The 251,282-nt window shown below is 42.7% G+C and overlaps 5 protein-coding genes and 1 long non-coding RNA gene across 6 annotated transcripts in view; 2 read left to right on the top strand and 4 right to left on the bottom strand.

Moving 5' to 3' along the window:
- The first annotated feature begins 8,875 nt into the window (after nucleotides 1-8,875).
- On the top strand, nucleotides 8,876-67,925 carry hdac6 (histone deacetylase 6). The gene is made up of 30 exons (XM_034171859.1): nucleotides 8,876-8,948; nucleotides 21,627-21,720; nucleotides 22,933-23,064; nucleotides 23,581-23,666; nucleotides 25,707-25,791; nucleotides 39,599-39,639; nucleotides 43,153-43,249; nucleotides 44,943-45,040; nucleotides 52,340-52,444; nucleotides 53,453-53,521; nucleotides 54,299-54,425; nucleotides 54,518-54,583; nucleotides 54,651-54,710; nucleotides 54,809-54,898; nucleotides 55,006-55,112; nucleotides 55,510-55,577; nucleotides 55,668-55,815; nucleotides 59,624-59,752; nucleotides 59,835-60,003; nucleotides 61,775-61,980; nucleotides 62,543-62,735; nucleotides 62,980-63,129; nucleotides 64,751-64,928; nucleotides 65,303-65,439; nucleotides 65,570-65,788; nucleotides 65,918-65,935; nucleotides 66,023-66,106; nucleotides 66,204-66,350; nucleotides 66,475-66,603; nucleotides 66,706-67,925. The coding sequence occupies exons 2-30, from the start codon at nucleotides 21,649-21,651 to the stop codon at nucleotides 66,772-66,774; spliced, it is 3,279 nt and encodes a 1,092-aa protein (XP_034027750.1). The 5' UTR covers nucleotides 8,876-8,948; nucleotides 21,627-21,648; the 3' UTR covers nucleotides 66,775-67,925.
- Nucleotides 67,926-70,309: 2,384 nt separating this feature from the next.
- lhfpl4b (LHFPL tetraspan subfamily member 4b) lies at nucleotides 70,310-84,829 on the top strand. Its single transcript, XM_034171567.1, has 6 exons — nucleotides 70,310-70,369; nucleotides 73,743-73,963; nucleotides 75,779-75,983; nucleotides 84,216-84,295; nucleotides 84,376-84,523; nucleotides 84,700-84,829. The coding sequence occupies exons 2-6, from the start codon at nucleotides 73,745-73,747 to the stop codon at nucleotides 84,726-84,728; spliced, it is 681 nt and encodes a 226-aa protein (XP_034027458.1). The 5' UTR covers nucleotides 70,310-70,369; nucleotides 73,743-73,744; the 3' UTR covers nucleotides 84,729-84,829.
- Nucleotides 84,830-90,221: 5,392 nt separating this feature from the next.
- On the bottom strand, nucleotides 90,222-107,586 carry LOC117511922. Its single transcript, XR_004561150.1, has 3 exons — nucleotides 107,155-107,586; nucleotides 103,608-103,610; nucleotides 90,222-90,247 (listed from the first exon to the last, which is right to left on the bottom strand). It is a non-coding gene; the product is annotated as an uncharacterized LOC117511922 (long non-coding RNA).
- Nucleotides 107,587-107,650: 64 nt separating this feature from the next.
- On the bottom strand, nucleotides 107,651-138,099 carry pcsk1nl (proprotein convertase subtilisin/kexin type 1 inhibitor, like). Its single transcript, XM_034171448.1, has 6 exons — nucleotides 137,958-138,099; nucleotides 115,446-115,677; nucleotides 109,323-109,572; nucleotides 108,307-108,399; nucleotides 107,764-108,203; nucleotides 107,651-107,669 (listed from the first exon to the last, which is right to left on the bottom strand). Exons 1-5 carry the CDS (start codon nucleotides 138,009-138,011, stop codon nucleotides 107,783-107,785), a joined length of 1,050 nt encoding a protein of 349 aa, XP_034027339.1. The 5' UTR covers nucleotides 138,012-138,099; the 3' UTR covers nucleotides 107,651-107,669; nucleotides 107,764-107,782.
- An 11,856-nt stretch (nucleotides 138,100-149,955) lies between these two features.
- sypa (synaptophysin a) lies at nucleotides 149,956-167,826 on the bottom strand. Its single transcript, XM_034171856.1, has 8 exons — nucleotides 167,809-167,826; nucleotides 160,818-160,883; nucleotides 157,443-157,567; nucleotides 157,004-157,202; nucleotides 156,710-156,901; nucleotides 154,886-155,110; nucleotides 151,998-152,078; nucleotides 149,956-150,407 (listed from the first exon to the last, which is right to left on the bottom strand). Exons 1-7 carry the CDS (start codon nucleotides 167,824-167,826, stop codon nucleotides 152,013-152,015), a joined length of 891 nt encoding a protein of 296 aa, XP_034027747.1. The 3' UTR covers nucleotides 149,956-150,407; nucleotides 151,998-152,012.
- A 9,939-nt stretch (nucleotides 167,827-177,765) lies between these two features.
- LOC117511419 (voltage-dependent L-type calcium channel subunit alpha-1D-like) overlaps nucleotides 177,766-251,282 on the bottom strand; it is a 183,882-nt gene continuing 110,365 nt past the window's right edge. Inside the window, 23 exon segments of the mRNA XM_034171447.1 lie at nucleotides 177,766-178,242; nucleotides 178,327-178,415; nucleotides 180,542-180,604; nucleotides 196,961-197,141; nucleotides 197,216-197,328; nucleotides 199,118-199,248; nucleotides 199,324-199,434; nucleotides 203,517-203,733; nucleotides 204,959-205,019; nucleotides 205,198-205,326; nucleotides 208,190-208,320; nucleotides 208,411-208,512; nucleotides 209,216-209,318; nucleotides 224,411-224,507; nucleotides 225,444-225,571; nucleotides 226,081-226,240; nucleotides 231,031-231,122; nucleotides 238,504-238,569; nucleotides 238,712-238,840; nucleotides 239,803-239,886; nucleotides 240,354-240,464; nucleotides 241,461-241,619; nucleotides 248,083-248,284. Of these exon segments, the coding sequence (XP_034027338.1) occupies nucleotides 177,982-178,242; nucleotides 178,327-178,415; nucleotides 180,542-180,604; nucleotides 196,961-197,141; nucleotides 197,216-197,328; nucleotides 199,118-199,248; nucleotides 199,324-199,434; nucleotides 203,517-203,733; nucleotides 204,959-205,019; nucleotides 205,198-205,326; nucleotides 208,190-208,320; nucleotides 208,411-208,512; nucleotides 209,216-209,318; nucleotides 224,411-224,507; nucleotides 225,444-225,571; nucleotides 226,081-226,240; nucleotides 231,031-231,122; nucleotides 238,504-238,569; nucleotides 238,712-238,840; nucleotides 239,803-239,886; nucleotides 240,354-240,464; nucleotides 241,461-241,619; nucleotides 248,083-248,284 (2,920 nt within the window). The 3' untranslated portion in view covers nucleotides 177,766-177,981.

Genomic DNA, 251,282 nt, shown 5'->3' with positions numbered 1-251,282 from the left:
AACACATCTTCACAAATGACACTAACACCCTGCCTTTTCCTCAAAAATTACTACATTTATGTTTGCTGTCTGTCTCTGTACTTTTCTGTCACTTTTGCGCTCTTTTTCATACTTTTCCTTCGTTTCAAAAGTCACCGAACGCACTTTACCGTAATATATGCAACATATAGCATACTGTTGGAAAGCACGGGTTCTTGACTTGCTGTCAGTGTTGAAATTTTTCAGCGTGAGGGCTTACATGAGAACTTACGGTAATGAGAATCAGCGGCGCACTAGTGTGAAACTTCCGTGTTTTTCCTCTGCGTTATGACATCACAGGCTTACGTTTACCGTAATACACAATATATATTATTGTAAAGCCCTTTTTTTGTTGGCAAATTAGGTTGCCAGATACCTACAACTGCATTATTGATGAAGAGAATAGATTATACATCTTGGTTGCAAAAACTTTTTTTTTTTTGTTAGCTCCACAAGTATTTTTTTTGTTGTCTTGTTCTCTCAGGTGTAGGCCTATAGAATAGATTCGTGATTTTGGGTGCAATTTTGTTATTTAAGCTATTTGTTTGTCTGCCTACACACTTAATAATGTAAATAAAGTGTTCAATTATTCAGCATTATGTCGTCTCGGACAGTGGACTCATCTCTGTGCTTGTTCTGTTAGACCTCAGTGCTGCTTTTGATACTGTTGACCATAAAATTTTATTACAGAGATTAGAGCATGCCATAGGTATTAAAGGCACTGCGCTGCGGTGGTTTGAATCATATTTGTCTAATAGATTACAATTTGTTCATGTAAATGGGGAATCTTCTTCACAGACTAAAGTTAATTATGGAGTTCCACAAGGTTCTGTGCTAGGACCAATTTTATTCACTTTATACATGCTTCCCTTAGGCAGTATTATTAGACGGCATTGCTTAAATTTTCATTGTTACGCAGATGATACCCAGCTTTATCTATCCATGAAGCCAGAGGACACACACCAATTAGCTAAACTGCAGGATTGTCTTACAGACATAAAGACATGGATGACCTCTAATTTCCTGCTTTTAAACTCAGATAAAACTGAAGTTATTGTACTTGGCCCCACAAATCTTAGAAACATGGTGTCTAACCAGATCCTTACTGTGGATGGCATTACCCTGACCTCTAGTAATACTGTGAGAAATCTTGGAGTCATTTTTGATCAGGATATGTCATTCAAAGCGCATATTAAACAAATATGTAGGACTGCTTTTTTGCATTTACGTAATATCTCTAAAATCAGAAAGGTCTTGTCTCAGAGTGATGCTGAAAAACTAATTCATGCATTTATTTCCTCTAGGCTGGACTATTGTAATTCATTATTATCAGGTTGTCCTAAAAGTTCCCATAGCATATCTCACCCATATTGGCCTCTCTTCATTGGCTTCCTGTTAATTCTAGAATAGAATTTAAAATTCTTCTTCTTACTTATAAGGTTTTGAATAATCAGGTCCCATCTTATCTTAGGGACCTCGTAGTACCATATCACCCCAATAGAGCGCTTCGCTCTCAGACTGCAGGCTTACTTGTAGTTCCTAGGGTTTGTAAGAGTAGAATGGGAGGCAGGGCCTTCAGCTTTCAGGCTCCTCTCCTGTGGAACCAGCTCCCAATTCAGATCAGGGAGACAGACACCCTCTCTACTTTTAAGATTAGGCTTAAAACTTTCCTTTTTGCTAAAGCTTATAGTTAGGGCTGGATCAGGTGACCCTGAACCATCCCTTAGTTATGCTGCTATAGACTGCTGGGGGGGTTCCAATGATGCACTGTTTCTTTCTCTTTTTGCTCTGTATGCACCACTCTGCATTTAATCATTAGTGATCGATCTCTGCTCCCCTCCACAGCATGTCTTTTTCCTGGTTCTCTCCCTCAGCCCCAACCAGTCCCAGCAGAAGACTGCCCCTCCCTGAGCCTGGTTCTGCTGGAGGTTTCTTCCTGTTAAAAGGGAGTTTTTCCTTCCCACTGTAGCCAAGTGCTTGCTCACAGGGGGTCGTTTTGACCGTTGGGGTTTTACATAATTATTGTATGGCCTTGCCTTACAATATAAAGCGCCTTGGGGCAACTGTTTGTTGTGATTTGGCGCTATATAAAAAAATTGATTGATTGATTGATTGATATGTTATGTATTATGCTGTACTTGTGCGTCTAATGGTATGAGTAGGTTAGGGGGTGGTGGTGGTGGGCAGGGCGGCGGGGGGGGTGGTATTGTCCCTACCAAAGCTGAGACCAAACCTACGCCCTTGATTACAAGACTGTCCTTCCAGAGCATATCATATGCTTTTTCAGTATCTATAAAAACCATCAACACAGCTTCACGATTGATCAACGCTTTCTTAATATCACTATCTAAAACCAACACAGAATCCATTGTTGCTCTTCCAAGCCTAAAACCATTTTGGGAAGGTGAAACCTCTGCAATCAACTCTGCGTTGCTCAGAGCCTGATGATCTTCCTTAGTATCAAAAATAATGTGAGCCTTCCCTTCCTGCTTGCAGTACGACATCTCTGCCGATATGTTTGTCTGTCAAACCCGCTGCGGTAAAAGAGAACGATCTTCCAGAAAAATAATCACTTCAGAATTATAGACATTTTGTTTGAGAAACCACCACCTCCCCTGAATGAACCTTTTATGTTTTCAACATTTATTAACCACATACAGCAACACATTCAGGTACAGGTACTATTAAAAATAGTTAAGCTATCAAATTTACAATTTATGCAGCTCTGTATCTCCGTGTCATGCAATTTTAAAGTTCTCCGTCTCTGGATTATACTTTATTCTGGACTAATTTGACCCTCAACAAGCTTTAATTTCTACAATCATCACCTCCAAATAAAAGGTAAGCTGTACATTTTCCTCTTTTACCGACTTCATGCTTTAAAACTGCAGACCTTTCTGATCCATTTATCAGCATGTGCACTGTAAAAACTATTAAAATATGATGGCAGACGAAAGATTAAAAGTAGGAAAGTGTGCAGCGTCCTGCAGCCTGAGTCTGGCTGCAGGTCTGAGTCTGATCACGGTGTAAAAAAAATAAAAGGTCAGACTTTTAATCACGGAAATGACTCCGGTCCCACTGTAAAGAATAAATGTAAGGAAGTGGCTATTCGCACAGCCGCATTAAATGGGAGTTATGGACACGGCCGCCGTTCGAATAGGGTCGGCCTTTTGCCACCAGAGTCTTGCCATGCGAATACTGAAATGAGAGTTATGGACATGGCCAAATAAAAAAAATAATCAAAATTGAAAAATATTAAAGGAGTTAAGACATCTTGAATGCAGTATATGTGGACATGGCCGAATAAAATAATCAAAATTGAAAAATATTAAAGGAGTTAAGACATCTTGAATGCAGTATATGTGGACATGGCCGAATAAAATCATCAAAATTGAAAAATATTAAAGGAGTTAAGACATCTTGAATGCAGTATATGTGGACATGGCCGAATAAAATCATCAAAATTGAAAAATATTAAAGGAGTTATGACATCTTGAATGCAGTATGTTTGTTTATACAAGCAGTTCCAAGTTTTTCCACCAGAGTCTTGCCATGCGAATAGCCAAATGACAGTTATGGACACGGCCTAAATGAAAATATATGCTATTTTACTCATAGTTAGCTTTGCATGCTAACAATGCTAAAAGTTACCAAACTGAATAAAAGGTTTTGTGTTCATTATTTTCAAAAAGTAACAAATGTTTAGAAGTATACACACCATGTAGGTTTAAATGAACTAGATTTTACAACCCCTGGCAATAATTATGGAATCACCGGCCTCGGAGGATGTTCATTCAGTTGTTTAATTTTGTAGAAAAAAGCAGATCACAGACATGACACAAAACTAAAGTCATTTCAAATGGCAACTTTCTGGCTTTAAGAAACACTATAAGAAATCAGGAAAAAAATTGTGGTAGTCAGTAACGATTACTTTTTTAGACCAAGCTGTTGTGTGGGCCGCCAGAAGAGGAGGTACTGCTGGCCCACCACCAGAGGGCGCCCTGCCTGAAGTGCGGGCTTCAGGCACGAGAGGGCACTGCCGCCATGGACACAGCCGGGAGTGACAGCTGTTACTCATTATGTCCTGACAGCTGTCACTCATTCTTCATCATCCCACTCCATAAAACCCAAACGTCATCTCCACCTCATCGCCGAGATATCGTACTTCAATGGAGGTAATATCCTCAGCCATTTGTGTTTACTTATAAGCTGTATATTGTGAGTGTTTGCAGGAGTACCGGTCCCTCTTCCTGTGGAGGCTGAGTGAGTGCAGGACGGCACTCTTTCCCTCTGAGGGATCACTGGAAATTCATCAGCATATTGAGTGAGAGGTGGAGGTGGCATTCCCACCGTTATTGTTACTGGGTGTACACACACCCACACTTGACTGTCTTTGTTCTTCGCCAGCAGTACCAGATCCGACAGTCGGGGACGGTGATCATCTGGGAATTCGGGACTTGGCGGCTCCAGTATTCACCAGGTTTGGTGGCGGCGGAAATCGTGTGGTTCCGGCTCTTCTCGGGACAGACGTCTTCTATCCTCGAGCCTGCCCACACGTCACCTTTGTGGATTGACTGTAATCATATTCTGAGATATATGACCACTAGAGCCACAGAAAAAACACTCCCCGCGGGCCAGCCTCCTTTGTCTGTCATTTGGTTTCACTTTGGCCCTGCTTGTGTCCATAGCTTCGTCAGCAGGGGGAGCTGTTGCCACACGGGGCCCTCTGGCTGTGGAGCGTGGGGACAACGGCACCCTTTCGGACCCGGAAGGAAGAGGGACGGCTCGTGCCCGGTCACGCCCCCCGCCCTGCTCCCGACGGTGTTCCTCTAAGCGGTTGTCTAAGCGTATAACCAGGTCGACAAGCCCGTCAAAATCCCACGGTTCCTCCTTAGCCAGCAGATGTTCCTTCAGGACCGGAGACAGTCCGTTTATGAAGGCGGTGCGCAGTGCAACGGTATTCCAGCCGGACCTCGCAGCCGCGATGCGGAAGTCGACTGCATACTCGGCTATGTATGCTTCAGGGGATGGTGGGGGGGGGTCGTTGAACGACCAGTGGAACGTCTGTGTCTGACATGGGACCAGCAGGAGGAGGTGCTGCAGCAGCGCTTTGATCGCGTGCCTCCACCCTGGCGGTGAGAGCCTCCATCCTCCGATTGAGAATAACGTTACCAAATCCAACCGAGCAGTGAAAGCGGTTAGAATTTGCTGCAGCTCACCTAACACGCCTCCTGCTGGCGCCTGTGCACCTCGCTCTTCCATTGGCTGTTCAAGCTCTGGTTGACGCCCCTCGGGATCCATGACATTGGCCGAGAAATCCTGTTGGGAAGGTGTCGTGACACGGACCCACAACAGGGGGCGTTAATGAACGGACAATGGATAAGCCAAAAAGTATCAATTTAATGTTGTGAATCGCACAACGAATTACAGACAATAACAATATTGTGGATTGTCAATTATACACAAGGTGACATGTGGGCAGGCTCGAAGATAGAAGACGTCTGGCGAGAGAAGAGCCGGATCCCACACAGCTTCCACCACCAACGGATCTGAAGAACACCAGAGCCGCCAAGCCCTGCGCCCCAGGTGGCCACTGTCTTCAGCAGTCAGACCCGGTACTGCTGGCAGAAACAGAAACAGTTAGTGGTGGGTGTGTGAATACACACCCAGCAATCCTCCGGTGTTTGAATCCTCCAGGAGGGAAAAACCTCCACCTCCAATCACACTCGTGCAGCTCCTGTCTAACCACTTATCTGGTTGGGGTGTGAAGCGAAGCTGTCGCTGATCACACCAAACGCCAATCCCACAGATAAGGCAACACCACAGGAAAACGGCTGCAAAAGAAGTTCATACTATTACACAATGTTTTGTTCAGCAGAGAAAATTACCTGAATGGTAGCTGATTTCTCGGCAGGGAGGTGGAGTTGCAGTCCGGCTTTTATGGAGGATGAAGGTGATGAGTGACAGCTGTCACACATCATCAACACCAGCTGGCACTCCAGTGGTTCCGACGCCCTCTCGTGCTTGAAGCCCGCACTCCAAGCAGGGCGCCATCTGGTGGTGGTGGGCCAGCAGTACCTCCTCTTCAGCGGCCCACTCAACACATACGAGGGATTTTAATGGAAATACATTGCAATCGGACGGGACATTTTATGGAATGTGAGCGAAAAATCTGTGATACAAAATCCGTTATGTACAATGTTAATTACATGAAAACAATACAAAAACTTTGAGACTTTTTTTTTTTGTCTGTCCCTACCTGTGATATCTGGTTTATACGATGACACTTTGAGTTTTACTGTACATGGGACGGAACAATAAATTTACCTTGCAAAGCTTTGACGATGAAGTCACTTCCATCCCACACGGCTGACTGTATTTTCCCAAACCACAAAAAGAACAGTTGTTAACAATATCAGGTTTGATTCTTCAAATTTTAAATGAAATTCTTTTGATTTCATTTTATCAAAACTGGTTTGTCAGAGACCAAATGTTTCTCCAATCCAAAATCCAAGGGGCCCATTACCATTGGGAGGCCATTGTACATTCTAAAAATTTGTCAGGATGCAGAAGGAATGCAAAAACACTTTTCTGAGGATCAGTGTCCTTTGTGTGTTGTTGTTTCCAGTGGATTTGAGCCACTGCTGATGACATCACATTTCCACCGAGATCTGTGGTGCTCATATATATGCTGGATTTGAGCAGAGTTTGCCGTGGTCTAAAACCATGATGTCATACTTCCTCACTGTTCATGTGCCAGGACATTAAAGAACATAAAATCGCTGAGAGAGACAGAGACAGAGAGCTGTCTTTTTCTTCAAGACATGGAACCATGTCCAGTTGTGCTGAGTTGACACCGGAGCTTTTGCCAAATAGAAACCCAGAATGAACCATCAGACAGTAGAAGATAAAGCTCTCCTCCTGATCTCCGCTAAAAGTTTTGAACATGCGCAAACTTTCTGATGAACTCGGCAGAGATCAGCTGACAAGGAACTCATTTTGCACTTTATAACAACACTTTATAAAATGAACTTTATTCATAAAAATCACAGCACACAGCCCTGATTATTGTGCAAATGTGCAGAATGTGACCACCCTCCAGCCTTTGAGACACATCCCTGTTTGTCAGGTGCAGCTCCATACTTCATGGCGACCATGGAGATCACAGCAAGTCACGCGCAACTACTGAGCGTGTCTTGTAAGGTCGTTAGCATGTGCTGTGTATTTCTACGGCATCCGGTGGCATTCTGTACAATTTCCTGCTGGCACAGGGACGCAGAACAGAGTCTGTCCCTGTGGAGCCAGGGTCTAAATACCGGAGTGAAGTTAGTCTTAAGTTGGATATTTCACAGATATTCAACAGACATATGCTCCGCTTTACCCTCTTCTTCGCTCCGAGTACAGTGCGACTCTTAGCAAGCCATGCAAACATTTCAATTGCAGATTTTGCAATAAACACACTGCGATAGAAGACAGCTACGGCGTGTACCGACTTCCCGATTTCAAAATAAAAAGGTGGGATAGTCAAACCAGAGATACTGTGTTTAAAGCCATTGAGAAACTGTTGAGCTAAAATGCTAATATTTACATCTAAGAATTTAATAAAAAATATGAACAGATTTAAAATGCAAAAACATCAGGTGTATCTCATGCAGCCAGTGGAGCAAGTTAATGACAAATGCTTTTTCACATTTAAACACACCAAATATAATATGTTTGTATTTCAAACGGAAATCCCCATGTATTTTATTACACAAAAATCTTTTTTGTGTAGGTGCAGGACCAAAATAAGTGGGGAGCCGTTTCAGGCTAATCAGAACAAAAGGAACAGTTAATGTCAATATCCTTTTTGAATTTAAGCATAAAATGTTTCACAGGATAAATTTTATGGAGAATTTTAAAGGAGATTTCTTTGATTTTATTTGTAACCAAATATTTTTGGGGGTGTAGCCAGATCTTTTCCTATGGAAGGTCAACAGCAAATGTATTCCAGTATGAAATTACATAAGGCTTTGTTGTCATATCTATCTGAAATAATACACGTATTGCTCTGTTGCCATTCCTGCCAGATACAAAGCATATTTTCCCACAGTAAAATGACCCAAATGACCCAATAAGTGTCCATTGGTAGTGATTAGTTGTGAAACTGAAAAGATATTTTTCTCAAACCAATTATGTAGAAATAAACTTTTTCTGTTATACACAATGTCTCCATTATTCCAGATGTAATAACGGTGAGGAGAGAAGTTGTGTTTGTAGACCAGTTTCCATGACTACAATGCAACATCCCACCTTTTTATTTTGAAAACAGGAAGTCGGTAGGCGCCGTGGCCGTCGGCGTGTTTACTATAAAGTCTGCAATACGGGTGCACTTGAAATGTTGGAGCGGTTTGCTCAGAGTCGCACTGTACCCGGAGCGAAGAAGAGTTTAACCGGAGCAAAGAAGAGTTTAACCGGAGCAAAGAAGAGGGTAAACCTGAGCGAATGTCTGTCGAATATCCAACTTGGTCGAAATGAATGCACAAAAACTGAACAGCTGGAGACAACTTATGATCCTTCTGTTATTTATTCTTTTTGGAAATTAAACAGTATCAAATCTTTCACCCAGTTGTTTTTGATGAATACACACCGATAAGCAAAATTAATTAATTCATTAATCAAGTAAACTAAACAAAAAAGTGGACAAAAATGATAACTCAACAAAACACCGTTTGAATTAAACAATTGTCCGACCAGACAAAAATTGTTATTTAACTAATTCTTACAGATCAAAAAATAGTTTTTTTTTTCTCAAAATTTTATTGGACTTGTTTTTAACGTCGTGTTGTAGAATAATTACGTCACAGCTTCGCGTCTATGCTTCGTGACGTCATGTAGCTGCGACCATTTGTTCAGTTCGTTTCTTCTCAGTAACTCGGTGAACGTCGGCAGTAAGTCCCATTTATGAATCATTTTTCTATTCACTTTATGTTTCCCTACTGTGTGTTTGGAAGCAGTGATGATTAACGGGTGAACAGAGTGTTCCTGTCTGAGAGGCTAGATGCTAAGCTAAAGAGAGCTAATGACTTCCGGCGCCTTGACAACGGCTCAGAGATGTAAAAAAATTTTTTACAATTTAAATATTTACATCAACACGTGACGACTGTGGAGCAACAGCTTGGGGCAGGCGGAGTTTAGCAAGCCACGCCCTCTGCTTCACCTTGACTGTCCACCTGTTTGTTAAAGAATCCTTTAGTACAGTGTCAGTGTCAGTGAGTGCTTTTCGGTTAAACACTGGCAGCAGGAATGGCAACCAAATTTGCAAACTGATCTGCAAATGCCATTAAACTAATCGGCTATTCATCAGTCTGATCAATAACTAGGGTTACCACCCATCCCTTAAAAGACAGAATTGTCCTTTATTTGACATATAATTGTTGCATCTCATATTGAATCAATACGGGATGTAAATTGCTCCATATTTTCATAAATGTCCCACACACACCCATCAAAACTGAATAATGAACAAAATAAAACAGGAAATATTAAGGGCAGGCAATATCATCTCTTTACCTCGTGTAGGGTCCTGTGGCGAGGACCCGACGTGAGGTACAGCGGATAGACCTCAGACTTGCATGTCTGCATCTCAGTGTGCCCACCTTTCTGGTCCTGTCACTGGTTGCCTGACATGCCTACACCCAAAACTCCACTACAAAAATATTTGCAAATGTACAGACGTGAGTGGGAAGATTTGAACCCCTGGCTTGACAGTGTTACTGGAAATGGGTACAAGGCAAACTGTAGACAAGTATTTTTATTTTTTAATTTCCTCTTAAAGTAAAAATGTCCTCACTTTAAAGTTTAAAATTATTGCTCTGTTTTCCTTAATATTTAGGGCCCTCGTAGGACTTTGTCCTACTAGTACCCTATTGTAATTGCGCTGTTAATTATTATTTATTTATTAGGGCCTGAGTATGACAAAGTCCTACGAGGACCCTATTGTAATTGCTCTGTCAATTATTATTATTAGGGCCCAATATTATTGCGTTATTCCTTTTGATGGCCTTAATTTTGTCATATCATCATGAAAATTGATACACAGGTCAAGCATGACAACCTCTTACAGGTGATAGGGGCATCGCCCATGGGCAGGGCAAAATGCTTCTATAGCGCCCCGTTAAATCTTAAAATTTTTTTTAAAAAAACCCTCCCCATAGGGGTTTGTTTTGCAGTAGGGAGATGAAAATTGGTACATGTGGGACTTGCATAGATGTACAAAAAAGTCTCTTGCACCATTAGTCTACTCCAAACAGGAAGTTGGCCATTTTTAATTTTCGTGTCATTTTGGTGTTATTTCCACACATTGCATTTGAACAAACTCCTCCTAGGGATTTTGTCCAGTGCACTTCAAATTTCTTTCACATCATCCAGAGATGATGCTGATCAAAAGTTATCAAAAGCTTTTTTCTATGTCGAAGGGTCTGGCCGCAATGGCACCATCATTTTTACCTTGAACTGAGGACACTAATTGTTGAAGGTTTGTAGGTGGAATTCTTTCCTATTTTTGCTTGATGTACGACTTCAGTTGTTCAACAGTCCGGGGTCTCCGTTGTCGTATTTTGCACTTCATAATGTGCCACACATTTTTAATGGGCGACAGGTCTGGACTGCAGGCAGGTCAGTCTAGTACCTGCACTCTATGAAACCACACTGTTGTAACACATGCAGAATGTGGCTTGGAATTTGTCAGAGTTGAAATCTGTTAAAAAAAAAAAAAGCAACTCAGTTAACTAACACAGAGAATGATCACGCCAGAGACTGAATTTCATTTCCTGATCAGGGAGAGCCAGCGTGACCCCTCTTCACTGTCCGTCAGTCAGCTCTGAAGTGTCCGCCCACTCTGCTCCTGAATTTATTGCAGAGAGACATATTACAAAACAATATACAAGGCACAGCTGCGTTTCTTCAGTCAGTTCATACTTTTATCACTTCGCACCTGGAAGGCGCCCTGCAGTCTTGCTCAGACAGATAATAATTGTTCTTCAAATTGAGACATTACAGCGCCAGCCTCGAACTAGTGTATAGGCTGTGTTATTCTCTGCTCAAGGCCGAAATATTAATCTGTGCTCAACAAAAACATAGCTCTATCAAAACAGTCTGCGCATTCATTCACCAACAAATGTTACTTTTCTTATGGGAGCAGTTGTAATCTGTGTTCAGCAAAAACATAGCTTTAGCAAAACAGTCTGCGCATTCATTAAGCAGCAGAACAAATGTTACTTCAACAGTTCAGTTTATATTACTGTTTTAACAATGAGTGAATATTTAGACGAATAATGGTGCATGAACTCTTACATGTGCATATATGTACGAATACTGATATGGAAAACAGAGAGTAGAATCAAAACAAGATGAAAGGCAGTTCATCAAAGTAAAGGCATCTGTTGTGAAAGTGACGTGACACGGATCCACAACGGGGCGTTAATGAACGGACAATGGATAAGCCAAAAAGTAACAATTTAATGTTGTGAATCGCACAACAACGTATAGACAATAACAATATGGTGGACTGTCAATCATACACCAGGTGACGTGTGGGCAGGCTCGACGATAGAAGACGCCTGGAGAGAGAAGAGCTGGATCCCCACACAGCTTCCACCACCAACGGAGCTGAAGAACACCGGAGCCGCCAAGCCCTGCGCCCCAGGTGGCCGCTGTCTTCAGCAGTCAGACCCGGTACTGCTGGCAGAAAACAGAGACAGTCCAGATGAGTGTGAGTTCGCACACTCAGTAATCCCACAGTCTGTCTTAAGTAAAGGAGGGAAAACCTCCACCTCCAATCACACACACTCGTGCAGCTCCTGGTCAACCACTTATCTGAGTTGGGGTGTGAGGCGAAGCCGTCGCTGTCACACCAAACGCCAATCCTCCAGATAAGGAAACACTCCAGGAAAACGGCTGCAAATAGAAGTTCAGGTTAAACACACATAGTGTCAGGCAGCAGAGAAATTACCTGAATGGTAGTTGATTTCTCGGCGAGGAGGTGGAGTTGCAGTCCGGTCTTTGTAGTGGTGGTGATGGGTGACAGCTTGTGTTGATTGATGACAGCTGTCACCTCCAGCAAAGCCAACGCCCTCTCGTGCTTGGAGCCCGCACTCCAAGCAGGGCGCCATCTTGTGGTGGTGGGCCAGCAGTACCTCCTCTTCAGCGGCCCACACAACAGCATCAAAGTAAAGACAAAGACATTAATATTTGATAGTAATATTGACAATATGTAGAAAACTCTATCAGCATTGTCTTGCTGAAATAAGCAGGGACGTCCCTGAAAAAGACGTTGCTTGGATGGCAGCATGTGTTGCTCCAAAACCTGGATGTACCTTTCAGCATTGATGGTGCCATCACAGATGTGTAAGTTGTCCATGCCATGGGCACTAATACACCTCCATACCATCACAGATGCTGGCTTTTGAACGCTGCGCTGGACAATCTGGATGGTCTTTCGCCTCTTTTGTCCAGAGGACACGACGTCCATGATTTCCAAAAACAATTTGAAACGCGAACTCATCAGACCACAGCACACTTTTCCACTTTGCGTCTGTCCATTTCAAATGAGCTAGGGCCCCAAGAAGGTGGTGGTGTTTCTGGATGTTGTTGATGTATGGCTTTCATTTTGCATGGTAGAATTTTAACTTGCACTTGTAGATGTAGCGACAAACTGTGTTAACTGACAATGGTTTTCTGAAGTGTCCCTGAGCCAATACGGTAAGATCCTTTACACAGTGATGTCGGTCTTTAATGCAGTGCCGCCTGAGGGAATCAGAGGTCACGGGCATTCAATGTTGGTTTTCGGCCTTGCCGCTTACGTGGCAAGGCCGAAATATTATATGATTATATTATGATTATATTATGGACTGTCGATTATGGAATCCCTAAATTCCTTGCAATTGAACGTTGAGAAACATTGTTCTTAAACTGTTGGACTATTTTTTCACGCAGTTGTTCACAAAGTGGTGATCCTCACCCCATCTTTGTTTGTGAACAGCTGAGCCTTTTGGGGATGCTCCTTTTATATCCCTTCGTAACACTCATCTGTTTCCAATTAGGTGTTCTTTGAGCATTCATCAACTTTCCCAGTCTTTTGTTGCCCCGTCACAACTTTTTTGAAATGTGTTGCAGGCATTCATTTCAGAATGAGCAAATATTTGCTCAAAAACCAAAACGTTTATCAGTTTGAACATTAAATATGTTGTCATTGTTGTTGGGAAAGTGTAGGTACACGGACCCACAACAGGGGGCGCAAATGAACGGACAATGGAGGAAGTCAAATAACAACACTTTACTGTTGTGAATAAGCACAACAAACACAACGGATCACAACAATAGACAAAGAAGTCAATTCACAAGAATGTGTCACGTGGTCAGGCTCGAAGATAAGAGACGTCTGTCCAAAGCAGAACCGGAACCACACGATTTCCTCCGCCACCGAACCCCGGGAATACTGGAGCCGCCAAGTCCCGAACTCCCAGGTGGCCACTGCCTCCGCGTGTCGGATCTGGTACTGCTGGCGACGAGCAAAAACAGTTAGAAGTGGGTGCGTGTGCACCCAGCAACACGTATGGTGGGAAACCACCTCCACCTCTCGTCGAAAAAAGAAACGGAATATCCAACTCACACAATCAACAGATATTCACAGTCAGCTGAGAAATTACCTCCTTGGTAGAGCGATATCTCGGCAGAGAAGTGGAGATGACGTCCTGCAGATATACCGCTGTGGATCAGATGATTGGTAACAGCTGTCGTAGGTGACAGCTGTCACCCCGGCTGCTCCTGTGAGATGGCAGCGCCCTCTGGTGCCTGGAGCCCGCACTCCAGGCAGGGTGCCCTCTGGTGGTGGTGGGCCAGCAGTATCTCCTCTTCAGCGGCCCACACAACAGGACCCCCCCCCCTCAACGGGCGCCTCCTGGCGCCCGACCAGGCTTGTCCGGGTGGCGGCGGGTAGAAATCGGCCAGGAGGGCCGGGTCCAGGATGAAACTCCTCTTCACCCAGGAGCGTTCTTCGGGGCCGTACCCCTCCCAGTCCACCAAATACTGGAAGCCCCGGCCCATCCTTCGGACATCCAAAAGCCGGCGCACAGTCCAAGCCGGCTCGCCATCGATGATCCGGGCAGGAGGTGGTGCCGGACCCGGAGTACAGAGGGGTGAGGTGTGATGAGGCTTAATCCGGGACACATGGAAAACGGGATGGATCCGCAGTGAGGCCGGAAGCTGAAGCCTCACTGCGGCTGGACTGATGACCTTGAGGATCTTAAACGGACCGATATACCGTTCCTGCAATTTAGGGGAGACCACTTGGAGGGGAATGTCCTTAGTTGACAACCACACTTCCTGCCCTGGCCGATACGTAGGGGCCGGGGTCCGCCGACGGTCTGCATGGGCCTTCGTCCTCATCCGGGCCCTCAGCAAAGCAGAACGGGCGGCACGCCACACCCGACGGCACTTCCGCAGGTGGGCCTGGACCGAGGGCACACCGACCTCTCCCTCAACCACCGGAAACAAAGGAGGATGGTACCCCAGACACACCTCGAAAGGGAAGAGGCTGGTGGCTGACGACACCTGGCTGTTATGGGCATACTCGATCCAGGCCAAATGGGTACTCCAGGCCGCCGGGTGCGCGGCCGTCACGCAACGCAGGGCCTGTTCCACCTTCTGATTGGCCCGTTCTGCTTGCCCATTGGTCTGGGGATGATACCCGGATGAGAGACTCACCATGGCCCCCACTTCCCGGCAGAAGCTCCTCCAGACTTGCGAGGAGAACTGGGGACTGCGATCGGAGACAATGTCTGTGGGAATCCCATGCAGCCGGACGACGTGGTGGACCAGGAGGTCCGCTGTCTCCTGGGCCGTCGGGAGCTTCGGGAGGGCCACGAAGTGGGCCGCCTTGGAGAATCGGTCCACTATCGTGAGGATGGTGGTGTTGCCCTGGGACGGCGGGAGGCCCGTGACAAAATCCAGGCCGATGTGGGACCAGGGGCGATGAGGCACGGGCAGCGGCTGGAGCAGTCCCGAAGACCTTCGATGATCAGCCTTGCCCCTGGCGCAGGTGGTGCAGGCCTGGATATAATCCCGGACATCGGCCTCTAGGGACGCCCACCAGAAGCGCTGCCGGACAACTGCCACGGTTCTTCGCACCCCTGGATGACAGGAGAGCTTGGAGCCGTGACAGAAGTCCAGGACTGCAGCCCTAGCCTCTGGTGGGACGTAGAGTCTGTTCTTCGGCCCAGTTCCGGGGTCCGGGCTTCGTGCCAGGGCCTCCCGGACGGTACTCTCTACGTTCCAGGTGAGGGTGGCCACGATAGTGGACTCCGGGATGATGGGTTCCGGTGGATCCGACAACTCCGCTTTGACTTCATCTTCATGTACCCGGGACAAGGCATCCGATCTCTGGTTTTTGGTCCCGGGACGGTAGGTGATCCGGAAGTCAAAACGGCCGAAGAACGGTGACCAGCGGGCTTGCCTGGGGTTCAGCCGCTTGGCGGTCCTGATATACTCCAGGTTCCGGTGGTCAGTGAAAACCGTGAATGGCACGGACGTTCCCTCCAACAGATGTCTCCACTCTTCAAGAGCCTCTTTCACCGCAAGGAGTTCTCGATTGCCGACGTCATAGTTCCGTTCGGCCGGGGTCAACCTGCGGGAAAAATAGGCACACGGGTGAAGGACCTTATCGGTCTTCCCGCTCTGGGAAAGCACAGCTCCTATCCCCGAGTCCGAGGCGTCCACTTCAACCACTAACTGGCGACTAGGATCGGGCTGCACCAGAACGGGTGCAGACGAGAAGCGCCGTTTCAACTCCTTGAACGCGGCATCGCAACGATCCAACCAGGTGAAGGGGACTTTTGGTGAGGTCAGGGCTGTCAGGGGGCTAACTACCTGACTGTAGCCCTTAATGAACCTCCTGTAGAAATTAGCAAAGCCGAGGAACTGTTGCAGCTTCCTACGGCTGGTGGGTTGGGGCCAGTCTCTCACCGCCGCGACCTTGGCCGGATCAGGAGCGACGGAGTTAGGGGAGATGATAAACCCCAGGAAGGACAAAGAAGTGCGGTGGAACTCGCACTTCTCGCCCTTCACAAACAGCCGGTTCTCCAACATCCGCTGCAGGACCTGACGTACATGCCGGACATGGGTCTCAGGATCCGGAGAAAAGATGAGTATGTCGTCCAGATATACGAAGACGAATCGGTGCAGGAAATCCCGCAAGACATCATTAACCAATGCTTGGAACGTCGCGGGGGCGTTTGTAAGACCGGACGGCATGACCAGGTACTCAAAGTGACCTAAGGGGGTGTTAAATGCCGTCTTCCACTCGTCTCCCTTCCGGATCCGAACCAGGTGATACGCATTCCTAAGATCTAGCTTAGTGAACATTTGGGCTCCATGCAGGGGCGTGAACACTGAATCCAACAAGGGCAATGGGTATCGGTTACGAACCGTGATTTCGTTCAGCCCCCTGTAATCAATGCATGGACGTAGTCCGCCATCCTTTTTTCCCACAAAAAAGAAACCTGCACCCATCGGGGAAGTGGAATTCCGGCTCAACCCGGCAGCTAAAGAGTCCCGGATGTAGGTCTCCATTGATTCGCGCTCAGGTCGTGAGAGGTTGTACAGCCTGCTGGACAGAAACTCAACGCCTGGAACCAAATCAATGGCACAATCGTACGGGCAGTGTGGGGGAAGGGTGAGCGCCAGATCCTTGCTGAACACGTCTACAAGGTCATGGTACTCCACCGGCACCGTCCCGAGATTGGGCGGGACTCTGACCTCCTCCTTAGCCTGGGAACCGGGAGGAACCGAGGAACCTAAGCATACCCGATGGCAGGTCTCGCTCCACTGAACCACTACCCCGGACAGCCAATCGATCCGGGGATTGTGTTTTAACATCCAGGGGAACCCGAGAATCACGCGGGAGGTGGCAGGAGTCACAAAAAACTCGATCTCCTCCCGGTGGTTCCCTGACACCACCAGAGTTACTGGAGGTGTCTTATGTGTGATTAAAGGGAGTAGGGAGCCATCTAGTGCCCGTACTTGCACAGGTGAAGTAAGTGCCACCAGTGTGAGCCCTACCTCCCTGGCCCATTTGCTGTCTAGCAAATTCCCCTCAGAGCCCGTGTCCACCAGTGCTGGGGCCTGAAGGGTTAAATCCTCATAAAGGATTGTAACTGGGAGTCGTGTGGCAATATGGGTGTGTCCCACGTGAATGTCTCGGCCCACCCCTAGCCCAGTTTCTAGGGGCGGGCGTTGGTGTTTAACCGCTCGGGGCAGTCCCTCACCTGATGCTCTATCGAGCCACAAACAAAGCACGCTCTGCGGACCAGCCTCCTCTGTCTATCCGGGGGTTTAAATGTGCCCCTGCTTGTGTCCATAGCTTCATCAGCAGGGGGAGCTGTTACCACACGGAGCGTAGGGGCCGTGGGGAGGGCGGAGCTCGGTCGGAGCTGGAAGGGAGAGGGACGGCGCGTGCCCGGCCACGCCCTTCGTCTCGTTCCCGACGGCGTTCTTCTAACCGATTGTCTAATCGTATAACGAGATCAATAAGCCCATCTAAATCCCGCGGTTCGTCCTTAGCCACCAGGTGCTCCTTTAGAACCAACGACAGTCCGTTTACGAAGGCGGCGCGGAGGGCAGTGCTATTCCAGCTGGACCTCGCAGCCGCGATGCGGAAGTCGACTGCATAAGCAGCTGCGCTCCGGCGCCCCTGTCTCATTGACAGCAGCACGGCTGAAGCGGTCTCTCCTCTATTTGGGTGATCGAACACTGTTCTGAACTCCCTTACAAACCCATCATATGTCTGAAGGAGCCGTGAATTCTGCTCCCAGAGCGCTGTAGCCCAAGCGCGTGCCTCACCGCGAAGCAGATTTATCACATAAGCTATCTTGCTGGCATCAGTCGCGTACATGACAGGACGTTGTGCGAAGACGAGCGAACACTGCATAAGGAAGTCCGCGCACGTCTCTACACAACCTCCGTACGGCTCTGGAGGGCTTATGTATGCTTCCGGGGAAGGTGGGAGGGGTCGTTGAACGACATGTGGAACGTCACTGTTACGCACAGGGTCGACAGGAGGGAGAGCCGCAGCAGCGCCCTGAGGGCGCGCTTCCACCTGCGCGGCGAGAGCCTCCACCCTGCGGTTAAGGAGGACGTTCTGCTCGGTCATAAGATCCAACCGAGCCGTGAAAGCGGTGAGGATTCGCTGCAACTCACCGATCATTCCTCCTGCGGACGCCTGTGCGCCCTGTTCTTCCATTGGCCGTTCAACAGCCGGTTGACGCCCCTCGGGATCCATGACGTTGGCCGAGATATCCTGTTGGGAAAGTGTAGGTACACGGACCCACAACAGGGGGCGCAAATGAACGGACAATGGAGGAAGTCAAATAACAACACTTTACTGTTGTGAATAAGCACAACAAACACAACGGATCACAACAATAGACAAAGAAGTCAATTCACAAGAATGTGTCACGTGGGCAGGCTCGAAGATAAGAGACGTCTGTCCAAAGCAGAACCGGAACCACACGATTTCCTCCGCCACCGAACCCCGGAAATACTGGAGCCGCCAAGTCCCGAACTCCCAGGTGGCCACTGCCTCCGCGTGTCGGATCTGGTACTGCTGGCGAGGAGCAAAAACAGTTAGAAGTGGGTGCGGCAGAGAAGTGGAGATGACGTCCTGCAGATATACCGCTGCGGATCAGATGATTGGTAACAGCTGTCGTAGGTGACAGCTGTCACCCCGGCTGCTCCTGTGAGATGGCAGCGCCCTCTGGTGCCTGGAGCCCGCACTCCAGGCAGGGTGCCCTCTGGTGGTGGTGGGCCAGCAGTACCTCCTCTTCAGCGGCCCACACAACAATTGTAGTGTATTCAGTTGAATATAGGTTGAAGAGGATTCGCAAATCGTACATTTTACACAACATCCCGACTTCATTGGAATTGGGGTTGTAGATCCTTCAAACTTGCTGGACATGATGAGGGCTCCGCCCTGAAGATCTGCATATGTTAACTTTCCACCTAACTCATAGCGCACCCTGGTGGTAACAGGAAATGTCCTGTTTATACTTTAACAGGTACTGATGTCACATAGTTAACCCCATCACCTTCATTCCACTTCTAAAACATGCACAACAAGTTGGTAAACGTACATGATGATTGCCGTGAAGCTACAAGTAATGGTATCCGTGTGGCGGCGTGCCGAATATCGATCCTTCGCCATGAACTTACGTTCTTCCTTTTGATGGCTTTAATTTTGTCATATCATCATGAAAATTGATACACGGGTCAAGCATGACAACCTTTTACAGGTCATATGGGCGTCATCCATGGGTGGGGCAAAAAGCCTCTCCCCATAGGCATTTTTTGCAGTAGGGGGATGAAAATTGGTACACTTGTGAGTTGCATAGATGTACAAAAAAGTCTCTTGCACCTCCAAACAGGAAATCAGTCATTTTGAATTTACGTGTCATTTTGGCGTGATTTCCACATGTTGTATTTGAACGAACTCCTCCTTGGGATTTTGTCCAGTGCACTTCAAATTTCATTCAGATCATCCAGAGACTATAGTGATCAAAAGTTATCAAAAGTTTTTTTCTATGTGGAAGGGTGTGGCCACTATGGCGCCACCATTTTGACCCTTCCCCATGGAACATCGAGTCATGGTAACTCCATGCTTTGCCTGATTGGCTTGAAACTTCATATGTGTGATGAGGGTTGGCCCCTGAACATACCTGACCCCTCTGTTTGTGCTCTGAGTGCCCCTAGTGGAAGAACCAACAACTTGTCATGTGTGACTTGCATAGACGTACAAAAAATTCTCTTGCGCCATTTGGCGACGACTAAAAGTCGTCTGACAAGGACCCTCTTGAAATCCCACTGGCCCGGGGAGGCGGTGGCGTGGAGACATGAGGGCCCGTCCATGACTGCTTGCAGTCCTCGTTATGTTTATTATTGACTTCAGTAACTGCACAGTTTATCATTAACAGTTTCGTGTTAATAAAGCACGTAAAGTTTTAAGTATGACTAAATGCTTTTTTTTTTTATTAAATCTACCACTCCTGGTAGTGATTGGTGGTAGTGAGCCGTGTTGGGCATCCTTTATTTTCCTTTCTGATAGGTGGCAACTCTAGCAATAACTCTAACTATCATGACTACCACATGAACAATATGTTCTCAGTGCTAAAATGTTAATATGTTTCTGTGGTAATGTAATGTGGGTTAAATAAAAATAAAATCACTTGTTATCACCCACCCACCCACTGGTGTTTATTTTGAGTGACAGCTAACTCAGTCAGTGGGAGAGTCCAGGATTAATCAAGCCCGGCTGTTATCCTGGTCAGGACCGGACCAGCTGCACACAATAAGTCTTCAGCGTGGTAATTTTTTGTTTATGTTTGGCTGCTTTTGTGAAACTGAGTCCCGGCTGAAATCAGCCTGGATTACTCACAAATCGCAGTTTAATCAGCTGTCTAGCTTTTGGTCTGAAGCGGTGACTATCCAGGTGGAGCTGTGGTCCATCCTTACCCACTGAAAGCCACCACGTGCCTGTGTATCACCTCAAATAACACCATATGTGAAGCACACAAAGACAAACGTCCAACCTGATCCCTTCAGGAGGTCCAAAGAAAGACGGAGGGAGCTCCAGCTGTATCTGTGCCTCAGACAGGAACTTTGAGAAATAGATGGACCTCAGCCATGTCAGAATTCTGCTACTGTGCAAGACTCCCAGAAAATAATAAATGTCAGCTAGTCCATGTGGCTTCTGTACGATGTCCTGACTAGAAACCGACTGATATGGATTATTTGGGGGGTCAATACAATACAGATTAGAGAGTAAAAACTTTCTGATAATGATATATCTGCTCCCAATTCGTGGCAGGGAGATATTCAGTACACAGATTGGGGTAGCGTCTCATGTTTATGGATGCTGTATTGGTCTGTCATAGCAAAGAAAGGTATTAGTCAGAGGGTGAGACTTGTTACCAAACATCCCAGCAGGTGATTTTATTGACCATCATGTGTTTACGTTTGGGGGAGAACTTCATCAGCAAACCACCTGCTGAGGTGATTGGTTGCAAGGAAAACCTGCATTGTCTTGGCCCTCGTTGCCCACCCTTGGGCCACATAATACGTATATCGATTGGCCACTCGTCCTGACCAGCATTAGGCTGAAGTTGATCTAAAATGTGACTGTGCAGCAGATGTCAGAACTGACTGTCTGGACACATAGGACCAGGATATAGTTGGTAACAACCTGTGTGTTCCTGAGAGTGTATTTTCAGACAGGAATCGCATATTATGTTTGAAAATGTTAGAAACTGTTCCTCTTTCCTTTCTTTCTGGAGCAGCATTACTTCAGTTTTACTTCTGTTTTACTTCAGTCTTCAGACACAGAAATCTTCACCGTGCATGACGTGTCACAGCAGGCTTTTGTGTGTATTTTAGCTTTTATTTGCAGTGGACAGGAAAGAGATGCGTGCTGTAAAGTGCTGTCTTCACTGCTAACACGGTTCCTTACAACATCACCAAAATACTCAGCATCTTACAAAATGACAGCTGTTCCTCTTCTGGGGGTTGTTGTGGGCTTACAGGTGGATCATAGTTGGTCACAGGATGCATCCAGGAATAGTTTCACCTGGATCTGGATCAAAAGCAGTCAGAAGTTCTCCTCGTTTGTCTCCCCAGGTTGGTCTGAAAGTTATGAAATAGTATTTGTAAACAACATGTATTTTTACTGATCAGTTTCAGTCTCCAGGGCCTTAATAGTGCAACAGATTACAGAATATTTACAGAGGAAGTGTTCAAATGGTGATACAAGCACCAAATTTGGCACAAATACTCCTTAGACATTACTCTTTTGAAAACATCCCACAAGGCTGATGGCTGCGCGCCACAGGGTGTTGAACTGACCATGAGATGCCATGGCTGAAGCTGATGCAGCACACTGCAGTCTGCTTCTGGAATGGACTCCTACATGATGATGTATTTATCACAATACAGCAAAATCACACTTTCATTGTGATTCTTTGAAATAAATATATATATATAATATATATATTTTTTTATGTTTTTGGTAGCGACGGTGCAAAGAAACCAGAAACACAGGGTGAAACAGCACTGCAGCATGTGGTACACCCTCAGCCATGGACTCCCCAAACCCCCCGCCACCCAAAATATGTTCTCTCAAACCACAGCAGCTGTCAATCATTACAATGATGCATTTTGAACTTTGCTCGCAGTCACTTCTTTCCAAACTGCTCAATTTTTCTTCTTATTTTTCACTTGGAATGGACAGATTTGTTCATTTACTAGCGTGTTGTCCGTGGGGATCCATGGGCTCTCGATTGGGTCATGTTTATAAAATAGATGAGATTTTTCAAGGATGGTAATAAATTATGCAAAGTTTATATGATGAGTTGGAATGGTGTGTGTACAGAATGTACATAGCAGTGTCCATTGTCCAGTGTTGTTAGCTAATATCCATAGCTTGTGATCCTTGACCCAAAATCCATAAGCATACCAAACACCAAATGTCAGCTCTTCTCGGTTTCGGCGTGACCAAAGCCATACACACACACGAACACACACAAAGGTCACTTGGCTATTATGATATAGATTTTTTTTTTTTTCCCCTCAGTTTTGTCTAATTTGCCAAACATTCTTGTACCAGATGATGTCGTGGTGCCCTGCTGCACAGAACTTTAGCAGCAGAAAGCAGGACCCGTTGAGTGTTAGTTTTGGAGTCGGCTGTAATGGAGAAGTTAATATTTTAAAGATGGTAACATGTCAGTTTGTAATGAACAGCATCTGAAGTTTACTTGTCTTCAGTTTCTGGGAGAAAAAAAGCTGGTTATAGAGTCTAACTGACCATCTGATGTTATCTTCATTTTCTAAAAGGACACCAGCAACACAAAATCAAACAAGGAAAGGAAAGGAGGAAGCAGTCTGAAGGAACTGAAGAGGAGAGGAAGGATGGACAGAAGCAGAGAGGAAAAAGATGAAGAGCTGAATGAGCAACTGCAGCGGCTGGTGAGAACGTGGCATCAGAGCTGAGCTTTACTGCCTCGTGTGGTCTGTGGGGGGGGGGGGGGGGGGGGGGCTGCTGCAGCTTGTTATCCCGGTGGGCCGGCTGGTGCAACTTGGAGAAGTGCAGCCATCTAGTATATTCCTTTTTTGTGTATTTTTGGTCGCTTCAGAAAAAGGCATTAAATTTAAGGCTGGAAGGCATTTAGGGTGTTTTTGCTGCTGTCAAATGTCAGTGGTCAAATTTGACCCAAACAGACTGCAAAGGTTAAAAGATAAAAACAGATTAGTCACACAGTGAGAAAAAACAATGTCTGGCTCTGAGGTTAATCTGCAGTTTGTGTGAGTACCAGGAAGCATTTTGAATTATTGAGAGATATTTTTAACATTAATGGCGGAGCTGATTAATCACTGGTGTGAATTGACTATAAATCTGCAGCGTGCTTCACCAGAGGACGTTCCAGCTGCAGCTGGTCCGTGGTTTGTGTTCTGTGGGATGATTTGTCGTTTGATGTTTTTTAGGATGTATCCAGCAGGACAGCAGCCACAGGAACTGGTCTGGTTTACACCGAAACCTTCACTTGCCATAAAAACCTGTGGGAGGCCAGGTAGAAGATTAAATCACCTGAAATATACTCTGCATGCTTCACTAACAGTCACCTTCATTACTGATTAATCTGCTGGTTATTACAGTCGAACCTGAAAGTATTCACAGCAGCACACTTTACCACATTTTGTTGTTACAGTCTTATTCCAAAATGGACTAAATTCATTTTCCCCTCTTAAAATTCTACTCACATGACTCCATAATGACAACATGAAAAAGTTTTTATTTTATTTTGCTAATTTATTGTAAATAAAAAAAAAAAGATGAGAGAAATCACACATACTACATAAGTCAATACTTTGTTCATTCACCTTTGGCAGCAATTACAGCCTCAAGTCTTCTTGAATATGATGCCACAAGCTTGGTGCACCTATCTTTGGGCAGTTTGGTCCATTCCTCTTTGCAGCACCTCTCAAGCTTCATCAGGTTGGATGGGGAGCGTCGGTGCACAGCCATTTTCAGATCTCTCCAGAGATGTTCAATCAGATTCAGGTCTGGGCTCTGGCTGGGCCACTCAAGGACATTCACAGAGTTGCCCTGATGCCACTCCTTTGATATCTTGGCTGTGTGCTTAGGGTCATTGTCCTGCTGAAACATAAACCGTCACCCCAGTCTGAGGTCAAGAGCGCTCTGGAGCAGGTTTTCATCCAGGATGTCTCTGTACATTGCTACATTCATCTTTCCCTCAATCCTGACTAGTCTCCTAGTTCCTGCTGCTGAAAAACATCCCCACAGCATGATGCTGCCACCACCATGCTTCACTGTAGGAACGGTTTCCTCCAAACATGATGCCAAAGAATTCAATCTTTGTCTCATCAGATCAGAGAATTTTTGTTTCTCATGGTCTGAGAGTCCTTCAGGTGCCTTTTGTCAAACTCCAGGTGGGCTGCCATGTGCCTTTTACTAAGGAGTGGCTTCCATCTGGCCACTCTACCATACAGGCCTGATTGGTGGATTGCTGAAGAGATGGTTGTTCTTCTGGAAGGTTCTCCTCTCTCCACAGAGGAATGCTGGAGTTCTGACATTGTGACCATCGGGTTCTTGGTCACCTCCCTGACTAAGGTCCTTCTCCCCTAATCGCTCAGTTTAGACGTGCGGCCAGTTCTAGGAAGAGTCCTGGTGGATTTCAACTTCTTCCATTTACAGATGGTGGATTCCAATGTGCTCATTGGGACCTTCAAAGTCGGCTTTATTGTCAATCCTTCACATGTACTAGACATACAAGGAATCGAAATTGCGTTTCTCAAGTTCCCTCAGTGATGACAGGACAAGACATTTCAACAATAAGGACAGTAAAGTGCACAAATATTTACAGTGTAGTGTCTGAGGTAGTCGTAAAAGTGGAAAGTGCAGTAGTGCAAATATATTTTTAAACCATATATTTTATTGGAAGACTTTGACTGAGTTCTCCCCACACGCACACACACACACACACACACACACACACACACACACACACACACACACACACACACTGTGAGACGCTGTGCGCTTTCACTCTGAGCTGCAGCGCTGTTCTGCTCGGCACTCTGCCAGCGGGGGAGGAGGGAGCAGGCAGTTCAGCACAGACAGCCTGGCTGGATTAAAAAAAACTACCTGAGAGCAGGGCACAGTATAACGGCACTGTGATAACAGTATAATGGAGTAACACCGTTGTTCTATTGTCTGAGGAGAACCCTGCGCACATATAAAAGAAAAACGGCGAAACATTCTGCACGTGTTACAACAGCATGGCTTCGTAGTAAAAGTGAGGAGACTAGACTTTTGTTTTTATTTACATTTTACACAATGTTCCAACTTCATTGAAATTGGGGTTGTATAAACCCAAAATTACCATGACATTCATGCCCATGATGAGTGGGCATCAACTTCTGACCACAGTTGTTTGTATGTGTGTATGTAAATAAGGTTTACATACATACAAACAGAACAAATAAGTCCTTTGTTTAAAATTAGTCTGTATACACATAACTATTCAAAACGAGGACTTTATGAAAATAAAATATATGAAAATAATAATTTGTTTGTTATTGTGTTGCAGTCACCCAGAGAGTCCGGACAGAGTGACAAGCATCATGAAGGAGCTTCAGAGACAAGACCTGCTGTCTCACTGTGTCTCAGTCCAGGTCTGTCTCATTAACATCTCATTTAATGTCAGAAACCTTTCAACCTGCTAACACGCTACACCTGTTTGAACTGAGTCCCATGAAAAATGCTTCGAATTTTTGATTTCAAAACAGGCTATTTTCAATACGTATACCAGATAGTTAAGAACGCATTCAGAATGCCAAATAAAACTTCTCAGCTACAACATCTCAGCTCAGCCATTACAGTCCTATCCCACAGGAAATTAAGCCTGGTGTGCAAAAGGTATTTTTTTTTCATCGACAGAAAAACATTGAAAGGGTGCTGAAAAATGCTTCATCCCAGCGCTTTCTTAAAAGGAAAAAGTGCTCCTCGTGGGAGTAGTTTATATTGTCTATGGTGATAAAAGCAGTCACCCTCATCAGGAGCACAGCAACTGTCCAACCTGCTGTCACAGATGAGGGTTTTTTACATCTGCCAAGGACGTAATAAAATGACCTGCATTCATTTGTCTGTCTGTCTGTTACCAGGATTACGTCAAAACTACTGCATGGAGTTTGACGGAATTTTCACCACAGATAGATATTAGCCAAAAGAACTGATCAAATTTTGGAGTTGATCTGAATCCAGATTCCGGATCAAGTTTCAGCTTATATACACATTGAAAGATTACTGTTAGCAGGATTAAGTCAAAACTACTGCACGGATTTTGACTTTTTTTTTTTTAACCTCCTAGGGCCTGGCATCCACATATGTGGACATGATGTTTTTGGTTGTCTAGTCCATAAACTAGGTTTTGTTTCATGAGAACCTCCGGGTCTTAGGAAGTTAATACAGATACATATTAGGGCATGGAATACTCCATTAAATTTTGGAGGTGATCCGGATCCGGATTCTGGATCAAGTTTCACTTTATATAGTCTTTGAAAAATTACGTCAAAACTACTTCACGGATTCTCACCAAATTTTTACCATGGATACATATTAGGCCATGGAAGACTCCATTAAATTTTGGAGCTGATGTGGATCAAGATTTCACTTTCTATACGCTTTCAAGGATTACATCAAAATTACTTCATGGATTCTCACCAGATTTGCACTACAGAGAGGTATAAACGCAGGTCATTTTATTACGTCCTTGGCAGACATAATTAGGCCATGGAAGACTCCACTGAATTTTGGAAGTGAACCAGATCCGGATCTGGTGTCACAGACCGAACAGTCCACCCTAAAATTGGTCCGCCTTAACAGTGGTGACGCATATTGTTTATTTAAAGGAAAATTAGTCCCCCCTGGGTTTCTCGCTTTGCCGCTGAAGGAATAAGATGTTTGCTTGTGATCTCGCTCTTGATATATATTTCGAGTGATAATGGATGCCACTGAAGAGAGAGTTTTGGACACTGAAAAGAGAATTTTGGAAGAAACAAAGACTGATTTTTTTTTTTTTTTTTTTTCCCAACGTGACAATCTGTCCATTTCATAATATTAATAAAGAGTTTTGGACGACGGATAGACTATTTTTTTTTCAATGAGGCAAAGTGTCCGTGTCATAATATTAATACATTAAAAGGTTCTATTACACTTGTTATTTTTAAATGTGGCAATCTGTCCGTGTCATAATATTAATACATTAAAAGGTTCTATTACACTTGTTATTTTTAAATGTGGCAATCTGTCCGTGTCATAATATTAATAAAGACTTTTGGACGATGGAAAGACTCTTCTTTTTTTTTTTCAATGTGGCAGTCTGTTCGTGTCATAATATTAATAAATTAAAAGGATCTATTATGCTTATCATTTTTAAACGTGACAGTCTGTTCGTGTCATAATATTAATAAATTAAAAGGATCTATTATGCTCATCATTTTTAAACGTGACAGTCTGTTCGTGTCATAATATTAATCGTTTTGGACGACGGAAAGGCTGTTTTTTTTTTTTTTTCAATGTAGCAATCTGTCTGTGTCATAAAATTAATAAATTTAAAGGGATCTGTTACGCTCGTCATTTTTAAATGTGACAATCTGTCTGTGTCATAATATTAATAAAGAGTTTTGATGACGGAAAGACAGATTTTTTTTCTTTTTTTTTTTTTTCAATGTGGCAGTCTGTCCGTGTCATAATATTAATACATTTAAAAGGACCTGTTACGCTCGTCATTTTTAAACGTGATTTTTTTTTTTTTTTCTTCTTTCAATGTGGCAATCTGTCCGTGTCATAATATTAATAAAGAGTTTTGGACGATGGAAAGACAGATTTTTTTTTTTTTTTTTTCCCCAATGTGGCAATCTGTCCATGTCATAATATTAATAAAGAGTTTTGGATGATGGAAAGACAGATAGATTTATTTATTTATTTCAATGTGGCAATCTGTCTGTGTCATAATATTAATACATTTAAAAGGATCTATTACGCTTGTCATTTTTAAATGCGGCAATATATCATGAAAAACATTTAGCAGAAAAAAGGAATTAATCTGGAACACTTTTTGCAGAACAATTGATGTATTAATTTCTTGGTCAAAACAATGAATACACCATTAAAAACATTTTGCAGAAAAAAGGAATTAATCTAGTAGAACAATTTATTTATTAATTTCTTGGTCAAAGCAGTAAATATATCATGAAAAACATTTTGCAGAAAAAAAAAGGAATTCATCGAGAACAAATTAATGCAATGTATTAATTTCTTGGCCAAAACATTGAATGTACAAATTTTTCAAATTCAATTCAGTTATATAGCGCCAAATCACAACACAGCTGCCTCAAGGGGCTTCACACAAGTAAGATCTAACCTCACCAACCCCTAGAGCAAGCACACAGGCAACAGTGGTAAGGAAAATGGTGTCACTGGCTGGTGGATTTTGAGTGTCTTCGGGATGCTCTTCTGCACAGAGCCCTCAGTCGGGAAACGAGTCATCTCTCTCCTCTTAAAACAATCAGCCAGGTGGCTACGAAGAAGTGCCTGCTTGAAATTCAGCTGTGAAGGATGTTTGCTATGACATAGGGCAATGGCAGATGCAGTTCTGCCAGATAACAGTAATTTCTGGACAGTCTGTATGAAGTATCCTGGCTAGCTCGTTCAGCAGATGGTGAGCTGTTGCACCTGTGTACAATGAATAAATTATATTAATGATGCCAGGATCACAGCCAGTCGTACTTACACACAACCAATGGTTGTTCAAGTTGAGCACTTGTATGAATTTGCCATCAGGTGCGGCCACACGGGGAGCATGCAGTGGCCCAAACAGCATCCTGTTCTGCATACCCAGTGTCTTTGGGAATTTCTGCAACAAAAGACCCTGAGCATGATCAATAATCTCGTCTGTCAACCAGTCTCCACTCCAGATGGTTCCTACAAGTTTGGAAATGGTGTTAAAAAACTCAAAGGGACGGGACTGGCTGGTAAGTGGGAGGGGATCGGGCCCATGCTGTGGTGCTGTTGAAAAACCTCAAAAATTGACATGCTCACATCGGGCATATGTGTTCACAATTGAAAGTTTATCTGTCCTCTTCCATTTGGAAGGCGCAGACTGACCTGAAATAGATGAAACGCCATTAGAAACGTGCTGAACTAAGAAAAATGGAGCTGGCGTCTTCCTCTTCAGCTTCAGTTTTTTATAGAGATTAACAACAGGATCTGCTGCAAAACGTGCTGTATCTGTAATAGAGGACAAAACAGAATCTGCTGTCGCCGTGATGACCATTAAGTCCTGTGTGCTAGAGGTGTTAGTGTCAGCTGTCACAGGTGCTGCATCTGAAACAGAGATAGAAACGTGAGGGCAAGAGACTGCAGTGTCACAGGTACACAGGTACATCTGCAGAGAGACACACACACACAGGAGGTGTGTGAGTTGCTGGGATCTGACTGTCACCAGCTGGGAAGGCAGAGATCTCTTCCACTCCTGTAGATTGGTCCTTCTCTTGCATGTCGATGTCGACTGGCTTGGTGTACGGTTTTGGCTGGTCATATGGGGACCTCGTCAGCAGTATTTTGGAATCCCCAACTGACTTCAGCTGCACCTGTTGGTTATCTTCGATGTCAGTGATTCTGAAAGTAAAGAAAAGGAAAAAAAAAAACCATTAAGTATTTTGGAGTAACACAAAAAGATCATAACTCAATATTACATAGCCATAACAACTGCTGTCAACTTGATGGGCAACATAAAAAACAAGTAAAATACTGCTTATGTATTGAAAACTTAATATATCACATAATTACATAGCACACAGTGACACATACATGTATGGTCCAAGCCACCTGGCCTCAAAGTGTCCACCCTTCCGAGACAGATTCTTCATGTTCTTCCTCAGAGCCAGCTGGCCAGGCCTGAGGTCAAACACTTGAACACCCTTTGTCTTCCTCCTTGCATATTCCTTCTCCTTCTGCTGTGCCATCTGCACATTCTTCAGTACCTGCAAATCAGTGGTGGGCACAGTTCCGCTAACCGCTAATTATCGAAGATAATGTTTTCATTATCGGATTAGTTTTTTAGATAACTTTGAAAACCATCATTGGACCAATTATCTTCCGATAAGTTTTGGTCCATTAATTTTTAGTCTGCTAACATTTTTGCAGATGTACGAGCTTCTCGTAGCTTTTTGTAATAGCTGCACAGTTCTACCCTCTACAAACAGAGAAAAATTGGTTCTAGAAGAAACCACTCTATCTTCTGCAGGCAAAGGAGAACTGGTCATAGAAAAAAAAAGCTTATTTCTTTTGACCCCATAGTGATATGCTGGCAACATCACCCAAGTCATCCAGAGGCATACAGTTTTAACTTATGGTTAAAATTTTAACCAAACTAATTTTGGACAAGTTATTTAAATAAACGTCACGTCTGAAGTTTTATAAAGTGAAAATATCAGATATATGTTTTAGTTTTAAAGTATTGGACTAATTTTAAAGGTTTTAGTGTGGACATGGTGTGTGTGCAGTGCATTCTGGGTAAAGGTTCACGACAGGAGAAATGCATTTGAGACACTCTGATCAGACTCCACATGGACAACAGCATTAAACTCTTGGTATATTGTGCCTAAAACTCTCATGAATATGTTCTCTGGGTTTACAGACATTGTTATTGTTTGTTTTATGTAAAAATGCCAGAAGAAGCCTTGGTTGCTTCCTCCAAAAGCTGAAAAGTCTGTTAAATTGTGATTCAGGCCGTGTGATATAACCAGCGTCAAAATGCATAGAACACTGCCATCTACTGGCGACAGGTTATATCACAGTGTTGTCTACCGCAGGATTTTAAAATTATCTCTAGGTTTCCAAAGCCTGAGAGACCACACGTGGAGATTAAAAAAAACAAAAAAAAACATACATCTGACAGGTTTAGCTGTACAGTGTGTGGTGTCAGTCACATAGTAAAAACAACACACGAACATTCCCAGGCCAAACACCTCGCTTTCTGATTGGCTGCATGTCACATTTAGCTCCTCACGTCCTTCTTAACACACCACACATGGCAGGAATATCTGATAAGATTATATTTAGCGTCATCACGATTGTCGGGAGGGGAAGATCGGGTCCGATGTCGGCCTAATTATCTTGCCTTGTGAACCAGGCTTGATGTTATGACGCCTCACGGAGTGACTGATTGATCTGTTATAACACCGCACCGAGCTGCTAACTGATCGGATATTATGACGCCCCACGGAGCAACTGATTAATGCGTTATGACACCGCACCAAACATGTTTTCACTATTATGTGATTTCTTTGTGCAGCTGACATCGTTATTCAAGCATTCAAAAGGCGATTCCTATCGCCACACAATTCCAACCACACACGAGAAATTTTTTTTGACAGTTCTTGTTACTGAAAGAAACCTTGTCTGTCTAACCGGATAGAGTTGTGATGTCATCACGCGTGCACTTAGGCACTGTCTAGCGGGATCTTGAAAATTTCTTCTTTTTTTTTATACAAATGAAAAAAATGACATATTTTACAAGAGCACATGTATTTGTAAACACCAACACATGTTACATTGATTCACTTGTTGGTTTTTACATAGAATGAATGAATCAACCAATCGGTTTGAGCGGAGGCTTAGTTTACCCACAATCTCCTCTAGGCATCTGTGTGTTAATGTTCAAATCTTCAGAATAGTGCATTATTTTAAAATTAACAGATGTGTTATATAATCACTTTGTACATTTTAAGAGTTTACATTAATGTAGTTATTCTATCTGGAATAATTTTACTTATAAAGCAAAACCATAATTCAATCCTGCTTTCCATTTCAAGACCTCTGCCTCATCGTGGGACCACTGTATCCTGTCAGGGTAAATGACGCTTCCCTACAGCAGGGCGCAGAGCACACAAAGACAGAAGTGCTGGCTCATTGGCTGTTTGGGTTTATGATCACCATTGGTTCTGTTAGAAGGTTTGACGGTGTTTAAACTCAAAATCAACTTCTTAGCAGCTGGGAGCGTATTTGAGGCAAAATTGCAAGTTATCGGTTATCTGTAGCTTCCGTTAAATTTTAGACAGTTTATCAGTTTAGCGTTAAAAAAGATACCTTTTCAGTTACCTGATTACCAGTTATTGAAGCTAACTTTTTGGTTAGTTGAATGAATGAAAACTGTTTATTTCGAACATTTGATACAACAACAATTACAAGATAGATCAGTAAAGACAACAACAAAAAAGTTCCTACTGTGTACCCAACATGTCCGAAAAGGGGTAGGGTGAAGCATCAGCTTATTTATCCCTACCCCTTCTTCCCCACAACCAGTAATACCCTTTGCCACATATACACATAGATTCCTACACACCTAAACCGATATCAATATATATATACATACATATACATACACATACACATATATATATACATACACACATCAACATACATACACATATACATACACATATATACACATATACATATATACACATATATATACACAAACATAAATATACACCTTCACATACCTACTTACATACAAAATACTATATATTTACAAGCCGAAGCAAAAAACAAAAACACCCTAACCCTCATTACCCTTCCTCCTCCCTATACCCAGAAAAAACCATATTTTTGTGCCGCTGTTTGAACTGGTTCATGCTTGGACATTGCTTGAGCCCCACTCCCAATCTGTTCCACATCCTCACCCCACAGACAGAAATACAGAAACCTTTTAATGTTGTCCGTGCCCACTGATGCTTTAAATTAAATTTCCCCCTCAGACTGTAATCCCCTGATCTGTTAAAAAACATATTTTTAATATTTGCTGGAAGTAAATTGTTTATTGCTTTATACACAATTTGTACTGTTTGAAAATGAACCAAGTCTGTGAATTTTAAGAATTTGGATTCTAAAAATAGTGGATTTGTATGATCTCTATAGCCAGTATTATGAATAATTCTTATAGCTCTTTTCTGCATTACTGATAGTGATTGTGTTGTACCTTTATAAGTATTACCCCATACCTCTGCACAGTACTGTAAATATGGTAAAACCAGTGAGCAGTAAAGAATGCGGAGTGAGTTGTGGTCCAGAATATGTTTCGCTTTGTTTAGAACTGAAATGCTTCTTGACAGTTTACTTTGTATATGTTTTATATGAGTCTTCCAGTTTATCTTATCATCTATTATCACCCCCAGAAACTTATTTTCATGTATCCTTTCAATATCTACCCCCTCGACTTGTAACTGAACCTGTATGTCTGTATTACAATAGCCAAATAACATGTATTTTGTTTTACTTAAGTTTAATGATAATTTGTTTCTGTCAAACCATATTTTCAATTTTCCCATTTCTATACTGATCCTCCTCAGTAACTCCTGCAAATCCCCCCCTGAACAAAAAATGCTTGTGTCATCTGCAAATAATACTAATTTTAATATTTTGGAAACATTGACAATATCATTTATATAAATTAGAAACAGTTTTGGACCCAATACTGACCCCTGTGGGACGCCACAAGCATTGTCCAAGCATGATGATGTATATTCCCCCAACTTCACAAACTGTTTTCTGTTACTTAAGTAGCTTCTCACCCAGTGCAACACCAACCCCCTAATCCCATACTGTTCAAGTTTATTGATTAATATGTCATGATTAATTGTATCAAAAGCCTTTTTAAGGTCTATAAATATTCCAACTGAATGTAATTTGTGGTCTATGGTGTTTGTAATCTCTTCAACTGATTCTATTAATGCAAGTGATGTTGAACTATGTGCTCTGAATCCATATTGACTATCAGTAAGTAATTTATGTTTATTTATGAATTTGTCTAATCTATTATTGAATAACTTTTCTAAGAATTTGGAAAATTGTGGAAGCAAAGAAACAGGTCTATAATTTGTGAAGTGGTGTCTATCCCCAGTCTTATACAGCGGCACAACCTTAGCTATTTTCATTTGATTGGGAAATTTACCGGTTTGAAATGATAAGTTACAGATGTATGTTAATGGTTCTACAATCCATTCAATGACCTGTTTTACCACCACCATATCAATTTCATTTAAATCGGTAGATGTTTTATATTTACAATTATTCACAATGTCTATAATTTCATTTCCATCCACTGCTGTGAGGAACATTGAACAGGGATTTCTTTCTATAAGATTATTATCCCAATCCTCAGATTGGGAATCGGGAATTTTTTCTGCCAAGCTTGGTCCAATATTTACAAAAAAATTATTAAAACCGTTGACTACCTCATCCTTATTTTCCTTCTTGACATTATTATCAATGAAATACTGAGGGTTACTCTGTTTTTTATTACCATTTTTGATAATGCTATTTAATATATCCCATATTCCTTTAATATTGTTTTTGTTATTATATAATATGTTACTATAATATTCCTTCCTACATACCCGTATAATATTAGTTAATCTATTTTTGTATTTCTTATATCTATTTTCTGCCTCTTTAGTCTTTAGTTTTATGAATTCTCTATACAGTGTATTTTTCTTATTACATGCATTTCGTAACCCTTTCGTCATCCATGGTCGAGCTTGGATTTTTTATTTTCTGTAGTCTTGTTTAATTGGACAATTTTTATCATATAATGATGTAAATATTTGTAAAAAAGTTTCATATGCACTATCAACATCACTTTCACTGTATACCTTTTCCCAGTTTTGCTCCTGTAAATCCTTCTTTAGTGTGTTCATGTTTTCCTCTGTCCGCACTCGCCTGTATTTTATTTTCTCCTCTGGCTGATTCCGCCGATGGTTTCTATTATAAACGATGAAAACTGGTAGATGATCACTAATGTCATTGATTAATAATCCACTCACAGTGTTATTCTCAGTATCATTGCTGAATATATTATCAATTAAGGTGGCACTATGGGATGTAATTCTGCTTGGCCTGATGATTTTTGGATATAAACTCATACTGTACATTATACTGATAAATTCATCTGTTATTTTATGCTTATTTGGATTGAGCAGATCAATATTTAAGTCACCACAAATGAACACAGTTTTTTGATTAGTTTTTGAGAACATTTTTCCCATACAGTCAGTGAATGTTTCAATACTAGATCCTGGTGCTCTATATATACAGCTGACTAATACATTTTTGCTTTTTTCTTCACATATTTCAATAGTTATACATTCTAATAAGTTATCAATCAATCAATCAATCAACTTTTTTCTTATATAGCGCCAAATCACAACAAACAGTTGCCCCAAGGCGCTCCATATTGCAAGGCAAGGCCATACAATAACCATGAAAAACCCCAACGGTCAAAACGACCCCCTATGAGCAAGCACTTGGCCACAGTGGGAAGGAAAAACTCCCTTTTAACAGGAAGAAACCTCCAGCAGAACCAGGCTCAGGGAGGGGCAGTCTTCTGCTGAGACTGGTTGGGGCTGAGGGAAAGAACCAGGAAAAAGACATGCCGAGAAGGGGGGCAGAGATCGATCACTAATGATTAAATGCAGAGTGATGCATACGGAGCAAAAAAAGAAAGAAACAGTGCATCATGGGAACCCCCCACAGTCTACGTCTAAAGCAACATAACCAAGGGATGGTCCAGGGTCACCCGATCCAGCCCTAACTATAAGCCTTAGCGAAAAGGAAAGTTTTAAGCCTAATCTTAAAAGTAGAGAGGGTATCTGTCTCCCTGATCTGAATTGGAGCTGGTTCCACAGGAGAGGAGCCTGAAAGCTGAAGGCTCTGCCTCCCATTCTACTCTTACAAACCCTAGGAACCACAAGTAAGCCCGCAGTCTGAGAGCGAAGCGCTCTAATGGGGTAATATGGTACTACGAGGTCCCTAAGATAAGATGGGACCTGATTATTCAAAACCTTATAAGTAAGAAGAAGAATTTTAAATTCTATTCTAGAATTAACAGGAAGCCAATGAAGAGAGGCCAACACGGGTGAGATATGCTCTCTCCTGCTAGTCCCCGTCAGTACTCTAGCTGCAGCATTCTGAACCAACTGAAGGCTTTATAAGTAAACTGTCAAGGGCTTTATCAATCACAGTTGTCATATTGTCTACTATTTTATAATCCATGTTCTTATCCACATACACAGCCACTCCTCCTCCACTCTTATTTTTTCTGTTTACACAATTAAATTCATATCCATCCAGTTCAAAATCCATTCCTTTATCTTCATTGATCCATGTTTCTGATATAGCAATTATGTTAAATATTTTTTTAAACTGACTTAAATATTCTTTAATGTTAAAGTTTGCATATAGACTTCTGCTGTTGAAATGGATTATTGATAATTTGTTATCCGTTCTAATGATCCGATTAAACTGTTCATCTGTATAATAGCAACAACTGTCATTGATATTTGAGAAGAAATTATTGTCCGGGTCTATATCGTGCTCCAAGTCCAGTACATTGTGGTCTGTGTATTTAAATGTTCTCAGTTCTACTTTTCCATGATCAGCAATCCTTTGAGTTATATCCTTCTTGTCTCCAGATGTAGATGAATAGGTAGTAGATGAATAGGTTCCTCTGGTCTGTGTCATGGTGTTGTGATGTGTTTGTGTCCTCATACCTTATTGGTCATATTTGTCCAGATCCTCGCTTTAAGAAACACTATTGTTCATATTTGTCCAGCTCCTCGATGTTCCTTATTGCCATGACTTTTGCTTGTTCTGGTGATCCGTTCAGTTTGATGAATATTTTACAGTTTGAAGTCCATGTGTGCTGGATTTTTCCCTGTTTCTTCAAGAAGCGTGCTTTCCTGGCGATGTCGGCATTCCGTTTGGTGAGATGTTCATTGATGAATACGTTTGTCCCTTTCAGTTTTCTTCCTTGTTTTAACAGTGCTGTTTTGTGTTTTCTGTTGATGAATCTCATGATGACGGTTCGTTTATCACCGTCATTCTCCGGGGCAGAGGGTGGCACGCTTCAATGTTATTTAAATCCATTTCTATACCTTTAGATAGGAGGAAATCAGCAACCTGTTTTTCCACAGAGCTGACCTCCTGTTCACTGGGCTCCCCTCCGCTCTCATCTGTTACCGCCCGTGCGTAGGACCGTGGTTTGATATGAAGACCTGTGATGATGACGTCGTTAATTCTGGTGTACTGCTCCAATTCAGCCACTCTATTTTCCAGCTGATCTTTCTCGGCATTCTGGAGCCGTAATGCCTTCACCTCCTCCACCAGATCCATGATTGATTTCTGTTGCTGCTTCACAAAAGAGATCTCCTCTGATAGAAAGTCCAGAGATTTTTTTAATATCGTCACCTTCCTCCGCTGTCAGAACCTTCTTAGGCCCCATGGTCGGCTTATGAGCAGCTTGTCGATCGCCGATGTTAACAGCCTGCGTTGTTTGTCACCGGGATGGATCTGCACTGTGCTGGTGCCGCGCGGCCTCGGTGTTTCCGCGCTGATGGATCCGCGGTGGCTGCACGAGGCCTCGGGGAAGCGGCACTCGTGACGCAGCGCGCGGCCTCAGTGAATTCACCACGTTGGGCGGGCCTCGGACGTTGTTGCTGTCCAGTCGCGGGGCTAAGTTGCCGGTTGAGGTGGTATTCCCACTGTCCGGGTTGGCAAACACCGGCGTGGCAGATGGCAACTACAAACACCACCTCTGAAAACTCAGGTACAAACTTTTTGCAGCTCGCTCTGACGACACGCAGCTCTGACTGACTGTGACTGACGCAGCTCTGACCTGATATCCAGTGAGTGCCCGCCACTTCTGCAAATATATCAAATGTGTATGAAACTGATGAAAAGGACTTTAGAAAACTACTGTTTTAAACACGTTTAGAATTTTTGGCATGCTTAATATAATAACCATTAATTATTGTACAACTACTATACCATGCTGTTAAATAATTACTCTTATAATGTACTGATATAATATTATTATAACATTATATATAATATCTTTTAATATACAACCCCAGTTCCAGTGAAGTTGGAACATTGTGTAAAATGTAAATAAAAACAGAATACAATGATTTTCAAATCCTCTTCAACCTATATTCACTTGAAAAAAGACAAGATATTTAATGTTCAAAGTGATAAACTTTATTGTTTTTGTGCAAATATTTGGTCATTTTGAAATGGATGCATGCAACACGTTTCAAAAAAGTTGGGGCAGTGGTATGTTTACCACTGTGTTACATCACGTTTCCTTCTAACAACACTCAATAAGCGTTTGGGAACTGAGGACACTAATTGTTGATGTTTTGTAGGTGGAATTCTTTCCCATTCTTGCTTGATGTACAACTTCAGTTGTTCAACAGTCCGGGGGTCTCTGTTGTCGTATTTTGCGCTTCATAATGCGCCAGACATTTTCAATGGGCGACAGTTCTGGACTGCAGGCAGACCAGTCTAGTACCTGCACTCTTTTACTACGAAGCCACGCTGTTGTTACGTGCAGAATGTGTCTTGGCATTGTCTTGCTGAAATAAGCAGGGACATCCCTGAATAAAAATGTTGCTTGGATGGCAGCATGTGTTGCTCCAAAACCTGGATGTACCTTTCAGCATTGATGGTGCCATCACAGATGTGTAAGTTGACCATGCCATGGGCACTAACACACCCCCATACCATCACAGATGCTGGCTTTTGAAGTTTACGCTGGTAATAGTCTGGACGTCCATGATTTCCAAAAACAATTTGAAATGCTGTTAGTGGATTAGCGAAACTGTGTCCACCACTGCTTTTGTGAGGGCGGCGAGTTTTGCTCTGTCTGATTGGTGCCCTAAAAAAGTGCTGCAGTGACAAGATGGTGCCTTTCTGAAACAGTCATAACATTTTCAAATGAAAGCTGTCAGAGTGGCCGCACAAAGAATTCAAAGTACTCTGAAAAAAGACACTGGTTGCAGCGAGTTTTATCCCCAGCTGGCCAACGGCTCAAAGGGGGATTATCCCATGGTGATTTCTCTCCATCCATCCTATAAAGGGTATAAACGTTCTGAAATCAACTCCTCTCACACTTTTAGGATGAATTTCGTGAAACTTGGTAAAAGTCCTTGTTATAGGTTGGAAATATGCATATTGTAATATTGTACAAGACTGACATATTTTGGCAGAGTTATGGCCCTTGAATAACAAACCTAGACACTGCCAGTTTCATGAATGAGTGTCTGCATTCTGAAATCAGCTATCTCGTACCTTGAAATGTTATTAGAATGTAGCAAATACTTGTGCCAAAGCAGTGTTTGCCAATGAGGGATTTTGTGCTCTCAGAGCGCTGTTATTCATAATTGGAATAAAAATGTCCAATGTTTTACTCGTCAAAAAAACAGCCTGGCAGTAGCCCTGTCATATGGCATAGCACTCTGTTGGTCCTCTCGGTGGCGCTGTGTGCAGCTGTACCACCAATCGTGTGTGTGTGTGTGTGTGTGTGTGTGTGTGTGTGTGTGTGTGTGTGTGTGTGTGTGTGTGTGTGTGTGTGTGTTTCAGCCCAGAGAAGCTACTGAAGAAGAGCTCCTGCTGGCACACATGTAAGTTCACAAACTTTTCAACATTTAATGTTGTTTTCTTTCATTTGTGTGACGAGGATGATTCAGTATCAGGAATCCTGTTAAATCATTTATTGAGTCTTTAAATCCAGAATAAACACAATAACCTCGCGGCCCAATTGCGGATAAGCAGTTGAAGATGTGTGTATAAAAGTGCCGAGATGGACTGATGTTAAAAGCAGACAGTCTCTGCCTCCTGTGAAGCCACACACACAAGGGGTCAAGCACGGCAATAATTACAAAGAAATATCAAGAAGATAAGGCCAAAAGGTGTGTGCTGAAATGGCTGAGGTCAGTGAGTGTGCTGTACCGTCCACAGCTGAGGGCCAAGAGTCCACTGACCTTCCAGAGAGACAAAAAAAAAAAAAAAATCTTTTCTCTAATGGCATTTATCCTGGAAGTGCTATAGGAATAATGTTATTACCAGATATCATAGATATACTCAATTTTTTGAAAAGGAATTTGAAGTTATAAACTCGTTAGCTTTGTTTTACTTCTTTCTTTAATAATTTGTTTGTTTTTATAGTAACAAAGGCTACTTTTATTTAGTAGTATTGTTCATATTACAGTTTAACAATTGTATCTTAAAATGATATTTAAATATTTAAACCTTGTTTTCATTCTTTAAGTTCTTGGTAACACTTTATATTAACTACACGCTATAAAGCATTAGTAACTGCTTAACGTATTCTAAGGTTGAAAATCATCAAGCAGACACTTTGTTTCCATCCGAGAGGCTATCCGCTTGATCGATTTGAATTTATATCATCGATGTAAAACCTCATTAGTTTTTTTAAGACTAGTTAGCTGATTAGCCACTGTCGCTTAGCAACTACTTGCAATTACTTGCAAATGAACACCACCTCCTAACCGAACATCACTTTAACATTTCGCGACGAATGAACCCGCACTCCTCATCTAATACCGCCATACCAATTCCTCAAAACAAAATATACGTTAAGTATTTATTAATGGATATATATAAAAGTGGAATGGTCAACTGTTGGTGACTCTGCATAACACATATAAATAGCATCTACAAATGAGTTATAATGCAAATTTATCCATCACTTTAGTTGAGTTCACACCAAATACTTTACTAACAGCTTGTAAAGGCTTTACAATAGTATTTTTAAGTTTACTAATACGTTGATAAGCATTTAGAAATGGACATATAAAAGTGAATTTGTCAGCTGTTTGAGATTGTGATTAAAATATATATTAAACATATACAAATGAATTACAAAACAAATTTAATCACCACAAGGATATTACAAATGCTTAACTAATGCTCAGTCAAAGCTTATTCGTACATTGAAAGAAGAATTCGTACATAGATAAAGTCTTTAAAACTGCATACTTATAGTGATGGGGAAAGAGAATTGAGCTTTGTACATTAGTATTAACATCCATCCATCCATTTTCTTCCGCTTTATCCGGAGTCGGGTCGCGGGGGCAGCAGCTCAAGCAAAGCCGCCCAGACCTCCCGATCCAAACACACCTCCCCCAGCTCCTCTGGGGGAACCCCAAGTCGTTCCCAAGCCAGCCAAGAGATGTAATCCTTCCAGCGTGTCCTGGGTCTTCCCCGGGGCCTCCTCCCAATGGGACGTGCCCGGAACACCTCTCCAGCGAGGCGTCCAGGGGGCATCCGAAAAAGATGCCGGAGCCACCTCAACTGACTCCTTTCGATGTGGAGGAGCAGCGGCTCGACTCCGAGCTCCTCCCGAGTGACCGAGCTCCTCACCCTATCTCTAAGGGAGCGCCCAGCCACCCTGCGGAGGAAACTCATCTCGGCCGCTTATACCCGTGATCTCGTTCTTTCGGTCATGAGCCAAATCTCATGACCATAGGTGAGGATCAGAACGTAGATCGATCAGTAAATCGAGAGCTTTGCCCCCCTACTCAGCTCTCTCTTCACCACGACGGTCCGATACAGCGACCGCATCACTGCAGATGCTGCACCGATCCATCTATCGATTTCACGCTCCATCCGTCCCTCACTCGTGAACAAGACCCAAAGATACTTAAACTCCTCCACTTGAGGCAAGGACACTCCACTGACCTGAAGAGGGCAAAGCACCTTTTTCCGGTCGAGAACCATGGCCTCGGATTTGGAGGTGCTGATTTTCATCCCGGACGCCTCACACTCGGCTGCAAACCGCCCCAGTGCACGCTGAAGGTCCTGATTTGACGAAGCCAACAGAACCACATCATCCACAAACAGCAGAGATGAGATTCTGTGGTTCCCAAACCAGACCCCCTCTACACCCTGGCTGCGCCCAGAAATTCTGTCCATAAAAATAATGAACAGAACCAGTGACAACCGGTTCTATTCATTAATTGTTGCATTAATTGTTAATACTAACCGGTGTCACCGGTTAGTATTAACAAATGATGCATAACGTATTGAGGAATAAGGAAAAGGTAGTTAATGCAATCTTTAAAAATGTTATAACTGATACATTGAGCGTCATCTAATGGTTTATAATGCTTAGTAAAGGCTTAATAATTTGTGAGGAAAGAATGTAAAGACAATAAAAAATATGATTTGTAAAGAATTTTTGTCACTAGTGAATAGTGTCTGATTTCATGTTTGTAAATGATAAACTATTAATGATCAACTTTTCTTAAGTGGTTTATAGAGAATTTAAAAAGGGTTAGGGTTACATAGACATTACATATTTTATTATTAATAATTATTAAGCCATCTGTTTATGTTCTTACCAATGAGTAGCTAATAAAAAAGAATGTTTTATAAATGTTTTACAAGTAGTTATTTAAGCATTTACTTCCACTTTATAAATGCTTTACTAATGCTTTATAGGGTGCAGTTAATATAAAGTGTTACCAAGTTCTTTTTATTAATGACAACCAGTTATATTTACCCCCACTTTTTATTTTTTCTGATCCTGGACTTAAACGCATGATCCAGTCCAAACTGCAAGTTTTCCCAGCCATGACACCTGTATGTAATCTGAGCGCAACAGCCCATGGTATCAATAAACTGGATTGATATTTGCTCTCTTAAGAGTCTCTTGGGTGAGTTTCAGATGTAGTATAAATTGCAGCAGTCAGGTCGTCACCTGTCCTCCCATTTAAGACCTGTGTGCGCTTTAATCTGGCGCATCAGCGTGACAACAGTTGACCTGGTAAGTGAGAGAAGTCAGAAAACTTTCAGATCATTTATGGGTGCAGTGGTCATCCACCGAGGCTCCCTAAGGTGAAGAAGTTCACTGCCTCCTTCCTGCAGCTCCACCCACCTGATCTCCTCCAGAGCAACCCTCCCTGACCTTTAACCCTGACCTCTTTAAACCCGAGGTTTATTTGTTTGTGGTCGTTTTCAGATTTTCTTTTTTTTTTTCATCCACGCGTGTTAATTTGTTTTTGCTATTAAAGCTAGCGGTGGGTCAGACACTCAGTGACCTGGTTAAGTGTTGGTCACTTTGTTGTGCTGCTGTTAATCTCTTCTGGTTGGTCTTCGTCTCTGTCCTACAGGAAACAGTATGTGGATCTGATGAGATCGACTCAGACGATGTCAGAGCTCGAACTCCACGCCCTGTCCGACACCTACGACTCCATCTACCTGCACCACGTAAGCCCCCCCTCACTCAGTGCTGCTTTTTGATAACATTAAGTGAACATTTTATCCTCGTCAGTGTGGACCTGCAGATTCTATCTGTTGTTGTTTCAATAGCTGGAACGTTTGTCATCCATATCATTTATTGTCTCTGTCAAGGAATTAATATTTTTGGTCTTTTATATTATCTAAACCTCTAGCAGGATTACTCAAAACACGAGGAACTAGTTTTCATAGAACTTGTTGGAAAGGTGGCACATGGCCCCAGGAAGAACCCATTAGGTTTTGTAGTAGATCCCAAGTACAGGGGCGGATCCAGGATCTGCCCAGATCCATTTTCTCCTCTTTCTTTAACATTGTGAGATATGAAGTTTTTTTTTTCAACATTTTTTTAAATAATGAGCTATGAGTATTATTTTTTTTTTATAATTTACATTTTGATTTTTACCATTATAATAATAAACACAGATAAATAAAGACTCAAAACAACACAATATAATGCAGTGACCACTAATGACAACCAAGGAAAATGAAAATAAATAAAAAGGAAGTAAAAAATCAAACGTGCCACAAACAGCTCGCACACACTCAGCCCGTGAGGAGCTGAGACCCACAGAGTCGGCCTCACTCATACTCAAGGCTCTGATGGTCCAATTCAACACTTTCAATGAAGGCATGGTAGCACCCCCCCCCTTCCGATGATAAAGTTCCACCTCATTGATCAGTCTGAATGGCAAATTTTCGAATGCAGCCAGTTTTCCCAGCTGAAGAATCAGAATGGGTTTTATTCGCCAAGTATGCACAGAATACTAAACTGAACGATCGGGGGAGAAGGGCCTTAGTTAGGGAGGTGACCAAGAACCTGATGGTCACTCTGTCAGAGTGCCAGCATTCCTCTGTGGAGAGAGGAGAACCTTCCAGAAGGACAACCATCTCTACAGCAATCCACCAATCAGGTCTGTATGGTAGAGTGGCCAGATGGAAGCCACTCCTTAGTAAAAGGCACATGGCAGCCAACCTGGAGCTTGACATAAGGCACCTGAAGGACTCTCAGACCAGGAGAAACAAAATTCTCTGGTTTTTAATTATTATAAATTATAAATTAATCTGTTGATAGATTCATGCACAGATCAGAGCAATCAGATTTCTTTTTCTTCTCATTTTCATCTTAAATTATGGAAGAATTCGTATGGCTGTAGAAGAACAAAGCTGACCCAACTGTTAAACCATCTGGTAAATATGACATTATTAGTTTCAGTTTAAATCTGGACAGAGATCTTTAAAGAGGAGAAAAAGAGTTTTTGTTTCTGTGCCCACAAATGTTAACGACTGAATCTTTTTTTATGTGAGCAATGAGGTCCAAGTCTTTGCTGTCAAAGATTCCTTTGGGTCCAGTGTTTTCTGATTGCTGGCATAGTCCAGTGATCTCACCTGGGGCCTGGTGCTGAACCAGACTGGAACTGGACCTGAACTCTTCAGAAGTAGAGAATCAATGATCAACAAAATCTGATGATCTCATCCAAACCTCCAGTTTGAGTTTGATCACCCACCGTCAGATGGTTCAGACTCATCATTTCTCCAAAGGCCTTAAACTCTCTGATGGTTCAGCGCTGGTTTTAGGATGAAGTTTGGGGGCCTTGAGGCATGTGGTGGTTGTGATGTTTGGAGTCCTCAAAAAGATGAATAATGCTGTGTTTTTGTGTGTCAGGACTCGTTCCAGGTTGCCTCCTTAGCCGTGGGTTCCGTCCTGCAGCTGGTGGATAAGGTCATGACCTCAGAACTCAGGAACGGGTTCGCTGTGGTTAGGTAAGTCCCACCTTCAGTGACTTCTGAGCGTGGTCTCAAAGTTGTGATTTTTTTTTTTTCTCTAGCCTTATGGAGCCACTTGAACTAATGAATAATAATGATAGTAATCATAGTAATATATGAATACAATAATATATATTAAGGGTGTGACCATACGTGTATGTTATATTGAGCCGTACAGTACACACATGACGGTCCGGTGCACAGAACTGTACGCAGAATACACAGAAGAATAGAACTGTCTTTATTGTCATATATAAGATAATCCTTTAATAGTCCCACGATGGGGAAATTTACGATGTTACAGCAGCACAGGGACAGTCACAGAACAACACTGCAAATATGCAAAAATAAGGTAAAAGAAAGATAATTACCAAAATACGGCAGTCAAGTTCTGTGTGGAATAACAATATATACAGTAGAATAGATTACACTATATACAGGCAGAATGAACGTTTCATAATGTTGGACATGAGTGTTCAAGTATTCATTCATTCCTTCAAATTACTATAACAACATATATATGTGTGTGTGTGTGTGTGTGTGTTTGTTTGTTTGTTTGTTTGTTTTTATATATATATATATATATATATATATGTATGTATGTATGTATGTAAATAAACATGAATAAAGTGCAGTTTAAAAAGTGGCTGTAAATATTTAGGTCAGTGACTGTGAACACTGGGGGCGCAAAAGCCAGTGCTGTTAAGGTGCTAAAGGCGGAAGGAGGTATGTTGAGTTGTTTGTTGTCCGGGGTGGGTGTGTATTTATGGGAATAGGTCTGTGTGTGTGTGTGTGTGTGTGTGTGTGTGTGTGTGTGTGTGTGTGTGTGTGTGTGTGTGTGTGTGTGTGTGTGTGTGTGTGTGTGTGTGTGTGTGTGTGTGTGTGTGTGTGTGTGTTTGCAGTACGTATGGTCCAGGTGAAGAAGCTGTTTGTCAGCCTGCTGCTGTGGAACTTTGTTGACCTGTAGCGTCTCCCGGAGGCAAGGATGCTTATTCGCTGTCTTTGGACGGTTTTCCGTCTTTTTGTAAATTCTTGCCGTCTGAAAGAAATGGCAGAACATTATTTTTTATTTCTTCAAATCGACAAACTAATATTTTGCTGTAAAACGCCCAAATTCCTTTGAAATCGATCATCATAAAGTGGTTTGTTTACCAGAGAAGGAGGCCGCCAACAGTTCAACGCGCATTGTCATTGGTTGAAAAATGACGACTCTCCGCGCAGAATCGCTTTTCGCCGAGCGCTCTTGTGAAGGTAGTAAATGCGCAACAATGTCTCGATGTTCCAGACAATTTCCCGCCTGCTTCCTGCGCCAAATCTCATAGCATCATTCAACAAATTTTCTACCTCGTCAGTTTCTCATTGTTTATTTCCAGTATTACACAAGATAAATGCAGGTATGGCAATAATTTAATTATTGTTAAGAATTGATTCGATCCACCGACATCAATAGTCTTTTTGCTTAACGGTTCTCTTATCGGTCCTTCAGAGTGGCCGTTGTTTTTGGGGTGTTTGTCGGGAAAATGATTATGTCTCTGCGTTGATTACAGAACCTCTGCAGGGTCCTGTAATCAATCATTTCTGCAGCGCAGCTCTTCTTTGAAGCAATGAAGCATTGATCCGACCCGCTGCTTCGTTGGTTTCATTTCACTTTATCTTAATTTTTCCCCGCTAAAACCCCAAAGAGCATATGTCTGAGAGTAATATTTACCTTTTTATGTTAAACCGACCTGTTATGGTCTTCTGAAACAGTCGATAGATGTATTTTATAACTTAAAAATGGGACTGATGCTAATGTGTTAGCATGTCTATGGCATTTTCAGTGTTAAAGTTAGCATTAAGCTGTTCGCATCATTTTTTTCTGTATAATAATTAATAGCTCAGCGTTTGTTGTCGTAGAAGAGTCAGATGTATTACAAATTGTATTTTTTTAATGTATTTATTTTTATTTAGATATTAATAATAATAATAAGGCAGGTTATATTTTGCCGGATACGGCAAACACGCACCTAGCGATATTTGACCGTATCTCCTTGCTGATTGGCTAGTTCAAATGACATCATCGTAGAGTTTATTTCAACATGGCGGCGCCCTCGGCAAAGTTCAACTGGGCGATATTTCGCCGTACATGGCACCGGTAAAATGGCGGGTTGCAGTGAAAATAATTTCGGGCACAGTGGAAATAATTTTCGTCACATGGTGGAAATAATTTTGGGCACGGCTATGCCATATTTTTGAGCTGCTTTTAGTGTCTGAGAATTCCTTTAGCTGCTTTTAGCATCCGAGAATCCCTCCGGCAGCAGGTGATTTTCTGTTCTGATTCAAATGACTTTATGGCACCCAAAATGGCATTTAAAGATGAAAAATTAGCACCAACACTCAATGCTGAAGATGCCGCCATGTTGATACCCTCTACGATGACTTCATTTGAACTAGCCAATCAGCGAGGAGATCAGGTAAAATATCGCTAGGTGCATGTTTACCATATCTGGAAAAATATACACTTCGTAATAATAATAATAATAGCAACAACAATAATAATGGTAATAATAACTAATAGTGGTGCAATACAATTTTGGAGAAAGAGACAAAAAGAACCTTATTAAAAAAGCACAACAGAAAATACAAGGTCTGTTAGAAAAGTATCAGACCTTTTTATTTTTTGCAAAAACCTGATGGATTTGAATCACGTGTGCTTGCATGAGCAAACCTTGAACCTTCGTGCGTATGCGTGAATTTTTTCACGCCTGTCGATTGCGTCATTTGCTGGCAAGCAGCCTTTGTGTAAGGACATGTGCTCGGATTTTCATTGCAAGGAAAATGACGGAACAACTGGAGCAGCATTGCATCAAATTTTGCCAGAAACTGGGCGACAGCCAGGTGGAAACCATTCGGAAGAATCAGACGGCTCTCGGTGACGATGCTTTGGGCATCACACAGAATAAGGAGCAGTACAACCGGTTTAAAGACGTCCGCACAACGGTGGAGAGCGAGCCACGCTCCGGTCAGCCATCAACATGCTGAAATGACCAGATCATTGCCAAAGTGAACGCTGTGGTGATGCGGGACCGTGAGTGACTATCCGAGAAATTGTGGAAGAGGTGGACATCAGCACTTTTTCGGCACATTCCATTGTGACAGAAGATTTGGCCATGAAAAGAGTGGCGGCAAAATTCGTGCTGAAGCTGCTGACAGCGGAACAAAAGCACCTTCATGTTGAAGTCTCAGGACATGTTGGACTCTGAAAAATGATGCCCACGTCTTCCACAATTTCTCGGATAGTCACACGACTGAAAAGCCACCGAAAGCCGTCTGAATCTTCTGAATGGTTTCCACCTGGCTGTCACCCAGTTTCTGGCAAAATTTGATGCAGTGCTGCTCCAGTCCTTCTGTCATTTTCCTTGCAATGAAAATCCGCCGAGCAAACAACACACGTCCTCACACAAAGGCTGCTTGCCAGCAAATGAAGCAATCGACAGGCGTGAAAAAATTCACGCATGCGCACGAAGGTTCAAGGTTGGCTCATGCAAGCACACTTGATTCAAATCCATCAGGTTTTTGCAAAAAATAAAAAGGTCCAATACTTTTCTAACAGACCTTGTATAAAACCAACTAACAATGAACATAAATAAATATAGAAATAAATGTTTTCTGTGAACACCTAGTGACTCTTACACCTCCACTTCATCCCTGTTTTATTTAAGTTTAATGACTGTTTGTCAAACCATATTTTCAATTTGTTAATTACTTCAGTGATTTCCTCCAGAACTATCTGCCAAGCTAGAAAACTGCTGCTTCTTAGTAAGAGCAGAATACTACTGGAATGAATTTGAATAAGGAAAGTTGTGTTTTTTTCTCAACAAAATGGATGCTGCACTCACTGCAGTTTATTGTCTGGAATAGTGCCAGATTGCATTTCAGAGCTTCTAAAATTCAAACATTTTTGTGTGGGTGGTGTTGGGGGGTAAAATCTGACACTCTAGCTATAAAATGACTGATTGGATGCCATGTCAGTGTTCTGAGTAGAGAAATATTGTGACTGAATATGCATTTATGATGATAATGTGTATACATGGTAATGTCATCTGTGATGGCATGTCAATTGATTAAGCTGAATCTCATCAGTATTATGATACGATATCTCTTTACCTAGTCTGAAAGCAGTTACGAAGTTATTTATAACATGTTATTTGAGAGTTATAATTTTTAATTGCCTAGTCTTTGAGGCCAATCATAAACTAAATATAGTTTTCATCAAGATTTAGCTATATTTGTAAACTATTGTGTTGTTATATTGTGTACATGCTCCTACAGGATGGCGCAACATGCATTCAAAAGCCACATGTTGTGCTGTATTGCATAAGATCACAAGAGATATTTAACAGCTGTTTCAGGTCCAGATTTAGTCCAAAGAATGCACCACAGGACACTTATATTCTCAAAATTTCCTGGGGTGATCCTACGGCGTTCGGGGTAACTTTTGCTGTCTTGAATATTATAGATGAATCACATTTCTGTCTTTTTTTTTTGTTTGTTCTCCTAAGCATCCATGCAGAGGGCAAAAGGTCAAATGGGGGTAGGCAGGATGTGAGGGGTCTCCTGTGATGGCCTTGGTTCTCCTCAGGCAGCAGGATGTGGTGATAGTTTCCAGGTTTGGAAGAAGACAGTCGGTGACCTTTAGGACTGTGTTTATGACCCTCTGCACTGCCATTCTGCCCTTGACTGTGGAGCCTGTGTACCACGCACCCAGACAGTATGTCAGTACACTCTCCAGCGAGGAGTGATAGAAGGTCAGCAGCAGCTTCGTGTCCAGGTTCTTCCTGAGGACACACAGGACGTGTAGCTGCTGCTGACCCTTCTTAACCAGAGTGCTGATGTTGGGGGTCCAGGTGTGGTCTACAGATATGTGGGTGCACAGAAACCTGAAGGTGGTGACAGTTTCCACCTGTTCTTCATTCATGGGGGTCCTGTCTGTTCTTCCTGAAGCCCAGGATGAGTTATTTTGTCTTATGAACGTTCAGGGCCAGGTTGTTCTCTGAGCACCAGAGCGACAGTTCCTCCACCTTTGCCCTGTGTACTGTCTCATCCCCATCCCAGATGAGTCCAACCACTGTGGTATCATCCGCATTAGACCTGTTCAAAATGTCAAATGTTACAAAATCTTTTGGGCCACATATTTTTCTTGTTCCACTAAAAAAAATAAAAGATCTGTGCCAAATTTTATTGTAATTGGACATTGTTTAGGGGTCCCCCATAAAGCAACAATTTTCCCCAAACAAGCAATGTAGTAATCCAGTAATTCCAGTAATGTTCTCCTCTGGGTGACCAATCAGCCACCACTTTTTAGAAGCCATCACATGTACCTGTAAAAGAAAATAATGGCATCAGTCTTCTCCCGTAGGGTGACGTTGCCTTGCCAGCGGAGGGAGAGGAAAATGTATCACTCTGGGGACCTCTAAATCTTATCTGATTGAGTTCAAATTTGGTCTGCACCTATAAAACCCCAAGTGGAACAAAAACAACATGTGGCCCGAAGTCTCTCACAACTTTTATTTTTTCACTGTATAACATGAACAGTCCTAATCCCCATATTTTATAATGCGGTTGGTTGGGTGGGTTGGAGAGCAGTTTTAGGTGTACAGAGAGTACAGTAGAGGGCTCAGAACGCAGCCTTGAGGGGAACCAGTGCTGAGTGTGAGTGTGGAGGAGTGGTGGGGGCCGAGTCTCATAGACTGTGTGCAGCTCGTGAAAAGGTTTTTAATCTAGTTACAGGCAGGGAGGGGGATCTGTAATTTCAGCAGTTTGGTGATGAGAATGTCAGGTATGATGGTGCTAAACGCCGAGCTGTAGTCCACGAAGAGCATCCTCACTCTTCTTTTTCTACAGGTGGTTCAGTGCTGTGTGGAGAGTGAGGGCGAAGGCATCTTCCGTAGACCAGTTTGCCCTGTAAGCAAACTGGTGGGGGTCAAGGGAGGGAGGCAGTTTTTGATGTGCTGGGAGACAGATCGCTCCAGGCACTTCATCATTACAGACGTCAGGGTGATGGTCTGTAATCATTCAGGCTGTGTATGGCAGGTTTTTTTGGGGATGGGGACGATGGTGGAGGCCTTCAGATGTGGGAACGGTGGCATGTCTCAGGGAGAGGTTGAAGAGTTTGGTGAGGATCCCTCCCAGTTGGTCCGCACATGCGTTGATCACTGCCCTGGGATACCATCAGGACTCAGACTCGGAGTGATACAGATATGAGGTGCATGATGCAGGGTGTGATACATAAACAGACATGTAATAAGATATTTATCACATATTACAACAAAAATAAAGAACAAGAACTATATAATTATTGTCAACTCCATTTAATAACAACTCATTTACTCACGACACCAACAACGTTCAATCAACACTTGTGCTAATAATAAATAGCATAACACTGGAGGTCTGATCTATATAATCATCAAAATAATTAAAGAACAATAATACACATGAATCATGTAGAACGAATAACCCAAGTACATCATGTTAATTATGGAATGTTCTTATGTCTCTCTATAAAGTCATGAGCATCCTCTTTACTGATGTCTCACAACTTCAGTATGAGTCTCAAGTTGTAGAATTCTCCCTGCTCAGGAGGTTGCAACTCTCTCAGCTTGATCAGACATCTTGGTTGAATGAAATGATCTGGATCCTGTATCAGGATCCTGCACCTGTCACCAGCGTAACACAAAATGGGGGTGTGTCATTGGTGGGGCCGAGAAATGGGGGCTCCTGATTGGACGAAAAGCGGGTGATACAAAGCCTGGTATTTTCAATGTCTTTTTTTTTTTTGTATTGCCCTGTTTTAAGATTTGTATCACCCTGATTTTATTGCCGCAGTTTCCAGAGCAGTAAAATTGATAGGAAAAATGTCTGATTTATCTGCCCTCTTGTCTCTCATGAGGTCTGGTTTATGAGTGTAGGGCAGATTTTTGTTGTATTATGTGATATATATATATATATATATATACACACACACATACACAAGCATGCCAGTGAGCCGGAGCTTTCACCTGTGGGAAATATGTTGTATATCTATAACTTAAATTTTTGTGAAGTAAAGTAAATACATGTCTGAAGTTGTCCAACAGCTTTTTTTTTTTTTTTAAGTAGGATGACTTGAGTTATTATTCTTATGTTTCTTCTCAAGTTTCAGAATCAGACTGTTTCACTAAAGTGTGTGTAAATAAGTTGAATAAAGTTTTATAATGATAATAATAATAAAATGAATGATAATTCCTCCTCTTTCCGCCCATTTGTTTCTCATAGGCCTCCAGGTCATCATGCTCTGTGTAATGCCTCAAACGGTTATAGTATTTTCAACAACGTGGCGATTGCTGCTCGCTACGCTAAAACCACATATGCAGTCAGCAGGTATGTTTATGTATTTCAACAATTTTGGTCATTTCTGTGGAATTTCAGCCAAAACACACAGAAAACTCTGCTTCTCATTCAGCCGGGTGTCTCTGGACATTTTACACCTTTTATAAAATAGACGGCTTTAAAATGATTTGCTTTAATCTTTGAAATGCTACACAACCTGAATTATTACTCAGCATTTAACCCTTGAAGAATTCAAATTTTTCAAGTATTTTCAGGTTTTGGTCGGGAATTGCTGATTGTTTTCATGATTGATTAATCTTTATATTTTTCAGTTACTGGTTAATCTTATATAAAAGTGTCAGAAAATAGTTTATAGGTGCTGCAGCCTTCATCCACCTTCACAGCCGTTGGCTTGGAAGTCATCACCTCCCCCGCCTGAGCTGCTGTCGAGGACTTCTTGTTTCACCGGAGGCCCGTTTGTCTCGTTCTCAGGGTTCCTGTTGGCCCTTCATGGTTACCATAACAACCACAGGGCACACAAGGTCCCCACCGTATTTCACCCCAACAGGCGATCCCCTACTTGATCCAGGTGTCATTAAGCGGACGATGGCCTGAGTACAGTAATTGTCTGGTCAGCAAACCAGTTACTAGTCATTTCTTTGTACTGTGGGCAGGTGCCAAGTCCTGCTGGAAAAGAAAATCAGTTCACTTGTTTGTTTGTTTGTTTGTTTGTTTGTTTTCCTTTCAGCTTTTCGTGGTTACTCGAGGTCACCACAGTGGATCCGGCACAGATCTGCATGAAGATTTGGCACAAGTTTTACTCCGGATGCCTTTCCTGAAGGCAAATCCAGTTGGAGAAACACCGTCCAACCCCATCCTCATCAAAATAGTTGATTAACTTGTTGATTGTTAAGTTGCAGCTTGACATACAAACACGTTTGAACAAAAACAAAGTCAGAATTTGTGTTTTTCTTTTCAAAGTAAACTTCCACCTTCTGTTGATGGGTTAGTCGCTCTGCTCCTGAAGCCATCTGATGATCCTTGGTCTTTGTGTTTCAGGGTCTTGATCGTGGACTGGGATGTTCATCACGGTCAGGGAATCCAGTCCATGTTCCAGGGAGACCCCAGGTACTCTGCTTCAGTCTTCACGCTGATGCATTCTGATTCTTGTCCTCCAGCTGACTGCAGAGCCAAATGCGTGATCTGAGTGAGGAACCAGAGTGTCTGGGTTCGGGATGGTCCTGGATCCAGACTAAGATCCAAGCTTTCAGTGACTTCCTGGACTTGTCCATCAGAAGTGAACTTGCATGTGGTGAAAGTGTTGGACCTCTAGAGACATTCATTGATATTGGCAGTGACATTTATGTCTGTGCGTTCTCGACCTTTGACATCCAGAGACTCTTATGGAGTCATGAGGTCAACGGTCAGGTGTTTGATGATGCTGATATCTGCAGGAGAATGATGGTCCAAGTTCTTTAGAGTCCTTTTCCTTCCTGTCTCCCTGTCTGGTTGTCAGTCTTGGACTCTAACCAGTGTCCTCAGGTGAGGACTGGATGTCTTTGGTCCCAGGTCTCTGTGGAGAATCTTTGGGGCCTGCTGGAATGACTTTGGGTTAAATGAACAGTTACTTAGTGAGACTCAGATGAGGAGGATGACTGACACTGTGAGGGAACATCAGACAACACATTTAGTCCATGTGGTGTTTCTCTGCTGCCAGACTTGACCTGATGAAGACATTAGTTTAGTTTGGATGACGTTTTTAAACCATAATGACCACCTGAGAAAATGATCCATGAAGAAATTAAAATGGTGCAGCAGTTAGACATTAGTAACTGTGTGCGTGCGTGTGTGTGTGTGTGTGTGTGTGCGTGCGTGTGCATGTGCGTGTGTGTGTGTGTGAGATAGTGTGCTGTATTTCAGTGTCCACAGGTACGAACACGCGTCTTTCTGGCCACACCTCCGCCTGTCTGACAGTCACTTTATCGGCAGCGGTCCAGCAGGAGGTCGAACCATCAACCTGCCCTGGAACCAGGTCCTGACTGACAGTAACCGTGGAAACACCGTCACCTGTGTGTGTGTTGTTGTCCGTGTGCAGTGTGATGGTGGATTTTGTTTGTTTTTCAGCCTGGGATGACGGATGCTGATTACATCACAGCGTTCCATCACGTGCTGCTGCCGGTGGCCTGTGAGGTAACTGCACCACAGACACACTGTGTGTTTGCTCTCACGCTGTGCTCATATTCATGTCTGTGCTCAGTTTCAGCCACACCTGGTCCTGGTTTCTGCTGGATTTGATGCTGCAGTTGGAGATCCAAAGGTTGGAAGAACTGCTGCCCCTGAAATGACTTGAACTCGGTTTCTTGTTTTTAAATGTTGAGCCGTTAAAGTTTATTGTCTGTGATTTTGTGCCATCAGGGGCAGATGTCCGTGAGTCCTCACTGTTTCTCGGTTTTGACCCATATGCTGATGGGTTTAGCTGAAGGTCGACTTATTCTCACTCTGGAGGTAAAAGACCAAATTAAAATCGGTCCCACCTGCTCACATTTGTTATTACGTACACAAAAAGGTGCAAATAACTGCATGACGTCGGCTTTTTGTTTGACTGCTCACAGGGAGGTTATAACCTGCAGTCAACAGCAGAGGGTGCTGCAGCCTGTGTCGGCGCCCTATTGGGCAGAGCCTCTCCCTGCCTGACTCCACCCATGGCTCCATCTGATAGGTGACACTTTCAGTGTGTCCACAATCTTCCATCATTTCCTCAGAGCACCATGTTACCACAGACGGAAGCTGAAGGCTTTAGTGTTGATGGACCAGTGGGACGGACGTGGGAACATGGTGGGGATGTCCTGTGGGAAGGACACCGGGACGTCCTCTGGGGACCATGGGGGGGTGGGGGCTGTCATGTATCTCTTTTGTATGCTGAGGGTTTAGAAATAACTTTGACTGGTTATTAATAGTCTGTCTGTCCTCCTTTGTCCTGCAACTTTATTTTATTCTCTCCATCCATTTCACTGTTTCTTTTTGACTCTCTTTTGCTTTCCTTCTCCCGGTTTCTTTACCTGCATGTATTTTCTCAAATCTCTCTCTCTTTCTCTCTCTCTCTCTCTCTCTCTTAGTGCTCTGGCGTTAATCTCTCAGACTGTCTCGGCTCTTTGTCCACACTGGGCGTCTCTGCGAGTCTTCGGTACGGCACATTCTCTCCCACATATTGTCTGTTTGTGTCCCAGCTGTTTTTGTTTACTTATGCTCCGCTTCCTGTTTGTTTCCTGTGCAGAAAGCGTCCCGTCTGTGGAGGGTGATGTCATCAGAGCAACAGCCAATGAGAGGAGGATGGTTGGAGGTGGTCCTGCCCTCTCTGTTGCCACGGCTACAGGTCTGGTTTATGATGAGAGGATGATGGAACATCTGAACATGTGGGACAGGTTTGTTATCTCGTCTGTAGATACCGTTAAGATTTCAACAGTGCTTTTCAACATTTCAATTCAATTTTATTTATATAGCTGCCAAATCACAACAAACAGTTGCCCCAAGGCGCTTTATATTGTAAGGCAAGGCCATACAATAATTACGTAAAAACCCCAAAGGTCAAAACGACCCCCTGTGAGCAAGCACTTGGCGACAGTGGGAAGAAAAAAGTCCCTTTTAACAGGAAGAAACCTCTAGCAGAACCAGGCTCAGAGAGGGGCAGTCTTCTGCTGGGACTGGTTGGGGCTGAGGGAGAGAACCAGGAAAAAGACATGCTGTGGAGGGGAGCAGAGATCAATCACTAATGATTAAATGCAGAGTGGTGCATACAGAGCAAAAAGAGAAAGAAACACTCAGTGCATTATGGGAACCCCCCAGCAGTCTAAGTCTATAGCAGCATAACTAAGGGATGGTTCAGGGTCACCTGATCCAGCCCTAACTATAAGCTTTAGCAAAAAGGAAAGTTTTAAGCCTAATCATAAAAGTAGAGAGGGTGTCTGTCTCCCTGATCTGAATTGGGAGCTGGTTCCACAGGAGACGAGCCTGAAAGCTGAAGGCTCTGCCTCCCATTCTACTCTTACAAACCCTAGGAACTACAAGTAAGCCTGCAGTCTGAGAGCGAAGCGCTCTGTTGGGGTGACATGGTACTATGAGGTCCATAAGATAAGAGGGGACCTGATTATTCAAAAGCTTATAAGTAAGAAGAAGAATTTTAAATTCTATTCTAGAATTAACAGGAAGCCAATGAAGAGAGGCCAATATGGGTGAGATATGCTCTTTCCTTCTAGTCCCCGTCAGTACTCTAGCTGCAGCATTTTGAATTAACTGAAGGCTTTTCAGGGAACTTTTAGGACAACCTGATAATAATGAATTACAATAGTCCAGCCTAGAGGAAATAAATGCATGAATTAGTTTTTCAGCATCACTCTGAGACAAGACCTTTCTAATTTTAGAGATATTGCGTAAATGCAAAAAAGCAGTCTTACATATTTGTTTAATATGCGCTTTGAATGACATATCCTGATCAAAAATGACTCCAAGATTTCTCACAGTATTACTAGAGGTCAGGGTAATGCCATCCAGAGTAAGGATCTGGTTAGACACCATGTTTCTAAGATTTGTGGGGCCAAGTACAATAACTTCAGTTTTATCTGAGTTTAAAAGCAGGAAATTAGAGGTCATCCATGTCCTTATGTCTGTAAGACAATCCTGCAGTTTAGCTAATTGGTGTGTGTCCTCTGGCTTCATGGATAGATAAAGCTGGGTATCATCTGCGTAAGAATGAAAATTTAAGCAATGCCGTCTAATAATACTGCCTAAGGGAAGCATGTATAAAGTGAATAAAATTGGTCCTAGCACAGAACCTTGTGGAACTCCATAATTAACCTTAGTCTGTGAAGACGATTCCCCATTTACATGAACAAATTGTAATCTATTAGATAAATATGATTCAAACCACCGCAGCGCAGTGCCTTTAATACCTATGGCATGCTCTAATCTCTGTAATAAAATTTTATGGTCAACAGTATCAAAAGCAGCACTGAGGTCTAACAGAACAAGCACAGAGATGAGTCCACTGTCTGAGGCCATAAGAAGATCATTTGTAACCTTCACTAATGCTGTTTCTGTACTATGATGAATTCTAAAACCTGACTGAAACTCTTCAAATAGACCATTCCTCTGCAGGTGATCAGTTAGCTGTTTTACAACTACCCTTTCAAGAATTTTTGAGAGAAAAGGAAGGTTGGAGATTGGCCTATAATTAGCTAAGATAGCTGGGTCAAGTGATGGCTTTTTAAGTAATGGTTTAATTATGACCCGAAACAGTGTGGGTCATTTGGTTTCTATCATGTCAATATGGAACAACATCTCTGAGGACTGTTTCCAACACCTTGTTGAAGCTATACCATGAAGAATTAAGGCAGTTCTGAAGGCAAAAGGGGGTCCAACCGGGCACAAGCAAGGTGTACCTAATAAAGTGACCAATGAGTGTGTCTTTTGAAAGATTACTGAATTTACTTCTGTTCTGCTGAGATTAGCATATATAAGGAGGTGGCGTAACAATATTTATTATAACCAAATATGGGAAGATGAGAAAGATAAACAGAAATGACAGAGGGAACAAACAGGCCAGACATGTAACGTGTGTGTGTGTGTGTGTGTGTGTGTGTGTGTGTGTGTGTGTGTGTGTGTGTGTGTGTGTGTGTGTGTGTGTGTGTGTGTGTGTGTGTGTGTGTGTGTGTGTGTGTGTGTGTGTGTGTGTGTGTGTGTGTGTGTGTGTGTGTGTGTGTGTGTGTGTGTGTGGGAGAGAGGCCACATTAATTCATGTGCTTTAAGGTTACAAGGTGAGAGCTGTCTTTTGGATATAGGGATTAGTGAAAAAGCATCAGTATATTCTAGGGCTGCAGATATCAATTATTTTTGGAATTCCATTATTTTATCTATTAATTGAGTCATCAGATAAAAAGTATTTTTGTGTTTTTAAACATTATCAGTAGTGGCAGGGCTCTCCCGAAGCATTGGCACAATGTCGCTTGTTTTCTGTGGATACTTGGCGAATAACAAAGCCTTTGAAAAACGGCTGTGGAGTGCAGCGTTTCCACAAAAGCTGCACTGATAAATTAATTGTACAGCCTGTTGATTAAAAACTCTTATCAAATCTGAATAAAGGCATTTTTTTTTTTGAATAGTTAAACATGATTCATTTAAAGTGCGCATCCTTCTGCTTCATCTGCGGAGGTGGAGAGCAGCCAGTGGAGTGTTTTTTTGTTTTTTTTTTTTTGTTTTTTTTAAATACACAAACACACTGCTTCACTTTAAATGCGCAATAAGCAAGGTTGGGTAGGATTACTTTGAAAGAATACATGTGGATTACATGTATGTATGTACATACATTTGGATTACTTGTAATCTGATTACTTTTGGATTACATTTCAAAGTAATCCTACCCAACCTTGGCAATAAGTCCGTTTCACATGATCAGCGTGGACCCTTTCTCTGAGGCTTTATTTTACTCATCGTGCAGCTTTGTAAACATGTAGCATCGCCTGCTACATCGATTAGCGCTTACATTAGTTATGTGCATGCTCTATGGGCTTCTTCTTTGTTTTTTGTGGGAGCAGTACAGCGCCACATACAGGCCTGGTGTATGTACTACAGCTTTAAATGAAGCCTCGAGGCAAAAAATTTGCATCAAACATTTTTTTGGAATTGAATTACTTGATTAATCGTTTCAGTATATTCTCTTATTTTCTCCAGTACCGAAAACAGTACCATTAACACTGGAGCTTATCAATACGCTGGACTTTAAGAATTTAGCTCTGTAGCCTGTTTAATGGTGAGTTTTGGTCCCCGTCCCTCCTCATGACATCTTGTCTGTTTTCATCCTGCCTTTTTTTTACATGTTTCGTCATCCTTTCTCACCTCCTCATGTCTTTTGTCTTATGTCTTTCAATCCTACTCATCCTTTGTTTCTAACTTTTTTATTTCTTGCTGCTTTGAACTGTCTTGTTTTTTCTTCATCTTGTTGTTTGATCCTGTCAGTCATTTATATCTAATGACAGTCACCTGGTGAGGTTTGGTGCTGATCTGGATCTGCGGTGGTCATGATTCTGCTGTCTGTGAACTTTTTACAGACAGACGGTGACAACGTTCATGTTGACGCTTTCTTTGGCTGAGGGATGCGCTCCCTGAGTGCGTCCCATAGCTGTGTTGTTTTGTTTTGTTGTCCTGTGATGTCATGCTTCAGCTGTTTTGTCTCTCCAGACATCACCCAGAACAGCCTCAGAGAATCTTTAGAATCTTTGCCGAGCATGAAGAGCTGGGATTGGTTGACCGGTGCAAGCGGATTCCGTCTCGCTTAGCGACAGCGGAGGAGCTGACCATGTGTCACAGGTACACATCAGAAGGTCTTGTAGATAAGAGATGAAGGTCCGTGGATCGGCCTCTTTGGATCTGTGTGGGTCTGTTTTTGCAGTGTGGACTACGTGGAGGTGATGAAGTCCACGGCTGGGATGAAGCCCAGAGACCTGCACAAACTGGTACAAGATTACAACTCCATCTATATCAACAACCAGAGCTTCAGTTCGGCTCAGCTGGCAGCAGGAAGCTGCTTCAACGCTGTGGACGCCATCATGACAGGACAGGTGACGCACGCTGCACACCGTCGTTCACCACAACCCCTCAGTTTGCTTTGTTTCACCCAACGAGGTCCAAAAGTATTTAATAAGGCTCCAACACGTATGTTTCTGCATGAAGCACAAACCTGCTGATGTTTGAAGTGATGGATGGAAGCAGAAGATGGTCAAAGACTACATCCAAAAGAACCACCTCAGGTTTGGACCTTGGTGCTGCATGGGACGAACCCTCTCTGTCTTTGGTCCCAGGTCTCTGTGGAGGATCTTTGGGTCCTGCTGGAATGACTTTGTGTCCAGTGAACGGTTACTTAGTGAGACTCGGAAGAGGAGGATCACTGACACTGTGAGGGAACGTCAGACACCACATTTAGTCCATGTGGTGGTTTTTCTGGACATCATCTGGGACACAGGTGTCTCAGTGTTCAGGATACCAGAGACTGGAGAAGGATAAGGACACACCAACATTTCACCTGTCCAAGGACAAACAGCGACAATATCGGCAGAGTTCAGAACACAAAATGGTGATTATAAAAATAATTAAATAAATAATGCAGGCGATTTCAGCATGTGGGTGGAGATGATGATTTTTTTTTTTTTTTTTTTTTTTTGCCAGCTCTTTGGTCATAATCAATTGATTTAAAAAAAAAGTTTGTTTTACTGTCTGTGACATCAGGAAAAAAATGATGAGGGAGTGTGGATTTTTGTTTGTTTTTTTGTTTTTTTTCTGACAAACAAGTACATACATTTCAAATCTGAAAAATGACACGAGGGACTGAAAATATCAGCTATATTTGAAATAAATCTGGTTTCCTTCTTGAATACAGTTAGTGTACTGTATGTTAGTAGCATAACATGTTATTATTAAATATTAAAACCATTCACACAAGGAGTAAATAATGTAGTCTTTCCTGTCCGTTTTAATGAGATCATCTTCACAGTCTGACCAAAACATATCCACCTTTACAAAACGACGTCTGAAATTAATTCAGTTCCTTGTCCTGGCTGAAGAAAAGGCCATTTGTCACATGAACAGTTTGGTGTCAGATTGCAGTGCCGGCACAGGTGTAATCGTTAATTGAGTCTGCTGGTTCGAGTCTCTGTTGTACTGAACCAAGACCGGCACGGTCAGCTGCAGCTGTAATCTGTTACTTGCGGTTGATGGATCGAGTCTCTGCTGTGAATGGCGCCTCCTGTTGTTCCACCGCGGGCCGCTTTGTGCTGCAAGTTGAAAGACTCACAGCCCCTCATCTGCTCATAATGTCTCAGTCTGCACGCGATGAAACTATCTCATGATCCACAAAACAATAAACTAATGTGAAAATACTCAGTTTTGCCTCCGTGTTGAGTGGAGAAGCTGCAGACACCGTGCGTACGCGCTCGTTAATATAAGTGTTCCACCTGCCAATCAAAAGGATTCTGCTGGCCAGAATTAGCCGTTCTGACACCTATAACACCGTGCAGCACCAACCCGAGCCAGTCGGTGGAAAGGGGGCTGTCAGTAGCCTGTAAAAATCCATAAATTAATGGATGGTTCTTGGGCTGATGTCACTTCCTCCTTGGGATTTGTCAGGAAGTTCCTGGTTTTTAGTGGCGCACAGTTCAAAATCGGAATAGTAACTGCACACCAGGAAAAGATAAATTTCAAACTTTAAGTTTAGTCTTAAATACACAAAAAAAAAAATTACATATCGTGTCACCTACATTTTAAGTCATTTTTATAGTTTTAAAATATTTTTCTCCTTACTGGTTTCCTGAATTTCTTGTTTTTTGGTTTCTGCAGGTTACTAACGGCGTCGCTATCGTTCGCCCGCCGGGTCACCACGCCGAATGGGGCTCCGCGTGTGGTTTCTGCTTCTTCAACACGGCAGCGCTCACGGCTCGATATGCCCAGAAAATCAGCCAGTGTCCAGACTTACGGGTCCTCATCTTGGACTGGGACGTTCACCATGGTAACGGGACACAGCACATCTTTGAGGATGATGACAGGTGACACCATGTTGTGTTTGAGGAAAAAAATGTATTTTTCAGTGTGAGCACGCACCATGAGCACCAGTTATGTGTATTGTTGTTTACTGTAGCTGTAACACTATAAAATGGTTTTCACATGAAGGTGTAAGTTAGCAGTTATTGAAAAGGTTAAACAGAGTTTTTCTGCTTCATGCCTTAATGATTATTAGTTAAACATGGCCACAAACCTTTAAAAATTGAAAATTTCAAGAACAAAAAAAGTCTTTGATTCGTGAAGTTTTTCATCCAGATTTTAATTCTGATGGAGCAGATTTGAAAATTAAAAATAGCCCAGTTTAAGCTTGTTTTGAAATAAGGTTAAAGTGGTCGTGCAGTGCAGAAGTGAGAACTTCTGTTATATTTTAGCTCATAATTTTTTAGTCTAAAGAGTGTTGGGCTCGCTCGGCCTGATCCAGATCATGTCTGGATTTATAATTTTTAAATTAGAAATTATAAATTAAATTATAAATTTATAATTTATAGTCTATAAAGATAAATCCAAAATTTTTACAAAGAATAAATATTTTTGTCCGCTTTCCAGCGTCCTCTATGTGTCCCTCCATCGCTATGACAACGGGACATTCTTTCCCTCATCAGAGGATGCAGCCCCACACAAGGTGGGCATGGCCCAGGGGGTGGGGTTCAACGTTAACGTGGCGTGGAGCGGCGGCAGGATGGGAGACTCTGAGTATCTTGCTGCTTTTCACCATGTCGTCATGCCGATCGCGACCGAGGTGCTACAAAACACGCCAGGTCACAGTTTCACTGTCATTCATTCATTCATTCATTCTTACTGGTTTCTGCATGTGTATGTATGTAAGAATTGTTTCTTAAATGTTTATTTTTAATACAAATCTGATTCTGCACTTGTTTCCTGTGACGTCACATGTTTAGTGGCTGACGGACTTGTGACACATTGACCAGCTGGCTGTTTCACCATTGTCAGGTTCTGGTATTAACTTTGCCCTGTTTCTGCAGTTCTGTCCTGAGCTGGTTCTGGTGTCCGCGGGCTTTGATGCAGCTCGTGGTGACCCACTGGGTGGATACCGCGTGACTCCAGAGGGCTACGCCCACCTGACGCACCTGCTGATGTCACTGGCTGGAGGGCGGGTGCTTCTCATTCTGGAGGTAAACGCATTAACGTCCAGCTCTGCTTCCTGTTTGTCTTAAAGAAGGGCTAGCTTAAATATAATTCTTATTTTATCTGATAAAACATACTAAAAACAGGCATTTTCCACCCTTCTTATGAGTTTTTTTGTTTTTGGTAATTCATAAATTGATTAAAAAAATGATAAAGAACGTATCTGATTGGTCAGAGATTTTATTACGTATGGGTCTGGGGACCAAACTCCCACCTTAATGTATCTATATTGAATTCTATGTGCATGTGAGAATAAGTAGGAGAGGGTCTTAGTGAAAATGGGAATGTTTTGGAGGACTCCGGGCTGCACAAATGACGGACACAGAAGAAAGAATGTTAGCTTTTATGGGCTAAAAAATAAGGAAAGGCTCGGGCAGTGGCGAAGCGTGATGAAACCAAAGGACCCGCTTGTTAACAGGCTGTCAAAAGTGTGTATCAATGATTTTGAGCGGGACTGCTATGAAAGAGATTTTCGAGCAGAGCTCATGCATTCGAAGACACTGCAGTTCAGACGATATTTGACTTCAATAAGTGTGTAAATGTGGGGCGAGTCAACGAGAGCCCCAGAAACAGGGTCCTGGTCAGGAAGACCAAAGCCAGCTGTCGTAGTGAGCACAGAGACAATGAGAACCGAGGCGAGTCTTCGCAGGAGGTGAGCTTCAGCAGTAGACTGTTTATTTATCAGACTATCTGAAGACATGTTATGAATTCAGATATAAAGTCTTAATCTGACCTGTTATGTTGTTTCAATCAGATTCATCATCACAGCCTGATGAAAACGTATCCACGTAAAGCATCCTGATTTTGAACGACGATGTCTGAAAATCGTTCGTTGTTGGGGCTGAAGAGACGTAGCGTTTTAAAAGAAGTCTGTGTTTTCAGCCTGACCCAGAGGCCGCAGGCACAAATAATACACCAAGACAAAAATTTAAAAAATCTAAAAAATGTTAAATGACTGTTTGGCATCTGTGTGGAGGTGCAGAGCTCACAGCTTCCTGCTGTATTTTAAACACATGAAACCACACGCTCGCGTCACACTTCCAGTTTGACCGTGAAGATTTATTTTAGTGAATTTGTTTAGCACGATAATTATTAATACAAAATGTGAATTTTGAAAATAACTAAAAAATAGTTTTATTTAACACTTAGAATGACACTATTAGACAAAAAAAAAAAAAAAAAAATAGGTCCCATTTAACGCCGCCTGTGGCTCCTCCTCCTCCAACCAAAACAAACAGTGGCTATCCAATGGAACGCCCCACCTGGCCCCACCCTGCTTCCTGGTTCTGTTAGTCCAGGATCCCAGCCTGAGCCTGGACACTGGTTTGAGGGAATGCCGGGCCAGCTGACGGCACATCTGCATCCCAAATATATTATTGTTTCCATCAAGAGAACGGATGTTTTTTTTTTTCCTCCTTTGGGATCAACAACCACAAAGATCCAAAAGTGCTGAAAATCATCAGGTTTAATCTGAAAGTATTTTAACATCATTACGTCAAATGTGGACCCGAGTGAAAATGAATATTAAACTTTATTGTGGAAGGACACAAATAATTTTACTGTGAAGGAGCAGAAAGTTACTGACATTTGAAAATGTTTCTTTTTCAGGGAGGTTACAATTTGTCATCCATTTCCAGCTCCATGGCGATGTGCACCAGCGTGCTGCTCGGCGATGCTCCTCCCCCTTCAGCCAAACCCTACAGCCCCCCTCATCCTAGCGCTATGGCAACCATCAACCAAGTCATCCAATATCATGCCCCCTACTGGCGGTCTATGAGAATACACAGTCAGTACAGTGTGTGTGTGTGTGTGTGTGTGTGTGTGTGTGTGTGTGTGTGTGTGTGTGTGTGTGTGTGTGTGTGTGTGTGTGTGTGTGTGTGTGTGTGTGTGTGGATTCATGTGACAATAATTTAAAACCTAAAATTTGAGGCGGCAAAATGGAAAAACAGGAAGTGTGTTTGCGTTATTTTGAGTGAAAGCCTCTTTTTTGTGGTCAGGTTTTTTAATTTTAATTCTCTACCGGATGCTGTACTTGTGTAACTGTGTCTGTAACAAGTAAAACATTTATTGGAAGTCATTTTTATTAAGAAATAATACATCAAAGTTTAAATGCTTTAATTTACATGACCTTTATTTATTTAATCATTTTTTACGTTACAGTCCCGCCTTCTGTCTGGGCATCTGTTCCCTCACTGACGCATCATGGGAAACGTATTTCCAAAGAAAAAAGCAGAAAATCTGAGCAGATCAGCAGGAATGTCCCGCCACTGCCCCCTCCAGGCCAGGAAGAGCAAACGGTAAATGTCTGTTAAAGTCAGGATTTAGAAAGAAAAACCTGAACACTGGAAAAAGAATAATTTCTAATTTAAAAAAATGAATAAAATTGTCTAATTGTAAGTCTCTTTGCTTTTTTCCTGGTTTAATCAGGAGGACAGCGGTCTGGAGCTGCTTACTCAGGGATTGGACAATTTGAATCTCAGTGAGAACTCAGCTGACTCTGTTCCAATCACATCCACACCCGTGGGTGGAGCCAGACCAAAGACCCGCCTCAACCGAGAGGAAAGCAGAAGTGAGGGGAGGGCAGGGTCAAGTGGAGTGACACCTGAGCTCAGCAAATCAGAAGCCAGCACACTGCAGCAGCCTGAGGTGAATGATGGCGTGCAGGTCTCTGCCATCTAAAGTGTCACATGCTGACATGAAATACCCATAGTGCTTTGCATGCCTCCACCAGGTCCAGTGCAGCAGTTTTATTTTAATTTATTTTTTAACCTTCAGACTGCTGCTGCAGGGGGGGTGGAGCCTGTTGCCCCCGTAGACACTGCTGCAGGGGGTGCGGAGCCTGTTACCACCGAAGACATGGCGGCTGCTGCTGCAGGGGAGGCGGAGCAAGACGCACAGGGAGCTTGTGGTTGGTCAAAGCCAGCAGCAGCTCTGGAGGTGTTCTCTGCAGCAGAACTGGGCGGAGTCAGATATGATTACATATTTACTTCTCAACATTAAGAACCAAGAATTTTTTTTTCTCTGTTTCAAAACATGTTTTTGTTTGTTTCATCTCTGTCAGACCATCATGTACCTGGTGGACCCTCTGTCCTGGTGCCCTCACCTTGATGCTGTTAAGCCCGTCCCACCTTCAGGAATCGATGTCTTCCAGCCGTGTCAGAGCTGCAGCTCCAAGGCCGAGAACTGGATCTGTCTCACCTGCTACCAGGTGAGTCTTCAGCCTTATCTTCATTAAAGACAAGTGTCTCACCTGCTAGTAGCACAGAGCACCTCGCCTAGTGGTGGCACGGGACGTTTGTCTTTTCATGACGGGACGTTTGTGTTTCTGTCAGGTGTTCTGTGGTCGCTATGTCAATGAGCACATGGTGTCTCACGGTGCCGACTCAGAGCATCCTGTGGTGCTGAGTTTGGCTGATCTGTCGGTTTGGTGTTACATCTGTGAATCTTACATACACAACCAGGTAACGTGATCCACAAACATCTGCACCAGGATTCACAGCTCTCTCTTTCTTTCTTTCTTTTATTTTTTGGTGATGTTTATAAATGTGTTTGTTGTTTTGCAGATTCTCTTTGAAGTGAAAAATGCTGCTCACTGTGCCAAGTTTGGGGAGGAAATCCGTTGGTGGAACTGAGCCCTGAGGGACCCCATTGGTTCCACGCTGTGATTGGACTGTTGAGCGTCGCCCTGGAAACCACAGCCAGCAGCATTGGTGCTTTGTGCCAAATTTTACTTCAATTTTAAGTCAAAATGTAACACAGCTGCCAAAATAACAAACGTTAGGGTTTTTTATGTCACTTTGTGTCACTTTGTGAATCTTCACAGAAAAGTGGTGCTGAGCTCCTTCAGTGTCACCAGCAGGTCGTTTTTTCGATTCCCGCTAAATGTGACAAATCACCAGCAGCAAAAAATTTTAAATTAAGAAGCAGCTTTAATATTTATGAATAATTTTGAGGCCTCATTTCCAAAAAAAAAAAACATCTTAAGTTTGTTTTAAAACTTTGTTTGCATTTTGTCTTCTGAGCTAATGTGTGAAAATCCACTGTGTGCACCAAAGAGTCACAAAGTCACACAAACAGTGTGTTACTTTAAGAATCAAAGTTTTATTGAGTGAGAAATCCATAAACCGGGAGAAAGACGCTCAGCATGGCCTGTTTTTGCTGGCGTACAGATGCTCAAGGTCGTTTTGTTCAGTTTGTGACTCAACACTGAATGATCCCGAACAGAAACACGGTCATTAATCACCATGTGGGGGTCGGACTTCAGTCTCAGTTTTCACTCTGATGTCATCATTTGTGGGCGTGTCTGACAGAAGACGCGGGTGTTGGGAAGCGGATGTTTCTAATGAACAGCCTGATGACGTAGTTCTCAGTTTGAAGAGCTGCTTGATGGAAGGGGTGTTTTAAGATTTTTTTGTTGTGTTCAAATCTTGTTTTTGGTCATTAAGGAGAAAGGAGGTCCAGACATGGAGTTTGTTTAGTTCAGACCGTGTTTTGTTTTTCAGTCACAAACATCCCAAAACCTTTGTTCATTTAAGAAAGAAAAAAAAAAGCCAAGCATGTAAACCATCATTTTCTTTCTTACATTTCTTTTCTGGTGTTAAAAAAAGAATCTTATTTCAGAGCTGTAAAATGGTTACAAATGAGAATTCCATCAAAACTTCAATTCAGGGGGAATTACTTGGTGAAGGCATCGTGTGGCGTTCAGTCACAACACGCTGTGCAATATTGTTTTTCTGCACTTTTTTCTGTTTGTAAACTGAAAATTAAAAAATTCATTGCTTTTGTTTGGTGTCTGGTGTTTGGTGCTTTTGTTTGTTGGATTCCTCTCAAACATAACTTTTATTTGTGTTAACAGTTTGTTTCAGTTTCACAAAACAGGTGAGTGAGTTAGTTTGGACAAATCTACATTATCTCTAATATATATAAGGCGTGATCATGGCAGCACAGAACAAGCCCTAAGCACCAGATCCACAGAGGCAGGAGTCCACCACAGCCAACAGACCCAAGTTGCAGGCTTGTTTCTCTGTAGGCTCTCAGTTGTCCAGGTAGTTTCCATAGTAGAGAAGCTTGAATCTTCGACTGGACTGGGTTGCTTGACGCGAGGACGTTTTGCTTCAAATCGCAGAAGCTTCCTCAGCTAAAATTCTTGCTCTGGTAGTCTGACTTCTGTCTTGACTCTTGTAAAGAAGAATAAACAAGCCACAAAAGCTGGAGTTTTAAACCTAACCAGACCCATCCTACCGAGAGGCAGACTGCTATAGGCTAGTGACTAAACAATAGCTCTAGTTAGCACCCTCCTAATGACAGGGCAGCTGTCCCTCCTAATGATGGGACGGACGCCTCTCCTGATGGCTCCCTTGACAACTCTCCTGATGACGTGAATGACTCATTACCGTGAACAAAAGACTGAAACTGCTTTGACCTGAGTACCCCATTGTAAACGGGACAAAGCGTGCCTCAGACCCCCTTCCCGGATAAGGCTTGGTTTCAACTGTTTCACATAGAGTGCCTCCTTGACCCCTCTCTCAAACCATTTCTTTTCTCTGGCTAAGATTTTAACTTCCTTGTCCTCAAATGTGTGGTTAGTGTCTTTAAGGTGGAGATGAACTGCAGACTGAGGTCCACTGGCGCCGTCTCTGCGGTGCTGGTATAGCCTTTTGTGTAAAGGTTGCTTAGTCTCACCTATGTAGTGTTCATTACAGTTTTCCTGACATCTGATAGAATATACTACATTGCTCTTTTGTAACTAGGGATCCTGTCCTTAGGGTGAACTAATTTCTGTCTCAAGGTGTTAACCGGTTTAAAGTAAACTGGGATTTTGTGCTGTCTGAAGATCCTCTGTAGTTTTTCCCCTACTGCTAAATAAGGGAGAGACACTCCTCTTCTTCTTGTCTCCGTCTCCTGGCTATCTGGTTTCTTTGTTCTCTGGAACTTCTGCACTTTGTCCAGGGACCATCGTGGGTACCCACATACTGTGAGGGCTCTCCAGACAAGTTGTTGTTCTTTAGCCCTTCCCCCTGCAGTTGTGGCACCTGTAAGGCTCTGTGTTGAAGAGTCCTGATCACCCTGAGCTTGTATTCAAGGGGGTGGTTTGAGCCAACGAGCAGATATTGGTCAGTGTGTGTGGGTTTTCTGTAAACCCCTGTCTGGAGCTGCCTGTTCTCTCCAATAGTAACATCACAGTCCAAGAAGGCTAAATGGTTATTTCTGGCATCCTCACGTGTGAACTTGATATTGGAGTCCACCGAGTTGATGTGTTCTGTAAAGTCCTCAACCTGTTGCTTGATTTTAACCCATGTGTTATCGGCATATCTGAACCAGTGACTGGGAGGGATGCCCGTGAAAGACGTCAAGGCTGTCTTCTCCACTCGCTCCATGTACAGATTGGCCACAATGGGGGATACCAGAGACCCCATCGCACAACCATGGATCTGCCTGTAGTAATTCCCCCCTAAATAGGCAATATGTGGTGTTAAGACTCTCCAAGAGTTGGCAGATGTGGTCTGGTGTGAGTTTGGTCCTTTCAAGTAGAGACACATCCTCCAGCAGTCTCTGCCTCACAGCTGAGACGGCCTCAGCGGTGGGGCATCATTGTTCACCTGCATCCCCACCGCTGTACACCGCTTCTGTTTATTCTTCTCTACAAGAGTCAAGACAGAAGTCAGACTACCAGAGCAAGAATTTTAGCAGAGGAAGCTTCTGCGATTTGAAGCGAAACGTCCTCGCGTCAAGCAACCCAGTCCAGTTGAAGATTCAAGCTTCTCTACTAAGTTGCAGGCTGTGCAGACACAAACTGCTGTTAAAGTAACAGTTCTCTGATTTCGCAGCATGTGTATTTTGTTGTTTTTTTTTTTTTTTTACCATTTTACTCTGCTCTTTTATGTTGGTGAATTAAAACATTTCATTTGGTCACTGTTTTTTAATGTCTTGGCTTTGTTTGGTAAAAGTTGTACCTGAAACAGATTACGGTTTATTTAAAATTACAATTTAACGTGAAGCATTTTACAAATATTTTAATTCTTATAACTGTGTTACATTATAGTTGAAGGGGCGGGGCCATAACATTTGATAGTTTTTATTTTGTGGTGAGACATTTGACGTTTTCTTACTCTTTAATTATTGATTATAAATCAGGGTTTGTTTTTTTTCCTCTGTGACGTATTTACATACGGGGACGTGACGCGCGCGCGCGCTCTGCCTCGTGCACAGGTTGTCCTCCATCAGCAGGTGATGTTATTCCTTTTTGATTTTTTTTCTTTCATTCTGATTTATATGTTCACGTTGTTGTCTCGGTTTGACCGATCGATGAATCCGCTCTTTGATTGATCACTGGTTGATGACGTCATGATTCCGTCTGTCTGTTTCTCGTTTTCCGTCCAAAAAACGTTTTTTTTTTTTGTTTTGTTTTTTGCTCCTCTGTGAGAATAAATATGATTTACTGTTGAAGTCGAAGGTTTTTCTGTCATTTTAAATTAATCTTTTAAAAAAAGAAACGAACGTTAATGTGTTTGATTACTGCAAAATGATCAAATCTGTACATTCTGAACCAGAAAGGTGTTTTCATTAAGGAATCGATCGTGGTTTTGTGATAAACGAACATGGAATGAGTTAAACTACAGCCGGACTCGGACCGATGGACAACCCCCCCCCACACACACACACACACACACACACAGTGGGGGTTTTCCTGACCTTTGACCCTGACCGGTGAGGTTTTCTTTTGCTGTAAATTAACTGAATTGAAAGGAATCAGGATCAAAGGCTGGATCAGATATCAGAGGTCGAAGGTCAAGACAAAGACTCTTATTACCTTTGTGAACTCTGCCAGTGATGGTGCAGAACAACAGGCTCCACCCACTGAGGGTTTAGTGGTCCTGGTTTGTAGGTTTTGCAGTTTATTGTGTCTTGATGTGTTTTTTGTTGGTGTTTTTATCTCCACCAGTGACATTGGAGGTGGTTTTGTTTTTGCCCTTTTGTGTGTTGTGACATTTTTCAGAGGATTCATATCCTGATAGGCAAGAGATGATTCAATTTTCAAGGTCATAGTCAGGAAAAATCCCTCATCTTTAACTTTGAATAATTCATAACGCAGTCAAAAAAGACTACATTTTTTTCCATATTTGTCAGCATTATGTAGGATGGTATCCTTTATCGACTGACAAATTTTATCCAGATCTGATCTGGATTGTGGATTTTGTGGACATTTAAATTTAATATTGAAAAGCCTATTTGGTGTACATTTTGCATTATATCTCAATCAAAAGCACCTCAATCACTGTACGTTTTCTCTTATGGATTTACCTACACCACCAACACTGGATGGAGGCTCCGGTTTTCTGCCTGTTTGTCTTCCAGTTATCAGTCACAAATCAAGTGCCAAAAAGCAGCGACATGTGCACAGCAGAGATAACCAATGTTCTGTGAAAATGATCTGAAAAAGAATTTAGAAACCTAAAAAACCTGACAACACCACAAAAAAATTCAAGTGCCTGAACTAAATACGAGGTCTGTTGGAAAAGTATCCGACTTTTTTATTTTTTTCAAAAACCATATGGATTTGAATCATGTGCACTTGCATCAGCCAAGCTTGAAGCTTCGTGCGCATGTGTGAGTTTTTTCACGCCTGTCGGTTGCGTCATTCACCTGTGAGCAGGCTTTGTGTGAGCAGTGGTCCACTCCTCTCGTCGGATTTTTATTGCGAATAAATGTCTGAACGATTTGGAGTTTTGCTGCATCAATTTTTTCCAGAAACTGTGAGAGACCTCCAGGTGGACACCATTCGGAAAATTCAAATGGCTTTCATGGACAATTTTATGGGGATTACACAGATTAAGGAGTAATCCAGCCAGTTTAAAGACCGCCTACAGCTGCTGAGAGCGCGCCACGCTCCGAGCGCCAATCGACAGGCTCAAACCCCGCTGAAACAACCAGATCATTTCCAACGTGAAGGCTTTGTTGATCCGGGATGTCGTCTGACTTTCACAAAAATTGCAGGAGACGTGGACATCAGTACTTTTTCGGCACATTCCACTGTTACAGGAGTTTTTTTCATGGAAAGAAAAGCGGACGGATGCGCCACGGAGCCGTTCATGGCGCAGCACAAAACCACGTGTTGGTCTCAGGACGGCTTTGAGATGGCTGTCGGTGGTTTTTCAGTCATGTGACTAACCGAGAAATTGTGGATGAGCCTGGACATGCCAGAACATGTCTTGTGAGGCTTCATCACGGCGTTGCTTTGCGCCATGCGGCTCCGTCCCGACGCGCGGAATTCCTCCGCTCCTCTTTCCATGACAAAAACTCCTATAACAGTGGAATGTGCCGTTAATTTCCAAAACTGGACGCTGTGTTTTATCCGGGACGTCCTCTGACTAGCACAGGAATTGCGGAAGACGTGGACATCAGCACTTTTTCGGCACATTGAGACAGACGTGCGGAGGAATTCCGCGCGTCGCGGTGGAGCCGCATGGCGCAAAGCAATGCCGTGATGAAGCCTCACAGGACATGTTCTGGCATGTCCAGGCTCATCCACAATTTCTCGGTTAGTCACACGACTGAAAACCCACCGACAGCCGTCTGAAAGCCATCTCAAAGCCGTCCTGTGAGACCAACACAGAGGTGGATTTGTGCCGCGCCATGAACGGCTCCGTGGCGCATCCGTCCGCTTTTCTTTCCATGAAAAAAAAACTAACAGTGGAATGTGCCGAAAAAGTACTGATGTCCACGTCTCCTGCCATTTTTGTGTAAGTCAGACAACGTCCCGGATCAACAAAGCCTTCACGTTGGAAATGATCTGGTTGTTTCAGCAGGGTTTGAACCTGTCGATCGGCACTCAGAGCGCAGCGCGCTCTCAGCAGCTGTAGGCGGTCTTTAAACCGGCTGGAGCACTCCTTAATCTGTGTAATCCCCATAAAATGGTCTCTGAAAGCCATTTGAATTTTCCGAATGGTGTCCACCTGGAGGTCTCTCACAGTTTCTGGAAAAAATTGATGCAGCAAAGCTTCAAATCATTCAGACATTTATTCGCAATAAAAATCCGACGAGAGGGGTGGACCACTGCTCACACAAAGCCTGCTCACAGGCGAATGACGCAACCGACAGGCGTGAAAAAACTCACGCATGCGCACGAAGGTTCAAGCTTGTCTGATGCAATCACACGTGATTCAAATCCATATGGTTTTTGCAAAAAATAAAAAGGTCAGATACTTTTCTCACAGACCTCGTACATCCTGCTGACATTTGATCACATCTAATTCAACAGGACTTTGACCTTGGAATTTTTTTCCAAGATAAAAATTTGTGGAATTGGAAACTGGTGTTGGTGAATGAACAGACTGAAGTGTACATAAGTTAATCTGTCTGTCTGTCTGTCTGTCTCTCTCGTTGTCTGTCTCTCTCGTTGTCTGTCTCTCTCTGTCTCTGTATCTGTCTCTCTCTGTCTGTCTGTCTCTGTCTCTCTCTTTCTGTCTCTCTGTCTCTGTATCTGTCTCTCTCTGTCTCTCTGTCTCTGTCTCTCTTTTTCTGTCTGTCTGTCTCTCGCTCTCTTTGTCTGCCTCTCTCTGTCTGTCTCTCGCTCTTTCTGTCTGTCTCTGTCTGTCTCCAGTCATGTCGGTGTCGCCCGCCCTCGCCGACCTGTCTCGTCTCTATCAGACGGAGTTCGTGCGGAGTGCCCGTGCAGTCGGCGTCCTCTGGGCCGTCTGCACGCTCTGCTTCGCCATAATTCAGGTGGTCATCTTGGTGCAGCCGTCCTGGATCGGAACGGCAGCTGCCCACCACCAGGGGGCGGGCCCTGCCCCGCCCAGTGGCACCCTGGGGCTCTTTGAGGTGAGCCCCACTCAAACCTTCCTTCCAGTCATCTTTGTGGAAGTACTTTGGATTAGTGTGCCTAGAGTGGCGTCAACTCATAACATGGTGCCATTTTGGTTATTGAGGATTTATTTCATTCATTTAAAAGAAAAACAGACAAGCAAAATTAACAAAACATTACAAACCATTGAACGAAAAGGAGCAGTTTGGAAGAACAAGTCTTATATATTCTGCCCCTTTTTTACAATACAATCTTGCAAAGCATCAGCAGTCGACATCATTGCATTTCTGTGACTTTGTCACATGCCACCGACTTCTTTCCTAATTTTAACCATTATTTAAAAGACTACATCCCTAATAGATTACATTTTAAACTTCAAACATTCTAAACATTATTAACAGATTACATTTTTGTCTTTGTCACAGCCCACTGACTTATTTCATAGTTTCATGCTTACGAAATACATCAAGTTTAATATGTTTTTTAAATAATTTAAGCGACCTTGATTCTTTGATTTCTTTGTTGAGGTTGTTCCATAATTTTACACCATTCACTGCAATACTCCGTTCCCCTTTCTCCTGTCCCACTTTCCACAAATCGCTGAGTGTCAGAGCCGAACTTTAATTTGTACCTCTGTTACTGTGCACGTCCAGACTGCTCGAGGATTTTAATGGAAATACATTATGATCGGACAGGACACTTTATCCGATGTGAGCAATGTGTATGTAACGGATTAGTTACAGTCGGGAGGTGTTGAACATCTACAGGGAATACTGAATCGGGACGAGCGCCTCATTAATGACTGGGTCTGAAAATTTTTTTCTGCCAAATGTATTTGATCCATTATCAAAATGTAATCTGCGTGTGCACTGCAAAAAACTATTATAATATGATGGCAGACAAAGCAGTGAAAGCAGAAAAGTGTCAAATCACAGCCTTTTGTGTTTGATTTAACAGGTGCACGTCAGGCTGCGGGTCCATAGTCTGAGCAAAGTGTGGAAAAAAAAAAACGGTAATTTTTTAATCAAGGAAATGACTCTGGTCCCACATGCGAGGGGTTTAATGGAAATACATTGCAATTGGACGGGACATTTTATCTAATGTGAACGAAAAATCTGCTGTACGGAATCCATTATATACGGTGTTTATTGCCTGGAAAACAATACAAAAACTTTGGGACTTTTTTGTCCAGTGACTGTGAATATCTGGTTTATTACGTTGACAGTTTAGGTGAGTTTTACTGTACATGGGACTGAACAATAAAATTTACCTCTCAAAGCTTTGATGATGAAGTCGCTTCCATCCCACACGACTAACTTTATTTTCCGATATTTGTTTTCTGTTCGGATCTGAAGGGAATCTGTACATCTTGAAGTCCTTGTTGTGTCTATTTGTGCCTCCAAATGCACAACAACCAGGCATTTCAGCGATAAATAATAAAATAGCTGAATTTACATGCAGACACATTAACAGCGAGCACTATTTTGAACCCAAGATGGCACCCTGAGCCACGTGACTGATTTTTTTCGACTCGTCGTGTCGCTGCTCTCTCTGTCGTGTCGCTGCTCTCTCTGTCTAGGCACACTACTTTGGATAACCACGCCCACCTTGATGTCACAATCACCGGTCTTCTGTCACTTAAAATTTTCAAGTTTGAGTTTAGTGTAAAACAACTGGTGGCCTCCAGGGGGCGACAACAGCTGTTCTGACCCAAAGTTGTTTAATTTAATTTGTGTTCTGATTGGTTAGAAAGCCGTCATGTGGTTTACATAATGCATTTACTGAAACCTGCACCACGCCAAATCCTGATCTTGGTCCACGTGTGCCGACAGGTGTGCGTGGAGTCCGATTGGCCTGTTCCCGAGTGCCGCGGCCGTCTGTCCAGCCTGTCACCCCTCCCCTCCTTCCAGTCAGTGGCTGTACTGGTGGGCGTGTCTTTGTGGGCAGTCTGGACCAGCGTCCTGTGTCTCTGCCTCTTCAGGTTCTGCAGCGCCGCCACCGTCTACAAGATCTGCGCCTGGCTGCAGCTCACTGCAGGTCAGGGTTCTCCTGGTTCTCCAGAGTAGTGGTACTGCCAGTACTAAAGGTACCATTAGTACTGGCAGTACCAGTACCAGTCGTGGCTGGTACTGTTGGTACTGCTGGTTCTCATGGTACTTGTGGTCCTGATGTGCCTCCTGGTGTGGGATGATGATGAATATTAACGAGCTACTGATATTATTTTCATGATCAGTTAATCCAGAAAATGATCAGCTGATAAATTGATTAGTTGTTTGGTCAATAAAATGTTGATCAGAAGACATTTACAACCCCTGGCAAAAATTATGGAATCACCGGCCTTGGAGGGTGTTCATTCAGTTGTTTAATTTTGTAGAAAAAAAGCAGATCACAGACATGACACAAAACTAAAGTCATTTCAAATGGCAACTTTCTGGCTTTAAGAAACACTATAAGAAATCAAGAAAAAAAATTGTGGCAGTCAGTAACGGTTACTTTTTTAGACCAAGCAGAGGAAAAAAATATGGAATCACTCAATTCTGAGGAATAAATTATGGAATCACCCTGTACATTTTCATCCCCAAAACTAACACCTGCATCATATCAGATCTGCTCGTTAGTCTGCATCTAAAAAGGAGTGATCACACCTTGGAGAGCTGTTGCACCAAGTGGACTGACATGAATCATGGCTCCAACACGAGAGATGTCAATTGAAACAAAGGAGAGGATTATCAAACTCTTAAAAGAGGGTAAATCATCACGCAGTGTTGCAAAAGATGTTGGTTGTTCACAGTCAGCTGTGTCTAAACTCTGGACCAAATACAAACAACATGGGAAGGTTGTTAAAGGCAAACATACTGGTAGACCAAGGAAGACATCAAAGCGTCAAGACAGAAACTTAAAGCAATATGTCTCAAAAATCGAAAATGCACACAAAACAAATGAGGAACGAATGGGAGGAAACTGGAGTCAACGTCTGTGACCGAACTGTAAGAAACCGCCTAAAGGAAATGGGATTTACATACAGAAAAGCTAAACAAAAGCCATCATTAACACCTAAACAGAAAAAACAAGGTACAATGGGCTAAGGAAAAGCAATCGTGGACTGTGGATGACTGGATGAAAGTCATATTCAGTGATGAATCTCGAATCTGCATTGGGCAAGGTGATGATGCTGGAACTTTTGTTTAGTGCCGTTCCAATGAGGTTTATAAAGATGACTGTGTTGTGTGGGCCGCCAGAAGAGGAGGTACTGCTGGCCCACCACCAGAGGGCGCCCTGTCTGGAGTGCGGGCTCCAGGCACCAGAGGGCGCAGCCGCCTCACAGGAGCATCCAGGGTGACAGCTGTCATGCATCACCTGCAACAGCTGTTACCAATCATCTGATCGGCAGGGGTACATCAGCAGGACGACGTCTCCACCTCTTTGCCGAGATATCGTTCTACCTGGAAGGTAACATTCTCAGCTAACTGTGTGACAGTAACCTTTTGTGACTTTTGTGCGTTGTATAACAGACTCCTTTTCCAACGAGAGGTGGAGGTAGTTTTCCTGCCGTGCGGATTGCTGGGTGCAAACGCGCCCACATTTAATTGTTTCTTTGTTCCTCGCCAGCAGTACCAGGTCCGACACGCGGAGGCAGTGGCCACCTGGGAATTCGGGACTTGGCGGCTCCAGTATTCCCGGGGTCTGGTGGCGGAGGAAATCGTGTGGTTCCGGTTCTGCTTTGGACAGACGTCTCCTATCTTCGAGCCTGCCCACACGACACCTTTTGTGATTTGGCTTTTTGTCCATTGTTGTAATCTGTTGTATTTGTTGTGCCCATTCACAACAGTAAAGTGTTGTTATTTGACTTCCTCCATTGTCCGTTCATTTGCGCCCCCTGTTGTGGGTCCGTGTACCTACACTTTCCCAACAGGATATCTCGGCCAACGTCATGGACCCCGTGGGGCGTCAACCGGCTGTTGAACGGCCAATGGAAGAGCAGGGCGCACAGGCGTCTGCAGGAGGAATGATCGGTGAGTTGCAGCGAATCCTCACCGCTTTTACGGCTTGGCTGGATCTGATGACCGAGCAGAACGTCCTCCTTAACCGCAGGGTGGAGGCTCTCGCTGCGCAGGTGGAAGCGCGCCCTCAGGGCGCTGCTGCAGCTCCCCCTCCTGTCGATCCTGTGTGCAACAGTGACGTTCCACAGGTCGTTCAACGACCCCTCCCACCTTCCCCTGAAGCATACATAAGCCCTCCAGAGCCGTACGGGGGTTGTGTGGAGACATGCGCGGACTTTCTTATGCAGTGTTCGCTCGTCTTCGCACAACGTCCCGTCATGTACGCGACTGATGCTAGTAAGATAGCTTATGTAATTAATCTGCTTCGCGGCAAGGCACGCGCTTGGGCTACAGCGCTTTGGGAGCAAAATTCACGGCTCCTTCTGATATATGATGGGTTTGTGAGGGAGTTCAGAACAGTGTTCGATCACCCAAATAGAGGAGAGACCGCTTCAGCCGTGCTGCTGTCAATGAGACGGGCGCCGGAGCGCAGCTGTTTATGCAGTCGACTTCCGCATCGCGGCTGCGAGGTCCGGCTGGAATAACACTGCCCTCCGTGCCGCCTTCGTAAACGGACTGTCGTTGGTCCTGAAGGAGCTCCTGGTGGCCAAGGACGAACCGCGGGATTTAGACGGGCTTATTGATCTCGTTATACGATTAGACAATCGGTTAGAAGAACGCCGTCGGGAACGAGACGAAGGGCGTGGCCGGGCACGCGCCGTCCCTCTCCCTTCCGGTTCCGACCGAGTTCCGCCCTCCCCACGCTCCACGGCCTCTACGCTCCGTGTAGTTACAGCTCCCCCTGCTGATGAAGCTATGGACACGAGCAGGGCCACATTTAGGGCACCAGATAGACAGAGGAGGCTGGCCCGCGGAGCGTGTTTTGTTTGTGGCTCAATAGAGCATCAAGTGAGGGACTGCCCCGAGCGGTTAAAACACCAACGCCCGCCCCTAGAAACTGGGTTAGGGGTGGGTCAAAACATTCACGTGGGACATACCCATATTGCCACACGACTCCCAGTTACAATCCTTTATGAGGATTTAACCCTGAAGGCCCCAGCACTGGTGGACACGGGCTCTGAAGGGAATCTGTTAGACAGCAGATGGGCCAGGGAGGTAGGGCTCCCTCTGGTGGCGCTTACCTTGCCTGTGCAGGTGCGGGCACTAGATGGCTCCCTACTCCCTTTAATCACACATAAGACACCACCAGTAACTCTGGTGGTGTCAGGAAATCACCGGGAGGAGATCGAGTTTTTTGTGACTCCTGCCACCTCCCGTGTGATTCTCGGTTTCCCTTGGATGTTAAAACACAATCCCCGGATCGATTGGCCGTCCGGGGTAGTGGTTCAGTGGAGCGAGACCTGCCATCGGGTATGTTTAGGTTCCTCGGTTCCTCCCGGTTCCCAGGCTAAGGAGGAGGTCAGAGTCCCGCCCAATCTAGGGACGGTGCCGGTGGAGTACCATGACCTGGTGGATGTGTTCAGTAAGGATCTGGCGCTCACCCTTCCCCCCCACCGTCCGTACGATTGTGCCATTGATTTGGTTCCAGGCGTTGAGTTCCCGTCCAGCAGGCTGTACAACCTCTCATGACCTGAGCGCGAATCAATGGAGACCTACATCCGGGACTCTTTAGCCGCCGGGTTGATCCGGAATTCCACCTCCCCGATGGGTGCAGGTTTCTTTTTTGTGGGTAAAAAAGACGGCGGACTTCGTCCATGCATTGATTATAGGGGGCTGAACGAAATCACGGTTCGTAATCGATACCCGTTGCCCTTGTTGGATTCAGTGTTCACGCCCCTGCATGGAGCCCAAATATTCACTAAGCTAGATCTTAGAAATGCGTATCACCTGGTTCGGTCCGGAAGGGAGACGAGTGGAAGACGGCATTTAACACCCCCTTAGGTCACTTTGAGTACCTGGTCATGCCGTTCGGTCTCACAAACGCCCCCGCGACGTTCCAAGCATTAGTTAATGATGTCTTGCGGGATTTCCTGCACCGATTCGTCTTCGTATATCTAGACGATATACTCATCTTTTCTCCGGATCCTGAGACTCATGTCCGGCATGTATGTCAGGTCCTGCAGCGGTTGTTGGAGAACCGGCTGTTTGTGAAGGGCGAGAAGTGTGAGTTTCACCGCACATCTTTGTCCTTCCTGGGGTTTATCATCTCCCCAACTCCGTCGCTCCTGATCCGGCCAAGGTTGCGGCGGTGAGAGACTGGGCCCCAACCCACCAGCCGTAGAAGCTGCAACAGTTCCTCGGCTTTGCAAATTTCTACAGGAGGTTCATTAAGGGCTACAGTCAGGTAGTTAGCCCCCTGACAGCCCTGACCTCACCAAAAGTCCCCTTCACCTGGTCGGATCGTTGCGATGCCGCGTTCAAGGAGTTGAAACGGCGCTTCTCGTCTGCACCCTTCTGGTGCAGCCCGATCCTAGTCGCCAGTTAGTGGTTGAAGTGGACGCCTCGGACTCAGGGATAGGAGCTGTGCTTTCCCAGAGCGGGAAGACCGATAAGGTCCTTCACCCGTGTGCCTATTTTTCCGCAGGTTGACCCCGGCCGAACGGAACTATGACGTCGGCAATCGAGAACTCTTTGCGGTGAAAAAGGCTCTTGAAGAGTGGAGACATCTGTTGGAGGGAACGTCCGTGCCATTCACGGTTTTCACTGACCACCAGAACCTGGAGTATATCAGGACCGCCAAGCGGCTGAACCCCAGGCAAGCCCGCTGGTCACTGTTCTTCGGCCGTTTTGACTTCCGAATCACCTACCGTCCCGGGACCAAGAACCAGAGATCGGATGCCTTGTCCCGGGTACATGAAGATGAAGTCAAAGCGGAGTTGTCGGATCCACCGGAACCCATCATCCCGGAGTCCACTATCGTGGCCACCCTCACCTGGGACGTAGAGAGAACCGTCCGGGAGGCCCTGGCACGAAGCCCGGACCCCGGAACTGGGCCAAGAACAAACTATACGTCCCACCAGAAGCTAGGGCTGCAGTCCTGGACTTCTGTCACGGCTCCAAGCTCTCCTGTCATCCAGGGGTGCGAAGAACCGTGGCAGTTGTCCGGCAGCGCTTCTGGTGGGCGTCCCTAGAGGCCGACGTCCGGGATTATATCCAGGCCTGCACCACCTGCGCCAGGGGCAAGGCTGACCATCGCAGGGCATCAGGACTACTCCAGCCACTGCCTGTGCCTCATCGCCCCTGGTCCCACATCGGCCTGGATTTTGTCACGGGCCTCCCGCCGTCCCAGGGTAACACCACCATCCTCACGATAGTGGACCAATTCTCCAAGGCGGCCCACTTCGTGGCCCTCCCGAAGCTCCCAACAGCCCAGGAGACAGCGGACCTCCTGGTCCACCACGTCGTCCGGCTGCATGGGATTCCAACAGACATCGTCTCCGATCGCGGTCCCCAGTTCTCCTCACAAGTCTGGAGGAGCTTCTGCCGGGAACTGGGGGCCACGGTGAGTCTCTCGTCCGGGTACCACCCTAAGACCAACGGGCAAGCAGAACGGGTAAACCAGGAGGTGGAACAGGCCTTGCGCTGCGTGACTGCCGCGCACCCGGCGGCCTGGAGTACCCATTTGGCCTGGATCGAGTATGCCCATAACAGCCAGGTGTCTTCAGCCACCGGCCTCTCCCCTTTTGAGGTGTGTCTGGGGTATCAGCCCCCGTTGTTTCCGGTGGTTGAGGAAGAGGTCGGTGTGCCCTCGGTCCAGGCCCACCTACGGAAGTGCCGTCGGGTGTGGCGTGCCGCCCGTTCTGCTTTGCTAAAGGCCCGGACGAGGGCAAAAGCCCATGCAGACCGTCGGCGGACCCCGGCCCCTGCGTATCGGCCAGGGCAGAAGGTGTGGTTATCCACAAAGGACATTCCCCTCAAAATGGACTCCCCCAAGCTACAGGACCGTTACATCGGCCCTTTCAAAATCCGTAAGGTCATCAGTCCAGCCGCAGTGAGGCTTCAGCTTCCGACCTCACTGCGGATCCATCCTGTGTTTCATGTGTCCCGAATCAAACCACATCACACCTCACCCCTCTGTGCACCGGGTCCGGCGCTGCCTCCTGCCCGGATCATCGATGGCGAGCCGGCTTGGACGGTACGCCGGCTCTTGGATGTCCGTAGGATGGGCCGGGGCTTCCAGTATTTGGTGGACTGGGAGGGGTACGGTCCCGAAGAACGCTCCTGGGTGAAGAGGAGCTTCATCCTGGACCCGGCCCTCCTGGCCGATTTCTACCGCCGCCACCCGGACAAGCCTGGTCGGGCGCCAGGAGGCGCCCGTTGAGGGGGGGGTCCTGTTGTGTGGACCGCCAGAAGAGGAGGTACTGCTGGCCCACCACCAGAGGGCGCCCTGTCTGGAGTGCGGGCTCCAGGCACCAGAGGGCGCAGCCGCCTCACAGGAGCAGCCAGGGTGACAGCTGTCACGCATCACCTGCAACAGCTGTTACCAATCATCTGATCGGCAGGGGTACATCAGCAGGACGACGTCTCCACCTCTTTGCCGAGATATCGTTCTACCTGGAAGGTAACATTCTCAGCTAACTGTGTGACAGTAACCTTTTGTGACTTTTGTGCGTTGTATAACAGACTCCTTTTCCAAGGAGAGGTGGAGGTAGTTTTCCTGCCGTGCGGATTGCTGGGTGCAAACGCGCCCACATTTAATTGTTTCTTTGTTCCTCGCCAGCAGTACCAGGTCCGACACGCGGAGGCAGTGGCCACCTGGGAATTCGGGACTTGGCGGCTCCAGTATTCCCGGGTCTGGTGGCGGAGGAAATCGTGTGGTTCCGGTTCTGCTTTGGACAGACGTCTCCTATCTTCGAGCCTGCCCACACGACACCTTTTGTGATTTGGCTTTTGTCCATTGTTGTAATCTGTTGTATTTGTTGTGCCCATTCACAACAGTAAAGTGTTGTTATTTGACTTCCTCCATTGTCCGTTCATTTGCGCCCCCTGTTGTGGGTCCGTGTACCTACACTTTCCCAACAGACTGCCTGAAGAGAACATGTACATTTCCACAGTCATTGATGATATGGGGCTGCATGTCAGGTAAAGGCACTGGGGAGATGGCTGTCATTACATCATCAATAAATGCACAAGTTTACATTGATATTTTGGACACTTTTGTTATCCCATCAATTGAAAGGATGTTTGGGGATGATGAAATCATTTTTCAAGATGATAATGCATCTTGCCATAGAGCAAAAACTGTGAAACCATTCCTTGCAAAAAGACACATAGGGTCAATGTCATGGCCTGCAAATAGTCCGGATCTTAATCCAATTGAAAATCTTTGGTGGAAGTTGAAGAAAATGGTCCATGACAAGGCTCCAACCTGCAAAGCTGATCTGGCAACAGCAATCAGAGAAAGTTGGAGCCAGATTGATGAAGAGTACTGTTTGTCACTCATTAAGTCCATGCCTCAGAGACTGCAAGCTGTTATAAAAGCCAGAGGTGGTGCAACAAAATACTAGTGATGTGTTGGAGCGTTCTTTTGTTTTTCATGATTCCATAATTTTTTCCTCAGAATTGAGTGATTCCATATTTTTTTTCCTCTGCTTGGTCTAAAAAAGTAACAGTTACTGACTGCCACAATTTTTTTTCCTGATTTCTTATAGTGTTTCTTAAAGCCAGAAAGTTGCCATTTGAAATGACTTTAGTTTTGTGTCATGTCTGTGATCTGCTTTTTTTCTACAAAATTAAACAACTGAATGAACATCCTCCGAGGCCGGTGATTCCATAATTTTTGCCAGGGGTTGTACTTCCAGAGACAAAAAAAGTTGTCCAATAAACCAGAAAATATTCACATTGAACAAACTGAAGGCATCAAATGAATAGATTATCAGAACAGTTATCAGTTGATTGAATAGTTAATTAAAAATTAATTCTTCTGCAAAGGTGAATTAATTTTCCACTGCTGAGAGACAACTGACAACACAGTGGTCTCTCTGTCTGTGTCTCTGTCTCTCAAATTCAGATTGTTCTCTTAGTGTGACTGTTTGAGATCAGTATTGTCAAAACAATAACAAAGTTGCAAAAAAATGATAAATAATTCAATCATTTAAAATGTGTAAATGCCGTCTGTCGATGAGGGCGGGTCGGCTGTAAATTCAGTCTGTCGATGAGGGCTTGAATCCTGTCATTTAAAGATTTTGCTTAGTCTCTGTGGACACTTCTGACTCTTCTGTCATTTTTCGGGTCCTAGTGTCTCCTGTGTAAATTCTCGCCCCCTCAGGGTTCTGTTTGGCTCTGGCATGTCTCCTGTTCCCGGATTCCTGGCAGAGTCCGGAGATGCGAGCTCTGTGTGGCGAGGCGGTGAGTCCCACTTTGGCTCTGGCCTGTATTGATTTGTTTGGTGCCGTATTGATCCATCAGGATCCTCTGTTGCTCTGTAGGTTGCCAGTTTCTCTTCGGGGAACTGTTCGGTCCATTGGGCTTACATCCTGGCTATCTTGGGCGTGCTGGATGCCGCCATCTTGGCCACGCTGGCCTTCGTGCTCGCCAACAGACAGGATGCTCTGCTGCCACCTGACACCAAGGACGGTGAGGGAGGAGCTGTGGCAGAGAGGCGAGACTAAGTCACTGTGATGTCTCTGCAAGATACAAATCAACAACGGTGTTGCAGCGACATCACAGTGACTTAGTCGTGCCCCTGGGGTGTGACATACACGAGGGCGGAGCTTGATAAGTATTGATGTTTGACTGTCACATCTCTGCAGTGACCACGGGCCTGCTGATGTCAGCGTAGACGAGCAGGGAAGCTCCTGCTGTTGTGTGCTGCTCCTCCTCCTCCAGGAGCATTTGTTCTCCTCTTCCAGGAGCAGCTGTTCTCCTCTTCCTCCTCCAGGAACAGCTCTTCTCCTTCTCCTCCTCCTCCAGGAGCACCTCTTCTCCTCCTCCTGATGAACCCCATCGTCATCAGAGGTCCAAACTTGACAGAATGTTGCTTCGGTCATTCTTTTTTTGACAGAAAACAGTGTGAAATCATCAGCAAAGAAACATAAATACATAAATTAGGTTTTCGCCTGACTGCATGTTGGAAAAATCCACCCAGAATGCATTGATTTGTCAGCGTCCGGTTTATTTTTCCAGTCAGCTGAATTTCTGGTCTCGTTTACAATGTTTAATTTTTATGTGTGTACAAGAAAGTTGTGCAGGTTTATCCATTTTTGAGTGTAAACATGAAGGTTTGGAGAGGAAGTGATATCACGTTAGCGACTGCAACAGGACAGCTTAACAAGGTGTTAGAAACATCTATGTTAAGCAGCTTATTGACTGTTTTTGGACAAATTAAAGACTCAAAAGACACAAAGGCCACATTTAATGACAGTAATACGGAATTTTGAATATTGAAGGCTCACATCAGCAGGATGCGGCGGTGTTACTTATGTGTTTATCATTTGTTACTTTACTCCTCACGGCGCTCGTTAGTCCAGAAGAACAGCTGACTGTAAATCTCACCAAAATAAGTTAAATAATAATTACACGGCCCCTGGAAAGGATCTGACTATATACATACAGTCGGGAGAATTATCTCTCATGAGCTATCAAGTTCATTTTAGCATGATATCAAAAACAACTGTTTTATGGACTGTGCTTGAGTGTTTGCGTTAACTTGGCTCAAGTGGTAGTTTGAATCATAACTTAAGTCATATGAGAATATTTCTGTTACACATCCAGAACGCATTTGTCTGACTTTGAAGTGGGAACTACATTGTTTGGCTGCTACGTGGCGCTCGATAAAACATCATCCAGGGGATAAACAAAGTTGTTCTATTTCTTTGTTCTCAAACTCTACACTTTTAAAAGATGGCAATAATACATGTGAGAATAGAACATTAAAGTAACGTGTAGCAGCTGTCTTATTAACTAATATGCTAACAACGTTAGCTACTCTAAAGTGTTTGAAATTGTTCACGTTGTTTGGCCTGTAAAAAAATAAGTAATGCCCGTTTGAACTGTTACACACAAAATCAAACAAAATGCATTTAATCATGAAAACGTTTGATCAGAGTCCGTGTTTTCATGGTAATAATGAATGAAAAGTCATGTTAAAGTAGAGGTTCTTTGTGGTTCTTGGTTCTTGTCCCTGTGCTAAATAGGCTCCCACCATCCACCGCACCCCCTGAGTGGTTCCACTTCAACTGGCTGGTTATGACAAAAATGGGGTCAGCGCTCGTCCCGCACAAGGGAAAAAAAGGCAAACCAGCGTGAAATGCCCTTCACTGAAGGCATTCAACATAAGTTAATGTTTACTTACATTTTTTGTTAAAAATTAAATCCCACAATGAATCAGACCCAGATTACATACCAATATTTCCATTCCAGAAAGTCCTTTATTTCCTGATAGCTGCGAGGAAACAATGTCTCTCCATGTGACGCTGTGTTACTGCGGGACCAGGACCCTCCCAGGTGCACAAAGGATCATGGGATCCTGAGGTTGAGAATTCCCAGTGCTAAGCTAGGTTCCAGTCCCCATGTTAAGATAGGCTCCAGTCCTTCGTATTAAGCTAGGCTCCGGACCCCCTTGTTATGATATGCTCCAGTCCCCCGTGTTAAGATAGGCTCCGGCCCCCGTGTTAAAGGATGTCTCACATTTTTTTACGTCCCAGTTAGAAAGACAGCATAAAAGTACTCATGATTGTGTCTCCACACACATATGCTCACTGATGTATTTTATTCCTCTCACTCGGAGCGTTAGCAGGTGCATTTCCAGAAAATATTTCACTCAGCCATCCTCGACATTTTTCAGTGTGTGACGTCCTTATTAGCAAAACAGAAACATCCCAATGACTGACTGACAGAGGGAAACACACCTGCTCCGTCCAAAAGCTAAGCTTCTGATGAGCTGCTTTTCAAAAGTGATGGCTCTGATTTACAGAGAGGAGATGACACGCTTCACCAGAGGTGGGACAAAGTTTTCACCAAGTCATTCTCAAGTCATGACCACCAACTGTTTGCAAGCTAACTTGAGACTTGAGACTTGCCAGTTCATAACTTGAGAATGACTTGACAGTGACTTCATCCCACTACTGCACTTCATCCCGAAACTCTTAACTTTTTCAGTGTCGGATTTTGGAGCGTAAAGTGTGGTGACGTGCTGTTTGTGTGGATGCATGTTTACTGAAGTTGTGGACGTGAATGTCGGGGCATCTGACACTGTTTTTAACAGACTGCGTGGACACAGAGTTGGATTTGTTACATTGGAAAAAAGTCAGAATACATTATTTCCAGGAATTAATGGACGTTCTTTTATGTGCCACAATTGAGGCAAAGCTGCAGCTGCCAGTCTCTCTCTTGTGCGTGCGCGCCTTTGATCGTGTGGAGTTGACATATGGAATTTAATCCATAACACGTTGGTGAGTCTGGCATGTTCTGCATTGTATCCCATTTTGTGTTCTGTGGCTAGATTTTCTTTGAGAGAGTGAATTTGGAGATGTGTGTATGTGTGCTGCAAAGCTCACTGTGTGTGTCTGTGTGTGTGCGCATGCTGTGCAGTTGATGAAAGGCTCGTTTTCCCCCGGTAGCAGATGTATTTTTTAGATTTTATTGATAACAACATTCATAATTAATCATGCACAAAACTGATCCTGGAGCAGAGATGGTTACTGACATGCTGCATTTATGACTCATGGCTGCAGGTGCACAGAAACCTTCTTGGAGCCACAGCTTTTACCACCACTACATCAAAATGAACAATTATCACTTAAAAAGGAGTCGTCATAACACAACATCACACTTATGTCAACTTTGGAATTAATTATTATTATTATTATTATTATTATTAATTAGCTACATTCCATTGAAGTGCACGCTAGGACTGTCAGGCCAGACAGGACCCATAATACAAACTCCCAGACCAGACTTTGGAGTAAAAGTAGTTGTCGTGTATATTCCAGGGTGACATTCAGTACACAGGTTGTCAGGCAGCGGAGCAGAGGTACAAACAGGGTAAGGCAAAAACGCAGTCATATCCAGGCAGGGGTCTGAGGCACAAGCAAACACTGACATAAGGGTTGAGGCAAAAGGTGCAGTCAAGAAACACAGCGCAAGATTCAGGTACACGGCAAGACAAGTCAGGACTGAATACAAAAAGGCTGGAATGTGTGCTAGAAGCAACGACAAACTGGCAAATGTGCAGTGGCTGGGAGGAGATTAAATAAGCAGGTGTAACAAGGTACACACAAGGAGAAGGATCTAGAAAGGGGGTGTGGCTGGTGGACAAAGAGTATGGATGGGGCAAGATAGTGTAGAAGGGAGTGCACAAAGTGTAGTGGTGAAATAGACAAAGACATGTGAGCTGGTGCAAGAGTGGGAGTAAATGAAAACACAAAGCAGACTGGGTCAAAGTGAGAGGAGGGCACAGAGCTAGCGAAGTGGCATGACGTGACAAAACAGACAGATGTGAGAGGGATGAAGACATAATGGTAGATGCAGGGCGTGGAGTGAAACAGGGAACTATGAACTGGGCTAAACAGAAGACAGATAAAAATATAACACTGAACTGGGCAAGAACATGAGAACTGATCAGGGAATACATGAACAAATGAATACTAACTCAGAACAAGAAAAACAGAGACTACATGATAACAGATACAAAACCCAATGTTACAATGTAACTGATAACACAAATGAGGAAAATAAACAAGTGTTAAACTAATGATCAATAATGCAACCACAAAATGGCTGAAGAAAACTAGAACAGAACAGAAACCAAAACCCGATACTAAAGCAGAACAGATAATAATAGAAAAGAGAATAGCAAAAATAAACAGATAATAATAACCAGTGGTGGGCACAGTTCCGCTAACCGCTAATTATCTGCGATAATGTTTTCATTATCGGATTAGCTTTTCAGATAACTTCGAAAACCATCATCATCCCAATTATCTTCCGATAGCTTTTGGTCCGGTCATTTTTAGACTGCTAACATATTTTTGCAGACGTGGTAAACAAAGCTTAACAGTTACAAACATTTATTAAGTCTAAAATCAATTGAGTACTTACCTGTTAAATGCTACGTAGTAAACAGGAGCTTCCAGCAGAGGGCAGAGTGCTCAAAGACAGAAGTGCTGACTCACTGTTTGGGTCTGTGGTCGCCTTTGATGCTACCAGAAGTGATCGTGGTGTTGAAACTCAAATCAGCTTGTTAGTAGTTGCAAGTGTACCGGAGACAATACTGGAAGTTATTGGTTATTGGTTAGCTGTAGCTTCAGATAAATTTTTGGATGGTTTATCGGTTTAGTTTTATATAACTTTTCAGTTAGCTGATTATCTGTTATCGAAGCTAACTTTTTGGTTAGCTGTGCCCACCACTGATGATAACTAAATGATAAACAATGAAAACACAGACTGACTGAGCACAATAAGAACGGAACTAAACCATGGCAGAAGTATGAAAAGTAACAAAGGAAACAAAGTGACAAAGTAAAATAGAACAGAGAGAAAACACATGATGAAAAGAAACAACTAAAAAAGCAAAGCAGGAGTAGATGGTGGGTAGAACAAAGGAAAAAACAAAACCATCACCACACTCAATGCCAAAACCTGACAGTACTCCCTCCCCACGCGGGCATCACCGGACAATCCGCACAATGGCCACCCAACACCAGGAGGGTGGAGGGGGAAAAACAGGACAGAGGTCAAACCGAGACAGGACCCAAACAAAAGGGCCGACGAGATGGGGAACCACAAGTATAGCCAATAACAAGACCAAAAATAGGCACCGGGACCGACGAGCAGAAAACAGCGTGGGCAACACCAGCAGGTGGGCGACCACTGTGTGGAACCCGGTGGCTAGATAGGTCAAGGGACCGTCGTAGGGCATGGTCCAGGGGGTGGTCAGGAGGCTCTTTAAGATGTACAACAGCCTCAGGGGCCTGACCCGTGGGGACAATGGATCTAGAGGAACATGCAGGGACTGACACCGGGCCAGAACATGGGGGACCACAGACAGGGAGAGCCTGGTGCCTCAGGGTGGAAACCACCACACAGAGAAACCATAAAAACAGACTAAGGAGTAAAGCCCAGAGTAATCCAAAAATCCAGTGAGAGGGAAAATCGTACATTGTCTCAAAATCCAAACTCCAGACACATTCGAACAAACACGGGAACCAGTAAGTTAATAACTCCAATAGAGGCTTTACCAATTCAAGTAGTGACCCACAGAAAGAAACAAATGAGAGCTGAAATGAGGCACTTGGCCATGATAGAGACATATAGCCAGAGACCAAGTTACCCCCCCCCCCCCCCCCAAAAAAAAAAACCCTTTCTCAAAAAATGCAAAAAACAGATTTCCCAGAGACGGTTTTAACACAAAATCAGTCCACACCCAGTGAAAGGACTCTGCTACTATTTGAGAGGGATTCAGTTCCTCCAAGTGGCAAACCTTCCCCAGAGGGAACCCAACTAGTGGAATGATGTAGATCCACATGGGGCACAAATTTAACAGAAGTTTCATGAAATGCAGGCCCCAAGCAAATAGCCGCTTAACCCAAACATGCAACAAGGATAGATCCCAATAACATGACTTATTAACCAACTGCAGAAAAGAAATACGACCAGCTACTGGGTCAATCTTGAGAACCATGACTCTCAACAAATGTGACATGGAAAAACTTTGCCCAGACAAATCCAGAACTGTATTTAAAAAGAAAAATTTAGGAGGGAACCTGTGCAGCTCCTCAGCCGCTGCAGAAATTGAGTTACATTAATTCCCACAAGAAGACTATTACTCTCCGGAGAGGACCTGAAGACAGAATTACGGTTGCAGCTCCTCATAAAATACATGGTAAATTTTAGCTTCATAAGAAGCATACATGAAAAATGTCTCAGATTCTGACATAGTGCTTTCAACAGATTTTCCACAGCATCACAGGCAAGAAGACAGATTTGCATTAACCAGAAGAAAATGGTAAAGTTACTAACCGACCCACAGTCACAGTCTTCTGAGGTTGCATGCAGGACAGATGCTGGAGCAGGCTGCCAAAGCTCTGGGACAGCTGCATTGTGCATGTGGGTACCCTCCTCTGGAGCCGCTACTGGTGTATCCACTGCAGAGTGTGCGGAGGTGGAGCTGGCTGACGCCGACGAAGGAGTTGATCCCGGTGATTCAAGCTTCATTGAGAGCGACACAGGCGTTGGGGGTGTGGCTTGAGGCAAGAGCTTCAAGGAGGGCTGAGTAAGTAGTTCTGATTACGTCACCGTCATTGTAGAACTCCGTGGAGTGTGCTCAGCCGACGCCTCCACCGTTGTGTGTGCTGAGGCAGAACCGATGACCGTGCTCGTCATGGTACCCACTGAAACTTTGGTCAGTGGAACTGAAGAGAACAGTGCAGTCTGAATGAGTGGTGAGAGCATAACTGCCATCTCAACAGGCGCCATTGCTGAGTCACAGAGCTCGCGCTGCGATTTGAGGCAGCGACATGGAATTTCTTGATGGCTTGACAGCTGTTCAGGAGCTGGAAGTGGGACCGATGGTTCCGGAGAATTTAACCACCATCAAGACTTCAGGCAACGTTGGAGCTTCGGGCTTTTGGGGCGCAGAGCTTATCGGAGCCAGCAGCAGCTGATGTGCCCGCAGCTTGAGTACAGCAGGAACAGGAGGAGGGAGAGGTGACGCAGATTTTGATGTGGAACTTGGCTGTGAAGTCAGTCCTCCTGTCCGGGGCTGTTCTATCGGTTCCTGTACTGTGAAGCACCGTGGAGATGGAACTGGTAGAGATAACGAAGCTGAAGTCAAAACGGGAGGCTGCTGAGAAGCCGGTGGGAAAAAATAACCAGGAGGTACTGTGGCGTTGGACAGCATAATGGTGAGTGGTTCGTCTGAGCAAAGGTTGTAAATATCAAATTCAGAAAGAAAGCCCATAGGGTCCTCGATGCAGGACGGCACCAAACCCTACCTAAACTGCGTTTTAAGGTCTCTTAATTCAGGAAATGCGGTGAACAGCTCAGGAACAGTTTGCTCTGCTGACTGTAGCAGTCCTGATACTCAAAAAATAAGTCTTGAATCTTGAACAGTAATGTAGCTGTGTACTGGAATGCCTGACGTTCAGCCTCAGATGACGTTTCGTCATCAGCGCCCTCCCACTCAGATTCGCTGTCAGTGTGAGTGAGGCTGGATGCCAGGTGGCGTTCAGGCTGTCCAATCCAGGCTGGGAGTTTCTCAACAGAAAAAAAAAATCCAGACTTTCCAGGTCTGGGACAAAGTCATACAGCCAAGCGGTGGCCTCTACAAGATCAAGGGCTTGGTTGAGATAATCGAATTTCTTTTTGGGTGTGAAGCAGGAACGATAATCAAAAAAGAAATCAATTTCAGAAAAATGTCTTTGATGGTGGCAAGGACTTTGGCTGTGACGGCTGGTAAGGAGTTCGCTGGGTCCATTCTTTGGACAGTTTGTACTGTCAGGCTGGGTGGGAGCCTGACAGTACAGGCTCATAATACAAACTCCCAGACCAGACTTTGGAGTAAAAGTAGTTGTCGTGTTTATTCCAGGCTGAGGTTTGGTACACAGGTTGTCAGGCAGTGGAGCAGAGGTACAAACAGGGTAAGGGAAAAATGCAGTCATATCCAAGCAGGGGTTGGAGTTACGAGCAAACACTGACATAAGGGCTGAGGCAAAAGGTGCGGTCAAGAAACACAGAGCAAGATTCAGGTATACGGCAAGACAAGTCAGGACTGAATACAAAAAGGCTGGAAAGTGTGCTAGAAGCAATGACAAACTGGCAAATGTGTGGTGGCTGGGAGGAGATTAAATAAGCAGATGTAACAAGGTGCGTGAGGAGAAGGATCTAGAAAGGGGGCGTGGCTGATTTTCAAAGAGTATGGATGGGGCAAGATAATATAGAAGGGAGTGCACAAAGTGGGGTGATGAAAGACAAAGACACGTGAGCTGGTGCAAGAGCGGGGTTAAATGAAAACACAAAGCAGACTGGATCAAAGTGTGAGAGGAGAGCACAGAGCTAGTGAAGTGACATGATGTGACAACACAAACAGATGCGAGAGGGATGAAGACATAATGGCAGGTGCAGGGCATGGAGTGAAACAGGGAACTATGAACCGGGCTAAACACAAGACAGAATAAAATATAACACTGAACTCGGCAAGAACGTGAGAACTGATCAGGGAAGACATGAACAAATGAATACTAACTCAGAACAACAAGAAAAACAGAGACTACATGATAACAGATACAAAACCCAATGTTACAATGTAACTGATAACACAAATGAGAAAATAAACAAGTGATAACCACGAAATGGCTGAAGAAAACTAGAACAGAACAGAAACCAAAAACCTGATACTAAAGCAGAACAGATAATAATAGAAAAGAGAATAGCAAAAATAAACATATGATAACTAAATGATGAACAATGAAAACACAGACTGGCTGAGCAAAATAAGAACGGAACTAAACCATGGCAGAAGTATGAAAAATAACGAAACAAAGTGACAAAGCACAAAAGAACAGAGAAAACACATGATGAAAAGAAACAACTAATAAAGCAAAGCAGGAGCAGATGGTGGGTAGAACAAAGAAGAAAAAAACAAACATTACCATGCTCAAGGCCAAAACCTGACAGGGACGCCTCCAGTAGCTACAGTGAGGTAAAAAAGTATTTAGTTAGTCCCTGATTGTGCAAGTTCTCCTACTTAGAAAGATGAGAGAGCTCTGTAATTTTCATCATAGGTACACTTAAATTATGAAAGACAAAATGAGAAAAAAAAAATCCAGGAAATCACATTGTAAGATTTTTAAAGAATTTAAAAAGTACTCACGAGTACATTATTTTCGGATGTTTCCATAGCTGTTTTCTGTGAATGCCATATAATTTGAAACCGGTCACGGTAGTGTACAAAGTAATCCCGGTGGACCATCGGATGGTCACTAACAGCCTAAATCTAAATTATGATTTTGGTGCGACATGTCCTTTAAGATTCCGGTTCCAGCCACCTGTGTTAAGGTAGGCTCCGGTACCCCTGTGTTAAGCTAGGCTCTGTTACCCCGTGTTAAACCAGTCTAAAGTGGATGAAGTGATAAACACCATAATGTTATTTTAAGTGTGACCTTTGAGTTGTAAAACGTGTAAAGATGATCTCGTCTTCCAGGATGTCCTTAGACTATGTGTGTAATTGATGTAAAACAGAAGAGTGTTATTTTGAGTTTCCAAACCGTATATACGTCAGGTGTCTAAATATAGACTCAAGGAAAACTGGCTGTAAAAGTGATTTACTGTAATTGCATATTTTTTTTATTTTGCTATATGAATGTTGTGTTTTGTTTGTGGGTTTTTTCAATAACATTGAACATTTTTAAAATATGTTTATACAAATTGAATTTATTTCAGAACACATTTTTTTATTGGTTGCCAAAACTCTCAGCAGGACAGTTTGATTTATTTAATTAGATTTTCTAGTTTTCTTTTCCATTTTAATTTAGGATTTTTTAAATAATTTACTTTAATATGTTAATTGTGATTTTTTTTGTTTGTTTGTTTTGTTGTTTTTTTAGTTATGGTATTGTTTTTACTGACATCAAATCACAACTTTATTATTATTATATTAGTACTACTGTTACTATTATTACTACTTCTACTACTACTACTACCAGCAGAAAATGTACCAAGTGAATAATACTGTAGAAAATGTGACTGAGATCGTCTTTACTGCCCCCTACATTACAACACTGTTACTGCAATTACTCAATAATAAAATGACTGTAAAAATGTGATCAAGTAAAACCTACTTGTCTGGATCAACTACAAGAAATTACATTTTTAAAAGGTAAAATTTGTCACATTTTATTTTGTGGATGTGAAAATACTTCCTGCAGCTCAGAGCCACCATCATGACAATTATTTAATTCGGTGCTTTTATTTTGTAATACCAAACAGACCGTAAGACGTGTGACTAATCAATAAAGTGATCCCCCAAGGCAGTCCACCATGAGGAACCCTAGAACTGAAGGGCGCCGCCATGGTATGTATGGTGAATTATGTCATTACATGTTGACTGTCCGCCACAATAGTTTATAAGTTAGGCCACAATGAAAATTTTTTAAAAATCACAACGGTACACACACACACCTCCCCCAGCTCCTCCGGGGGAACCCCAAGGCGTTTCCAAGCCAGCCGAGAGATGTAATCCTTCCAGCGTGTCCTGGGTCTTCCCCGGGGCCTCCTCCCAATGGGACGTGCCCGGAACACCTCTCCAGCGAGGCGTCCAGGGGGCATCCAGAAAAGATGCCCGAGCCACCTCAACTGACTCCTTTCGACGTGGAGGAGCAGCGGCTCGACTCAGAGCTCCTCCCAAGTGACCGAGCTCCTCACCCTATCTCTAAGGGAGCGCCCAGCCACCCTGCGGAGGAAACTCATCTCGGCCGCTTGTACCCGCGATCTCGTTCTTTCGGTCATGAGCTAAATCTCATGACCATAGGTGAGGATCGGAACGTAGATCGATCGGTAAATCGAGAGCTTTGCCCCCCTACTCAGCTCTCTCTTCACCACGATGGTCCGATACAGCGACCGCATCACTGCAGACGCTGCACCGATCCGTCTATCGCTCTCACGCTCCATCCGTCCCTCACTCGTGAACAAGACCCCGAGATACTTAAACTCCTCTACATGAGGCAAGGACACTCCACCGACCTAAAGAGGGCAAAGCACCTTTTTCCGGTCGAGAACCATGGCCTCGGATTTGGAGGTGCTGATTTTCATCCCGGACGCCTCACACTCGGCTGCAAACCGCCCCAGTGCATGCTGAAGGTCCTGATTTGACGAAGCCAACAGAACCACATCGTCCGCAAACAGCAGCCACCTCCTGATCCACACGCACTGTGGATCGGGAGGTCTGGGCAACTTTGCTTGAGCTGCTGCCCCCGCGACCCGACTCCGGATAAAGCGGAAGAAAATGGATGGATGGATGGACAACGGTACACAAATTTTCCTTCTTGATTAAAGAATCATTGATTTATGCTGACTTTAATTAAAATCTGCCCTAACAAACCTAAGCTGCTATCTTTCTACATATCATTCAGTTGTCATGGGTGAAAACAATTCATATCCTGGTTGTTGTGTATTCAGAAGTGTGTGAGTCCTCAGAAGAATAAGACTGCATCTTAGGAAAAGAACACAACTTTAATACGAGCGAAGCTGGCAATCTGCTGTGTTGTGATCAGCAGACTGTCCAAAAAAGAACCTTGAAACACTGTACTTGACCTGGGAAAATCCTTATTCGCAATTGGGATAATGCATCCGCATTTCCGTGCTGTTCAAAAGGTTTGTACCTTATCTCATATGAATATGCATCTTTGCATTCTAGTGGTTGCCAAGGGTGGAACTCCAGTTTTTGGACCTAATATCTTCAACAATGGTTTGTGATCAGTGAACAATGTAAATTTGCATTCAAACAAATAATCACTGAACTTCATCACCCCAAAAACTAGTCCTAAAACTTCTTTCAACACATCTTGCAAATTCCTCATATGTTGCTCATGGTCCTTACCAGTAATCAATATGTCATCCAAATAACATATGACACCTAACCCTTGCAATACTTGATCCATCAACTTTAGACATATAGCAGGAGCACCCGTGACCCCAGAACAGAGCCTGTTCACTTTGAATAATCCCTTATGTGTGTTTATTGTGAGCAACTTTTTCGAATCCTCATCCAACTCAACTTGCTGAGAAGCTTGTGACCAGTCCAATTTGGTAAATCTGTCACCTCCTGCCAGTTTTGTGAATAAATCCTGCAGTTTTGGAATCAGGTATTGATCTACCTGTAACAACGGATTTATATAGACTCTGTAATCACCGCAAATCCAAACAGAATTATCCACCTTGGGAATGTTAACAGTGGGTGAGGCCCACTCACTGTAGTTTACTGCGGTTAGAACTCCTCCTTTTTCCATATTTTTTAATTGGGCTTCCACAGCATTCTTCAAGGCATATGGCACAGGTCGAGGTTTGCAAAACTTTGGGATGGCCCCCGGTGTAACCTCTAACTTGGCTTTGATGCTTCTCACTTTCCCCAAGTTTTTTTCAAACACCTCAGAGTACCTTCCACACAGTTCCTCAACACTTTCAGGTGCCACTTTGTTCACAAACAACCAGTTTAACTGTAACCTGTGAATCCAGTCTCTCCTCAAAACGGCTAGATGAATTACTCCTTTCACGACATACAAGGTTAATGAATGAGTGTTACCATTAAACTTCACTGTTACTTAGAATAACCCTTTTACATCCAAACATTCATTACTGTATGTCTTGAGCTCACAGTTGGTTGGTACCATTAAACCTTGCAAACCTGCGTCTGAACATTTTCTCAGAAATAATAAAAACTGATGCAGCAGTATCTAACTCAATTTTTAACTTATGCCCATTTACATCCAGGTACACAAAGTATAGTTTTGATTCTCCATCTGTCTTTACCTCAAACAAATTCAGATCACTGTTTCTTATTGCTTTCTTTGATTTAGCTTTTGACTCTGAATTCACTTTAACCTGGACATTTGGCGCTGCAGCTGATTGTAGATGTTGTTTTGGCACCCCCTTCTGGTGCTGATGTGACATTGCTGATGTCATCATGTTGCAGCATCTTCAGCTCTGCCTTGCGCCGGATATCGCCTTCCCTTTGTCTTGTAGTGTTGAAATCACACCTTCTCTCTGCCGAATGGGTAAGTAACTCCTCCCTTCGTGGGCGGTCTCTGAGGGGTCCCTCTTCTGGCGACCTGTCACTCTAAGCTGATCCTGTCCTCTGCATCACGCCTTCTTCTCCACGCTCCGATCGTGTCAGATGATTCGCATTTAGCAGTCTGACTCCATCCTTCTTCCTCACTAGAATTTGTGCCGTTTCTCCAGGTCGTAGGTGGCAGGCTTGTTCGATATGGCCATCTTTGTTACACCTGCGCATGGGCGGCGCTAGAGGCGCTACAGCTCCCTCCCTGGATTTGTCATAGCACCCCCAAGAAAATAATTCTTCATTTATTATTTTAATTTAATTTCATCCCATGTTTTTAAGGCCTTGTCTACACTGAAACAGTACTTCTGCTATACAATCTTTTTCTTTGTCATTTTCAAAGTGTTCCATTCAAGACATATCTCTGGCAACTTACTAAGTGGCAACTTTGCGTGCAACAACAAGGCAAAGACGGCCATCCCTCCTATTACAGAAATTCACTGTATATCAAACTGTGTCAATGGATGTGTCAATGCATTGTTGTTGCAAGCTAAATTGCCACTGTGCCACCCAAGACACCATCTGGTTTGAACCATTTCGGATGGGTGGTTGGAGAGCCATCTTGTCTTGGGTAGAACAGTGGATGGTTTGTTGGCCATTGACCTTGTTTTACATAGAGTGAATTTCTGTAATGGGAGGGGATGGGCATCTTTGCCTTGTTGCTGCACACTAAGTTGTCGCTGTGCCACCTGAGACACCATGTGGTTTAACCATCTTGGATGGGTGCTTGCAGAGCCATCTTGTCTAGGGTGGAACAGCAGATGGTTTGTTGGTCATTGCCACAGTTTGACAAACTGGGATTTTCTGTAATGGGAGGGGATGGCTGTCTTTGTCTTGTTGGTGCACGCTAAGTTGCCGCTGTGCTACCCAAGACACCATCTGGTTTTGGACCATCTTTGATGGGAGGTTGTAGAGCCATCTTGTCTAGGGTGGAACTGCGGATGGTATGTTGGCCATTGACCTTGTTTTACTTACTGGGATTTTCTGTAATGGGAGCGGTTGCCATCTTTGCATTGTTGCTGCACGCTAAGTTGAGAGATTGAAGAGCCATCTTGTCTAGGGTGGACAGTGAATGGTTTGTTGGCCATTGACACAGTTTGACATGCACTGAATTTCTGTCATAGGAGAGGATCGCCGTCTTTGCCTTGTTGCTGTAGGCTAAATGGCCGCTGTGCCACACAAGACACCATCTGGTTTTGACCATCTTGGATGGGAGGTTGGAGAGCCATCTAGTCTAGGGTGACACAGTGGATGGTTTGTTGGCCATTGACACAGTTTGATACACAGTGAATTTCTGTAATGGGAGGGGATGGCTGTCGTTGCCTAGTTGCTACACGCTAAGTTGCCACTGTGCTACCCAAGATCTAGTTTTGACCATCTTGGTTGGGAGGTTGGAGAGCCATCTTGTCTAGGGTGAAACAGTTTATGGTTTGTTGGCCATTGACACAGTATGAGAAACTGGGATTTTCTGTTATGGGAGGGGATGGCCATCGTTGTCTAGTTGCTGCACGCTAAGTTGCCGCTGTGCCACCCAAGATCTAGTTTTGACCATCTTGGTTGGGAGGTTGGAGTGCCATTTTGACTAGGGTAGAGCAGTGGATGGTTTGTTGGCCATTAACACAGTTTGATACACAGTGAATTTCTGTAATGGGAGGGGATGGCCGTCTTTGCCTTCTTGTTACATGCTAAGTTGCCGCTGTTCCACCCAAGACACTATCTGGTTTTAGCCATCTTGGATGGGTGGTTGGAGAGCCAACTTGTCTAGAGTGGCCCAGCACATGGTTTGATGGCCATTGATCTGGATTTACAAACTGGTACTTTCTGTAATGGGAGCATTTGCCAGCTTTGCATTGTTGTTGCAGGCTAAATTGCCACTGTTCCACCCAAGACACAATCTAGTTTTGACCCTCTTTGGACGTATTGGGATTTTCCAGTTGCTACACAAATAAATTGCCCCTGTGCCATCCAACCATCATCTTGAAATTGGAAGTTGGATGGCTTGCTGCAGGATAGTGTGTATAGGATGGCACACTGGAGTATGTTCTTCAAGTACAATCTTAAAAGAGCTAGCTCCATATTCGAATATCGAACCTGGTGCCAACTTCACACAGGTTGAGAAAAGTTCCAAATTGACATGTTGTTGCCAATTTTCTCAGACTTGCTAAAAAGTCACTGACTGATTCGTCTGAATCCTACTTTCTGGTACGGAATTTAAAACATTCGGTGTAGTAGTTCATCTTTGGAACAAAGACTTTCCTAATACATCAAGCAAATATTTTAACTCACATTCACCAGGTTGACTTGGAGCACATAAGTCTTGCAGTAAGCTGTGAATTCATTGTCAAACATAGTCAAAAATACTGCCTTCGACCGAGTGCTCTCCAAATCCAAACCATATGCCAAAAAGAACTGTTTCAATTGGTCCTCATGAACTTTGAAGCTTTTGTCAAAGTTGAGCTCTGGTCCATCACCAAAAATCGTCTGTGCCATTCTCGGTTGCACTACTCTGAGTTCTACCTCTTTTGTGTCTTCTCTTCTGAAAAAAATCCCAAAATCCAAAAGTGTGTGAGTCCTCAGAAGAATAAGACTGCGTCTTAGGAAAAGAACACAACTTTTATACAAATAAATGAGGCGGCTTACACCTGCTGCTCATTCTCATTGGTCACCAACACCGACTCCGTTACAGGGGCGGATCCAACCTTTTAAAGGCCTGGGGCCCCCTGCTGGTTCCTTTCTTAAGGACACCACACTGGCTATGTCCATTTTCAAAGTACGTTCACCTCCAGACCTTCATACACCCAAACAGTCTTAAACTATGGTGTATCACATACAATCAACACAATATACAGTTGTGTTCAGAATAATAGTAGTACTATGTGACTAAAACAATTAATCCAGGTTTTGAGTATATTTCTTATTGTTACATGGGAAACAAGGTACCAGTTGATTCAGTAGATTCTCACAAATCCAACAAGACCAAGCATTCATGATATGCACACTCCTAAGGCTATGAAATTGGGCTATTAGTACAAAAAGTAGAAAAGGGGGTGTTCACAATAATAGTAGTGTGGCATTCAGTCAGTGAGTTCGTCAATTTTGTGGAACAGACAGGTGTGAATCAGGTGTCCCCTATTTAAGGATGAAGCCAGCACCTGTTGAACATGCTTTTCTCTTTGAAAGCCTGAGGAAAATGGGACATTCAAGACATTGTTCAGAAGAACAGCGTAGTTTGATTAAAAAGTTGATTGAAGAGGGGAAAACTTATATGCAGGTGCAAAAAATTATAGGCTGTTCATCTACAATGATCTCCAATGCTTCAAAATGGACAAAACAACCAGAGATGCGTGGAAGAAAACGGAAAACAACCATCAAAATGGATAGAAGAATAACCAGAATGGCAAAGGCTCACCCATTGATCAGCTCCAGGATGATCAAAGACAGTCTGGAGTTACCTGTAAGTGCTGTGACAGTTAGAAGACACATGTGTAAAGCTAATTTATTTGCAAGAATCCCCCGCAAAGTCCCTCTGTTAAATAAAAGACATGTGCAGAAGAGGTTACAATTTGCCAAAGAACACATCAACTGGCCTAAAGAGAAATGGAGGAATATTTTGTGGACTGATGAGAGTAAAATTGTTCTTTTTGGGTCCAAGGGCCACAGACAGTTTGTGAGACGACCCCCAAACTCTGAATTCAAGCCACAGTTCACAGTGAAGACAGTGAAGCATGGTGGTGCAATCATCATGATATAGGCATGTTTCTCCTACTATGGTGTTGGGCCTATATATCGCATACCAGGTATCATGGATCAGTTTGGATATGTCAAAATACTTGAAGAGGTGATGTTGCCTTATGCTGAAGAGGACATGCCCTTGAAATGGGTGTTTCAACAAGACAATGACCCCAAGCACACTAGTAAACGAGCAAAATCTTGGTTCCAAACCAACAAAATTAATGCCTCGCAGATGTGAAGAAATCATAAAAAACTGTGGTTATACAACTAAATACTAGTTTAGTGATTCACAGGATTGCTAAAAAAGCAGTTTGAACATAATAGTGTTGTATGGCTGGGGGGCGTGGCTGCCTTTTTGTTTCTGTCTTTTGTTTTTCCTTCCAGGTGGCTTGCATTTGGGACTGAGTGGCTGTGTAGCTGAGTTTATCAGGACCTCACCCTGATCACCTGCGGCTCGTCAGGACTCACAGCTGTGGTGCATCTACAATGGATTGGAACATGGTGGCATTTAAGACTGGAGTACACAGTGTGTATTTGCCAGAGACTCGACCTTGTGACCAGACGGGTGAGATCGTCGTCTCGGGAGCCATCTCATCATCAGTGGATGCAGAGAACGTCCAGGTTTGATGCATGGTCTGTGAAAGAGGAGGGGGTGAGGTCTGACGCTCGTCAGCACACTTCCTGAGGTATGTTAGATTTTGTGACTAACATTTATACAGTCAGTAAATGTGGTGTCCCTCACACCTTTATTATATTGAGCTGTATGTAGTCGTTTAATCAGCTTCCACTGCTGTGGAGTTTTGTGAACTGGATGTTCCATGCCTGCAGGGTGGGAAGCTGATTAATAATTAAGCCAGGAAGTGTTTGCTGTTTGTACACCTTTGAGCGTTCTCTCTGTGTGTTGAGTGTGGACTCACATAATGATTCCTTCTTTCACAGACTCGGTTTGTCGCGGCCACCTGGGGGGTGTCGGCGGGGTCCTTGGGTCCGAACCAGTTCTGGCTCCGGACCGTTGGCGCTGCTGGGAGCGCACCGTATCACCACCACGCCAGACCGCGCACTTTTATATTTTTCACATCACTGTTATGTTCATTAAACTCTGTTATCCTTTGTACTGTGCTCTGCTTATTTTATACTGGGTCCTTCAAACGCTGGTCGGTTCTCCGGGCTGCGTCTGACACATAACAAATAGTTTTGAATTTGTAGCGTCAACAGCAGATGCTACTATTATTGTGAACACCCCCTTTATCTACTTTTTTTTTTTTTTTTTTTTTTACTAATAGCCCAATTTCATAGCCTTAAGGCTGTGCATATCATGAATGCTTGGTCTTGTTGGATTTGTGAGAATCTACTGGTACCTTGTTTCCCATGTAACAATAAGAAATATACTCAAAACCTGAATTAATCTTTTTATTCACATAGCACTACTATTATTCTGAACACTACTGTATTTACAACAACCCACGTCGATTTTCAGTCCGAGGCCTCATTATATTAGACAGGAAGAACACACTGACTTTGATTCAACAGCTGACAGGAAAAGAAACTTTAATTTGTGCCGTAACAGAAGATTTCAATTTGCCCACAGACAGATGCGTGGCACCAGCTGAACCACATCAACACAAGAACAGGAAATGCTACTTCCTGTCCTTTCAAACAAAAACTCAAAAAAAAAAAAAATACAAAGTTTGCAGAGATTTTTTTCCTTGTGAGAATTAAGTCATATTTTACAAAACTAAATATAGTATAATATTTGGTGGATCGTTGACTGTCAAATAACAGAGGTGGATTTGTTTTTTCAGGTTTTTCCTCACAATATTGGTCTATTCTCTGAATTGTAATTTTATCTTTATAGTGGATAGTTTTCTTGTAAAATGACTTTTCTTAAAATAGAACTTTATAATCACAATAATGCGACTTTATTCTCACAATATTTTCCTTTTTCTTTTTTCTCCACCTTATCGATGCTGATTTAGTTTCATGAAAAACTTTAATGAAGAGCTCCAGTTTCCGTTGCCATGTGATTCACGGCAGACTGACAGTGCTGATTGATGGTTGTATGACATGATTAGCCTTTGCCCTGCCTTTCCTCTCCTCCGTCCCTTTAGTTCCTGTCCTTGGCTCTGTGCGTCTCCACCTGGTCCTGGTCGCAGAAACCAACTTTTCTGTTCTCCTTCAACACTGGCTTGAAAACCTGCAGCACCCTGATTTCCACCGCTACGACCGGGCGGACTCTCCAGTCAGCAGGCCACCTAACCCGCTCAACTTTGTGCTTTGTTTAGTGTAAATAAATTTCGTTCATAACCCATTTTGCTCCTTGATCCCTGCTTGTACAACCCCAATTCCAGTGAGGTTGGGACGTTGTGTGAAATGGAAATAAAAACAGAATACAATGATTTGCAAATCCTCTTCAACCTATATTCAACTGAATACACCACAAAGACAACATATTTAATGGTCAAACTGATAAACTTTATTGTTTTTGTGCAAATATTTGCTCATTTTGAAATGGATGCCTGCAACATATTTCAAAAAAGCTGGGACAGTGGTATGTTTACCACTGTGTTACATCACCTTTCCTTGTAACAACACTCAATAATCAAAGGTCACGGACATTCAATGTTGGTTTTCGGCCTTGCCGCATACATGTAGAAAGTTCTCCAGATTCTCTGAATTTTCTGATTATATTATGGACTGTAGATGATGGAATCCCTAAATTCCTTGCAATTGAACATTGAGAAACATTGTTCTTAAACTGCTGGACTATTTTTTCATGCAGTTATTCACAAAGTCTTTGCTTGTGAACGGCTGAGACTTTTGGGGGATGCTCCTTTTATACCCAATCATGAGTCGCCTCAGTTCGCAAACACTTGTTGAATGTTGTTAGAAGGAAAGGTGAGGCAACACAGTGGTAAACATACCACTTTCCCAGCTTTTTTTGACTTGGGTTTGCAGGAATCCATTTCAAAATGAGCAAATATTTGCACAAAAACAATAAAGTTTATCAGTTTGAACATTAAATATCTTGTCTTTGTGATGTATTCAGTTGAATGTAGGTTGAAGAGGATTTGCAAATCATTGTATTCTGTTTTTATTTACATTTTACACAATGTCCCAACTTCATTGGAATTGGGGTTGTAAGTCCATCGTCTAACCATAACATAAGAATCTGGCCAAAAATATGAACTTAGCAGGAGATAATCACAATGACAGTTGTATTACACAGCTCGCTGATCAACTCTCTGAACTCATAGCCTCCTCCGATTCAGCCCCCACCTCCTCCCGTGCAGGCGATTTCTTCCTCCGCGTCACTTGTCAAAACTCCCGAACCATTGATAAGTCATCCTGAACCGTATGCCAGTTGTATTGAAACTTTTGCCGCATTTCTGATGGAGTGTTCACTCATGTTTCCCGCGGGCCTTGCAGCACGCCTCCAACGGCAGCTGGGTCACCTATGTGATGAATCTGCTGCGTGGTGATGCACGAGCCTGGGCTATGGCTCTTTGGAGCAGCAAGTCTTCTGTGTTTAACAAATATTCAAAGTTTTCCCGTGAACTCCGCCTCATATTTGATCATCCAATGAAAGCTCATTCCAAGGCTGAGCAAATTTATCTCTCTGTCAGGAGCACCAGAGTGCGGCTGAGTTTTTAGTCAACTTCTGCATCCTCGCAGCGGAGGAAGGCTGGGACACGGCAGTCCTTCTTAGCATTTACATCAGGGGGCTTTCCAATCCTCTTAAAGAAGAGTTGTCTGAGACGAACCGGAAGCTCTGGATGAACTTATTTCTTTAGTGATTTGTTTATATAACCTTATAACAGAGAGACGCCGAGAAAAGAGTTGTGGGTCAGATCATCCACCTCCACTCAGACTCCTCCCTGAACACTCTTGGTCCCGCGTTCTGCAGAAATTCCCCTCTCAGATTCTCATGCTCACCCTGCCATCAAGCTGATGGAGCTCGGCAGGGCTAAATTAGCCCCTATGCCTTTACCTCCTTTTAGGCATTAGTCACTTTGTTAGGGGGTCCTGCTGAGTTTAGACATTGACTGGTGGGTGCTGCAGTTTATGTTCTTAAGGGGGGGCCTTTCTTCTTGTTGTCCATTCCCCTGTACAGGACTATTTTCCTTTCCCATCTTTCCACAGGTGACCTTGGACCTCGTTCTTCCATGGTCATGGTAACTTGCCCCTGGGTTGATTGTAAATGTCCTCTGTGTAGTGTTGAATGTGTAGTGCTGATATTTCCTCTTACCCTACCTCTCTGTGGACAATGGAGAGTTGCACGGCCTCCTTGTTCTCTGCCATGGACAATGGGTGGTTACGGCCTGACCCGGTTGGCCGCCTGGAGGTGTCCTTTGAAGGGGGGGTGCTGTCATGGTTAGCCTTTGTGCTGCATCTCTCTCCTTCCCTTTTTTACCCTGTCCCTACCAGTTCTGAGTTTTTTCCCCCAGATGACACACTCAGAGCCGAGTCTCACCTGCTGCATGTCACCGCTCATCACGGCCATTCACCTGCCATGCATGAGTGGCTGATAAGGAGCGGACTATATAATCCTAGGCTGGTAGTTCATTGTTGCTGGATTTTTGGTTGGTTTTCCTGTCGAGGCCAGATTCTAGGCTGGCGATCCATGAGCCTTTCCAGATGCTTCTATAATCCAAGACCCATGATTCAGCGATCCATGATCTGAGGACTGAGCCTGATTGCTCTGTGTGACCTTGACCGCATCTTCCTCCTGCTTCCAAGCGCCTAAGATGTTGGAGCTTTCTGCAGCTAAACTCAAGGTAACCTGGCCAACTCTCTAATTCCCATATTAGAGGAAATAGTCTTTCCTGGTGTTCCAGACGTTATCCTGCGTGGCTCCCACACTGCCCTGGTCCCTGGCTCCTTGCACAGCAAGTCACCTTGGAACTCTACAGCTCTCAGCTCAGAGCGCAGGTCTGTTTCACGCCAGTTAAGTTCCTTCTCATCTCAGTGGGATTCCGCTCTCACTCATTCCTGCCTGTGACTGTGCTTGATAAAGAACTGTTCCATGAACCACTAAGAACTCTCCAAGTCATTTCTAACGTCAAGTCCGGCTTAATTGGCACTGCGTCACAAGACGTGCAGTACTTCTCCTGTGAAGATTCTGTGAATGATTCCTGAATAGCAGATGTTATTTCCTAAATGGTGAACAGTATTCCCAGAACTGTGAACATGCCTGTGTTGAGCCTTCAGTGAACTGTGAATTGTTTAAGGTTTCCAGTGTTGTGAGTGCAGTCACTCACCTCTCCTCTCCCCCGTCCCTCTAGTTCCCGTCCTTGGCTCTGTGCGTCTCTACCTGGTCCTGGTTCCTAATCCAAGTTTTCAATTCTCCTTCAAGACTGGCTCAGAAACCTGCAATACCGTGATTTCCACCTCTACGAGCGGGCTGACTCTCCACTCAGCAGGCCACCTAACCCGCTCAACTTTGTTCGTTTAATGTAAATAAATCTCTTTTCGCTAATAACCTGTTTTGCTCCTTGCTCCCTGCGTGTAAGTCCATTGTCAAGTACCGGTCCTGTCCCGGTCCTGGTCCCGGACCTCTAACCATAACATTGTATTTATATTTCATCTTTCACACATCGATGTCAGCAGGAGCACCGTCGACATTAAGGACCTTGCTCACGGGCATCTGAGTGATGGTCCTGAGAGTGAGACACGTGCTGATCTATCACTGCCCCCCCCCTAAAACCCCACTTTTCTAACCTTTAGACCAGCAGGTGTAGTTCAGTAACACATCAATCAATCGATCAGTTTTTCAGTTTATTGTGTCAACAGCTACAAAATAAAATTAAACAATATGAATTTGCCACAAAGTACTCGGGGTGTGTGTCACAAAGTCAAAGCTCCGCCCAATTCACATCTACAATCTTTTTAGCATCATAAGGACAAATTGGCGACATCATCGAAAACGCCAAAAAATTTAAATAAAAAAAATCAGCAGAAAAGAAAAATCACGAAAAGACGACAGAATTAGTTGCACCTCCTCCTCATCCTTCCATCCCTCTCTATCCTTCCTTTTCTTTTTCCTCTTCTCATGCTGTTTTTCTCTGCTCCCACTTTCCTCCTCCTCTCCACTCCTCCCTTCCTCTCTGTCCATCATCTCCACCCTCCCTCTTTCCTCCTCCTCACCATTCCTCCCTCCTCCTTTCCTCTCTGTCCATCATCTCTACCTCTCCCACTTTCCTCCTCCTCCCTTTTCCTCTCCTCCTCCCTTCCTCTCTTCCCATAATCTCCACCCCTCCCTTTCCTCCTCCCTCCTTTCTCTCTTCCTCCTTTCCCCTCTGTCCATCATCTCCACCCCTCCCTTTCCTCTCCTCCTACTCCCTCATGTATTCTAAAATGTGATCTATGAGGATTTGTGGGTCATAGGTCAGGACAGCTCTCCTCCGGCGCCGACGGCTTCCGTGATTCGGTTCCTCCTCTGCGGCTGTTACCATGGCGTCAATGCGTTTCATCCTCTGCAGCCCAGCACTGGGCTTGCTCCTGTAGCTCTCCTCCACTCCCCTCTCTCTTTCCTCCTCCTCCAGCCTCTTCACCCTGAGCAGAGGGGGGTTGTTGCTTGGTGGTGGTGAGTTTGTATCGTCAAGGGAACGGCGGGTTCTCCTGTGGATGGATGCAACAGGTTCAGGTGTGGCTGCACCTGCCAGGACAGACAGGTCCCTCCTCACGCGGCGACCAGAAGGCATCACTGATGCCTCATTAGGACCGAGGCTGGACAGTAGCCTAGCAACCAGGTGTCTAAGGAGGGACAGACCAAATGTCACAGAAATCCAGAATCCAGTTTTTGAGATCTAGATCTGGACAGAACAATGGACATGTTGAGGAAACGAGATGATTTTACCTCAGAGTCTCCTGGTCGAGTCCTCGTCCAGACTGCTGCAGTCTCTCCTGCCACGCCTTCTCCAGCAGTGCCTGGGCCAACTGGGGCTCCAGCCTGCCACATAACGGACAAATGTTAACAGCCACAAACTGCCGCTAACAATGGCAGTGCTAAAGTTAGCAAACAAATTTAATATTATTGTACATGGACTATATGTTGGACTAATATGGACTACAGGTTCTGCAAACCAGTATATCGCCAGAGTATCACTACAATGGAGTGGTTTTGAACAGCAACAGTATGTCTAGCATGCTAATATGCTCACATCTATGCTTTACCAAAAAACAAGCTAATGCTACTTTTAGTGCAGTAACTAGTGGCTGAACATTCTGAAGTAAAGTTCTCATTTTGGTGGAAGTTTGGTCAACATGAGCATTGGGGTTACATTAAAAGAAAAAAGCACTGACGGCTGCTCGCAGCCCCCCTCAGCCACCATAGCAATGAAAAACCTGGGTGGCAGAATTCTTGTGGTATAAGCATGACCTCAAGGACAAGGTCACCCATCACCAAGGTCTTGACCTGAGGCACCTGTCCTGTAGGTTTGGTGACTCAAGGCCTCTCCAGTTCAGACCAATCTTGCTAACAAGCCAACTGATGATGCCGTCCGATACCTGTCCATCCGCCAGGGTGACAGCACCCCTTCAGCCTGTTATAGGCTGAGGAGTCAAAAGGGGAGGACTTTATTCTTGAAAAGTAATAGAACAGAAGAAATAAAAAACAAACTCTCCTCCTCTTTTATTTTTCAGCATATCGAAGCGCCAACACCCCACCATTGTTCCGCCACTGTTTTCCCTTCAACAAATATACAAGAATAGAATAGAATAGAATAAAGTCTTTATTGACATTGCACATACACATACATACAACAAAATTTGTCCTCTGCATTTAACCATCGTAATTACAGCTAGACACAATCCAACCACTGATCCCACGACCTTCTTGCTGTGAGGCACCAGTGCTAACCAATAACCAATTACCTGTCCAACAGGGCCTGAGCAAGCTGAGGCTCCATGAGGCCCCACCAGGTGGGCCGGGATCGGCCCATGCTCCGGGCCAGACCTGTCTCATCGTAGTCAACTGGAACTGTATCCTGGAAGTCCCTTGGTGGCCTTTGGTCACTGTCCTCCTCCAGGTCCTCCTCTTCTTCATCCTCATCCACATCACGTGTGTTCACTAATCCGGCATTTTCAGCCTCACTCAAGGAGTGCAGCAAAGCCTTCAGGTAAGCTGCAAACAGACAGATCAGCGTCGTTGGCTTCAAATATGGAACTGCTCACATCTGCGCCATGGTTTTTCAACAAACTAAAATTCATTACCACATGAGTCATTGATATCTGTGCTGACGTTACACACCACATGAAGATGGATTTACACTGATCATCTGGATCATTAACACTGACCTTTGATGGATGGAGCTAGCCTCATAGCTAGCTGCATCACGTACAGTTTTATGATGTTCCAAAACAGAGTGATGTAATTTAGCCATAGTTTTAAGATTAGATTAGCTTCACTTCCTTAAATGCCAACTTACTGTTCTGTCTTGAAACTGAGCTCACTAGCGGTTAGCTAAGTTATTTCTGTTTGTATACTGAATGCCCCCCCCCCGGATCACACACTTATTTTGTGTGTGTGTGTGTGTGTGTGTGCACATGCAGGGATTGCTTGCGCTCCTGTTGTGTGGGTGTGCCTGTCCTCAGTGTGTGTGTGAGTGAGTGGTCTAGTCGTCTGGGTTCTTATTCTGTTTCCGGGTTCACGTTTATGCCCATTGTCAGGGTAACGCTTGACAGCGAGGCAGGGTTATCTGACAGCTGCAGGGAGGCTGTCCCTAAGATAAGATGGGACCTGATTATTCAAAACCTTATAAGTAAGAAGAAGAATTTTAAATTCTATTCTAGAGTTAACAGGAAGCCAATGAAGAGAGGCCAATATGGGTGAGATATGCTCTCTCCTTCTAGTCCCCGTCAGTACTCTAGCTGCAGCATTTTGAATTAACTGAAGGCTTTTTAGGGAACTTTTAGGACAACCTGATAATAATGAATTACAATAGTCCAGCCTAGAGGAAATAAATGCATGAATTAGTTTTTCAGCATCACTCTGAGACAAGACCTTTCTAATTTTAGAGATATTGCGTAAATGCAAAAAAGCAGTCCTACATATTTGTTTAATATGCGCTTTGAATGACATATCCTGATCAAAAATGACTCCAAGATTTCTCACAGTATTACTAGAGGTCAGGGTAATGCCATCCAGAGTAAGGATCTGATTAGACACCATGTTTCTAAGATTTGTGGGGCCAAGTACAATAACTTCAGTTTATCTGAGTTTAAAAGCAGGAAATTAGAGGTCATCCATGTCTTTATGTCTGTAAGACAATCCTGCAGTTTAGCTAATTGGTGTGTGTCCTCTGGCTTCATGGATAGATAACGCTGGGTATCATCTGCGTAACAATGAAAATTTAAACAATACCGTCTAATAATACTGCCTAAGGGAAGCATGTATAAAGTGAATAAAATTGGTCCTAGCACAGAACCTTGTGGAACTCCATAATTAACTTTAGTCTGTGAAGAAGATTCCCCATTTACATGAACAAATTGTAATCTATTAGATAAATATGATTCAAACCACCGCAGCGCAGTGCCTTTAATACCTATGGCATGCTCTAATCTCTGTAATAAAATTTTATGGTCGACAGTATCAAAAGCAGCACTGAGGTCTAACAGAACAAGCACAGAGATGAGTCCACTGTCCGAGGCCATAAGAAGATCATTTGTAACCTTCACTAATGCTGTTTCTGTACTATGATGAATTCTAAAACCTGACTGAAACTCTTCAAATAGACCATTCCTCTGCAGATGATCAGTTAGCTGTTTTACAACTACCCTTTCAAGAATTTTTGAGAGAAAAGAAAGGTTGGAGATTGGCCTATAATTAGCTAAGATAGCTGGGTCAAGAGATGGCTTTTTAAGTAATGGTTTAATTACTGCCACCTTAAAAGCCTGTGGTACATAGCCAACTAACAAAGATAGATTGATCATATTTAAGATCGAAGCATTAAATAATGGTAGGGCTTCCTTGAGCAGCCTGGTAGGAATGGGGTCTAATAAACATGTTGATGGTTTGGATGAAGTAACTAATGAAAATAACTCAGACAGAACAATCGGAGAGAAAGAGTCTAACCAAATACCGGCATCACTGAAAGCAGCCAAAGATAACGATACATCTTTGGGATGGTTATGAGTAATTTTTTCTCTAATAGTTAAAATTTTGTTAGCAAAGAAAGTCATGAAGTCATTACTAGTTAAAGTTAATGGAATACTCAGCTCAATAGAGCTCTGACTCTTTGTCAGCCTGGCTACAGTGCTGAAAAGAAACCTGGGGTTGTTCTTATTTTCTTCAATTAGTGATGAGTAGAAAGATGTCCTAGCTTTACGGAGGGCTTTTTATAGAGCAACAGACTCTTTTTCCAGGCTAAGTGAAGATCTTCTAAATTAGTGAGACGCCATTTCCTCTCCAACTTACGGGTTATCTGCTTTAAGCTACGAGTTTGTGAGTTATACCACGGAGTCAGGCACTTCTGATTTAAAGCTCTCTTTTTCAGAGGAGCTACAGCATCCAAAGTTGTCTTCAATGAGGATGTAAAACTATTGACGAGATACTCTATCTCACTTACAGAGTTTAGGTAGCTACTCTGCACTGTGTTGGTATATGGCATTAGAGAACATAAAGAAGGAATCATATCCTTAAACCTAGTTACAGCGCTTTCTGAAAGACTTCTAGTGTAATGAAACTTATTCCCCACTGCTGGGTAGTCCATCAGAGTAAATGTAAATGTTATTAAGAAATGATCAGACAGAAGGGAGTTTTCAGGGAATACTGTTAAGTCTTCTATTTCCATACCATAAGTCAGAACAAGATCTAAGATATGATTAAAGTGGTGGGTGGACTCATTTACATTTTGAGCAAAGCCAATAGAGTCTAATAATAGATTAAATGCAGTGTTGAGGCTGTCATTCTCAGCATCTGTGTGGATGTTAAAATCGCCCACTATAATTATCTTATCTGAGCTAAGCACTAAGTCAGACAAAAGGTCTGAAAATTCACAGAGAAACTCATAGTAACGACCAGGTGGACGATAGATAATAACAAATAAAACTGGTTTTTGGGACTTCCAATTTGGATGGACAAGACTAAGAGTCAAGCTTTCAAATGAATTAAAGCTCTGTCTGGGTTTTTGATTAATTAATAAGATGGAATGGAAGATTGCTGCTAATCCTCCGCCTCGGCCCGTGCTACGAGCATTCTGACAGTTAGTGTGACTCGGGGGTGTTGACTCATTTAAAGTAACATATTCATCCTGCTGTAACCAGGTTTCTGTAAGGCAGAATAAATCAATATGTTGATCAATTATTATATCATTTACCAACAGGGACTTAGAAGAGAGAGACCTAATGTTTAATAGACCACATTTAACTGTTTTAGTCTGTGGTGCAGTTGAAGGTGCTATATTATTTTTTCTTTTAGAATTTTTATGCTTAAATAGATTTTTGCTGGTTATTGGTGGTCTGGGAGCAGGCACCGTCTCTACGGGGATGGGGTAATGAGGGGATGGCAGGGGGAGAGAAGCTGCAGAGAGGTGTGTAAGACTACAACTCTGCTTCCTGGTCCCAACCCTGGATAGTCACGGTTTGGAGGATTTAAGAAAATGAGAAATGAGAGCTGCTCCATCCAAAGTGGGATGGATGCCGTCTCTCCTAACAAGACCAGGTTTTCCAAAGAAGCTTTGCCAATTATCTATGAAGACCACCTCATTTTTTGGACACCACTCAGACAGCCAGCAATTCAAGGAGAACATACGGCTAAACATGTCACTCCCGGTCCGATTGGGGAGGGACCCAGAGAAAACTACAGAGTCCGACATTGTTTTTGCAAAGTTACACACCGATTCAATGTTAATTTTAGTGACCTCCGATTGGCGTAACCGGGTGTCATTACTGCCGACGTGAATTACAATCTTACCAAATTTACGCTTAGCCTTAGCCAGCAGTTTCAAATTTCCTTCAGTGTCGCCTGCTCTGGCCCCCGGAAGACAATTGACTATGGTTGCTGGTGTCGCTAACTTCACATTTCTCAAAACAGAGTCGCCAATAACCAGAGTCTGATCCTCGGCGGGTGTGTCGCCGAGTGGGGAAAAACGGTTAGAAATGTGAACGGGTTGGCGGTGTACACGGGGCTTCTGTTTAGAACTACGCTTCCTCCTCACAGTCACCCAGTCTGCCTGCTTTCCCGGCTGCTCGGGATCTGCCAGGGGGGAACTAACGGCGGCTAAGCTACCTTGGTCCGCACCGACTACAGGGGCCTGGCTAGCTGTAGAATTTTCCACGGTGCGGAGCCGAGTCTCCAATTCGCCCAGCCTGGCCTCCAAAGCTACGAATAAGCTACACTTATTACAAGTACCATTACTGCTAAAGGAGGCCGAGGAATAACTAAACATTTCACACCCAGAGCAGAAAAGTGCGGGAGAGACAGGAGAAGCCGCCATGCTAAACCGGCTAAGAGCTAGTAGCTGCGCTAAGCTAGCGGATTCCTAAAAACACGCAAAGTGAATAATGTGTAAATAATTTAGAGGTGATTCAGCAGAAGGAGTGCTTTACTGTCTAATTACTTTTTTTGGACTTATTAAATATTTTGTTTTTGCACTTACTACTTGTGTTTTGGCTACTTTGCATTTGGGGTCCAATTCCTGTCTTGAGTGGTACCAAACCCTGACAGCTCCACGAAAATCAGGCACCAACACGCACTATTAAGAAACCTATTCAAATGCGTTAAGTCGCGTTAAGAATGTCAGGAATGTGCCAAGAATGACGCAAATATGACATTCGTAACGTGTCCTGCCTATGTGTAAATGCAGGATAAGAACTTGTATGAAAGCCATTCTGAAAAGAAAGGCTTTTAATCTAGATTTAAAAAGACCGTCAGAAAGTCAGTGGTGGTGCAGATCTCGGGGATGGGGGGGGGGCTTTTTCCACAGTCTGGGTGCAGCCACAGAGGAAGCCCGGTCTCCCCAGTGGCAGTACCTGGACTTTGGAACCTCTAGTTCACACTGATTAGATCTCAAAACTGTTTTTGTCCCAGTGTTTCAGCAGCTCGGCTAAGTATGGTGGGGCCAAACCATTCACAGCTTTAAAAACAAACATAAGAATTTTAAAAACGTTCAGCTGGGAGGAGTTTCCAGGGAAGACCCAGGACATGCTGGAGAGATTATATTTCCCAGCTATCTTGGGAACACGTTGGGATCCCACAGGATGAGTTATAGGACTTGGCCAAGTAGAGGGAAGTGTGGGAGGAGCTGCTTGGTCTGCTGCCATTATGAGCTGGACCCAGATAAGCAGCAGAAAATTAATGAATGAATGAGTGCCAAAGTAGTTAACTAGTTAGCATGTAATTAGCATCAAAACAAGAAAATATATCGTTAATAAAATAATATAATATATCGTTGCTGTGGGGTTAGTGTTTTTACAAAATATTTGAACCTTAAAGGTGTGATGTTTGATCAGTGACCCTCAAGCGACTGAGTGGGCTCATTTATGACCCCGGGTGTATATACCATGCACCTACTGTAAATTTGTCAATTTATTTGTCCTGCATTTGTTCACAGAATTTTGCAAGTGGCAAGTATAATCCAAACCTGTGCAGGGTCACTTAAGCCCCCCGCCCCCGATAGACTCGAGCTGATTTTGGACGTTATAGCTTCAGATGGTTTTGTAATTTACCAACTCTAATCATTATATTTTACTGTTTTGCAGGGAAGCAAACAGACCAAGAACAGTGAGATTTACAGCTGTGCGTAGACTGAGACTGATTTTTGATGACCAGAGTGAGGATGAAAAGGATGATGGACAAATATATTACAGAGTGAAATAAATATGAAGATCCCAGGAACAATCATTTATATAGACGTATTCCAATATAATGTCAGTGGGGCCGTAAATAAGCCCACTGGGTCATGTACGTTGCTAAAACGGTTAAAAATGCTGAACTTGAAGCCCCATCCAGTTTTCGGGCCCACAGATAGACACACAGATGTGGCCATGCTCTCCAACCTGCTCTCTGCTTCTCCTCTTGAATTCTGAGAAATTTCTCGTACTGTAAGCCACTCCCCCTCCAGAATTCTGGTGGGTTATAGAGGGGCTTGATGACCACACCTCCTCCTTGTCCAGTGGGATACGACATCAAATTCTCCTCATAAGTAACCAGGCTTGGAAGGCTTCGTCTCTGGTGTCTGGCCCCACCCACTGAGACATCCAGGCCATGTCCACGATCTACAGGCAGAGACTGAGACAGAGAGACCATGAGGGTGATGACTGTTATGTAAATCAGATTCAGGTCACATCAGCCGGAAATGTGAATGTGATCACAAACTAACAAGAACCTCAAATGAAATTTGTAATATTTGTTGTGATGGGCATGGTGGTCGGATGCATTCTGGGTAGCCATTAGTCACAGATGTGGATGTTTCTGGTGACGTGTCCTCCTAGTGCAGCAGATAACAGAATGTATAAAGAGGAATCTTTCAAATGGTGATACAAGCACCAAATCTGGCAAAAGTACACCTTAGATATTACTCTTTTGAAAAAAACGACGGGCCACTTGAATTTTCAATAGGGGGCCACGTATGGGTCAATTGAAGAATTACATAGAGGTCAAAGTATAAAAATGCTCCAGTCATTTTGAAAATTATACCACATTATTTGTCTGATTGTAAAGTTCCCAAAAAGGTATAGTTTGGACTATGACTGAATTTCATAGAGTTATGGGGTAAAAACAACAAGAGTGGTGACAAAGTTCAGTTTCAGTTTGTACAGGGGTCAAAAGTTAGAGTTGCTCCAATTTTGTTAAAAGGTGATGCAAATTATTGGTTAACAGGGTTTCAAAAAGGTATAGTTTGCACCATGTATTATGCTTAGTTATCACATTATGGTGTAACATACAGTGAGGAAAATAAGTATTTGAACACCCTGCGGTTTTGCAAGTTCTCCCACTTAGAAATCATGGAGGGGTCTGAAATGTTCATCTTAGGTGCATGTACACTGTGAGAGACATAATCTAAAAATAAATGTGGAAATCACAATGTATGATTTTTTTTAATAATTTATTTGTATGTTACTGCAGCAAATAAGTATTTGACCCCCTACCAACCAGCAAGAATTCTGTCTCTCACAGACCTGTTAATTTTTCTTTAAGAAGCCCTCTTATTCTGCACTCTTTACCTGTATTAATTGCAGCTGTTTGAATTTGTTACCTGTATAAATGACACCTGTTCACACACTCAATCAATCACACTCCAACCTGTCCACCATAGCCAAGACCAAAGAGCTGTCTAAGGACACCAGGGACAAAACTGTAGACCTGCACAAGGCTGGGATGGACTACAGGACAACAGGCAAGCAGCTTGGTAGAAGACAACTGTTATGATTATTTATTAGAAAGTGGAAGAAACACAAGATGACTGTCAATCTCCCTCAGTCTGGGATTCCATGCAAGATCTCACTTTGTGGGGTAAGGATGATTCTGAGAAAGCTCAGAACTACACAGGAGGACCTGGTCAATGACCTGAAGAGAGCCGGGACCACAGTCACAAAGATTACATTAGTAACACATAATGCTGTCATGGTTTAAAATACTTCAGTGTTGTGGGCTGGGGTGTTTGGCTGGCTTGGTTTTTGTTTTCTGTTTCTCCCACCAGGTGGTATGCATTCAGGACTGAGTGGCTGAGCATTAGGACCTCACCCTGAACACCTGAGGCTTGTTTTCACGTGCAGGTCATCAGGACTCACAGCTGTGGTGTATTTTGTCTTGATCAGAGATTGCTGCATTTAAACCTTGAATGCACAGTGTGTGATTGCCAGAGACTCGACCTTGTGAGCAAACGTGTGAGATCGACGTCAGGAGAACAATCTCACCCTCACGGACGCAGAGACCGCTCCAGGTTTGACGCCACAGTCTGTGAAGGAGGATTGGGTGAGGTCTCACGCTCTTCAGCACACTTCCGGAGGTAATTTGGTTTTGGTGACTTTTATGAAGTAATGACAGTGGATTTGGTGTCCCTCACACCTTGTGTTATTGAGCTGTCACGTTATGCTAATTGTCTAATCAGCTTCTGCTGCAGTGGAGATTTGAACTGAGTTGTTCCGTGCCTGCAGGGTGAGAAGCTGATGTATAGATTTAAGCCAGGAAGTGTTTGCTGATTGCGTGCACCTTTGAGTTGTGTCTCTGTGTGGAGTTGGACTCACCTCCATGTTTTCTTTCTTCACAGACTTGGTTTGTCGCGGCCACCTGGGGGGTGTCGGCGGGGTCCCTGGGTCCGAACTGCTGTGGCTCCGGACCGTTTGCGCTGTTGAGAGCGCGCCGTGTTTCCACCTCACCAGACCGCGGACTTTTTAGTTGTTTAGCACTGCATCTCACTGTTATGTTTATTAAATTCTGTTATCCTTTGAACCGTGCTCTGCTTATTTTATGCTGGGTCCTTTCAAATGCTGGGTCGGTGCTCCGACCGCGTCCGAAACATAACAGTAGTCTCTGGCCATTTAACAATGGACCAGCGGAAGCAGAGACGGTATTCTTGCCGGGAAGGCTGCAGCAGATGTTGGAGTTGATCCAGGATCAGTTGCCGGTGCTCTCCACCCGGGTTGTGCGCGTTGGTGCGTGCATGGTGGAGTTTACAGCTTGGGTCGCGTCGCACCCCGCTGTTACGGCTGTAGCCCCCGTGTTGGCCTTGACGATGTAGGCCAATGTTAGTTTTTGTTATTGGTCTATTATTTGTTTCTTGTTTTAGTATGTGGTGTTTTTAGCAGGGGTTAATTTGTTGTTCTTGTGGATTATAGCACTGTCAGTGGTCTGGTGGAGTTGAAATACAGGCTGTCTGGAGCATGGCATGGACCCAGGTGACTTTATGTTTGTCTGTTGGTCTTTCTTTTTTATTTCTTTTGGTTTCACCTCCCAGGGTTTGATGGGATGGTCCTCTGGGGGGTGATGGGGGGGTAATTGGGTTGTTTTTTCTTTTTTTTTTTTGTTGTTCCCTCTCTTCTCCTCTGGCTCCAGCCGTGTGAGCCGTAGGTTGTCGGCGTTGCTGGGGTGGTGCAGGTCGGTTGTGCTGGGCGTTTCCCAGGTAGCCTCTGCATCTGGGAGGGGGGGGGTTCAGGGTTTTTTTTTGTTGATTCCCTGTTCCACCTCCGGCTTCAGCGCGCCTTTGAGCCGTATGCCATCAGCGTAGCTGAGGTTTGGGGCAGTGGAATATACCCGTGGCTGGTTTAAAAGTCGGAGGGGTGGCGCCGTCTTGTGCCGTACGCCATTACCGCTGTTCCACTCCTCCCGGTTGACTTTTGGGGTATAGTCGTGGTTGGTGACACTGGACGTACTTCCAGTTTCCACTGCGCTGAGGGGGTGGGGTTGGGGTTGTTTTGTTTGTATGTTTTTTTTTGTTTTGTTTTTTCCCCCAGTTTCTGCCCTCAGGGTGTGACTGTGGTGTCCTCTGGGGGGGAAAGGACTGTGGGTCCATCTAGCCGTAGACGGCCGGGGCTGGGTCTGTTAGTCATGGGGGGGGTGTTTCCTGGGGTTTGATGGAACGGTCCTCTGGGAGGCGCTGGGAGTCCCTGTGGGTGACTTTGGATCCCAGAGGGACCTCGGCTGTGGTTATTACTCCTGGAGCTGGCAGGATGTCCTCTGGGGGGTGTTGGTCCCTACATGTCGCCGGGGGGGGGGTGTAAAAGTTTTTTTTTTTTGCAAGCTTAAGTTTGGGTTGTGTTTTTTCTTTTCTGCTCTTCCCGGGGTTTGATAGGACGGTCCTCTGGGGAGGGGGGGTTGGTATGGTTGTTTGTGTTTGTCTTTTTTTCTTTTTTTTGTCTTATGACTAAGCAGACTTTAACACACAGTCGGAAGAAGGCTGAGTGCACAGGTTCAAGAACTCCTGGCCAAAATTATGCAAAGTGAACAACTAAAGTAAGAGTCGACAGGAATGAACGCAAAGATGAGGTGGAGACTCTAACAGGTTTGCTAAACGAAACAGAAGGCAAGACCATTAAAGTCAACAAAGGATATCTCTGCACTGGAGTGTCAGCTGCGGAGCAGTCTACTGCAGACAGGCTCAGGGTGAGAAAGGATGAGCTCCAGGATGAGAGTGATAGTCTCGGCACAAAGTTCCCTGTTGACAGAGAAGAGGCGGCTGGAAGCGTGCATTATCCAGCTGAAGGAAGAACTAGAGAAGCTCAACATTGAGATGATCAATGACTGCATGAAGAAATTAACATTGCAGGTTGAGCAGCTGATGATGGAGCTGTCGTCAGAGCACAGTAACACACAGCTCCTGGAGACGGGCCTTTCCCAGCTGGATCGTCAGCACAAGGAGCTGAAGCTTTTTTGTTCCCAGCCAAGCCATCACTTGACCCAGCTATCTTAGCTAATTATAGGCCAATCTCCAACCTTCCTTTTCTCTCAAAGATTCTTGAGAGGGTAGTTGTAAAACAGCTAACTGATCACCTGCAGAGGAATGGTCTATTTGAAGAGTTTCAGTCAGGTTTTAGAATTCATCATAGTACAGAAACAACATTAGTGAAGGTTACAAATGATCTTCTTATGGCTTCGGACAGTGGACTTATCTCTGTGCTTGTTCTGTTGGACCTCAGTGCTGCTTTTGATACTGTTGACCATAAAATTTTATTACAGAGATTAGAGCATGTCATAGGTATTAAAGGCACTGCGCTGCGGTGGTTTGAATCATATTTGTCTAATAGATTACAGTTTGTTCATGTAAATGGGGAATCTTCTTCACAGACTAAAGTTAATTATGGAGTTCCACAAGGTTCTGTGCTAGGACCAATTTTATTCACTTTATACATGCTTCCCTTAGGCAGTATTATTAGACGGTATTGCTTAAATTTTCATTGTTACGCAGATGATACCCAGCTTTATCTATCCATGAAGCCAGAGGATACACACCAATTAGCTAAACTGCAGGATTGTCTTACAGACATAAAGACATGGATGACCTCTAATTTCCTGCTTTTAAACTCAGATAAAACTGAAGTTATTGTACTTGGCCCCACAAATCTTAGAAGCATGGTGTCTAACCAGATCGTTACTCTGAATGGCATTTCCCTGATCTCTAGTAATACTGTGAGAAATCTTGGAGTCATTTTTGATCAGGATATGTCATTCAAAGCGCATATTAAACAAATATGTAGGACTGCCTTTTTGCATTTACGCAATATCTCTAAAATCAGAAAGGTCTTGTCTCAGAGTGATGCTGAAAAACTAATTCATGCACTTATTTCCTCTAGGCTGGACTATTGTAATTCATTATTATCAGGTTGTCCTAAAAGTTCCCTAAAAAGCCTTCAGTTGGTTCAGAATGCTGCAGCTAGAGTACTGACGGGGACTAGCAGGAGAGAGCATATCTCACCCGTGTTGGCCTCTCTTCATTGGCTTCCTGTTAATTCTAGAATAGAATTTAAAATTCTTCTTCTTACTTATAAGGTTTTGAATAATCAGGTCCCATCTTAGGGACCTCGTAGTACCATATTACCCCATTAGAGCGCTTCGCTCTCAGACTGCGGGCTTACTTGTAGTTCCTAGGGTTTGTAAGAGTAGAATGGGAGGCAGAGCCTTCAGCTTTCAGGCTCCTCTCCTGTGGAACCAGCTCCCAATTCAGATCAGGGAGACAGATACCCTCTCTACTTTTAAGATTAGGCTTAAAACTTTCCTTTTCGCTAAGGCTTATAGTTAGGGCTGGATCGGGTGACCCTGGACCATCCCTTGGTTATGCTGCTTTAGACGTAGACTGTGGGGGGGTTCCCATGATGCACTGTTTCTTTCTCTTTTTGCTCCGTATGCATCACTCTGCATTTAATCATTAGTGATCGATCTCTGCCCCCCTTCACGGCATGTCTTTTTCCTGGTTCTTTCCCTCAGCCCCAACCAGTCTCAGCAGAAGACTGCCCCTCCCTGAGCCTGGTTCTGCTGGAGGTTTCTTCCTGTTAAAAGGGAGTTTTTCCTTCCCACTGTGGCCAAGTGCTTGCTCATAGGGGGTCGTTTTGACCGTTGGGGTTTTTCATAATTATTGTATGGCCTTGCCTTACAATATGGAGCGCCTTGGGGCAACTGTTTGTTGTGATTTGGCGCTATATAAGAAAAAAGTTGATTGATTGATTGAACATTCCAGCCATGGTCCCTGGAGGGGGGCTTTGTTTTTTCTGGCCCAGGTCCGTGTGGTCGCCAGGAGGCTTCCCGTGAGGGTGGGGTACTGTTGTGGGCTGGGTTGTTTGGCTGGCTTGGTTTTTGTTTTCTGTTTCTCCCACCAGGTGGTATGCATTCAGGACTGAGTGGCTGAGCATTACGACCTCACCCTGAACACCTGAGGCTTGTTTTCACATGCAGGTCATCAGGACTCACAGCTGTGGTGTATTTTGTCTTGATTAGAGATTGCTGCATTTAAACCTTGAATGCACAGTGTGTGATTGCCAGAGACCCGACCTTGTGAGCAGACGTGTGAGATCGACATCAGGAGAACAATCTCACCATCACGGACGCAGAGCTCCAGGTTTGACACCACAGTCTGTGAAGGAGGATTGGGTGAGGTCTCACGCTCTTCAGCACACTTCCTGAGGTAATTTGGTTTTGGTGACTTTTATGAAGTAATGACAGTGGATTTGGTGTCCCTCACACCTTGTGTTGGTGAGCTGTCACGTTATGCTAATTGTCTAATCAGCTTCTGCTGCAGTGGAGATTTGAACTGAGTTGTTCCGTGCCTGCAGGGTGTGAAGCTGATGTATAGCTTTAAGCCAGGAAGTGTTTGCTGATTGCGTGCACCTTTGAGTTGTGTCTCTCTGTGTGGAGTTGGACTCACCTCCATGTTTTCTTTCTTCACAGACTTGGTTTGTCGCGGCCACCTGGGGGGTGTCGGCTGGGTCAGAACTGCTGTGGCTCCGGACCGTTTGCGCTGTTGAGAGCGCGCCGTGTTTCCACCTCACCAGACCGCGGACTTTTTAGTTGTTTAGCATGTCACTCACTGTTATGTTTATTAAATTCTTTTTATCCTTTGAACCGTGCTCTGCTTATTTTATGCTGGGTCGGTGCTCCGACCGCGTCCGAAACCTAACACTTCAGGGCAGCAAGGTCCCCCTGCTCAAGCCAGCATATGTCCAGACCCATTTGAAGTTCACCAGTGACCATCAGGATGATCCAGAGGAGGCATGGGAGAACCTACCATCCCTGGTTCTCAAGACCAGGCACCTACGTATCTCTACTCTACTCTTTTTTTACTCTCCTATTTTAGTCTTCCTTTTTAGATATTTAGATATACCTTTGTATACTGGCATAGTTCCACCTCAGAACTGGAATATAATATATAAGATATAACTTACTGAATTTTCATGTGGTCAGATGACACCAGAATAGAGCTTTTTGGAATCAACTCCGCTTACCATGTTTAGATGATGAGAACAACCCCAAGAAAACCATCCAAACCGTGAAGCATGGGTGTGGAAACATCATACTCTGGGGGTGCTCTTCTGTAAAGGGGACGACTGCACCGTATTGAAGGGAGGATGGATGGCAAACAACCTCCTTTCCTCAGTAAGAGCATTGAAGATGGGTCATGGCTGGGTCTTCCAGCATGACAATGACCCCAAACACACAGCCAGGGCAACTAAGGAGGGGCTCCGTAAGAAGCATTTCAAGGTCCTGGAGTGGCCTGGCCAGTCTCCAGACCTGAACTCAATAGAAAATCTTTGGAGGGAGCTGAAACTGAAGATCTGTATGGAGGAGTAGACCAAAATCCCTGCTGCAGTGTGTGCAAACCTGGTGAAAAACTACAGGAAAGGTTTGACCTCTGTAACTGCAAACAAAGGCTACTGTACCAAATATTAACATTGATTTTCACAGGTGTTCAAATACTTATTTGCAGCAGTAACATACAAATAAATTATTAAAAAAAATCATACATTGTGATTTCCAGATTTTTTTTTTTTTTTTTTAGATTATGTCTCTCACAGTGTACATGCACCTAAGATGAAAATTTCAGACCCCTCCATGATTTCTAAGTGGGAGAACTTGCAAAATCGCAGGGTGTTCAAATACTTATTTTCCTCACTGTATATATCACATGTCATAGAATTCAATGGACGTCAGCATTATTTGACCTTTACTTTAGAGCCCAATCAACAATTTGCACCATTTTTTACTAAAATTGGAGCAACCTTTGACCCCTGTACAAAACTGAAATTGACCTTTGTCACCATTCTTATGGTTTTTACCCCTTAACTCCATAACATTCAGTCATAGATAGTCCAAACAACACCTTTTTGGAATATTTATGATCAGACAAATAATGTGGTATAGATTTCAATATGACTGGAGCATTTTCAAATTTTAACCCCTGTGTAAATCTTCAATTGACCCCTACATGGCCGCCTATTGAAAATTCAAGTGGCCTGTCGATTTTTTTCAATAGACCAATGTCTCAGGAGAATATCTGCTGGAGTTGGTGCTTGTATCACCAAGTGAAGTATTGTTTCAGTTATTTGCTGCACTACCCAGCATGATTCAGTCTCAATCAAATACTGTCCAATGTTTTGGGGTTCTTTGTGTTTATTGGCGGACTGCAAACCAGCTTTAGAGCCGCATAGCGACACCTACTGTATGGGCGTGTGTGGACTAATGGCGTTAATTATTCTATGGCTATACAACACAGAACTGAAAAATAAAATAACCACAATGTACAGCAAATATCTTAACAATAAAAATCACATTAGATAATTGGAGCACAATCACACCACACTTTTAAAAGACTTTTTTTTTTTTACAGCCTAAAACCACCTTTTTGTTTTTTCTGCTGTCCATGTGATTTAATGATTTGTCCCGGGCTTGATGAGAAAGTCAAGTCTATCAACTGGAACGGTATTTTCTCAATTTTAAAGTTGGAGCATGTTCCAGAGATGTAACTGCACATCTATGATGGCAGTTAGTTGCTCCCATGAGGCTTATTAGCGGGCCTGCAGGGGGCCACGGACCCGCAGGGGGCCACGGGCCTGGTTCTGATTGGACTGAGCTCGTCGGTTAAACCCTGCATGTGATTTATGAGCATGTTGCCAGTGTTCAGTGAGATGGTGTCACCATGGCAACACGTGATGCTGGTCTGTATCGCCACTAATTTGATTGCTTGTGTCCACGAGAAGAGAGAGAGCAGCGTTATTGATCAGGATTAATGATCCCTGAAAAAACACAATGGCTCCGAAACTGACATTCTGAAACACGCTCAAAGCATAGACAGAGCCCACACTAACATCACTGGTTGGTTTTCTGTAGAAACCTGGTCTGGGTTCTGTTCTGTCTGGGTTCTGTTCTGTACGGCGCCGTTTTCACAGCAGTTAAATGATGAACTCATTAATGCATAAAGGGGCGGAGCGTGCGTGGCTCCGTGTGTGATGTAAGATTCCTGAACACGCCCCTCTCTCAGAGTCCGATCCACTTAACCTAGGTTCCTGTGTTAATTAAATCATATATTTGGGGTCTGTGTGGTGGTTCTCCTAATTGTTTACTTTGTTATGAACATTAACAGTTATGAGTCGCCTTTTTTTCTCAGTAATCGTACGTTAAGTGGAGCTAACAGGTGAAGCTACCGACAGCTGCTAAAAGTGTTAACACCATTAGCATATAGCATAAAATCTGACAAGAGTTTCATTCAGACAGCAGAATGAACAGTGAGTCAGCAGACCTAACAGTGAGTCAGCAAGCGGAAGGGTGAGTGTTCAGATTTTACAGGCTGAACAGTGAGTCAGCTGAATGAACAGTGAGTCAGCAGGTTCTACAGACTGAACAGTGAGTCAGCAGAATAAACAGTGACTCATGAACAGTCAGTCAGCAGACAGACTAGTGAGTCAGCATGTTTTACAGGCTGAACAGTGACTCCGCATGTTAAACCATGTGAGTTAGCAGACTGAATGGTGACTCATGTTGAACGGTGAGTCAGCAGACTGAACAGTGAGTCAGCAGGCTGAATGGTGAATCAGCAGGCAGAACAGTCAGCAAGCTGAAGGATGAGTCAGCAGGTTGTATAGGCTGAACAATGACTCCTCATGTTGAACAGTGAGTCAGCAGAATGAACAGTGAGTCAGCAGAGTAAGCGGTGAGTCAGCAGAGTGAAGTGTGTCACCAGATGAACAGTCAGCAGGTTGAACAGTGAGTGATCAGAATGATCAGTGAGACAGACTGGTTGAACGGTGAGTCAGAACAATAAATGGCAAGTCAGCAGAATGCATGGTGAGCCAACAGGCTGAATGGTGAGCCAACAGAGTGAACAGTGAGTCAGCAGAGTGAATGGTGAGTCAGCAGTTGCATGGCAAGTCAGCAGAATGCATGAGCCAGCAGTTTGAATGATGAGTCAGCAGAATGAACAGTGAGCCAGTAGAGTGAACTATGAGTCAGCAGAATGAAAGGTGAGTCAGGAGGCTAAATAGTGAATCAGCAGGCTGAACAATGAGTTAGCAGAGTGAACTATGAGTCATCAGAACTCTCAGTCAGCAGCGTGAACAGTGAGTGACCAAGCTGAATGGTGTTAGCAAGCTCTACAGCAAGTCAGCAGGCTGAACTGAGAGTCAGCAGAATGAATGGTGAGTCAGCAGGCTGAACAGTGAGTCAACAGAGTAAACAGTGAGTCAGAACAGTAACCGGTGAGTCAACAGGCTGAAACGTGGTTCAGCAGACTGAAAGGTGAGACAGTAGAATTAACAGAGAGTCAGCAGAGTGAACACTGAGTCAGCAGGCTGAACAGTGAGTCATCAATGTAAACAGTAAGTCATCAGAGTAAAAAGTGAGTCAGCAAGGTGATGGGGGAGTCTTCAGAGCTTACAGGCTGAAGAGTGAGTCAGTTGAATGAACAGTGAGCCAGGGGGATGAACGGTGAGTCAAAAGAGTGAATAGTGAGTCAGTAGGCTAAACGGCAAGTCAGCAGAGTGAAGAGCATCACTAGACCTAACAGTGAGTCAGTAGGTTAAACAGTGAGTCAGGGAAATGAACAGTGAACCAACAGACTGCATGATGAGTCAGGGAATAGTGCCATCAGAGTGACCAGTGAGTCACCAGAATGATCAGTGAGACAGCAGAGTGAAGGGTGAGTCATCATAATAAACAGTGAGTCAGCAGGCTGTATGGTGAGTCAGCAGGCATCCATTTCAAAATGAGCAAATACAACCCCTGGCAAAAATTATGGAATCACCGGCCTCGGAGGATGTTCATTCAGTTGTTTAATTTTGTAGAAAAAAAGCAGATCACAGACATGACACAAAACTAAAGTCAGTTCAAATGGCAACTTTCTGGCTTTAAGAAACACTATAAGAAATCAGGAAAAAAAATTGTGGCAGTCAGTAACGGTTACTTTTTTAGACCAAGCAGAGGGAAAAAAATATGGATTCACTCAATTCTGAGGAAAAAATTATGGAATCATGAAAAACAAAAGAACGCTCCAACACATCACTAGTATTTTGTTGCACCACCTCTGGCTTTTATAACAGCTTGCAGTCTTTGAGGCATGGACTTAATGAGTGACAAACAGTACTCTTCATCAATCTGGCTCCAAGTTTCTCTGATTGCTGTTGCCAGATCAGCTTTGCAGGTTGGAGCCTTGTCATGGACCATTTTCTTCAACTTCCACCAAAAATTTTCAATTGGATTAAGATCCGGACTATTTGCAGGCCATGACATTGACCCTATGTGTCTTTTTGCAAGGAATGTTTTCACAGTTTTTGCTCTATGGCAAGATGCATTATCATCTTGAAAAATGATTTCATCATCCCCAAACATCCTTTCAATTGATGGGATAAGAAAAGTGTCCAAAATATCAACGTAAACTTGTGCATTTATTGATGATGTAATGACAGCCATCTCCCCAGTGCCTTTATCTGATATGCAGCCCCATATCATCAATGACTGTGGAAATTTACATGTTCTCGTCAGGCAGTCATCTTTATAAATCTCATTGGAACGGCACCAAACAAAAGTTCCAGCATCATCACCTTGCCCAATGCAGATTCGAGATTCATCACTGAATATGACTTTCATCCAGTCATCCACAGTCCACAATTGCTTTTCCTTAGCCCATTGTAACCTTGTGTTTTCTGTTTAGGTGTTAATGATGGCTTTCATTTAGCTTTTCTGTATGTAAATCCCATTTCCTTTAGGCGGTTTCTTACAGTTCGGTCACAGACGTTGACTCCAGTTTCCTCCCATTCGTTCCTCATTTGTTTTGTTGTGCATTTTCAATTTTTGAGACATATTGCTTTAAGTTTTCTGTCTTGACGCTTTGATGTCTTCCTGGTCTACCAGTATATTTGCCTTTAACAACCTTCCCATGTTGTTTGTATTTGGTCCAGAGTTTAGACACAGCTGACTGTGAACAACCAACATCTTTTGCAACATTGCGTGATGATTTACCCTCTTTAAAGAGTTTGATAATCCTCTCCTTTGTTTCAATTGACATCTCTCGTGTTGGAGCCATGATTCATGCCAGTCCACTTGGTGCAACAGCTCTCCAAGGTGTGATCACTCCTTTTTAGATGCAGACTAACGAGCAGATCTGATTTGATGCAGGTGTTAGTTTTGGGGATGAAAATCTACAGGGTGATTCCATAATTTATTCCTCAGAATTGAGTGAGTCCATATTTTTTCCCCTCTGCTTGGTCTAAAAAAGTAACCGTTACTGACTGCCACAATTTTTTTTCCTGATTTCTTATAGTGTTTCTTAAAGCCAGAAAGTTGCCATTTGAAATGACTTTAGTTTTGTCTCATGTCTGTGATCTGCTTTTTTCTACAAAATTAAACAACTGACTAAACATCCTCCAAGGCCGGTGATTCCATAATTTTTGCCAGGGGTTGTATCTGCACAAAAACAATCAAGTTTATCAGTTTGAACATTAAATATCTTGTCTTTGTGGTGTATTCAATTGAATATAGGTTGAAGAGGATTTGTAAATCACTGTATTCTGTTTTTATTTACATTTCACACAACGTCCCAACTTCATTGGAATTGGGGTTGGATATGTTACTGGCTCTGACAGATAGGGGGAGCCTTCCCTGTATCTGAAACTTGCACATGCGTGATGGAAGTGAAAGGTAACTCATATTTAAACTTTAAAGAAGATCTCAGAGACTCCCATTCAAATAAATCAAATCAATTTAATTTATATAGCGCCAAATCACAACAAACAGTTGCCCCAAGGCGCTTTATATTGTAAGGCAAAGCCATACAATAATTACAGAAAAACCCCAACTGTCAAAACGACCCCCTGTGAGCAAGCACTTGGCGACAGTGGGAAGGAAAAACTCCCTTTTAACAAGAAGAAACCTCCAGCAGAACCAGGCTCAGGGAGGAGCAGTCTTCTCCTGGGACTGGTTGGGGCTGAGGGAGAGAACCAGGAAAAAGACATGCTGTGGAGGGGAGCAGAGATCAGTCACTAATGATTAAATGCAGAGTGGTGCATACAGAGCAAAAAGAGAAAGAAACACTCAGTGCATCATGGGAACCCCCCAGCAGTCTAAGTCTATAGCAGCATAACTAAGGGATGGTTCAGGGTCACCTGATCCAGCCCTAACTATAAGCTTTAGCAAAAAGGAAAGTTTTAAGCCTAATCTTAAAAGTAGAGAGGGTGTCTGTCTCCCTGATCTGAATTGGGAGCTGGTTCCACAGGAGAGGAGCCTGAAAGCTGAAGGCTCTGCCTCCCATTCTACTCTTACAAACCCTAGGAACTACAAGTAAGCCTGCAGTCTGAGAGCGAAGCGCTCTATTGGGGTGATATGGTACTATGAGGTCCCTAAGATAAGATGGGACCTGATTATTCAAAACCTTATAAGTAAGAAGAAGAATTTTAAATTCTATTCTAGAATTAACAGGAAGCCAATGAAGAGAGGCCAATATGGGTGAGATATGCTCTCTCCTAGTCCCTGTCAGTACTCTAGCTGCAGCATTTTGAATTAACTGAAGGCTTTTCAGGGAACATTTAGGACAACCTGATAATAATGAATTACAATAGTCCAGCCTAGAGGAAATAAATGCATGAATTAGTTTTTCAGCATCACTCTGAGACAAGACCTTTCTAATTTTAGAGATATTGCGCAAATGCAAAAAAGCAGTCTTACATATTTGTTTAATATGCGCTTTGAATGACATATCCTGATCAAAAATGACTCCAAGATTTCTCACAGTATTACTAGAGGTCAGGGTAATGCCATCCAGAGTAAGAATCTGGTTAGACACCATGTTTCTAAGATTTGTGGGGCCAAGTGCAATAACTTCAGTTTTATCTGAGTTTAAAAGCAGGAAATTAGAGGTCATCCATGTCTTTATGTCTGTAAGACAATCCTGCAGTTTAGCTAATTGGTGTGTGTCCTCTGTCTTCATGGATAGATAAAGCTGAGTATCATCTGCGTAACAATGAAAATTTAAGCAATGCTGTCTAATAATACTGCCTAAGGGAAGCATGTATAAAGTGAATAAAATTGGTCCTAGCACAGAACCTTGTGGAACTCCATAATTAACCTTAGTCTGTGAAGAAGATTCCCCATTTACATGAACAAATTGTGATCTATTAGATAAATATGATTCAAACCACCGAGTGCAGTGCCTTTAATACCTATGGCATGCTCTAATCTCTGTAATAAAATTTTATGGTCAACAGTATCAAAAGCAGCACTGAGATCTAACAGAACAAGCACAGAGATGAGTCCACTGTCTGAGGCCATAAGAAGATCCAAGACATAGCCAACTAATAAAGATAGATTGATCATATTTAAGATCGAAGCATTAATTAATGGTAGGGCTTCCTTGAGCAGCCTGGTAGGAATGGGGTCTAATAGACATGTTGATGGTTTGGAGGAAGTAACTAATGAAAATAACTCAGACAGAACAATCGGAGAGAAAGAGTCTAACCAAATACCGGCATCACTGAAAGCAGCCAAAGAGAACAATATGTCTTTGGGATGGTTATGAGTAATTTTTTCTCTAATAGTTAAAATTTTATTAGCAAAGAAAGTCATGAAGTCATTACTAGTTAAAGTTAAAGGAATACTCGGCTCAATAGAGCTCTGACTCTTTGTCAGCCTGGCTACAGTGCTGAAAAGAAACCTGGGGTTGTTCTTATTTTCTTCAATTAGTGATGAGTAGTAAGATGTCCTAGCTTTACGGGGGGCTTTTTTTTATAGAGCAACAGACTCTTTTTCCAGGCTAAGTGAAGATCTTCTAAATTAGTGAGACGCCATTTCCTCTCCAATTTACGGGTTATCTGCTTTAAGCTGCGAGTTTGTGAGTTATACCACGGAGTCAGGCACTTCTGATTTAAGGCTCTCTTTTTCAGAGGAGCTACAGCATCCAAAGTTGTCCTCAGTGAGGATATAAAACTATTGACGAGATAATCTATCTCACTCACAGAGTTTAGGTAGCTACTCTGCCCTGTGTTGTTATATGGCATTAGAGAACATAAAGAAGGAATCATATCCTTAAACCTAGTTACAGTGCTTTCTGAAAGACTTCTACTGTAATGAAACTTATTCCCCACTGCTGGGTAGTCCATCAGAGTAAATGTAAATGTTATTAAGAAATGATCAGACAGAAGGGGGTTTTCAGGGAATACTGTTAAGTCTTCAATTTCCATACCATAAGTCAGAAAATGATCTAAGGTATGATTAAAGTGGTGGGTGGACTCATTTACATTTTGAGCAAAGCAAATCGAGTCTAACAATAGATTAAATGCAGTGTTGAGGCTGTCATTCTCAGCATCTGTGTGGATGTTAAAATCGCCCACTATAATTATCTTATCTGAGCTAAGCACTAAGTCAGACAAAAGGTCCGAAAATTACAATAACAAAGGCGTATACTTGATCACTAACATAAATAACGAATTACCACAGATATTATCAGTAAGTCAGCAGGTTTTACAGGCTGAACACTGTAAAACCTGCTGACCGGTAAATCAGCAGAATGAACACTGAATCAGAAGACCTAACAGTGAGTCACCAGGCTGAACTGTGAGTCAGCATACCTAACAGAGAGTCAGCAGAGTGAACATTGAGTCATCAGCAACTGAACAGTGTCAGCATACCTAACAGAGAGTCAGCAGAGTGAACATTGAGTCATCAGCAGCTGAACAGTGTCAGCATACCTAACAGAGAGTCAGCAGAGTGAACATTGAGTCATCAGGCTAAAGAGTGAGCCAGCAGAGTGAACAGTGTGTCAGCAGGCTGAACAGTGAGTCATCAATGTGAACAATGAGTCATCAGAGTAAACAGTAAGTCACCAGGCTGAAGAGTTAGTAAGCAAGCTGAATGGGGAGTGTTCAGGTTTTACAGGGTGAAGAGTGAGTCAGCTGAATGAACAGTGAGTCAGCAGGCTGAATGGTGAGTCAGCAGAATGAACAATGAGCCAGCAGGATGAAAAGCGAATCAACAGAGTGAATAGTGAGTCATCAGGCTAAACTGAGTCAGCAGAGTGACCACCCAAACAGCAAATAGATCTGGGCCGGATGTAGTCAGTGTATTCAGTGTGAAAGGCCCATTACACACCGATTCAATGTTAATTTTAGTGACCTCCGATTGGCGTAACCGGGTGTCATTACTGCCGACGTGAATTACAATCTTACCAAATTTACGCTTAGCCTTAGCCAGCAGTTTCAAATTTCCTTCAATGTCGCCTGCTCTGGCCCCCGGAAGACAATTGACTATGGTTGCTGGTGTCGCTAACTTCACATTTCTCAAAACAGAGTCGCCAATAACCAGAGTTTGATCCCTAACTCGGCGGGTGTGTTGCCGAGTGGGGAAAAACGGTTAGAAATATGAACGGGTTGGCGGTGTACAGGGGGCTTCTGTTTAGGGCTACGCTTTCTCCTCACAGTCACCCAGTCAGCCTAAACAGTGTGTCATCAGAATACACACTGAGTCAACAGGCTTAACCATTCGACAGCAAGCTGAAGAGTGAGTCAGCAGGTTTTACAGGCTCACATGAGTCAGCAGACTGAATGATGATTGGTTTTACAGGCTGAACAGTGAGTCAGCTGAATAGACAGTGAGCCAGCAGGCTGAATGGTGAGTCAGCAGAGTGGAGGGGGAGTCAAGAGTCTGAACGGTGAGTCAGCAGGCTGAACTGTAATCCTGCGTTCACACCGGGCACGACGCGAGCGACTGCAGCCACAGGTTGCCATGTAATCCCTATGTAAGGACGTGTTTTGGCGCCAAACCGCGCAGCGCGACGTGATGGAGGCGAGTGAAGCGACGCGAGTGAAGCGATTTTGAGCGTTTTGCGCGTTTGTGGCACGATATTGCGTCGCATCACGTCACGTTGCCCTCCTCCCCAAGTTCAAAAATCAGAACTTTTTCGTCTCGTCGCATCGCGATGACCAATCAGGGACTGAATACGTAGTGACGTGGAGATGTCTGGAGTTTGACTGAAGATGTGAACATGTCTTGTATCTGGTAGCAGCCTGTGAGCAGGACTTATGTCTCTTTTGTCCTTTATTTCACAATCATGACAGAGTTTTTGGAGCAAACAGCAGCGGGGAGCGGAGTTTCTTTTTAATTTTTATTTTACGTGCGCGTGCGCGAATCGTCCTGGAGATTATTTTACTTATTAACTACACAGCTGTATAATAAAGCAAATGGTGACTGGTTTCTAAACACAATTATGACAGAGTTTTTGGGGGGAAGAGCCAGCTGCAGCAAGCAGCGGAGTTTCTTTTTTTTTAATTGTTTACATGTGCGCGCACGAACGGGACAGTTGATCCTCAAACTGGGTCCCGCAGAGGTGGAAGGACCGCTGAAAGTGGCCGTCACCCAGACGCAGCTCCTGCAGCAAATAATGATACTCTCTGCAATTGGGAGCTTTTCACAACAACTCGCTCCGTGTGATCAAGGTCCGTCATGTTAGCTTGACTCACAACCGGAGCCGGCGAGCGGAATGGAAGCTCCTCCTATTTGATGACGCACCGGGGCAAATTTTCGCAGCGAAAGTCCACCCAAGCAGAGTGACACACCGGGCGAAGGAGGTGCGTCCGTCGCCTGGCGATCCATGCAAATTTGTAGCTCTGATCGCGCCCGGTGTGAACATGATGTAAGTCAAGAGAATGAATGGCGATTAAGCAGAATGCATGGTGAGCCAGCAGGCTGAACGGTGGGTGAGTCAGCAGAGTGAACACTGATTTAGCAGGCTGAAGAGGAAGCAAGCTGAACAATGAGTCATGAGAATGATCAGTGAGACAGCTAGTTGAACGGTGAGTCGGCAGAATTAATGGAGAGTCAGAGAAAACAGGCTGAACAGTCAGTCAGCAAGCTGAAGGAGTGTTCAGGTTTTACAGGCTGAATTGTGAGTCAGCGGTATTTACACACAGAATAGCAACTAAACAGTCTTTTGGGCTGAATAATGAGTCAGCAGTTTTTAGGCCTAGCCTTAAATGTCCCTGTACATTCTTTTTTGTTTGTTTGTTTCGAGAGTAGCTCATCTCAGTCATTTTTGATTTCTTCCTACTTGTCAAATCAGTCATTTACGAGGTCTGTGAGAAAAGTATTCGACCTTATTATTTTTTTAAAAAACCATATGGATTTGAATCACGTGTGATTACATCAGCCAAGCTTGAACCCTCGTGGGCATGCAAGAGTTTTTTCACGCCTGTCGGTGACATCATTCGCCTGTGAGCACGCCTTGTGGAAGGAGTGGTCCAGCCCCCTCGTTGGAATTCCTTTGTCTGAGAAGTTGCTGAGAGACTGGCGCTGTGCTTCATCAAAATTTTTTCAAGAACTGTGAGGCACATCCGAGTGCAGACCATTTGAGAAATTCAGCTGGTTTTCGGTGTAAATTTTTAACGGCTGATGAGAGATTTTGGATTGTTTCTATCGCTGTAAGGACTTACCACGGAGTGGGACGTCGCGCAGCGCTCTGAGGCGACGTCGTCATCCTGTTTCAAGCTGAAAACCTCCAAATTTAAGCCTCTGTTGACCCAGGATGTCGTGAGAGAACAGAGAACTTTAAGAAGAGCTCGGGATCAGCAGTTTATCCGGACATTCCACTGTTAAAGGAGATTTTTTTAATGAAAGACGTGCGGACAGATTGGCATGTCAGCTCACAGCCTGCTCGGCGCGCCCGCCACAGGAAAAACACCCCCATTGGAAGCCTTAAGGACAAGTTGGAACATGCCCTGCTGTTAAACAATTTCTCAGATACTCACTCAACTGAAAGCCACCAAAAGCCGCCTGGATTTTACAAATGGTTATCAACACAGAGATGTTTTTCCTGTGGCGGGCGCGCCGAGCCAGCTGCGAGCCGATGCGCCAATCCGTCCGCACGTCTTTCATTAAAAAAATCTCCTTTAACAGTGGAATGTAATAAACCTCTTCTGAAAGTTCTCTGTTCTCTCACGACGTCCTGGATCAACAGAGGCTTAAATTTGGAGGTTTCCAGCTTGAAACAGGATGGCGACGTCGCCTCGGAGCACTGCGCGACGTCCCGCTCTGTGGGAAGTCCTTACAGCGATAGAAACAATCCAAAATCTCTCATCAGCCATTAAAATTTACACCGAAAACCAGCTGAATTTCTCGAATGGTGTCCACTCGGATGTGTCTCACAGTTCTTGAAAAAATTTTGATCAAGCACAGCGCCAGTCTCTCAGCAACTTCTCAGACAATGAAAATCCAACGAGGGGGCTGGACCACTCCTTCCACAAGCCATGCTCACAGGCGAATGACGTTACCGACAGGCGTGAAAAAACTCACGCATGCGCACGAGGGTTCAAGCTTGGCTGATGTAATCACACGTGATTCAAAGCCATATAGTTTTTTAAAAAATAAAACTGTTGGTTTCTTTTCTAATAGACCTCGTAGTTTGAAACCACAGAATGAAGTTTCTTCGTGCGCAGATTTGACCGCCCTGCCTTCAACTCACATTCATTCAAAATAGCACATTTTAATAACTAATAATCAGCACTGATCACAGGCTTTGATCTTTGTGCTTTGATGGTCTTTCACATGATTTCTCTCCATTGCAGCAGCATTTATCTTTGCAGAGAACAAAAGCAGCTTGACACACAAACGCATCATGATTTATGGTGGCAGTGTGATGTCACAGCTGCGACCTTCAATACAAAATGAGCTTTTTTACAGAGGAGGAGGAGGAGGAAGAGGAGGAGGAGTCAGTGTTTCCTGTTGATAATGTGATTCCTGCAGTGCAGCAGAAGCTCAGACTGAAAACAGGCAGAATCTGTATTTACGGACGCTTTCAAACACGCCAAAATCGTTAAAACGTCTTCTGTGAAGCTTTTTGAGTGCCTGTGATTCTAATCCAAATCTGCTTGAGAATTTACTTCATGTTATTATGACCAAGGTGATTGTATTTTATTTATCACTAATGTTCTCGTGCCGTGTGCTGCTGCCTTTCTTGGCCAGGTCCTCCTTGTAAAAGAGGTTTCGATCTCAGTGGAATTCTACCTGCTACAATAAAAGTCATTATACATCTCACAGTCAAGGAAGTGTCTGAATATCATCCTGTCATTAATATTTGAAGAGATACTATCGTTAGCTTTAGAACAATACCATATCTGACCTAATTTAAGAACTCTCTTCAAAGAAAAGACACAAATCTATGTTGTTGGTAGGATGATCTTGATATAATTCAAACATACAGCCAGAACACAAGTTGTAGACAATTTGTATCCTATATCCTAATTATTTAACTTAGAACGTAAAGGTAAAGAGGCATTTCAAGGTCAAACTTATGTTGTCATCTTCCAAAAAGTAAAACATTTTCTCTATCTTACTGCAGCACAATTAGAAGTAGATTGGTATGATGTAAAATACTGAACTAAATAATAGTTTTAGTTATTTCAAAGTGTTGCATTTGTACCACGTTATTCCTCATCAAGACAGATACATACTTTCACACCAATACTGGTGAACCTGTTTTCCATATTAAACTATCCCTCCCAGTCAGGTGAATGTCCAAATACCTGTCTTTTGTTAAATAATCAGAGATATATTTTATAAGCTTTCAAGATTTCAGGCAGTTTTGACATCAAATTTTGACTTTATCAAAACTCAAGTAAAATTTTGCCTGATGTAAAAACAAACTTTACCATGCCTAATCAAGCTATTTGAAGGGTAACTGGTGAAAATTTAATCAAAATCCGAGTCGGGCCATGTGGACACCTACATATATACAGCTCAAAAGACATAAATTAAAACTAATATGTATATGTCGCGAACATGAACGAGTGAAGCTCTTCAGCATCTCACCATGTCATTTCCAGTTTGCAGCTTAGCTTCACTTCACTCCGCTCATATTAAATAAAATATTAAACAAAATGAAGGATTTTGTTTCCTGTAATATGACAACTGCATCATCACTTTTACAGCCAGCTGGCTTTAGATTCACTCTTTAATCAAAGTATTTCATTTGATTATTGTATAAATAAGTGTTCAGCAGGAAAGGAAAATAAAATAAAGGGATGGATCAATATTTCAAGAAATGTAAAGCAAAACAAAACACAGTTGAATAAATAAGGAGTGACGTTTCCGGCTCCGGCTCTGTTGCTCCTCCAGTCACAGTGTCAGAAATTGGACTGGAATGAAATGTTGACTGCAGTTTGTCAGAAGGCACATGGGAGATTGTGTTTGCAGAGATTTTCACTTGGAAATTTAAATTAATGACTTTTTAATGATGTCAAATCTTGTAAAAGCTGACAAAGCAGTGACATTTTAGAATTCTGACGTAGCTGGCTGTGATTTAGGGGATTTTGTCCGGATATTTGTGATGACTTTGGTCCGACTCAGTGATAAACAGCATGTTGTTGTTTATTGTAGATCAAATAAACAAACATGCCGCTGTTGCCAACACGGCACGGTGACGACGCTTGAGGCAGAGGTTTGTGCTTATGGTGGTCGGAGCTTAACAGATAAAAACCAGTCTGCACCTCTGTGTGTGTGTGTGTGTGTGTGTGTGTGTGTGTGTGTGTGTGTGTGTGTGTGTGTGTGTGTGTGTGTGCGCGTGTGTGTGTGTGTGTGCGCACATCCATCGACTGACCTCCAGTAACCTCACAGCACTGTTGCCATGGGCTACTGTCTCCAGTCGCTATGGTGACAGGACCTGCTGAAATGAAATGTTCCTCCAGTCCCCCCTCCACACACACACACACACACACACACACACACACACACACACACACACACACACACACACACACACACACACACACACACACACACACACACACACACACACACAGAGTGTATGTTTTTGTCACTTGTGGGGAATGAAGCCAAACACACTCACAAACACACGTGATGAGATTTCTGTCACAACACATGAACCTGTCACGTCCTGATGTGACCACTGCGGAACATCAACATTCGCTTCACATCCCGCCCTCTGTCATCTGTCAATCATCATGATGTCACTGTTCACTGCAGACAGACAGCAGTGATGTCAGTTTGCATCACCCTCAGGTTACTGTGACTACGGAACATCACAACCCACCACAAAAATCTACGTTACATTCAGATGTTGTGTGTGTGTGTGTGTGTGTGTGTGTGTGGCCTACCTGTGCGATGTGCATCAGTGCGGTGCTGAGCAGCAGGAGGTGCAAAGACGCCATTGTTCTGCGTGACTGACTCACACACACTGTCTCACACCGACTGATCTGATCAGGCACCTTCAGAGAGGAGTTAAAGGAGAGGGAGGAGGCGAGAGGGAGGAGCTATGATAATGAGGAAGGAGATGGAATGATGATGGATGCATGACAAAGGAGCTGCTCTGAGACAGAGATGAGGAAAAGGAGAGGAGGAAAGAAAGAAAGTAGGTGGAGCTAAAAGATGGATGAAGGAAAAGAGGAGGAGTTAAAAGAGGAGAGGAAGACTAAGGAGAAATGGAAGAGAAATTAAATGAGGTAGGTGAAAGGGAGGAGCCATTTTTAAAAAAAATCAAGAATCATTTCTGTAAAAAGAAAATCAGTGAGTTGAAGGAGAAAAGGAACTGCAGGAAGAGAAGTGAGAAAGGAGAACAGAAGAGAGGGAGGCGTTTTGTAATTTTAGAGTGAGCGAGAGATGAAAGAGCAGAAAGGAGGAGTTTTAAACAAGGAAGAGTCTGAACAGGAGAGACGAGGGAGTGGAATCAAAGGAGGAGAAAAACGTTGTGAATGTAGCGCCACATTGTAGGGCAGGTGTCATACTGATTACAGAAAGGGCCAAAAGGGTGCAGGTTTTCTTTGTAATCACCAACTCCAGCAGGTGATTTCACTGATGAACATCACTTTGGTGGTTACAAAGAAAACCTGCCCCCTCTTGGCCCTTTCTGGAACCAGTTTGACACCTATGTTGTAGAGCTCGACAAAAGTTTCCCAAAGTAATCCTTTGCTCATGTGGTTATATCAGCTATTGATGAATGATGGCTTTTGATGCAGCACAGTCGGCTTAGGGACCCTTGGACTTTCCGCACAGACATTCCTCCAGATTCCTTAAATCATTTAATGATTTTGTCCAGAAAGAGAAATATGCAAATCCCTTCCAATCTACAGTGAGGCAAATAAGTATTTGATCCACTGTCAATTTTGCAGTTTTCCCACCTACAAAGAATGGAGAGGTCTATAATTTTTATCATAGGTACACTTCAACTGTGAGAGACAGAATATAAAAAAATTCAGAAAAATTACATTGATTTTTAAATAATTAGACCTGTTAGTTTGCCTTTAAGAAACCCTCCAGTTCTGCTCTTTACCTGTATTAATTGCACCTGTTTGAACTTGTTACCTGTATAAAAGACACCTGTCCACACACTCAGTCAAAGACACTCCAACTTATCCACCATGGCCAAGACCAAAGAGCTGTCTAAGGACATCAGGGGCAAAACTGTAGACCTGCACAAGGCTGGGATGGACTACAGGACAACAGGCAAGCAGCTTGGTAGAAGACAACAACTGTTATGATTATTTATTAGAAAGTGGAAGAAACACAAGATGACTGTCAATCTTCCTCGGCCTGGGATCCCACGCAAGATCTCACTTTGTGGGGTAAGGATGATTCTGAGAAAGCCCAGAACTACATGGGAGGACCTGGTCAATTACCTGAAGAGAGCTGGGACCACAGTCACAAAGATTACATTAGTAACACATGACGCCATCATGGTTTAAAATCCTGCAGGGCAGCAAGGTCCCCCTGCTCAAGCCAGCACATGTCCAGGCCCGTTTGAAGTTCACCAGTGACCATTTGGATGATCTAAAGGAGGCATGGGAGAAGGTCCTGTGGTCAGATGAGACCAATATAGAACTTTTTGGAATCAACTCCACTTACCATGTTTGGAGGATGAGAACATTCCTAAGAACACCATCCCAACCGTGAAGCATGAGGGTGGAAACATCATTTTTGGGTGTGCTTTTCTGCAAAGGGGACAGAATGACTGCACCGTATTGAAGGGAAGAAGGATGGGGTCATGTATCATGAAATTTTGTCAGACAACCTCCTTCCCTCAGTAAGAGCATTGAAGATGGGTCATGGCTGGGTCTTCCAGCATGACAATGACCCCAAACACACAGCCAGGGCAACTAAGGAGGGGCTCCATAAGAAGCATTTCAAGGTCCTGGAGTGGCCTGGCCAGTCTCCAGACCTGAACTCAATAGAAAATCTTTGGAGGGAGCTGAAACTCCAAACCTGAAAGATTTGGAGATCTGTATGGAGGAGTGGAACAAAATCCCTGCTGCAGTGTGTGCAAATTTGGTCAAGAACTACAGGAAACGTCTGACCTCTGGAACTGCAAACAAAGGTTTCTGTACCAAATATTAAGGTCTGTTTTTCTAGTGGATCAAATACTTATTTCATGCAATAAAATGCAAATTATATATTTAAAAATAATACAATGTGATTTTCTGATTTTTTTTTTTTTTTTAGATTCTATCTCTCACAGTTGAAGTGTGCCTATAATAAAAATTACAGACCTCTACATTCTTTGTAGATGGGAAAACTGCAAAATTGACACTGTATCTTTGAGGAACATTGTTTTTAAACATCTTTAGAAATTTTTTTTGTGATTTTGTTGAAACTGGAGATCCTCAAAGACTTAGATACTGCTTTTGGGATTGGACAGTCTATTACTATTACTGTGAAGTTTTTACTGTGGGTGCAATGTTGAGAAATGTTGGTTTCTCAGAATGCAATAGGTGGAGAGCCAGACAGTGGCGATTCTACACTGAATTACTCCCCGGGCAAGACCCTGTCCGAGCGCCCCCCCAAGAAACCCATTTTGCACTAACAACTATTTTTTTTATTATTTTCTGAGGCCATCAAATATGGCCATCGGGTATTGCGAAGGCTTTTCTTCCATCCGTCTGTCTGTGCTCAGCATAACTCCAGTCCTGTTACTGCCAGTCTTCAAATTGACACAGAACATTCTTGAGACACAGACCTTGGGCAAGTTCAAAGATGGCTAACCTGGACCTATTCTAAGAGGTATTTTCAGAGGTTAAAATGTCACATTCTGCTCCTATATTTTTGTGGTATGATATCATGGATGCCAGGCAATATAATTCTTATTCTTGAGGTCGGTCATCTGGGCATTTAACCTCTAGGGGCGGGTTTTGTCTGTGAACACATAGCTGAACTCAATTAAAATGCATGTAATTTGGTCACTTTCAAAGGAGTCAGACTGGTCAATAAAGTCAATTTAATGTACAACCCCTATTCCAATGAAGTTGGAACGTTATGTGAAATGTAAATAAAAACAGAATACAATGATCTGCAAATCATTTTCAACCTATATTTAATTGAATACACCACAAAAACAAGATATTTAATGTTCAGACTGATAAACGTTATTGTTTTTGTGCAAATGTTTGCTCATTTTGAAATGGATGCCTGTAACACATTTCAAAAAAGTTGGGGTGGGGCAACAAAGACGGGGAAAGTTAATGAATGCTCAAAAAACACCTAATGGGAAACAGGTGAGTGTCATAATTGGGTATAAAAGGAGCATCCCCAAAAGGCTCAGCCATTCACAGGCAAAGATGGGGCAAGGATCACTACTTTGTGAACAACTGCATAAAAAAATAGTCCAACAGTTTAACAGCAGTGTTTCTCAACATTCAGTTGCAAGGAATTTAGGGATTCCATCATCTACAGTCCATAATATAATCATAAGATTCAGAGAATCTGGAGAATTTTCTACACGTAAGCAGCAAGGCCGAAAACCAACACTGAATGCCTGTGACCTTCGATCCCTCAGGCGGCGCTGCATTAAAAACCGACATCATTGTGTAAAGGATCTTACCATGTGGGCTCAGGAACACTTCAGAAAACCATTGTCACTTAACACAATTTGTCGCTACATCTACAAGTGCAAGTTAATACTCTACCATGCAAAGTGAAAGCCAAACATCAACATCATCCAGAAATGCTGCCACCTTCTCTGGGCCTGAGTTCATTTGAAATGGACAGATGCAAAGTGGAAAAGTGTGCTGTGGTCTGATGAGTCCACATTTCAGATTGTTTTTGGAAATGATGGACGAAAAAAGACCATCCAGATTGTTACCAGTGCAAAGTTCAAAAGCCAGCATCTGTGATGGTATGGGGGTGTTTTAGTACCCATGACATGGGCAACTTACACATCTCTGATGGCACCATCAATGCTGAAAGGTACATCCAGGATTTGGAGCAACACATGCTGCCATCCAAGCAACGTCTTTTTCAGGGACGTCCCTGCTTATTTCAGCAAGACAATGCCAAGCCACATTCTGCATGTGTTACAACAGCGTGGCTTCATAGTAAAAGAGTGTTGGTACTAGACTGGCCTGCCTGCAGTCCAGACCTGTAGCCCATTGAAAATGTGTGGTGCATTATTATTATTAGTTTTAAGCCTAATCTCTCTACTTTTAAGATTAGGCTTAAAACTTTCCTTTTTGCTAAAGCTTATAGTTAGGGCTGGATCAGGTGACCCTGAACCATCCCTTAGTTATGCTGCTATAGACTTAGACTGCTGGGGGGTTCCCATGATGCACTGAGTGTTTCTTTCTCTTTTTGTTCTGTATGCACCACTCTGCATTTAATCATTAGTGATTGATCTCTGCTCCCCTCCACAGCATGTCTTTTTCCTGGTTCTCTCCCTCAGCCCCAACCAGTCCCAACAGAAGACTGCCCCTCCCTGAGCCTGGTTCTGTTTGAGGTTTCTTCCTGTTAAAAGGGAGTTTTTCCTTCCCACTGTCGCCAAGTGCTTGCTCACAGGGGGTCGTTTTGACCGTTGGGGTTTTTACGTAATTATTGTATGGCCTTACCTTACAACATAAAGCGCCTTGGGGCAACTGTTTGTTGTGATTTGGCGCTATATAAATAAAATTGATTGATTGATTGATTATGAAGCACGAAACACGACAACGGAGACCCCAGACTGTTGAACAACTGAAGTCATACATCAAGCAAGAATGGGAAAGAATTCCACCTACAAAGCTTCAACAATTAGTGTCCTCAGTTCCCAAACTTAGTGTTGTTAGAAGGAAAGGTGATGTTAGAAGGAAAGGTGATGTTAGAAGGAAAGGTGATGTAACACAGTGGTAAACATACCACTGTCCCAGCTTTTTTGAAAAGTGTTGCAGGCATCCATTTCAAAATGAGCAAATAATCGCACAAAAACAATAAAGTCTATAAGTTTGAACATTAAATATCTTGTCTTTGTGGTGTATTCAGTTGAATATAGGCTGAAGAGGATTTGCAAATCACTGTATTTTGTTTTTATTTACATTTCACACAATGTCCCAACTTCATTGGAATCGGGGTTGTACAAAGGTTCATTTCAGGTCAGCTTGGTGTATAAATCTCACCGTTTCAGGCAGCTGGCTGATAGAAGCAAACTAGAGACAAAAGCAAACCAGCTGATTTCCGACTGAGTTTACACAGTCACTGAAGTAAAAATTCTTGCCGTTGGATCGGCCACTTTGCCAAAGTGACGTGGCGCCGACCTTGAGAATACAAATCATCCATGAATTGTAAATTTGAATAAACACACCCTCACATGCTAAATGTCTGTCATTAGACCCTTTATTAATCTGTCTTTCAGGGAGGAACGATGGGCTCCTTGGTTACTACCTCCAGTTTTCTGCTTGGCACAATTTTAGTTCTGACTGGTTAAACTTTGCTTTGTCACAAAACAGAGTTGTAGCAAATGTTGGTTTTTGAAACTACCTACAGATATGAAGATTCTGTTGGCTAATTGCAGGCCCCAACGTTAACCCAAATGATGGATAGAAATAATAACTGAACTTGGAACAGTTTTGTTGCAAACATGAGTCGTTCTTCTATTGAAGCATGCACTAATTTTACGCACATTACTACTTTAATATTTGAGATTTCTCCCCTAAAATATCTACTAAAAATAACAGAAATGTATGTTTACACTAGTTAAAGAACTATTTTATTTACCTGTAACTCAGCTTCAGCCAATTTACCTCACAATGTCTCATAAATAATATATTATTATTATTATTATTAGTGCATCCCTCTGGCAAAGTCCAGTTTATGCCATTTAGCAGTGTGTAAAATAATCATCTTAAAAAGCTTTACAATTTCTCTGACCATTCTGAGTACAATTTTATGGTGAAATTAGATCTTGTGGTTGGTGTGACTGAGTTGTTGTATAAACACACAGCAAGAAGGTTAACAAATGTGTTACACCATCAGTTAAGATCAGCCCTCCATTCGTGACATGGACACCATAATCACATGGAGAGAGCACAGCGGCAGTTCTTTATCCTTTCCTCGTTTCTCTTCTTTTCTTTTTGTTGTAAATTGGGCATCTGATGGCTTTGACCATTTTCTGTTTATTTGGTACCCGACAATCAACAGAACACCCCCCCACACACACACACACAAAACCAGTTCACCTGGGTGACCACATCATCGTTTTTATCACTATTTTTATGAGTCATATCATACAGTTCAGAAAAACGTGCGTGATTTATAGGCCTGTATTAATATTATGAATGAGATGTGTGTTATTTGGAAGACAGCTGAGGTGTAACTGACTTTAACCCACTGACGCCCGTATCAAAAACTGTGAGTGGAGCCATGCCCTACTGGGTCAAACTCGGTCACCCTTCGTATGTAATGAAAAGGAAAGAAAAATAAGCTAAGAGGATGACGGGTGAGATAGATGAAGACAGAAGAGAGGGAGCAGCAGAGATCAGCGTGAAGGAGGTGAGAGGGTGAATTTGGTTAGTGTGTCTGTTCACAATTCACTCATTCATTTCTTGGCTAATGATTCAAATGTGAGGTCAAGGAGCAGGCGCTGATGTCATCTGTTGTTACATCCACCACACTATGGATCCACTTAGTGTCCTTGGTAGCAACCATGCAGGCAGACAAACAGTCCATCCCCACCGCTCCAAAGTAACCATCTACCTGCTGCAGCCAGGTGACACATGGGCGTGTCCCTGACCTTCTCCAGTCGCTGCGTTCCTGAACACTGAGACACCTGCATGCTGTATCACGTCCAGAGAAACTCACCATATAGATTAAATATGGTGTCTGATGTTCCCTCACAGTGTCAGTGATCCTCCTCATCTGAGTCTCACTAAGTAACCGTTCACTGGACACAATGTCATTCCAGCAGGACCCAAAGATCCTCCAGAGAGACCTGGGACCAAAGACATCTAGTCCTCACCTTAGGACACTGGTTAGAGTCAATGTCTGGCAACCAGACAGGAAGACAGGAGGCACCAGGACCCTAAGGACTTTGACCTTCTTTGTACTGAAAACATTAAAGGCTTCATCCCCAGTAACTTATTGGGGATCCGATGAATTCTCAGGATGTCACAGGCAGTACTGATAAACCGGATCACTGCTGATATTCACAGCTGTGCTCAGTGAGTCCTCACAGAGCTCCAATGTAGTCATTGGTTGATGTGAAAACAATGCCAGACTGTTGCGAGCAAGTAAATGGAACTGAATCCTGTTAGGAATAGTCCTTGGAAGCATCTTTCCAGAAACAGAGAGCAGCGTAATACCCCTGGAATGAGTGAAGTCCACGCTTTCCAAACTGGAACAAGTCATTTAGTCTTGATGACACCCCTCTCTAGACTGAAACAAAGACCAGAACATCAGCTCCAACACTGCAGATCCCTGCAGCTTTCCCCACTCTCATCTCTTTAGCCGGCTTTGTGATCTCACTGAGAACTGTTGATTCACAGCTGCCTGGATGATCTGCTGTCAGAACATCGAGTTGGACATCCAGCAGAAGGATCAGCTGGTCCAAGCACCCAGTCCAACGGGACTGAACAGCACTGTTGTGGTTCTGTCAGTGTTGAGGTTTTAGTTGATTGTAGTATTGGTGTCTCACATGTCCTCAGCGCCCCTCTTTATGTTCTCATAGTTTTATTCCCAGCCTCTTATCTTGCATCACCTGTTTTCTGGTCTGTCATTTCCTGCACCTCCCAGCTTGTTACCACTTCTTAGCATTTGACCGTTTCTCTGGTTTTTCATTATTCTCTGAGGTGCAGTTATGTTCAGTTTCAAGCAAGATTCTTTATCTGCCGCCACCTGGTGTTCCTTTCATTATCCTCAGTTTCATGTTGTGTCTGAATGTTTGCTTCCCTCTGGTGTTCATTTTGGTCCCTACATGTCGTTAGTGGTGATTAATTCCACGTTGGATTCTGCACCTGCCTCCTGATTACTTTGGGTATTTCAGTCACCGGTTGTCCGTTTGCAGGTTGTAGGTCCATTGGATGTTGTTTGTTGACAGCTTCCTGCTTCCACTGGTTGTGAGTATTGTGTTGTTTTTGCACTCTGGGGTTGTACACATTTTCTAAGAAGGAAAGACATCTTAGTACCCTTCAGTGATGGGCACAACTAACCAAAATGTTAGCTTTGATAAGTGTTAATCTGCTAACTGAAAAGTTTACTTTTATAAAGCTAAATGATAAATCCCTAAAAAAAAAAAAAAAAATTATAAAAGCTAAACTGATGTGCAGTGTTCATAGCAGTGTGAACAGAATTTGTCACAATTTGCTAAAAGTGATGAATCCCATAGCAAACAGAATTTTGTTTTCAAATTGCCTTTGTCTTGTTAAAAAAAAATTACAGATTTGTAAAACCCACTACATATTTCAGTATATGGTTATACCAACCAACCACTGACATCAGGAAACTAATGTTCCCATAATGCCTTGTGGCATGTATGTCTAAACACTAAAACATTCAAAATTAGTGCATTACTTAAACTAAAACATGGCTGATATTTTCACTTTGTAAAATGACAGACATGTTAGTTTCAATGACCTGTCTGAAATTAGTTTAAAATTAAAACCCTAAGTCAGAACTGTCTGCCTGTGCATGACTCCAGTGATTATGGTGGCAGATCTGTATGGTGTGAAGAAACTTATTCTCCCCCTTTCTCTTCTGTCTGGAGAGGATAGAGCTCTACCATTCCAGTAAAATCTTTGATTTCAGAATTTACAAATGTTTTTAACTGTTAAGCTTTAGTCATTATGCCCGCAAAAACATGTCTTCTGAACTAAATTTGTCAGAAGCTAACTGGTCTGCTGATGGCTTTCAAAGTTATCTGGGAAGTTAATAAGCTAATGAAAACATTAGCTTCGATAATTAGTGGTTAGCAAAACTGTGCCCACTACTAGTACCCCTGACTTTGAACTTTCTGATATGAGAAGAAAATACGTTTTTATTTTTCACTTGTATGGAGAGATTCCTCAGTTGACTTTCACCTAAATGAAGAGGAGACTCAAGTGGAACAAAGCTCCCTTCAGTTCATTCCTGCCACTCTGTCAATCTGTGTTGAATAAACTGTTATTGACTCATCCTGGGTTTTTTTTTTTTTTTTTTTAAACTGATCTGCTTTTTATGTTTTTTTTTTTTAACACGACGCATCGTAACAGGCACGAAGGTTCAAGCATATCATTTGTCAGTGACCAGCTCTCTGTTCTTTCCTGCAGTCGTTAACTACCTTTAATTTCCTCTGAACAGAAACGGAGACAAACTTGAGTTTATTCTTTATTGAAACTTTTCACTGAAATCCACAGAATAATCACAGCAGGGGGAGGAGCACGTCCTCATAGCAACAACTTACAGCTCACCATCATTACTGTTGCCATGGTAACTGAGTAGCGTTTCATTCCACAGAAATTACATCAGCGCTGGCTGGAGAAAGACAGTAAAAATGCAAAAAAGTAGTAACGGAGTCAAGGAATTACTTCTGGAATAAAGGAAGATGAAGGCAAACTCAAAAGCTGCAGAGAGAAAAAGTTAACGGTACCAGAACCACTGTTGAAAAGAGAAATTGAGGGGGAAAAAAAAAATCTCAAACATTTTGAGAGTTTTTAAAATTTTTCAAACTGTGAAAAGTGTGCGTGCAGTAAGAAATTGTCATTTAAAAAAAACAACAACAGAATAATAAGACTTTTTTATATTCTGAGAAATGTTGCTGTTATGATTCATGATTTTAAATTAAAGACTTAAGATCAACTTCATAATTTTCAAAAATTTTCATGACTTTCAGAATAATTTCATAATTTTCTGAAAAAGAAAATGGTCACAATGCTGCAAAAATTCCTATTTACAAGAATGAAGCTGTAATTTACAACACATTTTCTGTAAATAGTTTGAGAAAAAACATAATAAAACTAATATGAAAAATGTCATGATGTAACTAAGTCTTTCTTCATTACATATCTCTAAAACTACAGCTTTATTCTTAACTTCACAAACGGTGGAACATTTTTCCTCAACATATCTTGACTTAAAATCAACGGAACCCCCGGAACTACAGAAGTGTCTGTAGTATGCTATCGTCACAGAGAGAGGGCAACAGTGAGACAAAGACCACTGAACTCACAGGGTCTGTACAGAACAAAGAACTAAAGTCACACGTTGGCTACTGTACAACACGAGCGGGAAATACGACGCCATGCTGAGGAAGATACAATGCTAACGCACGTTTTCACAAAAAAGGCAAACAACATTCCAAAGCATGGAGTTCATTTTCGTCAGATCAGAACAAAAGACAAAATGCTGAGAAATGTTCAGTTTAAGAACTGAGACACTAATTTCAAGGTCATACACTTACGAAGTTTCTTTTTAAAGGTCCTGACTTACAAAGCAGTGTTTCCTAACCTGTAAACCCGCTTGTCTTTACAGACTTTTTTTCGTACCTGTCAATCAGGTCGTGCTTTCTTCATAAATACACGTTATCCATTCTTCCTGCTCAAACAAACCAGGGGTGGATCCAGGCGGAAAGAGGGTGGGGGGGCACACTCTCTACATTAAAGGTCCACTTCTGAAGACATTTTTTCATACTACTAATTACTTCTACTTATAATAAAATACAATTTTCCCAACTACAATGTTTCAGCCAGTATTACGCTGGGACTAAGTTTTACTGCAGTTCTGCACTAAGTGTAATTGAACATGTTTGTGATGTCTGTAGATAATTTTGACTTGGTCATTTTAAAAGTAGCTTGTATTCCAAAAATCTGTGGACACCCCTGCTGTAAAGTGTCTCCGCCCACTCAGTACTGACTGACAGTCACTGTGTAAGCACCTACCTGTGTCACGGTTTCACTGCATCACTGTCAGCCTCGCCGTGTCAGGGTGTCACTATGTCACAACCTCACTCTATCACAGTTTCACTGCATCACAAACTCACTGTCACGTTGTCATCACGACTGCGGTGGTTGAACTTGGCAGCTGTCTGTTAAGACAAAGAATCTTCATGTGGTTTGAAGAAGGCGGAGTCTAACAAAGATCTATCAAGCAGGTTGTCTCTGTCCACATGAACTCTGAGACCAGGAACTCAACAAACACCAGGATACACTGTGGATCAAGGTTCCAGTCGGCGTGTTCATCAGATTTAGGTACGAACCAGTTTGGTTCTGGAAAAATAAATCTTTGTGGGGTTTTCTAAGTTCTTTTGTCTTTTTTCCACCTGAGATGTTCTGGTTCTTCAAAAGATTCCGGACATTTGGAACGTATTTTGTGTTCTGAACCAGAATCTGAATCCAGGAGGTTTTTAAAAGTTTTATCAAACTGACTTGAAAGGTTGACTGTGGGCGGGGCATCAACAGCACAGGAGCAACAATAAATTTAGATCTTTACTGGGTTATAAACTATTAAAAATTACATGGACAGTTTCTAATCTGTCATAAAAGAACAAATAAATGAACTCCGACAGATCCTACATGAGCTAGCAAATCCAGGTTAGTTGCTACAGGGCTAACAAACTGGTTAGCTTGACGAGTTACCCATTTTAAAACTTAAGTGTTTTGGGATCAAATGTATTTTGATCATGTGACCAATAAATGTAACACACATAAAAGTACGCATACAAATACAAACGTGCACACACACAAATTCAGCAGTAAAGTTGTGGCATTGTTTTGGAGGATTCTCAACTATGGCAACATTAGCTTTGGCTCCGCCCACTCCAACATACTGTGCTGATCAAATTGGATTTTTCCATTCTGAGTGTGACCACCTTCTTGGCGGGAAACACTACTGGATATAACCCATCCTCTGGGGGAGCTCTCCATTTACCCTGAATAAACTCAGTTTTGACATGTGGGCATGGTTAATGAAACGTTGGCATAGTTAATGAAAAGTAACATTTGCTTTGTTAGCTTATGCACTAGCACACAATTAGCAACAGTTTCAACATTTGGGTTGGAGATCATGTTATAAGGCTTAGCAGTAGGTCTCTATTGCCCCCTAGGTGTGGATTTGTGTCTGTGCATGCAGAATCTTGTCAGCTTCAGGTCGGGGTTTGCAATCAGAGGATTTGTTAAAAAAACGAGCTGATTTCTAGATTTATCTCAGCAGATCAGATCCAGGCAGCTGAGTTTGGTTTTGTTCAAGCGGTCGACGAATCAGGATAACTTTAACCATTTACACATTAATATAGTGAACATTTAGACCCCGCCCCACCCTCCCCTATCCTTTACAGTCAGACAGGAGTGTTGCATTGTGGGGCGCCTGGAAGCCAGCGATGCACTGTTGTTTCAGTCCTAAGAGTTCTGTGGGAGAGAGAGAGGAAAACAAATTTCACACATGAAGAAAAACAAGTTTTAAGGAAAATTTGAAATCTTTAAAATGCTGTGAGGAATTCAGCAGATTTTTCAAAAAATGTAAACTGGAAACAAAAATGAGTGGATGAAATGACATTTATTTAATCTTTAAGGAAAACAAAACCCACTGATAATTTACGATTGGGTTGGCAGAATATGATATTGAGAGCCCACTGGAGGTATGTGTGATCATTTGTTAAAGTTAAGAGCATTTTTGTATGGCTGGTCTAAAGCCACCAGTAGGCGGCCATATAACAGCAATGTGACGTCACATGGGCACAGAGGTTCAACACTCCGCCAGTGATGCCCTGGAGTCGAGAAGGGGCAAAGCACGTAAGTGGCAATCAACATCCTGTAATCGTGAATTTCCTGATCCAACTTGTGGGATCTTCCGATAGCGGAGAGAAACCATGTCTGTGAAACCTCTCTTGTGAGGCCTGCTCTCTGCTGAACGAGAGGAGGGGGAGGTTTCTACACTGAAGGCAAGCTGTTTCTTCTGTGCACCGCACCAGAGAAGTGTTTTAATCCACTTGTAACAGCAAATTTCCACCCGGCTCTTGGGTTCAAATGGTCTGTGCCGCCCAGCACGGATTTTCCGAAAAATTAACTGAATTGTTACTGAAAATCAGCCACTTCAACGTCCCGAGGCTGTGATGTGAAATGCTTTCACAGCAGGTCAGAGCACAGCTGAACAGATTCACTTTCTCTCCACTGAATGGGGGGGGAAAAAAACCCCACCATAGTCCTTCAGTGTTTATCCAGAGTTACTCCTGTGAGCGCTGCTAATGATACATTTAGAAATTTAGTTTATTTTACTGTTGAAAGGCTTCGTGTTTGCTCAGCAGGAAAACGACAGGGAGGGAGCGGGGGGGAGGCAGAAAGAGAGAGGGAGGGAGAGGAGTTTTACATCAGCACGTTTTCGCCATCTATAGCTTTCTGTGCTCTAGCTACGTCACAGCAGTGCCACCAGCAATCCAGGGTTTTTTTTTCTGATTAAAATCGTCAGTGGCAGCATTTACGAAATTGCAGAATTCTGCTAAAATGCCGACTTTCGGAGGTGGATATTTCAGTTGTAAGAGCTCTTTATTTTAATTGATATGCATCAATCATTAGTTTATAGCACAGTCTGTCTTCTCAGCTGTGGGTTTTCTTTTCCTTTAAGGCAATCAAACATGAATTCAAAACAAAGCTCAGAAAACATTTCATTTCCTTTATCAGTTAAATATTTTAAAAACAAATTAACTTTTTAAAAAATAGTTTTTCATTTTCTAAAATCTTTACTGAAGTTTGACAAACGGTCAAGACAAAAAAATTATAATTATCAGATATTTAAAATCTGCTCCACTGAATAAACAATTTAAATTCAGATAAATTGTCACAAATCATTCAGAAAAGACTAAAGCAGTTTTTATTTATGTATTTTTTGACTAAATGTCATGTCTAATCAGTGATAGAACTGAAATCTATGCACTCCTTCTACTTTTTTTTTAGATTAAATTTAACGGACCAATCAGACTGCCCCCAGCACTTGTCACTCACCTGCTCCCAGTCAGCTCACATCTGATTGGAGAAAGAAGTGGGTGCCCCCTGCTGGCCGTAGCCCTGACCGTACTCTGCATCCTTCAGAAATGACATGAAACGTGGAAGGGTGATTCTTTAACTACGGGCACTATTGGCCTTGTAAATGTAATTTCCACCACACCATTGCCTTACAATATAAAGCGCCTTGGGGCAACTGTTTGTTGTGATTTGACGCTATATACATGTGCTCTGATGTCACTGTTTATCTCCATAGAAACTACCCGAACAATCTTTCATACAAACTGTTTAGGGACATTACAGTGTTGTGGTGGAAATTACGGCAATAGTGTGGGACAACTACATTTAAAAAAAAAAAAAAAAAAAAAAAAAAAAAAAAAAAATCACAACAGTTGTATGACATTGAATACCCCAATTATGTTTTGATTATTTTACTGATATTTTATTCAGATATTTTAAAACATTAGAAACGTTTCTTTACCATTCATTTATATCACTGAAGATCAAAAGTCTGGGTGTGGGACAAGCACAAAACGGCAATATTTGCATAATTGATACTGAAAAAAGGTGAAAAAGTCATCATAGACTACTAGAACAAATTTCTTAACACACTTTCATTGTAAAGATAACTATAAAAGTGTGAAATTTCCCCTTTTGTCTGTTTTTCATACAATATGATCAAAGGACATAAGTGCCCGTAGTCTAAGAATCACCCGGAAATAGAATGAGTTCCAATACTGTACAGCAAGGATCTGCAACCTGGGGTGGGGCCTACATAAGGGGACGCTATGTTGTCAATGGCAGTGACAGGGTTAATACCGGGTTCACATCGCAGTGACAGGGTTAGTAACGGGTCCATATGGCAGTGACAGGGTTATTAATGTGTTCCTACAGGAGTAACAGGGTTATTAACAGGTTCACTCTGCTGTGACAGGGTTAATAATGGTTTCATACAGCAGAGACAGGGTTAATAATGGGTTCATACAGCAGTTATGAGTTCATATGGCAGTGAGAGGGTTAATGAGGTCAACAGCTGTGACAGTGTGAATAATAGATTCATGTAGCAGTGACTGGGTTCATACAGCAGTGAAAAAGTTAATAAGGGGTCATATGGCAGTCCCAGGATTAATAACGATTTCATACAGCAGTGACAGGGTTAACGAGTTTGTCTGACAATGAACATAAAGGACATGTCGCACATTTAACGTCCCAGTTAGCAAAGCAACATAAAAATATTCATGATTGTCTCTTTGCACACATGCATTAATAATTAATGAACGCGAATGTAGTTGCGACATGCCTATCTCGGCTTTCAATGCTTACCAGTCGAGTGAGTTATAAGAGAAATTGTGGAGAGCTGGCCCTGTCCGAACTTGTCCTCTGGCACGCCGAAACGGAGGCGTTCTTTGTCTCGCTCAAACAGCGAATCAGTCGTGATGCACAAAGCCTCCGCGCGGCTTTCCACAACAAAATCTCTTGTTAAAAGTGAAATCTGCCGGAAAATGGTTGATGTCCAGCTCTTGTGATAACCAGAGAAAGTGCACACGACGGTCCCGGCTCCACACAGCCATCCGTTTAGAAATAATCCGGTGGTTCGTGGCTCGGAGCGCGGCACCCCGAGCGCCATTGTGGGCCGTCCTTAAAGCTGTAGTAACAGTCCTTATTCTCTGTGAAGCCTGTAAAATTTTCACCGAAAGCCAGATAAATTTTTCGAATGGTTTCCAGGTGCCAGTCTCTAACAGCTTCTGAAAAAATTCTGATGGAAAAAAAAAACCCAAATCATTCCGCCATTTCCAGACAATGAAAATCCGACGACGGGGCGGGACCACTCCTTCCACTTCCACAAGGCGTGGTCACAGGCGAATGACGTCACCGACAGGCGTGGAAAAACTCACGCATGCGCACGAGGGTTCAAGCTTGTCTAACGTGAAAACATATGAATCAAATCCATATAGATTAAAAAAAATAAATAAATAAAAAGGTACGATACTTTATGGACACCCTTACCAAAAAGTAGTATATGCAAGTGTTTGAAGTATACTTCTAGTTTACTTTTTATATACTTATCAGTACTATTTTTTGGTAAGGGCAGACCTCGTATAATGTGCCACAATCATGAGAACTTCAGCTGAAGGGAGAGCTGCAGTCGGACATTTGCTGGCTAGTGAGTGTGAAGCGTGGACCTGGACATGTTCTCCGGCTGACGATCCCTGTGAGGACTTACACTGGACCTGGATATGCTTCTAATAGTTGTGTCACCGCTGTTGCAAACACACGAGTATAAGTGCTATCTAAATGCAGTGCGTTTACTATTTACGAGTACTCACAAGTACTTTGTTTTCAGACATCTCCGTAGCTGTTTGCTGCCAATGCCGTATACTTTGAAACCAGTCACGGAAGTGCACAAAGTAATCCTGGTGGATCATCGGATTGTCACTAACAGCCTGAATCTAAATTGTTATGATTTTGGTGCAACATGTCCTTTAATAATGGGTTCATTCTGTTGTGACAGAGTTAATAATGAATTCATATGGCAGTGACAGGGTTAACGAGTCCATATGACAATGACAGGATTAATGAGTTCACATGGCAGTGACAGGGTTAACGAGTCCATATGACAATGACAGGATTAATGAGTTCATTCTGTTGTGACAGGGTTAATAATGAGTTCACATGGCAGTGACAGGGTTAATGAGTCCATATGACAATGACAGGACTAATAATGGGTTCATTCTGCTGTGACAGGGTTAATAACAATGCTGATGCCATGCTGCCATATTAACAGGAAAAAAAGAAATGATCTTCTCTTTTTTCCATCACTGGAGAATCTCTTCACTTTTTTTTTTTTTTTTTTTAAGTGTACATAACGTAAACTGCAGACTCGTCACCTGATTGTATCCTTGCTGGTTGTAGTCTGGCTGGTAGCCTCCCTGGTTGCTGGCGTATGGGTCTTGTCCGTATGCCCCCTGTTGGCCATACGCATCAGGTGCAGCAGGTTTCCCCTGAGGAGGAGGAGGAGGCGGCGCGCGCATGAAGGGGGCGATGATGCCCGTCTCCTTGAACACGAACCAGAGGTTTCCAGCCCACAGGACCAGGTTGATGAAACCAAATGCCTGGAACAGGAAATACTCTGACGTGATTAGCTGTTTAGTCACGTGAGACAACAGATGCAAAAGCATCAAAAGTTGACTGGATGGTTTTACGTTATTGCTTGTGCTCAGGATTTGAAAACTAACTCATTTACATGGAACTTGGTTGTTTTTTTTTTTTCTTTCTTTTTTTTTTAACGTCCGCCAAGGACGTAATCAAATCACCTGCATTTATTTATTTGTCTGTCTGTTAGCAGGATTACGTCAAAACTACTGCATGGTGTTTGACGAAACAGATATTAGGCCAAGCAAGACTCCATCAGTGTTGCCACAGTTACTTTGAAAAAGTAATCCAATTACTGATTACTCCTTGAAAAAGTAACTTATTTACTTTACTCAATTGGAAAAGTAACTATGTTAGATTACTAGTTACTTTTTTTAGTTACTTTTCCCAGCTGCTGACAACAACCCTCTGCCACCTCAACATGACAATGATACTTGTTTTGCCAAAACTCACTTTATAGTCACCCTTTCTTGGCTTCAATGAAAATAAATAATTGTTTTATAAAAAGTAAAATAAAGACCTCTTTCTTGACCTCATATTTAACTGTTGACAGCACTGTAACAGTAAAACTTGCAATTTCTAACCGACATTGTTTATAAATGTAACTGTTAAATTCATTCTAACATTTAAATTCTCTCTAAACATTTTACTTGTCAAAATTATTATTTTAAGTAGTATTAGTAGTTGTAGTTCAAAACCGGACCTTTAATCTAGGGGTGTTGTTGGTGGGGGGGGCACATCCTTGCCCCAAGCCCCAATTCCATCTGGATTCGCCCCTGCTTTGGCATTTGAGCACAAAGAATGGATAACATTTATTTATGCAGAAAATATGACCAGATTTACAGGTAAGAAAGTTTTATTGTGTTTTCATATCATGTGGTCCTCAGAATTTAGGTGCATTTGAGTGGAAAATAGTTAGTTATTGATGCGTCGTGGAGGATCAGCTGTTTTTAGCAGCAGATACGGAGCGGCTCGGAGAAAAAAAAGCATAAAAATGTCTTTGTAAAGCTCAGTGCAGGTGTGCTGTTGTCACTGTGCTTTAAGAGGTGAGGACGAGTCGTAGCTGTTGCAGAAAAATGCGGATGAAAAGCTCACAGCTCGCTTAAACTGTGTAGTTCAGTCGACCCCCTGCCCACAGACCAAGTTTAATGCTGCTATCGACCCATAATGCAAAAATAATAGTAACGCACAGTGACTTGGAGAAGTAACTTTAATCTGATTATTGATTTAGAAAGATTAACGCTTTAGATTACTCATTACTAAAAAAAGTGGTCAGATTAGAGTAACGCGTTACCGGCATCACTGGACTCCATTATATTTTGGAGATGATCTGGAACCTGGACCAAGATTTCACTTTATATAGGCTTTGAAGGATTACATCAAAACTACTTCACGAATTTTGATGAAATTTTCACTATAGATAGATATTAGGCCATGGAAGACTCTATTAAATGTTGGAGGTGATCCGGATCCAGATTGGAGAACATCATAAATCTGTGATTGCTCTTGTTTTCTGCCTGATGAAAGGCCTCGTGCTTCTGACTCAGTGAAGGTCTTACCACAGAGGTGTTGAGTCCAGACATGACTGGATCATGGACTTCACGACACTGGTTTCCCTTGTCGTCGCAGGCAGAGATGAGAGTAATGACTTCATCTGGGTCAGTCGCCGTCTTCACATCAGACAAACCTTTGGCCCAGGCAGCTGAACTCACCAGCCACATGAAGGCAAACCCTGTCGTCACACCCAGGTCCTGCACACAACGTCCGGGTGCTTTCAGTGTGAGAAGTGGCTGCAATCTTGAGCATTATATTGACAAAACTACATTTCCCAGAAGTCACAGCAGTGTGCTTACGATCAGCGGGCCCTTGTTGTTCTCCTTGTACTTGTCAAAGGCAAAGACATAGACGGCAAGAGCCGCTGTGGAGTAGAGGAAGGCAAAGACACCAATGGTGACGAAGAATTCGGCTGAGGAAGAGTAGTCACCAACAAGGAAGAGGCGCTCAGTGTTCCCGTTCTTACAGGTTGGGGCATCAAAATGCACCCGGTGGAGTCTGGGGAAAAAAAAAAAACTGATTCCAGAGACTGACATGTCAACAATTTTCTGACCCCAGATTTTAGTAAGGAAACTTTTCACCGAAAACCACCAACAACTCAAAATCTGTCGATTGCTTCAGTCACTGCAGGTCCACACGAGTCACGGATTCATTCAGTCTGCAGGTCTGTGTCAAGTCCTGATCTTTGGTCTCCTGTCTCTTAAATGACTGGACCAGCAAAGCTGATGTCACACTGACCTGAAGGGATACTCAAACTCCACCTCTATACTCAAGTCGCTATCCGTCTGGTTCTTGCAGTCCACCGCCATCTGGAACATCCCAGAATAGCTGCCACAGGTGGAGAAGGCAAAGATGGCGAAAAACTGGAGAAGATGGAGGGTGCAAACAAGAAACAACAATAAGGATAAAGTTCAAAGAGTTTAACAGCAATGAATAACAGACAAACTTCTAGAGACTCCCTGAAGGTCAAAGCAGGTGGATAAGTGAGATACCCAGTGGTGGAGATCACAGATACAAGCTGCTGAGTTTCTTTCAGTGGCAACAATCAACCCTCACATAGAGACTGAGGTGATGAACTCTGGTCTTTTTAGGAGAAGAAGGTCAACACCTCCTCAGAGGTGGGTGAGGAGCTCTCAATCCTCCTTCAAAGATGGAAGATAGAGCTCTATCTCACATGTGTGTAAAGAGCTCAGGACCCTCACTTCAGATAGGAGGAACTCTACACTGTCCATCGGAAACAAAGTAAGGAGCTCTGGGCTCTCAGTCAGAGAGGAAGCAAGGATCTCTGGACTCGGGAGGAGACGAGGACTTCTGGGCTCTCTAGAGATTCAGAGCCCAGAGCTGAACTGGCCTGAGGTGATTTGGGTTTTGGATCATGGCGCCTGGAGTTTTACTGACCATGTGCAGATTGTGGGATGGAAAAACACTGGAAGGATGTCTGAGGCAGCAGACCAGGTGAGAGTGGGCAGCCATTAAAAGTCCAGCCATAAGGTCTGGCAGGAGGCTGTAATGTCATGTATCTGCCCACATGGAGAAAATGATCTCTGCCGGCCTCCAGTGTGACTGCAGCATTAATCTGGATTTCTCAGATTTGGAAACAGTTCCAGGTTCATGCTGACTGATATTCTGCCTGATTTCTGTTTGCTGCAGCAGCTTTGTGCTGCAAAACAGTGAGTCACCCTCTGCTTTCTATCTTTAGCTGCACACTGCCCCTGCTGCTGCCTTGCTCACTTGCACTACAGGTACAGCAGGTCGACGTGCTGCAGCGTCGTATTAGAACATCATCGTCATCGTGGAGCTGAGACTCGACGCTCCCACGTGGCGCTGAGCAGGGACTGCACAGAGTGTCTGGCTGTGACCATCTGCCGTCCTGCTCACTGTGAGCGCACGTGTGGGAGGAGACATGAGGGAGGAACTGAGTGGAAGGAGCTGTGTGGGAGGAACTGAGTGGGATGAGACGAGTGGGAGGAGCTGGGGACAAACAAACAGTAGCTGCTCCTCAAACTACAGCGGCACTCAGCAGAGTGCTGACCCACCAGACACGCCCCCAAATTTAAGGAATCATGCTTGTTGATTTTTATCCGGTAACTCATGGCTGTGGAAAGGACTCATAATTACTGATCGTCAATACGATCAATATCTGCGTCGTCTGGAAACCGTTCAGATTCACAGCAACTCAACACCGGGTTTTCTGACCATCAAACAACCAGTGTATGTGGGGAGGAGTTGTAACACTGCTAACCAACATGAGTTACCGGAGGTCATACTGTGAAGAACTCCGGCTAAAATCAATCATGTTTCACATTTTGCTGGACAGGTAAAAAAAAAAGTTAATGTTATATTTGACTCTATCAAAAGAATTTAACAAGTTGTCAGTCAGAGATTCAGAGTTTGCAGTTTCCAGCAAACGCAGTGTGACCTTTGAACTTTGTGGGGGTTCTTCCTCCTTCAAGTCATTCTTAAAATCTCACACAGCACGCTCACTGTTTATCAGAGAAATTAAGATTTTACCAGCAAAAGATGATTGTATTTTCCAGAATATAAATTGCATTTTTTTTTTTTTTTTACTAATTTGGGAGGAATTCCTCCGCACGTCTGTCTCAATGTGCCAAAAAGTGCTGATGTCCATGTCTTCCGCAATTCCTGTGCTAGTCAGAGGACATCCCGGATAAAACACAGCGTCCAGTTTAGAAATGAACGGCACATTCCACTGTTACAGGAGTTTTTGTCATGGAAAGAGGAGTGGAGGAATTCCGTGCGTCGCGGCGGAGCCGCATGGCGCAAAACACCGTGATGAAGCCTCACAGGACATGTTGGGGCATGTCCAGCTCATGCACAATTTCTCAGATACTCACACGACTGAAAAGCAACTGGAAGCCGTCTGAAAGCCATCCTGTGAGACCAACACGGAGGTGGTCTTGTCCCGCGCCATGAGCGGCACGGTGGCGCAATCCTCCGCTTCTCTTTCCATGACAAACTCCTGTAACAGTAGAATGTGCCGAAAAAGTGCTGATGTCCACGCCTTCTGCCTTTTTTGTGAAAGTCAGACGACATCCCAGATCAACAAAGCCTTCATGTTGGAAACGATCTGGTTGTTTCAGTGGGGTTTGAGCCTGTCGATCGGCGCTCGGCGTGCGCCGCGCTCTCAGACGCTGTGGGTAGTCTTTAAACCGGCTGGAGCACTCCGTAATCTGTGTAATCCCCATAAAATCGTCCCTGAAAGTCATCTAAATTTTCCGAATGGTGTCCAGCTGGAGGTCTCTCACAGCTTCTGGAAAAATTTGATGCAGCAAAGCTCCAAATCATTCAGAGATTATTCGCAATAAAAATCCGACGAGAGGGGTGGACCACTGCTCACACAAAGCCTGCTCACAGGCGAATGACGCAACCGACAGGCGTGAAAAAACTCACACATGCGCACGAAGGTTCAAGCTTGGCTGATGCAATCACATGTGATTCAAATCCATATGGTTTTTGCAAAAAATAAAAAGGTCAGATACTTTTTGGACAGACCTCGTATATGAAAAATTGTGGGTTAGTCTGTTCACAGACAAACGGGGGTGAAAACTGATCCACCTCCAAACCGTGTCGGCGGAGGGAACCAGAGGATTTACTTTAAATGTTTGTTGTTCCTGCTCACAACAAAATAATTCCAATTATTTGAAAATGAATAAATTATTTGGATCAGCAGTTTCACTAATTTCTGTTCATTTATTTGTAATTGGCTACTGGGGGAGGAATATTTAATAAGAGTAATGTCCAAGTCGAATGACCATAAATTAGCGCCTGGTCATTCGACTGACCTATAAGGACGTAAAGGACTGTCAGAGGACCTCACACGTCACATGACCCAGAATATAGGATTCTTTGCTCTGCTTTAGTTTTTGCCTCAGAGTTCCAGTCTGGATGTTGATTTGGCAGTTTTTACACTGGATGCCCTTCCCGGTGCAGACGTACAGGACGTTTGTGTTTTGAACACATGACCTTACTGTGAGGCAACAGCACCACCACTCTGCCGGCGGAGCTTGAACCAGGCTGAAATCAGCTCTGCTCTCACTCAAGTCAAACGCAGTCCTGCTACTGAGGAAACGTTCTCGACACTCTGGAACTCACCCATTGCAGCACCTTGATGAAGCCCAGAGGAACCTTCAGGACTCTAAACTGGCCTTGAGCCACCAACTGCAAAAACACAAGAAAGTGAAATGAAGGCAGAGCCGCTGTCGTTTGAGCTTTAACAGCACGGCCCTTCCGGGTGGGTCCGGTCCGATTCCTGTTCTAGAGCCACCCAGGCAGACTGTCTCCTAACAGTTACCATCTGCCAGGAGACACTCTGTTAGAAACCAGGATCTTCAATCTGCACTGACTGATTTTGTCCACCAGGGAAGAGAGGGACTTTAACTAAAAGTCCTTTGGTTTATCTGGTTTTCCTGTTGCAGTTTCATGGGACAGCTGTGCAGAGAAGGACTTTAATCCAAGAAAACAAATCAAATCTATGCATGAGTCTCCCATGTGCCTACTGACAAACTGTAGCAGAAATTTCACATCTTATTCTTAAGAAAATCCTCTTCCACCATGAAACTGAACTGATGTAATCAATAAAAGCTGCACAACACCCAATTACAGACAAACAAGCCTAAAACTGCTTCAGCTGTCCTGGTGTCTTGGTGGGTTCCCTCACTTGTGTCCTTCTTGCACAGTCACTCAGTTTTAGAGAGATGTGCCTCAGTGTTGAAGACCCGGAGGCTGGAGGAAGTCAGGGACACGCCCACATCTCAGCTGGCTTTGTACAGGTGGGGATGGACTGGTGATCTGCCTCAGTAGTTGCCATCCAGAACCAAGGGCGGTTCTGTAGTTTGGTGGACGTGGCGATGTGCAGCACCAGTGCGTGCTGCCAGACCTGACCTCTGACCGTGTCCCTACACAGGAGGTTTATCAGCTCGTCAACAAACCGTGAACATCTTCAGTTTTTGAAGAAAATGAGCACAACAGAAGAAGCAGTTTGTGCATAAATTTGCATTTTAATAAGAGGAAGATGACGTTTGAATACTAAAGGGAAGAGTTTTTATGCTAATGTTAGTCAGTTAGTATCACGTTACGCAACACTAGCACTTTTTATACTAATGTTAGCATCACGTTATGTGACAATATCAAATCAATTTTATTTATATAGCGCCAAATCACAACAGTTGCACCAAGGCGCTTTATATTGCAAGGCAAAAGCCATACAATAATTACAGAAAAACCCCAACGGTCAAAATGACCTCCTATGAGCAAGCACTTGGCGACAGTGGGAAGGAAAAACTCCCTTTTAACAGGAAGAAACCTCCAGCAGAACCAGGCTCAGGGAGGGGCAGTCTTCTGCTGGGACGGGTTGGGGCTGAGGGGAGAGAATCAGGAAAAAGACATGCTGTGGAAGACAGCAGAGATCAATCACTAACGATTAAATGCAGAGTGGTGCATACAGAGCAAAAAGAGAAAGAAACACTCAGTGCATCATGGGAACCCCCCAGCAATCTAAGTCTATAGCAGCATAACTAAGGGATGGTTCAGGGTCACCTGATCCAGCTCTAACTATAAGCTTTAGCAAAAAGGAAAGTTTTAAGCCTAATCTTAAAAGTAGAGAGGGTGTTTGTCTCCCTGATCTGAATTGGGAGCTGGTTCCACAGGAGAGGAGCCTGAAAGCTGAAGGCTCTGCCTCCCATTCTACTCTTACAAACCCTAGAAACTACAAGTAAGCCTGCAGTCTGAGAGCAAAGCGCTCTATTGTACTATGAGGTCCCTAAGATAAGATGGGACCTGATTATTCAAAACCTTATAAGTAAGAAGAAGAATTTTAAATTCTATTCTAGAATTAACAGGAAGCCAATGAAGACAGGCCAATATGGGTGAAATATGCTCTCTCCTTCTAGTCCCCGTCAGTACTCTAGCTGCAGCATTTTGAATTAACTGAAGGCTTTTCAGGGAACTTTTAGGACAGCCTGATAATAATGAATTACAATAGTCCAGCCTAGAGGAAATAAATGCATGAATTAGTTTTTCAGCATCACTCTGAGACAGGACCTTTCTAATTTTAGAGATATTGCGCAAATGTAAAAAAGCAGTCCTACATAGTGCTTAATATGCGCATTGAAGGACATATCCTGATCAAAAATGACTCCAAGATTTCTCACAGTATTACTAGAGGTCAGGGTAATGCCATCCAGAGTAAGGATCTGGTTAGACACTATGTTTCTAAGATTTGTGGGGCCAAGTACAATAACTTCAGTTTTATCTGAATTTAAAAGCAGGAAATTAGAGGTCATCCATGTCTTTATGTCCAAGACATTCCTGCAGTTTAACTAATTGGTGTGTGTCCTCTGGCTTCATGGATAGATAAAGCTGGGTATCATCTGCGTAACAATGAAAATTTAAGCAATGCTTTCTAATAATACTGCCTAAGGGAAGCATGTATAAAGTGAATAAAATTGGTCCTAGCACAGAACCTTGTGGAACTCCATAATTAACCTTAGTCTGTGAAGAAGACTCCCCATTTACATGAACAAATTGTAATCTATTAGATAAATATGATTCAAACCAGCGCAGTGCCTTTAATACCTATGGCATGCTCTAATCTCTGTAATAAAATTTTATGGTCAACAGTATCAAAAGCAGCACTGAGGTCTAACAGGACAAGCACAGAGATGAGTCCACTGTCTGAGGCCATAAGAAGATCATTTGTAACCTTCACTAATGCTGTTTCTGTACTATGATGAATTCTAAAAACCTGACTGAAACTCTTCAAATAGATCATTCCTCTGCAGATGATCTGTTTTACAACTACCCTTTCAAGAATTTTTGAGAGAAAAGGAAGGTTGGAGATTGGCCTATAATTAGCTAAGATAGCTGAGTAAAGTGATGGCTTTTTAAGTAATGGTTTCATTACTGCCACCTTAAAAGCCTGTGGTACATAGCCAACTAATAAAGATTGATCATATTTAAGATCAAAGCATTAATTAATGGCAGGGCTTCCTTGAGCAGCCTGGTAGGAATGGGGTCTAATAGACATGTTGATGGTTTGGAGGAAGTGACTAATGAAAATAACTCAGACAAAACAATCGGAGAGAAAGAGTCTAACCAAATACCAGCATTACTGAAAGCAGCCAAAGATAACGATATGTCTTTGGGATGGTTATGAGTAATTTTTTCTCTAATAATTAAAATTTCATTAGCAAAGAAAGTCATGAAGTCATTACTAGTTAAAGGAATACTTGGCTCAATAGAGCTCTAACTCTTTGTCAGCCTGGCTACAGTGCTGAAAAGAAACCTGCGGTTATTTTCTTCAATTAGTGATGAGCAGTAATATGTCCTAGCTTTACGGAGGGCTTTTTTATAGAGCAACAGACTTTTTCCAGGCTAAGTGAAGATCTTCTAAATTAGTGAGACGCCATTTCCTCTCCAACTTACGGGTTATCTGCTTTAAGCTGCGAGTTTGTGTTATACCACGGAGTCAGGCACTTCTGATTTAAGGCTCTCTTTTTCAGAGGAGCTACAGCATCCAAAGTTGTGCTCAATGAGGATGTAAAACTATTGACAAGATACTCTATCTCACTCACAGAGTTTAGGTAGCTACTCTGCACTGTGTTGGTATATGGCATTGGAGAACATAACAAAGAAGGAATCATATCTTTAAACCTAGTTACAGCGCTTTCCAAAAGACTTCTACTGTAATGAAACTTGTTCCCCACTGCTGGGTAGTCCATTAAAGTAAATGTTATTAAGAAATGATCAGACAGAAGGGGGCTTTCAGGGAATACTGTTAAGTCTTCAATTTCCATACCATAAGTCAAAACAAGATCTAAAGTATGATTAAAGTGGTGGGTGGACTCATTTACATTCTGAGCAAAGCCAACTGAGTCTAATAATAGATTAAATGCAGTGTTGAGGCTGTCATTCTCAGCATCTATGTGGATGTTAAAATCGCCCACTATAATTATCTTATCTGAGCTAAGCACTAAGTCCGACAAAAGGTCTGAAAATTCAGAGAAACTCACAGTAACGACCAGGTGGACGATAGATAACAACAAATAAAACTGGTTTTTGGGACTTCCAATTTGGATGGACAAGACTAAGTCAAGCTTTCAAATGAATTAAAGCTCTGTCTGGGTTTTTGATTAATTAATAAGCTGGAGTGGACGATTGCTGCTAATCCTCGGCCCGTGCTATGAGCATTCTGACAGTTGAGTGTGACTCGGGAGTGTTGACTCATTTAAACTAACATTCATCCTGCTGTAACCAGGTTTCTGTGAGGCAGAATAAATCAATATGTTGATCAATTATTATATCATTTACTAACAGGGACTTAGAAGAGAGAGACCTAATGTTTAATATACCACATTTAACTGTTTTAGTCTGTGGTGCAGTTGAAGGTGCTATATTTTTTTTTCTCTTTGAATTTTTATGCTTAAATAGATTTTTTACTGGTTGTTGGTGGTCTGGGAGCAGATACCGTCTCTACGGGGATAGGGTATTGGGGGGATGACAGGGGGAGAGAAGCTGCAGAGAGGTGTGTAAGACTACAACTCTGCTTCCTGGTCCCAACCCTGGGTAGTCACGGTTTGGAGGGTTTAATAAAATTGGCCAGATTTCTAGAAATGAGAGCTGCTCCATCCAAAGTGGGATGGATGCCGTCTCTCCTAACAAGACCAGGTTTTCCCCACAAGCTTTGCCAATTATTTATGAAGCCCACCTCATTTTTTGGACACCACTCAGACAGCCAGCCAGCAATTCAAGGAGAACATGCGGCTAAACATGTCACTCCTGGTCCGACTGGGGAGGGGCCCAGAGAAAACTACAAAGTCCGACATTGTTTTTGCAAAGTTACACACCGATTCAATGTTAATTTTAGTGACCTCCGATTGGCGTAACCGGGTGTCATTACTGCCGACGTGAATTACACTTTCCAAATTTACGCTTAGCCTTAGCCAGCAGTTTCAAATTTCCTTCAATGTCGCCTGCTCTGGCCCCCGGAAGACAACTGACTATGGTTGCTGGTGTCGCTAACTTCACATTTCTCAAAACAGAGTCGCCAATAACCAGAGTTTATTCCTCGGTGGGTGTGTTGCCGAGTGGAGAAAAATGGTTAGATGTGAACAGGTTGGTGGTGTACAGGGGGCTTCTGTTTAGGACTGCTTCCTCCTCACAGTCACCCAGCCGGCCTGCTTTCCCGGCTGCTGGGGAACAGCTAACAGCAGCTAAGCTACCTTGGTCCGCACCGACTACAGGGGCCTGGCTAGCTGTAGGATTTTCCAAGGTGCTGAGCAGAGTCTCCAATTCACCCAGCCTGGCCTCCAGAGCTACGAATAAGCTACACTTATTACAAGTACCATTACTGCTAAAGGAGGCCGAGGAATAACTAAACATTTCACACCCAGAGCAGAGAAGTGCGGGAGAGACAGGAGAAGCAGCCATGCTAAACCGGCTAAGAGCTAGTAGCTGCGCTAAGCTAGCGGATTCCTAAAAACACAAAGTGAATAATGTGTAAATAATTTAGAGGTGATTCAGCAGAGGGAGTACTTTAGTTAAGGCACATGAAGATTACACTGTGAAACAAATCGTTATCTAGATCAATCTAACTACGCAGATTAAACAGCTAACAGATACAGCAAAACACCGCTGTGCTCCGGAACAGGAAGTGATACAATACCGCAGTGAGAGCCAACCACCAGTAGAGGCCAGTAAAGCAATATCATGTCTTAATGTTGATGTTATCCAGTTAGCATCATGTTATGTGATAAGAGCAAGATTTATGCTGTTAGCCAATTAGTATCACGTTATGTGGCACTAGCATGTCTTTTTGCTTATGATAGGATTACGTTATGTGACACTAGCAAGTTTTATGCTGTTAGCCAGTTCGTATCATGTATGTGATGGAAGTTTTTGCATTAACATTAGTCAGTTAACATGACACTAGTGTGCTTTATGCTAATGTTAGCCAGTTACATCATGTTGTGTGACCCTATCAGGTTTTATGCTAATGTTAGCCTGTTATCATCACAATACATGACACTAAGGAGTTTCATGGTAATTTTAGCCTGTTACATTGTATTATGTGACACTAGCACATCCCTTCATGCTAACATTAGCATGTCAGCAAGTGATGCGTTGTGATACTCATGAGTTTTCAAGACCCATCTCAGCCACAAGTTTATATTTTTTGAAGCACATTATTAATCCTGTTGTTCACAATGAAGGTGCTCAGCTCATACTAATGTTAACTGCAATGCCAGTGCCGACATGGCACCTAACACGGTGCTGGTGCAAAGCTAATTATATACAGACTGTAATTTCACAAAAATAAAGAAACACTCATGCAGGACGATTATCAACTGTAACTGGATTAAATATTTAGAAGGATCTGAACAGGTTTCCCAGTACTATTTTGTCAAGAACTGTTTGGAAAAAAAACAAAAACCTCGTGATTCAACAGATTAGACAAATTTACTGGCTGCAATAATAAAGTATATTTTATTCATCTCATATAAAATACTATGACTAAAGAAACTGGATAAAATGGTTCGTTATTGTCATTGTGAGATTAAAATGGAATTAGAGGGGATTCTAATAATTATGATGATGATGAACTGTGGTCAAATATCGCGCTAATTTCACGGTAATATTGTAAATATGCGGATTACTCCAAGTCACGACTTCACAGAAACCGAACAGGGTTAGAACAGGGTCTCACCCGGTTCTAATTCCATCTTCTTAACATTTTACAACCGGACACTTTGGGTTTGTTCGTGATCATTTATCTGCGGGGATGAAAAACCACAAAAAAAAAACCTGGTTCCTCTGAAACCGCTTCGGCCAAAAACATACAAACCCGTTAAAAACGCCGCCGAATTCTGAACAATCGTGCGATTTATGGCCCAGAAATGAACACATTTAGATTTGAACAGAACATTTATTTTATTTATGTATATATTTTTTAAGCTCCATGACGCGGCCCGTGTTATCATCCAGAAAAAGCCAAACGAACCGGATCCCAAACCAACACCAACCGAGTCCAGAACAGTCAACATCATCTTTAAAATAATAATAAAAAACAGCGCTCTACTCGTCCTACCTGATTTACGACGTCCATCCTTCCGCCTGCCGAGAGGAGACGAGACGAGGAGGAGGCGAGGTGCTTTCTGTGTCGTCCGGTTTTTTTATGTGCTGTTCATTTCCGAGTCTGACGCTTCAAATAATGCATTAAGAAAATATATATATATATATACACACACATATATATATAAACGCAACACTTTTGTTTTTGCTCCTATTTTTCATGAGTTGAACTCAAGCTCTGAAACATTTTCTATATACACAAAATACCTATTTCTCTCAAATGTTCACAAATCTGTCTAAATCTGTGTTAGTGGGCACTTCTCCTTTACCCAGATAATCCATCCCACCTCACAGCTGTGGTATATGCTGATTAGACAGCATGATTAGTGCACAGGTGTGCCTTAGGCAGGCTGCAATAAATGGCCACTCTGAAATGTGCAGGGGCAAGAGGGAATGTTTAACATTTATTATATGGGTGCGATGCTACACGCGCTCTGGCTGATTACCAGTCATATATTTTCCCATATCAGAGCGGTTACCATGACAATCGGTCTGCAGCGTGAATTTTCGTTACAAACCAGGAAGCTAAAAACACGATTAGAAAAACCAAGTCGGACATGAACGTACTCCATAAATATCTAATCAGCATCAGAAAAAACAGATTGAAAGCTTACCAGCTAACGATGGGACCATCTGTTAAGCTAGTGGAGGTGAACAAAGCAAACAAGCCCAACATCGTGACCATCAGCAGCATATTCAGGCGATACTGTAAGTTTGCGTATTCATATATATATATAAAACAACCATATTATAAACAAATTATTAACCTTGCTTGCTCGATCTGTACAGGGATATCAGACTTCTGTGTTTTTTGCACGGACCTCGCTAATGCTTGGTCTGTACTGTCAATACCATATCTCCCTGTACAGACCTCTCGCTCCATTGATAATCTTTTAATATATATTATATAAAATGGAGTCTTCCATGGCCTAATATCTATCTATAGTGAAAATTTCATCAAAATTCGTGAAGTAGTTTTGATGTATGAAGAGAAGCTTAATATAAATGGTAAATGGACTGCATTTATATAGCACTTCTCCATCTGCATCAGAAGCTCAAAGCACTTTACAATGATGCCTCACATTCACCCATTGATGCCAGGGTGCTGCCATACAAGGCGCTTACTACACTCCGGGAGCAATGAGGTTGATTAAGGACCTTGCCCAAGGGCCCTTAGTGATTTTCCTCTGGTCTGAAGCCCAGCACTTAACCACAAGACCATCACCTCCACAGGGATATAATATTTGAATATAATACATAATAATAAACATAAACAGAAGAGAAAAAGAGGAAGGCTGAAGGTGGATGGACAGAATAAATGAAGACTTGAAGGAAAAGAAGGTTCAGGTCCATGATGAAGGGAAAAAGGGCTTCCAACTGTTTTATTTTCATCTGTATTCTTATTTTCAGACTTTGAGCAGGCATCTTGCTGACACCCCCCCCCCCCCCAAAAAAAACAAACAAACAAAAAAAAAAACTGGTTGAAGACTTTCCAACAACATGGTCCAAGCTTCATCGAACCACAAGGAACAATGATTCATCTACAGGACCGATATTTGATGAACTGAAACAAGGACTCAAACAAGGACCATTTGCACACAGCACAGGGCTCAAGCTCAGGTTGTGAGTACAGCCACAGCTGGGACCACACATTTAGAAACAGCCTTTATTTAGCTGTCAATCAGTCTTTTAGGGATTAAGATAAATAATGAATATAAACTCACGGTGCAGGTCTTCAGCTTTAATGTCATGAAGTGTGACTGGTCAAAAGTCTCTCCAGTCACAGCCACTGAAGCTTCGAACCCCTACAGCTGGCTCACTCATGTCTTGGTGGCTTCCCTCACTGGTGTCCACGAATACTGAGTGTTTGACACAGTCTCTACATTTAATGCCTGGTTTATCCCAACTCAAAGAGAAGCAGCAATCAAACTCACCCTGATCACCCCATCTTTTATCTAATCTATCTATCTTTTATTTATATATATATATATACACACACACACGCATACACGTATGCATGCACACACATACACAAAACAGCCAAATACTTTGGCACCTCACAGGTTATTTTTCTAATGAACAATCACACATTTGAATGTTGTCAGTTTTATTTGAGGTAAAATGTTTCAGAAGAGTCGTCTGAAGGTCAGGGGAGCATAAATGAGTTTAAAATGAAAGCCCTTAAAACACACACGACTGTATCCAAACAGCCTTCTGATAGATCTGGTTCCTGTTCTGTTTCAGTCTGAATCTCTGACTGTTTGTGGATCAGTTTTTGAACAAAATGATGAAAAATCTCAGACTTAAAGTAAATCTTTAAACTGTCATGATAAAAGAATGGCTCCAGTTTTGTTTTATTTCACGATACCAAATAAAACAGATTTTACTAAAGCTTTGTTTGAATAGAAACAAGATTTGCTTCATTACTGCCGATGCTGTGAATCTGTCCTGAACTGGAGGCTCTAACAATTTTCCAAACTCCAGCTCACATCCAAAAGCAACATCCGTCCATATTTATGGCCCGTTCATTCCTCGTCAATGCTTCTTTGAATTATTTACAATCTTGTTTAAGAAGTTTGGCTCAAGGAGTTCTGTAAAACAGTGTTTTACATATTGAATCAACTTTCAAAACATTTAAAGTTTTTCTCAGTTATGTCTGTATTTATTCTCTTGATATGACTGAATACTCGTATACTGGAAAGAATGAAATCACACAGCAGCGAGATGCTATAGCTAGCCAAGTGTAGCAACAGGCTAACACTAAATAGCTAGCCCAAGTGTAGCAAGCAACAGGCTAATACTAAATAGCTAGCCGAAATGTAGCAACAGAAGAACACTAAATAGCTAGCCCAAGTGTAGCAATAGGGTAACACTAATGCTGCATTCAGGTTTGCTGTAAGAGGGGGACAGTGAACTGGACATTCCTTGTTTTCAGTGAGCGTTTCATTGAAAATTCCACCATCTCTGGCTGTGAGCGCTGTTACTGCAAACAGCAATGGTACCTGCCACCAAACATTCTGCCTGACACAAACTGGGTATTGTTTTATGTTAAGTGCCACCAGGTTTTAATCACCTGCATGAATCATTTGAGGAATGAATCTATAGATTAATTCCTTGAATGATGATACAAAGTGAACTTTCTACGATTCTGTCAGAACCCAAACTTCCTGTTTTCGCATAACATCGTGTAAAACGCTAAAACTCTTATCTTTCAAAGAACGAAATTATTGTCTGTTATTAATGCAAAATGGCGATGCCACTCGTCAGCCGCGGTGTTGCTGGAGATGAGCAGACTTCTGCTATGACCGCAATGACGAGCCATTTTTTTCCCCCATTCTTTTTAACTGCCAACATGCTAGCATCATATAGCATTAGCATAACAATGGCAGGGTCCAATTGCTTTCGTGGCGGTCGGTTTGTCCTCATGTTGTAAGATGGATGTCTAAGAGAATCGTATCTCTGTAACTATGACGACGGCCCATCAGTGTCTTGCTAGCTTAGGAGCGACCAGACGTCCTTCATGATTTGGTTAGCTTTTTTGCTAAAACTTTAGGATTTGTTGGTATTTTTGCAGTCTTTTGTCAGACATTTCTGCTCACATTTGCGTTTATATTAGCCATTAAACTCTGGCAGGCGGTGGCATCGTACGGTTCCTCAGTTGTTCCTGCACATTGTTGTGGAAATGACACAAAATCCTTTGTTTGTCGTCAACCAACAGAAATGCATTGTGGGAACCAGCAGCCTCATTCAGTTCCATTTAAATAAATTAAAAACTCAGTCAACATCCACCTCGTTAACGCACTAACAAGCTGAGCCAACAAAATGTGTTACCATGGCAACACAACAGTGATGAGTCACACTGTGTGGAGAAATTAATTTATTCTTCCGTAGACGAGCTGCTGCCCGTCCGTTCTTCTCATCTTCTCCTGTCTTAATCCCTTCACCTCTCAAAGGCTCCTCCCACTTTATTCCTTTATTCTTTCCTATAGTTTTGTCAGTTTTGTTCCCTTCTTTTTCCACATCTGAAAGCCAAAATGTGAGCTGAATGTGCCTCTAATTGTTTCAGTGGCTTGTCCATCAAACTTTCTGTAACAAAATCCTGCCCCCTTTTCAATTTCATCACTGAATTGGTCAAATATCTTATATTTGAACTTCATCACCGAGGGAGAAGAGGGTGCGTGAGTTTGCCTTGTCAAACACAGTATACTAAGTATATTCTAAGGCATACGTTTGTGGATTAGGCAGCAAACGCATTTAATTGTTGCATGAAGGCTTTATCTACACAACAGTTCAAAAGACCAAGTGCAAGGATGCCTAAATCAAGCCAAAAACGAAATGAAGTGTCTGAAACCACGCCACCACTAAAACAGGAAATCTGTGTGGAGAGGAACGCTGAGTCTGCAGGAGAAACTTGCAAAATTCTCAAAGAACTTCACCAGTTCCGAAATGAAACGGCTGGGAATTTTGGTGAGCTAAAGGAGGTTTCAGATATTAAACAGAACTTTGAACAATTAGAAAAAAGAATTGATGACGCGGAGCAGAGGATTGCGCATAATGAGGATAGAGAAATGGATCTAACAAAAGTTTTATTACATGTACTGCGCAAACAGAAGCAACTTGAAGATAAATGCCAAGAAATGGAGGGACGTGCACAAAGAAAAAACTTAAGAATTTATTCTGTTCCAGAAAATAAAAGAAGGAAGTAACATGGTTGAGTTTATTGAGAAAGTTCTCCGTGAGAAGTTGAGTATCCGGGAGGAAATTCATATTGAGTGGGCGCATCGCGCCGCAGGTGTCTCCTCGGTGCGCATGGACTACACCCGCTCTGTCATTGTCCGGTTCCGAAGCTACAGCGAGAAACAAAGTACTGCATGCTGGGTGGGCCCAGAAGGACATTCGGATAGATGATCAGAGGATTTATTTTGATGATTTCATCACCGAAGTGTTTAAGGAGCGCGCGATGTACCGAGGAGCGAGGAAGCAACTTCAGGAGAGGCGTATCAAGTCTCGCATTTTGTTTCCCGCAAAATTAAAACTGTTCTTGCAAGATGGAAAGACAAAGACGTTTGATTGTCCTCAAAATGCGGTTGAAGGACTACGAGAGTTTGGTGTGACCATGGAGATGCCGAGAAAGGAGCCGGATTGGGAGACAGCCCTGCGCGCAGCGGGCTGGTACTCTCCCCGTAGCCGTGGTAAGCATGTTCCCATTGGGGAAATAACTACCAGTGTGAAGGCTCTCCGTGCGTCTTTGGAAAATGACAAAGAAAGCATAATCAAGGACAAATAAGGTATGTGTAAATTGACACAGTATCGATGGGATAGCGGCCTGGAGGCCGTTCAATGTACTAATTAATTTTAATGACTGCTGTACAATTGACGCGAGCCGAAGACACTGTCAGTTCTATGATTTGGACTCAGACACAAACTTGCACACATCTGTATCTGATACATGTAAGTATTATACTGAAAGTGACTTTAAAAACAGTATTGAAATTGGTAAAGCATTTTCCTTACTTCATTTCAATTGTTGCAGCATGTATTCTAATTTTGTTGAAATCAGAAATTATTTGGAAATGTTTCAGGACAGATTTAATGTTGTGGCTTTGTCTGAAACATGGCTGAATGAGGATAAAGGGGTTGACTTTCATTTTGGTGGTTATGAATTATTTTATGTTAATAGAACTAACAGAAAAGGTGGAGCTGTTGCCTTATTTGTTTGCAGTGATTTTAAATGCAAAAAAGTCGAATGCATGACCACTGCAGTTGAAGATTTGATGGAATGTTTAACTATTGAGATTGAAATGGAGAAGCAAAAAAATATTTTGGTTTCATGTATATATAGCGCTCCTGGTTGTAGTGTAAAAACATTTATAGATAAATTGGATGAAATTTTATTTTGTTTGAATGACAAAACATTTATAATTTGTGGAGATTTCAATATTAATCTTTTAAATGTATCTAGGGATATGAATAGTTCAAATTTCCTAGATATCATGTACAGTAAAGGTCTTTATCCAGCCATCACTAAGCCTAGTCGAGTCACTTCCAGCTGTGCTACATTAATAGACAATATATTTTTTAAATGTAGGCCTAATAGAAAATACAGTTAAAAGTGGTCTTCCAATAAATTACATAACTGATCATCTCCCTGTATTTATAGCATATTCCTGCCAGGTCAAGAAAACTGAGCATAAAAAAGGTAACAAAATAATTAGAATTAGGACTGAGGAAAATCTCATTAGATTTAGGAAAGATCTTATGAAAGAAGAATGGGACAGGGTATGTAAAAGTAATAATGTAAATAAGGCATATGATGAATTCTTGAGTAGATATTTAATGTTGTATGATAAGAACTGTCCAATTAAAATACGAGGTCTGTCAAAGTAACGGTCCTTTTTTATTTTTTTCAAAAACTATATGGATTTCATTCATGTGTTTTTACGTCAGACATGCTTGAACCCTCGTGCGCATGCATGCGTTTTTCCACGCCTGTCAGTGACGTCATTCGCCTGTGAGCACTCCTTGTGGGAGGAGTCGTCCAGCCCCTCGTCGGAATTCCTTTGTCTGAAGTTGCTGAGAGACTGGCGCTTTGTTTGATCAAAATTTTTTTCTAAACCTGTGAGGCACATTGAAGTGGACACAGTTCGAAAAATTAAGCTGGTTTTCGGTGAAAAATTTAACGGCTGAGAGATTTTGAGGTGATACTGTCTCTTTAAGGACTTCCCACGGAGCGGGACGTCGCGTAGCGCTCCCAGGCGCCATCGTCAGCCTGTTTCAAGCTGAAACCTCCACATTTCAGGCTCTATTGATCCAGGACGTCGTGAGAGAACAGAAGTTTCAGAAGAAGTCGGTTTCAGCATTTTATCCGGATATTCCACTGTTAAAGGAGATTTTTTTTTTTTTTTTTAATGAAAGACGTTGCGGACGGATTGCAGCGTCGGCTCGCAGCCGCCGCGATGCTCCGCCACAGGAAAAACAACCTCTGTTGGAAGCCTTAAGGACAAGTTGGAACATGCCCAGCTGTTAAACAATTTCATATACTCACTCCACTGAAAGCCATCAAAAGCCGCCTGGATTTTACAAATGGTTATCAACACGGAGGTGTTTTTCCTGTGCCGCCGCACCGCGCCGGCTGCATCCCGACGCGCGGACCTGTCCGCACGTCTTTTATTAAAAAAATCTCCTTTAACAGTGGAATATCCGGATAAAATGCTGAAACCGACTTCTTCTGAAACTTCTGTTCTCTCACGACGTCCTGGATCAATAGAGCCTGAAATGTGGAGGTTTTCAGCTTGAAACAGGCTGACGACGGCGCCTGGGAGTGCTGCGCGACGTCCCGCTCCGTGGGAAGTCCTTAAAGCGACAGTATCACCTCAAAATCTCTCATCAGCTGTTAAAATTTTCACCGAAAACCAGCTTAATTTTTCGAACCGTGTCCACTTCGACGTGCCTCACAGGTTTAGAAAAAAATTTGATCAAACAAAGCGCCAATCTCTCAGCAACTTCTCAGACAAAGGAATTCCGACGAGGGGCTGGACGACTCCTCCCACAATGAGTGCTCACAGGCAAATGACTTCACCGACAGGCGTGGAAAAACTCACGCATGCGCACGAGGGTTCAAGCATGTCTGACGTAAAAACATATGAATGAAATCCATATAGTTTTTGAAAAAAATAAAAAGGACCGTTACTTTATTGACAGACCTCGTATTAGAAGAACAAAAGAAATTTGATGGCAAACCCTGGTTAACAAAGGGGATTTTAAAAGCATGTAAAATAAAGAATAAATTGTATAGAGATTTCATAAAATTCAAAACAGAATATGCTGAAAAACGATATAAGGCGTATAAAAATAAGTTGACAAATATTAAGAGAAATGCAAGAAAAGATTATTATTCATTGTTATCTGAAAACAAAAGTAATATTAAGGAAACATGGAAAGTGTTAAGGGACATAATTGGTAACAAAGTGTCTCATATTCATTCATCTTATTTATTTAATGACCAAAATAAATAAGTGTTGCAGAAATAGCAGAATTTAATTCATATTTTGTCAATGTCGGTCCATCTCTTGCAAATGCCATTCATTCAAATGATACTGAGAACTGGAGACTTGAAAGTAAAGTTTTAAAATCCTTCTATCTTGGTAAAGTTGAGTGTGACATAATTGCCACTGTATCCAAAATGAAGGGCAAAAAATCATGTGATGGTTTGGATATGTTTATTGTAAAGAAAACTATAGATTGCATTGCTAAGCCTTTGAAATTCAGCATTAATCTTTCTTTTAACACTGGTGTCTTTCCAAATAAAATGAAGGTGGCTAAAGTCATACCCCTTTTTAAGTCAGGTGACTGTCACAGTCTCACTAACTATAGGCCTATATCTTTGCTTTCACAGTTTTCCAAAGTTCTGGAAAAAATATTTGTAGATAAATTTGATTATTTTATTGAAAAACATGGCCTGTTACATGACAGTCAGTTTGGATTTAGAAGTAATCGATCAACAGCATTAGCATTAATGAAAACAGAGGACCTTGCTACAGAATTGAATAACAAAACATACAATTGGAGTTTTTATCGATTTTAAAAAAGGCTTTTGATACTCTTGATCATCAAATTTTATTAGCCAAGTTACACGCGTATGGACTTAGAGGGGTCGTGTTAAAATGGATGACAAGTTATTTAGAAAACCGACAGCAGTATGTTGAATATGCAGGACAGGTATCAAACTATAGAAAGATTCAATGTGGAATTCCGCAAGGTTCTGTTTTGGGACCAAAATGTTTTATTTTGTATATAAATGATTTATATGATGTGTCAAAAATATTAAGGTTTGTACTTTTTGCAGATACAAATTGTTTTTTGTTCTGGAAAGAATTTGGATGAATTATTATAGTTGAACAAGAAATGGCCCTACTTAAAAAATGGTTTAATGTGAATAAACTTTTATTGAATTTAAGTAAAACTAAGTATGTTATTTATGAATCAAAGACAGAGATACTGTTGAATTTATTTTTCATGGGATTAAAATTGAAAAAGTGTCAGAATTTAGATTTCTGGGGGTTATTATAGATGAGAAGCTAAAATGGAAGCAACACATTGCCTATATAAAAAAGAGTCAGTAAAAATTTTGCTATTTTGAGCAAAGTAAAATTTTTGGTTAATTATAATGCAATGAGAATTTTGTATTGCTCCTTAATTCTCCCATATTTTATGTATTGCTTGGAAGTCTGGGGTAATTCCTATAATTCTAATTTAATGCCTTTATTTATTTTACAAAAAAAAGTGATACGAGTTCTGCATAGAGCTCCTCCAAAAGCGCACACTTCTGGACTCTTTTTGAAGTCAGGGCTGTTAAAACTTAAAGACCTTATTTCTTTACAGACATTGATAATCATGTTTAAAGCTCGACATAATTTGTTACACAAATTTTGAAAAATATTTTTATTATGAATGATGAAAATAGTAGACGAAATCTTGATTTTAAATTACCCTTTTCGAGAACAACACTTAAATGAGTATCTCATATGCTGGAGTTAATTTATGGAACTCTTTGGGAAATGAATTAAAATTATGTTCAAATATTATTCAATTTAAATATAAATTTAAAAATGTTGAAGTCTTATTTGTAAAAACAATGTAAAAAAAAAAATCATACTGTATGTGGCCATCTATGTTAATTGCTTATTGTATTTTTTGTGTGAGAATGGGTTAGGGACTAAATAAGACTTAGTTAATTAATACTTACTAAGTCTTCATCCTACTCCTGTTCTTACTGTGAATGTATTGTGTTTGTACTGTACATTCTCATGTAAAAGAACAAATAAATTGAAATATAATCACTGACCCTCCTCCCATCTCAGCTGGATCTCTTATTTGTGATTGGTCAGCAGCTCCAACTGCCTAACAGAATGTCACTGTGTCAGAGTGATGTGTCAGAGTGATGTCACTCAGGCCATCAGAGTGATGTAACACACGCTGTCAGAATGATGTCACCAGCCATCAGTCATGTCACACAGGCTGTCAGAGTGATGTCACACAGACTGTCAGTGATGTCACACACGCCGTCATAATGATGTTAACAGCCGTCAGAATGATGTCACCAGCCAGCAGAGTCATGTCACACAGGCTGTCAGAATGATGACACACAGGCCATCTCATCCGCCAGCTCCTCCTCCTCATGGCTTGTCCTGATTGGTTCCTCATCGCTGTAGAGCGCCGCGGGGTCGGCAGCGTTGCTAAGGAATCCGTGACTTCCTGAGCCCAGTAGATCGCTGGCGGCCGACTCCATCTCATCCACAGTCATGTGACAAGCGTCAGCGATCTCCCGCTTTGCAAACGCCACAAACTTTGGATCCCGGGCATAAAGTCCAAGACCCTCTGAGATCAGAACCTGGATCAAGAACATTGACACAGTTACTGAACCGATAAACCTCTGACAGTTACTCATCAATAACTAATCAATGTTTGATCTCACCGCTTCCACCAGACTGTCAGCTGATCCTCGCTTCTCGCTGAGCTGAGAGGGAACTCTGAGTGTGGTGTACGCCCTGTAAGGAGGTGGAGCTACCACACAACAAGGTCACAGGTTAGTTTAGCATGCTAACAAAGCTAATGAAGGCTTACAGAGGATGGAGGTGATCAATAGTTCTGCTCAGAAAACAAGGCGTCTCTGGAGAACCACGGCAACTTCAAAACAATAAAACACATGAAATTGTTGAAGGCGGAGCCATCAGCAACAGTCTAAAATATGATGCTACGCCATGTAGCCATGTTTGCATTTCTTCGCATTAAACCAACTGAACTATATCGATATGATTATGGAATATTTGTGCTTTCACTGAACTTCTACACTGCTGTCACTGAGTCCATCATCTCCTCCTCCATCACTGTTTGACACACTGCTGCCACTGCTAAGGACAGGAGCAGACTGTAGCGTATCATCCACACAGCAGAGAAAGTGATCGACTGCAGTTTGCCATCCCTACAGGACCTGTACACCTCCAGGGCCCTGAGGTTTGTGAAGATAGTGGCTGATCCCTCTCACCCAGGACACAAACTTTTTGTCACTCTCCCCTCTGGCATATGGCTGAGGTCCATCAGGACCAAAACCGCAAGACACAAAATCAGCTTCTTTCCATCTGCAGCGAGACTTAGAAATAATGCCAGAGGCCCTCATTTACCTTGCCTTCCCCACTGATCATCCCTGTACTGTTCATCTGCATGTCTGCACAGCCCCATTCCACTATATCTACGAGATCTGTCCAAAAAGTATCGGACCTTTTTATTTTTTTCAAAAACCATATGGATTTGAATCACGTGTGATTGCATCAGCCAAGCTTGAACCTTCGTGCGCATGCGTGAGTTTTTTCATGCCTGTCGGTTGCGTCATTCGCCTGTGAGCAGGCTTTGTGTGAGCACTGGTCCACCCCTCTCATCGTTTTTTTTTTATTGCAAATAAATGTCTAAACGATTTGGAGCTTTGCTGCATCAATTTCTTTCCAGAAGCCTGGACATGCCAGAACATGTCCTGTGAGGCTTCATCATGGCGTTGCTTTGCGCCATGTGGCTCCACTGCGACACGCAGAATTCCTCCGCACGTCTGTCTCAACGTGCCGAAAAAGTGCTGATGTCCACATCTTCAGCAATTCCTGTGCTAGTCAGAGGACGTCCCGGATAAAACACAGCGTCCAGTTTGGAAATGAACGGCACATTCCACTCTTACAGGAGTTTTTGTCATGGAAAGAGGAGCGGAGGAATTCCGCGCGTTGCGGTGGAGCCGCATGGCGCAAAGCAACACCGTGATGAAGCCTCACAGGACATGTTCTGGCATGTCCAGGCTCATCCACAATTTCTCGGTTAGTCACACGACTGAAAACCCACCGACAGCCATCTCAAAGCCGTCCTGTGAGACCAACACGGAGGTGGTTTTGTCCTGCGCCATGAACGGCACGGTTGCGCATCCGTCCGCTTTTCTTTCCATGAAAAAAAAAATCTTAACAGTGGAATGTGCCGAAAAAGTGCTGATGTCCACGCCTTTTTCCTTTTTTTGTGTAAGTCGACGTCCTGGATCAACAAAGCCTTCACGTTGGAAATGATCTGGTTGATTCAGCCTGTCGATCGGCGCTGGGAGCGCGGCGCGCTCTCAGCAGTTGTGGGCCGTCCTTAAAGTGGCAGTAACACTCCTTAATCTGTGTAATCCCCACAAAATCGTCCCTGAAAGCCATATTAATTTTCCGAACGGTGTCCTCCTGGAGGTCTCTCACAGTTTCTGGAAAAAAACTGATGAAAAAAATAAAAAGGTCCAATACTTTTTGGACGGACCTCGTATTTGACAGTAAACGTAGCTTTGTCCATTTGACTCCTTTACTTCTTACAGAAGTATTTTCTTTGTATTGTTGTTTATGCACCAATGACACCAGATCAAATTCCTTGTATGTAACTTACTTGGCAATAAATTTAATTCTGATTTATATGGAACAGTGCAGTGTTAAAACACAACAGATGTGATGCACAAGCGTCTGCAAACGCACAAGATGATAGCTTTAAGAAATCTGTGTCAGTTGTTTTATGAGGTTTAGGAACATGTCCATCATGAATCTTCAATCTTTCATCAATGTTGTGGAAACATTCATAAGTAACATCAGTTTGTCTTGTTTCTTGTATTCAAAACACTCCTTCAGCTTTATTACCTGCTGTCCCTGAAGGCCCACTGTACCAGGCTGGTCGTGGTGCAGCGCTGGTCACACTGACCCCTGGTGGACAAAATATAAAATCAGCTCAGGTCAACAAATTTCCTAGTTATGAGCATCACTCATGGTACAAGGCATCCTAAACAGGAAGTGCCAATTTTCAAATCCACAGTAAAACAGGAAATGTTCAAATTTCAAACACTGGATTGACAGACAAGATCCCATGGAATCTTGAAGGAACTCAGTGGCAAGCTTACACTTAAACAGGAAGTGCCAATTTATCAGTCACAGTGAAACCGGAAATGTTCAAATGTCAAACACCTCCTGGCATGGGTGGAGCTAGAGCGGAGGCCGGGGTTTCACTGGACTCTCCTGAAATCTGATTGGACACAGATGATTGACATGTCACAGCACCAACGTCTGGTTGAAAGACCTACATTTTGCAATTAGTGAGTCACATTGACTGCTAGGTTCCTCCTGTCCAGTAGTTTGTGCTGTGTACCACAAAAAGTTCTAATCCACCTTAGTAGAAGAAGAAAAATGTTTGCTTCTGATTTGAACTGAACACGTCGTTTGAACTATGGACTTCTAATGACACCAAACTTATACTGGTGAGTAAACGACCGTATTTTATGTCCAGATTGTTAAAAGCAGCATTTCTCCTTTAATACGGGTAGCTTATTGTTGTTGGCTTATTAGTGCTGCAGATAACTGAAACAATCCTTCAAATGGTGATACAAGCATCAAATTCAGCACAAATACAGCTGCAGCAAAATTAATGGAGCAACTTTAACTTTTGACCCCTGTACAAACTGAAGCTGACCTTTTTTCACCATTCTTGCTGCTTCTACCTCATAACTCCAGAACATTTAGTCACAGGCTATGTTTACATGCCGTTAATATTCGGAATAAGGTCAATATTCCGGTATCGGAATCATTAGGAATAACCCGTTTGCCTAAGCATGTAGACAGAGTTACTCCTGTATACATGGTCACTGGTATCATCTGGAATATCCCCATCTAAACAGCGACGCACGTCTTCCACCGGTGCTTGATTTAGTCTGGCGTTCGTGCAAATCCTGCTTCGCGTAACTTTTTGGCCACCTTCTTGTAAATGTTGCTATCTCGGTACTTTCTACCGTCAATAAAAGACATTATATTCATGTCATTCACAGTACTAATGAAGTACAGTGGTCCCTCGTTTATCACGGGAGTTACGTTCTAAAAATAACCCGCAATAGGCAAAACCCGCGAAGTAGTCAGCGTTAGTTTTTACAATTATTATAGATGTTTTAAGGCTGTAAAACCCCTCACTACACACTTTATACACTTTTCTCAAACAGGCATTAACATGTTCTCACTTTTCTCTCCTGTGTAAACACTCTCTTTTTTCTTCTGGGTGAGAAGATTATAAACAGACACACGCAGAACACAATGCGCATGCTCTCCCTTCGCTCACTACCTCTGGAGGGTACGGATGTGGGACTCGCAAAGAATCCAAGTCATGTCCACGGAGCTCAGCGGCTGCAGTATACCCAGACCCTGCGGTGCTGTGGATTTTTCCGCAAGAAATCTATCCTTGCGGGCTGCCGGAGCGCTCCGCATCAAAACAGCGAGCGTAGTCTCTGGACCTGTTGCCACAGCTCCGCACAGCAGAGAGGGGGCGGTGTGAGTGGCCCGCTGTGGCGTTTACCGAGCCCGCAGACTCGGTAAGCGCATCGGAGGCAGTGAGAGCAATCGCGGTGATATGCCAACCGGTGCCGTGACCGGCCCACCTGATAAGGACGCAGAACACAATGCGCTGTTTACATCTGCTTGTGTGGTGTCCGGTGGGTTGCGCGCGCCCTATACAAGTAGTTGCCGTACTCAAAAGACCAAGATTCCTTGCAGATAGGACATGCACAGAACACAATAATGTTCCTTTCTATGGGGATATCCCAATGCGCCTTTATATGACCTGATATTCGGGTTAGAAAAGGAGTAACCCAGGGGTCTTATTCAGGTTTTTAAAAAACGGAACATGAACATATTCGGGTTTTTGCAGGTGTTTACATGGCCGTGCACAACCAGGTTATTGCTAATATTCTGGTTATGAACGGGTTATTGGCTGCATGTAAACGTAGTCTGTGTCCAAACTATACCTTGGAATCTATACCTGGAATCTTTATGATAAACCACAAATGTGGTGTAGTTTTGTATATGATTGGAGCACCTTTTAATTAGACCAGGGGTGGGCAACTTGTTCCAGAAAGGGCCAAGAGGGTACAGGTTTTCTTTGGAGCCACTGACTCCACCAGGTGGACTCCACCAGTGGACGCCACTCCACTGATTAATATCACTTTGAGCAGATGGAATCAGTTCATCAGTGAAATCACTTGGTGGAATCAGTGGCTGCAAAGAAAACCTGCACCCTCTTGGCCCTTTCTGGAACAAGTTGCCCACCCCGATTTACACCCCTGTGTAATTCTTCAATTGACCCCTACCTGGCAGCCTCTTGAAAATTCAAGTGGCCAATCAGTTTTTTTAAAGAGTTCATGTCTATGGATTATTTGTGCCAAATTTGATGTTTGTATCACCATTTGCAGGATTTCACTCTAAATATTCTCTTATCTGCTGCACTTATATGAGATGTAAGATGCTGCTCCTCAAAGTATTGTAACACTTGGTATTTCACACATTTTAATTTATTACATTTCAAAAACATTTTCTTTCTAAAATTATCTTCCTTAACTCAAACTGAAAGCAAATCTCCACAACTTGATATAAGTTAATTAAAAATATAAAATCCAGCTGCCTGATGAAGTGGTGTAGAGGAGGCTTTTCTTAAAGAAGACCTGAAAGTTCAGCTACAATTTGCCAGAAAGTACATTTAAGATAAAGCCTAGATTTGATGTTTTGGTGAAAGAAACTTTTGTATTTCTTCATAATTGATCTAAATAAAGTCCAAGACATATTCAGTGACTTGGAAATGTTCATGTTTCCATCCCCTGACTTGTCTATTATCAAGTTTTACAGATTTGCTTTCAGTTTGAGGAAGATAATTTTAGAAATTTTTATTCTTTATTTTTTGTATTTCTTATATTTAAAATGACAAATTAAAATGTGTGAAATTCCAAGTGTTCCAATACTTTTGGAGGGTACAGTATCCTAACCTTATGATGAGTGCAAAATGAGTGTGGTATTATTACTGTTTTGCTTAAGACTGTTTAATTTTCACTGTTGAGAGAGAGGTAGAGAGAGAGAGGTGCCTGGTCTTGAGAATCAGGGATGGTAGGATGAAAAGTGTTTTTATCCCATGGGAACTCTCCCTACCCACCTAAATGGCTTAAGAATATGGACAGCATGTATATAAATGACATTTACATGACAATTTCTATGACAATATTGAGATACAATAATTTGACCATACTGTACAGCTCTACTGTTAACTAGTTGAAAACTTTGAATATTAATTTACATCAACATAAGTGGCAGGGAGTTAAGAGGGCTGTAATTGGGGGGGTCAGCTGAAAAGCAAAAAAGAAAAATACTTAAAGGTGGGGAGTATGGGGGGGCAGAGCCCCCCCAGAAGCTGAAAGGTCTTTGCCATGCTAATGCTCTCCTGAAGCATTTACTAAAAATAGCTCTCCTGAAGCATTTACTAAAAATAGCTCTCCTGAAGCATTTACTAAAAATAAAGTCTGAAGGACCTAAATGATATGGTGAGATGCTGACGAGCTTCACTCATTCATGCATATTACGATAGTCATTATTCTTTAGGATGAGGCTGTTCGGGCTAAAGCATAGTTTTTTAAACCGGTCTGTTCATCCAAAACTCCAAGACCGAGACTGGATTTCAAACTTTATTTGAATTAAGTCAGCAGATAAAATTTAGAGCAGCAGCCCAGAGCATTTTGGTCAAACGAACAAGGTACCAATATCCAAGGTCAGGATCTTGTACTATGTGTTATATGACATGCAGAAATTAATGTCTGCTGGGGACCCCCTGCTGCGACTGACCCCTAGGACCCCAAATAGGGGGTCAAAAAATGCGCTGGATCAAATGAAGGAGATACCACAAAATACCAATGTAGTCTGAACCGGCATGGTACACAGTCATTGAAACAGCCCTTGCCAGACATTTTGTCCTCTGCAAGAAGGGTGCCAGGCAAAGTTTGGGCTCGGTTAAACATTCAAGGTACCACATGAAACCAAGTTTGAATGAATCTTCATTATGTACTAAATGTATAATAAGCAACGCCAGCCAAAATTTCTGTTGCATTGGCCCTGCCAGACACCCCAAAAATGAACCCCTTTTTCTGGCATTGGTAAAATTGGACTAGATTAAACTTCAGAAGTACCACAAAAAAAGCTGCACCAGGGCATCCGGTGACGCAATGCAGAAGGCAACAGCGTAAGACAAGCGCTCCGTCCGAATTATTTTATTTAAACCTAACAAAACGTTTATAGTTTGGCATAAAAGTGGCAGTTGACATGGCAACATCCCTGCGAAGCAAAAACTCCAAACCAGAGGCAACGACCGAAAGAAACGACAATTTAAAGCAGCTAACCTTGCCGCAGGCCATGTCTAGCAACATGGAAGCTAACACAGCTAACACATAACTTCGAAAGCTGAATACTGATAGAACTGGAGAAGTTAAGAAAAGAAAACAATGAAGGGCATGCTCAGACCAGACAGTCGCTATCCAACCTCGAGACTAGAATGCAAGAACTTAAAAATGACCTGAAACAACTTGAAAAAAGGGCAACAGCAGCAGAAGACCGGATTAGCAACGTAGAGGACACTGCACAGAGACATGAGAGAGCGATCAGATACCTGTTGCACAGAGAGATTGATTTGTCTACTAAATGTGAAGACCTCCAAAATCGATCAAGATGTAACAATCTAAGAATATACCAGGTGCCAGAAGACAGTGAGGGGAAGGATGTTGTTGCCTTCGTGAAAGACCTCATTCAGTCTACTCTGCAGCTAGCCCCAGATGCTAACATGCAAATACAGTGAGCCCACAGAGCACTAACAGCTAAGCCGAAGAGCCACTCTGCACCCCGGTCCCTCATCATAAAGTTTGTTGACTATTCTGTGAACGATATGATTCTGAGACAGGCGTGGGGACAGGGACAGGGACAGGTACTCTATAGAGGCACCCCGATCTTTATTTGATCACGACTACTCCCCAGACCTCCAGAGGAGGCGTGCTCAGGTACGAGGTGCTATCAAACAGCTAAAGCAGAAAAACATCAGGGCCAAATGCATCGACCCAGCGCAGCTCAAAATACGCATGGAAGGAGATAAGATGTATGCATCTCTCACGGAGGCGGCCCCAGCGCTCCGGGATCTTGGAATCGAAGTTCAACTGAATGACCGAGAGAAGACTGAGCACAAGCTGACCCGCTACAGATGGAGCACCACGGGAACCAGACGCATGAGGAATACGGCTAAGCTTTCCACCGCAGATGCCCTTTCCTTCTTTGACAACAACGGGTAACTACAGAAGACCAATTATGCCAACTAAGTTATTTCTGTTAATAATGTTAGGTCAGTGCTATGAAACAACGGAATAACGGACGGACCTTAAACTGCGAGCTACAGAGCCGCATTGAGAGTTGCAGCAGCCCCCCTACGAGACGGGGGCGCGGCTGCAGCCGCGCACAAGCAGCGGACACCCTGGAGGAGCCGTCACCACCCTCCGGTGGCACCACAAGACTGGTAACGTGTGATAAAGCACTAGATTCTTGGTGGCACCACAAGACTGGTAACGTGTGATAAAGCACTAGATTCTTAGTGGACTATGTGGAAGCAACCTGTATTTGTTATGTTATGTTACATTTTGTTCCTTGTTCTTTCAGTGTTGAGAATGGCTTTGGGCTACTATAAAACAAATCCAAGTAAATTCATGGTTACATTGTTACAATATTTTCTCAAACATAAATCAGAGGGTTTTTTGAGACATTTTTTTCAAATTCACATGAGCAATCTAAACTGCATTAGTTATAATGTGATGGGCCTAAACACCCCAATAAAAAGGAAAAAAATATTAAATCAGCTAAACAAAACTACAATGCTCAATTGCAATGATTCAGGAAACACATCTGTCAGACAGTGAACACAAACTCAAGAGAGAATGGGTTGATCAGGTATATAGCTCATCATTTGGTAAGAAAAGAGGGGTGGCCATACTTATAAATAAATCTGTTTATTTTGCTCATGTAGAAACCTTGACAGATAAAGAAGGTCTATGTGATGGTGACTGGTGAAATTGGCGGTATAAAAATAACTATGCTTAATCTTTATGCTCCTAATGAAGATTGTCCAAAATTTTTCAAAGATGTAGCTTCTGCCCTAGCAGAAAAGGCAGTAGGAATTATTTTAGTTGCAGGAGACTTTAACTGCACGATTCTGCCCTATTTAGACAAATTACCTATGGGATCAGGCCCTATATCTAAAAAGTCAATCACACTTTGTGCTATGATGGAGCAACTACGCTTAACAGACATTTGGTATTTTCTACATCCTAAAGAAAAAGATTTTACCTTCATGTCACAAGTACATGGTAGTTACTCACGATTAGATATGTTTTTAATTTCAAATAATCACGATTAGATGTTTTAAATTTCAAATAATGACACCTTTAGAGCTAGTGAATGCAAAATTGAACCTATAACAATTTCAGATCATGCACCAGTGGTGCTGAAACTAAAAATAGGACTTAACAATTACTTTAAATATTGGAGACTCGATGTGTCCCTACTAAATGACATGATAATTAAACAGGATCTACTCACAGCTTTGAGAGAATATTTTGAATTAAATGACACAGATTCAGTCACTCCCTCAATTCTATGGGAGGGAAGTAAAGCGGTAATGAGGGGCAAATTCATAGCAATCTCTTCCAAATTAAAAAGACAGAGAATAGCCACACAAAACGAACTAGAAAAACAAATGAAAGAAACTGAGTTAGCTTTTCAAAATACTCAAAATAAAAAATTATTAGCCTCATAGAAAGAAAACAGGCAGAAACTAGATGATTTATTAACCTACAGAGAGTTTGCAAATTATTATCAAAAACTTTATGAAAAAGAACAATTTCCAGGGAACGAGGAAAAGATAGAAACATTCCTAAAATCTTTAAATCTAGACAAATTGACAAAAGAAGAAGCTGACGCAATAACTCGACCTATTACACAGGAGGAAATAAAAAAGGGCATCCTTAAATTAAAGAATAACAAGACGCCGGGCGTCGATGGGCTTCCGGGTGAATATTATAAAACTTTCAATGTTTTAGTACCAATATTGAGTAGATGCTACAACTACGCCTTGACTAAAGGAGATCCTCCCGGGTCATGGTCAGAGGCAGTGATTAGTGTGATACACAAAGACAAATAGCCGACCCTATGTGCCTCTTATCACCCAATAAGCCTCCTGTGTGTAGACGTGAAAATTCTTACCTCAATTATAGCAAAGAGAATTCAGAAATACATCAAAAACCTTATAAAACCAGACCAAACAGGTTTTATAGCCTCCAGACAAGGATGTGACAATGTGAGAAGAGCATTAAACCTACAAATCATAGCAATGAAAAGTGACACCCCGGCAATGCTTCTCGGCCTAGATCCCGAGAAAGCATTTGACCGGGTGGACTGGTCATTTTTAGAAAGTTCTCTCAAACACATGGGTTTTAATGATATGTTCATTTCATGGATAAAAATGTTTTACAGAAACCCCAAATCCAGAGTCAGAGTGAACAGCCACTGCTCAGTTTTTTCCACTTGGGTGTGGGACTCGTCAGGGTGATGGGCTCTCGCCGTGTCTGTTTGCCCTTAGCATCGAGCCACTGGCAGAGCTCATCAGAACTGACCCACTCATACAAGGCATAAGAGGTGATGCTAATATCCAACACAAATTAGCACTTTTTGCTGATGACATTTTATTATTTATGAAAATCCAACTGCCTCTATTCCAGCATTGTTAAAACGACTTGAGGAATATAGCTCTGTCTCTGTATACAAGGTTAATACAAACAAATCTGAATCTATGATGGTGACTGGAGAATGGCCTACAGAACTGGACAACCTAGTAACACTCAAAGTCTCCCAGAGGATTTTGGTATCTTGGAATTAATCTGACTCCTAAAACCACACAGCTCTTTAAAGCAAACTATGAAAAACTAATAACTGAGGTCAAAAAAGATTTGACTAAATGAGATGTTTTACCCCTGTCCCTTCTGGGCAGAACAGAATCTATCAGAATGAATATTCTACCAAGATTTTTGTTTCTGTTTCAATCACTTCCTATTATATTAATACAATCCACATTCAAACAACTTGAAAAATTAATATCTAAATTCATCTGGCAAAACAGGAAGCCAAGAGTACAACTAAAAATGCTAATGACAAGTAAAGAAAGGGGAGGACTTGGACTCCCTGATCTAAAACTCTACTTTTGGGCATGTCAACTGCGAATAATTTCGGCATGGGTGGTTAATGATCCAGAAATTCTATGGGTCTCAATTGAAAAGAACTCAGTCCCAGGGATACAAATTCATACTCTTTCAGTCATGGAACAAAATGCTCTAAAAAAATACAAAATATATGGATCACACAAACACTTAAAATATGGAACTTAATTCAAAAACTAACCAGAGGTGTGACTGGGTTGTCCAGGGCAATGTCTTTGGTTGGTAATATTGAATTTTTGACTTCTATTTCCAATGTAACTTTTAAAAGGTGGGCTGAAAATGGCTTGGTTATAATAAATCAATTACTTAATGGTCAAGTATTCAAACCATTCTCAGAATTACAGACAATTTTTTTTTTTTACCTCAAAATGACATGTTCAGATACCTGCAAATAAGAGACTGTGACAAAACATGCACAATGGGAAATAATTAAGAGGGAACCTGTTGTGGGCTGGGGTGTTTGGCTGGTTTGGTTTTTGTTTTCTGTTTCTCCCACCAGGTGGTATGCATTCAGGACTGAGTGGCTGAGCATCAGGACCTCACCCTGAACACCTGAGACTTATCACGTGCAGGTCATCAGGACTCACAGCTGTGGTGTATTTTGTCATAATCAGAGATTGCTGCATTTAAACCTTGAATGCACAGTGTGTGATTGCCAGAGACTCGACCTTGTGAGCAGACGTGTGAGATCGACGTCAGGAGAACAATCTCACCATCACGGACGCAGAGACCGCTCCAGGTTTGACGCCACAGTCTGTGAAGGAGGATTGGGTGAGGTCTCACGCTCTTCAGCACACTTCCTGAGGTAATTTGGCTTTGGTGACTTTTATGAAGTAATGACAGTGGATTTGGTGTCCGTCACACCTTGTGTTAGTGAGCTGTCACGTTATGCTAATTGTCTAATCAGCTTCTGCTGCAGTGGAGATTTGAACTGAGTTGTTCCGTGCCTGCAGGGTAAGAAGCTGATGTATAGATTTAAGCCAGGAAGTGTTTGCTGATTGCGTGCACCTTTGAGTTGTGGCTCTCTGTGTGGAGTTGGACTCACCTCATGTTTTCTTTCTTCACAGACTCGGTTTGTCGCGGCCACCTGGGGGGGTGTCGGCGGGGTCCCTGGGTCCGAACTGCTGTGGCTCCGGACCGTTTGCGCTGCTGAGAGCGCGCCGTGTTTTCACCTCACCAGACCGCGGACTGTTTAGTTGTTTATCATCACTCACTGTTATGTTTATTAAATTCTGTTATCCTTTGAACCGTGCTCTGCTTATTTTATGCTGGGTCCTTCAAATGCTGGGTCGGTTCTCCGCCCGTGTCCGACACATAACAGAACCTACTAATATAGAATTGTACTTTGTAACACTATTTGAAAAAGGAATCACTTTGAAAAAAATATTAATGTACAAAATTTTAATGGAAAGTGTCAGCTAATACACTGCATATTAAATATAACTGGGAACTGGAGATGAATGTAATAACAGATGAGCAATGGGAACATACATGCCTGCAATGTCATAAAGGAATTGGAAGTCAAAACTGGAAGGAGTTTGATTGGAAAACAAAAATAAGATTCTTTAGAACCCTGTTAGTCATACATGATTAAAACAACTACCAATAATGAATGCTGGAGAAAATGTGGCATGGTGGGAGACCATACCCACATATTCTGGGACTGCTCAAAAATAAAAGGATTCTGGGAAAATGTTAAGAAGACGACTGAGGACATCATAAGGATGGACATACCAATGGACCCTCTTCTATTTCTGTTTGATTTACACTCAAGAAGAGACTCACTAAATGAAGATCAGCAATATATTTTGCATGTACTTTTACTGGTAGCTAGAAAAACAGTCACTCTAAATTGGCTTAAACCATGCCCACCGACTAGTCCTCAATGGACACAAAAACTAAAACAAGTATACCAGATGGAATTTCTAACTGCCCAACTCCAGCTTAAAATTGACCTATTTCTCAGAAGATGGTCACGTGTGCCATCTCTTTTTGAATGACCTCTGAATCTGTATTTTACTTTTTTTTTTTCTGCAGATATAAATAGTCTCTCTGTAATAGAGTACATTCTGAGCACATTGTAAAGCCAAATCTCAACACTTGTTACTTGTAAATTGCCTGTAAAATCCCTTTTACTTTTGGCAATAAAGTTAAAAAAAAAAAAGCTGCACCAAATGAATATGTGTATCATAGAGTATTTAAGTTTACCTTTGCCAGACATTTTGTCCTCTGCAAGGGGGGTGCCACACGGCCCTTAAAGGGTCCCAAAATTTAGGCTCGGTTAAACATTCAAGGTACCACATGAAACCAAGTTTGTATGAATCTTCATTATGTACTTAAAGTATAATGAGCAACACCAGACAAAATTTCTGCTGCACTGGCCCTGCCAGACACTGCCAAAAATGAACCCTTTTTCCGGCAATGGTAAGACTGTGCTAGATTAAACATTAAAAGTAGCACAAAAAAGGCTGCACCAAATGAATATGTATATCATACAATACGATGTCTGTTAGAAAAGTATCGGACCTTTTAATTTTTTTTTCAAAAACCATATGGATTTGAATCACGTGATTGCATCAGCCAGGCTTGAACCTTCGTGCGCATGCGTGAGTTTTTTCACGCCTGTCGGTTGCATCATTCGCCTGTGAGCAGGCTTTGAGTGAGCACTGGTCCACCCCTCTCGTCGTTAAGGAAATGGCGGAATGATTTGGAGCTTTGCTGCATGTCGAGCCGGTATGTCTGGATCAAGACAGCGTCCAGTTTGGAAATGAACGGCACATTCCAATGTTACAGGAGTTTTTGTCATGGAAAGAGGAGTGGAGGAATCCTGCGTGTCACGGCAGAGCCGCATGGCGCAAAGCAACGCCGTAATGAAGCCTCACAGGACATGTTGGGGCATGTCCAGCTCATGCTCAATTTCTCGGATATTCACACGACTGAAAAGCAACCGGAAGCCTCCTGAAAGCCGTCCTGTGAGACCAACACGGAGGTGGTTTTGTCCCGCGCCATGAGCAGCACAGTGGCGCATTCACCCGCTTCTTTTTCCATGAAAAAAACTCCTGTAACAGTGGAATGTGCCGAAAAAGTGCTGATGTCCACGCCTTCTGCCTTTTTGTGAAAGTCAGACGACATCCCGGATCAACAAAGCCTTCACACTGGAAATGATCTGGTTGTTTCAGCGGGGTTTGAGCCTGTCGATCGGTGCTCGGAGCGCGCCGCGCTCTCAAACGCTGTGGGCGGTCTTTAAACCAGCTGGAGCACTCCTTAATCTGTGTAATCCCCATAAAATCGTCCCTGAAAGCCATATTAATTTTCCGAATGGTGTCCACCTGGAGGTCTCTCACAGTTTCAGGAAAAAATTGATGCAGCAAAGCTCCAAATCATTCCGCCATTTCCTTAACGACGAGAGGGGTGGACCAGTGCTCACTCAAAGCCTGTTCACAGGCGAATGACGCAACCAACAGGCGTGAAAAAACTCACACATGCGCACGAAGGTTCAAGCCTGGCTGATGCAATCACACGTGATTCAAATCCATCTGGTTTTTGAAAAAAATAAGAAGGTCAGATACTTTTCTAACAGATCTCGTATTTAGAATGACCATTGCCTGACATTTTGTCCTCTGCATTGGGGGTGCCAGACCCCCCCCCCCCCCAAAAGAGTCCCAAAATAAAGGCTTGCTTAAACACTGAAGGTACTGCATGAAACCAACTTCTGTTGCAAGGTTCTATGTTGCATTGGCCACTCCAGACACCCCAAAAATTGAACCTTTTTCCTGGTAATTGCCACCAACAGATGATACCACAACCCTTTGATACCTAATGAATGAAGTCCTTAGAATGGGTAATAGGTGGCAGCCTTTTTCTATAAAAAAAGGTCACCATCTTGTTTCAAAACAATGAACAAGTGATTGAAATTTCATTCCATTTCCCTTGTTATTCTCTTATGGATTGAGGTAAGTAAAGCACATATATGTATATAACTATAAATGATGATCTCCACAAGGAACTCCATTAAAGAGTGATAAAATCCTGTATTGAAACGAAAGGAAATGTAGGTGAGTTAGCACTTTTTAACCCTCTGGGGTCCGAGGGCATTTTTTGGACAGTTGACTCGCCTGGCTTAAATGTTTTATTATTGCTGTTAACAGCTTTCCCTGCATCCCACAATCAAATTTTGTCTCTTTTTTTTTTTTTTTTCAGGACAACCTGTGCCTTCAGAATATATATGCATTTGTTGTTTTATAAGTGTAATGAAGGTTTACAATCAAAAAGAAAAAAGTACACCAGAAAATAATTTTCTACACACATTTATTCAAAACACACAGCAAACTATAATAAACAACTGTTTTGACACTTTATAAAGGTAATTTGAGGTCCTGTGTGAAAGACTGTGCAACAAAAAGGTTCAAACAATAAACACAAATGCACATTTTGAACAATATATACAAAATGGTCTATGCGTTTTTTTTTTTTTTTTTTTTTGTCCATTGATATGGTAAACAGTGCTTTACACCGAGAAAGCAACAGAGTTATCCAGTAACATTCACATGCAAACTAGTGGAGCAATCCTGATAGTTACACACTCTTTGTTTGAGCACGTGAGATTGTCATCAGTGTTCATGGGAATATTGTCATTCGTGCCTCAGAAACTGACGTCCTAGTTTCTAGGACGGGAAATACCCGTCACCATATTGACGTCACAAGCATTACCACAACCCGATATGTGAAGCTGTGCCAGATGACTGGGAAAGTAGAGAAGGTAACTTTAATGGCTTATGACCATAGATATTTTTTGTTATGCTAAAAGTACATATAAAAGATACTTTCAATATTTTGCTACACATTCTTAATACCAGTATGTATTGATGTGGAAAAACAGAGGTTCTATTAGATATATCCACCATCCAACATAAGAATATGTTAAAACCTGAGTTTATCTTGAAGTGAATATTTTTCTATTGGGGAAAAAAATTAAGTGTCTTTTACATTCCGTTTCAGGAAAATCCAATGTCCAAGGTGAACAGAGTCGACAGTGCACTTCTACCTCCATATGTAAAGACTGTCTACAAGCAACTACCATGAGCACACTATATAAGTATTCTCTGGGGAAATGCGGACACTGCAAATGCCGGTGATAGTTTGGACCCTCTGAAGTATGGTTGGAAATAAGAACAGGATGCTACACCCCTGACTGGTACACCGGCCCTACTATGCCAGATGCCATCTTTTTAAGGTGATTGAACAAGAAGATAATGTGTGCGAGGTTGAAAATGAGCTGGAAGTTGCTTGGCCACAGGAGGAGTAGGATGATTCCAATACAGAAAATGGTTGGAGCGATGATTCTGACAATGAGACTGATATGAACTTTCTGCGTAATTTTTTGTGCAGACAAAGCAGTGGACCGTTCATAATTTCATAATACCATTCCAAGTATTTTGTTTGAAGATGATATTTCATTTGATACAATATGTACATGTACTTACTTACTTTTTTGGCTAAGGGCTCAATTTAACAATACCAAGGAGAAAGAGTCTAATTGCTTTGGTGTCTCAGTGAGGGCTTGTGCAATGAAAAAATTGACATTTGCTTAGCGTTTATTTCAGAAGCCTTTTCAGGGGTTTAGTAATGGTTAATATCACAGGAGCCAATCAGTGTGATGTATGTGTATAGGATGTATAACCATTTGATTATACCTTCTAACCATCAAATAGAAGTTGTGGGCTTATTTTAGTAGTGTCTGACAGGTCCAATGCAGAATTGTGTAGGGTATCCTATGTCTTAAAAAATTCTGGGAAAGGTAAAATTTAAATATTGCATGATACACATTAATTTGATGCAGCTTCTTTGCGGTACTTTTAAAGTTTAATCTAGCACAATTTTACAACTGCCAGAAGAAGGGTTCATTTTGGGGGGTGTCTGGCAGGGCCAATGAAGCAGAAATTTTGTCTGGCATTGCACATTATACATTAATTGCATAATGAAGATTCACACAAACTTGGTTTCATGTGGTACCTTGAATGTTTAACTGAGCCCAAATTTTGAGACCCTTTTAGGACCGTCTGGCACCCCCCTTGCAGAGGACAAAAGGTCTGGTAAAGGTAAATTTAAATATTGTATAACACATATATTCATTTGGTGAAGCTTTTTTGTGGTACTTTTAAAGTTTAATCTAGCCAAATTTTACAAGTGCCAGAAAAAGGGTTCATTTTTGGGGGTGTCTGGCAGGGCCAATGCAGCAGAAATTTTGTCTGGCGTTACTCATTATACATTTAGTACATAATGAAGATTCATACAAACTTGGTTTCATGTGGTATCTTGAATGTTTAACCAAGCCCAAATTTTGGGACACTTTTAGGGGTGTTTGGGACCCCCTTGCAGAGGACAAAATGTCTGGCAAGGGCTGTTTCAATGACTGTGTACTATGCCAGTTCAGACTACACTGGTATTTTGTGTTTCCTCCTCCGTTTGATCCAGCGTGTTTTTTTGACCCCCTACTTGGGGTCCCAGGGGTCGGACGCAGCAGGGGGTCCCCGGCAGACATTCATTTCTGCATGTCATATAACACAAAGTACAAGATCCTGACCTCAGATACTGGTACCTTGTTCATTTGACCAAAATGCTCTGGGCTGCCAGTCTAGTTCTTTGGTTTTATGACACAGTGTGATAGCTGCAGTCAGTGACATCATCAGACTGAACAAGCAAAACAAAGCATCAGGAAAATTTCAGGTTTGGTTAAATTAGCTACCAGGTACCTTAAAACACATGAGAAGGAACACCACAAAGCCCAGAAGGTAAATGATCAGAGGGAAAGTGATTGTCATGTCAACAGGCGTGGTCAAGACCACCCTGAAGGTGAGAGGTGTGTCACAAAGTCAAAAATCACGAGAAAATTTGGCCAAAGTAAAAACACACTTTGCACCACACAATGTTAAACAAGGCACACCTAAAAAAAAACAGAACCACATCAATCAGGAGTGTTTGGCCAACCATGAGCCGGTAAGCACCGCCCCCAGCCAATCAAGAATGTTCAGCCAACAGTGAGCCAGTAAACACCGCCCCCAACCAATCAGGAGTGTTCAGACAACCCCCAGCCAATCAGGAGTGTTCAGCCAACCGTGAGGTGGTAAACACCACTCCCAGCCAATCAGGAGTGTTCAGCCAACAGCGAGCCGGTACACACCGCCCCCAGCCAATCAGGAATGTTCAGCCAACCATCAGCTGGTAAACACCGCCCCGAGCCAATCAGGAGTGTTCAGCCAAACGTGAGCCGGTAAACACCGCCCCGAGCCAATCAGGAGTGTTCAGCCAAACGTGAGCCGGTAAACACCGCCCCGAGCCAATCAGGAGTGTTCAGCCAAACGTGAGCCGGTAAACACCGCCCCGAGCCAATCAGGAGTGTTCAGCCAAACGTGAGCCGGTAAACACCGCCCCGAGCCAATCAGGAATGTTCAGCCAACCATGAGCCGGTAAACACCGCCCCGAGCCAATCAGGAATGTTCAGCCAACCGTGAGCAGTTAAACACTGCCCCCAGCCAATCAGGAGTGTTCAGCCAACCGTGAGCCAGTAAAAACCACCCCCAGTCTATCAGCAGTGTTCGGCCAACTGTCAGTCGGTAAACACGGCCCCCAGCCAATGAGGAGTGTTCAGCCAAACGTGAGCCAGTAAACACAGCCCCCAGGCAATCACGAGTGTTCAGCCAAACGTGAGCCAGTAAACACAGCCCCCAGCCAATAAGGAGTGTTCAGCCAAACGTGAGCCGGTAAACACTGTGCTCAGCCAATCAGGAGTGTTCAGCCAATAGTGAGCCGGTAAACACCGTGTTCAGCCAATCAGGAGTCTTCAACCAACCGTGAACTGGTAAACACCACCCCCATCCAATCAGGGGTGGTCAGTCAACAGTGAGCCAGTAAACATCGGCTGTTTATAAGAGAATGTGCAGGTCCGGGATCCAGAACTCCTCACCTGTTCCTGCTCCCCCTTTGTTTCCCTCTCCTCCAGCTCCTCCCCAGGGCGGGCTGGCCTCCTCCTCCACCAGAATCAGAGGAGCATAGAGGAGGCGACCGCGGCGAGGGCATGGGTTCGCCCAGGATGCTGAGGAGTGATCCGACATGTGGTGGGATCCGTAATTTCCAAACAATTGTTGCTATATCAGGAGAACAAAGCGAAATTAAACTTTGATGGAGGAAGAGTGTGCATGTATCTGCATGTGTGGTGTACCTGTGCCCGGTTGCGGCGAGGAGGTGACGTGGGGTGGTACGTCCCAGGCATTGGTAGGTCGTCACTGCTGCCCTGCCGCCGTAGGCACTGGATGTTGAACGACGGCTTCCGACCTGAAAGAGGACGTTAAAAACAAATGCAGCCACTGATCAATGACATCACAGTGACATCACATGTACTTGATCAATGGGGTGCATCGGGTCTCTGCAGCATGTTGACGGGACTAACCTGAATCCATTAAGACCTGATGCTCCTCCTTTTAGATGTGAGCGAGTTTTAAACGATGCCGTCATTTTTAAGACGTGAACAATGACTATCGTGAAACACTTTGCTGAGGTTATCAAGAAACCAGAACAAACTACGTTTCCCATAATACATTTCACCATGCATATAGTTCCACCAGGGCCGGCCCAGCCTATAGGCAGTATAGACAATTGCTAAGGTCACCGCCAATCCAGGAGGGGGCTCCACAAATTCTTCTTTGTCTTTCGGCTGTTCCCGTTAGGGGTCGCCACAAATAAAGGAAGAAAAATAAAGTAAACTTTCACTGTTCTTATAGTAAATACATACATTAATACAATTTCCCTGCCAGCATAAAATAAACATAAGCTCATATTGATTTAACTACACAACAAAACCTATTAAATAATAATAGTGTGGCAAACTGCATGGAAGAGCAAGGAACAAGTTAGCACTTTTGTCTTTTCTACACTTTGCCACAAGGAGGCGTCATTATGTTTTACGCAAAACAACACAAAGACAATGGGGGAAGTAATAAAACGCACTTTACACTGATGGTATTAACAACATGACACTCACCAAACCGACTAAACCAATAACAATTACAACACTGTTAAACCAACATGAACTACAATAACAACGCTTAAAACCCAGAACTCCCATAATGCATTTTTCATCACACTCCACTATGACAGAAGATTTTGCCATGAAAAGAGTGGCGGCGAAATTCATCGGCACGAAGCTGATGGCGCAGCAAAAGCGCCTCCGTGATGAAGTCTCACAGGACATGTTGTGGCATGCCCAGCTCTTCCACCGTTCGGAAGATTCAGACAGCTTTCGGTGGCTTTTCAGTCGTGTGACTATCCGAGAAATTGTGGACGAGCTGGGCATGTTACAACATGTCCTGTGAGACTTCATCACGGAGGCGCTTTTGCTGCGCAATCAGCTTGGAAATTTCGCCGCCACTCTTTTCATGGCAAAATCTTCTGTCACAGTGGAATGTGCCGAAAAAGTGCTGATGTCCACCTCTCCACAGCGTTCACTTTGGAAATGATCCGGTCGTTTCTGCGTGTTGATGGCCGACCGGAGCGCAGCGTGCTCTCCACGGTTGTGCGGACGTCTTTAAACCGGTTGTACCGTTCCTTAATCTGTGTGATGCCCAGAGGATGATCACCGAAAGCCGTCTGAATCTTCTGAATGGTTTCCACCTGGCTGTCGCCCAGTTTGTGGCAAAATTTGATGCAGTCGCGCTGCTCCAGTCGTTCCGCCATTTCCTTGCAAAGAAAAAACGACGAGAGACTCCACCCATCCTCACACAAAGGCTGCTTACAAGCAAATGATGCAACCGACAGGCATGAAAAAATCACGCATGCTCACGAAGGTTCAAGGTTGGTTCATGCAAGCACACGTGATTCAAATCCATCAGGTTTTTGAAAAAAATAAAAAGGTCGGATACTTTTCTAACAGACCTCGTATTTCATCAGTCAAATGTCTGAAAACAGTAACAACTAGTTCACGTCACACAAACACACCTACTTTATGCTGCTGGAGCTCTTAATGCCTGACAGTGCCTTGGCCCCGCCTCCTTTCCCCAACAAGAGCCAAAACATAGTTTGTGTTTCAGATCAGGGTTTTAGGGAGGATTCTGTGTTGACCGCTCACCTGTGGGCGTGGCAGGAAGCAAGCGCCGCCGAGTCCTCTTGCCCTCTGAGTAAGGGTTGCCATAGCTACTGTTGGAGTGGGCGTGGCCATCATAGTGGTCTCTGTACATTGGTAAGTCATCAGCGTATTGTCTGCAAAACGATCAGTTTGTAAGAGGCCCCGCCTACAAGTGGACATGATCATGTGGATTTTACCTGAACCCTCACCTGTCTCTGGAGGCCACGCTGTCGTTGTCGTCCTCTCGGCTGTAATAATCCGTATCTCCTCCGTAAGCATCCAGGTCTCCGTTCCTCACGTATCTGTCTCTCGAGTCCCGCCTGCAGGACAGACCACAAACATGGATTTCACACACACACCAGGAGGGAAACAAATGGCTGAATCTTTAAGTCAGTTTACACCAAAACATTCCAAAGGTTCTTCCACACAAACTCCGGTCAGTTCAGGTTTTGGAGCACACACTGATGCTACACGTTCCCAAATCAACTAAGGTGTGTGACCACCTGGGCAGACAACGGGTCCATCCAGAGGTGTTGGCAAGTCGATTTTGCTGGGGGTTCAGCAACGGATGTTTTGGATGTAGCTCCAGATATTGATACTATTGTGCCACCGACTGAAGTGCTTCGATCTTATTGAATACTGAAACATGCCTTGGTGTTTCGGTGCCAAAGCAATAACACACCAGAGCATGTGAGCCAATAACTATGTAGCATGTTTGTACCATGGCCAAAGAGAGCAGCCGGGTCCATCCTCATCTCCTGACAGTAACCAGGTGAATTGTGGGTGTGTCCTTGGCCAGGTGAATTGTGGGCATGCCCTTGGCCAGGTGAAATGTGGGCATGCCCTTGGCCAGGTGAAATGTGGGCATGCCCTTGGCCAGGTGAAATGTGGGAATGGTCTTGGTCAGGTGAAATTTGGGCATGTCCGCCAGGTGAAACGTGGGCATTCCTTTGGTCAGGTGAAACGTGGGCGTGTCCTTGGTCAGGTGAAATGTGGGTGTGCCCTTGGTCAGGTGAGATGTGGGTATGTCCTTGTATTTCTCCAGTCTCTGGGCTTCTTCACAGTGAGACACCTGTGTCCTGGATCATGTCCAGAGAAACTCACCACATGGACTAAATGTGGTGTCTTGTTCCCTCACAGTGTCAGTGATCCTTCTCGTCTGAGTGTCACTAAGTAACTGTTTATCTGACACAAAGCCATTCCAGCAGGACCCAAAGATCCTCTACAGAGACCTGGGACAAAAGACATCCAGTCCTCACCTTAGGACACTGGTTACAGTCCAAGACTAACAACCACACAGGAAGCACCAGGACCCCAAAGACTTGGACCTGTCTGCCTGTGAGGCTGCTCTCCAGGATGCTGGCAGTTCTGATGGATGTGATTGAGCACAACATCCTGTGTTGTCCCTGACCTGACCTACGTGGAAGATACATAATTACAGCTCGGTCCAAATCCTGATTTATCAGCTTCTTCAATCAAAAATAAATGTAAAAGTGCATGTTTTTAGAGCAGCAAACTCACAGGCTGCAGAAACAGATTCTGGAGAAGTAATAACGTTCATCTCTATGGCATTTTAATTTTATGACCTACAAAAAAGTATCAAAAAATTACAATATTAAAGACTGGAGGTGATGCAAAGAACTCACTTTAATTTCTGTACAACAAAATAAACAACCCGAAGACAAGGGTGACGTCTGAACACTGCTGGAGGTGACAACATGGCGCCTGCGACCGAGCTGACTATGACCCATACAGCTCCATGCTATGACCAGAGCTTTCCATCTGGTGGCCAGAAGAAGAACTGCAGCTACACGCGCTTCAGAAGCTTTTTTTTTTTTCTCCTCAGTATTTATTTATTGCTTCAGTACACAGATGAGGCAGTCCCGTCGCCCGATCTCAGTCTTAAGGGGGGGCTTATGAAATCCACCAAGTGGGCACCACTATTAATAGCTTATTTTTGGTTATTTTCACTATTCACGCAGCCCTAATCCCTCACAATAATCATCACATTAACCATGACCGGACCAGCTCTCTCTCTCTCTCTCTCTCTTACACACACAAACACGCGCGCACACACACACACAAACACGCGCGCACACACACACACACACACACACACACACACACGTACAAGTATTCACACGCAGCATCTCGAACTAAACAAACAAAAAAACACCACGGCGGGTGCATTTCAAAGCAACCAACAGAGGGGTAGCAATAATACCAATTGCCATCACACACACACACACACACACACACTGCCACCACCACCACCACCACCGAGTGTACACATGACGTATTAGATGACAAGCAGCACCCCAAAAAAAAAAACAAACAAAAAAAAAACACCACGGCGGGTGCATTTCAAAGCAACCAGAGGGGTCGCAGTCGCAATAGTACCAACTGCCAACACACACACACACACCTGTGGTAGATGCTGGTCTTTCAAGGAGGGGAAGCTCAATTTCGGCCTACATCATAAAATGTGTCGGTTTATTTATACGTAAATTCTACCCTCCGTTCCTTTTCAAGAAACAGTACATTTTATTTGTTACAGCACTTCCAGTCAGCCAGCTCACTTTGTCATACCAGGACAGCTGAAAAGTCCTGTTACGTTACTTTTCCCCACCAAATTAATCTGAGGAGTTGATCTGCCCTGCTGTTTAACTCCTTTTTTTTCGTTAAGGAAGACTATTAAATGGCTTCGCCAAAATCCGGTCCACAACATCCAAATTGTCTGCCATTATGTGCAGCTTGCTACCTAGCTAGCTCGCTAGCTGGGACTGGCGCGAGGCTAGTGTGAAGTTTGTCCGCCTGTGAGTGCTTTGTGACGGTGGAGGAGCTCAGCAGCACACGCTGCTCGGTAGGGACAGAAACTGCGATAGAAGTCAGTCTCCAAACACAAGCCGCTACAAAAAACCCCCACCAGAAATAGAAGCTCGATTTGTCGCTAGTCGTTTTTAACAAAGAAAATGCCGCTAAGAGTATTAGGAAAGTCTCCGGTTCAACTCAACAAAATGGAAATTAAAAAATGCTCCCACGCATGTTTACACCAAAAGATCGCTGATTCGCTAATTTCGTTGTCAATCAAAAAGGGATTCAGCCTCAGACAGATCATCATGCAGAAGCTGAGCGTCCGGGCCAGCCCACTGCCTCCATAGACACGCTGAGCGTCCGATGGGCGGGACAAAGCCCAGCATTTATCCAATGACTCGTCTCGTTTCACTGCACTCTTTGCTTCGCTACTGAACTCTGTGGACGCTCCACACTGTTTAAAGCACTGTGAAGCTGCGGGTTTGAGTGAGAGGAAAGCAGCGTCGTTACCAGTGATAAGAAGCTGATTCTGAACAAAAGATGAGCGCGTTGTAGCGCATATTTAGTCAGTGACATGTACACACAACAGTATATAGCTAATCACTTGTTTTTTTGACAATTTAGGAGATGCTGAGCTTCCCTTGCAGTCTTAGAGCAATCGCCTCTGACACACACACACAATAAAATTTTGGACCTACTTTGAGTAGAGTACCAGCGCTGTCCCCTCTTTCGTCCACCCTGTGTCAGTGCAGGATCCACCGAGGTAGAAATGGGTCCAGGGTTTTGTTTGCCAACGACATCATGTGTTGGTTTATCCGAAGTTACCGATGTTGGGGTTTTAAACCAGTTACGTTTTTTCCACATTTAGGAAAGCACAAAAACTAGCTGCTGTCTGCTGGCAAAAACTCGCACTTCGTTTCCCCCCATAAACGTGGTAACTGATTGTTGCTGGGCAACACTGACGTGATTACATACGTAGACAAACTTTCTAACAAACTCACACGGTTTTAATATATTTAATGTCTTAGTGATTATGCAACACTGGCCGTTTTAACCTAAAATTAAATTAGGATTTTATTTATCTATTTATTTATTTGAGATCTGTGACTGTGATCTGGCTTGGGTGGGCGGGCCGGGGCGGGCCCAAGCATATCAGTGGGCGGGCCGGGGCGGGCCCAAGCATATCAGTGGGCGGGCACTGCCCCCTAGGGCCCGCCCATAGCGACGGGTGTGAGATGAGGACAAAGTTATTAACCCCGATGGAATTTAACGTTTTCTTCAAAATTTCTTAATAGAACAAGGAATTTTCAGCACAGCATTTCTAAATATCTGTGTTTTATTTTGGATGCTTACATGCTTTTACAACAGGATTTCACAAAAACTTGTCCTCATGAATTCATGATCTGTAGTATTATTATATTATTTATTATTATTTGCTTCACTTTCCTCTTTTTGTTGTTTTAGTATATTTTGCAGCAGATCTTTTGTTTTTAAGTATGTATGATTCACTCACATTTGGAATCTTTAACCACAGTGCTGAAATCTTTATTTTTGCAGCTGTTCCTCTCAGTGGAATCATTTAGCTTACCGTGCATATTTCGAGTGCGTCTGGCTCACGGGAGCGTGGTTCTGTATGCCGTTCTTCAATGATGAGCAACGGCGATGATTGACAGATGACCTCATGCTGTCTGCACGGTGAAGCTGTTCGTCGTGCTCGCTGCTGTTGGACATCTTGGTGAGGGAACCAACCCGATGGATCAAACCACCATTGGACACACTGACATCGGCCAAAACACCATATGCACCTGGGGATTGGAGGCAGGGCTTAAAACTTGTCACGTGTCAGTGGTGTAGATTTGATCTTTTTGCTGGTTTGTCATCAGGATTCATTTTAAAAATATTGAACTGATTGTTACAAAAGTCTAACAACTAATGGGTAAGTTTTGTGTAAGTTAAGAGCACGTTGAAACACACTGGTACACACCATAATACGCCGAGCACATTGAAAAATTTTGGGCATGCACAATATTTTTGACGTATGCCAGCGTATGGCTCAGATGTCCCATGCGGGACATAAGTTGTTGGTAAGTTTTACGATTGTTGATAAGTCGAAATACGTCCATTAATGCTGTGCATTGATTGGCTGAAAGCTGCAGTCCTCATGCAAACACACTAAATATTAAAACCATTCACATAGTAGATATAAAGTCTTAAGGTGACCCATTAGTTTCTGTTGGATTCATCATCACAGCCTGATGAAAACGTATGCACATAAAGCGTTCTGATTTTGGAAAACGACATCTGAAAATACTTTAATTCCTTGTCCTGGCTGAAGAAACAAGTCTCTGTGTTCTTGTTTCTCAGCCTGAAGCCGGCACTTTGCGCGACAGTGCCTCATTCATTAACGTCTCAGCATTTATCACAGGCATCAGTCGATTCTGTCTGCATGCGATGACAAGCCCATCATCCACAAAGGCAAAAACAAAATAAAATAATGTTAAAATTACTGTTTGCCTCTGTGTGGTGCAGAGACACCGTGTGACATGTACGCATGCTGGGTGACGTGCTCATTAATATTTAATTGTTCCACCTGCCAAACACAGAATTCTGCCTGCGGTGGAAAGGCAAACCAAGCCAGACTGAACCCCACCGACACGTATAATACCGCGCAGCACTGACCTGAACCACTCGGTAGAAAGGGGTCAGCATACGCTGGCTAAGTCGTCAAGGTGTGGCAGGGCATTTAGGTTGGGTCCAGACAAAGGGGTGGAGCCAAGATATATATTACTAACATTGTTTGATATGAGGAAAAAAAAGTTGCTTTTGCTGACAGGGTTACTCAAAAACCCAAACCAATCAAAGGGCTGGGTCTGACCTCTGACCTCCAAATAAAGTGAAATTTGGGGATGGGGTTCGTAGGAAGAGGCAGAAGCTGTGACAGTTTGACCTTGTGGGACTGTGCAGTTTTTGGTCCCCTTCTGACATCTCCATGGTAACATGATTGTGTTGTTGGTCTTTACTGGTGTTTACCTGAAGGAGTGGCTAGCACAGAACCACGGCGTTCCTTCTCTGCTCCAAAACCATTCTCCTGCTGTAGCGACAGGAAGGAAAAAAAAAGAACTTGTCACATTTTACCTTTAAGCTGTCTTGGTTGCCATGGTAACGATAAGTTAGAACGATCTTAATTTCTTGACGTAAAAGAGGATTTCTTCAGCGTGTTTGTGCTTTCATGAGAATGTTTGTCTCATCCAAACATCACGTGGAAGGACCTGATAGGACGAGTCCTCCAGGTCCTCATCCTCCATCATGGCATCCTCCTCATCCTCCAGGTCCTCGTTCAGAGCTAGGCGCATCTCTGGACCCAGATCCTGCAGAGTCTTCAGACCGGCCTTACACAGCTGAAAACACACACACACACACACACACACACACACACACACACACACACACGTCGCGCGCACCCATGCACAGTATGTTACAGTGTATTCAAATACAGCATGCCACGTTCGCTGTCACTGTTACGTTCACTGTGACAGTGTTACGCTCACACACAGGATATTACATTGACAGTGTTACACACAGACAGTATGTTACGAACACTCTGACAGTGTTACACACAGACAGTATGTTACGAACACTCTGACAGTGTTACACTCACAGACAGCATGCTCCATTCACTGTGACAGTGTTACACTCAGAGACAGCATGCTGCGTTCACTCAGTGTTACGGTCACAGACAGGATGTTACGTTCATTCTGACAGTGTTACACTCACACACAGCATGCTACATTCACTGTGACAGTGTTACACTCACAGACAGGATGTTACATTCACTGTGACAGTGTTACGTTCACACACAGCATGTTACATTCATTCTGACAGTGTTACGCTCAGAGACAGCATACTACGTTCACTCTGACAGTGTTACACTGACAGGCATGATGTTATGTTCACTCTGACAGTGTTACACTCACAGACAGCATGCTCCATTCACTGTGACAGTGTTACACTCAGAGACAGCATGCTGCGTTCACTCAGTGTTACAGTCACAGACAGGATGTTACGTTCATTCTGACAGTGTTACGCTCAGAGACAGCATACTACGTTCACTGTGACAGTGTTACACTGACAGGCATGATGTTACATTCAATGTGACAGTGTTACACTCACAGACAGGATGTTACGTTCATTCTGACAGTGTTATGCTCAGAGACAGCATACTACGTTCACTGTGACAGTGTTACACTGACAGGCATGATGTTACATTCACTGTGACAGTGCTACACTCACAGACAGGGTGTTATGTTCATTCTGACAGTGTTACGCTCACAGACAGCATGCTACATTCACTGTGACAGTGTTACCACTCACAGACAGGATATTACGTTCACTGTGACAGTGTTACGTACACACACAGGATATTACTTTGACAGTGTTACGCTCACAGACAGGATGTTACATTCACTCTGACAGTGTTACGCACACAGACAGGATGTTACGATCACTCTGACAGTGTTACACTCACAGACAGTATGTTACATTCACTGTGACAGTGTTACACTCACAGCCAGCATGCTCCGTTCACTGTGACAGTGTTACACTCACAGACAGCATGCTCCATTCACTGTGACAGTGTTACATTCACAGACAGCATGCTCCATTCACTGTGGCAGTGTTACACTCAGAGACAGCATGCTCCATTCACTGTGACAGTGTTACGCTCACAGACAGGATGTTACATTCATTCTGACAGTGTTACGCTCAGAGACAGCATACATACTATGTTCACTGTGACAGTGTTACAGTCACAGACAGCATGCTACATTCACTGTGACAGTGTTACACTCAGAGACAGGATATTACATTCACTGTGACAGTGTTACGTTCACACACAGGATATTACTTTGACAGTGTTACACTCACAGACAGGATGTTACGTTCATTCTGACAGTGTTACACCCACAGACAGCATGCTACGTTCACTCTGACAGTGTTATGTTCACAGAGGGATATCACGTTCACTGTGACAGTGTTACACTCACAGACAGGATGTTATGTTCACTGTGACAGTGTTATGCTCACAGACAGGATGTTACATTCACTCTTGACAGTGTTACGCTTACAGACAGCATCCTACGTTCACTGTGACAGTGTTACACTCACAGACAGGATGTTACGTTCACTCTGACAGTGTTACGCTCACAGACAGGATGTTACATTCATTCTGACTGTGTTACGTTCAGAGACAGCGTACATACTACATTCACTGTGACAGTGTTATGTTCACAGACAGGATATTACTTTGGCAGTATTACACTCACAGATAGGATGTTACGTTCACTCTGACAGTGTTACGCTCACAGACAGGATGTTATGATCACTGTGACAGTGTTACACTCACAGACAGCATGCTCCGTTCACTGTGACAGTGTTACACTCACGGACAGCATGCTCCCTTCACTGTGACAGTGTTACATTCACAGACAGCATGCTCCATTCACTGACAGTGTTACACTCAGAGACAGGATGTTACATTCACTGTGACAGTGTTATGTTCACACACAGGATATTACTTTGACAGTGTTACACTCACAGGCAGGATGTTACATTCACTCTGACAGTGTTATGCCCACAGACAGCATGCTATGTTCACTCTGACAGTGTTACACTCACAGACAGGATATTACATTCACTCTGACAGTGTTGCGCTCACAGACAGTATGTTACGTTCATTCTGACAGTGTTACGCTCAGAGACAGCATACATACTACGTTCACTGTGACAGTGTTACACTCACAGACAGCATGCTCCATTCACTGTGACAGTGTTACACTCAGAGGCAGGATATTACATTCACTGTGACAGTGTTACGTTCACACACAGGATATTACTTTGACAGTGTTACACTCACAGACAGGATGTTACGTTCATTCTGACAGTGTTACGCCCACAAACAGCATGCTACGTTCACTCTGACAGTGTTACACTCACAGACAGGATGCTCCATTCACTGTGACAGTGTTACATTCACAGACAGCATGCTCCATTCACTGTGGCAGTGTTACACTCAGAGACAGCATGCTCCATTCACTGTGACAGTGTTACGCTTACAGACAGCATCCTATGTTCACTGTGACAGTGTTACACTCGCAGACAGGATGTTATGTTCACTCTGACAGTGTTGCACTCACAGACAGTATGTTACATTCACTCTGACAGTGTTACGCTGACAGACAGGATGGTACGGTCACTTTCACAAACCTGTACTGCAGTTGGATTGTTGGAGTTGGACTCAACAGTCAGCACTCCTCTCTCCTTCCTCTTCCTGAACTTTCTGAAGTAATCCTGGATTAGGAAAGTGGCGTAAAACTTCCCGACTGTCACCTCCTCCTCTGTTGGTGAAGATAAGAAAATACTTGTCGTACTATATGAAATAGTAACAATAGTAGCAGCAATAGCAGTGATGTCATGAGTATTTGTACTTTCATGTGGTGGTATGACTTCATCTAGAAGTTTTGGTTTCATTCGTTTCCAGATCTTCTTGATAATCACCCTCAGCTCCTCGTTCTCCTGCTCTGGGTGGCCTGCCAACAGCAAATAGTGGGCGGAGTTTAAAAAACTGGTGCTTAGTGGCAACAATGACAGCAACAGTTCCTCCTCAAAACCTCAATGAGTGAAGACAAAGGAGGCCAGTGAGGGAAGTCTTCCTTTGTTTCATTCAACCATGTGGCTGTGACTAGTGCAGCAACACATACTGGATCTGGATCGTCACAGCTTCCAAAGCTCTCGCTTCTTCAGCACATGCATGTTGTCTTGGTGGCCTCCCTCACTCGTACATGTTGTCTTGGTGGCTTCCCCTCACTCGTGCATGTTGACTTGGTGGCTTCCCTCACTCATGCATGCTGTCTTGGTGGCTTCCCTCACTCGTGCATGTTGTCTTGGTGACTTCCCTCACTCACCTCCTTAATGCATGTTCACTCCGTTTTTGAGGACAACCTGCTCTGTACAGACTTACTGTCTTGTATTTTACTCTGTACACGGATTAATGATTGATTAACTGGAATTACTCATTAAATGTTGTTTCCAAATCCTCTGGCTGTAAAAGTGATAATTCTGTCCTATTAAAAGGAGGTGAAAAAGAATTAAAAGCATGATGATTCTACTCTGGATAAAGACGCACAAATAAATAAATAAATAACTTCATTCATTAGGAATATAAAAAATGTGTCTTTGAGCAAGGGTCGGGCCGGCTGCAGAGCGAGCTCGGGCGATGAACCAATCAGCTACCTTCAGTCTTGATCTTGAGAGCGGTGCGAACCAGAGCGAAGAGGGTGGCGTTAAAGGTCACCATCCCGTCTGAGTTCAGAGGCATGTTCATCGCCACCAGACGCTGACGAGCAGGAGGAGGGAGGAGCAGGAGGAGAAAGAGAATTGAAGGGAGGAGCAACAGTTAGCAGAGAGATTTTAGACCACATCCGTCTGAAGCCTTTTATCTGCTATGACTCCATGAAACCTTCAATGTTAAAGTGCATATTATCAAGCTGGAGGTCAGGAATTACTGGACACAAATGCACGGCTTGAACAAACAGCTCTGGTTATTAAAAGGCTTTACTGGTGCAGACAGCAGAGGTCGGTACACGAGTAGGCAGTCAAAGAAAAGCAGCAGTACAAAAATCATAAGGCAAACAGGCGTGGTCGAGGCAACAGGCTGGAGGTCAGGAACACACAAGGAGGCAGGCAGGAATACGGAACACAGGAACAGAGCTGGAATGAAGGCACAAGGCACAACAAACTGGCAAGGGACAAACACACCCAGTGAGCTGATATAACCCCAGGTGATAATCAGAAAATCAGAAACAGGTGAGCATGGAAAGCACCAGAACAAGGGCGTGGCCAGAGAGAGAGAGAAACATCGATCACCAAGAACCAACAAGAACCAAGAGAGACAAGAGAAGCAGAGACAGGCAGACCCAAGCAGAAAAACTCAGCAAGAGAATAAACAAACCAAAACCAATGAAATACGAAAAAATAACAAACAGACCAAAAAAAAAAAAAAAAAAGAAATAAAAACAGAAAACCAAAACTCAAACCCAGACATGTATCACCAGTAAATAAAATGTTAAAGTGTGTATCACCAGTAAATAAAATATCAAATGAGCTGACTGTTCTAAATAAATAAAGATTTATGTAAATATTGATGTATTTTGTTTTTGGTGCCATATGTCCAGAGAAATGAAATCATAAACATGGGAAATAAGCCTGATTTCACCTGCTGCTGATAAACGTGTTTATAGAATTGTGTTTTGTAGAATTTGTTGGTGAACATGTCAAAATGGTTAAAATGTGTATTTTGCGAGGATGGAGTCACATGACTCATGTTGCTTATTAAGTGGACGGATTTTCCAATGATGATATTTTGAGTTTTTTTTTTTATAGTGCGTCTCGGACAAACAGCAGAAGTGAAGTCAGTCTTCAACACATGGATCTAAACTCCGATTTTATCCTTTCCTTTCATGTGACCAGGAGAAAATTCTTAACAAAGCCAGTTTCCTGTGTTTGTAGTTTGTGCCATGACATCACTCCATGCTAAGCTAAGATGCTATGAGCGGGACACAGTCTTGCTGAGGAAGACACTTCTGCGATAAACTGAGCTAAACCGATAGCTAGCTGAGCTAAACCAATAGCTAAGCTAAACTGATAACTAAACTGAGCTAAAGTGATACCTAAGCTGAGCTAAACGGATAGCTAAGGTGAGCTAAACTGATAGCTAAGCTAAACCAATAGCTAAATGTAGCTAAACCGATAGCTAGCTGAGCTAAAACAATAGCTAAACTAAACCAATAGATAAAGTGAGCTAAACTGATAGATAAGCTAAGCTAAATCAATAGCTAAACTTAGCTAAGCTGATAGCTAAGGTGAGCTAAACCGATAGCTAAACTATTGGTTTAGCTCAGTTCATAGATCTGGCAACTTGTTTCGGACGGATTGTTTGTTGTTGTGACGCTATTCTGAACTTCACACGGTTGTATACATTTCTTTTATTTCTGTTTATCACTCTTCTGGATATTAATTGTATCTACTCTGAACGTTATTTAACTATAGTCCTGTTGTAATTCCCTAGCAGTTAGCATTCACTAGCGGTTAGCTTTCGCTAGCTAGGTCGACTCTTCCCTTCCCACCCGTCGTTATTTTAATAGCTGTTTGTTTTTTACCTGGTTAATACTTCTGTTAGTTTTTCAGTTGAACTGCTGTGAATTTTAAGTAATTATTTTACTCCTGTGTAAATCTTAGGAATGGCTAGCATTTTCTCTACTGGTTAGCTTGCGTTAGCTACTTCGGACCCTCGTTTTAATTTTTCATTTCATTTTTTATATACTTCTGTTAGTTAACTGTTAGTGGAACTGTTGTGAACTTTAGCTTAGTACTTTACTCTTGTGTTAATCTTAGGAGTGGTTTATATATATATATATATATATATATATATATATATATATATATATATATATACTGTTCCTACATGTCTAATACTTCTGCTACTCTTTCAGTGTAACTGCTGTGAACTTTAATTCATTTATTTGCATCTGTGTGAGCCTTAGGAGTGGTTAACTTATACATTATTGGTTAGCTTGTGCTTGCTTGGCTATACTCTTGAATTTCCTAGTGCACAAAGTACACTACTTTACCTACTTTACACCCTCCATAAATCCTGTGTGATGCTGGAAGATAGGGTGGCTCTCTTAGAGAGCCGTGTCCGTAAGTTAGAGCAGCTTCTTAGCGCAGTGGAGTTAGATGTTACGGGCACTCCAGATGAGGTTAGTGCTGGGCCAGCTAGCGAGCCCATTAGCATCAGCCTAGAAACGCCGGCTGTGGAGGACAGTTTTCAGACTGTGGCTAGGCAGAGGAAGCCCCGTAGGGCTTGGTGCCCGGTTGTGGCACCCCGATCACACTCGCCACTGCGAACTGTGAATCGGTTCTCCCCCTTGGATTTACCTGATGTGAATTCACTGAGCCCACAAGTGACTTCCACTCCTATCTCCAGGCTGAAACACCGGACTTTAGGGGATAGGGGATTCTATCACCCGCAAAGTCAGGTTACAGATGCTGGCTGACGTTAAATGTATTCCTGGGGCCAGAGCTCCTGACACTGCATCCCATCTTAGGGTGCTGACGCTGCAGAAGGGAAGACAGACAAAGGAACATGACATGAGATATAGTCACATAGTTATTCACGTCGGCACCAATGATATCAGGATGAAGCACTCAGAGGTCAAAAAAATGGACATAGAGAGGACTTGTGACCTTGCCAGAAAGATGTGTTGGCATCGATTAATAGTCTGTGGTCCCCTCCCCTCCTGGGGTACTGATGAGGTGTTTAGCAGGCTGACATCATTAAATAGGTGGCTGGCGCAGTTTTGTCAACAGCAAGGCTTTAGCTTTATTGACAACTGGCCTTCGTTCTGGGGCCACCGTGGCCTGCTGATGCCGGATGGCCTCCACCCTACTGGGGAAGGCGCCGCCATCTTGTCTGCGAACCTAGATAGAGCTCTACAGGGAGGGTAACATTAGGAATCTACAGCAGGCCACAGAGCAGGTGATTAGAGACCCTGCAAGGCTTATGACAAATGTGGGTGTGGAATCCATTAGCTTAGTGGGGAAATTAGTGCAGAAAATCCACTATGGTGATAGTGCAGTTTATCTGCCAGCGAGGGAAATTCAACAAGTTGAGACTGTGGCCTGCTTCTGTAGACATGTCCATAAAAATCATAGAGGGATATGTTTTGCAAACTTAATACCCATTACTATATTGGATGATGTTGAAATTGTGGATGGCCCAGTGGTTGTTCCAGCAATAGCAAAGATTTCGTGTCTGCTACCTACAACGCGCGTGGAATGTCTCAAACCTAAACCTACTTCTAGGCATCTTATATATGCTACTCTGGAACCACCCCTAAACCCAAACAGTTCAACTGTCAAATCCACTGAGGTCCTTAGACTGGGTCTCATTAACATAAGATCACTGTCCTCAAAATCATTGTTGATTAATGATTTAATTATTGATCATCACTTAGATATTATTGGGTTATGTGAAACCTGGCTTAAAGCTACAGCTGTCCTCCCCTTAAATGAAGCCTGCCCACCAGCATATACATTTAGTCACGTCCCTCGTGATGCAAAGCAAGGCGGGGGTGTTGCTCTTATTTATAAATCTAGGTTTAGCTTATTAGCTGTTGGGGGTCACAAATATAACTCGTTTGAGCATATGATTCTCCGCTCTGCTCAGGATATTATGCATTGCCAGGGTCAGAAGAATAAAAATCAGCCGTATTACTTTGTCACTGTATATAGGCCTTCTGGCCCATATTCTGAATTCTTAGATGAATTTGGTGCGTTGATCTCTAACTTGTCTACTAGTGCCGATAACGTTCATTGGTGCAAAATACATGAATCTGACTTAAGGTAACTTTTCAGTTAGCTGAATCTCTATAGCAGTGTTGCTGTGAGGCGGAGGTCTCGGAAAATAAAGCAGTGCTGACTTGTGGTTTTGATTTATAAATAGAATAACTCCATTAATGTAAATTCTGTCATTTGTACAAAGTTAAAATATAACATATATCGTTTCATTTTAAATAATGCACTAATTCTGAAGTTTTGTAACAAACACAGGCAGATGCCAAAGGGATTATGGGTCAAATGTGCCTCCACTAACACTGATTGGTTGACTCATTCATTCTATGAAAAAACCTACACGTTAATGTGAGGTGTGTCTTGGTGTTTACGAGGTCTGTCAATAAAGTATAGGTCCTTTTTATTTTTTTCAAAAACTATATGGATTTCATTCATATGTTTTTACGTCAGACATGCTTGAACCCTCGTGCGCATGCGTGAGTTTTTCCACGCCTGTCGGTGACGTCATTCGCCTGTGAGCACTCCTTGTGGGAGGAGTCGTCCAGCCCCTCGTCGGAATTCCTTTGTCTGAGAAGTTGCTGAGAGACTGGCGCTTTGTTTGATCAAAATTTTTTCTAAACCTGTGAGACACATCGAAGTGGACATGGTTCAAAAAATTAAGCTGGTTTTCGGTGAAAATTTTAACGGCTGATGAGAGATTTTGAGGTGATACTGTCGCTTTAAGGACTTCCCACGGTGCGAGACGTTGTGCAGCGCTCTCAGGCGCCGTCGTCAGCCTGTTTCAAGCTGAAAACCTCCACATTTCAGGCTCTATTGATCCAGGACGTCGTGAGAGAACAGAGAAGTTTCAGAAGGAGTCAGTTTCAGCATTTTATCCGGATATTCCACTGTTAAAGTAGATTTTTTTTAATGAAAGACGTGCGGGCGGATTGCAGCGTCGGCTCGCAGCCGCTGCGACGCTCTGCCACAGGAAAAACACCTCTGTTGGAAGCCTTAAGGACAAGTTGGAACATGTCCAGCTGTTAAACAATTTCTCATATACTCACTCCACTGAAAGCCATCAAAAGCTGCCTGGATTTTACAAATGGTTATCAACACGAAGGTGTTTTTCCTGTGCCGCCGCACCGCGCCGGCTGCATCCCGACGTGCGGACCCGTCTGCACAGATCTATCTGCACGGACCCGTCCGCACGTCTTTCATTAAAAAAATCTCCTTTAACAGTGGAATATCCGGATAAAATGCTGAAACCGACTTCTTCTGAAACTTCTCTGTTCTCTCACGACGTTCTGGATCAATAGAGCCTGAAATGTGGAGGTGTTCAGCTTAAAACAGGTTGACGACGGCGCCTGAGAGCGCTGCGCGACGTCTCGCACTGTGGGAAGTCCTTAAAGCGACAGTATTACCTCAAAATCTCTCATCAGCCGTTAAAATTTTCACCGAAAACCAGCTTAATTTTTTGAACCGTGTCCACTTCGATGTGTCTCACAGGTTTAGAAAAAACTTTGATCAAACAAAGCGCCAGTCTCTCAGCAACTTCTCAGACAAAGGAATTCCGACGAGGGGCTGGACGACTCCTCCCACAAGGAGTGCTCACAGGTGAATGACGTCACCGACAGGCATGGAAAAACTCACGCATGCGCACGAGGGTTCAAACATGTCTGACATAAAAACATATGAATGAAATCCATATAGTTTTTGAAAAAATAAAAAGGACCTATACTTTATTGACAGCCCTCGTACATATAAATGTGCTTTTGGAAAATATGCCTTTTTTATTTGTAAAAAAAAAAAAAATTTGCAAAGCCAAAAAGTCAGCTTGTGATAGGAGGACGTTAAAGAGCAAACAGGAAGCAAACTGCAGCTCACAATGATTTCAAATGAAAATAATGGAGAAGCAACCTGAGCTTCTTCTTGCATTTTTACATATAAATAAATATATTCACGAGAGTTTTAGGCACAATATACAAAGAGTTTAATGCTGAGCCTTATCAGAGCATCTCAAATGCATTTCTGAATGTACTGAGGTTACCCATAATGCACCTCAACACAGCATGTCCACACTAAAACCTTTGAAATTAGTGCATTACCTTAAAACTAAAACATATATCTGATATTTTCACTTCATAAAACTTCAGACGTGACGTTAATTTAAACAACTTGTCCAAAATTAGTTTGGTTAAAATTTTAACCATAAGTTAAAACTGTATGCCTCTGGGTGACTTGGGTGATATTTCCGGCATATCAGTATGGGGTCAAAGCAAGTGATTTTATTTTTGTGGGCAGTTGTTCTTTGCTTGCAGAGGATAGAGCGGTTTCTCCTGGAACCAGCTCTCCTCTGTTTGCTGAGGATAGAACTGTACAATTACTACAAAACATTTAACAGATAGGTACTTAAATTTCAGATTTCATAAATGTTTGTAACTGTTAAGCTTTGTTCATCATGCTTGCAAAAATATGTTAGCCATCTAAAATTTACTGGACAAAAATTTATTGGAAGATAATTAGTTTTCAAAGTTATCTGAAAAGCTAATCTAATAATGAAAACATTAGCTTCAATAATAAGCGGAACTGTGCCCACCACTGACAGATACAGACACCATTGGCGGCGCCAGAAAATGTTTGATGGGGGGCTGAGGTAAAAGTTGGAGGGGCTCCACAAAATGTCGTAGAAATGAACAATATATAGTAAATTGCTTTATAAATACCAAGGTATATGTTTTAGTCAATGGTGCTCCTCTAAAATGTGGTATCAATGCACACACACATCACTTAGAATGATTGCCGAACAACAATATACAGCTTCTGTACATTCTGTGTTAGTGCGCGGCTGCGGCCGATGTGCATGATGAATTCCTGCGCAAAAAGTAGTTCAATCAATCAATCAATCAATCAATTTTTTTATATAGCGCCAAATCACAACAAACAGTTGCCCCAAGGCGCTTTATATTGTAAGGCAAGGCCATACAATAATTATGTAAAACCCCAACGGTCAAAACGACCCCCTGTGAGCAAGCACTTGGCTACAGTGGGAAGGAAAAACTCCCTTTTAACAGGAAGAAACCTCCAGCAGAACCAGGCTCAGGGAGGGGCAGTCTTCTGCTGGGACTGGTTGGGGCTGAGGGAGAGAACCAGGAAAAAGACATGCTGTGGAGGGGAGCAGAGATCGATCACTAATGATTAAATGCAGAGTGGTGCATACAGAGCAAAAAGAGAAAGAAACAGTGCATCATGGGAACCCCCCAGCAGTCTACGTCTATAGCAGCATAACTAAGGGATGGTTCAGGGTCACCTGATCCAGCCCTAACTATAAGCTTTAGCAAAAAGGAAAGTTTTAAGCCTAATCTTAAAAGTAGAGAGGGTGTCTGTCTCCCTGATCTGAATTGGGAGCTGGTTCCACAGGAGAGGAGCCTGAAAGCTGAAGGCTCTGCCTCCCATTCTACTCTTACAAACCCTAGGAACTACAAGTAAGCCTGCAGTCTGAGAGCGAAGCGCTCTATTGGGGTGATATGGTACTACGAGGTCCCTAAGATAAGATGGGACCTGATTATTCAAAACCTTATAAGTAAGAAGAAGAATTTTAAATTCTATTCTAGAATTAACAGGAAGCCAATGAAGAGAGGCCAATATGGGTGAGATATGCTCTCTCCTTCTAGTCCCCGTCAGTACTCTAGCTGCAGCATTTTGAATTAACTGAAGGCTTTTTAAGGAACTTTTAGGACAACCTGATAATAATGAATTACAATAGTCCAGCCTAGAGGAAATAAATGCATGAATTAGTTTTTCAGCATCACTCTGAGACAAGACCTTTCTGATTTTAGAGATTTTTGCGTAAATGCAAAAAAGCAGTCCTACATATTTGTTTAATATGCGCTTTGAATGACATATCCTGATCAAAAATGACTCCAAGATTTCTCACAGTATTACTAGAGGTCAGGGTAATGCCATCCAGAGTAAGGATCTGGTTAGACACCATGTTTCTAAGATTTGTGGGGCCAAGTACAATAACTTCAGTTTTATCTGAGTTTAAAAGCAGGAAATTAGAGGTCATCCATGTCTTTATGTCTGTAAGACAATCCTGCAGTTTAGCTAATTGGTGTGTGTCCTCTGGCTTCATGGATAGATAAAGCTGGGTATCATCTGCGTAACAATGAAAATTTAAGCAATACCGTCTAATACCGTTCCCAGATAATTGTGATATACAACCCCTGGCAAAAATTATGGAATCACCGGCCTCTGAGGATGTTCATTCAGTTGTTTAATTTTGTAGAAAAAAAGCAGATCACAGACATGACACAAAACTAAAGTCATTTCAAATGGCAACTTTCTGGCTTTAAGAAACACTATAAGAAATCAAGAAAAAAAGATTGTGGCAGTCAGTAACGGTTACTTTTTTAGACCAAGCAGAGGAAAAAAATATGGAATCACTCAATTCTGAGGAAAAAAATATGGAATCACCCTGTAAATTTTCATCCCCAAAACTAACACCTGCATCATATCAGAGCTGCTCGTTAGTCTGCATCTAAAAAGGAGTGAACACACCTTGGAGAGCTGTTGCACCAAATGGACTGACATGAATCATGGCTCCAACACGAGAGATGTCAATTGAAACAAAGGAGAGGATTATCAAACTCTTAAAAGAGAGTAAATCATCACGCAATGTTGCAAAAGATGTTGGTTGTTCACAGTCAGCTGTGTCTAAACTCTGGACCAAATACAAACAACATGGGAAGGTTGTTAAAGGCAAACATACTGGTAGACCAAGGAAGACATCAAAGCGTCAAGACAGAAAACTTAAAGCAATATGTCTCAAAAATCGAAAATGCACAACAAAACAAATGAGGAACGAATGGGAGGAAACTGGAGTCAACGTCTGTGACCAAACTGTAAGAAACCGCCTAAAGGAAATGGGATTTACATACAGAAAAGCTAAACGAAAGGCATCATTAACACCTAAACAGAAAAAACAAGGTTACAATGGGCTAAGGAAAAGCAATTGTGGACTGTGGATGACTGGATGAAAGTCATATTCAGTGATGAATCTCGAATCTGCATTGGGCAAGGTGATGATGCTGGAACTTTTGTTTGGTGCCTTTCCAATGAGATTTATAAAGATGACTGCCTGAAGAAAGAGCAGAGAGCGGAGGCATCGGTGGAGGCGGTTCATCCAGGCCCGAGGCGTCAGCTAGATCTGAGGCTAACAGCGGCTACGTCCGAGGCTAGCAGCGGCTACGTTCGAGGCTAGCAGCGGCTACATCCGAGGCTAGCAGCGGCTACATCCGTGGCTGGCGGCGGAGGCATCGGTGGAGGCGGTTCATCCAGGCCGAGGCATCGGTGGCGGCGATACATCCAGGCCCGAGGCGTCGGCTACATCCGAGGTTAACAGCGGCTACGTCTGAGGCTAGCAGCGGAGGCATTGGTGGAGGCGGTTCATTCAGGCCCGAGGCATCGGTGGCGGCGATACATCCAGGCCCGAGGCGTCGGCTACATCCGCGGCTAGCAGCGGCTACATCCAGGGCTGGCGGCGGCTACGACCGTGGCTGGGGCGGCTGTGAACGAGGTTAGCAACGGGGAGGGTTGGGGTGCGGCTACCGGACCTGTGGTGGTGGAGGCTACTGGTGAGAATTGTTTTTGTAATCAATAGTGGCCATACTGAGCCACGACAGTCGGCATGGCACCACCCAGGAAAACAGATAAACTCGAGGAAGATATAGAGGAGATAAAGACCTCATTAAACCATATATCAAAAGACATGTCTAATCTAGACAAACTGATGGTGGAAATGAAAGAACTCCAAAATCTGGTTAAAGAGAAGGACAAGATCATTAAGAAACTTGAGCAACGTGTAGATGAACTTGAACAATTTACTAGAAAAGATGACGTTATAATATCTGGACTAGAAACAAGGCATCGGACATATGCAAGGGTGGTGGATTCTGGTGGAGCCAGTGGGGAGGATGCACCACCTGAAGAAAGACAATCATTGGAACAACAAGTTACAAACTTTTTATATCAAAAAGGTGTTGTCATCCATCAAGACACAATATCAGACTGTTATACTATTCCAACTAAAGATAGAAAAAATAAACTATCTAACATTGTTATACGATTTACAAGCAGAAAATATAAATATGAGTTATTAAGACAGGCAAAGAATTTGAAAGGAACGAGTGTCTATATAAATGAGCATCTAACAAAAAAAATGCAGATATTGCTAGGGAAGCAAGACTACTAAGAAAACAGAAACATATTGTTGCTACATGGGTCTGGAATTGTAGGGTGTGGATTAGAGTGAAAGAAGGAACAAACGGTATACAAATCAAAAACATGGAGGACCTTACGAAATACAGACCTGAATAGACAATCAAATATAACATCTGTTGGTAATTGGACCAACAAAAAATCAGATCAAACATGGAAACAGAGGATAAAATATATGACATAGACACTAATATTGATGAAAGTATATTTGACTTAAAAACGATTGGTTGTGAGTATTATACGGTAGAACAGCTGAATAGTGAAAAAATTGCAGAAGATACCCTGTCACTCATACATATAAACAGTCGAAGCTTGTATTGTAAAATGTCACAAATAAAAGATTATTTAAATCAGTTTAAAAATAGATTTAGTATTGTTGCAATCACTGAATCTTGGCTTAAAGATGATCTCATGGATGAAGTTCAAATGGAGGGATATGAGCTGTATTTTGTAAACAGAAGATATAAAAAAGGCGGTGGTATTGCTCTGTATACAAAAACAGATCTGATGTGTACAATTGTTGAAGAAATGACAATTATGAATGATGTCATAGAAATTGTAACAGTGGAACTTGTACATGAAACATCTAAGAATATTTTAATTAGTTGTGTATACAGAGCACCAGATTCTTGTGTTGTGAAATTTACAGATAAAATAATTGAATTATTCCATCAAATTAAAAACAAAACGCTTTTTATGTGTGGGGACTTTAATATTAACATAGAAAGCTCCAGCTGCCAAAGATTAAGTGATTTTGTGAATACAATGTATAGTTTGGGGTTATTCCCCTTGATAACAAAACCAACCAGAATTACATCGCAAAGTGCAACGGTAATTGATAATATATTTACAAACAGAACAGATGAAATTATCAAGAATGGGATCTTCATGACAGATATTAGCGACCATTTACCAATTTTTTCAATATTTAAATATAAAAATAGGTACAACAAAAAAACTGATATAAACTTTAAAAGAGATAAGTCAGTAAAAGCCTTAGAGGCATTAAAATATGACCTTAAAAATCAAAACTGGGAAGAAGTTTATGTCAGTGATGTTAATGTAGCATATAACTCATTTATGAAAATATTGATGAAATCATACAATAAAAATTGTAAATTAATTGAAATTAGTAAGAAAAGAGTAAATAAACCATGGCTGACAAAGGGAATAAAAAATGCTTGTGCAAAGAAAAACTATTTATACAGGTGCTTTTTAAAATTGCAAACAAAGGAATCAGAACATAAATACAAAAAATATAAAAATAAACTATTAACAATAATTAGGAAACAAAAAAAAGATTATTACAGTGAAAAACTAAATAAGAGTAAAGATAATATGAGGGTAACATGGGGAATTATAAAAAGTGTGATTGATAGTGATGGAACGAAAGAAACTATTCCAAATTACTTTGTTAAGGAAAATAAAGAGATATATGATATAAAAGAAGTTGCAAATGGGTTTAATGATTATTTTTCAAATGTAGGGTCAAGTCTGGTGGGAAATAAACCAATAATAGAAGATAAATTATGTACATTGGTAAATACGGTCAATAGTATTTTCCTGGACAATGTGGAAAAAGATGAAATAAGAAATATTGTAAAAAACTGTGTAAGCAAAAGATCAACTGACCATGAAGATTTAGACATGATGACTGTAAAAAGTATAATAGAAATTGTTATTGAACCATTTACTTATATTTGTAATCTGTCTCTGTCAACTGGGGTTTTTCCAGATGAAATGAAAATTGCTAAGGTAGTCCCATTATATAAAAATGGAGACAAACATAATTTTTCTAATTACAGGCCAGTATCATTGCTTCCACAGTTTTCTAAAATTATGGAAAAAGTTTTTGTAACAAGATTGGATAAATTTATTGAGAAACATCATATTTTAAATAATGCTCAGTATGGATTCAGAACAAAACATTCGACAGCTATGGCAATTATGGAACTAATAGAGAAAATATCAACAACAATAGATAATAAGGATTATTTTGTAAGTATTTTTATTGACCTGAAAAAGGCTTTTGATGTTATAGACCACTCAAGATTGCTCCACAAGTTACAACAATATGGAATAAGAGGTGTTGCACATCAGTGGGTAAAAAGCTACTTAGAAAATAGAAAACAGTTTGTTCAGATAAATAATACCAAATCAGAATTGTGTAACATTATTTATGGAGTACCACAAGGATCGGTACTTGGACCCAAACTGTTTATTTTGTATATCAATGATTTTGTGAATGTATCCAATGTGCTTGGCAGCATTTTATTTGCTGATGATACAACGCTGTTTTACTCTGGATCAGATATACAGGAAGTAGCACAAGTGATAAATACAGAGTTGGAAAAAGTTAAACATTGGTTTGATATAAACAGATTGTCACTAAATATTAATAAGACAAATTTCATATTGTTTAATGATAGAGCGAAAGAAAATAATGTGTCATTACAAATAGATGGAATGGATATACAAAGGGTAAAAGAAATGAAATTTTTAGGAGTCATGATTGATGAAGATCTTACATGGAAGTCACACATAAATTACATAAAAGGAAAAATAGCGAAAGCCATTGCTGTTTTGCATAAAGTAAAATATTCATTAAATAGTTACGGTTTATTAACATTGTACAATTCATTGATTGTCCCATATTTAACTTACTGTGTAGAAATCTGGGGATCAACATATACAACCCATATACAACCTTTATTTATTTTGCAGAAAAGAGCTTTAAAAGTGATTAGTAAAAGTGGTTTTAGAGATCCATCTAATCCATTGTTTATTAAGTATAGGGTACTTAAATTTCATGATTTAGTTGATTTGAAAATATTACAAACGATGTACCAAGTTAATAAAAATACTTTACCAACAAACATTCAAAATATGTTTGAAAAAAGAGTAAGTAGTTATAAATTGAAAGGAATAGAAGTCTTTAAAAAACCAAGATTTAGAACCAAAGTAAAGGAAAGGAGTATTGCAGTAAATGGTGTCAAATTATGGAACAATCTTAATAAAGAAATTAAAGAATTAAGGTCACTTAAATTATTTAAAAAACATATTAAATTAGATGTATTAAGTAAGTATGAAACTATGAAGTAAGTCAGTGGGCTGCAAGAAAGTCAAAAAAAAAAAGAAAAAGTAAACTGTTAATAATGTTTGGAGTGTCTTAAGTTTAAAATATAACCTGTCAGTGATGTAATCTATTAATTAATGGTCATAATTATGAAATGGGTCAGTGGTATGTGACAAGTTAAAGAAATGCAATCTGTTAAATAATGTTGACTATGATGCTGTATATTGAAAGATTGTATTGTTAAAAGGGGCAGAAATCATAAGACTTGTTCTTCTTTCTGCTCCTTTTCATTCTGGTATTGTGGTGCTTTTGTTTTTTGCTTTTCTGTTTTTCTTTTAAATGAATGAAATAAATATTAAAAAGAAAGAAAGAAAAAGAAGAGAACATGTAAATTTCCACAGTCATTGATGATATGGGGCTGCATGTCAGGTAAAGGCACTGGGGAGATGGCTGTCATTACATCATCAATAAATGCACAAGTTTATGTTGATATTTTGGACAATTGAAAGGATGTTTGGGGATGATGAAATCATTTTTCAAGATGATAATGCATCCTGCCATAGAGCAAAAACTGCAAAAACATTCCTTGCAAAAAGACACATAGGGTCAATGTCAATGAGCAGATCTGATTTGATGCAGGTGTTAATTTGGGGGATGAAAATTTACAGGGTGATTCCATAATTTTTTCCTCAGAATTGAGTGATTCCATATTTTTTTCCTCTGCTTGGTCTAAAAAAGTAACCATTACTGACTGCCACAATCTTTTTTTCTTGATTTCTTATAGTGTTTCTTAAAGCCAAAAAGTTGCCATTTGAAATGACTTTAGTTTTGTGTCATGTCTGTGATCTGCTTTTTTTCTACAAAATTAAACAACTGAATGAACATCCTCTGAGGCCAGTGATTCCATCATTTTTGCCAGGGGTTGTATTCCTGTGAGATAATTTGTTATTAAAGATTTGTTATTGTCGAGTTTGTGTGCCAAAATAAATAAGTTCAAGTTCAAATAAATAATAAGTATATCTCATCTAAATCAATTCTAAAATTTACCAGTAATAAAATTATAAAGATACGTACGTGAAGTTTTAAGAGTGGCCATAATAAATATTTAGGAAACCTAAATTTTTGGAGTATGGAGTTAAATTTGTCTCATTAATACTTGCAAATGCAAGAGGGTGATTTACAACTATCCTTTGATTTGTACATGTGCTTTGTGATCCACAAACACACATTTCTGATTTGTAACTTGTGTGTGTGGGTTTTTACAAATAAATGTTTATTTGCAAAACTGAAAATTGTGTTTGTGAAGGGTGAGTCAGCATTGGTGGATCACCGAACACACATTCATCACTTTGCTCAGTTACACAATATTGAGACTTTCTCAGTGCAAAACTGCAGTTGAGATCCACAAATATGTCAGTCGCTATTCACATTATTGGCAGAATTATTGGGGGGGGCTGAGGGGGGCTTGGCTCATTATTGAGGGGGCTTAAGCCCCCCCTGGCGCCACCCCACACACACACACACACACACACACACACACACACACACACACACACACACACACACACACACACACACACACACACACACAGACCACTTAGCTATTAACATATAGAATATTTGATTGACAAGTACAAATGTTGGGCTCAGCCGCTTGCTTTCCAGGGTTAAAATGTGTCCAAGTTACAATGACCTTTAAGAATGACCAGGTCAAAGGTCACTGTACGGTGTACGTTTGGTACCTTGCAGGCGACTCTGTGAGGACAGAGCTTCCCAAAACCCAGAGGAGGCTGGATCCTCCTGAGCAGAGCGACGACGTCCAGGTGTTTGATACGACCCCTAAAAAAGAGGAGGAGCTAAATGACAGAAATCTACATGATATTAACCTGCCATTAAAATCATTTTATTCATTCATCTTGTTCAGAATAGTTACACTCCATATCTCCAATAAAAATAATCGATTTAGAAAGCAGGTGTTTTTCACCTGTGCTTTAGCCCTGTAAATAAAAAAAAAACAATAACAAAAAACAAAACAAAACATCAATTACAAAATGACAACAACTGTAAAAACAGATTAAAACAAAAAGACAAAAACAAGATGACAAAAACTCTAAAACCATCTAATCCAGTGGTGTCCAAAGACATTCCAGAAAGGGCCAAGAGGGGGCAGGTTTTCTTTTCCATCTGCACAAAGTGATGTTCATCAGTGAAACCACCTGCTGGAGACTACGGACGGCATTCATGCAGAGGAACAAGTACAATGTTCTGGAATGGCCATCTCAGTCCCCAGACCTGAATATTATTGAAAATCTGTGGTGCGATTTTAAGCGGGCTGTCCATGCTCAGAAACCAACAAACCTGAGATGTTTTGTAAAGAAGAAAGGTCCAAAATACCTTCAACCAGAATCCAGATTCTCATTGGAAGCTATAGGAAGCATTTGCTGTTATTTCTGCAAAAGGAGGATCTATTAAATATTGATGTATTTTTTCTGTTGGGGTGCCCAAATTTATGTACCTGCCTAATTTTGTTTAAAGAATTATCGCACACTTTCTGTAAATACTATAAACTTCATTTCACTTCTCAAATATCAGTGTGTTTGTCTGCTATATGATATATTTAACTGAAATTGCTGATCCAAACAACCAATGATTTATAAAGGAAAATCATGGAAATCATCAGGGGTGCCCAAATTTTTACATACAACTATATGCCATGAGTTTACATTTAAACATTTACAATAAACTGGATTCAAGTTAATAAAAAGTGTCTCATACTTTGCTTCTGGGTCGTATTCTGACCAGATCCTCTTAAACTCGTCCAGGTGATGTGGTCCCAGAATCGACCAATCACGTGTCAGATAGTCAAAGTTGTCCATAATGACAGCGACAAACAGATTGATGATCTGAAAGACAAAAAAACAGGCTGAAGGAGGAGCCACAAGAGTCAAAACCAGTCAGGGGGAGGAGCCACAAGAGTCAAAACAAGTCAAAGGAGGAGGCACAACAGTCAAAACAAGTCAGGGGGAGGAGCCGTAAAGAGTCAAAACCAGTCAGGGGAGGAGCTAAAAGAGTTAAAACCAGTCAGGGGAGGAGCCAAACAAGTCAAAACCAGTCAGGGGAGGCGTCAGAATAATCAATACAAGTCTGGGGAGGAGCCACAATTGTCAAAATCAGTCAGGAGGAGGAGACACAAGCATCAAAACTAGCTGGGGGAGGAGCCACAAGAGTCAAAACCAGTCAGGGGGAGGAGCTACAAGAGTCAAAACCAGTCTGGAGAGGAGCCACAATTGTCAAAACCAGTCAGGAGGAGGAGACACAAGCATCAAAACTAGCTGGGGGAGGAGCCACAAGAGTCACATGTGTTAATGCCATCACGTGTGTTAATGTCGTCACGGTGTTTGTGTGATCTGACCAGGAATGCACACAGCATGAAGAAGCTGATGAAGTAGACGATGGCAAAGTTGCTGCCACAGCTGAACTCCTCTCCAGGCTCGAAGTCTGACTCGGAGTCGCACCTTTTCCCCGGCAGGCTGGCCAGCATGATCTCCTGCCACGCCTCACCTGTAGCACACCTGCACCGCCGCACAACCAACGAGATGAGAAGTAAGTAAGTAAGTAAGTAAGCTTTATTTATATAGCACTTTTCACAGACCAAGGTCACAAAGTGCTTCACACGATATAAACAGACAATAAAAACAACACATACAAATATAGAACAATAAAATAAATTGACACTAAAATGCCAGTTTAAAAAAATGTGTCTTTAGTTGCTGTCTAAAAACATCCACAGAATCCAGTGAGCGAAGAAAACAGGGAAGCTCATTCCAGAGGCGAGGTGCCACAGCTTTAAAAGGTCTGTCCCCTCGAGTTTTAAAACAAGTTCGGGGAACCATGAGCAGGTTCTGATTTTGAAGACCTCAAACTCCTGCTGGAAACATAAGGCTGGATCAGGTCCTTAATGTATTTCGGTGCCTGCCCATGTAGAGCTCTAAAGGTCAGCACGAGGATTTTGTAATTTATCCTGTAAAAAACAGGGAGCCAATGTAAAGACTTGAGGACAGGAGTAATATGCATTCTCCTGTGGGTGCGGGTAAGAAGTCATGCAGCAGAATTTTGCACTACCTGCAGGCGGGCCAGCTCTTTCTTATTGAGGCATGTAAAGAGACTGTTACAATAATCAAGTCGTGAAGAAACAAATGCATGCACCATCATCTCTAGCTCATTAAAAGCCACCATTTTGCCTAATTTGGAAATGTTCCGAATTTGGAAAAAACAGTTCTTAACGAGCTGCCTAGTGTGATGTTCCAAAGACATCCCCTCCATCCAAAATGACACCCAGGTTACGCAGGCTGCCTTTAACACAGCTGCTCAGATTACCAAGGTGACTAATGAGAGAACAAATTTTCTGTGCTTCAGTTGTCTTAAAAGAACAGTACAGCTACAAGTCATCGGCATACAAATGGTAGGACACATTGCAGAACTGCTGGATCAGCTTAACAAGAGGAAGGATATACAGCAGGAACAAAATCGGACCCAGGACTGAGCCTTGCGGGACACCCCACAAAAGATCAGCAGATTCAGACATCACATTGTTCACAGAAACACTAAAAGTTCTACCAACCAAGTAAGCGCTAAACCACTCTAATACAGGACCTGACATGCCAACCGTATCCCGCAATCTATTAATCAAAATGCCATGGTCAACGGTATCGAATGCAGATGACAGATCCAATAAAACCAGCACAGAACATTTACCACTATCAGCGGCCATCATAATGTCACTAGCCACCTTCAACAGGGCAGTTTCAGTGGAATGAAACTCACGGTACCAGAGAACACAGAGAATGGAATAAATCAGACCCAAAGCAAACTAAACCTCTTTCTCACCTTCATCTGCATCCTACACTCTGAAAACCTGAGATCGTATGGCACTTTGGGAAATACGCCAAATCGGCAGGTCAGCACGAATGTAGAGAGCAGGCACACTACTGTCGTGTTGCAGTCAAACTGTCGGCACGTCCCGACTGTGCCTCCGATGAGCGAATCACAATGTTTGGTGCACAAAGGAAATATTCTAATGTGCAAAGTTTGTGGCATGCAATCATCATGTGCACTAGACATGAACACTGAGCAATCACACCGAATACAGCGTGTGTCACAGCGAGTCAGTGCGTCTCTGTGACGCGTTGACATAAACTGCGGCTGTCTGAACGGGGTCTAACAGTCATGATAACATGATAATTCAGATGAATCCTCTGACACATGAGGTGGACTGACAATGGATGTGTGATTACATGCTCAATCTGGACGTTATACTGTGATCACAGGCACTGCGTCAGCGAGCCAGTGTGTCTCAAAGCCGGTGTCACCGACCGAATGGTCTCCTCTAAAAATTGGTCTGCCCTGTCTTCACTGTGCATACGTCATCAGCCGCGATTCACGGATTATCACCTCGTTTCTGCTTCAAACTGCCTCCAGTCATCATCTATCTCAGCAACAGATATCTGAAGCTTTTGTACAACAATCATTTCCACATAAATTCAGCATTATTTCATAATAAAAGACGAAGAAAGCGATCAGAGTGAGGCGGCTACACGGGCTGCTGTTCCTAGCTGCTGCGTTCACTGCGCGGCCTGGAATATTGCCTCGTTTATGCTTAAAACTGACTTTAGAACGATTCAATGATTCTTATCATCTGATGGTTAATAATCCCATTAATCCATTTGATCGCTTTGGGTGAAGTGACTCCATGTCAGATGTGCTGCTGTGGTCCGAAATGACGCATGCGCAGTGGAAGCAGGGCAGACCCTTTTTAGGGGAGACTGTTCAGTCTCCAACACTGGCTCAACTGGCTGTCACTGTGACGCTGGGCATCATGTGCCGTGTTTGACTGTGACAGAACAAATTTAAAAGACAAGAAAGTAAAAGATGACAGGTTGAATCTGCACCCCCGCTGAGGAAGAGGAGACTGTGGAGGGTGAAAAGGGGGCCATCTGCGCTTTTGACTCCAAACACGCATGTTGGTGCACACACACATACACAGATCAGCTCCCACTGGAGCGCATGATCGATGTTACACACTTAAGGGGAAAACTTCAGTACCGACAAAACTGACTAGCGTAGCTGCTTTGTTTTTGTTGTGGTCACCGTCTCTCCCTCTTATGTGTTGTTTATCTGTTTTCCCTCCAGATGGCGCACTGCAGAGCCAAGGAGCACCTGCAACTCATCATCTCCTCGCACCTGAGGCACATGAGCTCCTGATCACGAGTGGGTTACTTAAAACCCACAGCTTCAGTCCGTGCCAGTTTCTTACATGACCTTGCCTACGTCAGATTCTCAGCATGCATGGAGAGATACTATTTTGAGATAACGTTACTTCAACTCTGATGCTTCCATGCGTTCTGTTTTCTGAGCGATTCCCTGAGCTGCCTCTGTGTGATGTCTGAGCTTCCCGCAGCTCCTCTCAAAGGTAATCTGGCACCTCTATTTTCCGTAATAGAGCTCTTTGACCTTTGGTGTTTCCAGACGCCTTCTTGCACAGCTTCCAGGCTGCAATGTCTCCTGGCTTCCACGCCACTACCTGCACTACATCACTTTGTATTCGCAGCTGTGCTGCTACACCTCAGCACTCAGCCTCAGAGCGTGCTGCTCCTCTTCGTTCAGCTAAGTTATGCCGCCTCTGAGTTTGTGAGATTCCGCCTGTCATTCTGCTCCTGTCAGTGACTGTGCATTACCAAGAACTGTATGAACTGTTATGCTTAACTACTAATAACTTTCAAGTCATTCCTGAAGCCAAGTCAAGCTTAATTGAACTGCGTCATAAGACGTGCAGCTGCTGACCTCTGTGAACAATTCCTCAACTGTGAACAATTCCTGAACTGTGAACGTTCCTGCATTAAGCCTTCTTCTGAACATTCTGTTGTTAAAGACTTCCAGTGTTACGAGTGTAATCACTCACCTTTGTTCTCATCCTTTCTCAGCTTCCTCCCTCCTCAGCTCTGAGTGTCCCACCTGGCTCTGGTTCCTGTAGCACACTCCTGGGTTTCATTCCCACTCACTTGCTCTCAACCCTGGCTCCGTGTGCACTGCAGCTCCCGGCTTCCCACCGCTACAAGTGGGCCCTGTCTCGGCTCTGCAGGCACCAGGTCCAGCTTTAGCACTATTAAATCCTTTGTTAATCCATTATTGTAAATAAATCTTCTTTCATTCACTCCTGTCTCGTCCTTGCTCACAGCATTTGAGTCCATCACTTGAACCGGTCCAGTCTCATCCAGACCTCTAACCACAACAGTTTTATTTATTTTTCTTGAAATTTTCATGGAGAAGCACTGCATAAAAGCAGCCCCTTTTTGGATTTGAGAGTGCAAAGAGTGCCGCGTTTGGTTGCTTTGCAGTGGTTGGTGGTGGTGATTAGGGATGGGTATCGAGAACTGGTTCTTTTCGAGTATCGTTAAGAAATGATTTGATCCACTGATATCAATAGACTTTTTGCTTAACAATTCGCTTATCGGTCATTCAGAGCAGCCGTTGTTTTTGAGGGTGTTTGTCGGGAAAATGATCATTCCTTTACGTTGATTACAGACCCTGCAGCAGCTCTGTAATCAACCGTTTCTGCAGCGCAACACCTGCACTCTGAATTGTGCAAATAATTCGTGCTGGCTTCGTACCACATTCAGGGTATTCATACACAGCTGTGCGAATGTCTGTCCCAAACGAATGCAGCTTGAATTCTGTTTGTTTTTCTAATTTGTGTGATTTGTACAACAAGCTTTCATAGAATCTCAACTGATGAGCTAAAGTTAACCAACTCTGAATTTAGCTAATAACATGGGTAATTCACAGCTTCAGAGCACAAACTAATAATCTAACATTAGATTCTACCAGCAACAAGATTTTCACAATGTTTCCTTTCAAAACATCTGAAGTATGTAAACCAAAAAGGGGCACAGAATAAAGCCTTGTGGAACATCACATGTGATTAAAAATGTCAGGGACAATTTTTCAGTTCAACCTAAAGCTCCAAATAAGGCTCCACATCCATCAACAGGCCTCACACTGAGATTGCACACAGGAATACAATCAAAATAACAACACTAAAACAAATATAAACAAACAGCATAAATACAAACAATAAACAACCTCAAGGAACAAATCAGGCAGAAGCTCAACAGTCAAACAAAACAGAATTAATATGATAACAGAATAATTAGTCAGATAAAAGTAAAAACTAAAATTTTCGTAGAACGTGAACTTGAAGGACCAGTATGTGATGTGATCAAATCCCTGCTGATCTCTGTCAGACTGCAGTGGATTCGAATTCATTTTTAGGAGGAGCAGAAAAGGAGGAAGAGGAGGAGCTGACCTGAAGAGGAGGAGAACCGCCTGAGGAAAAGTCTGGAAGTTGTTGTTTCTGTTGATCTGAGTGTAATCCTGCATCGCGATTTTCCCAAATGTCTAAAAGACAGAGAGCGAACGCAAACGGCAGCACGTTAGCCTCAACGCCGTGAGAAACAACAAACAAGAATTTTTTTTTCTTTTTATAAAAGTCAAAATATTGAGTTTGAATCCACAAAAGCACAAAGCTTGATGTGCAGGATCCATTTCCATCTGTTTACATCCTGGAAGCATCAATTTACCAGAGGCCACCTCCCACTTCCTGCTACCTGTGGCTTTGTGGTGTCCAACACAATGAGACTGGAGGGACCACAACAACGAGGACAAAAGCTTAAAGCTGGCGTTACACGGAAAACCTGATAGGATGCAACAGGCCATGTTCCGAACGTGTCACCAGTGTCACCCACATAAGGAAGTGAACACAGCAGGAAGCAGTTCAGACAAAGAGGGCTGGCCTAATTATTTTAGATTTTCATCAAACTTTCACACTATGAAGATTTTTCCAAAAAAAAAAAAAAAAAAAACAAGATTAGAATAGGGTAGTATGAAAATAATGATTGTTGTTAATGGTACGAATGCTTCATGAGGTGAAAGATGAAATGTTCAATTAATTGGGGCTAAAACGTTCATTATTTGTTTTATATGACACCTAAAATAGACCCTTGTCATTTGAGCAGTGGTGGGCACAGCTAACCAAAAAATTGGCTTCAATAACAGATAATCAGCTAACTGAAAAATTATTTTTTATAAAGCTAAACCGATAAACCACCCAAACATTTATCGGAAGCTACAGATAACTGGTAACTTCCAGTATTGTCTCTGGTACACTTGCAACTACTAACAAGCTGATTTTGAGTTTTAACACCACGATCGCTTCTGGTAGCATCAAAGGCAACCACAGACCCAAACAATGAATCAGCACTTCTGTCTTTGTGCGTCCTGCCCACTGCTAGAAGCTGCTATTTACTACATAGCTTGCACCAGTGAAGCTCAACTCTCTATAGCAGTGTTGCTGTGAGGCGGAGGTCTTGGAAAATAAAGCAGTGCTGACTTATGGTTTTGATTATAAATAGAATAACTCCATTAATGTGAATTCTGTCATTTGTACAAAGTTAAAATATAACATATATCTTTTAATGTTGAATAATGCACTAATTCTGAAGTTTTGTAACACAGACAGACGCCAAAGGGATTATGGGTAAAATGTGCCTCCGCTAACACTGATTGGTTGGCTCATTCATTCTATGTAAACCAACACATTAATGTGAGGTGTGTCATGTGTTGGTGTTTACAGATAAATGTGCTTTTGTAAAATATGCCATTTTTTATTTGTAAAAAAAAAAGGCATTTTCAAAAAAGAGCCAAGTTGTAATTAGATAACTGTTTGATATAACTGGTGTCAAAATAAATAGAACACTGCCATGATCTACTGGTACCCAGACGCTCAGTACTTAAAGTAGACCTGCATTGAAATAAATGTGGTCAGATTTCAGAAAGAAATAGCTGATATGTATATATAATACCCTTGTGAATGCAGTAAAGTAAATCTGTAAGCCCAAATTTGTAATTCAGCGGAGAAATCTTCGTTTAAAAATGACAAATTTGCAGCTAAAATTTAGCCCTCTGTGAAAACAGTTTGTACAGCCGTATCATTTCCATGACGTCAGGGACAAGACGACGCGCTCCCGCCTTCAGTCCGATCCCGCATTGAAATTGATTTTATCTGTTAGTAATGTTACTTATACACGTCCTGGTTTCAACATCCAAAAGTAAGCTGCAATGAATGTGAGATACAGATCTGTGTGCTCAGATCAGCAACAACATCGACAGCGGGTGCCGTTCTTCCTCTCCCGCTCTCTGCCTAGTAAACTGTCATGACCACCTCCTGATCGGCAATCGTATGGTCAGATGAAAATCAAGTCGTGAGGTTATCCCGGTGCTGAAGCACTACAAGCGTCCACCCTCTCATACTGTGCCTGTGCAAACACCGATGCGGAATTGGAGAGAGCATAAACAGTGATCATGTCTTTGGGAGAGCAGTTTTTGTTTCTTTTTTTTTCTTCAACTCATGTAAAGGCTTGTATTGTTTGTTTTGTTTTTTGTTTTTGTTTTTTACTTTGATGTCTCCCATCAAGAGTTTTTGTAAAAAATAAGAAATGTAAATAAAGTTTGAGAAAAAAAGCTTCTGTTTACGTTTTGCTTCTGGAGTCCGACGTGTGGTTTTTGAACGTACAATGTGAGCAGTCAGATCGCATCAGAGCATCAGGCGTATAGTGTGAGAACATAAATTGTGTGCTCTAAACTTTTACACCATGCAGTTTTGTTGTACAGTTTGAGTTGGAGCCGAGTACAATGATTGAAAATATTGTACAGTGTCTGCCCAGCTTTAGGGTGAATACTGCCCTAAAGCTGTAGGGCAGTAGATGGCACTAGTGGCCAGTAGATGGCAGTAGAGACCGTGAAAACCTGCAAAAACAAAATTCAGTGTCTGCTACGTTTAAGATGTGTGGAATTTAATAAATGCAAACTGAATTTCAGACATCTTATATATATTACTCTGGAACAAAGACGACAGAGAGTGTTTGACATAAGCAGGACTCTAAATAGCAAACAGGAATCGACTGCAATGATTCCAACTGAAAATAATGGAGGAGCAACCTGAGCTTCTTCTGGCATTTTTACATAGAACAAATACAATAACAACGTCTATAAATCCAGAGAATATATTCACGAGAGTTTTAGGCACAATATACAAAGAGTTTAATGCTGTTGTCCATGTGGAGCCTGATCAGAGCATCTTAAATGCATTTCTTCTGTCATGAATGCACTGACATTACCCATAATGCACTGCTGGGCACAGCATGTCCACTCTAAAACCTTGAAAATTAGTGCCCTACTTTAAAACTAAACCGTATATCTGATATTTTCACTTTATAAAACCTCAGACGTGACGTTAATTTAAATAACTTGTCCGAAATTAGTTTGGTTAAAATTTTAACCATAAGTTAAAACTGTATGCCTCTGGATGACTTGGGTGCTATTGCCAGCATATCAGTATGTTGTTAAAAGAAATTTTTTTTTCTTTTCTGTGACCAGGGGCCTGTACTACGAATCGGGGTTACTGGCTTATCAGGGTAACTTCGGGAGTAAGTTGATGATGTGTGGAGCAACTTCCCGGTTAACCCATACTACGAAAGGTGGATAGGTTTTGATCGAGGTATGCTGCCATGGCAATTTACGCTGCATGCCAAACCTGCTCCAAGCAGGTTATGTTCTCGGTTAGGTTGAGGTTTTCGCTTAACCACTCGCTTTATAAGTACCGCCCATCCACCTTCAATCACTCTGAAGACAATGCCGGCCTACCTTGGATGATCCGTTTGATATTGGGGCACAAATTGTGAGGGGCTCTCTTTGCAGGGCGAGGGTTTTTTAAAGACCGCCAGAATCCGCCGACATGCCCGGACGATATTCTCCGTGAAAGATATAGATTCTCAGCCGAGGGAATTCATTATCTTTGGCAGCTGATCGGGCCAGACGTCTTTAACATCACCCATCGTAGCAATGCCCTGACGATCGAGCAGATAATGTGCCTTGCACTTAGATATTTTGCCAGTGGACAATTTATGTATTCCATCGGTGATGCTGAACATCTGAGCAAGAATACTGTATGTCGTATGATTCGCAAGGTAGTACTTGCTCTATCTAAACTGTTGGATGCATTTGCCGTTTTCCCTGGCCATTTATCCACAATGCAAATCAAAGAAGGGTTTTATGCAATCACGGGTAATTACTAATATCAAAATAGGTCTAATGCATGTCCATTAACTAGTCGAAGTAGGGCTTATCAATAACAATCTCTCCTAGGTTTCCCAAGAGTAATAGGAGCCATTGATTGCATGCAAATCCCAATCAGTGCACCCCTGGGAGAACACGAGGGCGATTATATCAATCGCAAATCTTTTCACAGTATCAATGTACAGGTATAGCCATCCTATTCGGCCTATTTCATATACCCATTATTGTGTAGTCCACTCTAAGCTCACCTTCTTTTCACTTATTTCAGCCACATAAGGGTTGCTTTGGTTTGGGTGATTCTTCTAAATATTCTAATATACGATTACTATGATTACATATTTCACATTCTTTTTCTCCCCACATGGGGCAGTCCTGTTGGATAACCTTCATGCCAAAGTGATATATGTGTAACTATGTTAACAGAATGACCATTAATGGATTTAAATCCTTAGATAGGTAGCCTATTTAGGAAACATTAAATTAACCTAACATCTATTAGTAGGCCTATGCCCACTTCTGAATCGTGTTGCATCTGAGCGTAATTAATGAAAGAAGGTCATTATTTTACACATATCAGACATTCCACTGGTTAATCATCTGTAACAGATTTGGAGAACAATTGAATTGTACTTACGCATTTACCCGATCAGCAATACGTTGCCAACAAGCCTGTCTTGCTTTATTGTCAGATGATGTGTTCGATTTCCCCCTTAACGTTAATTTAAATTCCTTGTAGCTCCGCATAATAATCGTGCATTCTTCTTCGGTAAAGTACGGTGACCGCGCCATCATTGAAAAATGGTGACATGCGCTGCAACCTGCCCCTTTTATGTGAACGCGCACAAACTCCAGTTAGGTTAACACAGGTTCAACAAATCAACATCTTATTCAGCGTCGTAGTACCGATTAACACCACTTGAGAACACCCTGTTTTGTCAACCCCGGTTTAAGAAGTTAACCCTGGGTTACATCTGAGTAAATTAACCCCGCTTCGTAGTACAGGCCCCAGTTCTCCTTTGCCTGCAGAGAATAGAGTGGTTTCTTTAAGAACTAGCTCTCCTCTGTTTACAGAGGATAGAACTGCGCATCTACTACAAAACATTTAACAGATAGGTACTCAACTGATTTTAGATTTCATAAATGTCTGTAACTATTCAGCTTTGTTTACCACGTCTGCAAAAATACATTAGCGGTCTAAAAATTATCGGACCAAAACTTATCGGAAGATAATTTGTCCGATAATGGTTTTCAAAGTTATCTGAAAAGCTAATCCGATAATGAAAACATTTTATTTGATAATTAGCGGATTAGCGGAGCTGTGCACACCACTGCATTTGAGATTTTATTCATTTCTAAAAAAAGAGAAAAACGACTTACATTTTGGTCTTTTGAGGTCAAGAGGTTCCAAAAAGAAACTTTAAATAGCAGTCCAATCCAATCCCAAACTGTTCTCAGTCAATCAGATAGTTCAAAAACAATCCAATCCAAAATTGTTTGTGTACAGACTGCCGTCTGCTTTCCTCAGTCCAGTGAAAAATTGTGATTAAAAATTAAAAAAATGTTTCAATTAAATTATTATTATTATTATCATCAATTTAATCTGTGTCCAACATGGTGGCAGCAGAATGGTGCCATGGAGGAATCTGTTGCTATGGGGCATTCTGTAGAGCTTCGTCTCTTGGTACGATATTCACTTTGTCCAATCCCCATCCCTGTGACCGATAACCGGAATAACTGGGCTTAGAAAATGGATGTCTAGATGAACGGACAACAGTTTAATGGCCCAGTCACACGGCACTTAACAAAAGGCAATGAAGCCCTAACGAAACAAGAAATCTGGACTTTCACTGGCATCATTTAACCTTTGTTCCTGCAGCAGTCACTTCGTCAGGATTTTTAAACTGTCAAAAAATTTGAACAAAGGGCAACGAAAACCTCAATTGCTCCATATTTCGTTTTACATGTTGTTCTTGACGGTTTCTTACTGTTTGCTTATTTTTTGTAACGTTAGCCTTTAGTTTGACATCGTTCAACCACACAGTACAAAAGCCAGTTTTTGAGCGCTTCTGTGGAGGAGCTGCAGCTCCTCCGTGCCAGTGCTGCTGTATGTGTGGTGTGGAGCTTCTGCCATTGCGTGTGATGTGGCAAGAGCTGCCAGTCATCCCGTGGTGCTGACCTGCCAGGAAGATCACTGGGATGCCGCGATCGTGGTGTTGGCCAGTGCTGCGCACATGAGGAGAGAGTTGCTGCACAAAAAGTCCGGCCGGAGCTGCAGCATTCTGTCCATGAGCTCTGAAGGTCTTGCTGTCCTCCAGCCTCCACAGACAGAAGAGCCTGCTGCCCCTTTTAGTGTCTGACAGTTCAAAAGTTTTGAGGAAGTGATCCTTGATCACTGCGTATTGCACAACTTTGATCCTCACACTTGCACGCATGTTGTCGTGATGATCCCACCTGCTGTATTCCTAGCTATACGCTGTGCTTTGTTCCACCTGCAGCCACACGCTCTGCGCTGGACGCTGCATATATATCGTAATTATTTTGTGGCAGATTAATCATTTTCTCTGCACGTTTTCTGCTGAAAACGGCTCTGATCTTCCTGAATCACAGAGGAGCGCACCAGCCAGAGTTGTTCCTGTGCACATGCATGTGCACGCTGCAGAAAGCATTTGGAGCCATCTAAAAAGGTAATTATTTGTCATGTTTATATTGTCATGGCTTGGTAAAACAGTTGCATGCTCTCACCTTCTTGTGTGCAGTTGTAAAAGTAAGCTTATGAAAGATTTAACATCTCATTATCAGTAGTTTAAAGAAGCGTGACTTTGAGCCATCAAAGAGAGAGAGACAGCGTCTGTGTCTCTCTCTCTTTCTCTCTCCCTTTCTGTGTTGTACGCTCGCATTTTGGGTGAACAGACAGCGATTAGAGTTTTGGTATTTGAGAGATTTGAGAAATATTTGGCGTGTTTGCAGTGTGTACAGTTTTGGTGCCGTATTTAGCGTGTGTGTGTGTGTGTGTGTGTGTGTGTGTGTGTGTGTGTGTGTGTGTGTGTGTGTGTGTGTGTGTGTGTGTGTGTGTGTGCGTGTGTGTTTCTAAAAATGAGGTGTCTTATGAATGCTGAACAAGTGCTTCAGGTTTTTTTTTTTTAAATTGGAGCAAGGCGGAGCGCGCAGCGTGTCGTCAGAGTCTCAACCAGACAGTGAAGATTATGGTGATGACGGAGATGATCCTTCTTTTGTTCTGGATGAGGAACCAGAGCAGGTGGTGGATCCACCGACATGCGCACAGATCTCCACAGTGGGTCAGATCATGCGCTTCTGTTTGGAGCTGAGTTCCATCCCAGCGCCGAGTCCTGGAACGCAGAGACACACACTGCTCCAGCAGTGGCTCCAGGCACATTTTCGGTTAAAGTGTCGAGATCAATGTTAGCTTTGGTTTCATTTAATTTCTCTTTCATCCCTTTTGCGCTCTTGATTCGCAGGCTGTTCGGTGATGAAGCTCGTTCGTCCACCTTTTCTCAACGAATTGTGATTTTTTTTTTACTTTTTCCCTTCATTCAGGAATCATCGTGTGCCATGTGACTGGGCCAATAAGTGAATAATGGTTTGTGAGCACAGCTTCCTCTGCTGTTTGACAGCTGTATGGACTCACCTGCATGCCAATGACAGCATAGATGAAGAAGATCATGGCGATGAGAAGCGCAACATATGGCAGAGCCTGCAAGGACAGAGGATAAGATTTAGAGTTCCACCACTGCCCCTGAGCAAGGCAGCAGCCGAAATCCAACCTGCTTCAGTGTTTCTGTAGCTGATGCATTCATTCAAACTGTGACCTTTGACCCCACAGGGACCCTGCTGACCTGCAGTGATTTGATGAAAGTCCAGAGGAGGGTACGAATGCCCTCCCCTTTGCTCAGCAGCTTGACCAATCGCATCACTCGAAACAAGCGGAAAAAGGTGATTGACACTCGGGAGCTGTCCTCTCCACTCTGAGAACAACAAAACAAGACATCAGTTTTATAACCACAAGTAAAATCAGAAATATTGACATGTAAAAGGAGTGATTCAGCCCCTTCAGATCTGTATGTGTCCCTGTGACAGACTGGCATCCTGTCCAGGGTGAACCCCGCCTATGGCTGCTGTGACAGGCTCCAGCCCCCTGTGACCCTGATTTGGAGTAAGCAGGTATAGAAAATGGATGGACGTATTGAACAATGAGAGACTGCTAACAATCCTGGAACTCTCACTTTGGATTCACAGAAGCTTCATTAACATGATTTTTGTCTGAGTCTGCACCAATCAGTAATACGGTTGTGACCACTGACAGGTGATATGAATAACATTGATTATCTCATTACAGTGGCACCTGTCAGTGGGCAGGGTATATCAGACAGCAAGGTAACACTTTGTCCTCGAAGTTGATGTCATGGAAGCAGGAAAAACAGGGATGCAAAAAGATTTGACTAACTGTGAGAAGGGCCAAATCCCTCAGACGGCACTGCATCAAGTCCAATCATTCATCAATATCTGATATAACCACATGGGTAAGGGATTACTTTGGGAACCCTTTGTCAAGCTCCACTGTACACAGTCACAGTCACAAACCCCACTTAAATCTTTGCTGTGTAAAAAACTGAGGCCTTGTTAACCTTGTCCAGAAGTGACCAATCTGGGTTGAACCTTCACACAGTGTAAATGTGTTATTTTCATCAAACAAATTTGTATTCTAGATCGTTATCAGAAGAAATGGACACCCTGTGCCAAAGACCAAAAACAAAAAAAGCCCTGTCCTGCTAACATGGTCAGTCATTAGAGACCCCCCCCCCCCCCCCCCAAATATGATCACATGATCTGAAGTGACAATCCGAATCATGGTGGGGACCAGAGGCCCAGACATGACTTCAGACCAAGATCAGAACAATCCAGAGTCTGGATTTGATTTAGTACTCACACTGAACTCAGTGACAACAATGTCGACCACACTGCCGACCACGATCAGAGCGTCGAAAGAGTTCCAGGCGTCAACAAAGTAATGCTGTGAGGACACAAAATGAAGGGTCAAAGGTCAAACACAGCTCATGAGTTCCCATCAAAGGTCATCAAATTCCAGCTACGCGTCTGGAGCCAGTTATATTTGAGAGACAGTAATTTGGAAATGAGGCATCGGGCCGTGAGACTGTGAGGGCTGTGGGGGGCATGAGGGCCGTGGGGCTGCAGGGGTTGTGGGGAGCGTGAGGCCGTGGGGGACGTGAGGGTCGTGGGGCTGCAGGGGTTGTGGGGAGCGTGCGGCCATGGGGGGCGCGATGGTCATGGGAGGCCGTGAGGGCTGTGGGGGTGTGAAGGCTGTGGGGGGCGTGAAGGCTGTAGGGTTGTGGGAGGCCATGAGACTGTGGGGGAGCGTAAGGGCCGTGGGGCTGTGGGGGGGCGTGAAAGCCGTGAGGCCGTGGGGAGTGTGAGGGCCAAGGGGAGCATGAGGGCCATGGGGCCGTGAGGCCGTCTCACCCTGGGCCTCAGAGCCAGCAGCTTCAGCAGCATCTCCACCGTGAAGAGTCCTGTGAACACCATGTTCAGAATGTCCATGATGTCGCTGAAGGTCTTAGACTGCTCGTAGTGCTGCAGAGCCACACAACAAAGGGCAAAGGTCACCCACCCAAACACGCATCACACCGATACATCAGCAAAATGAGGAAATATTACCTTATTTATTTCTTATTATTTCTTTGTTATTATGAAATATTCCATGTTTGAACAGTTTACAGGCCACTTAAAGTGCATGATGGTCACCAGCTCCAGAACAGAAACACGACCACGGGGACGGAGACAGCGAACGTAAGGGAACAGACCGAGCACTCAGTGTGGCTATTTGCACTCAACATGTTATTTCAACCTTTTTCTGAGATATCTACAAGTCTGGCTTCTTATCTGCACGATGTCTTCACTTTTTATTTGTGAGAAGGATGAAGGACGCTGGAAGTCAGTTAAACAGTGAATGACAAAGATTTTACCCCCTGAACACTTGAGTACAATATTTTATGTATTTCAGGCTCCTAATTATGTAAATCATGCTGCAAATTTCCTTTCGTGCATGGATTTGTCTGTGTAGCGTGCTTGTCTGATTTCCCGTCGTATGTTGGCACAAAGCGCTCAGCAGACGGCCTGTAGAAGCGGATCTTACAGATGCTGTTTAGACGCTTGCTGAGATGCAGCGAATTCGTTTCATACGACTGAACGGATTTGATGTCTTTGAGCGATTAAACACACTGTAATTTAAGGTAATACAATTAAAGTTTCTTCAAGTCCTTGGTACAGAAAACCTGAAATTATTTTGTGTTCATATCAACATGGTCTGTCCCGGAGGTGAAAAACTTTTGTCGACTGTTAACTGGACTTTTTTTTTTTTAGATGAGCATGACTTTAATAAATGTTTCAAAGCAGCAGTCATGTTGAATCTCTGATTTATTTATTCTGCTTGTCCACAGGAATAAAACCTACTTTTGTGTTGCTATTTTTGTTTCTTCCTTTGTTTGGTTTTTGTATATTTATTTAGATTATTTATAACATACAATAAAATACATTGAGAAAGAGAGAGAGATGAGCGGTGTTATTAACCTGAACAGCCAACGTGACGGTGTTGAGCAGGATGAGGACGAACATGACGTACTCGAAGCCTGTGGAGTTGATGATGAACCAGAATTTATACTGGACCGGATTCTTTGGGATATAAAGCTTCAGCGGCTGAGCCTTCAGAGCGTACTCCACACATTTACGCTAATGAGAGACAGAAAGAGATTAAAACCATAAAACAACAACAATAAAGCATTCCGCGCATTTACGCTGAGAGACAGAAAGAGAATAAAATCGTAGAACGACAACAATAAAGCATTCCGCGTGTTTACGCTAACGAGAGACAAAAAGAGAAAACCGTAAAATGACAACAATAAAGCACTCCACGCATTTACACTAATGAGAGACAAAAGAGAATATAACCATAAAACGACAACAATAAAGCACTCCACGCATTTATGCTAACGAGAGACAGAAAGAGAATAAAACCGTAAAATGACAACAATAAAGCACTCCACGCATTTACACTAATGAGAGACAGAAAGAGAATATAACTGTAAAACGACAACAATAAAGCATTCCGCGTGTTTACGCTAACGAGAGACAAAAAGAGAAAACCGTAAAACGACAACAATAAAGCACTCCACGCATTTACACTAATGAGAGACAAAAGAGAATATAACCATAAAACGACAACAATAAAGCACTTCACGCATTTATGCTAACGAGAGACAGAAAGAGAATAAAACCGTAAAACGACAACAATAAAGCATTCCGCGTGTTTACGCTAACGAGAGACAAAAAGAGAAAACCGTAAAACGACAACAATAAAGCACTCCACGCATTTATGCTAACGAGAGACAGAAAGAGAATAAAACCGTAAAATGACAACAATAAAGCACTCCACGCATTTACACTAATGAGAGACAGAAAGAGAATATAACCGTAAAACGACAACAATAAAGCATTCCGCGTGTTTACGCTAACGAGAGACAAAAAGAGAAAACCGTAAAACGACAACAATAAAGCACTCCACGCATTTACACTAATGAGAGACAAAAGAGAATATAACCATAAAATGACAACAATAAAGCACTCCACGCATTTATGCTAACGAGAGACAGAAAGAGAATAAAACCGTAAAATGACAACAATAAAGCACTCCACGCATTTACACTAATGAGAGACAGAAAGAGAATATAACCGTAAAACGACAACAATAAAGCATTCCGCGTGTTTACGCTAACGAGAGACAAAAAGAGAAAACCGTAAAACGACAACAATAAAGCACTCCACGCATTTACACTAATGAGAGACAAAAGAGAATATAACCATAAAACGACAACAATAAAGCACTTCACGCATTTATGCTAACGAGAGACAGAAAGAGAATAAAACCGTAAAACGACAACAATAAAGCATTCCGCGTGTTTACGCTAACGAGAGACAAAAAGAGAAAACCGTAAAACGACAACAATAAAGCACTCCACGCATTTACACTAATGAGAGACAGAAAGAGAATATAACCGTAAAACGACAACAATAAAGCATTCCGCGTGTTTACGCTAACGAGAGACAAAAAGAGAAAACCGTAAAACGACAACAATAAAGCACTCCACGCATTTACACTAATGAGAGACAAAAGAGAATATAACCATAAAACGACAACAATAAAGCACTCCACGCATTTATGCTAACGAGAGACAGAAAGAGAATAAAACCGTAAAATGACAACAATAAAGCACTCCACGCATTTACACTAATGAGAGACAGAAAGAGAATATAACCGTAAAACGACAACAATAAAGCACTCCACGCATTTACGCTAACGAGAGACAGAAAGAGAATATAACCGTAAAACGACAACAATAAAGCACTCCACGCATTTACGCTAACGAGAGACAGAAAGAGAATATAACCGTAAAACGACAACAATAAAGCACTCCACGCATTTACGCTAACGAGAGACAGAAAGAGAATATAACCGTAAAACGACAACAATAAAGCACTCCACGCATTTACGCTAACGAGAGACAGAAAGAGAATATAACCGTAAAACGACAACAATAAAGCACTCCACGCATTTACACTAACGAGAGACAGAAAGAGAATATAACCGTAAAACGACAACAATAAAGCACTCCACGCATTTACACTAACGAGAGACAGAAAGAGAATATAACCGTAAAATGACAACAATAAAGCACTTCACGCATTTCCACTAACGAGAGACAGAAAGAGAATAAAACCGTAAAACGACAACAATAAAGCACTCCACGCATTTACGCTAACAAGAGACAGAAAGAGAATATAACCGTAAAACGACAACAATAAAGCACTCCACGCATTTACACTAACGAGAGACAGAAAGAGAATATAACCGTAAAACGACAACAATAAAGCACTTCACGCATTTCCACTAACGAGAGACAGAAAGAGAATATAACCGTAAAACGACAACAATAAAGCACTCCACGCATTTACACTAACGAGAGACAGAAAGAGAATATAACCGTAAAACGACAACAATAAAGCACTCCACGCATTTACACTAACGAGAGACAGAAAGAGAATATAACCGTAAAACGACAACAATAAAGCACTCCACGCATTTCCACTAACGAGAGACAGAAAGAGAATATAACCGTAAAACGACAACAATAAATCACTCCACGCATTTACACTAACGAGAGACAGAAAGAGAATATAACCGTAAAACGACAACAATAAAGCACTTCACGCATTTCCACTAACGAGAGACAGAAAGAGAATATAACCGTAAAACGACAACAATAAAGCACTCCACGCATTTCCACTAACGAGAGACAGAAAGAGAATATAACCGTAAAACGACAACAATAAAGCACTTCACGCATTTCCACTAACGAGAGACAGAAAGAGAATATAACCGTAAAACGACAACAATAAAGCACTCCACGCATTTACACTAATGAGAGACAGAAAGAGAATATAACCGTAAAACGACAACAATAAAGCACTTCACGCATTTACACTAACGAGAGACAGAAAGAGAATATAACCGTAAAACGACAACAATAAAGCACTCCACGCATTTACACTAACGAGAGACAGAAAGAGAATATAACCGTAAAACAACAACAATAAAGCACTCCACGCATTTACACTAACGAGAGACAGAAAGAGAATATAACCGTAAAACAACAACAATAAAGCACTCCACGCATTTACACTAACGAGAGACAGAAAGAGAATATAACCGTAAAACGACAACAATAAAGCACTCCACGCATTTACACTAACGAGAGACAGAAAGAGAATATAACCGTAAAACGACAACAATAAAGCACTCCACGCATTTACACTAACGAGAGACAGAAAGAGAATATAACCATAAAACAACAATAAAGTACTTCACGCATTTACACTAACGAGAGACAGAAAGAGAATATAACCGTAAAACGACAACAATAAAGCACTTCACGCATTTACACTAACGAGAGACAGAAAGAGAATATAACCGTAAAACGACAACAATAAAGCACTCCACGCATTTACACTAACGAGAGACAGAAAGAGAATATAACCGTAAAACAACAATAAAGCACTTCACGCATTTCCGCAAATGAGAGACAGAAACAGAACTATAACACAGCAACAATAAAGTACTCTACGCACTTACACTAATGAGGAACAGAAAGAGAATAAAACCGTAAAACAAAAACAATAAAGTACTCTGCGCATTTACCCTAACGAGGGACAGAAACAGAATAAAACCTTAAAACTTCTTCTTTGTCTTTTGGCTGTTCCCGTTAGGGGTCGCCACAGCATATCAGTCGTTTCCATCTCACCCTGTCCTCTGTATCTTCCTCTGTCACACCAACCACCTGCATGTCCTCTCTCAGCACATCCATGAACCTCCTCTTTGGTCTCCCTCTTCTCCTCCTGCCTGGTGGCTCCATCCTCAGCATCCTTCTCCCTATATACCCTGGGTCCCTCCTCTGCACATGTCCAAACCATCTCAATCTCGCCTCTCTGACTTTGTCTCCAAACCGTCCCACCTGAGCTGTCCCTCTGATATGTTCATTCCTAATCTTGTCCATTCTTGTCACTCCCAAAGAGAATCTCAACATCTTCAGCTCTGCCACCTCCAGCTCTGCCTCCTGTCTTTTTGTTAGTGCTACTGTCTCTAAACCATACAACATAGCTGGTCTCACTACTGTTTTGTAAACTTTCCCCTTCACTCTTGCTGATATTCTTCGGTCACAAATCACTCCTGCCACCTTTCTCCACCCACTCCACCCTGCCTGCACTCTCTTCTTCACCTCTCTACCACACTCTCCATTACTTTGAACAGTTGACCCCAAATATTTAAACTCATCTTTTTTCACCACTTCTACTCCTTGTAACTGCACTATTCCACTGGGCTCCCTCTCATTCACACACATGTACTCAGTCTTGCTTCTACTGACTTTCATTCCCCTTCTCTCCAAAGCATATCTCCACTTCTCCAGACTAGACTCAACTTGCTCTCTACTCTCGCTACAGTCATCTGCTGTCTCCCTCACCACATCTGCAGTACTTTTCCAGTTGTCCAAAATTGCTTCCCCTCCAACTAGTGCTTCTCTCACCTGCTCGTTAAATTTCACACAACAGTCTTCCTCCTTCAGCTTCCACCATCTGATCCTTTGTTGAGCTCTCACTCTCTTCTTCTTCTTTACCTCTAAAGTCATCCTACAAACAACCATCCTATGCTGTCTAGTGACACTCTCTCCTGCTACCACCTTACAGTCTGATTTCTTTTAGCTTGCATCTCCTATAAAGAATGTAGTCCACCTGTGTGCACCTTCCTCCACTCTTATATGTTACCCTGTGCTCCTCCCTTTTCTTAAAGTAGGTATTCACCACAGCCATTTCCATCCTTTTTGCAAAATCAACTACCATCTGTCCTTCCCCATTCCTATCCTTGATACCATATCTACCCATTACTTCCTCATCACCTCTGTTCCCTTCACCAACATGCCCATTGAAGTCTGCTCCTATCACCACTCTTTCATGCTTGGACACACTCTCCACCACCTCATCTAATACACTCCAGAAATCTTCTTTCTCCTTCATCTCACAACCTACCTATGGGGCATATGCACTGATGATATTCATCATCACCCCTTCAATTTCCAACTTCACACTCATCACCCTGTCAGACACTCGCTTAACCTCCAACACACTTTTAACATACTCTTCCTTTAAAATGACCCCAACACCATTTCTCTTCCTGTCCTCACCACGGTACAACAACTTGTACCCACCGCTGATGCTCCTGCTCTTACTTCCCTTCCACTTGGTCTCTTGCACACACAATATGTCTACCTTTCTCCTCTCCATCATATCAGCCAGCTCTCTCCCTTTACCAGTCATACTACCAACATTCAAAGTCCCCACTCTCATTTCCACCCTTCTAGTTTTCTTCTTCTCCCGCTGTTCGTGGCAACGTTTTCCTCCTCTTCTTCGTCGTCTTCACCCAGCAGTAGCCCAATTTCCACCGGCACCCTGTTGGGCAATAGCACCGGTGGCGGACGTTGTTAACCCGGGCTGTGACCGATCCGGTATGGGAATTCGATTCTGAGTCTGCATAGTTGGGTTGGCTTGTTTTACGCCGGATGCCCTTCCTGACGCAACCCTCCTCATTTATCCGGGCTTGGGACCGGCACTCAGAATGTACTGGCTGCACACCCCATGTGGCTGAATTAGAATAAAACCTTAAAATGACAACAAAAAATTAATCTGCGCATTTACGCTAACGTGGGACAGAAACAGAATAAAAGTGTAAAACGACAACAATAAAGTACTCCTCGCACTTACACTAATGAGACACATAAACAGAATAAAACTGTAAAACAACAATAAAGTACTCCGTGCATTTACACTAACGAGGGACAGAAACAGAATAAAGTTGTAAAACCTCAACAATAAAGTACTGCTCGCATATACACTAATGAGACACAGAAATAGAATAAAACCGTAAAACAACAACAATAACATACTCAACGTATTTACGCTGATGAGAGACAGAAACAGAATAAAACCATAAAACAACAACAAAGTACTCCACGCATTTACACTAGCGAGAGACAGAACCAGGTTCTTACTTTTACACTAGCGAGAGACAGAACCAGGTTCTTACTTTTGGACATACCTGGTTCTTGTTCTTTGGATGTGTCTGGCTCCCTTTTTATAGATGCACTTACCTGGTTCTTGCTCCAGTTTTTGTTTTGGATGTACCAGGTGTTTATTTTTGGATGTACCTGGTACTTGTTTTTCGACGTACCTGATTTTTGTTTGGACATGCCTGGTTCTCGCTCCAGTTCTTGTTTTTGGACGTACCTAGTTCTGGTTCTGAACATACCTAGTTCTTGTGTTTAGAAGTACCTGGTTTTCACTCTAGTTCTTGTTTTTAGACATACCTATCTTTTGTTCTTTGCATGTGTCTGGCTTCCTTTTTTTGGATGTACGTAACTGGTTCTCAACCCAGTTCTTGTTTTAGATGTACCTGGTTCTTATTTTTGGATGTATGTGGTTCTTGTTTGTCGATGTACCTGGTTCTCAATCTAGTTCTTGATTTGGACATACCTGTTTCTTGTTTTTGGGCACACCTGGTTCTTACTTTGGTTCTTATTTTTGGACGTACCTGGTTCTTGTCCAGCTCACAGTTCTTGTACTCCTGCTCTCCCTGTTCCCTGAAGGTGATGATGACAAAACCCACAAAGATGTTCATCATGAAGAAGGCGATGATGATGATGTAGACGATGAAGAAGATGGAGATCTCCACTCGGTAGTTGTAGATCGGACCAGAATTCTCCCCGTTGGCATCGATGGCCTTATAGAGCAGACTGCGGAACGTAAAGGTCACACCATTACTTTGTCAAGATGACCTCCATAGGACAACAGAAAACACTGACAGACGGGATCCAAGACTGCTTCATTTTTAAATATGTCGACTGAACATTAAACATCACAAATCAAACATTTTTAATCCATTTTAAACCTGTAAGAGCTCTGAGTGACTGTTAATTGACCATCATTAAAGTCTAATCAGGATTTTATGTGTGAACATCTGCAAACACACAAAAGGCCCACATGTGAAATGTAACACTGACAGAAACTTACTTTGGTATGACGAGTATTTAATGAGTATTTAGCGAGTATTTAACAAGTATTTAGCCTGCACGAGTTGCTGAGCAGCAGGAAATACTAACGAGGTTGTTTTAGTCCTCACTTTGGAAAACAACAAAGTTAATCCGAGTGCTCTGACAGCGTTACATATACACTGGTCAAAATAACACAAGGAAAACTGTGTTCCACTCATTATTTTGGCCAGTGTATAATTATTAAAGGGATAATATTGTGTCAAATCATTTTTTATTTATCTTTTACATTTCAAATGTTTGATATTTAATGTTCAAAATCCAGCATCTCCAAAGTCATACAATTTCAATTTATTAATTTATATAGCGCCATCTCACGACAAAGTCGCCCCAAGGCGCTTCACACAATTCATAACAACACAAAGTAATTTAAAATCAAGTTTAAATCAATGAGGGCATAATAAAAAGATAAAACACAATAGAATAAAAAGAAATTACAAGGCAAACATAAAAACAAATTAGATTAATGATAAGACAGTCTAAAAAAGTGGGTCTTCAGTCTTGATTTAAAATTCTCCACCATGTCAGACTGCCTAATAACTGCAGGCAGATCGTTCCAAAGAGTCGGACCACGGTAGGAGAAGGCTCTATACCCCACAGACTTCTTGTTCACCCTCTGAACACACAGAAGCCCTGCGCCCTGTGAATGCAAGGGCTGCGCAGGTACGTAGGGCTTAACCAAGTCCGCTAGGTAGGCAGGTGCCAGTCCATGAACAATTTTATAAACCAACAACAAAACTTTAAAATCCGATCTGGCAGAAACCGGAAGCCAATGAAGGGACGCCAGAATGGGTGTAATGTGGTCAAACCTTCAACTGTGTGTCAAAAGTCTGGCAACAGCATTCTGCACTAATTGAAGACCCCAAATGCTAGACTGCGGCAGACCAGAAAATAAAGCATTACAATAATCCAGTCTGGAAGAAATAAATGCATGTATCAAAGTCAGGATGGGACAAATCCTTGCTATGTTTCGCAGACAGAAGAAGGCAGTCCTCGTAATGTCTCAACATAGGATCAAAAAGTACCCCAAGATTCCTCACTTTGTCCGTATGATGCACAACACACGAACCCAAATTAAGCGCCAGCTGGTCAAATTGATGCTGATGTCTGGGCTGGACCAAAACTATCATTTCAGTCTTATCAGAATTCAAGAGTAGGAAATTACTAGACAACCAACTTCTCAGAGATATAAGGCTTTTATATGGGCAAGCTTACCAGCAGTTATTAGCATGTACAATTGAGTATCATCAACATAACAATGAAAGGAAATCCCGTAATGCCGCAAAATATGCCCAAGGGGTGCTATATAAAGTGAGAAAAGCAAGGGGCCTAACACAGACCCCTGTGGAACCCCAAATTTCATTCGACCAAGGCCAGAAGTGTTATTATACACAACACAATAAGAACGACTGGACAGGTCGTACAGGACAATTCTATGACTGTTTCCACAGATATTGTCCTGATTTAAGATGAATGTACTGACACAGCTCATCTATCACCTCTGTGACATAAGTAACAGAAATAACACCCACCCCCTCAGATACTCTAATTTTGCCACAAATTATTAAAATTATCAAAAGCCCCCCAACACACACACACACACACACACACACACACACACACACACACACACACACACACACACACACACACACACACACACACACACACACACACACACACACACACACACACACACACAATCACCTCAATTCAGTAATAAAGATTTTCCATTTTGTAGTGCATCAATAAATCGTGCTCATTACCTTCATGAAGCCCCATTTTCCCAAAGTTCATAAACTGCCCAGTTTATTTTTATACATTATAATATTTGTGGAATTGTTTATGAGTGATTTTTTTTTCATTGTGTTTGTGTTTCTGAGAACCCATAGACATGCGTTGCAATTTGAGGGGTGATATGTTAAAAAAATATATAAAATTAATTTAGATTAATTAATTGCAAACCTTGTAATTAATTTGATAATTATGAATTGCCTGAGAGCACTAAAATGTATAAATAAATTTGATTATGCAATTAGACTTTTATTTATACTTTCATACTTGTATTCGTATTTGTGCTTTTATATATTTATTTAGTCTTAATTCATGTTTGCTGCTCATTACACACCATCCAGCAGGTGACAGACACGTCTATGGAATATGACATGTGCTAATCAAAGTTTCTTTTTGGATTCATCCAGTGGATCAAAGTCAACCACCATCATCTAATCACTTAAATCATCATTTGCTCTTTTAGTCGAGTGGGTTACAAGAAGACAGCATTTATTGGTTTGAGTTATTGTGTGAAAATTCTGTGATGGAGGCTGACACAAACAGTGGGGCAAAAAAGCATTTAGTCAGTCCCTGATTGTGCACGTTCTCCTACTTAAAATGATGATTGAGGTCTGTCATTTTCATCATAGGTACACTTCAATTATGAGAGACAAAATGAGAAAAAAATCCAGAAAATCACATTGTAGGATTTTTAAAGAATTTATTTGTAAATTATGGTGGAATTTAAGTATTTGGTCACCCACAAACAAGCAAGATTTCTGGCTCTCACAGACCTGTAACAACTTCTTTAAGAAACTCTTCTGTCCTCCAGCTGTTACCTGTATTAATGGCACCTGTTGGAACTCATTATCTGTATAAAAGACACCTGTCCACAGCATCCAACAGTCAA

Source organism: Thalassophryne amazonica, chromosome 6, assembly GCF_902500255.1.
Source record: "Thalassophryne amazonica chromosome 6, fThaAma1.1, whole genome shotgun sequence".
Classification (NCBI taxonomy): Eukaryota; Metazoa; Chordata; class Actinopteri; order Batrachoidiformes; family Batrachoididae; genus Thalassophryne; species Thalassophryne amazonica.
Note: the sequence above shows the minus strand (reverse complement) of the source record. Positions and strands in the feature narration are given on the sequence as shown.

What these genes read in the sequence shown, in the direction of transcription:
- pcsk1nl (XM_034171448.1), bottom strand. Translation starts at nt 138,011, where the DNA reads ATGGCGTCTTTGCACCTCCTGCTGCTCAGCACCGCACTGATGCACATC. An exon ending in GCTCAGGCCCTGTTGGACAG is followed by an intron (nt 108,400 to 109,322) that starts GTAATTGGTTAT and finishes GTTATGTGGCAG; the next exon opens with GCTGGAGCCCCAGTTGGCCC. An exon ending in CTCGACCAGGAGACTCTGAG is followed by an intron (nt 108,204 to 108,306) that starts GTAAAATCATCT and finishes GTCCCTCCTTAG; the next exon opens with ACACCTGGTTGCTAGGCTAC.
- hdac6 (XM_034171859.1), top strand. Translation starts at nt 21,649, where the DNA reads ATGCATCCAGGAATAGTTTCACCTGGATCTGGATCAAAAGCAGTCAGA. An exon ending in ATGTTCCAGGGAGACCCCAG is followed by an intron (nt 53,522 to 54,298) that starts GTACTCTGCTTC and finishes TGTGTGAGATAG; the next exon opens with TGTGCTGTATTTCAGTGTCC. An exon ending in TCTGTCTCACCTGCTACCAG is followed by an intron (nt 66,351 to 66,474) that starts GTGAGTCTTCAG and finishes TGTTTCTGTCAG; the next exon opens with GTGTTCTGTGGTCGCTATGT.
- sypa (XM_034171856.1), bottom strand. An exon ending in TCATCAAGGTGCTGCAATGG is followed by an intron (nt 157,568 to 160,817) that starts GTGAGTTCCAGA and finishes CATCTTCTCCAG; the next exon opens with TTTTTCGCCATCTTTGCCTT. An exon ending in ACCAGCAAGGATACAATCAG is followed by an intron (nt 152,079 to 154,885) that starts GTGACGAGTCTG and finishes TCATTTCTGAAG; the next exon opens with GATGCAGAGTACGGTCAGGG.
- lhfpl4b (XM_034171567.1), top strand. Translation starts at nt 73,745, where the DNA reads ATGTCGGTGTCGCCCGCCCTCGCCGACCTGTCTCGTCTCTATCAGACG. An exon ending in GCACCCTGGGGCTCTTTGAG is followed by an intron (nt 73,964 to 75,778) that starts GTGAGCCCCACT and finishes GTGTGCCGACAG; the next exon opens with GTGTGCGTGGAGTCCGATTG. An exon ending in GAGCTCTGTGTGGCGAGGCG is followed by an intron (nt 84,296 to 84,375) that starts GTGAGTCCCACT and finishes GTTGCTCTGTAG; the next exon opens with GTTGCCAGTTTCTCTTCGGG.